The sequence below is a fragment of the Tenrec ecaudatus genome, chromosome 1 (assembly GCF_050624435.1).
Source record: "Tenrec ecaudatus isolate mTenEca1 chromosome 1, mTenEca1.hap1, whole genome shotgun sequence".
Taxonomy (NCBI): domain Eukaryota; kingdom Metazoa; phylum Chordata; class Mammalia; order Afrosoricida; family Tenrecidae; genus Tenrec; species Tenrec ecaudatus.
The window spans coordinates 63,118,049-63,392,914 of record NC_134530.1 but is presented as its reverse complement, the minus strand read 5'-3'; the positions used below and the strand labels follow the sequence as shown (position 1 = coordinate 63,392,914).

At 45.6% G+C, this 274,866-nt stretch overlaps 4 protein-coding genes, 1 long non-coding RNA gene, 1 other non-coding gene and 2 pseudogenes across 7 annotated transcripts; 5 read left to right on the top strand and 3 right to left on the bottom strand.

The window, feature by feature from the left end:
- Positions 1-26,311: 26,311 nt before the first annotated feature.
- Positions 26,312-26,491, bottom strand: LOC142438437 (small nucleolar RNA SNORA23). Its single transcript, XR_012782810.1, has one exon. It is a non-coding gene; the product is annotated as a small nucleolar RNA SNORA23 (small nucleolar RNA).
- Positions 26,492-27,553: 1,062 nt separating this feature from the next.
- On the top strand, positions 27,554-28,346 carry LOC142434561 (small ribosomal subunit protein eS1 pseudogene; annotated as a pseudogene).
- A 4,316-nt stretch (positions 28,347-32,662) lies between these two features.
- On the top strand, positions 32,663-102,074 carry RHBDL2 (rhomboid like 2). The gene is made up of 8 exons (XM_075554195.1): positions 32,663-32,793; positions 56,096-56,376; positions 60,951-61,099; positions 63,281-63,393; positions 86,608-86,708; positions 89,536-89,596; positions 98,031-98,092; positions 99,070-102,074. Exons 2-8 carry the CDS (start codon positions 56,125-56,127, stop codon positions 99,247-99,249), a joined length of 918 nt encoding a protein of 305 aa, XP_075410310.1. The 5' UTR covers positions 32,663-32,793; positions 56,096-56,124; the 3' UTR covers positions 99,250-102,074.
- LOC142428871 (U6 snRNA-associated Sm-like protein LSm7 pseudogene) lies at positions 82,454-86,578 on the bottom strand (annotated as a pseudogene).
- A 1,431-nt stretch (positions 102,075-103,505) lies between the features above and the next one.
- On the top strand, positions 103,506-113,673 carry GJA9 (gap junction protein alpha 9). The gene is given in 8 exon segments (XM_075529461.1): positions 103,506-103,518; positions 112,722-112,910; positions 112,913-112,965; positions 112,967-113,028; positions 113,030-113,213; positions 113,215-113,409; positions 113,411-113,572; positions 113,575-113,673. Coding segments are annotated over 8 exon segments (957 nt in total).
- Positions 113,674-116,914: 3,241 nt separating this feature from the next.
- Positions 116,915-127,273, top strand: MYCBP (MYC binding protein). The gene is made up of 5 exons (XM_075554178.1): positions 116,915-116,993; positions 117,195-117,267; positions 122,258-122,306; positions 122,520-122,649; positions 123,966-127,273. Exons 1-5 carry the CDS (start codon positions 116,979-116,981, stop codon positions 124,008-124,010), a joined length of 312 nt encoding a protein of 103 aa, XP_075410293.1. The 5' UTR covers positions 116,915-116,978; the 3' UTR covers positions 124,011-127,273.
- On the bottom strand, positions 118,014-128,739 carry LOC142453057 (uncharacterized). The gene is made up of 3 exons (XR_012785360.1): positions 128,258-128,739; positions 127,069-127,198; positions 118,014-124,400 (listed from the first exon to the last, which is right to left on the bottom strand). It is a non-coding gene; the product is annotated as an uncharacterized LOC142453057 (long non-coding RNA).
- A 165-nt stretch (positions 128,740-128,904) lies between these two features.
- RRAGC (Ras related GTP binding C) lies at positions 128,905-146,966 on the top strand. Of its 2 annotated transcripts, XM_075554163.1 has the most exons (8): positions 128,905-129,205; positions 130,900-131,103; positions 131,999-132,198; positions 133,853-133,967; positions 135,307-135,449; positions 135,774-135,866; positions 139,804-139,952; positions 145,468-146,966. In XM_075554163.1, exons 1-8 carry the CDS (start codon positions 128,969-128,971, stop codon positions 145,617-145,619), a joined length of 1,293 nt encoding a protein of 430 aa, XP_075410278.1. In that variant the 5' UTR covers positions 128,905-128,968; the 3' UTR covers positions 145,620-146,966. The 2 variants fall into 2 exon arrangements, with proteins under 2 accessions (XP_075410278.1, XP_075410284.1); XM_075554169.1 differs by lacking the exon at positions 135,774-135,866.
- Positions 146,967-274,866: the final 127,900 nt, after the last annotated feature.

Here is a 274,866-nt window from a genome sequence, read left to right as displayed (position 1 = left end):
TCACTCAGTAAGCCCCAAACAAAAGGGTAATGCTGGCCAATGTGGTGCTTCTCTGACATCGCCTGGGGATCTGCAAGAGCGTCCCTTTCCCCCTCCCCAAATAAGACCATTGAAAGTGTGTATCAAAACAACTGCAGAATCGTAAATAAAAAGTTTGGCCCAAACAGCAACAACAACAAAACAAGAGTCACTAAAGCTATTTGCCTTGTTTGTATTATGTGTCACAGAGTCAGGTTTCAGTGGCCCTGTATGCAACAGAACAGAACCCCACCTGGGCCTGGGCCATTCTCAATTGTTCTTATGTTTGAGCTCAAAGTTGCAGCCCCTGTGTCAATCCATCTGATCCAGAGCCTTCCTTTGTTCTGCGGTGCCTCCACTTTACCAAGTATGATGTCCTCCAGGGACTGGTTTCTCCTGATAGCATGTCCAAAGCACATGAGACAAAGTCTCACCATCTTTGTCTCTAAGGAACAATCTTCCCATTCTTCCATGACAGATTTGCTTGCTTTTTTTTTTTTTTTACAATGATGGGATAGTATACAACTTTATTTATTTATTTAAAAATTTATTAGGGGCTCATACAACTCTTATCACAGTCCATACATATACATACATCAATTGTATAAAGCACATCTGTACATTCTTTGCCCTAATCATTTTCTTTTTTTTTCTCCTCTTTTATTTTTTTACATTTTATTAGGGACTCATACAACTCTTATCACAATCCATACATATACATACATCAATTGTATAAAGCACATCCATACATTCCCTGCCACAATCATTCTCAAAGCATTTGCTCTCCACTTAAGCCCTTTGCATCAGGTCCTCATTTTTTTTTCCCTCCCTCCCTGCTCCCCTCTCCCTCAAGTGCCCTTGGTAATTTATACATCATTATTTTGTCATATCTTGCCCTATCCGGAGTCTCCCTTCCCACCCTTCCCTGCCGTCCCTCTCCCAGGGAGGAGGTCACATGTGGATCCTTGTAATCAGTTCCCCCTTTCCAACCCACTCGCCCTCCATTCTCCCAGCATCGCCCCTCACACCCTTGGTCCTGAAGGTATCATCCACCCTGGATTCCCTGTGCCTCCAGCCGATTTGCTTGTTCTTTTGGCAGTCCACGGTACTTTCAATATTCGTTGCCAGTATAATAATTCAAATACATCCATTATTCTTCAGTGCCTTCCCATGCATATGAAGCGAATGAAAGGGCATGGATTGGGTCGAGTGCACATTAGTCCTCAGAGTAAGTGCCTTGCTTTTCAGCATTCTAAAGAGGTCTTGTTCAGCTGGGTCACCCAATGCACCACCTCATTTGATTTCTTGACTGCTGCTTCCATGAGCATTGATTGTGGAGTAAGCAAGATGAAATCCTAGGCAACTTCAGTCTTTTCTCCATTGATTTATGATGTTATCTATTGGTCCAGCTGTGAAGATCTTTGTTTTCCACACTGAAGGCTGCAGTCCTCCATCCTCATCAGTAGGTCCTTCAAATCCTTCTCACTGTCAGCAAGCAAGGTTGTGTTTGCTATTTGCACATCGAAGGTTGTTAATAAGCTTTCCTCCAATCCTGAAGCTGTACTCCTCTTCACGTGACATAGGAAATGGGCATAAACGTTGAAAAGGAAGAGATGCTCATTTTGCGGACATCAACAGTAACAAAGAAGGTATGCTGAAAAGTTAATAAAAGAATTCACAAAAATAAAAAAGAATTCACTGAGTCAGGTGTTTATAACTTGATAAGGCAAGGTAAATATTTTAAAAATCTATTTTTTTCTCTATAAGCAGCAAACATCTAAAAATGGAAATGGAAAAAGAAATCCTGTCTCAATAGCATTGTAAAATACTTAGAAATAAGTTGAAAACATTACAGGATATATACAGCTCCAATTAAAATTTTGGCAGGCAGTTTTTAAGAAATTGTTCAGATGGTAAGTTCATGTGGAGAATAGCTATCCTAGAATGGCCAGGAAAAGCATGAAAACAAAAGAATGGTGAAGGGGGACACTTGCTTAGTTAGATAGCAGAACAGCTGTACTACCATCCATCTCTCAGGGTGTGGCCTGCCTTTGAGAAGAACCCCTTTTCGTTACTGGTACTTTGAAGACCAGAGTTAACTTCTAGTGTCTGCACTTGTTTCATTGGGTCTTAGTTTCCCTAAAGTGAAATGGAGGTCATCTCTACCCTGAGTATTTTAGAGAGAAGTTGCATGATCCAAATGGAACAAGAACAGCTACCAAAATAGCGCCACCAACCATTGTGGACAAGTTTCAGCAGAGCTTCAGGAATTGTGTTTCTTAAAATAAAAGCCTAGTCGGGATGTAGGGACACTTGAGAGAGTTGGATTGGAACAAAGATGGACTCCAATATGAGACCAATCATGACAATGACAACATATCGTTCTGTTGTGTATAATGTCACCATGCGTTGGAATTGCCATTTACAAAAAGAAGCAAATTAGGAGAAAAAATGTATTTAAAAAGCTTCATTAGGAGGGAGGGGGAAAAAAAAAGAGGACCTGATGCGAGGGGCTTAAGTGGAGAGCAAATGCCTTGAGAATGATTGGGCCAGGGAATGTATGGATGTGCTTTATACAATTGATGTATGTATATGTATGGATGGTGATAAGAGTTGTATGAGTCCCTAATAAAATGTAAAAAAAGAAAAGAGGAGAAAAAAATGATTAGGGCAAAGACTGTACAGATGTGCTTTATACAATTGATAACTTTTGCAGCAATTGATGTATGTATATGTATGAACTGTGATAAGAATTGTATGAGCCCCAATAAATTGTTAAAAAAAAAAAGCTTCATTAGTCAAATTGCCCTTTATTTTCTTTGATAACTTCTGTGTTTGCTGTATTTTTAATTCCAGGAAACAATTTTTTGTTTTTATTCTTTACTTTCATAGTCATCAATATATATATAGCAAGCAAAATATATTTTAAAAATATAAAATTCACAATGTTTTTAAAATGTAACCAAATTGTCACATTCATCTATGGATTTATATTACAAGAATAAAAAATACACCTTCATTTCTATATTATCTTTCATCTTATTTTATTATTAAATAAAAAACAAACTGAAAACTTATTTTATTTATAGAATATAAACAAAATTTATTTGTTTATAATTTTAGTGCAAAATTGAACAAAACAATTTTTTTCTTTTGTGATACAAAGATGAACTTTGCATTTGCTGCAGAAAAATACTGGTGCACTCTTGCAATTTACATTTTTGCATCTTCCTCTCTTTGTGACCTCAGGGTAATGGTGAAGACCATCCAAACGGGTATCTCTTCCAGGGATACGTTTGGTGGCAGGACCTCTTCTCTTTTTGTTAGTAAACTCCACATCAGTAAAGCTAGTCTGCCTCTTTTGTTGGTCTAGTACTTTTTCCTTCAAGAAGAGCTTCGGCGATGCTCATTTTGAACGCTTGAAGATTTTGGATTTTTTTTTTTTTTGGTAACTGAAGGCTCTCACCATCTCTATGATAAAGTAGCCAAGAGTTCACAACAGTCACATCTATAAAATGAAAAAATAATTTGTGATAATATTTTTGATCTGATGTGAATTCTGTACAGTACAATTAACGAGTCTATCAAATCAAACAGTATACCCAGAATTTGCTTAAGTTCCTGTATACTCCGTGCAAGAGGTTTATTGGAATTTTGCTGGATTGCATAAAGATTTGATTGGTCGACAATATGAGTCATGATATCCTTCAAGAAAAAAATGCCTAAAATATTCAACAGGACATTTTACTACCCCAGAAGAACCTATTTGTCCTAACCATTCAGAAATATTCCGCCAAAGAATTCTTTGATTTCTTGATGCAGATGGCTTTGAATTTGTAGTTATTGGGATTGATTCTTCAACTTCAACAACTGAGGTTTCTAACTCATCTTCACTAGTATTATCACTACTAACTACGAGGGCTTCTAATTCATCCAAATCAGAAAAATTGGGCATATATTCACTTCCTATAGTGGGAAAAGATAAATATTGTTATCCAATTGTTTGAATAGCAATATAATTAAAATTTTATATTGCAAAATAAAAAATTTTAAATATAATACACATTTTATTTACCAATTTCATCCATATTAGCATCTGGTTCCTTGTCTGAGTCTGTACCGCTTCCATCTAGGTCATATATTTGCCGTTTTCCATAAAACAAATCACAATCCATGCTGTGGTAATTTTTGTCACAGTTGATTCAAAAGACAAACTTAACAAAAGTCGCTACCTTTTGAAAAAGTGGAGATATAAAATAAATATAATGTTTTTATGAGTATTACACCTTTGACATAAAACTACAGTTTTATGAACATATGCTAAAAATATCAACACTAAAACTTCACTAGATTGAAAATTATCGCAAAGTGCACTGAACGCCAATGACCACTTAACCTCAAACGCACAATCGGTCAAAACACGTGCCAGTATTCAAGCACTGTGCCGCTAAAATGCAGGACTAGCGGTGTGCATCTGTACTAGTAAAGTGCGCCGATTTCCTCGACACCGTTGTTGGCTTCAAAAGCTTCATAATCTCAGTTCCAGATATGTTTTAATTAAATGTTATGAAAATGTCGCTCTCGGCGTTACAGGGCTAAGAAGTTTTGGTCTCCTATATTTTCTTCTAAAATTCTTATGATTTCCATTCAGGCTCCTAGTTTAATGTAAATATTTGAACTAAACTACTATATTTACGTATCCATATGGATACTAGACTGATTTACTAAATGCACTGTCTTTTGCCATAGATACATGGCATATGTAGATAGATATAGATAGATGATGCCATAGATATATGCTCAACTCTCTTCCATACTTGGATCTATTCCTAGATTTTTTGTTCTGTTCCATTGCTCTATTCTTACGCTAATAATACGTTAATTTGATTATAGTCTTCAGATACGTAGCTAGATAGCTGCCATCAATTTGCAGGGATCTTTTTTAGATGGTAAATATTGACTTTCTGTTTCCTGCAAATTGAGAAGGAAGCTAAGAGAAAAAGAACATGAACATGAAGAAGAAATTCACAGAAAAACAAATCATGGGGCGGGGAGTGAAGTAGGAGAAGGAAGGGAAGACAAATTAAAGTACCAAGGATTTATCACTTTATATTTATCTGACAGTGAACATTAAAAATATTCAAATAGCCTTTCTTTCTGATGCGGTTGCTGAACATTGTTACAGCTGTTGGAAAATCATTCTAGCCTCTCCTATTAAAAAGAAATGCAAAAAAACCAACAAAACAAATGCACACCTGCTTGTGTACCGTCTCCCTTCTGAGTACGCATCCTATTTGTAAAAAGCACCAGGACACGCGCCTATGTAAGGATGGGACTGAGGCACAGCGGGCAACACTGAAATGAAAGGTCATGCTTCTCAGTCTGATATATTTAATGCAGCGCCTACAGAAAGTGGGTCATCTGAAGAGTGAACTGCTCCAGAGGGTTCAAGGCTGTGCCCTTTGAGAAGCCAGTTCTGACGCCTGCAGTGTCTTTGGGTGAGTTAAAGCCAACGGTCTGTATGTCTAGTCGATGAGGGCTTACCTATTTATACTCTGCAGGCCCTCCATTTACTAAGGAACCCCAAACCCACCACCACTGAGTTGATTCCAACTCATTGCCAGCACTCTCCCGGGTAGAGGAGACTCAACCTTTACCGGAGCAGACAGCCTCATCTTTCTCCCGCAGAGCAGCTGGCGGGTTTGAGTTGCAGTTAGCAGCCCAGGGTCTAACCCAGAGTGCCACAAGGACTCCCCCAATCAGGCACAGAGCGTTTATAGAGAATCCCTCCGATGTCACACAGCGTGTAAAAGCCAGGACTCAAGAAGCCTGGGTCGGGACTCCACCAGTTTGGCCACAACACCATGTTACTGTTGGCAAGTGGAGTCACAGAAAGTCACTAGAGGAACTAACTAAAAAGAAGCCAAAGAGAGACTGCTTCAGGCCATGAATGTGTGGATGGACCTCAGTGGAGGAGCAGTGACTTGCATCTATAAGGGAGTAATTTGATTTAAATATTTTAAAACCCGGTTTAAGATGTTTATACTTAAATGTAAACATAAAATGAAAAAAAAAGGCCTCCTCTCATCACCCACAATTGTACCCACTAAGAACAAGGCAGCCCAATCTATTTATTCAACGTTTTTCCTAGTTGAACTTGGTATGGGGGTGGTGGCTTGCTTAGGCCAGCAGAGGTCACTCTGGCTTCCCTCACTAGGTTTTAGGACCCAAAGTGCCTTGGGTGTTTTTGCCATCCCTGCATGTGTTGCTTCTGGGCCCATCTCTGCTGCCGCTGCCACTGCTGGTTGCGGTTGAAGCTGCCTCCACTACAACAGATGACAGCTGGGTGGGGGAGGGGTGGACTCCCTTCTCTCTGTCAAATTAAATAGCACCCTGACGGAGTCTACAAACTTGGTTGCTAACTGCCAAAATAACACAGCGATATGGGCAAAATACAGATACTACAATTTAGGCAAATGTAAGCTCAAATTCAGTTTTGTTATTTGCAAATTTGTGCTAGCTTAGGTCAGTCAAAACCTCTCTGAACCTGTTTTTCACACCTCTAAAATGATACTATGTCTTGGCTTAGTTGCCAGACTTAACTGAGCTAATGCATGTCAATAAATAAATCATCAGAGAAGCTGGCCTATGTGAAGAAGAATATGGCATCAGGATTGGAGGAAAGCTTATAACAATCTGCGATATGCAGATAACCAACACTTTGTGCTTGCTGAAAGTGAGGACATCTTGAAGCACTTGGCTGATGAAGATTAAAAAAAAAAAGATCGTAGCCTTTGGTATGGATCACAGCTCAATGTAAAGAAGACCTCAGTCCTCACAACTGGACCGAGAGGTAACATAATGATAAAGGGAGAAAAGATGCAAGTTGTCCTCATGGAAACAGCAGTGACCAGATCAAGTGACATTGCTTTGGGAAATCTGCTGTACAAGACCTCTTGTAGGTGTTGCAAAGCAAAACGGTTACTTTGAGGACTAAGCTGGGCCTGCCCAAGCCATGGTATTTTCAGTCACTTCATATGCATGCGAAAGTTGGACGCTGAAAGACCAAAGAAAAATGGATTCATTTTGGTCCTGGTGAGGAATATTGTAAGTACCATGGCCTCTTCTGGAAGTACAAGGTTGTTTTGGACGAAGTCCAGTCAGAATGTTCCTGAGAGGCAAGGATGGCAAGATTTGTCTCACGTACTTTGTGCATGTTGTCAGGAGAGACCAGTCCCTGGAGAAAGACGTCCTGCTTGGTAAGTGGAGGGGCCGTGTGAAGGAGGAAGGCCCTCGAGGGCAACAGTGGGCTCACGCATCAGAACAATTGTGAGGCTGGCACAGAACCAGGCAGTGTTTTGGTTTTAGTGTCTTGATTTCATTCTCTCTCTCTGGCAAATGGCTTGCTTTATGTGGCAGAAAAAGTGGCAGAAAAAAGGGGCAACTAGCAGGTTGTGATGTTTTTAACCTACAACTTCTATCCCTGGAGGAGGAAGAACTTTGTCAATTCAAATTTTAAAAATTCTGGAGCAGAATGGGCCTGAATTGAATCAATTCAGTGTCCTTCCATACTAATTAACTATCTAGGAAGGTGATGGGTATAGAGGCCCTGGTAGTGCAGTGGTTGGTTACGTGCTCAGCTCCTTAACCTAAAGGGTGGTGGTTCGAACCTACCAGCTATTCCCCCCGGGAAAGATGTGGCAGTCCACTAAATCTGTAAAGATTTACAGCCTTGGATACCTTATGAAGGAGTTCTATGCTGTCCCATGAGTCAGAATAGACTTGATGACAATGGGGGTTTTTTTTGGAGGGGGAGGAATGGTACAGTCATAAAAAATGTGACATGAGGAGGAGGTAGTTTCCAACAGGAGAGGAATGCTTGATTAGAAGACCATTGATATTTACTAGCAGGCGTCCTGGCCATAGTGGGTTACACTGGTCGGGTTGCCATTCGCAAGGTCAGTAATTCAAAACCATCAGTTCTGACTGGGAGAAAGATGAGACTTTCTATTTCTATAATGAGTGAGTCTCAGAAATCCACAGAGGCGATTCTACCCTGTCCTCTAGGCTTAGTGTAAGTGGGAATGGACTTGATGGTAGTGAGCATGCCTCCTCTTTGATCACTGTACACACACACACACAAACACACACACCTGTCCTTCTCACACATACAGTTATGAATATTGACTGTTATCATGAACTTATACCACATACAATTGAAAACACATATACACCCAAATTGTATTCTCTGAGTACAGTCTCCAGGTGATGTCCAATCTCCTTCGTCAGCCCCAGATCGTGTAGCCCATGGCCTGCGAACAACAGAGTGATCTAATGAAAGCACTCACGTAGAAAAGGAGGAAGACAACATTCGAGTTGAAAACATAATGTGCACGCACCCTGTGAGAGGGAGTATGGTCAGTGCAGCAAACGTCACGACCGTCAGTCACTGACTCGCTTTCCTGACCAGGGCCAGCACAGGCACAGCTCGCCCGTGTCAATGTACCTGCGGCAGCTGCCCCGTGTACAACCTATGGAGCCTTAGGTAGCAGCGGACTCCTTCCAGTGGGCCCATTCTGTGGTTAGACAATCTGTCTGGTTGTCCTGAGCTTTCACCACGAGGGGATTTTCCGAGGTTATTGTCCTGCAGAGCTGTTCTTTGAGAGACAGTCCCTCGAGGGAATGCCCTCCATGCTAGCTCTTGCCACAGTAGAGCTGCTCCTACTAGTAAGAAATTTGGGGCTAGAGATTGCCTTAGGGCAGTGGTTCTCAACCTGTGGGTCACGACCCCTTTGGGGGTCAAACAACCCTTTCACAGGAGCCGTCCAATTCATCACAGTAGCAAAATGACAGTGATGAAGTAGCAACATAAATGATTTTATGGTTGGGGGGTCACCACCACATGAGGAACTGTATGAAAGGGTCGCGGCATGAGGGAGGTTGAGAACCACTGCCTTAGGAGGTTGCATTAATCATTGGCTTTTTAATTTCCCCCTTTCCCTCTGGCAATACAATTTCCCTAGGCCTTAGCTGGTTACCATTTAGCTTCATTTGGGAATATTTCTTGTCAGAAACCATTTGGGCCATGTATTGCTGCATAAAAAATGACCCTACAACTTAGAAGTTTAGAATAGCAACAACAAAGATGTATCATTATCAAGCCCAATTCTGTGGGTTGACTGCTCAGTGAGCTGCCAGCGGCTAAGTCGGCTGTTCAGACCCACTAGCTGTTTCCTGGGAGAACAATGAGGCTCTCAGCTGCTGTAAATTGGAAACCCAAAGGGCAGTCTGCATTACCCTATAACCCTTGTTCAAGGGGTCTCTGAATCCGAAATGACTCGGTGGCAGCGAGTTTGGTGGTTTTATGGGTTCCAGGCTGGACTCGGGAGAACATCTGAAGAAAGCTCGCTCGCCCTTGGCAGTCGGTGCCCCCTCCCAGGGAGCTCAGCTGGACCTGTGGCCAGAGCGCCTCAGGAAGGCTCCACACGATGACCTTCCCACATGGACAGTGGCTGGATTCCAGCAGGGAGGGTTCCAAGTGCACAGACGCGGAAGCTGCAAAACTCTTTCCACCGCCCCACCCCCAAACTCTCAGCCCAGCTGCAGAAGTTACATAGCATTCATTCCACTGCGTCCTTTTAGTCAGCGCAAGCCACAGAGCCGCATCCAAAGAGAGGGGAAACTGGCTCATCTCTCAATGGGAGTAAGGGCAAAGATTCCCAGACATCTTTAATTAGTCACAACAATCAATGTTTCTCATGTGAAACATGACCTAGAAATTCTAGACCAACAAGTTGCTAAGGAGAAGTAGGCTCTGGTCCAGATTACTTGAGTTCAAATTCTAGTTCTCCTACTCAACACAAATAGACAAACAAACAAATCACTGCCATTGAGTCCATCCTCTCTCTGTACTTTAGGATTTATGAATTAATATATACAAGAATAAGTTCCAAAGTATTGCTACTTGGAGGTCCAGTTCATAAATGCACGGGCTTATTCCAAATAAAACATGCATAAACCTGTCTCTGCGATCATGCCTGTAGACAAATCACTTGAAGACAAATTTCTTCAATAATACGCTGATTAGGGTGCCTTCTGAAAAAGGTCCAATCAAAACAGTGGCTTCCGAAGGGGTCTAGTGGGCCATTTAAATTCAAGGCAGTGAGTGCAGCTTAGAAGGTATTGGCAACTGTCTTTTGCTGTTGTTTTATTTTTAGTACAAAGAGGTAATCTTGATAGAGTTTCTCAAGGGACAGAGGATGATATGAAGAAATTTTAAGAAAATTGAAAATTGCATTGATGAGAAAAAGGCCAGGATTTTATTTTTCCTAACATAATGCATTAGCAGCCCCTCAGAGTTAAGAGAAAGGGATGGAGCCGTTTTTCTCTGAGAACCTTCAGATTCTCCTGGCCAAAACCATTATTTGAATTTCTGCACTCCAGAGCTGAGACAATAAATTTATATTCTTTAAAGTCACTGTGGTAGTTACATAATCTGTTGTCAATTTGAGACTACTAAGAGTGAAGGGATGAAAAAAAAAGAGTGAAGGGGTGTTTAGCCTGTCAATCATCTTGAGCTTGATGACCTCATTTAGAGGCACTAAGGAGATAAATAGCTCACTGGAAGTGGGACACACACACACACACACACACACACACACACATACACATTCCTTGCGAGACATTCTTGTTGACAAGCCACATGGAGAGAGACTGATAGAGCCAGAGCCCTGGAGCTGAGGAGCCACGTGCAGCACCATGCCAGTGCTGAGATGCTTCTACCACCACTGGACCCACAAAATTTTTCACCCACGGACCTGTGGTCCTCCTGCATTCAGCATCATTGCATGTGTTGCATGAGTCTGAAGAGGAATTTATAGACTGGTATCGGACATATGGGCTAAAATTGGACTTATGGACCTGGACGGTACTGGGATGTTCTCTTAATATACAATTACTCTTGTATATAAAGATTTTCCTTTTCACATGAGTGTCTATGAATTTGTTTCTCTAGTCAACCCAGACTAACACAGCCACCACCTGTGGTATTTTGCTATGAAAATCTTTTTAAAAGTACTGAAAACACTAGGTGAGATTGTGAAATGAGAGGAAAATATCTGTCTTCAAAATATGAGTAGTTGAGGATCTACTGTGTCACTCATCCATGATAGCCATCAATAAGTCTCACCTTCTGAGACTCATAACTGCTCATATTTAATAAGGGCCGACATGTGAGATCAATAGAATACTCTGAAAGTGATAGTGTGTGACTTCTGAGACTAGGTCATAAAGACCTTTCCTCTCAAGCCACCCACTCTGGGGGAAGGCAGCTATCATGTCATGGGGCCATTAAGCAACCCTGAAAGAGGCTGACATGGAAAGGAACTGAGGCCCCTGCCAACAACCAGCATCAGCTTGCTTGATGGGAACAAACTACCATGGAAACAGACGCTGTAGACCCAGTCCAGTCTCTGAATAGCTGTAGCCTCAATGGACACCTTCACTGCACTTCCTGAAAGACTGCAAGCCAGAACGGCTTGTCAAGAACCTCCTAAGTGCCTGACCAACAGAAACCGAGATATAAATCTGTTTTCATTTTAAGCCTCTGATTTTGGGGTTAATTTATTAAAATAAATAGGTAATCACTAAAATCTTAATTTTAAATAATAATGGTACTAGAGAGAGAATCAAAGATCTGTGGTTGCCAGGGGGTGGGTGCGGAAGGGGCAGGGTAAACAATTGGAGCCCAGAGCATTTTTAGGAGAGTAAACTATTGTTTTTTTTTCTTTTAATCATTTTATTAGGGGCTCATACAACTCTTATCACAATCCATCCATACATCAATTGTGTAAAGCACATCTGTACATTCATTGCCCTCATCATTCTCAAAACATTTGCTTTCCACTTAAGCCCCTGGTATCAGGTCCTCATTTTTCTCCTCCCTTCCTGCTCCCCCATCCCTCTCGAACCCTTGATAATTTATAAATTATCATTTTGTCATATCTTTCCCTGTTCAATGTCTCCCCACTTTTCACCCACTTTTCTCTTGTCCGTCTCCCAGTGAGGAGGTCACATGTAGATCCTTGTAATCGGTTCCCCCTTTCCAACCCACTCTCCCTCTACGTTCCCAGTATCGCCCCTCACACCACTGATACTGAGGGGATCATCCACCCTGGATTCCCTGTGTTTCCAGGTCCTATCTGCACCAGCGTACATCCTCTGGTCTAGCCAGACTTGCAAGGTAGAATTGAGATCATGATAGTGGGGGTGGGGGAAGGAAGCATTTAGGAACTAGAGGAAAGTTGTATGTTTCATCATTGCTACACTGCACCCTGACTAGCTCGTCTCCTCCCCGAAACCCTTCTGTAAGGGGATCTCCAGTGGCCTACAAATGAGCTTTGGGTCTCCACTCCGCACTCCCCCGCTCATTCACTATGGTTAGATTTTTTTGTTCTGATGATGCCTTATACCTGATCCCTTTGATCACATAGGCTGGTGATCACATAGGCTGATCACATAGGCTCGTGATCACATAGGCTGGTGTGCTTTCCATGTGGGCTTTGTTGCTTCTGAGCTAGATGGCTGCTTATTTACCTTCAAGCTTTAAGGCCCCAGATGCTATACCTTTTGATAGCTGGGCACCATCAGCTTTCTTTGCCACATTTGCTTATCACCTATTTGTCTTCAGCGATCATATCATGGAGGTGTGCTCACAATGATATAATTTTTTGTTCTTTGATGCCTGATAACTGATCCCTTCGGCACCTCGTGATCACTCAGGCTGGTGTGCTTCTTCCATGTGGGCTTTGTTGCTTGTGAGCTAGATGGCTGCTTGTTTAACTTCAAGCCTTTAAGACCCCAGACACTATATCTTTTGATAGCCGGGCACCATCAGCTTTCTTCACCACATTTTCTTATTCACCCACTTTGTCTTCAGCGGTTGTGTCAGGAAGGTGAGCATCATAAAATGCCAATTTAATAGAAGAAAGTATTCTTGCATTGAGGGAGTACTTGAGTGGAGGCCCAATGTCCTTTTGCTACCTTAATACTAAACTTATAAATATATGCATATAGATCTATTTCCGCATCCTCATATATAAATATATTTGCATATGTACATGATTTTATCTAGACCTCTATAAATACCCTTTGCCTCCTAGCTATTTCCTTTGTTTCCTTTGACTTTCATCTTGTCCCACTATCATGCTCAGTCCCCACCAGGGTTTCAGCAATTCTTCTTGGTTACATTACCCTTGGTCACACCCTACCAGGCCTCCAACATCCTCCTCACCACCGATTTGGATCCCTGTTGTTCCCTTGTCCCTGGGTTTGTTAACACCACTACATTTCCCCCCACTTTTCCCTCTCCCATGTCCCCCCAGAACTGTTGGTCCTGTTGTTTTCTCCCCAAGATTGTTCATCCAGTCTATCTTATTTAGACAGTCCTGTGGAGATGATAACATGCACAAAAACAAGACAGAGCAAAACCAAGCAATAATATACAACAAAACAACAACAAACCAATGACAAAAACAAAACAAAATGCAACAAGAAAGAAAAACTTGTGGTTAGTTCAAGGATTGTTTGTTGGCCTTTTAGCAGTGTTTTCCAGTCCAGTCTGTTGGGGCACCACGCCCTGGCCCCAAAGTCCACCTTCAGCATTCCCTGGAGACCTCGCTGCTCCATTCCCTTGCTGTTCTGTTGCACCCCCTTAGTGTTTTGTCTCAGTGTGGTGGGATAAGGTCAGGTGCAATTCCCACACTGTGTCTCTGTGGTGTTGTCCCCTGTAGGGCTATGAGTCAGTGAGGGGCATCATGTCTCATAGTGTGGTCCTCTCTGTGGACTGACTGCTCTAATTGGGAACATCGTCCTCATGGTCTGGTGGGCCAGGATGTGCTCCACTCTCTTGCTCCCTCTTCATCTGCACCTGTGCACTTCAGTCAGATATGTCCCTCTCCCAGAGCTGCAGATTCAATGCCGTCCTTTGAAATAAATTCTACTGGGGGGAGGGGCAGGTGTCAACTTAGTAGTTGAGATTGGGCCCATCCCCCAGTAAATTATTCTTTACCATACAGTAATGACAGCCATATGACATAATGCATTTGTCAAAATTTATTGGAGTATGTAACATAACGAGTGGACGCTAATATAAACTATGCATTTAGTTAGTTGCAATGTATCAGAAGTGGCTCATCACTGATAACAAATGTAACACAGGAATGCAAAAAGTTAATAATTGGAGAAACTGTGTGGGGATAAAGGAGGGGAATGAGAACTCTGCACTTTCTGCACAACTATTCTATAAATCTAAACCTGTTCTAAAAAACAGTCCGTGACAATTTTAGTGTAAAACTGTGAGAAGCTAACCATAATATCACCTACAACAATATAACTTTCTCCAGATTTATTCCATAAGATTCTATTAAACACCAATGCATTGCTATTATAAGCAAATTGGCAAGAAATATATATTTTTTAGTCTCACAAATTTCTAATTTTGTAATGGAGAGTTTCCCTTTTCATTGGTGGATTTTAAGAAACAAGCTGCTCTGAATTCTAGCCATAAGGAAAATTGATTTTGCCATCAACCTGAGTAAGATTGGAAGTGGACTGATCCTGTGGGCGGGTGCAAAAGAGACCCCATCTCAAATCTAATTTAAGGATAATATTGATTAAATCTTAAAAGAAGCAAAGAACCTAGAGATACAGACACATTATTTGGACGAGGAAGACCATTAACATGAGGTTAAAATGTTGTCTAAGGATTCACAATTGAGAAGTTAGATAAAAATAGGGCATGGGGGGGGGACAGCAAATCAGTCTCACCAAAGCATATTTGGTGGCAGATCAAGACATAATAATATAAATACTGGAGTATAAGCTGACCCGAATATCAACTGAGGCACCCAATTTTACCACAAAAAATGCACTAAAAATGTGCTGAAAAATCCGACTGATACACGACTATATACGGTAACTATAGGTGGGACTACAGGACCATGATTGGGACATGGGACATTGTCAGATAAAAGGGCTTCCAAAATTGGTCCAGAGCCTTCTTATCAACTATGCAACCTCCTGTACTGTCTCCAGTAAGGTGACCTCTATCAAGGACACACCCAGGCACGCCCCTGAGAGAGACTGCCCCTCCATGGGCTGACAGGAAAGGGGTGGAGGCAATCCACTGTCCGAGGCCTTCTGCCTGAAGGCAGGATTATCTACATGCTTGGGCCACGATCAGAAAAACATTCAATGGAGTCTTCATCTATGCGGGGAATCCACAAAAGGATTTTGGGTGGTCACCACCATCCATAGCCTTTTGCAAACAGGGTACTCAGAGTTTGAGCTCCAGACTACGATGCAGCTGTCATGAAAGGTTGACTTCAATTTACAGGCCATCTAGTTAGGCAGATATCCAGGGTCCTGATTTACAGCAACTACGACAGAATAACCGAATGCAATTTTAACATGTGAAGTTTGTGGTACTTCCTTATGACAGTGACTTGGTTCTGATTCACAGCATCCCATGCTACAACAGAATGAACTATTACCCAGTCCTGTCCCATCCTGAGAGTTGGTCTTAGCTTCAAGCCCTTTGTCACAGTCATTGTGTCACTCCATCACATCAAGGGGGTCCTCTTTTTTGTTGATCCTTGACCAAGCATGGTACCCTTCTCCAGGGACTGGTCTTTCCTGATAACATAACCCAAATACATGAGACAGAGTCCTGCTATCTACATTTCTAAGCAGCATTCTTTTAAGTATTATTATGAATCATTTTATTTGGGGGCTCTTACAAATCTCATGACAATCCATCATTCAATTGTATTAAGCACATGTGTACATATGTTGCCATCACTAAGGAGCATTTAAAAAAATTAATTCAATCATTTTATTGGGGGTTTGGACAACTCGTTACAATCCACATATACATCCATTATGTCAAGTACTTTTGTACATTTGTTTCCTTCATCATTCCCAAAACATTTACTTTCTACCTGAGCCCCTGGTATTCACTCTTCATTTTTCCCTCCCTCTTCCTTCCCCCTCTCCCATGAACCCTTGATAATTTCTAAATTATTATTATTTTGTCATATCTTACACCATCCGATGTCTCCCTTCACCCACTTCTCCGCTGTCTGTCCCCCAGGGAGGAGGTTATATGCAGATTCTTGTAATCGGTTCCCCCTTTCTCCCTCACCTTCCCTCCATCCTCCCGACTAAGGAGCATTCTTACTGTACTTCTTCCAACGTGGATCTCTTCATTCTTCTCGCAGTACATCAGATATCAAATATTCCGTATTCCTCACCAACACCATTATTCAAATGTATCAATTCTCCAGCCTTCTTTATTCATTATGTAGCTTTCACATGCATATGAGGTGACTGACAATACCATGGCTGGACTCAGCTACAATATAGTCTTTATAATGACATATTTTGGCCCAATACAATACTTCCTTTGATTTCGTGCCTGTTGTTTCCATGGGCATTGATTGTAGATCCAAGAAAAAGAAAATCCTTGACAACTTCCATGTTTCCTCCATTTATCATAGTATTGCTTATTGATTCAGTTTGAGGATTTTTGTTTTCTTTATGGTGAGAAGTCACCATATTGAAGGCTGTTGTCTTTGATCTTCATCAATGTTTCAAGTTCTCTTAACTTTCATCAAGTAAGGTTGTGTCATCTGCACATCATAGGCTGTGAGTGAGCTGTCCTCCAACCTTGATACTATGCTCTTGTTCACATTGCCCAGCCTCTCAGACTGTTTACTTAGCATGCAGATTGAACAGGTATGGTGAAAGGATACAACCCTGATGGATCCTCTCTCGGTTTAAAAATAGGGACTACCCATTGTTCTGTTCACACGGCTGCCTCTTGTTCTATGTACCGGTTCTGTATCAGCACAATGAAGGGCTCTGCAGTACTCTCCCCGCTTCCAATGCTATCCATAATTTGTTATAATATATACAGTCAAATGCCTTTGTGTATATTTTTGCAGTTAATCTAACAGAAATACTCCATTGTTAGTTAAACAGTAATACAAAAAAGGACCTTTTACAAATGTGTAGGTGGCAGACTACCAATTGAAATACCGTATATTCTCGTGTATAAGCCGAGTTTCTCAGCACAGTTTTTAGACAGTTTTTGTGGTAAAATTAGGTGTCTCAGCTGATATTCAGGACGGTTTATACTTGAGTATGTGCGGTATTTCAAGTAGCTGATGAAGCGCTTCACTCATCTATGCCATGAAATTTGGAAGACAGCTAACTGGCCAATCAACCTGGAGAGATTCATATTTGTGCCCATTCCGAAGAAAGGTGACTCAACAGAGCACAGAAGCTATTGAACAGTATCATTAATGTCATATGCAAACAAAAATTTTCTGAAGATAATCACAATGATTGCAGGGAGCTGCCAGAAATTCTGTAGATTCACCAGGAATATCATTGCTGACTTTGGCTGGAATTTGGCTGAAAGCAGAGAAAACCAGAAAAATGTTTACTTGTGTTTAATTAACTCTGCAAAGGCAATCAACTGTGGATAGCATTGGGAAGAATGGGAAGTGGGTGACAGTGTACAGAGCAGATCATAGTCTTACATACAGCAATATGAACCGTCCGATTCAACCCATTATTGCAATCCCTTCAATGTGCCTTTGCTTATCCTACTTCATCTGTTTTTCTCTTCAGTTATCTTTTCATCCTCCATGATATGTTTGCATCAAAAGGCATTATTAATATTATAATAAAAGAATCGAATTGATCAGCTTTCCCCTTAATAACATACACTTTTAAAAGAAATTGTATGTTTAAAAGAAATTTTGTCCAGAAGTTTTAAAGACATTTTCTTTGAAAGGTTTAAAATTTTTGCCTTCTTTCTTTCTTTTAATGGGTTGGATTAAAAAATTTTATTTAATCATTTTATTGGGGGCTCGTACATCTCTTATCACGATCCATCCATCCATCCATTGTGTCATTGTACATTTGTTGCCATCATCTTTCTCAAGCCTTATTTCTTTATGTAGACTTTTTTCTTTATATATAGGGACTTCGTTCTTTCCTTTTTATATTTTGTAATATGCCACTAATGCCCCTCCTTTTAACCTGAAACTCTGTTATATAATCTCCATATCTACGTGGGTCTGTTTGTATACTCTCAGTTTTGTTTCATTGGTCTTCTCATTTTTCTTTGCCTTAATATCACATCATTTTAATCAGTACGACTTAATATGGTGCTGCATTAATAATCACAAACACATGTCTGATTTTACCATGCACCAGGTGTGGTAGTTATATAATTGTCAATTTGAGAGGATTAAGAGTGAAGGGGTGGAGTCTAATCTGTCAATCAGATCATAGTCAATGAGGCTTCTGTGTGGGCATGGCTTTCTCCTGAGAATTCTGGGAAATCTGGGATTTTTTTTTTTTCCTCCTTAGAAGTGGAAGACTCTCTGCTCACACCCTGGGAGACAGAGCAGCTGACAAGACACATGGACCCACCCTGATTCAGAGACCCCTGCCAGCGCTGAGATGTTTCCAATGACACTGGATCCAAAGACTTTCTACCCACTGCCCTGTGATCTTCTACATTCGGTATCATTGCATGTATTTCGTGAGTCTAAAGAGGACTTTATAGATTGGAATTGGACATATGGGCTAATATTGGACTTATGGACTTGGGCTGGGCTGGGATGTTTTCTCAATGTTCAATTGCTCTTGTATATAAATCTCTTTCTTATACATATATGTGTGTCCATGGACTTATTTCTCTAGTCTACTTGGACTGACACACCAGGCATTATTTCAAGTTTTACAATTTTTTGTTAACTCACTAAATTGTGTCTTGTAGGGTGTCTGTGACTGGTTTTGCCCTTTTAGGTGTTCTCTGCTGCTCTTGGTCTTTCACTCTTCCATATAAGTTATCAACCACGCTGTTAAAGCCCATACAGATCCTGTTGGATCGATAGATCATTTGCCATCTTTATATACCGAGCTTTTAATTCCTGAACATATTGCATGCTTTCATTTATTTAGCTCTTCTTTATTACCTTTTAATAAAGTTATTTAATTTTCAACATACAAATTTTGCAAAATGTGTTGCATTTGTTTGATATAGTTTTATAAGGGCAAATGGCTTCATTGTTCTCCAACACAACATTGGGTGATTATGAACTTCCACCTGTGGTCAGCAGTCCAGCACCTGCCCCACCCTTGGTTCCAGTTTACATAGCAGTCGTTAATTAATGACATTTAAATATATAATTTCTTTGTAAATGCTATACAAATTTTGTCATGTAATAGTTTGTCAGTATTTAAAATTTTCCATTGTGGTTTCTTCTTTAACTATGGGTAATTTTAATTTTTTCTCATTTTCAAATTTTGCTTTGTTTTTAGTTATGTTTTCATTATTAATCTTAACTTACTTATCTTATTGATACAGTGTTCAAAAATGGCATTTGTACCGTGTAATGTCTTTGAAATGTGTTGAGACTTACTTTATGATGTAATACAATCAAATTTTAATTAGTATATATATATATATATATATATATATATATATATATATATATATATATATATATATATATATAGAGAGAGAGAGAGAGAGAGAGAGAGAGAGAGAGAGACTACCACTGTGAGCCCCCAGGCCCGCCCAGTGGCTCATTCCCTCAGGGTGTTTGGTAAGACATTTTAATAATTTTGCCCCTGTATACTCTATCATTCATGGACACATTTGTCACAGAGGTAAATTTACATACACAAGTATTCTCTGTTAAACCTATATGTATTCCTGTGTATATTCCAACTCTCACTCCCACATTTATGCAGCCTGCATGTCTATCCAAGTATCTACTTGTTGATCACGACTACTGTAGGCGTGTCTATTTAACAGTATTTGCCTCTGTTGTCTTTCTCTCTTGCAAACCTCCCAGTGTTGTCTCTGCCTGCATCATTTCCCCCGAACCTCTCTCTTACTGTATGTTGGATATTGTCTTTCCTGTCACCCAAGTTAACATGTAAATAATGCTTTATGTGTTCTTGAAAAGATTGGATATGGTGTCATACTTAAGCTCATTAGATCTAACCTGAAAATTGTGTTATTTGCTTTTTTATATCATTACTTGTCTATCAATGATTTGGGGGGTGCAATGTTACAATATTCCAATATAATAATAGATTTACCCATTTCTTCTGATAACTATATTCTTATTTGGATACTAAATTTATTTGAATATAGTAGGCGTAGAACCCAATAGACACTGCAATTATTTTCTAATATGTTTACAATTATAGTAGATTCCTGATCAATCAAATCTCTTTGTCTCTAGGAAGTTTTTAGAAAAACAAACACATATATATGTATACACATACATATACATAATGCTTTTTCTTTTCACTTTCTGTAATTTCTTATTTTTGGTGTATCATCTTTAAATGGGTTTGGTTTATTTATTCCCCCTCTCTCTTTAAAATCAGAGGTTGTCACCAGTCCACAGAGAAAACAACATGGCTGGCCCCACTATGAGACATGATGCCCCTCAGTGACTAAGGGCGATACAGGGGACAGCACCGGAGACACAGTGTGGGAATTGCACCTGACCTGATCCCACCACACCGAGTCAAAGCACTGGGGGAGTGCAGTGGAACAGCAAGGGAATGGAGTGGCAAGGTCCCCAGGGAATGCTGAAAGTGAACTTTTGGGCCAGGGTGTGGTGCCTCAACAGACTGGACTGGAAAACACTCCTAAGGGCCAGCAAACGATCCTTGAACGAACTACAAGCTTTTCTTTTGTGAAGTGTTTTGTTTTGTTCTTTGTCAGTGGTTTGTTTTTGTTGTTCTGTTGTCTGGTTGTATACTGTTGCTTTGTTTTCCTCTGTCTAGTTTTCGTGCATGTTAGTGTCTCCACAGGTCTGTCTGAATAGGACAGGCTGGATGAACTATCTGGAGGAAAAACAATGGGACCGACAGTTCGGGGGGGGGGGACTTGGGGTGGGGGAGGGGAGAGTAAGGAAGTGGTGTTAACAAACACAGGGACAAGGGAACAACATGGGACCCAAAATGGTAGAGAGGGGGGAGTGGCAGGCCTGGTGGGGAATGATCAAGGGTAAGGTTACATAAAGAAGAGGTATAGCTGTAGCCCAGGTGGGGACGGAGCATGGTAGTGGGGCAGGAAGACGGTCAAGGGAGATGGAGGAAGGAGCTGGGAGTCAAGGGGCATTTATGGAGGTCTAGACAAAGACATGTACATGCAAATATATATATGAGGATGGGGAAATAGATCTAAGTGTCTACATTTATAGGTTTAGTATTAAGGTGGCGGAAGGACCTTGGGCCTCTACTCAAGCACTCCCTCAATGCATGAATACTTCCTTTTATTAAATTGGCATTCTATGATGCTCACTCTCCCGACACAACTGCTGAAGCCAAAGCAGGTGAACAAGTAAATGTGGTGAAGAAAGCTGATGGTGCCGGCTATCAAAAGAGATAGTGACTGGGGTCTTAAAGGCTTGAAGATAAACAAGCGGCCATCTAGCTCAGAAACAACAAAGCCAACATGGAAGAACACACCAACCTGTGTGATTGCGTGGTCCCAAAGGGATCAGTTATCAGGCATCAAAGAACAAAAAAAATCATATAATTGGCTGCACACCTCCATGATACGATTGCTGAAGACAAGTGGGTGCATAAGCAAATGTGGCGAAGAAAGCTGATGGTGCCCGGCTATCGAAAGTGATAGTGTCTGGGGTCTTAAAGGCTTGAAGGTGAACAAGCGGCCATTTAGCTCAGAAGCAATAAAGCCCAAATGGAAGAAGCACACCAGCCTGTTCGAACACGAGGTGCCAAAGGGACCAGGTATAAGGCATCATGCACACACACAAAAAAAGAATATATATGTGTGTGTGTATGTATCTATATGTATATATACATGTATATATATGTATATATATGTATATATATGTATATATGTGTATATATATATATATATATATATACCATAGTGAATGAAGGGGGAAGTGCAGAGTGGAGACCCGAGGCCCAAGTGTCGACCAATGGAGATCCCCTCACAGAGGGGTTTAGGAGAGGAGACGGGTCAGTCAGGGTGCAAAGTAGTACCGACGAAGAACACAGCTTTCCCCCAGATCCTAAATGCTTCCTCCCCCCCAACTACCATGATCCGAATTCTACCTTGCAGGACTGGATAGGGCAGAGATTGTACACTGGTGCATATGGGAACTGGAGGCACAGGGAATTCAGGGTGGACGATACCTTCAGGACCAGGTGTGTGAGGGGCGATGCTGGGAGAGTGGAGGGTGAGTGGGTTGGAAAGGGGGAACTGATTAAAAGGATCCACATGTGATGGGAGATGGACGGCAGAGAAGGGGGGAAGGGAGACTCCGGATAGGGCAAGATATGACAAAATAACAATCTGTGGATTATCAAGGGCTCATGAGGGAGGGGGGAGCGGGGAGGGAGGGGAAAAAAAAAGAGGACCTGATGTAGAGGGCTTAAGTGGAGAGCAAATGCTTTGAGAGTGATTAGGCCAAAGAATGTATGGATGTGCTTTATACAATTGATGTATGTATATGTGTGGATTGAGATAAGAGTTGTATGAGCCCCTAATAAAATGTAAAAAAAGAAAAGAAAGAAAATGATTAAGGCAAAGAATGTACAGATATGCTTTATACAATTGATGTATGTATATGTATGGATTGTGATGAGTTGTATGAGCCCCTAATAAAATGTTAAAAAAATCAGAGGTTATCATCTTTACAGTGATTATGATTTCTGATACATTTGACTCATCTGTTATCAGAGAGAGAGCATTATGAAGTCGATTATGGCAGATGTAGTTATGTCAAAATGGAGAATCATTTGATCTCCCTTTAGACCCATTTTAAAGCTGTTTCATTAATCCAGCTACTGCATTCTGACCATGGGCCAGGGATGTGAACAGCCTTGTTTACATGCAGAATGCATTGGAAAGCGGATTGGTGCAGACATAGTGAGGTTAAATTTTAGCATTCTATCATTAACTCTTCCTTATGATCTATTTAAAATAGTTCCAGTTCTTAATATTGTGTGCTTTCTTTTTGATTGAGGTTTTTATCTGTTTTACGTTGTAATTGTTGCTAATGTTTTTGGTATTGTTTTTCTGTATATGAAATCCAGGATAGATCAATTTATAGCGACAGTAACTGGAACTGGATTAATGGTCTTTGCGGGTATGACGGGGAGTTGGGGGAAATGGAAACCCACACACAATGAGTACAAGCTTGAAGAAAACATTCTAAAACTGATTTTCCCTAAAACTGATTGTGGTGATGATTGTATTATTCTTCTTGGTGTGACTGAACTGTTGAATTGTGCGCTATGTGAATTATGTGTCAATAAAACTGTTGGAGAAAACAACATCCAACAAATAAGCAACAATGAATATTTCAGCATCATTTTTCCCTCTAGCTCCTTTTATCTGAATCATGTTATTTAATAGAAAATTATTTCCATGTTTGGTCCAAAATATCATTTTTTGCACTCTTGTTCTTAAAGTTTCTCTCGATATAGAATTCAGAATATATAGTTATTTTCTTTGTCCTTTTTAAGAATTTCGATTTCCATTGTAGCTGTTGAGAAGTCAACTGTGTCAAATCATTCCTGGGAGGGAAGATGTCTTCTTCATGGTTACTTTTTAAATCCTCTTTCTCTCTCTCTCTCTTTTTTTGGTGTTTTAAAGTTTCATTATCATGAATTTCTTTTTTAAAAAAAAAACATTTTACTAGGGGCTCATACAACTCTTATCACAATCCACACATAAACATACATCAATTGTGTAAAGCACATCTGTACATTCTTTGCCCTAATCATTTTCAAAGCATTTGCTCTCCTCTTAAACCCTTTGCATCAGGTCCTCTTTTTTCCCCCCTCCCTCCCCGGCCCCGCTTCCCTCATGAGCCCTTGATAATTTATAGATCATTATTTTGTCATATCTTTCGCTATCCGGCATCTCCCTTCACCCCCTTTTCTGTTGTCCATCCCCCAGGGAGGAGGTCACATGTAGATCATTGTAATTGGTTCCCCCTTTCCAACCCACTCACCCTCCACTCTCCCAGTATCGCCCCTCACACCCCTGGTCCTGAAGGTATCATCCACCCTGGATTCCCTGTGCCTCCAGGTCCTATATGCACCAGTGTACAACCTCTGCTCTATCCAGACTTGCAAGGTAGAATTCGGATCATGGTTGTTGGCGGGGAGGAAGCATTTAGGATCTGGGGGAAAGCTGTGTTCTTCATCGGTGCTACATCGCACCCTGACTGACTCATCTCCTCCCCTAGACCCCTCTTGAGGGGATCTCCAGTGGCTGACAAATGGGCTTTGGGTCTCCACTCTGCATTTCCCCCTTCATTCACTATGGTAAGATTTTTTTTTTTGATGATGCCTTATACTTGATCCCTTTGGCACCTCGTGATCGCACAGGCTGGTGTGCTTCTTCCATGTGGGCTTTGTTGCTTCTGAGGTAGAAGATGGCCGCTTGTTCACCTTCAAGCCTTTAAGACCCCAGACACTATCTCTTTTGATAGCCGGGCACCATCAGCTTTCTTCGCCACATTTGCTTATGCACCCGTTTGTCCTCGGCGATCGTATTATGGAGGTGTGCAGCCAATGATATGATTTCTTTGATGCCTGATAACTGATCCCTTTGGAACCACGTGATCACACAGGCTGGTGTGTTCTTCCATGTGGGCTTTGTTGCTTCTGAGCTAGATGGCTGCTTGTTTATCTTCAAGTATCATGAATTTCTTATATTTATTCTATTTAGGTTGATTTGAAGTGGTGGTTATGAGGATTGATTCATGAGCATCATTAATCAATTCTGGAGTATTCTTTTTTAATATGCAAATTGTTTAATTTAGCAGCTTATAAAATAGTTAAGTATGATTCCATATGATTTTCATGTAAATCATATAATGGAATCATTGAAAATGAGATCACAACACAAGGCTAGTGTTCCAGGTTTACTGGGTGAGAAACCGTATAAAATAATAGCTACATGCATGGGCTCAGCAACCAAACTGTGGAGGTTTGAATTGCCGCTCTTCCATGTCCCTGTCAGCTTTGTTAGCTTGTACAGGTCACTCGTCCTCAGTTCTCTTCATTTCCTCACCTAACAAAACTGCTGCAGAAATCATTGTGTAGATCAAATCAATCAATATGTAAAGTACTTAAAACATGCCTAATACAAAATAAGTCCCCTTCAGATCTTTTTTTCCCCTTCAGATCTTATCATTAACTTTTTACATTTTTTTCCTCTCCTATTCTCTGTATTATCTCTCTCAGGAATTCTGATTAGATGAATTTGGTTCTTCTTATTCTCGCATGTGTGTGTGTGTGTTTATGTTTCCACCTCTCTTTGATAGTTTCCATTTCTTGGTTTCTGTGTTGTACTATGTGTAACTTCTTCACCTTGTTAGGTGCCATCCAGTCGATTGTGACTCATAGTGACTTCATATGACAGTGTATAACTGCCTCACAGGCGTGTCTTGGTGATTGCCAGGTCTTCCTCTCGCAGAGCTGGAGGGCGGGTTCAAATGATTCCTCATTTTGGGGTAATTAACGGAGTACCCATTATGCAACCAGACCTCTTTTTAACTTCTGCATATTCAGTTTTTGATAAACAAATTCTTTTTTCTAAATATTAGAGCATATCCCATCCAGTGGCTTGTAGTTAATTTTTTTTCTTTCTCAACATTTTATTGGATGGCTTTCCTCTAAATCCTCTTGATTAACTTTGATTAATCAAGTTTTTTCTTGGTTGCATTTTTAATTCCCTCTTGGATTTATTTCAATATATTAAATATCGTTAAGCTTTACTGTATACCTGATCCAAACAACCCCTGATCTTTGTGGGGATGAGTCTGCACTTGGTTGCTTCTGTTCGTAGAGACTTGTTTCTTTGTGCTTTCAGAGGCCTATTTGCTTTTTGCAATCCTGTTACTTGAAACTTCATGGGAAATCTTTGTGGCCTGGGCTTACGGCATTCTTCCAGAGAGAGTTTGGGTTTGTTTGTTCCAGGTGCCTATAGGCACCACTTAAATGAAAGCTTAATCTTGCAGTAGTTGGCATCCCACAGATAATGTGATTCTCTTCCTAAATACACGTGAGTTTAGATGTGGGATAGCGACTTCCAGGATTTATAGTTCTTGTTTGCTTGTTTTTTGTTTTTTTAATCACATCCATTGTGTCAAGCACATATGTTTCCATCATCATTTTCTTTTCTTTTCTTTTCTTTTTTGTATGTATGGGAGTTTGGAGGCGGGCCAGTGGCGAATGTGTCCAAAGAGACAACACTGACCAGTACTACGATCCCAAGTTACTCTATGGCTGCAGGGATGTGTGTGGATAGTGAGATCTGAATGTAAAACAAACTGATCCTGCTACCAGACATAGATGAAAACTATGGCCATCATCATTTTCAAAACATTTTCTTTCTACTTGAGTCCTTGGTATCAGCTTCTCATTTTCCCTCTTCCTCCCCCACTCTCCCTTCCTCATGAACCCTTGATAACTTATACATTGTTATTATTTTTTCATGTCATACACTGATCAGTGTCTCCCCTCACCCACTTTTCTGTTGTCTGCCCCCCAGGGAGAGGGTTATATGTAGATCATTGTGATCAGTTCCCCCTTTCTTCCCCTCCTCCTCCTTCCCCTCTTGGTATGGCTACTCTCAGGGGTTTATCTGTCCTGAATTCCCTGTGTTTCCAGCTCTTATCTGTAGCAGTGTACATGCTCTGGTCTAGTCAGATTTGTAAGGTAGAATTGGGGTCATGATAGTGGGGGGGGCATTAAATAACTAGAGGAAGGTAGTGTGTTTCATGGGTGCTTTACTGCACCCTGACTAGCTCGTCTCTTCCTTGTGACCCTTCTTTAAGGGGATAGCCAATTGCCTACAGATGGGCTTTGGGTCTCCACCCTGCACTCCCCCTCATTCACATTGATATGGGTTTTTGTTCTGGGTCTTTGATTCATGATACCTGATCCCATTGACACCTCATGATCACACAGGTTGGTGTGCTTCTTCCATGTGGATTTTGTTGCTTCTCAGCTAAATGGCTGGTTTATTTTATTTAACACTTCTTTCATCTAAGACTAAGACATGCCCACATTCCCAATCTGCCCCTAATACAGCAAGTTGGGTTTTTTTGGTAAGATTTTTTTCCTCTGATGATATTATTTTAGGGGTAGGGAGGCTTAGCTTTGTGTTCTGATTCTACTTCATGTTCTGTTAATGACTAGACTTTTCATCCTGTCCCTCTTGATCATTGTGGTTCATTAAAATATAGGTAACATGCCATCAGGGATCCATATAAGCCTATAGGGAAACATGGCTCTCTCAGCTACTTATCCTGTGGAGTCACACTATTTTCTTCTTGGGATTGCCTTACAGTCCTGCTGAGGTCATCTCTATGTTAATGAAGTTTTTTGTTTTTTAAAATTTAAAATATACCACCCTTTAGGCTCTCTGCACAACGCCATGGCGGTTGGCAAGAACAAGCGCCTTACCAAAGGTGGCAAAAAAGGAGCTGAGAAGAAAGTGGTTGATCGTTTTCTAAGAAAGATTGGTATGATGTGAAAGCACCAGCTATGTTCAATATAAGAAGTACTGGGAAAACACTAGTCACCAGGACTCAAGGAACCAAAATTGCATCTGATGGCCTCAAGGGTCGAGTTTTTGAAGTGAGCCTTGCTGATCTACAGAACGACAAGGTTGCCTTTAGGAAATTTAAGTTAATTACCGAGGATGTTCAGGGCAAAAACTGCCTGACCAACTTCCACGGCATGGACCTGACACGGGACAAGATGTGCTCAATGGTCAAGAAATGGCAGACCATGATTGAAGCTCATGTTGATGTCAAGACTACCGATGGGTATCTACTTCGTCTGTTCTGTGTTGGTTTTACTAAAAAATGCAATAATCAGATTCGGAAGACCTCTTATGCTCAGCACCAGCAGGTCCGCCAAATCCGAAAGAAAATGATGGAAATCGTGACCCGAGAGGTGCAGACAAATGACTTGAAAGAAGTGGTCAATAAATTGATTCCAGACAGCATTGGGAAAGACATAGAAAAGGCTTGCCAGTCTATTTATCCTCTCTATGATGTGTTTGTCAGAAAAGTAAAGATGCTGAAAAAGCCCAAGTTTGAACTGGGAAAACTCCTGGAGCTTTATGGTGAAGGTGGCAGTTCTGAAAAACTACTGGCGATGAGACAGGTGCAAAAGTGGAGCGAGCTGATGGCTATGAGCCCCCAGTTCAAGAATCTGTGTAAAATCCAGACTGTTGACAAATAAAAGGTCTTATTGTGAAAAAAATTTTAAATATGCCATTCAGGATTTTTTGTGAATTATTCATGTGTAATTATATGATTTCTCATAAATATGGTTAATTTAAAAAGATATACGCTGCTTAAAAATCCAGAAGCAACACTAATATATTGAAATGCTTAAACTTGGAATGCATCTAAATAGACTTAGGAAGAGAACTCAGCATTTAGAAAACATGTTCAGGGAATCTTCATGCTACTTCCAGCGGAGTGGCCTGGCACCCTGGGGCCTTGGAGCGGTCCCAGGTGGTCACCTCTGCACATGTCCAATGACTCCTTTTATCTTCTTTCTTTCTCCCCCCCTCCCTCTCTCTCTTTTCCTTTTTCTCTTTCTTCTTCTCCTTCTTTACCAATTTTTCTCTCTAGAAAATTCTTCTGATGCATTCACGCCTAACATGTCTATCTCCCATTGGAAATAAGAATCTTTAAATGTATTTCAATATAACAAAACTGCAGTTTTATCCACTGCTCCTGAGCAGGATCAAGCCAACGCACTTAAAGGGCAGAACCCCTTGTCACCCGACGCCTGCTGAGGCCTGTGGGGGGTTCCAGTCGTAAAATTATGATTTCTGTTAAGACGTTCAACAAAGGTTTATTGACTTTTTCGTACTTTGTTTTGATTGTTGGGCAAAGTTTCAAGGTTACTGCCCTGGAAGAACTCACCACCTGGGGAGTGCTCTTTGGCAGGGGAAGGGACAGGCATCTACAGAGATCATGTAAACACACCGCAGCAGGTGTGGTGATGGTGGTGAGCTCAAGGCCATGGAGAGGATCACATTGCTCTGTAGCTCCATGCTAGGGACTCTTTGTAGCTTCTGCGTTTTACCATTTTTAGTTTCATCTACAAGCAGACACTGGCCTTTCTACCCCAATTGCAAATTCTTAGGAAAAGGAGGCTACTCGTCATAGCCTGAGTCAAATGTCCTCTGTCTTTGATTTAATCACTGTGGCCAATGGCTGGTGGTAGAAAACATACATGGACGGGGTGTCAAAAAGTTCATGGGAGTGGAAGACTAGACAGAGAAACTTTGGTACATACACACAATGGAAAATCATGCATCACTGAAAACCACTGATGAAACTCTAAAGTACCTCATGACATGGATGGATCCGGAGAACATTATGCTGAACAAAGCATGAAACCATGACTTTAAGAACAGACACCAAGACAAAACAGACAGCTGTCCTCAGGTCATGCAGTCATTTAATCTGGTCTTCCAAATTAAATGGTGTCCCCAATGCTTGAGATCTTTTTAGCACTCTCTTATTTGTACATGTTATAAACCACTTCTTCATTGGAAAAAAAAGTTCATGGGAAAATCCCACCATCTCTCAATTCCTTTTTATCCATGAATTTTCAGAAGCCTTTTCATAGGTCAGAGGCAAAGTCCCCGAGGGATAAGTATACATAAAGGCTATTCTCAGGGGACAGGAAGGATACATGGCTCTTGTCTTTCTGAAGGATCCAAGCTGAATCAATCCAACCACCCTCCTTCTCTGGCCTTTGCCTGAATAACTAAGAGCTAACATAGAAAAGAAGTCACAAAAACACTGGGAAAGATTTCAAATGGGAATAAGCATCCCGTGTTCATCGTGAAGGTGGTGGTGGATAAGGATGGCGGTGGGTGAGGTAGCATTGCAAAGCAGAAGACTGGGGAACTGGTCAAATACAGTTACAGATAAAAACAGAGCTCTCTAACAGTGACAAGGACACCACACAGCCTTTTGCTTTTAAGCAACAGAAGATGTAACCTCTGTCCTAGTCTTTCTCCACCTCTGCCCTTCCTCTTGCTTCCCCTAAGCTCTTCCTCAGACCGGTGTGGGAGGTGAAGGGATGGAGTGTAGAGAATGAAGGAGGTGGAAAGGAGAGTGAAGAGTGTGGAACGGTTAGATGCCCTCAGAGCTACCCAGAAAAACACAATCCTAGGATGGAGGCTTCTTGGGAGAAGGGAGGGGTAAACTGTCTTAGACTTTAAAAAAGAAAAAGAAGAAGGTGAGAAAAAGGTGGGGAGGTGGGAGTGGTGAAGGAGGGAAAAAATGAGGCGCGAATACCAGGGGCTCAAGTAGAAAGCAAATGTTTTGAGAATTATGAGGGATACAAATGTACAATAGTGCTTGCCACAATGGCTGTATGTGTGGATTGTGATAAGAGTTGTACAAGCCCCCAATAAAATGATCTAATTAAAAAAAAGAAAAATGGGTCAAAAGCTTAAACCAAAGAAAGAATAGTACGCCTGTGCTCAGTTTGCCACAGTTTAGAGTCAGACCCCGAATTGCACAAGCTTAGAATTGAGCGCATGTCGATGTCTCAGAACGGGTATGATTTGTAAAGCTTGGATATCATGAACAAGGTCCACAATAAACCGATGCACAAATCCTAAGTGAGAATTTGTTTTTTCTTTTTAATATGTTGACTTTGTTTTAACTTTTCGATTGTGATACACAGTCACATGCCACCTAATGTCCACTTGGGCAGCAGACTACAACATTTAGCATTTTATGGACGACAGTTAATATTTTTCACCAGCACTGTCATTTGAATGCGTCTATTCTTCTTTCATCTTCCTAATTCATTGTCTGGCTTTTAAATTTGTTCATTTTTTCATTGTCTAGCTTTTGCATGCATATGAGGGAAGTGAAAATACCGTGGCTCAGGGCAGGCGCACCTTGGTCTTTGTAACGACAGCTCTGCCTAGCAACACTTTAAAGAGACCTTTTGCAATAGATTTGCCCAGTGCCATACGCTGTTTCATTTCCTAACTGCTGCATCCACGGGCGCTGATTGTGGATGCAAGTAAGATGAAATCCTTGGCAACTTTAATCTCTAAGTCACTGCATCTACTCCCACGGCTTCAGTTGCCATTTCTCTCTTTCTGTTTTTCTTTCTTTCTTTCTTTCTCTCTTTCTTTTTCTGAAAGTTTTCTGAAATAGCAACTGAAAAAGTAGCTATTTCTGTGCAGATAAATCCTAAATTTCTATTTTTTCGTCCAGCTGTTCGCTTCCCTGCCACCATTCATTCTCTGACCTTCTCTGGGCCTCACGTAGCTCAGCCCGATGGGTTCCAGCACAGAGCTCCCTTGCTCTCGGGCTGCGGTTTGAGTCCAGCCAATGAGAAGAAGCAGACACTAGGGAGGTGGGAGAAGAAAGTGGTCAAGGTAGTTCTGTCCTCACTTCCAATAGTGGTTCTTTCCTTACAACTACAGTTCTTGTCAGGAACCCCTTTTCGGCAGCCCCAGATGGGCTCGGTCAACACCATTCCTTCTCCTTATCCCTTTAGGTCTAGGGGTGGTGACAGCTTCCTACTCTGGCTAGTCCTTTGACATCTCTTGAGAGTCCCTTCCTCTCCATCCCTTACCAGCGCTCTGGTTTAAGCCCACATTATTGATGGTCCCCTTTTCTTCCCATCCTGTCCCTTCCAAACCATGCTGTACATGGCAGGCTCCTATGGTCTGTTTAGGAGCTCTGGTGACACATTGAGCTGTTATCTACAAAGTCGGCAACTCAAGACCACCAGCCACTTCTCAGGACAAAGATGAGACTTTCCACTCCTGTAAACAGTTCCGGTCTCCGAAACCCACAGGGGCAGTTCTAACCTGTCCTGGAGGGTCCCCCTGAATAAGCAGCACTCAATAGCACTGAGTTTGGCTTGGGCTTGAAGGTTTATTTAAATGCAGCCAGAGAACATTACTCCTTTGTTTAAAACCTTTCTGTGACACATTACCTCTAAGTACACAAGGCACACAGGTTCCTTGTGGATGGGATGCTCTCTGCCTCCCAGCCTCCTCCCTCACAGTTCTGAACTCCCCTGCTTCCCTCCTCCCGCCCCAGTCCATGCCTTTGCCTGGTCTCTTCCATTTACCTGTGCTGTCTCACCCACCCCCTCCTCCTTTACGGTTTGGCAGAACTGACCACCCTGTTCATGGGTCATCTTTTTGAAGAGCCTTTCCAGCACTCTCCGCACAAGGGACAGCCTCCTCCTCGGTGACCGCAGGGGCCCAGAGCCCATTGCGGAGGGTGGACGGCAGGCGGTGACACAGTCACCGAGGGCCGGGGACACAGCCCTAAAGCTAGAGGGCAGGACTTGGCAGCGGCCTGGAGTTCAGCAGAGAGGCTGTCGCGGGCTCTGGCTCAGCCCCAGGCACGAGCGGAGGACTCTTCATCCAGGGCCCGCCCGGGAGTCAGCCCGAGGCGGGGCGGGGATCTCCTCGGGCTCCCTCCCCCGGCCGGGCGGGGAGGGACCTGTCCCGGCGATTTCTGTGCAGGGAGGGCCCACGACAGGCTTCCTGGCAGGGCGCGAGCTGCAGGGCAGCAAAGGTGGCCCCTTGACCCGGAGCTGCACGACCACCGACCTGTCGGTTCAGCCAGGGGACACCTCCCGCCCCCTATCCCCGAGGTACAGGCGGGGGGTTGGGGGGGGGAAGGGCGGCAGCCGTCGCGCCAAGGGGGAGTGAGGGGAGGCGGGGGGGGGGGCAGCCGGGAGCGCCCACCCAAGAGCTGGAGGCTCTTGGAAGGGGGCGGGAGGCGTGGGGGGTGGGGTGGGCGTGGAGTTGTGGCGCTTCCTTTGTCACCTCCCTTCCGGAGTCCTCTCTTGAAGTAGTCGCTTGGGGCTCTAGCACCTTCCATTGAAAAAGTTGGCAGCGGATTGAGCCAGGGGCCAGGGGGCTGCCACTGGCTTTCCGGCCCCAGGGACTTAGCTGGAGAAGCAGGTAATGCCATGCTTCCTCCCTCCTCTTGCCAATGTTGGCCCTATCTCCCACCATCACACATTACCCTTCACCCCCATCCCACCCCCTAAACACTTTCCCAATTTTTTTCCACTTTCAAATGGAGCAGCTCTTGGCCCTCCTTGGGGGAACTTCTGTCTCCCAGCTTCTAACTGCGGGGTGGCAGCTCCAAAGTTGTTTCCTCCTTCCTGGTATAAGGAGCAAAAGGGATTGGTTCTTTCACCCGCTAATTAGTCATTAGTTTATCATCATCCCTTGAACCTTAACTGATTCCCAGAAAGGTGGAGCCCAATGTCTGCCCTTACAGGGAAGACAGAAAATGGAAATGTATTCACCGGTTGTTCAATTGTCCTCTCTCTACCCCAGCTGATGTGGGTGGGCCTTGGCTCACTGGCAGGAGTTGAGTTGACACGCTGGCAAGCAGTGTGGGAGTAGGAAATCATTTAGGGGTCGTAGAGAAACTTAAAATTCATATCCCACCTCTCGTGTTAACTTCTGGAAGCTCGGTTTCCTTGTCTGTAAAATAGCATTGCTAGGAAGAAGGCCTGGGACAATGCCTATCAAGCACCAAGTTCACCGCCAAGCACATAGTCAAGAGCCTGAACCCACTGCCATCCAGGCGATTCCCACTCATAGCAACTGGAAAGAGCATTTGAGATTACATCTTTACTGGAGCAGGCAGCCTCATCGTACTCCCTAGGAGTGGCTGATGGGTTTGAACCACCAACTTTGAGGTTAGCAGCCAGTGCCTAGCCCACTGTGCTCTTAGGATTCCTTGCCAGGCACATAGTGGGTCCTCAGTAAGGGACTGCATTCTTCTTTAGCCCCCTTCCACCATGACCCCTCCTTCCTCAGCCCATCCCATGGACTGATAAGGATTTGTACCACACCCCTGGCCTTGAAAGGCTCAGACAGACTTGTAAACATGTAGGACTGGGCAGTGAAGGGGGAGGTGGTGAAGAGAGAGGGAGGCCATGGCTGGGGAGGGCTGGAGCTGCCGAGGGAAGGTGCCTGCAATGGCTTGTGGTAAGACAGCCCTTGCCAGGGCTGCTACCACAGGTTTGGAAGCTCTCCTGCTGTGTGTCTGAATTGGCACAGGTTCTCACACTGAGCCAGAGGTGGGAACTACCAGTTTCTGAGGTCAACTCTGCCTGACTCCCACTAATACTTTAAAAAACAACAACAACAACAACAGTTTTATTGGCACATAATCCATATATGATACAATTCAATAGTTCAATCATTTACTAACAGCTTTTAAATACATCATCTTGTTTAATCATAATCCTGTTATGAAACTATCATTTAAAAAATCATTTTATTGGGGGCTTGTACAATTCTTATCATAATCCATATATACATCCATTGTATTAAGCACATATGTAAATTTGTTGCCATCATCATCCTCAAAACATTTGCCTTCCACTTGAGCCCTTAATATCAGCTGCTAATTTCCCCCTCCCTCCCCACTCCCCCTACCTCATAAACCCTTCATAGTTCATAAATTGTTATTATTTTGTCATATATTACACTGTCCAACGTCTCCCCCTGCCCTCTTCTCTGCTGTCCATCCCCCAGGGAGGAGGCTATACGTAGATTCTTGTAATCAGTTCCCCCTTTCTACCCCACATTCCCTCCACCCTCCAGGCATCGTCACTCTCACCCCTGGTCCTGAAGGAGTCATCTGTTCTGGATTCCCTGTGTTTCCAGTTGCTATCTGTACCAATGTACATCCTGTGGTCTAGCCAGATTTATAAGGTAGAAAGAATTGGGATCATGATAGTGGGGGGGAGGAAGCATTTAAGAACTAGCTGAGTGGCTCATCTCCTCCCCACAACCCTTCAGTAAGGGGGTGTCCAGCTGGCTGCCGATGGGCTTTGAGTCTCCACTCTGCACTCACACATTTATAATGATATGATTTTTTGTTCCTTGATGCTTGATACCTAGTCCCTTCAACAGCTCGTGGTCACACAGGCTGGTGTGTTTCCTCCATGTGGGCCTTGCTACTTCTGAACTAGATGGCCACTTGTTTATCTTTGACCCTCCAAGACCCCAGACACAATATCTTTTGATAGCTGGGAACCATCAGCCTTCCTCACCACACTTACTTATGCACACATTTGTCTTCATTGATAGTATCAGGAAGGTGGGCACCCACTGATGTGATTTTTAGTTCTTTGATGTCTGATAACTGGTCCCTTATACACCTCGTGGTCAGACAGGCTGGTGTGCTTCTTCCATGTGGGCTTTGATGCCTCTTAGCTAGATAGCCGCTTGTTTATCTTCAAGCCTTCAAGGCCCCAGATACTATATCTTTTGATAGCCGGGCACCATCAGCTTTCTTCACCACATTTGCTTGTGCACCCATTTTCTTCAGCAATTATGTCGGGAAGGTGTGCATTCTGGAATGCCAATTTAATGGAACAAATTTTCTTGAAAATTATCATTCTTATGATCTCTGTTTTACAAATGAGGAAACAAAGATACAGAGTGGTTAAGGGACTGGTGCTCAGGTCCCATGACTAATAAGTACTGTATTAAGATTCCGATCTGCACCAGTTAGTCTCTAGACCCCCATTCTCTTTCTTTAACTCCCTGATGTTTTTAGAATTCTCTACCAGAAAGGCCAAAGATACCTCAGATCTCTTTCAACAAACTAGACACCAGCTGTTCATTTATTCATTCACACATCATTCATTCAATCAAGTATCCCTGTTTGGCCCATGAGGCAGCCAGGGATCATGTCTGTTGGTTCCTAATTGTAAAATTAGATCAGCACCTTATAAGAACCCTGGAACAGAGATGTTAGATGAATCCTTGGTGAGGAAATGAATCCAGCCCCCCCCCCAAAAGATTGACTCATCCCATGGGCTGGGTAATAGGAATTCAAAGTGAATAAAACCTAGTGCTAGTCTCAGGATGCTCGGCCTCACGGAAGAGACAGTTGCAATTCAGAGATGCCACTGGTTCCCTAGATATGAGCAGAGGTTGCCGAGAAAACTCCAGGGGGGCTCTTCGTTGATGTCTGCCAGATGCGCCAGTGTCTCCTCGGTGATAGCACAAGGCTCAATAAGGCTTTACAGAGGTGTGAAGGACAGACTTGCAGGCAGGTGTTAAGACGTCTCTAGGAGAACAAATTAGGGAGGGAAGGTGTCCCAGCAGAGGATGGAGCTCATGACAAGGTGCAGTGGAATTGGGGCTTGATTGGGACTCAGTATGGCTGGAGTGTAGGCAGGTGTAGACAGAGGAAAAGGCAGGAAAGGAGTACTTTATCCCATGGGCCCTAGGGTCCCAGTGAAGGGATTTAACAAAAGGAATGATAACCCCTGATGGGCAATTTCGAAGGGTGGCTGTTTCTAAGTAGGAGGCTTGATGACATCAAGGTTCCCAGGCCCTGACCAGCCTTTCTTTTTTAGCGTCTGGATCAGAAACATCTAAGGGTGTTCGAACTCGAAGGGCCTGATCTCTGAGTAGATTGCCCTCAGCTATGCGCTGGATCCCAGCTCATCTGTTCCTCTTAATACAAGTACTGGATGATTGTCATTTGTATAATTTGGAGCAAATCCAAGGTTATCCAGCTTGCTAATTTGTAGCCCCTTGTACTTTCTTTTTTTAAGGTTCAAATACATTTTATTTCTTCAATAATGCCATATGTTAATGCATATGTGGTGCATCAATTTAAAAGTTGATTTTGAAACAATTCAGTATTATACCACCAGCTGATTTGATTTCTAATCTCTCGATTCCTTTGGGGTGATTCTGCCAACAGGGGCCAGATTCCATTCGATTCCAATTTGTGTTGCTGTGTATGGCCAATCAGCAATACAGAAAATAGCTCCTCTAGCTAAAACAGCATTACCATATTTGTCATGGAAATCAGGTGCCCGTTTCGGGTGGCTGTGCCTTGCCATTGCTTGCTGAAGACTGCGCATTTGAAGACGACGTGGTGCGTTTTTGGCCAAGGGAAACGAGGGGAAGAAGCTCACGGGACGGAGGCACCTGCAGCCCTGGCTCTGAGAAATACCCCCCTGTACTTTCTTAAGTAGGAGAGAAGGGATGGGCTATAGAAAGAACACCAGGAATGACATGTCTCTGAAAGTGTCTGGGGAGGGTGTGTCCCATGGACCTATGGGCACATGACAAGGGAGGCTTTAGGGGTTTGGCGTCCAGTTCTTCCACTCCCATAGTTACTCTTTCCTCAAAGCATCCTGCTCGACGCATTCTTTAAGTTTCCTAAATCACATCTCTTATCCGTAGTACATTGGCCAGTGATGAAAGACAAAGTAAGGGGAAGGGAAGGGGGAGTGGGAGGGGATAAAGGGGAGCTGATATTGAGGAATTCAAGAAGAAAGAAAACGTTTTTGAAACTGGTTCTGGAAGCAATTGTACAATACTGCTTGAGGTGATTGAACTATGGAATGTTATGATATCTATAAGAGCTCCCAATAAAATGATAAAAAAAATAAAACCAAAAACAAAATAAGAGGAAAATTGGAGACTGCTGTGCTTCTGAAGAGGAGCCCTGGTGGGATAGTGGTTGGTAACGAGTTGGGCTACAAACTAAGGTCAGCGGTTCAAAACCACCAGCCACTCGGTGGGAGAAAGAGGAGATTTTCTACTGCGATGAAGAGCGACAGTCTCGGAAACCCAGAAGGGCAGTTCTCCCTGTCCTATATAGGTCGCTATGAGTCAGAGTTGACTTGATTGCAGTGAGTTTTCTGCTTCTGAAAGAGAGCCAGCAAAGAGAGCGGAGGTTAAACAAACAGGCAGGGGTAGTACCTTACTGTTAAAAAGAAAAACCAAACTCAATGGCCATCAAGTCGATGCCAACTCACGGGGCCCCTATAGGCCAGAATAGGACTCTCCTGTAAATTTCCAATCCTGTAGCTCTTTATGGGAATAGAAAACCCTGTCTTTGGTCCACAGAGCAGCTGGTGGATTTGAACTGCCAACCTTTTGTATCGCAGCCCAAAGTGTTTTTATTTAAAAACACTTGTTTAAAGTTTATTATGTACCAGGTGTAATTTTTAAGGACTTTGTAAAAATACATTAGTTCATTACTTTTATTTGTAGAAACTTACTAACCTCCGTTTAGGCTTAGTGGGTTCTACGTTGGGCTACTAACCATAAGGTTGGCAGTTAGAAACCCCCACCTGCTCCAAGGGGAAAGATGATGCTTTGTACTCCTGCAGAGAGCCACCGTCTCAGACAGCCACAGAGGCAGTTCGGTTCCGTCCTGTAGGGTTGCCAGGAACGGAATCCACTGGATGGCAGGACGTGCTCCAGCCGAGCTGCCTTTCACAGGAGAGGTTCGCAGGACAGGGAGCCATTTCCTAAGTTGCCCAAGTTCACAGAGCGATTTCGTGGTGAAATCAGGATATGAATGTAGGTGGCTTTCCTCTATGATTTGTGCTCTGCTCTATATTAAGCTCACAGCCTTAGCTATTTATCTATGCATTGTAAAATTAGAATCAAGATAAGATGGTTGTCATGGGATGCAAATGAATACATTTCTAGACGTTTTATTTTATTTTAATGGAACTGGAGTTCAGGGATAGAAAATCAGTCTGATCCAGCTGATGAGTTTGACAGTGAGGTTTGCTTTTGCCAATTGGATTATAAGGCAGACATTTTCTATAAACTGAACAAGCTAAAGCGACAGCTCCTCCATTCTGATGAAAATACATTTGAAGTGTGTCTCTGAAAAAGGTGATGTAAGACAGCTCGGTCTGCGGAACATTTTCCACTTGTGAAAAAGAAATTCCATTATTAACTTGGAAATGTGTGAAGGGAGACATGGTATTTTCAAAAATTTTATGAGGATTTATGAGCAGAAAATTGTGAAGATCTTTCATGGGACACACACACACACACACACACACACACACACACATAGACACACGTCATGTGTATGATGGTGAGAACCGAGAACCCAGTTGTGCTTACCTGAGGGGAAATGGCAGGTCCATCCGTGCCCAGGAAAACAGGGGCAGAATGGCAAATAGAACCATGGTTTAACAACCACTGTGATCTTGGTGCTTTTCCATTACTTCAAGGAGCCCTGGTGGCGCAGTGGTTACCTGCAAGGGCTGCTCACTGCAAGGCCAGCAGTTTGAACCCCCTAGTCTCTCCACAGGAGAGAGATAGGCTTTTTAGTTCAGTCAAGAGTTACAGCCTCGGAAACTCACCAGGGACATTTCTACCCTGCCCTATAGGGTTACTATGAGCTGGCATCAACGTGATGGCAGTGAGTTAGGTTTGCCCCCTCCCCGTTACTTCATACACCTCTCTGCCTTCCTTTATTCGTCCATTCTTTCTTTCCTCCTTTTGATGGTTCACTCAGCGAACATTTAGCTGAGCATCTAGCCTGTGCTAGGCACGTTTCTAGGTGCCGGGGAGCACAGACGGGGCTCACTGTGGGATGATTCCCCTTTGAGTGCTTATTCTAGTGGAAAGAGACAGGCAAAGATAAGCAAACCAGGTATTTTTAGAGGATGGTTAAGTGCTGAAAGCAAATACACTGGGCGATGTGATTGCATACCTGGTGATCGAGGGAGTTGGTGGGCTACCTCTCTAGATAACTCCAAAACCAAACTCACCGCCGTTATCAAGATTTGATTTATGAAGAGCCAACATTGTGCGAGGGGCTGTGTGTGGAGGGCAGGAGGGAAATAGCCGGGCAGAGGGAGGAGCAACTGTGACCACCCTGAGGTAGGTGAGAGCTTGGTGCACTTCAGGAACCGAGGGAAGGCCCTGTGGCTGCGGCACAGGACTGGGGAAGAGTGGACGAAGCAGAATTCCTTGAGGAAGGCAAGAGCTAGGTCATGCAGGGCCTCCCTGGCCATGGTAAGGATTCCGTATTATCCTGAAGATGATGGAGGCCATTGAAGGAGTTTGACATATTCTAATTTGTTTATGTTTGTTTATAGGATGGAAGGAGGATTAGAAGCAGGTGTAGACTAGTTGGGAGACTATTTTAGGTGAAACATCTGTAATCTGCTTTCTGGTGGGGTTGGGGATACAAAGATGAATAATGCATGATGCTCCTTGCCTTCAGGAAGCAAGCATATGATTTAGCTCTTTGTTTCTTGTTTGGAGGATGTTGAGAAGCTATAACTCTTTAAAAAATTTTTTTTAAAAACCACTGGTGAAAATATATTCAACAACACATACATAAATCCAACCATTTTTATATGTGTAATTCAGTAAAGTGATTATACACAGCCTTCAAGTTGTGTAACTTGTTAAGAAGCTCCGGATTGCTAAATTGAAGGAAAAATAGAATGCTATGGGCAGCCAATCTATCTTTTAATCCCAATGAGTCGTGTTGGTATCTATTGCTTCATAACACATGACCTCAAAGCCTACTTAATTAAAAACAACCAGCACTTTACTTTTTCAAGGTCTCGGGAATCAGGAGTTGGGGCAGGGTTCAGCCGGGTGGTTCTTGTGCGCCACGTGGTCTGAGCTGCGGTCATTCACTTGATGGTTTTGCTAGGGGATGGACTGGGCTGGCAGGTCCAAGAGGGCTTCTCTCATAGGTCTAGCACCTTGGTGCTCTTCTCCAGGGCCTCTCTCTCCATATGAGGACGTTGTGCTTCCTCGGAGCATGGTAGCCTCAGGGGAGTTGACCTCTTGATGTGGTGGAAGGCTTCCAATAAGGTGTATTCTAAGAGGCACCACAGCGAGGGCTGCAGGTCTCTTACGGGCTCGCTGGGAAGGTTGTACAACACTGCTTCTGCCATGTTCTCTGGGTCACAGCAGCCTCAGGGCCAGCCCAGAATGAAGGGGAAGGAAAACTGACCCCACCTCTTGGTGGGGGCAATGGCAAATTATATGTGCCATCTTCAGTTGACAGTAGTAGCCCCTGGAAACGGACTAGTCATAACCTCCCTGGTGGTTGCCGACCGACTTTTTAATCTAGTTCTCAATCACAGTATACTGTGTCAGAACAATGTATAGGCCTTTCTCCCCACGGAAGAGCTGGAGAGTAGAAGCTTTTTGTTTTTGTTTTGAACTGTTTCCGTGCTTGCCATGACAAGGCATGCAGGGGAAGCTTGTCCAGTGAATGCACGTATCTTGTAAGAATTCTGTGGCCATAAAATCATTGTGAACATAAGATGTCCTGGTAGCTGTTAACAAAACACAGATTGCTAGACTAGACTTATGCTCAGACCCTGCAAATCCCAATCTCTAGGGCAGGAATTCTCAGTCCCGACTGTACATTAAAAATATACCAGTGCCCAGGCTGTAGCCCAGAGACTAATTCCACTGTCTGGGGTGAAGCTCAAACATCAATAATTTAAAAACTTCGCCTCAAGCAATTCTGCTGTGCGGCCAGGGCAAGCCCTTGTGTCTCAGGGGAGAACTGCGCTCCGCAGGGGTTTCAGTGGCTGGATTTTTAGAAGTAGATGGCCAGGTCTTTCTTCTGAAGTACCTATGGGTGGACACGAACCTGCAATATGCAGGTTAGTCGTAGAGCATGTTCACTACAAATGTACAAGGGAAAGTAAAACAGCATTGCTACAAAGTTGTAGAAGCCTTTATTAAGTAAACACCAACATCTGAAGCGACTGTTTATTATAGCCTTCATCTCAATCTATACACGCCTGAAGGCGGTGTTTGCAGTTCTTTCATCCTTCCCAGAGAATTCTGCGCTCCTTCACTTCTGCCAGGTCAATACAGGAGTTTTGGCACTCACCCTTGAGGACTCATGGTGTTCCTTTGAAATGTTCTCTGAGTCTGGGAGGATAAAGATTAGGGATGTAAGGTGGGTGGGGTCAAGTTTCCCAGAAAACTTCTTATAGGATGGCCCTTGCTAACCTCAAAGAATGACCAAGTGCATTGTCATGATAGGGGGAAGAAAAAAAAATTCTCTTGGCCTTTGTCTCTCCAATGCAGTTTTCATTTTTCTTGAAACTCCCCCCTAAGCAGCTCTGTGATCAAGAAAATCTTCATGAAAATCTATCAAGATGACCTACCCCACTGGCTTTCCAAAAATACAGTCACCATAGTCTTCTGAGCTGAATTCTCTGTCTTGAGTTGACCTGGCCCAGCCAAGTCCCTCGGAAGCCACTGTTGGATTGGACATTGCTCTCTGAACCCTATTGGTAAATCCAAGACTTGTCCCGTGAAATCATTTTCATTCGCTTCCATCTTGCTTAAAAGAATTATGGAAAGATCCCTCAGAGCTAGCGGATCTATCTTTGTATTCTCCCACCCACCCCCCATCTCCCTTTTAAAGCCTCTTAAGGAGAGAGAGTCTGGAGCATGTGTATTACTGACAGAACTTTTGTCTGAGCCATCCACTGATCACCAAACCAAACTCACTGCCATTAAGTCGATGCCAACTTATAGCCACCGATAAAACAAAAACACACTCACTGCCAATGAATCAATGCTGCCCCATAGCAACCCCCTGTGGGGATCTGAGGCTGTGTACTGGTATAGAAAGCCCCGTCCTTCCCCTGAGGATCTGCTGGTGGTTTTGAACTGCTGATCATGAGGGTAGCAGCCCATTGCGTACCCACTGCTCCACCACCAGCCACCCTCTAGCACAGCCCTTGGGGATTTCAGCCCCTCTTCACAGAAAGCCCTGTCCTCCGCCGAGTGTGCTCGCAGTCCAGTGCGTAACTACTAAGCTCCCAGAGCTCCTTCCCACTGATCACAGGGCCGTGTTTCAGCATGTTTTGTCGGCAATAAATGCGTGCATGCATGAACTCGTGCCCCGTAAGCAGTTCTGTGGAGAGGCAAGGTGACGTAGTGAAAAGGCCCAAGAACCTGGCCACGGGCGGCTGGATCTGTGCTCTGGTTTTGCTATCCCTAGGTGTGTAGTGGTGGGTACCTTTCGGGCCCTTAGTTGCTCTTCTGTCAAATTGGACTAAGATGCCCTTTTCACAGGGCTGCCCGGAGGAGCCACTGAAATAAGAACTGTGCTGTCAACTCTGAAGAGTGAGGTACCATCCATTGTCTTTGGTCAAATTATTCTGTCTGTTCCCCCTGCTGAGAGACCCTGCGTGAGGCCGAGGCTCTGGTCACCCCGACCAGGAACCACCACCACAGTTGTGGTGGGTGGGCTACGCAAGGGTCAGATGACCTCAGCGTGTCCCTACCTCAGTTGCCCTCCCAGCTGAGGGCATGTATGGTTTGCTTCTGGGAAAGAAAGGAAACTTTCAGAAAAGGAAATCTGTGAAGGGGTTTTTGTTTTCAGATCTTTGGCCTATTTATTCCCAGTGTCTTCTCGGGGAGGTAGCAAGAAGAAAGCCACCAGGACCACAGGCCTATAATATGGGAACGCCAGTTCTTCATTTCTGCTGCTAAAAAGGCGTCCTCCCGGGGCATAACCACAGCGCGGCCGCATCAGGCCTCCAGGACCTGGGCATAATGATGGCTTGCACTGTGGTGAAGGAGGTTCTGAATCTCTGTGGCCCACAAGCCCAATCCAGGGCTTCCTGGGTCGCTTGGCAACACCACCCAAACCTCCCCACTCGGCCCTTCAGGGCAGCAATTGGGCACACTCTGCCCAGCCTGCCGCCCCCGCTTCTGGGCTCCCAGGCCACATCAAGGCTGGACTCAGACCCGGCAGGGGCCCGCCTGGTACTGATGAGTGGGTGGTGCCAGCCGTTTAAAAAGACAATTCAGACGTTTAAAGCCTACTGGATTGAGTGCAGCCGAGAGAGCAACACTAACTCTTGCTCAAAGGTCCCTTCCGCCAAAGAGGAGTTGTCCTAAGGGTGGTGGCCTGGCCAGTATTCTTCTGAGTGAGGTGACGAAGGGAAGGGAAGGTGAGCCTGCCTTCGTCCTTTGGGTTTTCAGCGAGGCCAACCCCTCTTCCAGACACATGTCTCCATCTTGGCTTCCTGTGGTGGCAGTGGGGGGTGGGGGGGTAGGGTTCCCGTCCTTTCCCTTAGGGGTGGTGACCTGCCACTCCTTTCACAACTGCCATTTGGGGACCCCCCCATTCCTCAGTGTTTAGTCCGGGTCTGTCTTCTTGGGGAGCTGGAGGAAGAAGGAGGGAGGGAAGGGGTGCGGGGAGAATGAAATGAAAACCATCAAACCAGGTGCGCACTCGCTTCACAGCGGCACTTAGACGGCACAGGGGCAAGGGGTGTCTTAGAGTCTTCTCGCCCAGCCTCCCCATAAAGTGTGGGTACACCTACTCCTCACTTACCCACTCTCTCTTTGGGGAACATTTCATGCTTCCAAACAGAATTTTTACAAATCTACTCTCCAGTTATTTTGCGCCTTCAGACAGTACACCTGGCAGTCCTGACCTCCGAGGGTCGAGACAAGGGCACCTCGGCCTCTGACGACTCAGGGTCACGTGTCAACTTGGCTGAGCCGCGATTCGCCGTGTGGTATAGCTTGATTCGTCCGTCATGTAATGGACTTTATGATTCGACCCGATCATTCTGTATTTTTTCATCATGCTGGCTTTCGAAAAATGACCTGTCTTTGAAAGCTAAGTGTCCAGAAGGAATGAGCGTGTCCTATTGTGTTGCCTCGCAAATGAATGAGGAAAATGGCCCGCAAGTGTTGGGCTTGCAAGCTGAACCACAGAGTGTGCTGGCGATGCAGGTCGTTTTCGTGAGGGGCTGTGGCGCAGGTGCCTCTGACTCGCTGGCCGTCCCGTGTGCGCGGGCTGGAACTGCTCGAGGTCGTCTTCAAGGTGGGACCTTTCAGAGCAGATCACCAGGTCTAACTTCCCAAACTTCTCTAGGTCGGCTCGAGGCGCCCATCTTTTGGCTAGTGGTTGACCCCTTAACTGCTATTTGATGTATACAACAGATCTCTAGCGGCCTCAGGGGCAAGGTGGCCTCTCGTGAGGAAATGGAGTGTGGATCCTGGGTGTTCGCAAGCTCAGTGGCAGGCAACACACCCTTCTCAGTAGCCATTACAACCTGGCTCCTTGGACAGTTCAGTGATGGCGAACAATAACGGTGGGGTGACGAGGAGGCTCTGGTCAACATGAGGTACCTCGGACTCTGCCTCCTCGTTTGTTGATGTGGGCTGGGTCAAATCCCTCCCTCCTCTTTCCTTCTGCAAGGAGCTCTCTGAAAAATAAGATTCTAACTTTGGAATCAAAGATAGCGCAGAATTCAGGATATCTCGGAAACTGCCGTGTGCTAGGAATGATTGGATGTACAAGCATCTCAGCCTTCCTCATGCTGCGACCCTTGCATACAGTTCTGGTGTATGAAAGGTGATCCCAACCATAAAATTATTTTTGTTGCTACTTCATAACTGTAATCTTACTACTGTTTTGGATAGGACGACCCCCGTGAAAGAGTCATTTGACCCCCAATGGTCACGACCCACAGGTTGAGAACCACTGCATGAGAGGCTCATGGGAGCTCAAGCAAACCTTAGAGCCCCGTAGTTCTTCTTACACAACACACACACACACACACACACACACATTTTAAAGAATTGCCTCATCGTCAATTGTGTAGGCTGCCAAGTTTGTAGGGCAGGCTGATAGGCTGCTAAACAGGATTTAATGCAGTCTTGAGACAATTTTTTTTTCTGTAGGAAACTTGTTTTTCTCGTAAGACCTTCAATGGATTGGGCCTGATCAGGCCCACCTACAATACTGAGGGTAATTTTCTTTACTTGAAGTCAAGTAATTAATTATACAGAACTACGTCTAGTGTTTGATTGATCTAGTGTTAGCATTTGAAAATTCAGCTCCATAGTTTTTATATTTCATTAGCTGCCCTTAGAGGCCCGTTGTGTATGAATTATGAATTGACTGATCAACTTCGTCTGGACCCAGTCATGATGTAGTGAGCCGGGTTTACTGCTCCTCCTCCAGCCTGACTTTATTACTCTTTGCTGCCTATATTCTCTGCGAAGCCCTGGTGGCGTGGTGCTTGAGTTGGGCTGCTAACTGCTCTAGTTTAAAAGCCCAGCTGCTCCTCTGAGAGAAAGATGAGGCTTTCTACTCCCGTAAGAGTTAAAGTCCCAGACACCCATGGGGGCAGTTCTACCCTGTCCTAGAGGGTCACTATGAGTCGGCATTGACTTAATGGCAGTGAGTTAGAGTTTGGAGACCCAGACCTTGTATATACCATGCATGGAGTTATCGAAACTTGTTTCTTGGTAGGGGAATAGAAAGGATTCTATTCCTTTCTACTTGAGAGGGGCCAGTGATGTAAATGAAGAGAAAGAGGCCGGAAAAGATGAATTTGGTTTTTTTGCCCCAAAAAGAAGTTGGGATGAAAAGGCGTGAATGTCAAGGTCAGTGGTGTCTGGGCTCTGAGATACCGTGTGTCTCATGGAAATACCGGGGAAGTGCTGGCATTCAGGGGAAGCACAGGTCGGCTTTCCTCCCTTCAGGGAGAGGGGCTGGCACTGCCCAGAAGGCTCTCTACTTCCTGTGCCTTGGTTTCAGAGACCCCCTGGCCCTGGTGGCTGAGGAGCAGCGTGACTCCGCTGCAGGGAACTGTGTGTTCAGAGTTCACATCAGTCCAGCATCCCATAGGCACAGGCTGGGGGAGCAGCGGTCACACTCTGAATGAGCCCCCAGGGCAGTGGCGCTTTGGTGCTGTCAGAGCCCACCCAGTAGTAAGCTGGCTGTGGGTGCAGCCTCCACTCCAGGCTCCGGCTTCCAGCACACTGCAGCCTCTGTCAGCAGTCCTCAGCACCGACTGAAAAGGGAGCAGTCAGACCAGCACTGACTCCTGGGAGGTCTCTTCTGTGGGTTTCAGAGGTCTGAACTATGGGGTGGGCGGGGAGGGAAGGTGTTCCCACAGTGCCTGTGTGGGTATATGTGGGGATGGTGGTGGAGGTGGTGGCCTAGTCCAAACAGACCCCAGGGTGGTCTACCTTGTTGATTTTAGGGCAGAAGCTTGAGGTCCTTAAGGTGGGACCTGTGGTGGGGAGGGGAACAGGCTCTTTTTTGGGGGCCAGTGCCCCAGTTCATAGCAGCCTGTGATCCATTTGTCTGGGGGAGGCCGGGATGATGGAAGAAACTTCTTGCTGACTCACGGAGCCCTGCTCTTTGCTCTGCTCCCCAGTTCAGAGTTCCTCAAAGCCTTCCTCTATTGTGTTTGAGGGAATATGATTTGTTAATGCCGCCATCTCCCCAGAATTCTCCAGGTCTTTGGGTGTGCAGGGGGAGATAGCTCCAGATTTAGCTAGGAGGCTATTTTCCCCCTACCAATCTTTGTAGCTATTCCTTACTGATAAGGATGAGCACAGTGACCGTGTGCGGCATTTCAAGAGCTAGCCGTTGCTGCGGTCAGTCATGTCAAGCCAACACTAAACCCAAAGCACCACAGACACGCAGGATCTCCGTGGAGTGCGTGTGTCAGACAGCAGAGTACAGCATCCCATCCCACTCGGGGAGCGACACAGTGACTGGGAAATCATGTGATGGCTGTGGGTGCCTATAGTGCTCCGGGAGAGTGTAAGATATTGTCATTGTTGCTGAATCGTTCAAATTCTTGATCTAGTCCATCGGGTTTTCAAAAATTCTGATAATCTAAAGTGTACTCTTTGGCCTAGAGGCCAGGGAGGCCATGCCCAGGCAAGGTAAAAATGACTGACTGCATGATCTTCTATTAGACTTGCTCTCTCTAGGGAGGCCCACTTTGGACCCAGGAGCAAGACCTGTAGGTGAGAGAACCACCTAAGAATCAGAGCGGTCAGATGGCACACAAGCACTCTTGAGCACATCAGGGAGTTTACACATTCTCACTCGTATGAATAGGTTGGCGCTGAATAGACCTTTGTGAACTTGCCCAGATACATGTATGGCACAGATTTCTAGAAGTAGGGCTGTTCTATTGGAGGGAACAGGACCACATTCTAGAGATGCCACCCAATTGCCTTCCAAAATGGTGTCATCAATTTACACCCCATTGGTTGGACCCATTTCCAAAGTTTGGGGTAGTGCCAGTCTCCTTCGTTGTTGCCAATCTGATGGGTCCCATTTCCCAGGTGGTTAACTGAGCTCAGGAATGCACGTGTGCAGCAGGAGGAATAGGGAACGTCAGAGACTGTAAGAAGCACCTGTGAGTACCACAGGACTAGAGAGAAGATGACTCGGCAGACAAACAGGTCTAGAAGGTGGAGTTGATGATGACTGAGATCAAGTGCTGCAATCACTCTCTTGGTCTTTAAGGGATTGACAAGGCAGTGTTGTTTACTCACCTGTTGCTAGGGCCTAAAGTAGCTAGCACTCCCTGTCAGATCTAAGCACTGGGCTTGCCCAGGCACAAAGTCCGGAAGGAAGGAAGGAAGCAATGAGTCTTCACTATATCCACCGGGTCACCTATCTTTGTGGCATTAAAAAAAATCTAACCTGGGTGTTGCAAATGGTTAAGCTCTTGATTCCTAACCAAAGGAGTTGGAGGTTTGAACCCACACAGAGGAGCCTGGGAAACAAGGCCTCTAAGAGATTACAACCTTGAAAACCCTGTGGAGCGTGTCAACTCCACACACCTGGTTGGGGCCAGAATGGAGGAAACTAGGTTGGTGGTTTAGTTTTTTAAATACCTAAAACGGGTGGGCTAGAATCTGTCAAATTTCTAGATGTTTTGAAATTCGGAGGAAAGAGAAAATTTAGGGAAAGTGGGATTATTTCTCTAAATGCTTAAAAAAATCATTTTATTGGGGGCTCGGACAACTCATCACAGTCCATCCATTGTGTCAAGCACATTTATACATCTGTTGCCATCATCATTTTCAAAACATTTGCTTTCTACTTGAGCCCTTTGTATCAGCTCCTCATTTTCCCCTCCCTCTCCCTCCTGAACCCTTGATAATTTATAAATTATTATCTTTTCATATCTTACACTGACCGATGTTTCCTTTCACCCACTTTTCTGTTGTCTGTCCTCCAGGGAGGGGGTTATATGTAGATCATTGTGATCAGTTCCCCCTTCCTCCCCCCACCTTCCTCTTACCCTCCTGGTATCACTACTCTCAGTATTGGTCCTGAGGTGTTTATCCATCTTGGATTCCCTGTGTTTCCAGTCTAAGTGCTTTTTATAGATATAGGAGCTTCGATGGTGAAGTGGTTGCATGTTGGGCTGCTAAGAGCAAGGTCAGCAGTTCAGAACCACTAGCCTCTTTGCAGGAGACAGGTGAGGCTTTCTACTCTTGGGGAGAGTTATAGTCTCAAAACCCCACAGGAGCAGTTCTACTCTGTCCTCTAGGTTCACTGTGAGTTGGAATCAACTCAATAGCAGTGAGTTTGGTTTTATAGATATAAGGAACCGGGTGGTGTAATGGGCTGTGCATTGAGTGGCTAACCACAAGGTCAGTAGTTCGAACCCCTGGGTTGCTCTGCAGGAATAAGATAAGGATAAGTCTGCCTGCTCCCCTAGAGATTTACAATCTCAGAAACCCCAAGGGGCAGCTCTGCTTTGTCCTGTAAGGTAACTATGAGTCAGAATTGACTTGATGTCAGTGAGTGAATTTATAGATATAAAGTTTGTTATTAGCAAAGTAGAATTTTATTTTCTCATAAAAATGATCACGTATAGTGTTGCTTACAGCATAGCTAATTAAGACACTGTTAGTAGTTTCTAACTGAATTTTAAGAAAGTTGCTCATCTTAAATCTATACTGTGGTTTTGTCAGTTTTGAGAAGTGTCAAAAGATAGACATAATCATGGATATTCGGGAGAACTAATAAAATAGTTCTGTCTTGTAGACTGAGTGTCTGACCCTGGAAGGGCCAAATGGAAGGATAAAAGATACAAGACAGTGAATAAGCCTTTATTTTCAAAAATGTTGCTGGGGAAAATAGAAATGAAAGGAGAATCCTCATCTTCTCTAAATTTATTGAATGCAAATTATTATAATCTGGAACCTTAACTAATGAGATTCATTTAGGATTTATTTTATACAGTTTTATTGGTACATAATTCACATATCATACACTTCAATAGTTCAATCCTATCAAGAAGAGTGGTACAATCATCACAATCTTAGAACATTTTCTTCTTTCTTGTATTCCTTGTGATTAGCTCTCCACTTCCCCCACCCTTCTCTGCCACAGCCCTAGGAAACCCATGATTCAGTTCTCTCTTTACAGATTTACCTATTGTGTATTACATACACAGTAAAACATACAACAACAAGAACAACGAAAAACCCCGAACCTAATAATAGCAAAGTAAAGCAGAAAAATCTCAATTGAATCATTTAGAAATAATGTAACTGACCTGTTTGCCCAGTAACTTTTAGTTACTATGAAAATAGGTCCCGGCTTAAGTGGAGAGCAAATGCCTTGAGAATGATTGGGGCAGGGAATGTATGGATGTGCTTTATACAATTGATGTATGTATATGTATGGATTGTGGTAAGAGTTGTTTGAGTCCCTAATAAAATGTAAAAGAAGAAAAGAGAAAAAAATGATTAGGGCAAAGACTGTACAGATGTGCTTTATACAATTGATGTATGTATATGTATGAACTGTGAAAAGAATTGTATCAGCCCCCAAAAATTGTTAAAATAAAAAAAAAAGAAAATAGGTCCCAACCCTATGCCTGTAATTATTCTATCTATCCATACACACACACACACACACACACACACACACCCAATAATGACTAAGGAGTATGGAGTCTTTACCACAAACCAGACAGACATAGTTCTATTACATTCATTATCTCAACCAATTCTCTATACACTGCTCTGATATAAATGATATAATTACCTCCACTTGAAAATGAAATCTGAAAGTCTCTCAATAAATGAAACCATATGACCCAGAAATTCCACCCATAGATTTATACACACAGAACTAAAACTGTTGTGGAAACAAAAACTTGTATACAAATGTTTATAACAGTTCTAGTCAGAATAGCCCCAATATTGAAACAACCCAGGTGTCCATCAACAGAGGAGTTTAAAAACAACCTGGTATATGTATACAATGGAAAATCATTCAGTAATAAATAGAAATGAAGTATTGATACAGGCGTCAATTTCTTTCACTTAGCATAATCTTGAAAACATGCTAAGTGAAAGAAGCTTGATTCAAAAGACCACAGAGCCACACATAGATACCGTGTGGCACCCAGAAGAGGCAAACCCACGGAGGCAGAAAGTAGATGAGTGGTTGCCAGGGGGTAGAGGGAGGGGAAATGTTTAATGCGGCTGTGTAATGAATACAGAGTTTATTTGGGGAATGATTGAAAACATTCTGGAGTGGGGGGAACGGAGAGGATGTCAAGGAGTCCATGTAGATAAGAAATGTTTAGAAACTGATTGTGGTAACAAATGTACAATTCTGCTGGATGTGATTGAACTATGGAATGACAGCTATATGTATTACTTCCCAACTAATAGTAACAGTAATAATAAGCACATTCTGGAGCCAGCAGTGGCGAGGGTTGTAAGACATTGTAAGTGTACTCAATGCCGTTGACCTGTATATATTAAGATGGTAAACAGATCTACGTGCATATATTTATAGGTTTAGTATTAAGGCAGCAGATGGACATTGGGCCTCCATTCAAACACTTATTCAATGCAAGAACATGTTGTTCTATTAAATTGGCATTCCAGGATGCATACCTTCCTGACATGATTGCTGAAGAAAAATGTGTGCATAAGCAAATGTGGTGAAGAAAGCTGATGGTGCCTGGATATCAAAAGATATAGCATCTGGGGTCTTAAAGGCTTGAAGATAAACAAGCGGCCATCTAGCTGAGAAGCAACAAAGCCCACATGGAAGAAGCACACCAGCCTGTCTGACCATGAGCTGTCAAAGGGATTAGGCATCAAGCATCTAAGAACAAAACATCATATCATTGTAAATGTGGGTGAGTGCAGAGTGGAGACTCAAAGCCCATTGGTAGGCAACTGGACACTCCCTTACTGAAGGGTTGTGGGGAGGAGATGAGCAGTCAGGGTGCAGGGTAGCAACGATGAAACATATAACTTTCCTCTAGTTCTTAAATGCTTCCTCCCCCCCCCCACTATCATGATCCCAATTCTACCTTACAAATCTGGCTAGACCACAGGATGTACATTGGTACAGATAGCAACTGAAAACACAGAGAATCCAGGACAGGTGACTCCTTCAGGACCAGTGGTGACAGTGGCGATGCCTGGAGGGTGGAGGGAATGTAGGGTAGAAAGGGGGAACCGACTATAAGAATCTACATATAGCGTCCTCCCTGGGGGAGGGACAGCAGAGAAGAGGGCGGAGGGGAGATGTCAGACAGTATAACATACAACAAAATAATAACAATTTATGAACTATGAAGGGTTCATGAGGGAGGAGGAGTGGGGAGGGAGGGGGAAAATGAGCAGCCAATATTAAGGGCTCAAGTAGAAGGCAAATGTTTTGAGAATCATGATGGCAATAAATGTACAAATGTGCTTGACAGAATGGATGTATGGATGGATTGTGATAAGAATTGTACGAGCCCCCAATAAAATGATTTTTTAAAAAGATGGTAAATATTATGCTACGTATGGAGTTCTGGTGGCATAGAGAGTTTATGTGTTAGGCTGCTAATCAATCGCAAGGTCAGTAGTTTGAAGCCACCAGTCTTCCATGGGAGAAAGATGAGGCTTTCTGCTCCTGTAAAGATTTACAGCCGTGGAAATCCACAAGGTCAGCTCCACTCTGTTCTGTAGGGTCGCTACGAGTTGGAGCTGACTTGACCGCAGTGAATGATGTCATGTGTAGTTTGTTAGAAAAGTCATGTAGGGCTCAGAGATGGGTGATAGGTGGTGGGGCTCCTTGGCTCATGCTTTTAATGACAACACTGTATGGATTCCTCCAGCCAGCAGGTCCAAAAAACCCCAAACCCACTACCATGTTGTAATTCTGACTCTTCTTGATCCTGTGGCGTAAAGAAGCACTGCCCCTGGGCTGCCAAGCCCGTCAGCCTTACAGAGGCCGACTCATTTTACTCTGACTCGTGTTTTCAAGATTCATCCACAATGGAGCAGGCTGGAGGACTTCATTTCTCTTTGTGGCTGAATAGTATTCCATTTTGACCTGAGACTCCCTACTGGGGTCGTAAATAAGACTAAGGTATGGCCACTCCCCAGATCTGTCTCTTGCCAAAGATTATGCTCTTGACTTCTGATAATTGTGGCACTCCAGTTCACTGTCATGGAGTCAATGCCAACACACAGCGACCCTATTGGGCAGGACAGAACTGCCTCTGTGGGTTTCCAAGACTGTACTTCTTTATGGTAGTTGAAAGCTTGCCTTTTCTCCCACAGAGCAGCTGTTGGCTTCATACTGCTGACCTTGGGGTTAGCAGCCCAACACCTGCCCCACTTCGCCATCAGCGCTCCCACCATGCCACTACTTGACTCTGTACCAAGTTAGAGCAGCATTGTTGTTGAAGCAAGCTGAGAGGATGCCATGGCCAGAGTGGGAGGAGGCAGTGAGCGGAAGGCAGTGAGATGAAAGCTAGGGATGAAGGGATTTTAAATAAGGGGTCAGTTGGGAGATCAAGCGAACTGGGGACTTGGCTCCTTCTTGACTTGACTTTTATTTCATGGGATCTTTCTCATCTTTCTCAGGAGTGAGATTTTTGTGGAGATGTGCTTTGAAATACTAATGAATGAAAGGCTGCTCTACATTATCAGTAGGACTCTCGCCTCACTCCTCAAACAGAGCCTCCTGGGCACAGCAGGGTGACAAGATGTGTTACTGAATACAAAGCCTCCTTGAAGACCTTTGGCTTCACAGGGGAGGGGAGTATTACCATGATGGAACATTAGCCTTAGCATTGGACACAGGTCTGATAGGTGTGGCTCTATTACCATTTTTAACTAAAACAGTAACACGTGCTTAAAACGTTTAATATACAGAAATGAATTTCCCATAAAACTAACAAAGCCTTAGTTCCGAGGCCTCTCACGCTCCTTCCAAAGCCCTGTCTCTACTTTTGTGATACAGGATATTTTTGTAACTCATATTTTATACGTGTGTGTGCATGACTATATGTGTGTGTGTGTCTGCTGTACACCGACACACTTACCTTTTTGTTTTTCTTCAAATAGCACTTCCCACATATTTAAGCATCTGGATTCATAAGCCTGGATTCACTCCTGCATAAAACCCCAAACCTATTGCTACCTAGTGGATTCTAGCTCATTCTAACCGGCGAGGAGAGAGGAGAAGTGCCCCCTAGTGCCCAAGGCTGTCTGTCATCTTTTATGGAGGCAGCTCTGGTCACTCAGAGGTTAAAATGCTCAGTTGCTAACCGAAAGGTTGAGATGTCAACCTCTCAGCCCCTCCGGGAGAAAGCTGTGGCAGCTGCAGCGCTGCTCTGTCCTCTAGCGTCATTATGATTCGGAACTCCTTCCGAGGCAAGGGCTGTAGGTTTGGGGTTGGCTCTGTTCCAGATTCAAGCCCCTTAAACAGACAAGCAAACATGTTTTGTCACTGAACTAATTCTGAATCATAGCACTTGGGCAGAGTAGAGCTACTTCTCCCTCTCCTCCAGAGTAGCTGTGAGTTCAAACCATTGACCTTTCAGCTGACAGAGGGAGAACTTAACCCCTGCGCCAGCTAGCCTCCTTCCTCCTTCCGCATGGAGGCAAAAACCCAGCAAAATGTTACCTGGCAGAGATGTAACCATGTGTAGTTCTCCAATTTTTCATTCCCTTATGCTTATCATTATTTCCAAATGTGGGTTGTACCTATGACTGTATTGTATTTCTCTGTCACACCCTCTTTTATTTGACCACACAACACTTTATTGAGTGATTTAACTTGTTCAACCAGAAATAAACCAAAACAGAAAGGAGAAAGACCTTCCGGAGAGCACAGTGCCGTTGGACAGGGAAGTGCATGTAGGTAGGCTGACTGATTTTGTATGTGTTGGCTCAGGACCCTGTCCATCTGCCTGGTTTCCCCTAGCTCAACTCTCATTACTTGACATCTGTCTCCTCTCCTACATGGTAAACACTTTTGATGATAGGGATCATGACCCAATACCAAATATTTCCATCAATATTTGTTGACTAAATGCTTGAGTGGTTGAATGTTGAGAAATGAGCACCAAGGAATGGCAGGGAAAAGATTCATGGGTGTGAAAATTACTAGAAGATGGGACAGGAGCTGAGGGTGCCAGAGAGTTGAGGGCAAGATGTGTGATAGCAAGCATGCTGAGAATGAACTTGGAGAACCAGGAAAGGATGGCCTTCTAATTCACGCCTGGTACAAATGGAAATTTGTAGTGTTTTAGAAAGAACACTGATAAGTAACAAAAAGTCTTGGGTTTGAATCTTGATAAAGTCAGGGGGTTGGTTTCCTCATCCCTAAGTGGGACTAGCATTCCTATCTCCTGGAATTACTGTGGGGTCTCAGGAGTCAGTGGAGGTGAAAGTCCCCAGCATAGTGCCTGGCACACAATAGATGCCCAATTAATATTATTTTATTCTGAATCAGGAACCAGAGACCTATGCTTGGACTGGAACTGAGACTGCTCACCTCAGCTAGACAAAGTGTGCATGATTTGGCCTTTGACATCAATGACCTCATGGGAAAACCATCTTACTGTAACAGTTGCGTGAGAGACGGTGGCAGATGTAGGAAAGGGGTATAAGAAGTAGAATTGCCATTTCTAAGTTCTAGTCTGCCCATTTGTGTGGTAGCAATAGAAGGGACCAGAAGTGACTCTTGGAAGCCTTCTCTCTCTCTCTCTCTCTCTCTCTCTCTCTCTCTCTCTCTCTCATTTGGGGAGACTATAGAGAGTACTTTGTTACAATTATAGAATTTGGGGTTAACCAAAACTAAACTCACTGCCATTGAGTCAATGCTGACTCATAACGACTCTATAGGACAGAGTAGAACTGCCCCTGTGAGTTTCCCAGTCTGTAACTCTTTACGGGGCTAGACAGCCTCAGGGATAATCGAAATGCTTGGGCACCAGTGACTACATTGATCTTTCTATGAGCACCTGCCTTGGAAACCAGTTATTTCCATGGTCAAGGCTGGAGACTCACGTGTTTTTCCCTGACATTCGTCTCTCTCAGGTGAAGAGAGGATCCAATCCTCTAGAACAATGGCCGGTGCTCATGATTTGGAGATGGAGAGCATGAATCTAAATATCGAGAGGGACCCGAAAGAAGAACTGGAGGAAGAAAATAAAATGAGAGAGGAAGAGGAGGAGGGCGGTAAGGCTCGCTCCAAAGATAAAAAGGTCCACAGGATTGTCTCAAAATGGATGCTTCCTGAACAGGTCCGAAGATCATACTTGGATAGAGCCAACTGCTGTCCGCCCCCTGTGTTCATCATCTCCATCAGCCTTGCCGAGGTAATGCATTGGGCGGTGGGCACTAGCTTAAATGCCTGTGCAAGTACAAACACAGCCTGAAGTTAGACTTAGATCTAGGGAAGACCCTGGAAAGCTTCGAGGAGAGAACATGTGGTGTCTTGGTACCGCAGACACAGGACCTTATGGCCCGGTTTTCTTAGGCTCCCCATTGCTTGCAACCAAGAGTTGGGTTTCATTTTTCTTTCTTTAACAACTTTTAAGCATTTTATTTGGAGCATTTACAGTTATCATAACATCCCATAGTTCAGTCACAGCATGCAGTATTGTCCAACTCAAGGAGATCAAGAAGAAAGAAAATGTTTTGAAACTGAGTTTCCATTTTTGAATACACCCTTTGCCCAGCAATGACTTTAGTTTCAGTGGTTTTGTTTCATTTCAACAGATGGGAGGCTTAGAAATCAGCTAATCTTGGGCTTGCAAATTTGCTTGGTCTCATGAGCCAATGTTTATTGGTTGGTAAAGCCTGTTTGGAGCCATAGGTTTAGAAGGAGATAGTTGGACACACTGGCTGCAACCATGGACTGAACCACAGCAGTGGTTGTAAGGATGGAGCTGGACTGGGCAGTGCTCTCTTCTGGGAACACAGGGTGGCTTGACGTCAGTGGCACCTAACAACACCCACCTCTGGACGTCACTAGGAAACAAAGATCTAACCTCTTCTTTGAGCAAGTGTGTTTTCAGACTCTGACCTCATTAACCTCCCTTTGTGTCCCAGAGAGAGCCAAAGGCCCCGAGCAGTGGAATGACTTGCTCTGGGCCACCTAGTGAGTGACTGGGCTTCTCTGGAGCCTCATCACACCTACCTTTTTCTCTCTCACCATGATGTCTCATAAAGGAATAGGCAGAGCGTGGCTGCCCTTGGAGTACGACTTGCGGGGCTTTAAACCAAACCCGCTGCCCAGTCCCTGAAAAGGACATCGAGCTGGGTAAAGTGGAAGGCCTGGTAAAAAGAGGAAGACCTTCACTGAGATGGATTGACGCCGTAGCTGCAGCAAAGGGCGCAGACCTAACAGCAGTGAGGACGGTGCAGGGCCAGCTGGCATTCGGTTTTGTTGTGCATGGAGTTGCTATGACCTGGAAGCAAGTCCATGGCACCTCACGAGCACAATGACGACATGCTGTGAGCGGGTTCTGACTCATGGCGGCCTCCTGTGTGCCACAGTAGAGCAGCTCTGTAGGGTTTTCTTGTCCACAATATTTACAGAAGCAGAGCACCAAGTCTTTAGGAATAGATATGGAACCGATCACAATGATCGACATATAAAGCCCTCCCTGGGGGATGGACAACAGAAAAGTGGGGTGAAGGGAGACATCGGTCAGGGTAAGACATGAAAAAATAATAATTTATATATTATCAAGGATTCAGGAGGGAGGGAGGGGAAAATGAGCTGATACCAAGGGCTCAAGTAGAAAGAAAATGTTTTGAAAAGGATGATGGCAACAAATGTACTAATGTGCTTGACACAATGGATACATGTATGTATTGTGATGAGATATATGAGCCCCCAATAAGATGATTAAAAAAATATAGATCATATGGATAACATCTCACCTCCTCTGACTTGACCAGAGCAGAGGAGATTCACCACCATAAGCATCAGCTGCCCAAGGCCAGTCACCCGAGGCTGAGATCAGACCAGTCTGACAGCAAAGGTCTTCCCACAGAACGCCCTATTTTTCGGCTGCGTTCAATAAATCATTGTGGCAGCCACGCAGAACTCACAGACCATGCTCATGATTATGGAGCTTATGAGATAAATGAACAGGTCACAATTGAGGGGAGAAATGCTTCGAATAGAGTCGTTCCATCAGGACAGCCTCTTCTCTGCTGTGGCCTCAGGCAGGCCTCTCCGTGGCTCTCCTCCATAGTTCCCTCACATCAAGCATATTGTACTGGCCCTGGCTTCTGCCCCCTCCATCAATGGTATAAAGCTCTTCTAGGGCTGCCAACAAACGCCCCAAGAGCGTGCCGCTTCACCATAAGCCCTGCCTGAAGACCCTCAGTACTAGCTGTAGGGGCCATCAAATTTAGCTTCCTAACTGAGTGCTGGGGGCACCCCATTCTACACGCCGCCTCCTGCCTTCAGGTGCTCAGCGTGCTCTGTGGGTCTTATGCTCCTGCTGCTGCCGCCCCTCTGTCACGTCTCTGAGGTCACAGTTGTGACCTGGACCAAGGAGGTTCAGTGCACAAGGATATTGGGATCCAAAGGACTTGCTCCGTTCCCATTCCATTTCTCTTTTCTGCCAGTAGTGAAATCTCCTGCTGCCACCCCCTCTGCCCCGATCCTTATCCCCACCCCATCCCTCTTCTGAACTAGATGGCATTCACCATTAACCCTGCTACTGATCACTCACAGCTGAAGTATAGTACTATGAGCTCCCCCCACCTTCTCTTACCCAGACCCATCAGGAAAAAGTTTGGTGGGAGTTACAAAGATTATGGCTAGAAGAGTGAGATAGTTAAGATTTATTGTGCCAACCTGGCAGATAAACACATGTGGGATTAATTGAAGGGTGGAGAGATAAATGGCTCAGTGAGACTCACCTTTCTAGTTCTCGGGTCTCTTGCTTTCTGATGGTCAGATGAGAGTGTAGCTGTCTAAGCCAGTTCCCTGCTTCAGCTGTAAAGGCTCACTTCCTGCAAGACATCCCCGAGGAGAAGCCACATGGACCTACCCTGATGCAGCCCTGGGTGCTGGAGATGCTTACATGCTCATTGACTTGGCTTTCCGCCTGCAGTCGGCATCACTGCGTGTGTTTTGTGAGATAGAGGAGGACTTTGTGGATTGGTTTCAGACATACGGATTAATGTTGGATTTATGGGCTTGGACAGCACTGGGTTGGGATGCTTTCTTAATGTCCACTTACCCGTTATATAAAACTCTCTTATACATACGAGTTTCTGTGGGTTTGTGTCTCCAGTCTGCCCAGACTAACACAGAGAGTCATATTATTTAAATTCACAGCACGGCTTCTTTTCCCTGTGGTGATTCTGAGTGGGTTTCAACTGCCTGCCCTTTGGCCCGGTGCTGAGTGCAAACTCTGTGCCACCCAGCAACCTTTCAGGACAGCACCCAAATCACCGAACCCACAGCCACTGCCTTGATTCTGACCCATAGTGACTCTAGGGCAGAGTGGAACTGACCCTTGGGGTTCTAAGGCTGTGGATCTTCGTGGGAGCAGGAAGCTTCATCGTTCTCTCATGGACTGGCTGGTGGGTTCAAATGGCCGACCTTCGGGTGGCTGCACAGTGTGAGGAAGACCCCTATGTGATCTTTCTAATTCCTCCCGATGCCCCCACCTCCCCACCAGGGAGCTAGCCTCGGGCGGCTCAGATGAAGATAAGCATACTCAGTTAAGCATCTGCTTTGGATCTGTATCTGGATTCCTTGTACCTGTTATCCTTCCAGAATTTGCTCTCCTTGCTACCTGCCCTGTCTGCGCAGCTTATTTTTTCACACCAGTCATGGCAGGCTGTGCACGGACCAGCCCCGCCCAAGGCCAGTCACTGAGGGGAGACAGTGTTGAAGAGGAACAGGTTATGCGCACCCTGCACAGGACTGACCAGCCCAGACCTGAGGACCACAGAGGAAGCAGTCTTCCTGGGAGGGTTATAAGCAGGTGCTCACAATATTTTTTTTTTGCTTTGAATAATGTATTATTTACAGGAAAGCTGCAAAATGAGTGTAGAGAGTTTCTATATACCCTTCACTCAATTTCTCCAGCTGGCAATATCGTGTGTCCCTGTTACGTTTGCAGTGGCCAGTCCGGGCTTGCCTGATCCTTTTCTCTGGATGAGATTGAGGTAGGCGCTTGGGGAAAGAGCTCACAGAGGTGCTCAAGTCCCATCATGCTGGGGGACATGACTCCCACATGACACCCCTGCTGACGATAACCTTTTGCATTGGGTTAATGCGATGTAGCATCCGCCAAGTTTCTCCTCTGTGCTGTAACCATCTGTCCCTTTCCGCACTCTGTTCGTTTGAAGTGAGAATTGACTTCATTTTACACCGATCTGTCAAGGAAAGAGCCCGTGTTGGGGGCGGGAAGCTGAGGGCAGTGGATACTTGAGGGGTGCCAGGGCAGACAGAGAACACAGTGCTGAGAGCAGGGTGTCGAAGAGTGGGGGAAAGGATTCAGAACAGAGAGTCCCCTTTACACTTTGGCTCCTAAGTGTGGGCGGGAGTTAGGATAGGAGCGCAGTGAGGGATGCTGGGAAAAATCTCTGTCATCTTCCAGGCACATGAAATGGAGTGACCCACTTGAGAGTTACCGTCCAGCGCCTGGAGAAAGAGAGGTCTCCAGGTAGCACACAGGGTTTGCACTTGTCTACTGACCAAAAGGTTGCTAGTCTGACCACCCAGGGGCATCATGGAAGAAAGGCCTGCAGATCTGCTTCTGTATAGACGACAGCCAAGAAAACCCAGCAGGCTCAGTTCCACTCTCTGATACACAGGGTCTGTCCCACTCTGACACTAAGGCCCTCCCCACCCCACCCCCACCTCCGCCCCAGGTGAAGGGGGGTTAACGCTTCTGTCTGCCCCTCCCACCAGCTGGCAGTGTTTATTTACTATGCCGTGTGGAAGCCTCAGAAGCAGTGGATCACCTTGGACTCCGGCATCCTGGAGAGCCCCTTTATCTACTCTCCTGACAAGAGGGAAGAAGCGTGGAGGTTTATCTCGTACATGCTGGTGCACGCTGGGTAAGGAGTGATGCCAGAAGGAACTACGTTGTTAGAACCCCTGCCGTTTGCTCAGTGCTTTGTTGTGGACCAGCTTGGTCATGCCCAATGGCTGCAGGCAGAATATGGATTTCAACTGGGCCTTGATGGCTGTATAAGATTGGGAAGAATAAAAATGAATATTTCTACTCGAGGGACATGAGAGGATTCTCAATGTGCCACCTCCAGTCTGTCTGCTGAGCAGCACCAGGATAGTCAGGTTTGCAAGGCAGGGGTGACTCTGTTTGAATGTGGTTGTTAGGTGCTGCCGAGTTGGTTCTTGGTTCGACTCACAGTGCCCCTGTGTACTGTTTGAATGTGTCACTGTCATCGAGCCTAGAGAACAGGTTAGACCTGCCCCTGTGACTTTCTGAGACTGTAACTCTTTTTTAATTATTTTGAAGACTGTAGTCCCATCTTTCTCTCAAGGAGCGGCTGGTGGTTTCAAACTGTGGACCTTGCAGTTTAAGTTTACAGTCCAAAGTGTAACCAACCACTATGCCACCAGAGCGCCCACTGAATAGTGCTCCCCTAAAAACATATGTTGGAAATTCGAACTGCTATGCCTGTGGCCGTTCCCCCTACTTGGGAGGGAGGTGTTTTTGTTATGTTAATGAGGCAGGATTCGGTATGGTCTATTTTAAAGTCACCCTCTATTGAGATATATAAGAGATGAAGCAAGTAAGAGGAAAGCTGAGACAGGAAGAGCCTGTCAGCTAACAGGAAAACTGTCCAGGAGCAGAAGCCCAGAAGAGATAGGACCTTCCTCCAGGCTGACAGAGAAAGCCTTCTGAGCCAACACCCTTCTTTGTACCCCATGAGAAATGCTTTCGTTTGTTTAATACACCGATTGGGGACTGTCTATGGTAGTCACCTTGTCCTCCAGCAATACTCAGAGAATAGTATGGTTTTCTTTGACCTTGTTCAAATTCAGGCACAGGTGTTTCAAATTGTCTTTATGTTCAAGGTCTCAAAAAGCCTAGTGTAACTGTCCTTGCTCAACTATTATGTGCTCAACCCTGCAGAGGTTTTTGAAGATGGCTTGTATACTGAGCGGTGTGGCTAGGTGCCCGCTTGACAGTAAAAGGAAGTAATCACTTTGGAAGGATTACACCCCCCCCCCCCACACACACACAAAGCTTCAATGATGTACTGAATATTTGTTGAGTAAATTATAATGCAAACTCACAAATCCTAAAACTGATACCAAAATCTGCCGAGTGGACTTGGGGGGACATGTGATGTTTAGTGGGATGTTGAGGTTTTTTTTGGTTTAATTGGAGCTCTCTTTAAAAAAGAAAATGTTGTAACATGGCTACTCAATTAAGGGTTACTCTAATGTGGGAATTTTCTCAATTTTTGTTCTGAGATTCTACTGATACGCTTCTGGCATTTGACAAGAAATAACGTGAATTTCATTTTCAGATGCAATTTTACCCATTTACCAGCTGTAACGAAACCCACCTGCGCTCGAATACCTTCCACGCTAAATTCCAGTGTGCTGCAGGTGCCGACTGGAGCTCGTGTTACTATGTCAACGATTTTTTGTGGAGAGGTGGGAGGAAGGTTTCTCGTGCCACCTCTGTTTATGAAAGAAACGCTTGAAATTGTTAGATAAGCTGTTTTAAAACTTATTAAATTGGATCTCAATATGGGTGGATTAAGATTTTCTCTGCAGCATGCTACCAAAATGAGATCAGCTGCTGCCGCTGACATCAGATGGCAAACGCCACCTAAATCTCACTTCAAAAGCAGTGCACTGCCAGCAAGCTGATTCTCCTTCCTGATGCCGGCCCTGCAGGACGGAGCAGAGCTGCTCAATGGGGTTTCTGGGGCCATAAGTCTTTTCAAGAGGTCACTGCGCCATCTTTCTTCAGCAGAGGGGCTAGGGACTTGAACCTCCCACCTTGGGATTATCAGCCTAAGGCTTAACCCACTGTACCACCAGGGCTCCTTTTGTTCCTTAAGCCGCCTCATTGATCTGTGTGACATTATAAGCAGCTGTCATGAGAAGAACTTCTAAAATAAATTTAGACTTCTAAAATGCTCTCTTCTCGATTGTGTACATGGAGGCCCCATGCGAGATTGTATGTGAAATGAAGAGTCTCCTGAGGGTCGGCTTGGTTTAATCAACATGTTTGACAACTGTGTTTGCCTCTGCAGAGTCCAGCACATCGTGGGGAATCTGATTATGCAGCTCATTTTGGGCATTCCCTTGGAAATGGTCCACAAAGGCCATCGAGTGGGGCTGGTGTACCTGGCAGGAGTGATTGCAGGTCAGTGCTCTGAGGGTAACACCGAGCGAAAGCTCTGGGCTAGAGAGGATAAAAGCTAATGTGTGGGTGGAGTGCCAGAATGCTCCTTGGAGGCAAGGCTGGTGAGACTTTGTCTCAGGTGTTTTGGATATGACAAGGAGACCAACCAGTCCCTGGAGAAGGACATCTTGTTCGGCAGAGGGGCAGCACAAAAAGAGGAGACCCTCAAATAGAGGGATCAATACAGTGGCTGCAACAATGGGCTCAAGCAAGAACAATGGTGAGATGGAGCAGGGCCGGGCATGTTTTGCTCTGTCATTCCTGGAGTGACTATGAGTTGAAACTGACTCAATGACACACGGCAACAACAATCTGTTCTCCATGTCTACACTTTTGTCATCTAAAGAACGTTACATAAATGGAATAGAAAAGGATGTAGCCTTCTGGGACTGGCTTTCTTCAGTCAGCATAATTCTCTGGAGATTGAGGTTAGGTTGTTGCATGTCTCAGTCATTCATTCTCTTTAATTGCTGAATAACATTCTATCATCTGAATGTTCCACAGTATGTTTAATCATTTACACATTGAAGAATATCTGAATTGTCTCCAGTTTTTTGCTGTTAGGACTAAAGCTGCTATAAAAATTATATATGGAAGTAGCCATCTAAGTGAGACATCAACTAAGTCCACATAGAAGAAACACACCAACCTGTGTGATCCAAGGATTATAAGTAATGAAACTCAAATCTGAAGGAGGGAACAGTAGCATCACTTAAACTGTGAACAACACTTTTGCTGAAGGCTATGGAGGACAGTGGAAGCCCAACATCCGTTTGCAGGGTCTCCATGTAGATGAAGCCTCCCCTCTGACCACTGCCCAGGGATGTGCATAGACTTGCTATCAGAGAACATTGTAAGGTCAAGCATTTGACCTCACTTTTGACACATTTCAGTTGTTGTAGGTTTTAATATTTTAGGCTTTCTTTGTGATTGAGGTTTTTCTCTGCTTTGTCTTTTGCACGACTTTCTGTATATGAAAGCCAGGCTATAGAAATCTGCAGAGACAGTAACTGGATTAATAATTACTTAGGGGAGTGACAGGGGATGTTGGCTGGAATGGGGAGCTAACAAGAGTGCGTACGAGAAAGAAGAAAATTGATGGTGGTGATGATTGTACATATTAAAAAAGCATAGGTTTTTTGTGAACATAAGCTTTCATTTTATTTCTTTGAGATAAATGCTAAATCATGTAGTGGTTGCCTACTTATTTGTTGCCTACCCAATTGTTTCCATTTTATATTCCACCAGTAATACCTGAGTGCCCTGGTTTCTCTGCCTTCTCCCTTCTCACCAGCCTTTGGTGGTGGTGGTATTTTTAATTTTAGCTCTTCTGATAAGGATGTTGTGGTCTTAATCTTACTGTGGTTTAATTTGCATTTCCCTAATGGCTGATGATGCAGAACATCTTCTTTTCTGTGCTTCTTTGCCATCTGTAGTCTCTTCTGTGAAGTGCCTGCTCATGACTGTTGTCCATTTTCAAATTGAATCGTTGTTTAGTAGTTGAATTTGAAGCATTCTTTATATATTCTGCATACTAGTCCTCTATTGGCAAGGTGGCTTGAAAATATTTTCTGCCTGCCTTTAGCTTTCTCTCTCCACCCTCTTAACAGGACCGGCCACAAAGCACGTGTTCCTAACTTTGAGGAAGCCCAGGTTCCGTGTTTCCTTCTCTGGTGCGTGCTTTGGGGTCCTGCCTAAGAAGTCTTCATGGAGCCCCAGAGTCTGAAGAGTCCCTCCTATGTTGACTTCTAAAAGTGCTCTAATTTGGCAGTCCACATTTAAACTGATGATCCATTTTGAGTTTAAAAAAAACACCGTGTTATTTTATATATTAAGTGGGAGGTTAGGGACTTTTTTGCCTTTTCTTTTTGCCAAACCTATTCAATGACTTCAGCACTGCTTCTTGAAATGACTCTACTCCCTCTATGGTCTTCACCAAAACCAGCTGGTTGTAGCTCTGTGGGGCTGTGTCTGGGCTCTCCTTTCAGTTCCCCTGAACTGTCTCTGTCCCCACGCAGGCTTCATGGCCGTAGCTCTCTAGTGAGTGCTGAGATTGAGTAGAGCCTACCGTCCCACTTTATTCCGTGCGTTCAGATTGTGTTTAGCAGTTCTAGTTCCTTTGCCTTTTAAGATAAGTTCTAGAATAATCCTGCCAATAGTTGCAAGAGCTCTTGGGGGAAATCGCATTGAACTTGTAAATCAGTTTGCGGACGGCTGGCCTCATCATTCTGTTGCGTGTCCCACTGACGGGAACACTGCAGGTCTCGCGCTTTATTCACAGCTTTGCTTTCTTTACTGAGCACCTGGCAGCGTCCAGAATGTTAAGTCCTGTACATTTAAATATTAGGTTTACACCTTTTTTCAGTTGTTACAAGTAATACTGTTTGTAATTTCACTGTCCATGTATTCACTGCTAGTGTGTTGAGATGCAGTGGGTTCTACAGATCGATCGTCTACTCGGAGACCTTGCTGACCTCACATATTAGGTCTCGGAGATGAAGTGGTCTTGTCTGTGTCATCTGCACAATGTGAGGTCGCCCATGCACAGGGACGGTTCCACTTTTTCCCTGTTCATGGACAGAACTGGTTTTCCTTTTCTTGCTAGCTTGTGGTGCAGCTGACTTCCTGCATGATGTGGAGTAAGTGCGGACAGCGGACATCCTTGTTTTGCTCCTGGTCTTGGAAAAACATTTAATCTTTCACCATAAAGCTGACCATTAGTAGGAGGCTTTAAAAAATAAGAAAGAAAAAGATGTTCTTTATCCGTCCACTTAGTCATAACCTACACAATAAGTCAGCAAGCACAGTTAACATGTAACACACGGGTTGACACAGATCTTGCTTTGGTTTTTATGTATCCTACTTGTATGCCGACTCCCTGGGCCAGGTGTGAGGTGTGCAACATGCAAGAACTGCAGGCCCTTTCTAGCTTGCTTTCTCTCACGCGGTGGCTCTACTGCAGCCTATGTGTGCCTGCTTCAGGAAATCTTCTGCACCTCCCAGAGGTTTGTTGATTAGTTCGTGGCAACTTTCTTAGAAGAGTTATAATTTACACTCTTGTGTAAATTACCCCCCCCAAAACCTGTTGCTGTAGGGCAGAGAATTGGCCCAGGGGGGTTCCCAGGCTGTGATCTGTAAGGAAGCAGACAGCCTCATCTTTCTCTTGCGGAGCTGCTGTTTGGTTTTGAACCACCGGCCTTTCAGGGAACACCGAGCACTTTAATGGGTGTGCTACTAGGGCTTTAGGTGACTTAGGTATGTGTTTTTTTTCTTTTATAAACAAATGGGTATCTAATTTTCTGATCTCTGTGATAACAAAAGGCTCTCAGTAGTATGTTCCTAACAGATATTGCTGAAGAAAATAAACAAACTCCATCCCTTCAATGACACGGTGGCTTTGTTCTCTCAAGGACTGAGTGTATCAGCTTTCCCCAAATGCTCTGGCATGAGGAGGGCATCTTGCCTTGGTAATGGAAATGGTTCCATCATGATCAGTCTTTGCTATTAAAAATGATGTAGCATCTCTCATAAATTCACACTTCAAAAGCAAATTCTCTAATTTGTTCAAAATTTTCTCAGGGAAGACTTTCAGTGGATTTTGAACTTACTTATTGTGACACTTTCTTAGTCTGAAAAGGGGAAAAAAGATTGACATTAGGTGAAGTGGAAAGGAATGCCAAATGACAATTTAAAATATGCTGCCTCAGCCACAAGGAAGAGACGAGCCAGTGAGGGTGCAGCATAGCACCGATGAAACACTCAACCTTCCTCTAGTTCTTCAGTGCTTCCTCCACCCCCACCTCCCATCATGACCCCCAGGTCTGTCTTTCAAATCTGACTAGATCAGAACATGTACACTGGTACAGTAAGAACTCGAAACACAGGGAATCTAAGACACATAACCCCCTCAGGACCAATAAAGGGAGCAGTGATACTAAGGGAAGGGGGAAAGTCGGGGTGTGTGTGTGAACGATCATAAGAATTGATGTGTGGTCCCCCTTTCCAGGGGGGACAGACAACAGAAAAGTGGGCGAATGGAGATAGCAATCAGTGTAAGACATGAAAAAAAATTATAAATTATCAAGGGTTCATGAGGGAGGGGAGGCGGAAGGAGGGAGGAGAAAAAATGAGGAGCCGATACCAAGGGCTCAAGTAGAAAGCAAATGTTTTGAGAATGATGAAGGCAACACATGTACAAATGTGCTTGACACAATGAATGTGTGTATGGATTGAGATAAGCGTTGTACGAGCCCCCAATAAAATGATTAAAAAACAAAACAAAAAAAGATTCTGACAACATATGTACTGATGTGTTTGACACATGGATATATGTATGGATTGTGATAACAGCTGTAAGAGCCCCCAATATAACAAAATATAAAAATATGTGTTGCCTCGCTGGAGGGAGTCACAATGAATGATGTCATTTTTCCATTTGACTTGTGTGCCCTTTATACTCTTGTTTTTAGCCAATTTAAAGAATGTTCCTCATAGCCAACACACAGTTTGGTCTTGCTTCCTTACAAATCTTTATTGATATTTTTGGTCAATGACATCCCACCGAGAGCACATTCCTCTAGAAAGTAACTGAAGTTAGCACTGTATGTCTGCGTTTCTGCTGGCATATTTAACTGGGGGTTTAAAAAAAGGAAGCTTATTTAATGGCACTACTATGCCAAGATCTTTATATAATTAATGAAATAAATAATATTAAAAATAGTTTAATAGCTCATCTTTACAAAATGTTTAAAAATGAGTACAGTAGTATATACATGAGATACACAGTAATATCTATTACAAGTCAGTAAACATACACATATGCCACTGAGTGCTTATTATTTTTTAACTGATCAAAGAGGTTTTCCAGTTTCTGAGAGGAGGACTTTCAAGGAGGCTGCAATCAGCAGTGGCTGTGAGGACGCTGGGCAGGAAGCGGTCAGAAACCCATTAAAGAGCGAGAATCCACAATGCTTGGTGACATTGCTCCCCATCTCCCATCCTTCCTGCTCTTTTGGATCCTGTCTTTCCCCCTTCTCCTTCTGTTCCTGTGGACACTCATGTCTCCTGTCTTCAGGAGCCTTTTGTGATGGTCAGAGCCGGCCTGGCTCTCGCATCTACACCTGGTTTCTCCACAGCTTGATTTGAACCTGTGCACTCAGCCCTGCCCTGGTTCCAGAGAAGCAGAGAAGGAAAACGTGAATAACCTGAATAGCCTCTTGGCAGGTTTTTCTTGGCCATTCCAGTCTACTCTTTGTACTGCTGTTTGGTTCACCTTCTTCAAGATGAGATGAGATGAGATGATACCCTTCCTAAAACATTTACAAGACAAAGCTGAAGCATCGAGTATGTTCTTCATTACCCTTCTCCATCTGGCCCCAATGCCTTTCTTGGTTTGCTTCCCCTCTCCCCCGCCAAATTCTATGAAATAAGATGTAAAGCATAGTCTTTGTGGACTACGTTATGCCACTTGACCTTGCTTCCCCCTGAGACCTTGCCAGCTCCAGTAACTCATTCTTTCAATGTAGATATGGTGTGACAGCTATGAAATTTTCATAACTTTGCCCCCTTTGTGCTCTATCTCCCAAATTTCTTGGGCTAGATGAGTGAGTGACCCCAGTATTGCATCAGTTTGAACATTGCCACAGTTGAGCTATCTCAAATGGTATTCCATCAATTCCCATTTGGTTTTTTGCTAATGCCTTCAGTGTAGCTTCAATTTCTCCCTTCGATACCATTGATTCTAGATCATAGGCTATCATGGTTGAGCATTAATCAATTCTTCTTGGTACAGGGACTCTATATACCGAGTCCTCCCATCTTCTTCTTCTTTTTTTACATTTAAGGGCATGTGCCTCCCCGTCGGGGAATCGAACCCTGGTCTCCCGCGTGACAGGCGGGGATACTCACCACTATACTAACGAGGACGGCCCTCCCATCTTCTTCTGATGGTTTCTGTGTTCTTCAAAAAGGAGCCCTGGTGCCATAAGGTTTTTCCTAAATTTGAACCAATATAGGAATAACTGAAGACCTGGTTCTGTAGCTGGCCCTTGGCCTAGTTCTGACTCGTGACATTGAGCTTTTCCACACTATTGTTGTTAGTTGACATCGGTTAGTTCTGACTCTTAGCAACCTCAAGTACAACAAAGCAATACACTGCCCAGTCCTGTGCCATCCCCACAATTCGCTCTTATGTTTGAGTCCATTGTTGCAGCCACTGTGTCGAGCTATCTTTCTCATTGTCCCCTCTTCCCTGATACTGTACCAAGTATGATGTCCTTTTCTAGGGACTGATCTCGCATGATAGCATGCCATCTCTGCTTCGAAGGAACATTCTGTCTGTCCTTGCGACAGTCCACAGTACTTTCTGTATTCTTCACCAGCACCATAGTCTGTATGGAGCAGGTCATCTTGATCTTGCTTAGTCACTAACTTTCACATGCATCTGAGGTGAATGAAAACACCCGGGCATGGGGCTGACATACCTCAATCCTCAAAGAGACAACCTTGTTCTTCAACACTTTAAAGAGGTCCTCTATCGCAGACCAGCCCAATACAATCTATCATTTGATTTCTTGACTGTTTCTTCTATGAGCATTGACTGTGGATCCAAGCAAAACGAAATCCTTGACAGCCTCAATCTTTTCTCGGTTTACCAAACCTCCGTGGACTTCCTATGTAGTTCATTTGATTCCTGTGTATTACATCCTGCGAGGCTCACATGTATAGTCACTGTAAATATTATCAGACAAAATATATTTGTAATGAATAAGTTATTGGTCTTGCAAAATTCCATCATGAGATCTCCTGCTTTGTTCCCATCAGCAAGGCCATATTTTCTAACTAGCAACCCCGCTTGTTTCTAACTTTTGCACTCCTACCGCCAGTAATTATCACCAGTAATTATCAATGCATCTGGATTGCATGTCTGATCAATTCCAGACTATAGAATTTTATTTTAAAAATCCTCAGTTTCTGCATCTTTGCTCATATGAACTGATCTTCCTTGTACGTATCTGAATATTATCTGGTCGCTGATTGAGTTGTACTTCACACGAGATCTTGAAATGTTCTTTTTGACAATTAGTACCATGCCATTTGTCTTCAGACTGTCATTCCTGGCAGAGTAGACATGCATTTTCCTGATTCAAGATGTCCGAAAGCAATCTATTTCAACTCAGTTATGCATACATCGATCCTTATGCATTCCATTTCATTTTCGACAACTTCCAATCTTCCTAGATTCATACTTTGTACATTCCATTCTTGATTATTAATGGATGTTTGCAAGCTGTTTCTTTCCATGTGGAGTCCTGCCCATCAGCAAGTGAACGTCTTGAAAGCTTTGCTCCGTTCACATTGTTAAGGGGGACTGTCCTTTGAGGAGGCAACTCTTCCTCATTCATAGTTTTGAGTACCTTCCGGTGTGAGAGGCTCGTCTTCCAGCTGTATCAGACAATGTTCCACTGCCATTCATAAGATTTTCAGAGGTTAATCCCTCAGCAGTAGACTTTTTCTTAGTCTGTCTTAATCTAGAGGCTCTGCTGAAACCTGGCCACCATAGGGATTTGAAATACAGGTGGCATAGTCTCCAGCACCACCGCACACTCAAGCCACTACTGTCTGAGAAAGTGATCGAGGACTCAGAGCAACCCTGGAAAGACAAAGTAGAACCGCCCCAAGGTTTCCGAGGTGCGGTTTTTTTTTCTTTTTTTTTTTTTTTCAGCCATATGTTTTCTTTTTTTTTTTTTTTCTCTTTTCTTCTTTTACATTTTATTAGGGACTCATACAACTCTTACCACAATCCATACATATACATACATCAATTGTATAAAGCACATCCATACATTCCCTGCCCCAATCATTCTCAAGGCATTTGCTCTCCACTTAAGCCCCTTGCATCAGGTCCTCTTTTTTTTCCCCCCCTCCCTCCCCATTCCCCCCTCCCTCATATGCCCTTGGTAATTTATACATCATTGTTTTGTCATATCTTGTCCTATCCGGAGTCTCCCTTCCCCCCTTCTCTGCTGTCCCTCTCCCAGGGAAGAGGTCACATGTGGATCCTTGTAATCAGTTCCCCCTTTCCAACCCACTCACCCTCCATTCTCCCAGCATCGTCCCCCACACCCCTGGTCCCGAAGGCATCATCCACTCTGGATTCCCTGTACCTCCAACCCTCATATGCACCAGTGTACAGCCTCCGTCCTATCCAGCCCTGCAAGGTAGAATTCGGATCATGGTAGTTGGGGGGAGGAAGCATCCAGGATCCGGGGGAAAGCTGTGTTCTTCATCGATACTACCTCACACCCTAATTAACCCATCTCCTCTCCTAAACCCCTCTATGAGGGGATCTCCATTGGCAGACACTTGGGCCTTGGGTCTCCACTCTGCACTTCCCCCTTCATTTAATATATCTATATATACATATATATACATACATATATACATATACACATGCATACACACACTTATATCTTTTTTTTTTTTTGGCATGGTGCCTTATACCTGGTCCCTTGGGCACCTCGTGATCGCACTGGCCGGTGTGCTTCTTCCATGTGGGCTTATTTGCTTCTGAGCTAGATGGCCCGAGGTGCGGTTTTAAGGAAGCACATGGCCACATCTTTCTTTTGTGTGTGTGTGTGTGGGGGGGCTGGTGGGTTTCAATTGCAAACCTTTCAATTTGCAGCTGAGTCCTTCACCACTGCACTACCAGGGCTCGGTTCTGTTTGGCTAGTGTGTTATAGTTGACATGCAATGAAATGCAGCTAGCTGCAGCGTGAAACTCTATAAAAAGTGATATGTGATTTATAACCGTGAAACTATCACCACAATCAACATAATGAACGTAATCCCTCACTCTCAAAACTCAATAAACATCATGATCAATAGTGAAAAGGCTGACGTTGTCAAGGAGCTCATCTTGCTTGGATCCACGATCAATGCTTATGGGAGCAGTCATCAAGAATTCAAATAGAATATTACACTTGGCAAATCTGTACCAAATACCTCTTTGAGTTTCTATCACCTCATATGCATGTGAAATGTGGATAATGAAGGAAGACCGAAGAAGATAAATCCAACTGACACATGAATTATGGTGCTAGTGAAGAATATTGACTATATGAAAAAAAACCCAAAAGGATATTGACTATACCATGGATTGCTACTAGAATGAACAATTCTTCACTTGAAAGAAGTACAGTCAGAGTGTTCTTTAGAAGCAAGGAGGGCTAGACTTCATCTCATGTATTTTGGACGTGGTACCAGGAAGAACCAGACCTTGGAGAATGACACTATGCTTAGTAGAAGGGAGGGTCAACAAGAAAAGACATTCAAGGATGTGGATGGACACAGTGGCTGCAAGAATGGGCTCAAACATACCCGCCACTGTGAAGATGACACAGGACCAGGCAGTATTTTGCTCAGTTGCACTGGGGTTGCTGTGAGCCAGACTGACTCAAAGGCACCTAACAACAATAAAAAGAAATCCTCATCCAATACCCATGGATAGAACACCATTTGGGGATTAAAAAAAATATGGTGGTGGTGGTTGTTATTGTGTTAATGAGACAGTGTTAGTTCAGAGCTGTTTGGAGTCAATTTCTTTTGCAATATAAAGGAGCAGAGTACAGTAAGCAGAGATGGTGCATGCCAGCTGCCACACCAGATAAACATCATCAAGGAGACAAATAGAAGTTCAAGAGAGCTGGGGCCCTGAATTTGAATCTTTCTCTTTCTTTAAGATCTAACTTGCCATTAAACTCAACCAGTTTGCTTTTTCACCTTAGACACTGTAATTTGCACCTTTAGAAGCTCAATTCGAGTCTGTGTTATATGTTACATATCTCCACTGAGTTTTTTGAACATATAGAACATAGTTATAATAAGTATTTAAGACCCTTGTCTACTAAATCTAATACCTTTGTTCGCTCTGGGTCAGTGTTTATTTGATGAATTATCTCTCCATTTTGATCATATTTTCTTGCTTCGTTGAATGTCTGATCATTTCATTGCATTATTTCATTTTACCTTGTTGGATGGTGGATGTCCTTTAGATTTCATGTGGGATTCATTTAAATTGAGTTACATGCTTTCTGGAAAGATTTGCTAGGTGTAACTCTGGGTATAACTGTTAGTGCCACCCAGTCACTGTAGACTCATAGGGACTGTGTACAACAGAAAGAAACTGCCAGGGGAAGCCAGCCCCTAACACATCATTATGGGTCTGGTAGGCGCAATTGTATAGTGATAATAAGTAAAGATTATAGCAAAGTTAAAGAAAGTATGAGAGATAGAAGAGAAATATTGAAATAAATGGAGTCAGACACAATTCATGGAAGCATGCTCACCTCAGCCCCGCTTGGTGGTCCACGTGGAGGGAGAGAGAGTTTAATGCTAGCCCAGGCTTTTATGTTCTCTGGGGACATGTAAGCCCCCTATATGCAGGTGAGGACCCATGTCACAGGAAGGGGCTGTGCTATTGGGAATACAGTAATGGGCAAGGGTGATCTAGGGGTATCCATGCGATAGGAAGAGGAGGGATTGGGGCTATATATGTGGCAAGATGGGCGGATCCTAGATACAGGATGGCAGCCTAACTTTGGATATCACAGAGCTGGTTTGGTTTGTTCCCTGGCTGAACTGATAGAGACCATTATCAGTAGGATGTACACTCCACCTACAGGAACCAAGCTAATGGTCGCAGGCCTTAGGGAGAAGTAATCCATTGTCCCCAGCAGCAGGGAGCAGGCCCACCCCTGTGGTGGGGTGAGACAGCAGTCTGGCAGCCATTGCCTTCAGGGAGGATGTCTGTAAGCATCTGACCTCCCCCCACAAGTCCCCCTTTTGTCTTATATATAAAATTCAAAAGCCACATGGGCAAAATGGTTATTTTCTATACATTAAAAGCTGTCAAGACAAAACATCATGATCCAATTAATATACCCCAAAAATTCAGGCTTATAGCAAACATTTGAATCCAGGCACTGGGAGTAAAGTCTCCTTATGCCCATCTGCTATTGGAGGAAGGTATGAGAGGGGCTGGATACTGCGGTGGAAGAAATAGAGCCAAATAGGAATGTCTGCTTCTCTAGGGAGAATGAATCAACCATGTGCTCACTTTAAGGCAGCACAACTTTAAGGGAGAAACTGTGGAAATGATAGACAACCGCAGGAAAATGTACCTGGACTATATCTCCAGCTATCAGAGTGGCAGTCTTCCAGCCATGGAATACTAGTCTTCCAGATTCCTTCCGTACCAGTCAGGGAATAAGTCCCAGTTTTATTTCCCTCAGTGTTAGTATCCCACATTTCCCCTTTCTGCATTACGTTTAAGATTTGATAGTGTCATGGAGGCAACATAGTCTCTCTTCATATCTCTTAGCTTCCTATAGAAGTGACACAGACTGCGAACATAAAAAATATGATGAATAAACACAGTCAGAGTAGAACTTAAGCTATGTGAAATGCTTTTAACCCAAGCACGTGGGATCCAGCCTCTTTCTATGCCAACCACCATTTGTTTAAATACCTCAGCTAGTGGAATGCCTTAAATCCACCCTTGAATGTATAGAAAATATCCTTTTTAAATTGATCAACATCTAATGAAATGTTTTCCTTACACCCTTGCAAATGTTTCTTAATCATATCCCAATCATGCAATGTTACATTATATAGGTAAGGAGTTACACAGAAATCAGTTACATTCCAATCACATTATAGCATTAATTGACAAGTCCAAAATCTTAATCTTTCAGCAAAACAAGTCTGTAGTAATAGTCCAGTCACTATTGTATAAAGTGTTCAGTTATGATAGAATCCCAGAGTTTCTCTTAGACAGTGTCAGCAATGGAAGAAATATCTCAGTAGTCAGCAATTGCCATTCTCAGAAATCTGGGAGTTCTTCCTGACGTTTTGAATAACTTCAGTAACAGGACAGGGGGTCAGGTCACACATCAGCTTCCCTGCTTTCTTCTGTGCCTTGTTGGCTGAAGAGAAATCCACTTGTCTCCTTTGCCTGTAAAAATATAAACAAATTGCCTCTCTTTTGGGTGTCATTAACCTGCAAAAGGAATTATGATTAAGCTTTTGCAGTTCCTTCATGTCCTTTATGTCCATCTTACTCCAAACATGGTTGCTTCCTTCTAAGGAGAGTAAATCAGTTTATTCTGCAAAAACAAATGGATAGCCCTTTCTCCAGGTGAATGGACCTAGATCCCAAACACGGTTTCCATCATCTTCAGATTTCTTAGGATCAGTTTTCTCTGTAGGAGTGAAAATGTGTTTATCTACCCTAATTTTGTTACAAGCTTTTAGTAAGAAAATTTTTTTGGTTAAAATCACTAAATGAAATTTGCCACACATAGGATTTCTCTTCTCCCCCTTCTGTTTTAACAATTCACATTTCAAAGCACTGCTAGCACTCTCAGTTAACTTGTTAGGCTTTGAACCAGTAAAACTACTAGTTACATAGCCTTCACTGTTACGTAAAATTTCGCTCCCAGCTCTCAAAGAATTAAGAGAGCTGACTAATTGGGAGAACTTCTTATCATACTTTGAAAGACTGAAAAAATTCTTAATAAATTTGTTCAGCTGTTCTTTAAGTAACTTACCAAATAGACATTTTTTTTTCCTCCAAGCTTACCAATAAGGTTATAGGCTCAATTAAGCCGTTTTGCCTTTCAGGCTTCTCACACTGTATGATTTTACAATCTTGCAATTGTCTCTCTTGGTTAACTTCACTTATTCCTACTAAGCTGGATTTAGGGGAAGTTAATGGGAGGGTCTTAGGCCTTCCTGAATGCTAAAGAAATGATCCCACATCCAAAGTTTAAAAATCTTTTCCCTTCAATTTCTAATTCCATGTGGGGCACTGTTGTTTCCCCACAACAGCATTCCAGAAGACCCCTTGATTTAAAGGGTGGTCAAACTTCTCAAGTACTCTTTCCTGCCAGCCATAACTTTTAACTCTAGAAATGCAAAGAAGCAAAGATTAGCTTAAGTGATCTTCCTTTTTTATAAACCATGGTATATCAGAATTCATCACTACCTTAACTTTTTCATAATCTTGTTCAATAATTCCAGCAACAATCAGGACACCTTGAGAATTTAGATTAGACTTTCCTAATAAACGTCCCATAGTTTTTTTAGGTAGCAGACTCCAATTACCACTGTTAATAATTTCTGATTTAGTCACAGATTTTGGCTGTTCCTCACAACTCTGATCATCTCCAGTATCAATTGTAATTTTTTGAGTATTTAGGTTAAAATTTCCTGATAAAAACTGTATTACTCTTTCAATAAGATGTCCTTCCTGTCTTTTAGAATCAAACTGCTGTGAGGGCTTCTGAGCCATCTCTTGGTTAATCAATCCAACTGCAGTGAGAAGAGAGGTTGGGGTTCTCCAAGTTTGGTTAGGTCTGGTCCCCTGCTGCAAAGCTGGGTGATACCTGCAGTTTCTCTCTAAGATCTTTGCTCTGGCAGGCAGACACCTTGCCTCCCATGCTCTTCTGGGCAGGGCCTGTATCAAGCTCCTTTTTCTATTACCTGCACTCCATTCAGAGGGGCTTAGAGCATGCCCCGCTACATGTTTTTTGGCTGGGCGTTACTTCCAGGTAAATGTCTTCTATTACTAAACTTTGAATGACCACGCTCTGCCCATTGATTACCTCTCTCGCAGCAGGGGCAAAATCCAGTTTCCTCGGACTCTTTCCCTAGATCTTTTCCACTGTGAATTGTCCTGTTCTTTTGCAATATCTGCCTGCAGTCTCTCTGGTAATGTCCTTCTGGTCCACATGTAAAGCATCTCCCTTTAGGTCTGGTGCAACTTGCCAAAGCAGCAGCCATGAGGTTGGCTCTGTGCTCATCTGTCCCTACATCCCTGCATAGCCTGATATAATCTAACAGTGTGCTCTGTTCTTTGAAAGGGCTTATGGCAGCCTGACATGATGCATTCGAGTTCTCAAATGCTAAAGTAAGAATAAGATTATTTGCTGCCCCTTTGTCTGCCACATTCTTGTGGACCGCATCCTGCAACCTGGATATAAAATCTATATAAGGCTCATCATTCCTTTGCTTTATTGTCATATAACTTGGCCGACTGCTTCCTGATAGTATTAATTTCTCCCAGGCCTTAAGACAGACTTCCCGTACCTGTGCAAAAGTCTGCTCATCAAAGTTTAATTGTGCCTCAATTGTGATACAATTTTCATCTCCTAGAAGCTGATGAACCCCTGTATCTATGCCCTCTTCTGCATTTTTGCATGCTCGTGCTAGGGCTGCCTCATTCCAGTTCCACAGCATTTGATATTGCAAAGATTCTGAAGGGGAAAAGCACACTTTCATCAAAGCTTTCTAGTCTGCCGGGATCCAATATTCCATATCTGCCATATTCTTGACCATACCTATTACAAATGGTGAATCTGGACCATAACTAGATACTGCTTGCTAGAGATCTTTCAGTAGCTTAAAGGGAAAGGCAGTATATCACCTTTCTTGATTCCCTTCAGGGTGCTGCTCATCAGGCTCCCTGTCTATAATTCTAACGGGATAAGCCATTCTGAATTCTAAATCTGTTTCTTGAGCTATACTCTTCTCCACCCATGAGAGCAAAGGTGCTTTCCTACTCCCTGACTCTTTGCCTCTCACTTTCTGAGACTCACTTTCTAGGTTAAATCTCTCTATTTTCATTTCTTTGGATCTAATCTCTTCTCCTCTAGCACTGGCTTGCTTGATAGTATTGTGATTCCCTGTGCTGTATTCTGGTGGAGCAGATGCTTCTACTCTGCTATCTCCTGATTCAAATTTCGTTTTCCTAGCTACACCTAAATTCTTCTCATCTGTCTGAAACTCATTCTGTCTGCTTCTCACCTGACTCAAGTCTGCGTAGCTTAGAGGTTTCTCACTGCTCCCCTGGTCTTGCTCCTTCGCTCTCTCACCCTGCAGGCTCCAACACTGCTTTAATCTGCACTCACAGCTCCCAGGTCTCCATGGGTATGCTCTACCTTATCCCAGATCTCCATATCAAAGTTTCCTGATTCCGGAAAAGGAGGATTAAATTTCTTTACCACTTGAAGAAACATTTTCATTCTCTTATTCTATTGCTTACCACTACATTTTGTTTTTTTAAGAGGTGACAAAGAGTGATTTCATACTCTGTATCCTTGCTCTTTGCCTGACCCATATCTCACTCAGACTAAAAAACATACTTAAAAAAATAAACAACAACAAAAAAACTTTCCCGATTTACCCTCATTGTCCGATGAGGCCGTACAATTGTCACATGGGATATAACTCAAAGGAGTTCTTTTCCTATGGGGCCCCACGTAATGGGCGCCATATGCCAGGGGAAGCCAGCCCTTAACACATCATTATGGGTCCGATAGGTGCAATTGTACAGCGATAATAAGTAAAGATAATAGTAAAGTTATAGAGGGCATGAGAGATAGAAGAGAAATATTGAAATAAATGGAATCAGACACAATTCATGGTAGCATGCTCACCTCAGCCCCACTTGGTGGTCAACGTGGAGGGAGAGCGAATCTTTAATGTTAACCAAGGCTATTATATTCTCTGGGGACACGAAAGCCCCCTAATTGCAGGTGAGGGCCCACATCACAGGAAGGGGCTGTGCTATTGGGCGGGGGTGATCTAGGGGTATCCATGCAATAGGAAGAGGAGGTATTGGGGCTATACATGTGGCAAGATGGGCGGATCCTAGATACAGGATGGCAGCCTAACTTTGGATGTCACAGAGCTGGTTTGACCTGTTCCCTGGCTCAACTGATAGAGACCATTATCAGTAGGGTGTGAACTCCATCTACAGGAACCAAGCTAATGGTTGCAAACCTTAGAGAGAAGTAATCCATTGTCCCCAGCAGCAGGGAGCAGGCCCACCCCTGTGGTGGGGCGAGACAGCAATCTGGCAGCCATTGCCTTCAGAGAGGATGTAAGCATCTGACCTCCCCCACAAGAAACTGTCCAGTCCTGCACTGTTCTCATCATTAAGATGGCCTCTTGGACATTGGGCCTCTACTCTAGTACTCCCTCAATGCAAGAACACTTTGTTCTAAGAACCTGGCATTCCATGATGCTCACCATAACGACATGATCGCTGAAGAGAAAATGGGTGCATAAGCAAATGTGGTGAAGAAAGCTGATGGTGCCTGGCTTTTAAAAGATATAGCATCTGGCGTCTTAAAGCCTTGAAGATAAATGAGCAGCCATCTAGATGAGAAGCAACAAAGTCCACATGGAAGAGACACACCAGCCTTTGTGATCATGAGGTTTCAATGGGATCAGGTATCAGTCATCAAAGACCCAGAACAAAACATCATATCAGTGTGAATGACGGGGAGTGCAGAATGGAGACCCCAAGCCCATCTGTAGACAACTGGACATCCCTTTCCAGAAGGGTCACAGGAAGAGACACGTCAGTTAGAGTGCGGCACAGTACCGATGAAACATACAACTTTCCTCTAGTTCTTTAGTGCTTCCTCCTCACACTATCATGATCCCAATTTTATCTTACAAATCTGGCTAGACCAGAGCATATACACAGGTACAGATAAGAACTCAAAACACAGGGATCCAGGATGGATCAACCCCTCAGGACCAATAATGAGAGTAGTGATACCAGGAGGGTAAGGGTAAGGTGGGGGTAGAAAAGGGGAACTCATCCCAATGATCAGCTCCCTGGGGGGCTGATAACAGAAAAGTGAGTGAAGGGAGACATTTGTCAGTGAAAGACATGAAAAAATAATGATTTATAAATTATCAAGGGTTTATGAGGGAGGGGAAAATATGAGGAGCTGATACCAAGGGCTCAAGTAGAAAGAAAATGTTTTGAAAACGATGGCAACAAATGTACAAATGTGCTTGACACCATGGATGGATGGATGGATTGTGATAAGAGCTGTATGAGCCCCCAATAAAATGATTTTTAAAAAAGGCTGTCTCTGCGTTGAGGAGACGGTTCTTCCCCAGAATATTTGAGTGCCCTGCAGCCGTGGGAACCCTTCCTCTGCTATAGCCATGCCCGTCCCACTGCTGCTCTCAGGGTTTTTCAGAAGTGGTCCACCTGGTCCTGCTTCCTACTCTCCCTCACCTGGGAGTGCTGCTGAAACCTCCCCACCACGGAGAGGGGGGGCAGGAGCACATTTGAAACACTAGTGGCATAGCTTCCAGCATCACAGCAACACATCAGCCACCACAGGACAACAGGCGGGTGGTAGAAATGTAGTTAGAGCCATGTTTAGTGGTAAGGAAGGACCCCTGGTGGTGTAGTGGGTAAAGTGCAAGGCTGCTAACTGCTAGGTCACTGGTTCAAACCCATTAGCTGCTCTAAGGGAGAAGGATGAACCTGTATTTTGCTTCCAAAGAAAGTTCTAGTGGAAAACCCGAAGGAGCTGTTTTATTCTGCCCTTTGGGGTCTCTACTATTTAAACCCACTTGATGACAGTGGGGTGGGTTAGTAGTAAGTGTCCTCATTACTGGTGGTGTGCATTCCACCCAGTTTCCCATGAATTATGAAGTTTTCTAGTATGGAAGACTCCTTAGCTTCTGTATGAGCCACAGGTCTCTTCTCTTCCTTATTTGTGGTCCTTTACTTTATTTGGGTGGTTTTCTTGCGTACTTCCCTCTGAAGTTCCTGCCTCTCTGGCAGACTCTTAGGGTAGCTTATGTTTCCATGGACCTTAAGCTTCATTTCATCAACTTGAGGTTTACTGGGATCTGCTGGGGTTGCCCTTTCATGCATCTGTGCCCTTTAACCTCTCTCAAGGTGGTGTGTTAGGCCAGGTTGACTAGAGAAACAAATCTAGTGACATGTATGTGTAAGAAAGAGGTTTATATCAAGAAGTAGTAACGAATCAGTAAAATATCCCAGCCAGTCCATCTCAAGTCCACAAGTCTGATACTAGTCCTTAAGTTCCTCTTCAGATTCTCGCAGCCACATGCAAGGATGCAGAATGCAGGAAGATCAGAGGCCGGTGGGACCAAAGTCTTGTGGATCCAATGGCAGTTGTCACATCTCCAGGACTCTGCAGGTCTCAGAGTGGCTGCCAACAGGAAAGTGAAGGAAGAGAGAGAGAGAGAGAGAGAGAGAGAGAGAGAGAGAGAGAGAGAGAGAGAGAGAGAGAGAAGCCTCCAGAGAGCCATTTATCTCAGTCACACCTTCAAAGGAGGTCAAGCTGCGACCTGATTGACAGGTTAAACTCCAGCCATAGCTTCTTACAGGTACCATGTTGGCACAAAAAACAAACTATCACAGGCGATAAGTTTGGAAATTATGTATCTCTTCCTTTTAATCTTCTTAAAGATTATTGTCCTGTTTTGTACCTTCCAAGGTACCCAGTATCTTGAAAAGCATTCCTATGTATTTTTTCCAGCACTTTGGGATGTAAAAAAAGGAGCTGTCCCTATGCGTAAAAAAAAAGTAAGTTTCTCTGTCCTAGTGTGAGGACACTACTTTCCCAAGGTTCTGAAATTGGTGGTTGTTGGATTTGGTTTGGATCTCTTGCTTTGAGGGTCATCAATGAGTGGTGGGCTGGGACTACCATATATTTACTATTTTAATGCCCTCCTCACTTTCTTATGACATGTATTAATCTAGTCGGCATGGTTCTGCCTCTGTGAATGAGTGTTATTGAAGGTTTCACCCTATCACCAACCTCCATTGTTCATATAAATGGTGAGCAAACACTTAAGAGCTTAATCTGTACAGGTCAACAGTTCATGTGGTCTATACTTGTATAATTTACTCTTCTCAACATGTTTTAAGTTCTATACTATTGGCTAACTTAATGACACTATCAGTAAAATTACCTTATGCCCCAGGGGGATGATTTATAATGTTTTCTATCATAAAATTATGATGTCTCTAACATGAACCAGAAATTTATATAAATCACAGATATATGAATTTGGGGCTCTCACTTAATCCTAACCTCAATGTAAGAACAATTAGGTTTTGTTTGTTTTTTTTAGTTTTCCGGTTTTATTAAGCACACACGGCGGGCTGGCGGTACTAGGCATGTGGCTGCTGGCTGAAGGGGGTGGGGATGGCCTCCTTGCCGCCCTGCGGGCAGATCAGCACCACTGACGTGCCGTGAAACACCACCTGGCCCAGCTGCCCCATGTCCTCGTCAGCTTGTACAGGTCACCGGGTCCCTTGTGTACTCGATGGTGTCGTCCAGCACGAGGCTGAACCCTTTCAGGATTCTGCTGGCTTCGTGGCTGCCCTGAAACTTTGACCCGGATATCTCGTTGATGTCCTTGGACTGGTCCAAGACGCTCTCCTTCTTCTCCTCTTTGCCATTTCTCCATGCCACGCTGCTCAGAACAATCAGTTTTTTATGACATTGCCTTGCTTCATGCCCACTGTTATGAAGAGATCAATGAAGATATGAGTGCTATAGCAAAGTGTGGTGAAGAAACTAGATAGTGCCCAGCTATCAGAAAGAATGGAGTCTAGGGTTTTAAAGGCTTGTCTTAAAATAAGCAGCCACCTAAGTGAGACGTCACCTAATTCCACATGGAAGAAGCACACCAGCCTGTCTGATTCAAGGATTGTAAATAATGAAATACAAATACAAAGGAGGGAATGGTATCAGAGCTTAAATTGTGAATACCAGCAAGCAGAAAGCTATGACAGTAGAACCCCAAAATCCATTTGCTGGGTCCCCATGTGGATGAAGTCCCTGGTGAATCCTCTGACCACAGTTGAGGGGTGCAAACAGCCCTGCTCTCAGACAGAGAGCACTGGAAAACTGATGATGGCAGATGCAGTTAGGCTAGAATGTAATGCCTTATCATTGATCTCCCTTTGGACCCGGTCTAAAGTTGTGTCAGGTTTTAATAGCTTCTGCTTTCTTTCTGATTGAGGTTTTTCTATCTTTTGTCTAGTTATTGTTTTGCTTTTCTGTTTTGTCTGTTTGTTTCCTTTTCGTGTTTGGTATGATTTTCTGTGTCTGAAATCCAGGATAGGTGGAACTGTAGAGGCAGTCACTGTATTGATGACTGCCTAGGGTGTATGGCAAAGGAAGTTGGTGGGGGCCTGGGGAGCTGACAACCATGAGTATGAGAAGAAACTATTTTGAAATTGATTGTGGTGATGATTGCACAAATCCTAATATGATTGAATGATTAAACTGCATGGCATTTAAAATATATGCCCATACAACTATTTTAAAAAACAGTAAGTTTCTCATATGATTGAGATGAAACTGTCCCAGCACTCGCCTGCAGGTTAGCATTTGAGAAGTATTGATCTTGCTGTTGGACGGCTTCTCATTGATCAGCAGTCATCGTATGCCTTTGTTTCTCTACCTCTGCTTGCCCAGTGCCCTGTGCTGAATACTTTCTTCCCCTACCCAAATCTTAAAAGTTCGAAATTTAACCAAAATGCCTTCTTCTTCTCAGAAGAGCAAGCCCTCTACTGTTCTGAAAAGAAAGTAATTTCTTCCTAAGAGTTTCCTAAAAAAATATAGTGAAAAACATTTTATTTTTATCACAAATTATTTTCTGCATTTTGTGATCATTGTTTACTCACCTGTAAGGACCCCTGGTGGTATAGTGGGTTATGCATAGGGCTGCTAAGTGCAAGGTCAGCAGTTCAAACCCACCCCTGCTCTGTAGAAGAAAGACAAGGTTTCCTGCTCCCGTCGAGAATTCTGTGCCTTGGAAAGCCACAGAAGCAGCTCTACTCCCACCTATAGAGTTACTATGAGTCAGAATTGACACACTGGCCATTAGTTTGTTTTTTTGATTTAGGCATATATTTATAAGATCTCAAGGTCAGACAACTAGTCTTTCTTGCACAAAGTAAAGATCGTATTCAATTTATATTTGTTAAGGAATGAAGGAGGGCCTTGACTACAAGAGATTAAGTAGTGAGACTAAGCCGAATTGAGAGAACATCTTAGGGTTTGCAAAAGGTAGCTGGTAGAACATTGGTTTGGTCCAGCCTGTGAGACTGGGTTAGCTGCTGTGTTTCACCTTGCTTGATGAATCTGACGGAATGGTGTGTTGAGAAGGATTGTAGGGTCACGTTCTGACTGCATGAGTAAGACACCCACGATGGCTGATCTCTATCGCCCTAGCACCAACCCCAGGCTCAATGTAAACAGAGCTCAATCAATAAGAAATCAATCTGTACAAAGCAACACATGGATTGAAGCTCACAGTTGGACTCTACTCACATACACTCTTCATATCAGCAGTACCATAAACTCTATGCCACTGGATAAATTAGTGATGTTATCAGTGCGATCACTTTGTACCCGAGGGGGATGATCGACAATGTTTTTCTTTTGTTTTTTGGTTGTTGTTCTTGGTTTTTGTTTTTTGTCATAATATGACTGCCTAAGTAAACCAGAGCTGTTCACAACCTGTGGACAAGCAGATGGATCCTGGGCTCACATGTCATTCTAGCCCCAACCCAAGAAGAATTAGCTCTTATAACACGGCCCTGCTCAATACTCGCCTTCATGAAGAGCTCCCTGAAGATAAGGGTGCTACAGCAAAGCATGATGAAGAAAGCGGATGATGCCCAGCTCTCCATTGAATAGTGTCTGGGGTCTTAAAGGCTTGTATTCAAATGAGCAGCCATCTCAGTCAGGCATCAACTAAGTCCACCTGGAGGGCTCACACCAGCAGCCTGAGTGATCCAAAGATGATGATAACACAATCCAAATATGACGATGGGAAAAGCCTTGGAGCTTCAATTGTGAACACCCAATTTGCCGAAGACTATGGAGGACAGTGGGGACCTACAGTCCAGCTGCAGAGTAGTCAGATCAAGCCTCTGGCAGATCTCCTAGCCACAGGCGAGGGCTTGGAGCAGCTTTACTCTCAGAGATGAGTGTAAACTTGACTACGGTGGAGTGAACCATGGTATAATATGATACTTGGTCAGTTGATCTCTCTTTTGATCTAACCGGAATTTGCTCTAGGTTCAAATATTTCTTGTTTTACAACATAAATTTCTTCTCTGGCTTTTAAAATCTTGTTGGTAGTCTTTTTCCCCTTAGTCTTTTTTATCTTTATCTTATTATTTTCTTGTTTCATTTTGTTTTTTATTGTTTCTGCTAGGTTTCCCAGTTTATGGATGCATCGAGACAATAATTGATGCAGTTATTTATTGGCGAGTGGAGGGAGGGGACTGGAGGAACAAATGATGAATGGGAAGGAGGAGGGAGAACTGATTGTGATTTATATACAACTTAAAAAAAGAGAGATTTAACTATGAAAGTGTATGATATGTGAATATTATATCAAGAAAAAAGAAAGAAAGAAACCAAATTTGACTGATGGGTGGGGCAGGAAGAGTTTTTGCTTAGGGGCATTGAATTTATGTTAATGATGATGGAATAATTTGGAGAAGGATATTAATAATGGTTGTACAACACAGAAAGTAAAATCAATGGCCCTGAATTATATGTGTAGAAGTTGTTGAATTGGAGGATGTTTTGTTGTGTATATTTTTGCCATACTTAATAATAATAACTATACAAATAACAGTGAGTATAAGGAAGAAGAAAATATTCTAAAATTGATTGTGGTAGTGATTGTATAGCCATTGTTTACATGATTGAACGATTGAAGTATGTGATATTTGGATGAAGTGCCAATAAAACTGTTAAAATATATGATAAAAATATCTGCCCATAAGGAAGAATCACGGCCTGAAGAAATGATGTCTGAGTCTCTTTAGGAATATGATGAGTCTAGATGATAAGATGTTGGCACGCCTCAGCTGTCTTGATAGTTTTAGCTACGCATGTGGGATATTTTCAAACAGCAAAGCTAACAAGTCTCCGCCATGTCAGGCGTCCCTCTGAGCACTATAGACGTATGTATGCACCCATTTATAGTCCTCCTCTAACAACCCATTGAGGAAAAGTTCTATTAATAGCTCATTCTCTTGGGTATGGGAACTGAGGCACAGAAAGGTTAAGTAGCTTGCTTAAGATGCGCAGCCAGTGCAGTCTGGCTGTAGAATCTGCGCTCTTGCGGCCGCAGCCGCAGCTACCTCCAACATGTCCGACATGGAAGGGGCACGGTCGATTTGCGGAGACTGAACATGGCCCACCTTCCCGAACTCTTACTCCAGATTAGAAACACGGGCCCCTTTCACGCTTCTTATAGTCATGCCTGGTCTTCTCTGTTTGATTTCCTTAGGATCCCTTGCCAGCTCCATCTTCGATCCACTCAAATTTCTTGTGGGAGCATCAGGAGGCGTCTATGCCCTGATGGGCGGCTATTTCATGAATGTCTTGGTGGTAAGAAAGTCCTTTTGGAAATGGAGCCTCTGGGCTTTTAAAATTTTACTTTTTTAAGCAGGAACTTTTATAGTTGAGTCTCATTACAGTAAGTTATGCTTCATAAAATGCCCCAGAGATGGCACAAATGGTGTGCACTCTCCTATCAGTCTAAAAGTTGGCAGTGAACAGCCCCTCCCTGGTAGCAGGGAAGAAAGGCCTGGTGTGAAAATGGAGGCGCGGGGAAGTCACCTGGTCCGCTTCAGCTTCCCTGGAGAGAGAGAAGCGGTGTCAAAGCTGATTCCTGTACAGCGAGGCCGACGCCTGTAGGTCCGCGTGGGACCTTGTTACCAATTCTGACACCAGCTGTCACTCACACATCAATCTCTGCTGGGTTTGATACTTCATGGCAGTGGCCACAGAGAATTCATGAACTACTTTTATGGGTTTTATGAGGGAGGTAAGAGGTTTACAATTCTGGACCTGCGCAACTTGGGATACAGTTCTGTCAGGGCAGCTTCTCAGCTAGGTCCTAAGGTAGGTCTCTCCCTGGCTCATGGCCTCTTGGGTTTCATCCCCTGAGGCCTGGGTACCCAGCCCTGGTCCTGCTGAGGCACATGCTACAAAGCTCTTTAGCTTCACTAAGTGCCCATTCCCCTAGCTACAGGCCTTGGCCTGAAGGTGCTCTGTTCTCTTGCACTGAGGGTTAATGAGTCTCACTGAGCCAAGTGTCCAGAGGCACCGCATTTGGCCTGGGAGCTTCTTGCTGGAAGGCAAATAACTTTAGCTTTCTCCCTGTGTGGCCCAGGAGGCCACCAGGCGTCTGGTCTCCTGACTCTCTCCCACTGCTCCTTGCTGCCTCCATCATTGCAGCTTTCTCTCTCTGTCTCCTGAGTTTACAGGGGCATTTTAAACAGTTTAATCGTCAAGAAAAAGCACACAATTGCGAAAACCGTGCCACTAAATAGACTGAAAAGGGAACTTGTTACAGCATGAGAGCTGAAACAAGGCAGGATCACCTTGTTTGACCTTAGCCAGGAAGGTGCTTGCTGGACAGGCACCCTTTGGGGCATGTCCGTGAATCATCACAGAAGCGCCTCAAGTATTAATTTGGGGTTACAAATAGCATTTAGCAAGCAGGTAAACTGACCAACACAGAGTACATGAATAACGAGGATCGACAGTGTTTGCTCAGGGGACTCTTCCTTTATGAGTCAGCGACTCAAGGAGGACCAGCTCTTCTGAGCATGGTAAGGCCAACAAACGTGTAGTTTTCCTTTCAGAGTTCATCTATACCATTTTCTGATCTCCAAAGTCATAAATATGAGTTAGAGTTCTGAATCAAACTGACAGAAAGTCAGAGTCTCCTGACCATCTACACGTCATCACCAGACACGCGCACGTGCGTGCGTGCGCGCGCACACACACACAGCCCACCTTTCCCCTCTCCACGCCTCTGTACAGCAGCAGCTCGACTCCACCTACCCTTCCGGCCTTTCGCAGGGTGTTCTTTCACATTTATCTTTCGGCATCATTTGTGTGATTGTTTGTTTTGTTGGTTTGCTTTCTTTTGGGAAGATGCCTAGAATTGGATTTACCAGATTACATTTTAGATACTCACCAAATTGTTCTCCAAAATTTTACCCTTCTTCTGATAGTATGTGAGAGTGGCAACAACGTTTTAAAAGGGGCTAAAGTTCTGGCTCATTCTAACCTGTGAACCTGCAGTCGGGGATCCTGTAGACATACCTTTGGAGGAAAAACAAGAAATCACAGACACAATTCCAAACACAGTAATTGAGTGTCTTAGAAAAAACAACAATTATGTGTCGCAGCAATGGGCTGGGACACAGAGTTGTTGTTTGCTGTCTTCCTGGTGACCCCTGACCCACGGTGACCCTACATGCACCATGACTGGTGGGGAACTCAGGGAGGGGCTTGTGATAAAAAATCAAACAGACAAAGGAAACTGCTTGACTTATGTGTGTAGCAGGAGGATGTTGTGCAAGTTATTTCCTACTGTAAGTCACGGTCATGAAAGGGTGAAAATAATTTAGAATAAATATGACTATATTGGCATCCTCAGAGAGAAGGAATTACTTGAAAGGGAAGGAAGACGTACAAATATCCTATTGACTCAAAAGTCCTCTGGTGGGACTGAGATTTCAAAGCTAAAATCAAACAATGTCTTCTGACCAACATTGTGAATTTTTTCCAGAAAAAAACGGTTTTGTTTTTTTTAAAGGTAACTCTCAAATTTCAGTTACATACTTGATAGTTAATTGCTATTGGGAAGGAAGATTAAATGAATACTAGCACCCCCCTGGGAAAAAAAAGAAAATTGGAAACATTTATCAGGTTGAGTCTGAGGGTATTTAAAAAATGGACACATGATTTTAGAGTACTTCTGTTTGGTCGGCAGGCTCATAGAACTGTCTAAGGTGATTGCCTGGTACGGGCAGCATGTTCCATATGTTCTTCAAAGCGCATTGCCCTTGAACTTCCCAAAGTGAAAGCTGGCCTGGCACTGGCACGGCTTTGTTTTGCAAATACTTACTACTTCAAGCTTTGAAAGAAGAAGCAGAGGAGGAAGGGCTTAAGTGGAGAGAAAATGCTTTGAAAGTGATTAGGGCAAAGAATGTAGGGATGTGCTTTATACAATTGATGTATGTATATGTATGGACTGTGATAAGAGTTGTATGAGCCCCTAATAAAATGTTTAAAAAAGAAGAAGAAGAAGAAGCGGAGGAGGAAGAGGAGCAGGAGGAGGAGGAGGAGGAAGAGGAGGCAGTGGAACTGATGCTTCATTTGTCGAGATGGCTTATATTATTATTTCTCTCTTTGCAAGAATTTTCGAGAAATGATTCCTGCCCTTGGAGTTATCAGGCTACTGATCATCATCCTGATAAGTATGTCTGTTCTGTGGACACTCTCCACTTTCCATGTTTTACTTTCCACCTCTGAAGTGAGCCTTTGCACATGCGCGCCTGGTTGGTGTGCCCTAGCCCCAAGCAGCCCCAAGCAAACAAGCTTAGCCGCCCTCGTGGGGGGTTCTTGGAGATGCTTCCGGGTGACAAGCTTTCTCTGTGTTCCTTCTGGATGGAGTGGGGACAGCTGAGAGAGTAGAGCTTAAGCCACCCTCTCGTTTCACCACGACAGCTTCACTTACATCTAACATGCAGTCATTCGCTGTAGCGCTATTGCTCGAGGACGCTGAAAAACCACTGATCTAATCTCTTCCTTGATAACTTAATTATCAGATAAAATTTGGGACTGTTTTTTTTCTCTCCAGAGGAAGCAACAATAACAACAAAAAAAAACTGAGATAGAAAGTGTCTGAGCTTATTTCTGTTGAACTGAACCCAGAAAGCAGGTATTCTGAGTCCCAATTCACTGCTACTACGCTTAGTTTTAGTAAAAACAAAAACATGCTTTCTTCATGTTTATATTTTAAATATTCTTAATTAAGAGAAACTTTTATATGAAAAACAGTCTAAATAGAAAGCTTTTCACATCTTTTATTTGTATTTTATTGGCTCTTCCATATTCACCACCATCCAGTTGATTAAAACTCATATTACAGGGCTGGGTAGAACTACCCCTGTGTGTTTCTGGGACTGTAACTCTTCACAGGAGAAGAAAGTCTGTCTCCCACGGAGTGGCTGGTGGTTTCGAACTGCTAATCTTGGGGTTAGCAGTCCAGCTCATAACCCCAGGGGCATATCTTGCTCATTTATATTCAAAACTAAAACTCTCCACTTTGTTTCTTTAGAAGGAGGTTAGAGCGTGACTTAGAAACCAAATTGAAATTGAATGACTAGTCATATGTATCAACCATAGGTCCCCTTGAACCTGCAATCAGAGAAAGTCTGTGGAAGACCCACTTGATGATGGCCCAGTACTAAGCTGGAATGGCAAAAGATAGAGTTGTATGGCAGTGACCTTTATGACACCTGAAAACATGAGAGGTGGTCCCATCTTCAGGCTCATGTAGAGGTGGAGTCCTGGGGCTCTGAGGTGTTCTAAGTTGCAGGGGAATTAACAGGCATGCCATTGGCTCAAGAAGAGCCTTCTGTGAGCCTTTCTAGCCTCTTTCACAAGAAATTCCTTGTTCTGTAAGATCCAGTCTAAGATAAGTCTCTCAAAGTTATTTGGCCTTTTCGGAGTGTGTGTGGGGCGATTACGCAGTGCTCTCTTGGCAATGAGAAACTTTTGTACTATAGCACTTACTAGGATTAAGTGTAGGTATCTGCTTTTGTAGCCACCCCTGGGTGCCCTGATACTCTAATGGGTTACATGTTGGGCTGCTACAAGGTCAGCAGTTCAAAACCACCAGCTGCTCTGCAGGAGAAAGATGAGACTGTCTACTCCACAGAGTTAGTCTTGAAAACCCAGAAAGGACTGGGTGCGAGTGAGTTTGGTATTTGGTTTGGGGATCATTCCAGAGTCCCGTAGGGCAGGATGCACACTTTGGGGAACACTGGCTTACAACATCAGTCGGATCAGACAAAGGAGACAGCACAAGGGGCAGGAGCTGTGAATGTCTGAGCAATCCATTTGATAAGAAGGATGAATGCCTCCATCTCCAGGGCCTTTGCTTTGGGACTTTCTCCCCCTGCAAATCTAACTGCAGAATTATTAAACTTCCTTGAATAAGAAAGGAGAAGGGAGCCTTTCCGGTGCTGGTAGCTGGCAGCTGGAGAGGACCATGGCTGCAGTGAGCGCACTTTCATTGTTGCCATCAAGCCTGACGGGGTCCAGTGGGGCCTTGTGGGAGAGGTCATCAAGCGCTTTGAGCAGACGGGCTTCCACCTTGAAGACCTTCTCAAAGAGCAGTACCTCGCCCTGAAGGGCCGTCCAGTCTCTGCTGGCCTGGGGAAAATGCATGCCCTCGGAGCCAGAGGTTGCCATGGCTGAAGGTGGGGCTGAAGGTGAGGTGACCAAGGGTATAAACAGGGAGACAATACAGAAGGAGACTGTAAAAATCTAAGCATGATACAGCTGCCTGGCACAGCATGGGAACAGCGTGATGAGGTAGAGGTCTTGTGGAAAAGGAAGAGCAGAGTTAGGAAGACTGAGGATTTTTGCTCCTGCAAGCAGAAACAGCTGCCATTTAAATTTTTCTAGATGGAATGAAAAAGAAAACTTAAATAGGTTGAGTCTGAGATGCTTAGATGTTACGGACATAAGGGGAGGGGTGGGGTCTCACTTATGGGACACTGAGTTTGGAGGAGAGGCGCTAGGTAAGAGATACACAATTGGGAGTATCAGCTTGTAGGTGGTATCTGATGTCATGAAACTGCATGAGAATGGAGAAGATAAAGGGTTGAGGAGTGAGTCCTGGGCCTTTCCAAGGTTAACATGTTGGGAAGATGAGGACGGACCTACAAAAGTTTTTTTTTTTTAGGGAGGGACTGATAAGTTATGTCAAATACTGATGACAGTCGAGCCAGGACGATGAGGCCCCCAAAGGAAGCACAAGCTTGATGCAGTGAGCTGAGCAGAGAGGAGGAGTGTCGGAGGGCTTTGGGAAAACTGTAAAGGGATGCTGCTGGAAAGGGAGGAAGAGACCCCGGTGGAAGGTATGGGGGTCAAAAGCGCTTTCCCCCACACTGAAGAGATTTACCTTGTTTGTATCCAATGGGGGAAATCGAGGATACGGGAGAGAGAGATGGATCCAGCACACCAGAGAAGAGGTTAGCCTTGGAGAGGAGCAAGGCAGAGCAGTCAACACATTCATAGCATCCTGGGGGAAGGCAGATGGTCTGGTTTAGGGTTCTATTAGTGGATTTGGTAGCAAGTGAGATGGGGGCAATTTGACTCAACTCACAGCCACTGAGTCAGTTTCTACTCAGGGTGACCTTGTAGAACTTGGTGAAGTGCCCGTGGGCTTCTGATCCTGTCACGGTTTTATGGGACTTGAGGAGAGAGGAACATGTATGGAGCTATTGTTTAGCAGAGTGGATAAAGAGAATTGACGATGGAAATATAGTTAGACTGACGCTTGGGTCAGACTGTGGATAGAACTGAAAGCTAAGACAGAGGTGACATTTGATGAACCCAAAGATTTTTGCCTGGCCACATGGCAAGAATAAAATGAGTCTGCTAATTGGTATCAAGAGTTCAATTATCTACATATACTCTTGGGTAACTACTACCTCAGAGAAAAGGAACTACATTTCGTGTACAAACAATTTAACTGTTAAAAGGGAAAAAAACACACCAATAGTTCATCCCGAGAGAAAAAATAATTCACTTGCTTATAACCTATATCACACAGTTGACAAATTTGAAGGCAGAGCAGTGGAGGGCGTTGTCAGGCGTGGAGGGCAGAGACAGCGTCTGGGAACCAGGAGAGTGGTGGGTGATCAAGAACCAAGGGTCAAGTTCACACAAATAGAAGGATAAAATAATGCTGTTACACTTGTCCTAGGTCTTCAGTCCAGATGCTTCCTTTACGTAATGAGGAAGATAAGCTTCAGACCCGTAAAGGGGAAAGGTTTATTCTCGCTGCCATTGAGTTGATTCCTTGCTCATAGTCTCCTGGAAGGGGTGGGGGGCAGGGGAGGTTGTTTGTGGGGTTTTTCGCTTCTTTTTAAGGGACAGTACTTTACCAGTCTAAAAAACACAGACAAATTTACTGCTACGATTGAGTCGATTTGGATTCATATCGACCCTCTAGGCCTGAGTAGTACATTGCCTCTGGGTTTCTGAGACTGTCAGTCTTGATGGGAACAGACACCCTCACCTCTCTTCCGTGGGGAGGCTCACAGGTTCAGCCTGCCGACTTGGTAGTTAGCGGCCTAGCTTGTGACCCATGCCGCCGCCAGGGTTCTTCTTCTCAATATGAGTGGGAAAAACCGAACCCACGCCCCTTTCCTTCATTACAGAATATCTCGACATTGCTTATGTAATCTTACCCCATTCTTGAGGCCAGTAATCAAATCGATCCACGATGTGCGTGGACTGCATTCTTCCAACCTCTTAAGCAGTAGGTGGCAAGTCAGTCGCAGCAAACCTTCCCCATTTCTCGCTTTCCGAGCACATGTCATCTCAAAGTGTTTGGCCTGGCTTACCTGCTGTTGGAAAGGAGAACGCTTTTAATACCCTCCAGATCAGTAAGAAACAAATGATGAAATACAAATACATTTGTTCATTTTAAACATTTTCCCTTGGAAAAATATAGGCCGTTCCCAACCCCGCCCTGGTTTCCTAAGAGATAGTTAGTAATAGTCTTAATTTTTAAGGTTCTTCTCCACCCAAACATCATTGTTGGTGGTGTTATTTTCTAAATAAGTAACTGAACTTTCTTTTGGAAAAATGTAGGAAGCCTGACATTTTTGTTCTTAAAAAAAACTGTACAAAGGTAACTGTCATAAAGAAGAACCTCATTAAAAAATAGTTGCAAAGAGAATTTTTACTGCAATGTGAAAAATGCCTTTCAAATACTGTGCTGTGTTAAAACTTTTATACGTAGTAATATCTGAGTCATGTTTAAAAACACCTAGAAAAAGACTGATGAACTATGCCAAGATTTTTTTCTGGGATGGGGTTATGGACAATTAAAAAAATCCATTTTTATATACTTTTATGCTCCCTCCTTTTGTTATATAATGAGTATGTATTACTCCTGTAAGTTCAACTATATTGTTTTAGTATCCTTTGGTATAGTGGTTATATGTTGTGCTGCTAACCCAGAGATTAGCAGTTCAAAACCACCAGCCACTCCATGGGAGAAAGGTGAGGCTTTCTACTCTCCTAAATGATTACATTAGAAGCCCCTGTCCTTTAGGGTCCTAAGAAGCAGAATTGGTTTGGTGGCAGTGAGTTGTTACCTTTAAGCACACCAAATAATGGGGATCTCAAATTTTGAGAGAGGAAAATTATTTGATCCCATGGAATAAAAAGGGCTTCTTTTGAGATGGGAAAGGAGTCCCATTGGCCCAGTGGTTACAACGCTTGGCTGTTAACAGGAAAGTCGGTAGTTTGAATTAACCAGCCATTTTTCAAAATCACTTTATTGGGGGCTTATACAGCTTTTATCACAATCCATCCATCCATCCATCCATCCATCCATCCATCCATCCATCCATCCATCCATCCATCCATCGTGTCAAGCACATTAGTACATTTGTTACCCTTATCATTCTCAAAACATTTTATTTCCACTTGAGCCCTTGGTATCATTTTTACCCCTTCCCTGCCCCAAACCTGCCATTTCTTTAGAACAGTGGCTCTCAACCTGTGAATCATGACCCTTTTGGGGGTCGAACAAACCTTTCACAGGGGTTGCCCGATTCATAACAGTAGCCTAATTACTGTGGGCTGTAGGCATAAGGCCAGACCCTGGGGTCAGACTTGGATGGCCTTGAAAGCTAAGACAGGTGACATTTGATGAATCCAAAGATTTTGCCTGGCCACATGGCAAGAAAAAAATGAGTCTGCTAATTGGTATCAAGAGTTCAATTATCTACGTATACTCTAGGGGTAACTACTACCTCAGTTATAAAATAACAATGAAACTAATTTTATGGTTGGGGGTCACCAACATGAGGAACTGTATTAAAGGGTCACGACACGAGGAAGGTTGGGAACCACTGCTTTAGAGAAAGATGTGGTGCCTATTTCCTTAAAGCTTTACAGCCCTGGAAGCCACCAGGGGGCAATTGTGCCCTCCTATAGGGTCACTGTGAGTCAGAATTGACTCCCTAGCAGAGTTCTTTGTTTTGTTTTTTGAGATAAGTCAGAATCAACTCCGTGGCAGCTGTAACAGATACACAGACAGACAGCAGAAGGAAGGAGAAGCGAGGGATTTGAGATGGGGAGACTGCCATGTTAATGGTGACAAAGGTGTCTTTGAGGGGACACCTCTCCCCCAGGGCAGCAAGGCTAGACCTAAGCCATTGCTCCAGCAAGGCAGCCCTGCTTTCCTTCTCTCTCTGCCCACCTTTTGTGCTTGGAGCAGGAAATGCAAAGATCGGGAAAATAAAAAACAGCCACATCTATTGAGCATTTTGTGCACTGGTCAGTTACAATTAAATTACTATTGGGAACTTTTTCCGCTTCAATTTCTGGCCAGTGACGTGGACAGCACTGCAGTATTGGCAAGTCAAGTAGCAAAGAGCACGTGGTGCTGACGCTGCAGTCCCCAGGTGAGGACTAAGTCTTCCGTCTCCTAGGAGGCCCTGGGTGGCTCAGTGGAGCAGAGGGAGCTGGACGGTGGGTGTGCAAAGCACGGCTGCAGGAGTTTCCAATGGGCCTGTAGTAGGTCAGGTCTAGGCCAAGACAGCAGGACCCTCCTCTGGCAGCTCTGTTTACTTGAATACCTAAGCCCTGCCTTTCACCACCCCATGGGAGGATGTGACTTGGTTCCTTTCCTGGCCTATCTCTGGGGCTCCTGGCAGTCATTAGAGGCAGTTCTGTGGTGGTTGAGGATGAAGCCTGTCTAACCAGACTGTATAAAGTTCACATCCTGTTTTGGCCTCTCTGCTGTGTAGTCTGGGACAAGTACTTAGTCTCTGGTCTAGGTTGATGTTTAAGATACCATCGATGCACCACTCCCCACTGGATTGCCGGAACGGTAAGGATGTCCTAGCGCACCTCCCAGGTCCTATCCTGCTCCCTCCAAGTCTGTTTCTGACCCAGCAGCCAGAATGATCTTGTCAACAACCAATGTCAGATTGTGTGACTGCGGGGGGGCTCAAAATCCTTCTGAGGCTTCAGTGATGTTGAAGAGTCGTCCAAGGGCTTACAGTGGCCACCAGGCCCCGTGTGGTCAGTCTGATCTCCTTTCCTGCCGTTTAATTCCGCACCGCAGTCCAGAATTACCTGCAAGGACTGTTGAAACAAGCTGATGCTCCCACTGTAGAGTTTCTGGTTCGAAAGGTCTGGGGGTGGGGCTGGAGAATCTTAATGTCCAGCTAGTTCCCCGGCCATGCTGCTGCTGCTGGTCTTAGGGTGACCACATTCTGCAATCGAGCCTGCTAAACGACTTTGGCATTCTTCAAATGCTTCCAGCCAGTTCCTGCCTTAGCTGCTGACCACACAGCTCAAAACCATCAGTGCTACTCAAGAGAAAGAGGAGGCTTTCTACTCCCGTGAAGAGTTACAGTCTCGGAAACCCACAGGGCCAGGTCTACCCTGTTCTATCTGGATGCTATGATTCTGCACTCCCTTGACAGTGAGTTTGGTTTTATTCCTGCCTAAGGGACCTTGCACTTGCTCTCCTCTCTACTGGGAAGACGTTCCTCAAACATCAGCAGTTCTGGCTTCCTGACAGAAGTCCCTGGGTGCTGTACAATGTTGTACTCATGGCTGCCAGATAAAGTGTGGAGGTGGCGGCTACCTATTGGAACTTTGGAAGAAACCTACTTCCCCCGAGTCAGCCATTGAAAAGCCTGCCTGTGGTTTTCACACACATGGGGTTGCCATGAGTTAGAATCTACTCCCGGGTAGTGGGCTTGGTTTGGTTTGGTTTGGCTCCCTATCGCCAGCAAATGTCAGATTTCTAGTGAGCTCCTGCTCGACTGTCCTGTTAAAAATGACACCCTACTCCTGGCATTCTCAATTCCTTTGTCTAGGATTCTGCATCTCTGGAGCACTTACTACCATTTAGCATCCTCTTGGTCTTTTTTTTTTTTTTTCATCCTCTTGGTTTTACTTGTTTGCCTTCCTTATCAGATCATTTCCTTGTGTTCCACCCAGCAATTCACACCCATTTTGTTTCATCTCATTGATTCTAATCCCCACAATGTAACATCACTCATCCCACTTCCTTCTTCGGTTTCCTGTTTCTATTCCTCCATCTTCCTTTACTGTTTCCCTGGGTAAGTACCAGCCAGCTTGTGGAGGCAAGGCTATTGCCTTAGCGCCACCTCCTGGAATAGTACCTGGCACATCGAAGCCAATCAATACGTATTTGCTGGATGGATAAATCTGCAAAATGGGCTTATGATCGTACTTAGTTCATGGACTTGTTATAAGGATGAAGGAGTTGGCACATGTAAAATCTCTTGGAAAAGCATCACATACGTCTCAATAAGAGTGAGCTGCTGTTGGTATCCAAGAGCCCTGGTAGCTTAGGGGGCTAAGCATGGGCTGCTAACCAAGAGCTCAAACACACACACACCAGCAACCCTGAGCGAGAACACCAGGCTGTCTGCTCCCATAGAGACTCGGCTCTTTGGAGACCCTGGGGGGTTGTTCCACTCTATCCTAGAGGGTCATGAACCAACTCAAAAGCCGCAGGTTTGGTTCTGGCTGATGAGGATTAGCAAGGAAACAAAACCATTTGGCGCCCTGTTGTGCAAGTCCTGGGCTTCATCTGGCTCTTTTTCATTCTAGTTGCCTCGGATGTGGGATTTGCTCTCTACAGAAGGTTCTTTGTTCCTGCAAACGAGTCAGCGGTGAGTTGTTTAAAATGAAAAATCTGTTTAGATAAACTAGATTAAGAGTGGCATCGAAAAAAACAAAACAAAACAAAAAAGAGTGGCATCGAGTAGGGACAGCTCCTCTGTGATGTGGAGTCCTGTGTGGGTAACTAGTTGATGTGCTTGGCTGTTAACTGACAGGTTAGTGGTTCGGGTCCATCCAGAAGTGCCATGGAAGCTTGCTTCTAACCCACATTAAAAAAAACAACTAGCCACTGAAATCTCTGTGCGGCACAGTTCTATGCTGACACGCATGGGGTTGTCGTCATGGGTTGAAATCTTCTCAACAGCAATGGATTTTTTTAACTCTGTAAAAAGTTTTACGCCTGGCAAGTTTCCATTTGGATGCAGAGAAATTGCTATGAGAAGCAGACTGGGATATCCTTTCCACTGACCTTTCTCCTAGTCCTCGCACTGGGCTCTATGCCTCAGCACCCGCCTTATTGCTCACTATTCCAAAACGGATGGGAACATAGAGACGAGTTGACAGCACAAGTAAAAGGTACACCGCTTCCATTTGGGCTGAAATGTGTGTTTACATCTGCGTAGCTTCCAGTTGAGTATCTGCTTGTAGAAGTGACTAGTGCTTTAATTCCCGTGGTCTGTTTATGTGGGATCCGATTACACCCAGATGGAGACCCCTCAGGGCAACTCCACTCTTACTCTAGATTCCACCTAGCACCCTCTTAAATGCAGACACAGTGGCTCCATCTTGTCCCATCCCCCCTCAACCCCCTGCCCTAGAGGGAGTGAAACTGACATTGGCTGGCTCTGAATGTTGCAGAACGTCTCCTTCTGTGTGCATGACGACATTCCTGTCTTGTTTTCCAAGCCCCTGAGTTCACCAGACTTGTAAGACTCTTGTGTTTGAGTCTGGTGGCTTTGAGTGAGTTGCATCCGAAACAGGCAGGAAGCATTTTCTTCACTTATTTGTCTTTGTTCTTTCTCCGAAGGTGTCTTTTGCAGCTCACATTGCAGGCGGATTCGCTGGAATGTCCATAGGCTACACGGTCTTCAGCTGCTTTGATAAGGCCCTCCTGAAAGACCCACGGTTTTGGATAGCAATTGCTGCTTATTTAGCTTGTTTCGTATTTGCTGTGTTTTTCAATATTTTCCTATCACCGGCAAACTGACTGTCCCAAATATATACCAGTAACAAGTCACCTGAAGGGGGGTGGGAGGTGGGGTGGGGGATGGACCGAGAACTCCTATCAAGAATCAGAGACCTGCTAAATACAGGCATGTACATATGTAAATATATTTTTATACGATGGGGAAGTAGATCTATGTACAAATATTTATAGGTTTAGTATTAAGGTAGTAGATGGACATTGGGCCTCTACTCAAGTACTCCCTCAACACAAGAGCACTTTGTTCTATTAACCTGGCATTCCATGATGCTCACCTTCCCAACATGACATGATCACTGAAGACAAAGTGGGTACATAAGCAAATGTGGTGAAGAAAGCTGATGGTACCTGGCTATCAAAAGATAGAGCATCTGGCGTCTTAAAGGCTTGAAGATAAACAAGCGACCATCTAGCTGAGAAGCAACAAAGTCCATGTGGAAGAAGCACACCAGCCTATGGGATCATGAGGTGTTGAAGGGATCATGTATCAGGCATCAAAGAACAAAAAGAATCATATCATTGTGAATGAGGGGGAGTATGGAGTGGAGACCCAAAGCCCGTCTGGAGGCAACTGGACATCCACTTACAGAAGGGTCTCGGAGAGGAGATGGGCCAGTCAGGGTGCAGTATAGCACTGATGAAACATACAACTTTCCTTTAGTGTTTTAATGCCCCCCCTACTATCATGATGCCAATTCTACCTTACAAATCTGACTAGACCAGAGGATGTACACTAGTACATAAAAAAGATTTAGTCTCCTTGGAAGATCTCAAGATTGCTTGATTGAATCCACAAATGCCACACTATACTATGCTAAAAGTGTTCTTGATACCTGTCACTGGTGAGACTGGCTTTTAGAGGTTCGCTGTCAGAGGTGTTTTAGATACATTGTTGCTAGTCTTTCCCACAGCCCAGGTGGTAGGCAATACTCTCTACCTTAGAGATGGAAATAGAATTCAGAGAGCTAGCTACTGCTCCATATCTTAGAGACTCGTTCCGTGGGTCAGAATGGAGTCACACACAGAGCGGGCCCCATGTGACACAGAACTGCCCCCACAGGCCCCAACGATTGTGAGGATGGCACAGGGCTAGGGCGGTGCTTTGTTCTTTTGTATGTAGGGTCGCTATGAGCCAGAAGTGACTTGAGCCCTAGTGGTGAGGTGGGTTACGAGTTGGGCTGCTGACCACAAGGTCCGTAGTTTGAAACCACCAGCCGCGCCTCGGGAGAAAGATGATGCACTCTTGTAAAAGGTGGCCATCTCAGCAGCGCACAGGGCGCTTCCATTCTGTCAGCTGGGCTCCTCGGGAGTCAGGATGCATGATGGTAGTGACTTTGACTTAACACAAACAACAGTAACAACAGTTGCTGGAAATCAGGGCAGGGAAACGCTGACAAAATTAAGTAACTTGTCTAAGATGAGGCAGAATTTAAATGTATAACGAGAATCTGAAAACCTATACCTGGTCCTCCGTTGGCCTCGCAATGGTGTCTTCCCCCAGTGCGGACAGTCAGGCTATCAGAGCAGGAGGACAAATCTATCTTCCAGAAGGTGCAGGTGTTTTCAGGCAGCGAGTGTAAGATTCTAACTATTGGTCTAGAACCCCAAGGAACTTGTAACGGGCTTTCTGGGGCACAGGGAGCTGGCGTCTTGGGATTCCTGTTAGTAAGATTCTTATCCCTGGAGTGGCGAGTGGCTCTCCAAGGAGTGGGTAGGGCTTAGTTACGAAAGAGAAACCTCTGAAAGTCCAGCGACCTGCCTTTCCCCACACAGAGCCCATCTTGTCTCCCACAGTGGCAGTTTCACGGCTTCTGAACGCAGGAAGTACAGTTTTCCTCCTTTCATCATCCTTGTAGTTCTTAAACACCCATTTAAACCTGTTACTCTATTCGGAAAGGGCTTCGCACATTTAATTCGCTTTAACAAGAACAGTGGTGTCAGCATTTTGAGAGAAACGATCTAGGAGTTGCCGAACATTTTAGAAACAGAACGTGTGTACAGTATGATTATGTACTGGATTCAAACAAGAAAAGACCGGGGTGGGTAAGAAGAGATATCATATCGCCTGGTCCCTCCTTCATGAAGGGGGAAAAGGGACATGGCTTGTTGCTAGACAACAGTGAGACCAGGCTGTGATGAGGCAACAGCCTTCCACAGAGATAAGAGGAGAATCTTATTGGACTATCAGGGGAGGGAGCATCTACATTCCAAAGGAGACACTGATATTTCTGTTGCTGAGTGTGGTGGGTCAATGGGAGGAACACCGCCACTGCAGGGAAACTAAGGGGAGAACAAACCCAGCTTTAAGGTCCTGGATAGACACTTTGAGTAAGTTTCTACCCAACCCTTGGTGAACCACACCATCGACTAAGCACAAGGATGACCTTAGATGCTGGCCTTACGGGGAATATGGCATCCCCCAAAGGCCACACGAGAAGGGCTCGATGTGGAAACGACTATGGCCATGGTGGTCACTGGACCTGGCTCAGTGGGCGTGCAATGAAAGGGGACCCAGACCACAATATATTTGGTGCCTCAACACTCCTTTTGCAGTAATGTGACAGCCATTAATCTGAGAGGCAAGGATCTACCCTTGTAAGAAATGGTACGGTAAATCTCCCCATAGCACTAACCCCATGCTCAATGCAGAGAGAGCTCAATCCATTAAGGAATCTGCACACAGCAACATCTCATGGATGACAGCTTGCAGCGGGACGATACATAACTCCTCATAGCAACAGTCCCTTAAACCCCAAGGACATTGGGCATACTGATGTCATTAACATAATCACTTCATCCCACAGGGGGATGATTAACCATGGTTTTTGTTTGTGTTGAAATTTTTTTTAATTAAAAAGAATTCCTCCTTTTCATTTGTCTTAGTTTTCTTTGGTTGTTGTGCTTGTTGGGTTTTTTGTTGTTGGTTTTGTTATAATATGACCACCAAAGTAACCCAGAGTTGTTAATAATCTGTGGATAAGCATATGGATTCTGGGCTCCCACTTAATTCTAGCACTAATCCTAAAATTAATCCAGTAGTTCTTATAACATGACCCTGCTCGGTGTTCACCTTCAGGAAGAGATCACTGAAGAGATGCGTGCTATAGCAGCAAGGTGAGGTGAAGAAAGCACATGATCCTGGCTATTAACTGGAATAGTGCCTGGAGTCTTCAAGTCTTGTATTTAAACAAGCAGCCATCTAAGTGAAGTGTCGATTAAGTCCACATGGAAGAAGCACACCAGCCTGTGACAATAAAATCCAAATACGATGATGGGAAAAGTATCAGAGCTTAAATTGTGAACACCTAATTTGTAGAAGACTCTGGAGGGCAGTAGGAACCCAAATTCCATCTGGATAATATCTAGTCAGATGAAGCCTCTGGCAGAGTCCCTCTAGCTACAGGCAAGGGGCTGTAGCAGTTTTACTGTAAACTTGATCATGGTGATGCAAACTATGGTCTATGTGGCCAATCGACCTCTCTCTTGACCCAACCTAAATTTGTTCTAGGCTTACATATTTCTCGTGTGTTCCATGTCAGAAAATTCTCTGGTTTTTAAAATATTGTTGGTGGTCTTTTCTTTCATTTTTATCACTATTACTTCTTTCTGTTTCATTTTTTTATTAGTCTGGGTAGACTAGAGGAACAAATTCATCGACAGTCATATGAGTATAATAGGCAAATTTATATCAAAGAGTAATTGCATATTAAGAAAACATCCTAGCCCAGTCCAGATCAAGTCCTTAAGTACGATATTAGCCTATATGTCTGATAACAATCTCTAAGCTCCTCTTCAGACTCATACATGTAATGATGCCAAATGCAGGAAGATTACAGGCCAGTAGGTGGAAAGTCTTGTGGATCCAGTGGCAATACAAGCATCTCAGTGCTGGCATGTGCCTCTGCATGGCTCCTCCAGTTTCAGGGCTCCAGATCCATCGCTCCATGTGTCTTTTCAGCAGGAAGACTAAGCAGAGAGTCAGTGTGTGTGTCCCACCTCCAGGGAGGAAGACAGTTATTCCCAGAATCCTCAGGAGAAGGCCATACCCTCACAGAGGCCTCATTGACTATGACCTGATTGACAGGCTAGACTCCACCCCTTTGCAAGTTGACAGACTGTTAACTGCCACAATTTAATTTTTGTTTTTTATTGTTCCTGTTGAGTTTCCCAGTTTATGAAACAAAGGAGTGGGTGAGTAGAGCCAATAACTGATGCAAGCGTTTATGGGGGATGGGTGGGAGGATGAGAGGAATGGGGGCATGAACAATGAAAGTGAGCACTAGAACTGATTGTGATCATCGGTATAGAAATCATTTAAAAGTGACTTAACAATGGGAGTAGATGATATATTAATTTTATATCAAGAAAAGTACTTAAAAAAAACAAAACAAAAAAGAAAGCAGACCAATGGCTACCACGGGTGAAGGAGGAAGAGTTTGCTTAGGGGACACTGAGTTGATGTTAATGGTGGTGGAATAATTTGGAAAAGGATATCAGCAATGGGTGTATTAATGAGTGTAGTTGATGGCACTGAAATTTACATGTAGAAGGTGTTGAATTGGAGAATGTTTTGTATATTTTTCCCACAGGTTAAAAAATTACACTAATAATGAGTTCAAGGAAGAAAAAAATGTGTTAAATTGAGGTACTGACTGTACAACTCTCCTTGGTATGTTTGAACTACTGAATTACATGATAGGTAGAAGTTCCAACAACACTGTAAAAAAATTCACATTTTCCTAAAAAAAAGAGAGAAGTGATGATGGCTGTGTAACATGATGAATATAATAAAAGAGGCCGATTGGCCACATATCAGGAATTGCACATGTAACAATGTTGAACTGAAAAAAGATTTGTTCTTTGCATATTTATCATAAGAAATTTTTAAAAAGGCGTGTGGGTGTTGAACTGTTGAACGCAGAGTCGATGGTCTGAAAGGTAAGCGTTGCCCCCACCCCGCCCTAATTCACACTAAAAAAAATCACGTATTAAAAAATAATTTAGAGAGTGGTGTGGAAAGGGAGAACTGATTACAAGGATCTACATATAACCTCTTCCCTTGGGGATGGACAACAGAAAAGTGGGTGAAAGGAGACGTTGGACAGTGTAAAAGATATGACAAAATAATTTATAAATTATCAAGAGTTCACTAGGGAGGGGGAAGTGAGGAGGGAAGGGAAAATGAGGAGCTGATGCCAAGGGCTTAAGTGGAGAGCAAATGTTTTGAGAATGATGAGGGCAACAAATGTACAAATGTGCTTTACACAATTGATGTATGTATGGATTGTGATAAGAGTTGTATGAGCCCCAATAAAATGATTAGAAAAAATTTAGACAAGTCAGTTTCAGGGTGCAGTAGAGCACTGATGAAACATACAGCTTTCCTCTAGTTCTTTAATGCTTCCTCCCCACCACTATCATGACCCCAATTCTACCATACATATCCAGTTAGACCAGAGGATGTACACTGGTACAGATAAGAGCTAGAAACACAGGAATCCAGGACATATAAACCCCTCAGGACCAATAATGAGAGTAGCCATATCAGGAGGGTAAGGGGAAGGTGGGAGGAGAAAAGGGGAACCGATCACAATAGTCTACATATAACCCCCACCCAGGGGGATGGACAACAGGAGTGGGTGAAGGGAGACATCAGTCAGTGTGAGACATGAACAAATAATAATTTTTAAATTGTCAAGGGTTCATGAGGGAGGTTGGAGGGGGGGGGTTGAGGAGCTGATACCAAGGGCTCAAGTAGAAAGAAAATATTTTAAAAATGATGGTAAAAAATGTACAAATATGCTTACACAATGGATATATATGGATTGTGATAAGAGTTGTATGAGCCCCAATAAAATGATTAAAATAAATGAACCATGTAGCTCAGAAGCAACACCATCTAGTTCAGAAGCAACAAAGCCCACATGGAAGAAGCACACCAGCCTGTATGATCACAAGTTGCTGAAGAGATCAGTTATCAGACATCAAAACAAAAAATCCTATCATTGTTTGCTCAGCTCCCTGATATGATTACGTAAGACAAATGGGTGCATAAGCAAATGTGGCGAAGAAAGCTCATGGTGCCCGGCTATCAAAAGATACAGAGTCTGGGGTCTTAAAGGCTTGAAGGTAAACAAGTGGCCATCCAGCTCAGAAGCAACAAAGCCCATATGGAAGAAGCACACCAGCCTGTGCGATCATGAGGTATTGAAGGGATCAGGTCTCAGGCATCATCAGAACAAAAAAATCATATTATAGTGAATGGGCGGGGTGGGGGGGGGGGAAGAGTGCGGAGTGGAGACCCAAAGCCCATTTGTAGGCCACTGGACATCCCCTTACAGAAGGGTCTCGGGGAGTAGATGAGCCAGTCAGGGTGCAATATAATAATGATGAAACATACAACTTTCCTCTAGTTCCTAAATGCTTCCCCGCCTCGCCCCGCCCCCCACTAGCATCATCCCAATTCTACCTTACAAATCTGGCTAGACCAGAGGATGCACACTGGTACAGATAGAAACTGGAAACACAGGGAATCTGGGATAAATGATCCCTCAGGACCAGTGGTGATAGTGGTGGTACCAGCGGGTGGAGGGAGGGTGGGTTGGAAAGGGGGATCCGATTACAAGGATCTACATATAACCTCCTCCCTGGGGGACGGACAAAAGAAAAGTGGGTTAAGGTAGACATCGGACAGTGCAAGATATGACAAAATAATAATTTATAAATTATCAAGGGTTCCTGAGGGAGGGGAGAGCGGGGAGGGAGGGGGAAAAATGAGGAGCTGATGCCAGGGGCTTAAGTGGAGAGCAAATGTTTTGCGAATGATGAGGGCAATGAATGTACAAATGCACTTTACACAATTGGTGTATGTATGGATTGTGATAAGAGTTGTATGAGCCCCTAATAAAATGATTAAAACAAAACAAAAAGTATACAACTTATTAACAGCAATTGTATTATCATTACAATAAACATGGAAATACATGTATATGTTTAAAAAAAAGGAAAAAGAGCAATTTGATGATGTAAGGAAAAAAAACAAACAAACCAAAACAAAAACTTGGAGGTGCTGTCAGCCATCCTAAGAGATGAGTGTGAAAAATGTTTTTCAAGAATGGAATTGCAGATTTGACAAATGTCTTAAGTGTAATGGAGAGCACTTTGAAGGTGATAACGTTATTTTGTTTAAAAAAGTTTAAATACATAGCTTTAAAATAAATTCTATTTTGGGGGATGGGGGGATCTCCTCATATGCTTCTGGGGGGAAAAATTCAAACAAGTACTTACTTAACATGAGAGAAAAAGGCCCTGTCACATCCCAGGCCCCAAACCGGCTTTTTCCTCGCGATCACTGCTGGCCAGTTTGGTGTGCATGCTTGCAGCCTTTTTTCTACCTGTGAGCACCCAAAGAAAGCTAAGTTTAACAGGACAGAGGTCACTGCATGCATGTGGTTCTACCATTTGACTTGTAAGATACCACTTGACTTGCAAGATACCACTTGACTTGGGATACAAGATCGTTCTATGGGAGTTCACAGGAACCTTTTGTCTAAAGCCAAATGATTCAGATGTCCTGTTGTTTACTTGAAGTCTCTTGGTGCTACAAATTGTCAGTATGCTTCGCTGCCGACAGGACAGGAAGGTTGGAGGTTTCAGTCCACCTAGAGGTTTCTTGGAAGAAAGGCCTGGTGATCTACTTCAGAAAAACGAGCCATGGAGAGCTCTGGAGCACAGCTGTAGTCCGGCACACCTGGGGTCACAGTCAGAACTGACTTGATGGCTCTGGTGTAGCAATTTCTTGTTTGGACACTGAAATTATTGCTGATTATGAATTACTGCCAGGAGCACTCTGTGAACACCCTAACCCTAGTACACGCAGTGTTTTTGCTGAAGGAATGACTATTTGAGGCATTCAGAAGCAGAAATGCGATATTAATTTTGAAAGATTTAAACTGCCATTTATATAGCTGTATCAATTTATGTTCTCATCTATCATATATGAGAACAATTTCCTCACAATCTTGACAAGAGAAAGTATTATAAATCTCAGAAGAGTGTGCATTTTGACAATAAAAAACCAGTGCTTCAGTTTTAATGTGTATTTCTGACTATAGAGGCTGAATGTTTTAAAAGTTTATTAATAATTCCTGTGTAAATATAAACATTCCACATTCTATAATAGATGGTAGTGGTGTATGGATGGTGATAAGAGTTGTATGAGTCCCTAATAAAATGTAAAAAAAGAAAAGAGGAGAAAAAAATGATTAGGGCAAAGACTGTACAGATGTGCTTTATACAATTGATGTATGTATATGTATGAACTGTGATGAGAATTGTATGAGCCCCTAATAAATTGTTAAAATTAAAAAAAATAGATGGTAGTGGTGGTGGGTGCTGCTGAGTCCATTTTGACTCTGAACAACCCCTTGGGACAGAACTGCCCTACAAGGTTGTCTTGAACAGAGGCTTGACTGACTGCCATCACCACATTTTCTCCTGCAGAACTGTTGATGAATTTGAACCAGCTACCTTCTGGTTAGCAGCCGAGTGTTTAACCACTGAGGTGCCGGAGTTGCTAACATATGCATAAAATATTCCTATATAAAACATATATACGCACATATACAATTAGACATGACATGTGTATAGATCTACACATATACCATTAGAATGACAGCGGCTGCGACAATGGGCTCACGCATGGGAGCGACTGTGAGGATGGCGAAGAGCAGGTAGTGTATTGTTCTGTTGTGCAAAGGGATCAGTATGAGACAGAGCCAACTTGATGGCACCTAACAACAACAACAACAACAACAACAACAATGTATTAGCCCTCTGGAGAAATGTTTGCATTTAATCTGAAAAGTAGCTACTTGCCATGCCAATCCATCAAGTCACTAACTCTGAAGAGACCTTCAATTACAATGTAATTGTTAGTATCAGACAGGGAACATGGATGCTCGATTGGGCAGCACTGTTCTAGAAGCTAAGATAAACAAAGGCCAGCAGTTTACCAGAGGACTGACTCACTCCCCGCACAGAGCTGGCAGCGTTCTCCACACGCAAAGGAAGAACTGGACTGTGCGCTATAACTTCCCCTGACCAAGATTCGCTTCTCAGAGTTACCCTAAACTAAGGAATGTTTCTGCTAAACTTGTTTTTAGCCAATTAAGAAAGAGTTGTTTTAAATGTTTTGCTTTTGTGTGTTACAGTACTGTATCTACACAGTCTAGATTTTATGTTTTTGCTGAAAAGCTTTAAAATAACAGATTATCTAAATTTTATTATTTATCAAAAGATATAGCGTCTAGGGTCTTAAAGACTTAAAGATAAACAAGTGGTCATCTATCTCAGAAGCAGCAAAGCCCATATGGAAAACACATATCAGCCTGTGGGATCACGAGGTGCTGAAGGGATCAGTTATCAGGCATCAAAGAACAAAAAATCTTATCACTGTAAATGAGGGGGCGTGCGGAGTGGGAACCCAAAGCCCATCTGTAGGCAAATGGACATCCCCTTACAGAAGGGTCACGGGGAGATGAGCCAGTCAGGGTGCAGGGTAGCAACGATGAAACATACAACTTTCCTATAGTTCCTAAATGCTCCCCCCCACTATCATAATCCCAATTCTACCTTATAAATGTGGCTAGACCAGAGGATGTACACTGGTACAGATAGCATCTGGAAACACAGGGAATCCAGGGCAGATGATCCCTTCAGGACCAGTGGTGAGAGAGTGGCGGTACCAGGAGGGTCGAGGGAGGGTATAGAAAAGGGAGACTGAGTACAGGGATCTGCATATAACCTCCTCCCTGGGGGACGGACAACAGAAAAGTGGGTGCAAGGAGACGTCGGGCAGTGTAAGATATGACAAAATAACAATAATTTATAAATTATCAAGGGTTCATGAGGGAGGAAGGAGCAGGAGGGAGGGGGGAAAATGAGGAGCTGATGCCAGTGGCTTAGGTGGAGAGCAAATGTTTTGAGAATGATGAGGGCAATGAATGTACAAATATGCTTTACACAACTGATTTATGTATGGATTATGATAGGAGTTGTATGAGCCCTCAATAAAATGATTAAAAAAAACAAACAAAAACCTACCACACACACCAAAAAAATTATTTATGTAATACTGCTCCTGCTTTTAGGAAGCGCTCTGATGGTGTAGTGGGTTACTCGGTGTGCTGTTAAGCACAAGGCGAGCAGTTCAAAACCACCAGTCTCTCTAGGGAAGAAAGAAGAGGCTGTCTACTCCCATGAAGAGTTACAGTATCGGAACCCCCTGGTGGCAGTTCTGTCCTATACACTCTATATGAGCCAGAAGCAACTTGATGGCAGTGAGTTCAGGAATTTTCTTGTTTTATGCTTTTGTCATTTCAGGGGAAAAAACAATGAAACAACTCTTTATTTCCTTTTGTGATTATACAATTATCAATAAATACATGTACTTAATCAATTATCATGTCACCATCCAGAGATAATGCTATTGCTGTACAGAATTTCCTTCTAGGCTTTTTTGTATATAATACTGAGAGTCATACTATTATTTGAATTTCACTGAACAACTGTTTTTCCACATTAGTATTTATAATTTTCATTGATTACATAGTACCACACTGTAGATGCACCATTAGTTAGCTAATATAAACAATTTTTTGTTCTCATTTATGAAGGGGCCCTGGTGGTACTTCATGGTTAAGTACTTGATCACTAACTGAAAGATTGACACTTCATGTCCACCCAGCCTCTCTGCAGGGGAAACATGTGCAGGCAGCTTCTGTACAGATTTACAGCGTTGGAAGCTTTTTGGTACAATTCTACTCTGTCCTATAGGGTTGCTATGTGTTGGATAGCAATGGATTTTGGTTTTAATTTATGTCTATTGTGAACAATTTTGCTTACATTTTAAAGTGTCTTTTGCATTGTTAGATCAAAGCATAACTATTATTAACAAAATAAAGTGAAAGAGATTTTTTCTCTATCAAAAACACAACCACAACTTATGCTTTTGAGAGTTTTATTAACAGTACAAAGCTTTAAGAAATGAAAACTGGTCATTTAATCCATTTAAATAGTCATTAAAATGAAAGCTCCCCTTGATATGACTGAACTATTGAATTACATGATATGTGGATTATGTGTCAATAAAACTGTTATAGTGTGCTCCACCTCCCTTTCCAAAATAGCAAGCCATGTTTTAAATAGATCAAATATTTTTGTAATGACAATTTCTATAATTTCACCACTGCACCAATGGTCCTTTTATTTTGGGTAATGGCTGATAACATTCTTTTACAACTAAATAATGGAGAATTTTAAAATTTCTTTTTAACATGATGAAATATAATAAATGTGATAAAATACAGGTAAAGCATAATAAGATTTTAATAAATGTTCATAAATGTTCCTGAGATGCTCTGGAAAGGTTTAATATCTGTCAGAAAGATTTCATAATTTAGACATTTAAAAGTAGACTTTAACACTAATCAAAATTCCAACAAGAGCTAGTTTGAATTCCTCTCGTTTTATTAAATGTTTTATCTTGCTAAATTATCAAATTCGTTTTCCTGTGTGTGTGAAATTTATAGCTCACTGACTTTGGCTCTAACTTTCATATAACATAGTGTCAGAGTGGCACAAATGGTGGAGCACTTACTACTATCTGAAAGGGGCAAGCCTACCCAGAGGTGCCTGGGCAGAGGGGCCTGGCAATCAGCTTCTGAACGGTCACAGCCTTGGAGACCTGATGGAGAAGTTCTACTCTGCACACCGGGGGCACCCGAGAGCCACTAACCATTCTACCACGCAGTTAGGTGCTGCTGAGGGCTCCGCCTCAACCATTCTGTGTACCACAGCACGAAACCCTGCCCTGGTGCCCACATTGTTCTGTTGACAACAATGTTACAGCACTCTGTGGGTCCATCTCATGAAGGGTCTATCGCTCTTTTTCTCGGCCCTCCACTTTGCCACGCGTGAAGTCTTTCTTCCTGAGAACATATCCCAAGTATGTCATGTATTCTTTCACGATCAGAATTCTGGCCGCACTTTCGATGACATAACCTTCACTCATAGATTTATAGGATCAAGCCAGTGGTTTAGGAAAACTCTCATTAAAAAAACCCAAAGAACAAATTTCCTATCAGGCAAGTAAGAAAACTTTTTTTAAAAAATAGAAAAACTTAAGAAGCCTCTCCACAACCTAATGGGTACTAGGGGCGGCTGTGTAATCGAAGGGTCAATTAAAGAGACACTAGACAAGACATGCAAGGGCTCACCTCTCCCATGGAGACTGGAACCAGAGCGAGGGGGAGTCGTGTATTCTCTCAGAAGTTTATACAAACTCAGGCACGCAAGCCACGTAGCACACAGACATAGCAGGATGGGTTGAATTAGAGGCATACACGTAACAGGAGGGGCACGAGCTAGGGGTGTGCACGCAATAGGAAGGGGAGGTACTAGAGGCATACATGTGACAGGAAGGTATATACATAACGAGTTGGGTGGGTACTATTGCTAAGAGGGCTGACCAACCTTGGTCACCTCTGAGCTGGCTTGATCTTCAGTGCCCCTGAGCTTTTTTCTCCAGGGGAACAATCTCTGATCCTTATCCTACTAAGGGAGGAACAGAAAAGAGAGTCTGATTGCTGTCAATGGCAGATAACCTTGTCAGATAGCCTTCAAGCAATTAACCTTCAAGGGTGCAGTAAGCAGCCATGTGCTTGCGCTTAGCACCTTAAAACTGGCATTATTATGGGGGCTGTCACGGGGAATAACTTTTACTCAGGAGAATGTGACTGGGATACATCTCTACCGCACACACTTGAAGGCCTCCCTCCATGAGAATCCTGGCCTCCAGGCTTGTTAAACACGAGTGTAGAGCATTTGTCCACATACACTTTTTTTCCCGGTTCTGTTTCCCACATAGTAGAGAATATGAGGTGGCTTCAAAAAATTTGTGGAAATGATGGCAACATATGTATATGTTTGATATGCTTGATACAAGTTATGTATGGATTATGAGAGCTGTAAGAGTCCCCAATAAACTGATCTTAAAAATTTTGTGGAAAAATAAAAAGATTTTATAGAACGCTTCCATTTTCTGAAGCCCTCCCTCAGATATAACTATTTAAAAAAAAAGCATTATTAGGTCTAAACATGAGTGATTTAAAAATTATTTTTATTTATTTTTTAAAACATGAGTGATTTTAAATTCCTGACTTTCTTAAGTATCTCCTTGGTAACCAATTACTGGGGCAGGGCTGTGCAACATTTCCCAATGTTAAGGTGGCGTGAATCAGAGTCGATTCTATGGCTCTTACACCCCCCCCCCCCCCAAAGAGTGATGCTTTGTTCTTATTTGGGCCATAGGTGTGCTGTAAGAAGCAGCACTCTCTTTAGAATGGAAGAATCTACCTGTCTCCTAGTTGATGGGACCAGACCTAAAGAAGATGGCTGACTACATAAATATGGAGTCTGCAATTTCCTTGGAGGGATTCTGGAGGAAGTTTATACCCACCTCATGACTGGAACAATCTGGCTTGCCATCCTGGTCCTACTTTGAATCCTTGTCCTGCGTGTAGCAGTTGAAGATCTCTGGAATGATGAGCAGTATGGCTTCATCTGGGACACAGAACAATGGGGCTAGGGACATACATGCTATAGCTAGTATCTCTCTCCCTCATTCAAAACTGGGTTCTACAGGTGATGTGTGTCCTCATCATCTCCATCCCTGGTCTACCTGGGCCATGCTTGGCACCAACTAAGAGTTCTAGGGAAAGACGCAGAAGATAAAAATTCAGTCGAGGAACAAACTGGAGGGACGTGAATTTGAAAGATGGGTGGACTGGAGCAGGAAACTGAAGCAGCAGAGTTGTCACCTTGAGCCTAGAAGACGAAACAAAGGCCCGCTCAGAGGAAGCTTACTTTGCACTTCCGTGCTTCCTATTGTCAGGAGTTCTGCCTCTGGTTGAAGCTGGGTTCATGATGGGGAAGTATAGTTTACGGAGATTTTACTTAGCGCCTCTGTTCATGCCATGGCCACCCATGGCCAAACAGAATTGTTTCATCACAAGGCCAACAGTAAAGATGTATTTCTATTACTTAGCCCCCATTTCACTTTTCTTAAATGTTCTAGAAATTCCTCAACTAGGTTTTAAAAAGACTAAAAGGAGGGCCTTGGGGCCTATGTAAATGGAAGGATGAGCATCATGATTTCTTTGGAAACAAGTCAGAACAGCATCCTGCCAAATACAAGACCATGTCTGCGAATTCACTGAAGTGATTCCTTTCTGCACCTGATTAGAAGCTGCTAGGCACAAAGGCAATACAATACACACAACAGTGTATGTGAGTTTAAATTAATCTTTTGCATTTCAGGTAGATCCTGATAATCAGAGGACACGATGCGCAGTATGTGTCAGATGACCAGGAGACTGTACTTCTAATGAGATGCCTGTAAGCAGTACTGCTCGGAGCCATCTTCAGTACGCTGCAGCTCAAACAACAATGAAGGAAACCTAGGAATATTTGGGAAAGAAACCAGCGATCACCTGGGCGGGAAAGAAGAGATGACAAAACAGTGAGAGGAACCTAATGCTAGAGGTGTTTCTGCAGACTGAGCAAACAACTGGGGGCAGTCGCCCCAAACACTTTTCCTCTGTCAGCCAACCGGATACCAATGCAGTGCTATGTGGGGTCCCTTCACAGAGGCTCCAATCAGAGCTTACACCTTCCGGAGAATCTCAAGAGCCAATCTGAAGAGGGCCCAATCAGGGCCCTTCCTCCTTTCACTGACATCCCAGGTTTGCCCCATTCTATGGGGGAGCTGTACTTTGAGTCGAGTCTCTGTGTATACCTGCTGAAGGCCTGCTCATTTGATAGGTGACCTTCAGAACTGAACAGTACTTGGGTTTTGGACATTCTGAGTATTACACCCTCATAAAAGTGGCCGAGTGGGGATTGGACAGGGACTCAATAGGGCCATTGGTAGCTCTGAAGACCAGCTATTAAGACAGGCAACTTGGAAACCCATTTCAAAAGGTGGGGCAAGGGGGGAATCCCCAAACCCATTGCAATGGAGTAGAAGTCACTCATGGTGACTTCATGTATCACAGAGCAGAACGATTCGATAGTTTTCTTGGCCATGATCTTTCTGAAAGCAGACCAATAAATCTTTTCTTCTGTGGTGCTTTCTGGGTGGGTTCAGAGGACCAAACGTTAGGTTAGCAATTGAACACAAACTCCCAGAGACCTTAAGAAAGAGAAAAACAGCCATAATCCTGAGCTGTGAGGAATCAATTCAGAGTTACCAAATCAGGATTACTTTTTTACAGCTCCCTTCAGAATGTGTGAAAATAGATTTTAGGAAAAATCACACATTCAAAACGGAGGCTAAATGGTTTGGAACCCATTTTTTGTAGGGTACCCCATAAGGAGTTGTCTCTCTCTCTACGCCAAGGCACCCCTACAAGAGGTTGCTGCATAGAATCAGGCGAGCGCAGCCAGCCATAAGGCTAGAGGGCATGCACAAATTCAGACCTTTGAGACAGGAAGCCAGTACACTGGGGAGGACCCAATTTGGGCCAAGCCAATGGGTTCAACCAGTACTGTGGACCACACCTCCCAGCGGAGGTCCCTAAAAAGCCAGACACTTCTAGTCTACTGCCCTCTTTTCCAGCTGCCGCTTCTGCTGTTCTGCAGTTTCTCTGGCCTCAGGTTTCCACACGTGGGTGTGAAGTGCCCTGAGGGTGCCGGTGTCAAACTAAACTCCTTCCATTCTTTATAGAAACTCACTGACTTCAGAGTGAATTTTTTTCAAGTGTGAAGCCAAGGACCAAGGTTATTTCTAACCTGAGAAACCCCAGAGTTTTCTCTTTGTAGAGACCGTAGCTTTAGGAAATTGCTTTTAAAAAAATCATTTTATTGGGGTCTGGTACAATTCTTATCACAATCCATACATACATCCATTGTGTTAAGCACATTTGTATATTTGTTGCCATCATCATTCTCAAAACATTTGCCTTCTACTTGAGCCCTTAATATCTGCTGCTCATTTCCCCCTCCCTCCCCACTCCCCCCTACCTCATGAACCCTTCATAATTCATAAATTATTATTTTGTCATATTACACTGTCTGACATCTTCCCCCACCCTCTTCTTTGCTGTCCATCCCCCAGGGAGGAGGCTATACGTAGATTTTCGTAATCGGTTCCCCCTTTCTACCCCACATTCCCTCCACCCTCCAGGCATTGCCACTCTCACCACTGGTCCTGAAGGAGTAATCTCTCCTGGACTCCCTGTGTTTCCGGTTGCTATCTGTACCAATGTACATCCTGTGGTCTAGCCAGATTTGTAAGGTAGAATTGGGATGATGATAGTGGGGGGGGGGGAGGGAGAGGAAGCATTTAAGAACTAGAGGAAAGTTATATGTTTCATCGTTGCTACCCTGCACCCTGACTGGCTCATCTCCTCCCCACAACCCTTCAGTTAAGGGGGTGTCCAGTTGCCTACGGATGGGCTTTGAGTCTCCACTCTGCACTGACCCACATTTACAATGATACGATTTTTTTGTTCTTGGAAATTGCTCTTGATCAAAATATTGCTCCTTTGAGTTACCATCTTTTATTTCTGGGCACTGGGTAAATTGTTTGCCTCTGCGACTCGAGTGTCCTTATCGATTGGTGCCTGATGTGTCTGGCAAATAAACATAATTCTGTTATCTAGTAAATAAAAATCCTAAACAAAAAGATTGGTGGTTTAAAATTTTTACCAGCATACCTACAGCATTGTATTTAAATGGGAGCTTTGGGGTCAGGTTGTTCGGCTTGGCATCTTTACAAATCACCTAATTTTGTCACTTGATGAATACTGTTTTTCTTCCTGGGTAATTTGGAAGACTGAAATACACACGTAGTCAGCCCGGTGCTTGACACCTTGTTGATGGTGGTGCGAAGAACCCTGTGTACAACGGAAACCTAGCCGGTCCTGCGCCAGCCTCACAATTGTTATAGTTGAAAACATTGTTGCAGCCACGGTGACATTCCATCTCCTTAAGGGAATAAACTTCGTTTTCGCGAACCCTCCACACAATAAGCACTCCAAGTGCTCGTTGTTATTAGCATACTAGCATATTAGCATACTCCCCCCTCCGGAGTCGCACATCTAGTTAGCAACAGCACGGGGAGAAGGTCAACGAGAAGTCAGAGAATGCGATCCTAAACGCTGTCCTCAAGCCAACCCAAATCCAAGGGTCGCTCGGCAACTGTCCGGCCCACAGGTTACTAAGGGGCCCGTAGGGAGAGACGCCCCACTCCCGCGTCCGCCTCCGCGTCCCAGCAATAACCGGTCCCCGCAGTCAAGGGCCCGACCTCCGCAGGCACCGCCCCGCCCCGCCCCGCCGACGCCACGCCCACCTCTGGCCCCACCTGGACACAGGTCCGCAGTCAACAGAACCTTGTCACTTGCTCAGCAACGGACTAGCTGCGCGGACCGGAAGAGGAAGAGGTGCTGCTCTGACAGGCGGCGGGGCGGGCACTCGCAACCTCCCTGCACGGAACCCTCCACGGGAATTCAGAGCGTCCTGGTCGCCATGAAAACAGGCCACACCCCGACGATCCCCTCCGGAGTTTTGCAAGCGCGCAGGCGCACGCGCCCCTTCGCGCAGGCGCAGTACCGGCCAGAGCCCGCCAGCCGCTGGTCTGGGGCGCCAGCTACGCCGCCGCCGCTGTCACTATGGCCCATTACAAAGTGAGGGGGACGCGGCGTGGCTGGGGGCGTGAGGGCGGTAGCCAGCCGGTAGTCGGCTGCGGGTGGAGTGGGGACGCGCGCGCCGGTTTTGGGGGTCCCTGAGGTAGCGAGGCGGAGGCGGGGTTGCCGGACTTCCAGCGCCTTCTTCCTGCCCCGGTCCCGCCGGGCTTCGACCACTGACCCGCCGCCGTGTCTCCTCAGGCCGCCGACTCGAAGCGCGAGCAGTTCCGGAGGTACTTGGAGAAGTCGGGGGTGCTGGACACGCTGACCAAGGGTGAGCATGTGCTAGGAGAGGGCTCGGCGTGCCCTCAGCGTGCTTGTCACCGCCCAGCCCCCGGCGGGTCGTGGCGTGGAGGAGCAAGAGCAGGTGGGACCCAGCCGGGGTCCAGCGAGGTGGGCCCCAGCGTTCCGCGCCCGCCGGCTGCTGCCCCGGCGCGGGGAGCTTGCTCCCGGGCCCACCTCTCCGGGGAGGGAGTGAAACTCGTACAGCTGTTGCAAAGTCGCCAACTTCCGCAGCTTCGCCTCCAGCACCGCCGCGGGCGTGACTGTAAACGACCTGGAGATGCGCTTACCTCCTGCCTCACCTTTTTTTGCCGGGCATCCGCAGCTCGTGGGGAATCATCTCCCCTCCTTCCCCCCGCGAACTAAAAGGCCAGTGGGAAAACTGGCCGGCTTGACGTGGACTCTAGAGTAGCTGCTCCTAAAATCCCCATGGCGGGCGATTCCTAGAGCCCGTTTGGGTGCTGCGTTTTCAGTGTCCGGATCTTTCTCTGCCCATTCTGCCTTTGTGCAAGGTCTAAATGTCTGCAGTTCAGAGTTAAGAGGGCACGTCAGAACGGTGCTACTGTTTTCTGCATTTAAAACGGAAGCTTGCTGCTACATTGTTATCTCCTCCCACAGGGGTACAGGACTTAAGTGGGTGAGGAAGGTGCTAGAGACAGGAGCATTCCAGGAGACAGGGCGGGCCCAGTTGACGCCATTAAGCTAATTGCTAGAGTCCAGTCTGACTCCTCTGGTGGGGGTGGGTGGGTGTAGGGGCAGAGCTGTGTACCCTAAGTGGACTGGAACCTCTAACTTTTCATGGCCATAACTATTAGCAGTGATGTGAATAACAGCTAAATGTCCACCTACTGGCTGGGATTTCCAAGGGCACCGAGTGGAGCTGGCAGGGAGGACGACCTGGGCCCAGGTGAGAATAGGAAGTATCTTATAAGTGATTTGGTATCTGCCTTTAATTTTTTTTGGCGTGGGGGACATTTCTGGGAGAAGGCTAATTCTTAGGGTTTAAAAAAAATAGAATGCTTTATTAATCATTTTATTGAGGGGCTCTTACAAATTTTACAATCCATCATTCAGTTGTATTAAGCACGCTTGTCCATGTGTTGCCATCAACAGTTCCAAAACATTTTAATTGAGTCTTAGCAGAAAACACGGTTTTAATTACCATGCATGGGTTAGAAATTCTGAACTGCTACCTAGTTTGGGTTCACTTTGCTAAGTTTCCCAGTCTCTTTGCCAATACATTTCAGTAAACATTAAAGGGCAACTCTTAAAGGACTATTTTCTGTTGTCCCTGGGAATGTCACAAATGCTTGGAATGTTGTCAATACTTTACTCTTCAAAATATCCACACATTTCTTTCACTTACTTAGCTGTTTTATTGAAGTGTCTTTTTTTTAGGTCCCAAGGTGGTGTTAGATGTCCCCAGACAGAATTTGACTCAGTGACCTGGTGTGTGGGTGGATATAAGGGAATCCTGTTTAGGAGCTTATATTCTAGTTGGGAGAGACATGATACACAGCTAGTGGTTATGAATAAAATGATAAGGTAAAGGTGTAAGTCATACTGGGTGGAATGTGTGTACCATTTTATGTGAGCTTCAGGAAGTGGAAGGTCATCGAGGTTATGTGTGAGATTTCAGGATGGTCACAGCTATGGGAAGGTTACAGCACAGGTTTGCAGCTTAGTAGCCACATAAGAATTTTAGTCCAGTCTCTCAAGAAACTACCAGAGGTTTCAGTCCTTTGTACATACATCCACTGGAACGTAACCCAACTTCCCTAGATTTCCAGTCTCCTAAATAATTTCAGACAACTTAAATCCACTGCCAAGTTGAGTCCCAACTCATAGTGACTAGGGTTTCCAAGGCTGTGCAAATATTTACAGAAGCAGCCAGAGAGCCCTAACCCTTCTCTCCAGGGGCTGATAGTCCAACACTGACCAGCAGTGCCCCCAGGGCTCTGTTAGACAACATCTGGTGATGATGGGACTACTTCAAATCAAGTTCTCAACTTCAAATACTGGAATTTTATACAGTATAACTTAATTTTATCCTGTTTGTTTCCAAGAGGATTTGAAACTTCTTTTAACATTAGTACAATGTAAGATAGGATGGTTGAAGATAGATGGTGCTAAATCATGGGAGAAGTGGTATTCTGAGCATCCTTAGATATCCTGGCTGCTCAGGCAAAAGGGACAACATGATCGTGTATAGCGTTCTCCTGGTCTGACAAAGCAAGCACAGTTCAGCTACAGAAGAGCACAGCTTTACATGGAGCCATCGAGTCTTTTCGGACCACAGGGACCCCGTTTGATAGCAGAACTGCCTGCAGGGTTTTTTTCTCTCCTGCTGTAATCGTATGGAAGCAGATTGGGTGTTTCTCCCGCAAAGCCGCTGGGTGGGTTTAAACTGCCAACCTTTTGATTATAGCTGAATGTTCAACTGTTTCCTCACCAGGGCTTCTTAACATTTAAAGTATCTTATGTACTTATCAACCTTGCAGAAATTTAGACTTGAAGAAATGGAGTGGAGGAAGATGTGGAGTAAAGGGCCAAACTATTAATATCTCTGTCTTACAAAGTTAGAAATCAATAGAGAGTAGGAATTAAAGGGAAAACAGACCTGCTGATAGAATTTATAGGAAAAATAACAGGAACTAAGAGAACACGGGAGATGGTGGGCTAAGCACTGGGTTGCTAACAGCTAGGCTAGAAGTTCAAACCCACCAGCTGGAGGAACAGGCTATCTGCTCCCATAAAGATTTAGTCTTGGAAACCGTAAGGAGCCAGTCTATTTTGCCCAACAGAATTATGAGTCAGGCTTGACGTAATGGCTGTGGGTAAACCCTGGTGGTGCAGTGGTTCAGTGCTTGCTACTAACTGCAAGCTCATTGGTTCAAACCTATTAGACTCACAGGAAAGATGTGGGAGCCTGCTTTGTAAAAACTGCCAGCCTTGGAAACCCTATGGAGCAGTCCTATAGCATTGATGAGTCAGCATCAACTCTAAAGCAGTGGCTTGGATAGGATGTTGACTGTCGGGAGTCCCTAGGTGGAGTAGCTAATCACTTGACTGTCACTGAGCTGCTGGTGCTGTGAAGCCATCCAGTGTGCCAGGGATAAAAGGCCTGGTAATAATGCTTCCAAAAGGCACAGCCGTCAAAACCCTATGGAACAGGTTCTACCCTGCATCACATGAGTTGGAATCAACTGGTTTACTGGTTACAACTGTCAGATGCTGAAAGGAGGGGAAGAGAAGGTATGAGTGGTATAACTATGTCAACTGTTAACAAAATAATATTGTAAGTGTATTTAGATAAAGAGTAACTCTCCCAAACTCAGTTGTGAAATTATTAAACGTAGCTGTCCATTTGATCCCCCTTCTTGCATACTATCTAAACTTTGGTAAGTTAAGAAAACAAGCAAAGGGGAAAGTTGGAAGTTGGCTCACAATACATGTTAGCTTGGGGTCTAGATGTGTACACATTTTGTGCCTGTGGCTAGTTTTCTTGCTTTTTTGGGGAGTTTTCGAAGGATTCCATTGACTCACAAAAGGCCAATCCTTGTATTAAGAGAAGTGGTTCTTCACCTTCCTAATGCCGTGACCCTTTAATACTTTTCCTCATGTGTGGTGACCCCAGCCATAAAATTATTTTTGTTGCTCCTTCATAACTGTAATTTTGCTACTGTTAATGAGTCGTAATGTAAATATCTGATGCAGGATGTATTTTCATTGTTACAAATTGAACATAATTAAGCATAATTAAAGCATAGTGATTAATCAAAAAATAATATGTAGTTATATATTGTGAAATATTTATGTGTTTTCAGATGGTCTTAGGTGACCCTTGTGAAAGGGTCTTTGGACCCCCAAAGGATTCTCGGACCCACAGGTTGAGAACTGCTGTATTAGAGGAATTTTTACTTGAGGCCCAAATTCTAGTAGGAATTTCATAGAACATGAGCAAGGCAGTGCCGACATGCATATTAGTTATAAAATCACTAAAGTATATATTGTAATGTTGATTGAGCATATTGAATACTGGTAAAAAGGTGTGTATTAATGGTTATTTAGCATGTTAATATGAAACTTGGCTCATGAAGATTTCTGACTTCACAAATTTCCCATTACCACAGACCTATTGGTCCTCACCTAATTTTCTCTCAAATCCACCCACCTCGTTTCTATCACTGTCCAGTGCAGGTCACCACACATTTTTTTACTTGGATTACCACATCAGCCTCTTAACTACACTTCCTGCCTAGATTTCCTGTCACACTCCAGTCAGTCCATCACTCTCAGTGCAGTCAAGAGTGATCCTGCTATGGCCCTGCTCTTCTGAGGCTCAAAGCCCAACCAAATTAGCACAACCATCCACCGTCTGGTCTGTGACCACCTCTGCAGCTTCCCTTCCTGACACACAATGCCACAACAATCCAGCCTCACTTGCATTTTCAGTTCCTCTGTGGGTGGTTCTCTTGCCCCCAGGCCTCCCCATTTTATCTCAATTTTATCATCTAAGCCTGAAGTCTTTCTTCACCTTTTCCTAGGAATCCTCCCCTAACCACCTGTAGGCGGAAAACTTATTTCAATGTGCTCCCATAACTCCATTATTTGATATGGTGGCTTAGAACTTTTTTTGTGTGCCTCGAATCAAGTGGATAGTGACCCTGTAGGGCAGGGCAGAACTAACTGCCCTTGTTGGTTTCCAAGACTAACTCTTCCCGGGAGTAGAAATCCTTGTGTTTCTCTTGGGGAACAGCTAGTGGTTTTGAACTGCTTACCTTGAGGTTAGCAGGCTCACACGTAACCACTATGACACCAGAGATACTTGTTTTTAGTCTGAAAATCTGTTAGGTGCAGGAACTTGTTCAATACTGTATGACTAGGACCTAGCAACCGGTTTGGCACATAGTAGACACTTGATTCCAGAGTCTAATGTACTTAAGACTTTAATTGTTGCTTCTTTGCTTTTTGATTCACAGTGTTGGTAGCCTTATATGAAGAACCAGAGAAACCTAATAGTGCTTTGGAGTATCCTTTCCATCTTTGAAATCAGACATAAAAAGCCTTTTGATATTCTACTTTTCTCACATAGCTAATATGTGAAATACACTTCAATAAGAAATGCTTACTGAAAAAGTGTCTTTAAATTTTTGAATGATCATTTTGGGATACATTGCTGCTGTCGGCTATTTAATTAGTCTTAATGCACTTTAAGAAAAAAATCCTTAACATTGGTATTAGTTTTTTAAAGCATCACTTAGGAGCTGCAACCCCAGAAAATCCAGAAATAGAGCTACTTCGCCTAGAATTGGCAGAAATGAAAGAGAAATATGAAGCTATTGTAGAAGAAAATAAAAAATTGAAAGCAAAGGTAAACTTTAAAGCATTCCTGTTACAAATCATCTTACCTTTTAACGATTATATGCAGGGGCTTCAGAAAGTTCACGGAAGAAGTCCGTTACCTTTTACTATCACTTTTCCACAAGCATTTTAAAGCCCCCTTGTATGACCAAAACCTCACCAAAATGGACACTAGAGGAGGTAGGAGGGTAAAAGCCTGAATTACTTCTAAGATTGAACTTGGGCTTCATTTAGAAAGCCCCAAGACCTACTGTGGTTGGAGGAGCAAAGTGTGGTCAAGAAAGAGATTTTTGGGGACTTGTATCAATAAAATGACGTGACTATTAGTTAATGTTGCTATAAGAACATGATTGTCCTCAAATCCTGAGCACTTGATTTAACTAGGTAGATAGAGGAACAGTGGTTTGTGAATTGCTCTTCTTAAAGAGCTGTACAGTATAGACTGTAGTTAAACTAGGAGGCTTCAAAAAATTTGTGGGCAAATGCCATCTGTTTTTCTATGCACTTTTCCAGGCCCCTTCATATGTAGTGGTCCTAGAGTGACGTCACTATATAAACTGTTGGCATTTAGTGTTCTCTAGTGGCCATGTGTGTTTTCTTCAAATTCCCATGAGGAGTTTTGTAATCTTCAGATTATTTCAAATTTTGGAAGTTTTGCCATCATCTTCATCATCACATAATGAAGTTTCACAAGACATTTTATCTCCACTTTGTGAGATAAACGAATTAGGCACACAGACGAGGAAAGGAAGAAGCCAAAAAAGCTGCTTAGACCCCACAGCTAGTTGGCAGAAGCCACATCTTCTCTTAGCCTACTGTTTTCTCAGGGGACTCTAGGTTAGCTTGTGAGAAAACCCAGTGTTTCAGACTTTTCAGGATTCATGTGAATAATTGTCAGTTAACTCGTTGGCACCTTTTACAGTCAAGGGCATCATTAGTTTACTCTTCTTGACCGGCTAGGTTAAAATGCGCCACATAATTCATTTTCTCTACTTGTAACGGGAAATCTCAGTAAACTTTTGGTGGAGAGGAAGGAAGTTCTTTAGTATAAGCTGCATTTTTTAATCTTTGGGAAGATGGATTATTGCATAGCATGTATTTGAACAGTACAGTCAACAAGTGGCATGTATTCTTAGTTTACCAGGAATGTTAACAGTTTTATTTGAAAAGAGCTTTCTATTGGGGATATAAAAGTTGCCATTAACAAACTTAATGGTTCTGTAATTAAACTGAATAATTAACTCATTTTGTTTTGCATTTTTCACTATTGCTTTTTACTCAGTTTAGAATAAAATTTACCTAAACTCCTCTATCTTTGCCCCGTAGCTTACTCAGTATGAACCACCTCAGGAGGAGAAGCGTGCTGAATAGGATCCTTCTCATTTGAAAAGACACTGAACAATGGTTTTGTATGACTTGAATAGTTTGTATAGTATATATCTTTTCTGAACAGATGCTATAAAACTTTTAATATGTTAAATTCACTTATCACACTTTGTTACAACCACATACTCAGAGTCATCAATAAACACTCAGTCTTTCCTTGGGAGAATTCTGAAAAACATTCTGAAGGCAGCCATTTAAATAGTTTTCATTACCTTAAATGACATTCTGTCGTTCTGATTAGGAATGGTGGTCCTGGTTACATTTTAGCCAAGCAAGCTTAGCATGGAGCTAGTTCTTGGTTTAATGCAGGACATGAGCACCAGTACAGTTCTTCAAAATGAAGATGGCACTGTTGTGTATATTCCCTGTAGGTAGCTGGAGAGAGAGAAAGAGAGAGAGAGAGAGAGAAAGAAAGAGAGAGATCTGGGTGATCTAATTAGACGCTTTTGCACAGGTTCCCATGAACCCTTTGCTCTTGTTTATGTAAGGAAGAACAAGTAACTCTTCCTTGCTACCACTTTGCCTTAGAAAACTGTGTGAGGCAGTCTCAATTCTGACACACGTTCCCTTTCTATGCAATCATGTCCTGTCTGATAATGTTGCCTAGCTTTACTCGTGTTTCAGTGGTCCCACTTGCACACTGGCCTGTGTTAATTATTTCTCAATTTGCTCTAACAGCAGTTACCCAGATGGCAATTTAGCTAACTTTAAACAGGTTCACACTGTTCCTTTACTCTTGGGAAAGTAGTAAGCACAGAACAGAGGCAATGGAAAATTCTGGGTTCATGCCTAAATTGGAATGAGAAGAGGAACGAGCCATGTATCGTGGGAGATTAGTTTGTGGGTATAATTATTTAGTGCTTTTTTCCCCTGAAAGTATTTTTCTAGCCTTGAATTCATTATATCTTCACTGTCCCTTTGAAATAGCTAAGGCGAGTGTGAGGGAGGCAGATGCTGGGTGCTGGACTTTTAGGCCAAAGACGGATATTAAGACAGACCATTGACTGATTGACTCATTTCGGTTACAGTCTCTGGAGAGTCAGCTTCCTCATCTGTTGTAGAAGAACGTTTGTGTTGCCTACCTCACAGGGCTGTTGTGAGGGCCACTGAGAATGTATGTGAGAGAGTTGTAAATGGTAAAGCACTATGTACTTGATTGTTAGTTCTCTTTCTTTGGGAAGACCTACAGCCAGAGCTAGTTTTATCGATCACTTGTCTTTTTCTTCACCGAGTGACATAGTTTAGTGGCAGCCCTATTTCATGTATTTTGCCCCTATTGTTAGAGAATCTGTCTTAATTTTTGGTCAAACCACATTAATAGGAAACAATAAATCCAAAGGAAGCTGGTTTAACTAGCAAAAGCCTCCGTATCTGGTGAAAACTGACCAAACCAACATTAAGGGCATTTCATTAAGTCACGTTGCCAGGAGTGTGGCCGGGTCTGGTAGATACTGGTGGAGGAACATTAACTTGAATCAATGTGTTTCTTACCAACTTGAATGCCTCTTACATTGACAGCAGTGGGCTAAGTGGTGAGTGTGAGATGAATGACTTGAAGTTATAAAGCATGTGTAAGAGTTTCAGAAAGTCCCTTGAATGGAAAATGGAATTAAAATCGGAATTTTCCCAGTGTGGAATAAGATGGCCTCAGAAGCACAAGACCAATGTGTGAGGCCCTCTGGGAGTTTTGGGAGACCTGACTTTAAGCAATTGGGAGGGCACTCTCTTTTTGGATACAGACAAGTAGAAATGATTTCTGCCAGGCAAGTCTCCTTTGATTGCCTCCCATAGGAATGGCATGATGGTAGTGAATGAGATTTTTTTTTTTACTCATCTTTTTAACCGAATGGCAACAATAGGCAGAATAGACCTGCTTAAAGGAGCTGTGGTGTCACACTGTATAAAGTTGCTTGGCTGCCAACCTAAAGGTCAGTTTGACTCCACCAGCTGGGCCATGGGAGAAAGATGTAGCAGTCTGCTTCCATCAAGATTTGTAATCTTGGAAACCCTATGGGGTAGTTCTTTTCTGTCCTATAGGGTCCCTATGAGTTTGCATGGACTCAAAAGGTGCGATGGATTTGGGTTATGAATTGCAATCAACTTGATGGAAGTGGTTTTTTCCTTTGGACCTGCTTAAACTGATGTCCCTGGGAGTGCTTTTTAAGAATCCAGGGTCAGTCCTTAACCTCTGGAGGGTCCTTGTCAACATTTCTGCCAAGGATTTGGATGAAGACAGTAGACTTGAGAATGCCTAATGGAGGAGTAAAAGGATTTACCAAATCAGTTCCCGCTGTTTCAGCTTATATGTAAATTGTAGATTTCATATCTTGCCTACCTTATAAAGTTATGACGTTCCAAAGAAAAGAGCCCTGACTGGTGCTGTGGGTTAAGTGTTTGGCTGCTGTGAGGTCAAGTGGTTCAAACCCACCAGTCACTCGGAGAAAGATGAGGCTGGCTGCTCCCATTAAGATTTAGCCCCAGAAGCCCTATGATAAGGCCAGTATGAGTCAGAATTGGTGCAATGGCAGTGTGTTTTGCCAACTGTAAAAGACAAAGGATCGATTCAATAGATCGTAATGTCAAATCTGTAAGTGCCACAAAGTTGGACAGGCTTGTTGATAGAAGATATTGAAACAAGCTTTAAAATGATTAACAACTTACAGAAGAAATACTTTCGAGCCTAAACCAAATGAAATATAAAACCCTTATATTTTGGTTCAAAAAAGCAGTTATACAAGTTTTGGCACTAGAATTGCTGAGAAGTTCTAGTGATTACCATATGAACCAGTTTTAGCTACTTCAAGCCAACCAACCAACAATACAATAGGTCTTTTGAAATCATTAAATAATTGCCTAGGTACGAAAAAGTCATTTTGCATTGGGCCGTATTGTATTGCATGTGCCAGACACTTGATAGATGCTGACAAGTGCATGTAGAGAGTGGCCAATAAGAAAAAGGGGCTTTGAAAATAAAATTGTGGTAGAATGAACAGCACACCCACATTACAATGAAATAAAAAGAAATACTCAGTTTCTCACTCACATGAGCAACTTTTCAAGTAGTGCCTTCACACTGGTTATTGGCTACCAGACTGAGTGTCACCGACAGAGAACACTTCATCGCAGAAAGTGATGCTGCATAGCACTGATGGAAGCATCCAGAGGACTTGTACCTTGGGAGAGACAACTTGGATGATGAAGCCTGCAATCTACTACTTGAAGGGCTGCAAGAATAAGATGGACTGCTCCTGATTATCAATCAGCTCCAGGGAATATGCTTTTTGGGTTGAAAAAGCTTCAACAAACCATTATCACCATTGGAAAGTATGACTGCGCTTTCCTTCTTTGGAATCATTTAAGCATATCCTGCCCGTCTTATCAGCCAGATATTATTGTAGAGTGGATTCTTAATTTAGATGAGAGGTTGGACTGGGTCCCCTTTACAGGTGTGCCAAGGAACCCTGGTGGCACAGCGGGTTACATGCTAGGCTGCTAACCACTAGGTAGGAGGTTCAAATTGGCCAGCTGCTCCTCAGGAGAAAGATGAAGCTTTCTGCTGACCTAAGGATTTACAGCCTCAGAAACCCACAGAGGCAGTTCTGGTCTGCTCTGTAGGGTCCTTATGAGTCAGGATGGCAGTGACGTTTTTTTGGTAAAGGTGTGCACTACCTTTAACTTCCACTCTGAAGCATAATTTAGTTCCAAATCTATGAAAAATGCTTTTCTTTAAAAAAAACCATTTTATTAGGGACTCATACAATTCTTATCACAATCCATATATACATCAATTGTATAAAGCACATCTGTACATTCTTTGCCCTCATCATTTTCAATGCTTTTCTTTCATAGCCAAGAAGCCAGTCTTCTTGGAAGACCAGGATTTCCCGCCCCCCCACCCTTAACTTTTTTATTTTTTAAGTGTAGGATAGCATTTAAAAAGGAGGGTCTCTTGTCAAGATTTAAATTTCTAGAGTCCAGAGGGGAAATTCCTCTAGCTTCCTATTTAGTGACAAGCTATGGTTTGCTTTCATTAATTCCTTGGGTCTGTGACCCAAAAGCAGATAGAACAACTGGAGAAATGGACTTGAACTAGGTGGGAAGGTGAGTCCTACTGAGTTTGAAGAGGAAGCAGTATGCACAACCAGCTATTTGATCATCAAATGAGCATCGGGGTCGACACAGTATCCAGTTGAACTTCATACATAACGTCACCTACCTTGGTGGATGCTTACCTCTGTCTAGCTCACTCCTCACCTTCGCATATCCCAACCATAACCTTCCATCTGGAAGGCCGGGCACAGGCGCTAGCTTCTCCGTACACAATGCCGACTCCGAGCATGGCGCAACAGTCCCGGTTTTATCTCGTTACCCGGGCTACTTAACGCAGAGGTACGAGCTCTATTAACCTTTGAAGGCGGGAAGGGTCCAGAGTCCATTCCAGTTTTGAGTCCCGTGGTACCCAGGGCATCGTTAGCATCATTGGTCGGGCAAGTACGTTGGCACGAGCACTATCAGTAGATCCCAAAGTCCCCAGAAAGCAACTCCCCACCCCCGCGATAACCTCCGGAGCCCGGTAGAGGGCAGGGGCCGCGAGGGGCGCAGAGCGAGGCCAGCTAGGCCGGGAGATGCAGGCTGGGGCCGAGGCCGCGGCCCCGAGCCACAGCCTAGAGGCGCGGCGGGTCCGGGCCACGCTCCTCGTGACTCCTCCTCCCCCTCCACCGCTTCCAGTCAGGTGATTGCGAGCACGTGACGGGGCGCCACCTACCCTGCTGCCCCCGAGTGGCAGCTCGGGCGGCCAATGAGGGGCTGGGCCTGGCCTCGGAGCCTATCAGAGCGGGGCTCTCGGGGCGGGCCGGACGGCGGTGGCGGCTGCCGGGGGAGGCGGCGGCCTGGCTCGGCCTGGCCTGGCCTGTCAGGGCGCGGGCGGCGGCGGCTCCAGCACCATGTCCCTGCAGTACGGGACGGAGGATGCGCCCCTCGCCGGCAGTTACGGCGCGGCGGACTCGTTCCCGAAGGACTTCGGCTACGGCGTGGAGGAGGAGGAAGAGGAGGCGGCTGCGGCGGGCGGCGGGGTTGGGGCGGGGGGCGGCGGAGGCTGTGGCCCCGGAGGCGCTGACAGCTCCAAGCCGCGGATCCTGCTCATGGGGCTCCGGCGCAGCGGCAAGTCCTCCATCCAGAAGGTGAGGCGGCCGCACCGGGCCCCGCTCCCCTCCCCCTCCCCCGGGACCTAGGGGGCGGCGGGCGGGAGGTCCCCGGGGAGGGCGGCGGCCGGGGGTGGCCTGGAGGTCCTGATCCACCACACTTTCTCTTCGCCGGGAGGGCCGAGCCCGGGACGCGACCCCAGCCCGGGGCGAGTGCCCGCCCAAGTCAGCTGAGGCCAAAGTGCCCGAGGGAGGCAGGTGGCCCGTGGCCCCGCCCAGGACGTCCGCCCCCTGGGACCCCAGTTCTGGAGTCCTCAAGGGAACCGGGACGCCCTGTCCTCTCTCGTTCTCCTCGGAGAACTTCTGGGCCTGCCCCCGCTGCCCTGCTCCCACGAGTTCCTCTCCCATCAGGTGAGCCCCGGGAGCGGGCAGGAAGAGCTGCCACCAAATCACTGGCCATCTTAGTGCGGGCGCTTCTATTAGACTAGAGGAAGGCGACCTGACTGTCACTTTCTTATTGGTACTGCCGCGTGTTCCCACTGGTGGCCCCCGCTGTGTGTATGGTAATGAAGGCTTTGGGGACTTTGAGAATACTTTGCAGACCGTTGGTCCGTGTCTTTGTTTCTTGTTGGGTCTGCCACGTAGCATCAGTCCCCCACTCCCACCCCCCCCAGTCACACACCAAGTGACCTGGGGCTAACAGTGAATCTCTGCAGGCGCAGTCGTTGGTCACTCAGTTGCAATATTCGTCTCCAAAGACAGCTGTGTGCTACCTGGTAGATGAGGTGCTTTTAAAGAGTAGCCTTCTCCATTTGTTGAATGGTTTCTCTCTCCGTGTGTGTGTGTGTGTGTGTGTGTGTGTGTGTGTGTGTGTGTGTGTGTGTGTGTGTGTGTGTGTGGTGTAACCTTTCTTACATTTACACTAGAAATATAGGTGTATGAGTATGAAAACTGGGTTTGAGCCTTATCACTCACTGAGCCTTGGCAGTAACTGCTCATTTTCCTTTCCCAGAAAGTAGCAGTAAGTATGAGGAGGAGGCAAGTTTTGTACAAGGATTGTTGTTGTGATCTTTAACAATTGCCTTTGAAGTGTTTCTTCTGGGCGCTGCTTTTTCTCCCATCTACTCCCATGGTGTCCCTCCTCTCCCTGCCTGTTGATAGTTAACAATTCTTTCCACCTGGTGTTACATGCAGGGCCGATTCCATTTTAGTTTCATTTTGAAAGTTCTTACACTGTAGCTATAAAACTTTTGTAATCTTTAATAAAATAAAATCAGAAAAATACATATAGATAAAAAACAAAACAAAAGACTTCTGTAATCTTGAAGCAGATTCTGACATTAATACAATGTAGTGAAAAACAAACAGGGGAGGTGCGAGATACTGGATAAAACAAAACAAACCCTAATTTGCTTCCATAGAGTTGATTCTGGCTTATAGCAACCCTGTTGGACAGAGTTTGTGTGGGTTTCAAGGCTGTAAATCTTTACAGGAACGTTTCAGCTCCAAATGGATTTAATCGGAAAGTAATTTGGTATGTTTATTTCCTGTCATAACTATGTAGAAGGATGGTGAAAGTATGGCTACAATATTATGTTTTTTTATCTTCTTTAAACTAGCTGCTATAGGGTCAGCTTTTAATTATCAAAGGAAACATTTTAAACTTTCAGAATTCTAAAGTTTAAGAAAATCATACTACTCACTCTCCTCCTCTCCGCCCTCTCTCTTAACAGGTGGTGTTTCATAAAATGTCACCCAACGAGACCCTCTTTTTGGAAAGTACCAACAAGATTTATAAAGATGACATCTCCAATAGCTCCTTTGTGAATTTCCAGATATGGGATTTTCCTGGGCAGATGGACTTTTTTGACCCAACCTTTGACTATGAGATGATCTTCAGGGGAACAGGAGCATTGATTTATGTCATTGATGCTCAGGTAGTTGGGAAAAACAATGCTTACTTCTCTTCCTTGGTAGCACAAGATGTAGAAACAAAGGAATTGTTTTATCTTCTGTTTCATGTGCTTCTCGGTGTATTTGTAGAGGTGCTTTGGGAGCAGTCCTCTCATTGTGGAAATACAAAGTGTCAGACAGCTAGGAGATGTGGTTTACATCCTGGACCCTAATTGATGAGCAACTAACATTAGCTTTCCACTTTTTACTGCTAAAGAGTAGATGCTATTGAGTGAATGTTATTAACTGGTACAGTAGGGACATCACTCACTGAAAAGATCCCTTCAGTGCCTATATAGTCAGAAGGAGTGTGAGCGCTCAGTGGGTAATTTTTTTTCCCCAGCCCAACAGACATTTATTGCAGGCTTTGCATGCAGTAAGCACCCGGAGGAATGAGATGTGGCCCCTGTCCTTGATTCGCTTCACTTTTACAGACAAAAACATTAGTTAGGAATGCTTTTCTGAGTGTCAGACTCTCTAATAGGTGCTTTCACGTAATTTGATCTTCACCATACTGTGAGGCTGGTACTGTAATTCCAGTTTTACAGATGAGTAAACTGAGATCACAGGAGCTTGTGCAAAGCCATTAACCAATAAATGGCAAGAGCTGAGATGCCTTGGAAAACATTGAGATACCTATGTCCTTTTTCTATGATCAGAATTAAGCGTACAAGCATTAACTTGGTAATTGATTTTTATTTTTTTAAATGAAGCACTATTAAATGACCTAAGTTGATGTCTTGTAATGTGTGAATACTTGTGTATAATTAGGTTAGTGTATTTTCTGTGGTTGGGGAAAGAGGTGTTTTGGGCTTACTTAGCTCGTTGCTTGACTGTTGTAAGATTTCTTGATAAAAGTTCTTTTGTTCTAACTTACAGGACGACTACATGGAGGCTTTAACAAGACTTCACATTACTGTTTCTAAAGCCTACAAAGTAAACGCAGACATGAATTTTGAAGTGTTCATTCACAAAGTTGACGGTCTGTCTGATGATCACAAAATAGAAACGCAGAGGGACATTCATCAGAGGGCCAGTGATGACCTTGCAGATGCTGGGCTAGAAAAACTCCATCTTAGGTAACAGCATGTGTGTCTGATAGAAGAGCCCAGAAAATGTGTTCGTACAGCTCCCCATCCGTCCTGGCTAACATTGTGTCCCACTCTCCCTGGGGACCCTCTGAATTGGTGTGTCTCTCGGGGACATGCCACCTTAGTGGCACAGGCGATTCTTCTCCTTAGTTTCCTAAAGTGGAACTGAGTAGCAGCAAGCTTACATTATGTCAGAGCAGGCAGGAGTGAATTTGTAGTCCTCAGAAACTTGACTGTATATCCTAAAGCCTTGCCTCCATTCTCTACCATGCCTCACAGATCCTGTGGGCCATTGGCACGCTGCTAGCCCACACGTGGGGCCAGTTGATTCAGACCCACAGTGACCCTATATAGGGTGTTTGAGGCTGTACATCATTATAAGAGCAGAATGCCTTATCTCCCCTCCTCCATTTTTTTGTCTTAAGGAGACACTGTGCTATTCCTTTCTTCCTCCATACCCTTGGGACTCATCTGGGGTTCACCTGTTTTTGTGCTGTAATACCTAGGAAGTCCTGTCTGATATGGTGGGTTAGTTTCCTAAGTTGGCTCCTTGGAAATACCTTTAAATTGCCTATAAACCCTGGTTTATAGCGGCACACACAGCTCTGTGCCTCTGACTTTGTCATATGTGTACATAAAAATATAATGGAGACAACGATGTAAAATATATCATGAAGAGTATACTCACTGAGTGAAAAAACAGGTAGAATTATTTATACCATTCAAGCTGTAGAACTCTCTCAGGTATGTGTTACATCTCTGCTCTACATACTTTTAGGCCTTCAAATTCCTGTTCCATTTCATAGGGTCACCAGTATAATATAATCGCGTACTTTCTCTCTTAACATGTTGCTTACTTTCTACTGTCGCTTGATTCCGTGTGGATTTATTGAGTAGTTTTCAAGGCAGTGACTCTGCGGTGAGTGAGGCCGGTGGGGTCTCTGCCCTTATGGAGCTTCTGCTCTCAGTAGGGAGACCTCAGAAAAGCACTGGTCAACAAGCAGTTGCTTTTAAGTTAAAAAGGAAGACATATATGTAGTAGATAGTTGTGTTTACACCATATGCGAGTGTGCAGTGTAATTGTAATTGATATTAAGTAATTACAAGTGCTTTAAAGGAACATTCACTATGGGGAAGGAAACCTGTGTTTTTCGTTTTTGTTTTAAGAAAGCCTGCTTTAGGTGGGACGGTCGGGCAAGAGCTCTCTGAAGAGGTGATGTTTTAGTAGAAACCTGAATCCTTGTGTAAATAAGTGCCACCACATATCCCCTGAGCCTTCTCTTGGCTTTTCTTTTTGGCCTCTCGTGTTTTGTTTTTGGCCTCCGTTCAGTTACGTACTCGAGAGGCTGAGCTTTTCTGACAGTTTGCAAGGACTTAGGTAGAGTCAGGTCTCTGCATAGGAAAATGCTTTCCTGGGCATCACCTCAGTTGCCCTCAGTTAAAATGCAGTAAAGGGAGGAAAAGCCACAGGCCCCGTGACAACTGGCATTTGTCACCCTGAGTGATGGGGATTGTGGACCAGTTAAACAGGCTTTATCTGAACTTACTGAAATCAGGGTTGTGACGCTTACCATTTTATGTATTATGACAGTTTTTGCTTAAGACTTATTTCTCAAATAAATCCAACTGTTATGTTTTTCAGCTTTTATTTGACTAGTATCTATGACCATTCAATATTCGAAGCCTTTAGTAAGGTGGTACAGAAACTCATTCCACAACTGCCGACCTTGGAAAACCTATTAAATATCTTTATATCAGTAAGTAAGCTTATTTCATTCAGTTCATTATTTCTGATTCCATTTCCATTGAATCTTGTCTGTGTTGTTAGGTTCTCAAAAAATGTTCTCCCCTCTTTCAAATTCAGGGATGAAAAATTTGCTCATGCTTCCTTAGATTAGGAAACATCTTTTTGACGTGTTTCCTAAAGAGTAGTAAGCGGGCTGTGGGAATTTGACTTGGTCTAATCTCTGCCTAAATGGAGGTCACATTGAAAGATTGATTTTTGTCCCTTTCCCTTTTTCTGTTAAAAGTCATACGGTGTCATATTTTAGTCTAGAGGATTCAGCTGGCTAAAAGAGGATATTCCCTCAATGATATCCCAAGTTTAGCCGTTCTGTCTTCCAAAAATTGCTTTGAAAGAGACGGCAATGTCTTGGTTAGTCCCTAGTAGACTCTGTGGTTTTGAGATTAATGTGAGATGTTGATGTCAAGCTGTGACGCTAAATAATTTTTGGTGGTGTCTAAGGACATGGTTCACTGGACTAGAATAAAGGAACGACGTCGCTTATGTAAGAAGACCAGACCAGGAAGGTGCGCAGAGCACACTTTATTAGTGGTTACTACGTGCGGGGAGGTAGTGGACTGCGGTGGGAATGCTGCATGGGGGGCACAGCCTGTGGCTGAGACCGCTGTCAGTAAGATGTGCACTTAGGGCCACACTTTTGTCAGAGTCCTTAGAAGAATCCTGATCAAAAGCAGGGAAACGTAGAACGGACTTCAGATGCTCATGGACTCCAGATTTTCTGCAACCAGGAGGCTAGGGGGCAATTCTTGAAACTATTGCCTGGAGTCAGCCTTGAAATCTTAAATCAAAAACGGTCCCTGAGATTTTCTTAAAAAACAAACCGTAGATGAACTTAACCAGTTAAAAATAAAAAAATATATATTTAAAGATTTATCTGTACGGTATCAAATTGACAAGAGGGATCCTTAAAGGGCAGTGAACTAATGTTAATTGTGGAAGAGTGACTCGGGAAAGGCTACGAGAATGGTTGCTTAACTGGAAGAGGGTAATCTCTGTGTAGAAACTGTTGAAATTGGTGTATGTTTTGCTGTGTATATTCTCAACAAGAAAAATAAAATTTAAAACTTAATAGAAAGGAAAAAAGAAATTTGACTGGTGGGATTATATCAGTAAATCAGAGCAGAGAAATAATTCCATTTCAATCCTTTGGATAATAGAAATGTTTGCGTCTTGGCTTTGGGTTGTGTAATGAGATTGACCTTGGATGTTATTCAGTGATTCGAGATCTCTGCGAAGTTACAAATTATGATTCTTTAAAGAACTGAACACTTCACCAATTTTGTTTTTCCAAGAATTCAGGTATTGAAAAAGCGTTTCTCTTTGACGTCGTCAGCAAAATCTACATTGCCACCGACAGTTCCCCTGTGGATATGCAGTCTTATGAACTTTGCTGTGACATGATTGATGTTGTAATTGATGTATCTTGTATATATGGGTAAGTTGTGTACGACTTCGGCTAGCTATCAGACAAGTGGAACACGGAACTGAACGGAGCTGTTCTGGCTGTGAATCTTCGCCATGGAGCGTGGTTTCTCATTAGGCGGGCTGCGGGGTGTAATTCCTTCCAGAGTAGGTGAGAGCAGTTGAAGCTTGTGACTAGTACCGGTTGATTTATCATACAAAGTTCCTCCCCTCGGAATTTGGGGGGATTTGCACTGTGCCTTGTAAATGTATTTAGATTAAGAACAGAAACTGAACGCTAGTTTGTCAGAATGGTTTGTACAACGAAGTAAGTGCTGGTTCCTAATTTAATCTTCAGACTTTGCGGCAGGAGGATCCTTACTCTTTCGGAGAGCAAAGAAGCAAGTTGCAAGTTTGACCCATCTAAGGTTCAAAACCAAATCTCTCAAATGTAAGCTCTTCCCTGATGTACGTTCGCGGACACTTGTACAGAAATTTGTTGTTGTTAGGGGCCTCCAGTTGGTTGCGACTCATAGCGACCCTCTGTACAGCAGAGGGTCACACTGCCCAGCCCTGCGCCAGCCTCACAACAAGCCCGTGATCTTTTACAGCAGCTCAGAGGTCGCACCAGAACTTTGTGGAGAATGAGTAGAATTTCAAAGGGCTGTAACCCTGTGCATCCTCTGATAGCTCTGCTTCTCCTAATATGCCACCCTTGGGTCCCCAAGATGCTTTCTAATACCTGGGTCCTCTGCTGTTCTTCTCCTGTCAGCACCACCTGATCGTAACTTGTCTGTCCCTGCCCATCTTCTCTCTCCGGTCTCTGCCAGATTTGCCAGTGTCTTTCCTCGCCGCCTCTAAGAAGGAGGCTTCCTACATTCTACTGGTTCATTATCTGTTGATCTGTCCTGTCTCCTTTGTCTTTCTATTCAGTTTTCACTTGTGTGATTACATGCTCCGTTTGGATATAAATTTTTTGTGATGGATATGAGGCACATTTTTAACTTAATAGAATTCAGTAACGTCTCATGTTTCCCATTTCCTGATGTTAAAAAGTGGATGAGTAGAACATTTGTGATTTCTTTAAAACAAACTAAAATCTCATAAACTTATTTAAAAATCAAATTTAGTTCTAAAATTGCTTTTCATTTCCTTATATCATAAAATACAGTGTGCATTATAAAAAGGATGAAAATATCCATTATCTCATTTATTAACTTCATCTGTTTTAGCACTTTGGTGTATTTAATTTGCTTTTTATTTGACCCTTATAATAATGTGTAGTAAAGCTACACACAAATTTTGACAATTCTAATTTAAAAAAGTGTTTCTTAAACCCTGTAAGATTCACTTGTCAAGTGGTAGGATTCTAAAGAATCATTAATAGGTACCACCCCCTGCCCCCTTTATAACTTTTTGCTATGAATTGGGTGGGGGTTTACAGAGCAAATCTTTTCCATTTAATAGTTACACACATTTTGCTGTATTCCATCCTTGTTTGCAGTCCCCACAGTATGACATCACCTACACTCCTCCTATAGAGACCTGGCTGCTGTTTGGAAGTTAAGCAGTGGGGCTTTCTTTTAGTTCTTATACTTTTTCACTAGTGGTATTTTTTTACTTGTTATGCCCCTCTTTGTTTGCAGATCCCATGGTGGTCTCGTGGTTATGCATTGGACTACTAACTATAAGGTCAGGAGTTCGAAACCACTAGCCACCTCTTGGGAGAAAGATGCGGCTTTCTACTCCCATAAAGAGTTCCAGTCTTGGTAACTCCAATGGGCAATTCTAGTCCTATGTGGTTGCTTTGAGTCGGCATTGACTCAATGGCAGTGGGTTTAGAGATTGTTTTCAAGTCAGTGCACATTAGTATAAGGGACGATTTGAATTCTGCTGCGGCCACCCCGTCCTAGGTGATCAGGGTGAAGGTGTGAGTGCATGGGATAAGGCCCTCCCTCACTCTCAACACACACACACACACACACACACACACAAAACCACCATATACATACCATATACCACACACACCACACAGATACAGTTGTTGGCATGCTTTTCCCTAACCTATTTGGTTCAGAGGCTTCATGGTATGGTGTTAGGACCCCCCCTCCCCCGTGATTCTGTACCCCGTTGCATTGTGTTGCACAGCATCTGCCCTTGCTCCGTTGGCAGCTGCTTGGGTGCTGCTGCTGAGCATCCTCCTCAGGGTCATGGCTCCATTCAAATTTTGCCTGTCACTTAGATAAGTATGCGTTCCTAATCTTAAAACTTTCTAAAGCAGTTAAACAGAGAAAGCTACCACTACACTTGGTCATTAGCATGCTTTTTATTCTTAATTCTATTAGCCACAGCCAAAATATGTGTCCTAATCTCCAAACCTTGGTTAGAATGCACTTTTCATATTGCATTGTCAGGTAATTCAAGTCTTATATGGGGTCCACTCGTAGCTGTACAGCGGCCGACTTGGGGACTGGATGAGAGAAGCACACGCCTATTCAGGTCCTTTCACTCCCTGTTGAGAACCCACAGGAACGCCTGGTGGTGGAGTGGGTTCTATGATGGGCTGCTAACTACAAGGTCAGCAGTTCGAACCCACCAGCTGTTCACAAGAGAAAGGCTCTCAGATCCTGGAGTGGCGAGCACCATGAAGCCCGCGGGGCCCATCGCCTGTGACCTCTAGGGCTGTTCTGCACGGGGTCAGTTTGACGGCAGTGAGTTTGGTTTTGAGCAACGCTCAGCAGTCTTCTCCAGTCCGCAGGAAGTAGTCTGTGCCTTTCATATTCTGAAAGCAAACGCCCTCCTTCCCTACCGCGCCGCCTTCACAGATCAACCTGCACCTTAATTAGACTGGCCCGCAGAGTGACTGGCACGGCCCTGGGGTAAAAAGCTATGTTTGAGTTCTGGTTTTGTCAGGGTGTGAGATCCTGGGAAATCACTGTACTTTGCTTCAGCTTCTGTTTCTGCATCTTTGGAATGGCACAGCCCTCTTCTCTTTATCTGTTGACTTTATACTTTGGCCCATCCCAGAAAGGATTCAAAGTGATTGAATGGGGATATGCTATTATTTCTATGTTCAGTGGTGTGAGGATCAAAGTAATATATGAGAAGGCTGTGAGGTTCAGAATTGTTTGGCAACTAAGCCCTACCCCCTTCAAGGAGCCCTGGTGGCATAGCGGGCTATGCATTGGACGACTTACCACCCGGTCGGCAGCTGGGCACCACCGGGAGTTGTTGTAAAGAGCTGTGAGTCTCAACCTCACAGAGGCAGTGCTACCCTATCTTAAAGGGTAAGGGTCGCTATGAGTTGGGATTGACTTGATGGCAATGAAATAGATATTTTGTTCTTCCCCTTCATTAAAAAAAAAGACACGGGAAATATGAACAGTGAAAATGAGAAGGAAAAGCCACCATTCCGCGACTAAAGACCACTGTTGCTAACATACGTGCCCCCCACCCCCACCCCCCACCTGTATTTCCTTGGAAGAGGGGCATTTAAAAGGATCTCTGGTGACACAGTGGTCAGGTACTCAGCTGCTAACCCAAAGTTTGAAGTTAAAACCTCTTAGCGCTTGAAAGATATGGCAGCAGCCTATGTCCATTAAGATGACATCCATGGAAATCTTATGGGTGGTTTTACTTGGTTTTGAGTCAGCATTGACTCAATGGCAACAGATTTTAGAGGAATTTAAAAACCATTTTTTACAACTATTCATTCCTAACAAAATCTAGATACCCTTTAGACTCATTATGAGTACACAGAAATTACTCTTAGAAGTTGATTTAAAAAAGTCATTGACTTCAACATAGTTCCTCTTGGTTCTAGCTGAGAGTGTTCTTAAGTAGTCCTAGAATTTCTCTACTTTTCTGAGAAAATATGTGATTGGTCTGGCATGTACGAGGGGGCTTCAAAAAATTCTTGGAAAAATAGAATTTAAAAATAATGGAAATTTCCCATGAGCTTTTTGAAGACCCCTTGTGGAATATTCCTCGCAGGGACTCACATGGGGGCTGTGACATGAGGTGGTAAAGGAAGCGGCCACTTCAGCTGCATCCACAAAACACCATCTCACACGGTTCATCTTCCCATCTGACAAAAGGCTGACAACGCAGTTGTTTCCCTGGTTTGGAATGCCGTGTGTTTTCACATTCTTTCCTCCAAATGCCTGATTACCTGTAATAGCAACGGCTGTGCAGGGAGATGTGTGCCCCTGTCTTTAAAATCGGTCCCCGAGACTGTGTGTCTGGGAGCCCTGCACCCAAAGGACAGCGTCTGTTTCAGTGTATTTAAGCTGATACTTTTCTTGTAGGAACTTTTTATAATGCAAGTTAAATGTAACCAAATGCTTTGTTGGGAAGCTTATAATGAAAAACACTTTCTTTTAAACTAGGCTGAAGGAAGATGGGAGTGGAAGTGCCTATGACAAAGAATCTATGGCAATTATCAAGCTGAATAACACAACTGTCCTTTATTTAAAAGAAGTGACTAAATTTTTGGCACTGGTCTGCATTCTTAGGGAAGAAAGCTTTGAACGAAAAGGTAATGGCATTTTTAAAAGTTATCCTTCTGTACAGGTCTTTGTCATAATTCTTTAGGCCTTTGAACAGAGCAGAACACAGCGCCGCGGGGGTGACTTTAAAACCAGCACAGCAGCCCATCCGCGAGTTTCTGCTTTTGCACCTTCCCTTCCGTTGCCTCTGGGCACATCCAGGCTGCCTCTTTCCTTTTGACTTTCGCTTTTTTTAAATACTAAGTTGTGTTTTTTTAACCCCCTTGGCCTCTCTTACTTCAGAGACATTCCTGGGGGACACACAGAGTTAAGTGCTCCTCCACTAACTGTAAGGTTGGTGGTTCCAGTCCATCCAGAGGCCCCATGGCAGACAGGCTTGGTGTCAGCTTCCCAAAGGTCACCTGGGAGACTGTAGCAGTTTCCCTCTTCACATCTGGTTTGCCAAGCTGCCATAGTGGCAGCTGTCTTTTCTTCTGACCCTTTCTTTTTAGAATTCAACCTCGCCCCGCCCCCCAGGTCTGCCTTGCACCCATGTTCCAGTCTCATGTATGAAGCTATTAGTCTGACACCTTCACTCAGTGTTTTGTCATCTTGCTCATAGTATCAAAAATGGATAATTATTTTGTGTTTTGTTTCATGGACCTCCTGGTGGCTACTTACTTCAGTCTCTTGTGGTGCCATTTTTGGTGTGAAGCTTAGCTTAGCTTCTTTGTAGTTTGGTAATCCTGTTATTGCTGAAGGGGCCTTAGGAGATGGTTCCCCAGACGTGAGCCAGCGTTCTCTTGTCTGTCTTCTGTGTTGCTTACATTGAGTTCTCACCAAATCTTAGCTTCTGTTCTGGGAGCGTCTGCTTGAGTTTCCTTTCCATTTGTACTGTCAGACTAACTAGAGCTACGGCAGGCCCGCTGGACAGCAACTCTGGGCCGCTTCTGCCTCTCCCACGTAGTATTCTATTGGTGTGAAGTACCAAACTAATTTACTTGCTGCTAGACATCTAGAAGCTGTGACATCACAAATGATTCTGTAACAAGTCAGCCTCCATTCATCCAGAGAATTCTAGGGCGTTATGTATCTAGGAGTGGAGTGTATGAGCTACATTTTCAGCCTGATCAAGTTGCTTTCCAAAGTGGCGCATCATTTTCATTCCCAGCAGTACTGTCATCCTGTCCTTGGTGATGCTCGATGCAGTCAGACCGCTCAGTTACTGCCGCTGGGGATTGTGCCTCATTTCGTTTTAGGTTTTGCTTCTTGACTAGTTGGGGAAAACACCTTTTCATGAGTGTTCAGGTTTCTTTAGTAACTTTCCTGTATTGATTTTTAAGAACCCCCCCCCCATTCTAAGTTAAAAAAAATTAGACTGTGGGTGATGGAGGTGTTGCGATGGAGAGAGCCACACAGTGAGTGTCCGTGTGCCCCACTCCCAGCTTCCGCCGTCAGGCTCACGCCTGGTCCACCCGCACCACCCCTCGTGGTCATATCTAGCAGCAGTAGCATAAATGATTTGCCTGTCACTCAGAGGGAAGTTATCAAAGCCTTAGCCGATGTTGTTTCATCTTGCTACCTACTGCATTTGAAGCAGATTGCTGGCTGATGCAGCTTTCTCTAGGAGCGTGCTCTTTTGAACACAGTGATATTACTATTCTTTAACGTAAAAAAAGCAACAACAAGCTGCTATTTCAGGCTCCCAGATTCTCATCTCCAGTCCGTTTTCATGTGCCCCTGATTATCACTTGTATTATTTTGTTTTCACAGAAGTTAATTCTAATGTATTTGGATTTGTCAAAGATCTTCCTCTACAGTTCTCTGCTTTGTTCTTCTTCTGCATATTAAGGACCACTTTCATTTGGTTCTCGCATAATGGTTCAGATTCGATTCTCAGGACTTCCTCCCCAGGAGATGTGATGCCCCTCCCTCCAGTCAGGCTGGGCTTTCCCTGTCTTTCACATGTGCTGTGTTTGAATTACCAGCACTCTGCCTAGCTCCCTGTAATTTTGCTGTCCTTCCTGGCCTGGCCAGCCTGGCCACATTCCTCAGATGTCTGCCGCATCCGAGCAGCTTGCCGCGGAGACACGTGTACTCGTGGCGCTCCCTTCCTGGGCTGCTTTCCCGTTTGTACTCAGTATGACATCGGCTGGTTTCTGCTGCTTCCTGGTATGTTGGTTTTATGTCCTGTAAAGGAATAGGCCCTCTGTGCTGCTGATCTTGACCCATTATAACCTCTGTCATGCTGTTCAGGAAGTACTTACTTTCCTCTAGTCAAATATAGATTGTTCAAAATCACTCCATGTCTGAGGAGGCCACTCAGTGGGGTGCTTTATTAAATTTTTTAATTATGTTATTGGGGGCTCGTACAACTCTTACCACAATCCATCCATCCATCCATTCATTCTGTCAAGCACATTTGTTGCCATCATCATTCTTAAAACATTTGCTTTCTGCTTGAGCCCTTGGTATTAGCTCATTTTTCCCCTCCCTCCCTGCTCCCCCCACCACTCAGTGTTTTTTAATATTCGGGCCTGAACATTCATTGAGTGACTTGAAAACTTGACTGTCAGAGGTGTTCCTGTGGCAGAGGGTGGTGGTCAGATTGCACATTTGTTGCCCGGTAGGAGGAGGCGGTGGCAGAGAGAAGGTGTCTTATGATGGAGGAGCTTGCTCTCTGGTTTAGAAGTTTTAAAATTGCGGGCATTGTTTATCTGTCAGGTTCCCTTTGACTGCAAACAGAGACAAGAGCAGAAGTTCATTTTCTCCCAGAGCAAAGGACTGTGGAGAGTGAGGCAGCTTCCCAGTGTCCTTGAGGACACAGGGCACCTTTCTTCTCCGTCATTCCTAACACTGGCTTTTAGTCTCCAGGTCCCTTCATGACCCACAGTGACTCGTGGGGCTCCAGCCATCTCGTCTGCACCCTGCTCAGTAAGAAGGGGCACGGGGAGACTACAGAGCACATCCTCCTCTTTTTAAAAGAAAGGTCATAGAAGTCTTACAGTGCTTCCCATTTATCTCTGCGGTCAGAATAACTGGTCATGCGGCAAGACTGAACTGTAAAGAAGGCTGGGAAATGCACAAATGTGCTCATTCACAAATGGGGGTTCTGTTTCTAAAGAGGAGGGCAATGGATATTAGCCATTTCTCTCTCAGCATCATGCCTTTGGTTTAAGCAACATCTGATATGAAAGCCCAGTTCACGAGGCAGCTAAAGAGGGAGCTGCATTGTTTCAAGGACTGCCTGAAATTGCCTGCAGACTCCCTGAGCCTCTGCCTCATAGGCCTCTCTGGAGCTGCCAGACCTGGGCTCACATGAGCAGTGTGTTTAATGATCTCTCTGCCTGCTTTCTCCAGCTCTTCATTGGCTGCCCTGGAGAGCTGCAAAAAAAAAAGTTTGACAAGCCAAACAATATTTTACTATGATTTTAGATTTTATTGTATGTTTTCATAGCAAATGTACCTTCCTAATTGCCTTGCCTAGATTAATTGTCAGAGCCACTATGCATCTCCTAATGGAGGTAGGGTGCAATTAAAACCTTTTGCACAAAGCAAAACCCCGTCAAACAGTACTGATTTAGAAAGACGTGTGAGGAAGGAAGGGTAGCACATGCCTTTGTTTTGTTCTCCCTTCTGAGGTCTGTTTTGATCCATTTCAGGAGCGGTTGAGGGTTTGAATCTGGTCAGTAGGTGAGAGGTGTCAGGAAGAAAAATACTGACGATCACCAAGAAGGCAGATGATCTGCGTTGTGGGTAGTTCAAGGCCACTGACCTGGTAGAGGCTCTCTGTGGGAATGCCCCGTATGGCGATGGTGTTTAGGTGCTGCTCGAGAACTGGGGCCAGTACTCAGAGTAGAAAGAAGTCATCGATGTCTGCCTAGAAAAGCTCTGGGCTTCAGTGGTGCTCAGTGTAGCCCCACGGCTGTGAGCAAGTGAGAACAATTGTATTTCTATTTTGGGTGTGTAGGACTTGAATCTAGTGATTACTTCTGCTGATTGTTAAGTGTGGGCAATGAACAAAGATCATTTGTGTACCTGTGTGTAGGTATTGGTGTGTGGGAAAGAGGAACACGTCTTTGCTCTTCCCCCCAAAGGAGATAAAATTGTTTTATTATGTATCTATACGTACAACTAAATTGACTTGACTTTTCAGTTAATTCCCATAGTTATTTTAACTCACCATCTCCTGACCAAATCGGCTCATTTGCAGGCTCTCTGTGAGCACTTGATAGCTGACTCATCCATCACCCGTGAGCACACTCGCCCCATTCCTCCCAGGATGGAGGTGGAGCAAGCTTGGTCTTGCCAGCACCGAGCCGCCCTAGCACGCTTCCTTAGGGTGGAAAGAAGCAAATCGCTTTTCTGACTCCGCTGAGAGACTTTTGGGGAAGGACTTCATGGGGTAGACTGTGGCTTGTCCCTTTGATGTCTACAAATAAATCTTGGTGATTACAATTTTTAAAATTGTTTTAAAATGCTTGGGTTGGGCTGCTTGCTGCAAGGTCAGCCGTTCGGAACCACTAGCCGTTTCGAGGGAGAAAGATGAGGCTTTCTACTTCCATAAAGAATTGCAGGCTCAGAAACCCACACAGCCAGTTCTTACCTGTCCTGTAGGGTCTCTGTGAATCAGCACTAACCTGATGGCAGTGAATTTGGTTTGGTTTTTAAAACTGAAAAACTGAGAGCCGTGTTCAGGTGGGCTCCTGTGGTTTGTAAGGAGGCCTTTGGGCTTGTTACCTTTTCTTAGTTTGAATCTTTTCCCTTAGGAGGTAAGATGTCCAGATAGTGGGAGTTCGTTTGAGGGGAAAAATGTTTTTGTGGTTTTTTATTTGAGAAATGTACTGAAACTTGTTTTTTTCAGTAGTTGGTTCCATTGTGATCTATCCTTATACAGAAGCGTGATTAAATTAAAAACCATCACAGTTTGAGTAGTTTAGTATCACTTGCAGTAGCATTTGGTCCAGCCTGGCTTTCCAGGCCCATGTTTCTTGACCTCCTCCTCCATTGTGGCGGGGTTGCGATCCTTGAGACCAGGTCTCAGAGGCCCTGAACGCCTGCCGGAGAACCCCGTCATGTAATGATGCAAACTCATAGACACTCTCCACTGCCAGGCCCCTTTCTCTGTATGGGTTTGACCAGAAAAAAACCTGGACTCTTTCGGTCTGAGTCTCTCCTGTCCTTTCTCTCTGACACATGAACACACATGTTCTAGCCAATCTGGCCTGCTGGTCTTCGTCTGCTTTTCTGTAATTATAGTAATACATGCTTTTTTAAATCGAAAAAACAAACACAAAGCCATCACATGAACAGTATGGAAATACAGAAACAAATTAGGTACTGTGTGCTGCTTTAAAAAATCCCTTGTCCTCCCTCCTCTGCTCTTCACTGTGACCCCTGCCAGTTCCCAGAGGGAGGTAACCAGCATTGCCGATTTGACCGTGTGCTTTTTTTGTTTCCAACATAAAGAATTCAGCCAAGTGTTGTATCCCTCAGTTACTTTTCTTTGTCTTGCCAAGTCTCGCCACTCACTTGCAGGACACCTGATCTCTTTCTCTCTCGTAGGGTTAATAGACTACAACTTCCACTGTTTCCGGAAAGCTATTCACGAGGTATTTGAGGTGGGCGTGGCATCTCACCGGAGCTGCGGGCACCAGACCAGCGCCCCAAGCCTGAAAGCGTTGACACACAACGGCACGCCTCGAAACGCCATCTAGCCCGACCTGGTGGTTTGGGGCTCTGTGCCAGCCTGCTCTTCACTCCAAGGTCAGACGTCACATGCTTCAGGACAAGGGATATGCCTGCCGCTTGTGGGAACCCGGTGCCTGTCCCACTAGAGACAAGGGCTCGAGTTTCTCATGTGAATGGAAACCCCTTCAACCAGTGATGTACAACTGAAACTACTATCTCTATCAGTCTGTCTATCTCTGCTCTCTTTTAAAAATGGCGCAAAAAAAAGAAAGAAAAAAAAGCTAGAGACCACAGAACTCAAGCGTGTCTTACCTTGCGTGGGGTACCACGTGAGTAAGGGGGCTCGTCTGGATCTGGAGATCGCACCAGGGACCCATCTTTGCCAGGGAAGGCTGCCATCAGCTACCAGTTGCAGATAAAGAAGAAAGGGACTTTGTAATGCTTCACTTAAGGTTTTCATTTGAGTAGTCTCTAAAATCCCCACCCTGCTAAGTTCTGACACTGCCTCTCACTTCTGGACACCGAGCACCGAAGGACCTCTCAAGGCTTTGCTTGCTAGCTCCAGACGCACCGACCGACCGACGGCAACAAGACACATTCCTGTCTAGCGAATGCTTTCTGCTGCCTCAGCTGGGAGCAGACTCAACACTGGCTCCCTGCCGTCCTATGGAATGTTGACGAACTCGGGAGCTGAGGACAATGTTTGCACCTGTGTTTTGGGGTACCTCGTGTAATTTTTTTTCCTCTTGTGTTAAATAAACACCATGATGATCAGTGTAACAAAGGGAATAAAAAAGAGCTACACCCCCCCTTAATTTCCTCCTCCTAGGATAGAAACTCTTCATATCACTGAGATAACTAGCTCACTCTTCTTTAATCTTGGTGTCAGCCACTGTACACCTTCGATCCTAAGCTGCCTCGATTCCTGCTAATGACCGAGGCCCCGGCGGATGGAGCAGGCACATGGGCCGCAGCATGTGTTGTTTTACACCGTTGTCTCCAGTATTCTGACACCGAGTGTCAACTGTGGTATTTCTTCACCCAGGATATTAATTCTTCACTTGTTTCTTTTCTGTTGTTCTTGGTGGCTGATACCCCTTCTGTTGATTTGAATTGACATGATTTTTACTCCACATGCCCAATAGTCATATTCCAAAGCCACTTGAGTACATCAGTGCCACTGTGTTATGAACTGTGTACGTTCAGGTCTGCAAACTAGCAGTGTGGCTTGGAGTGCTTCCTGCAGACGACCCGGCTGTTGAGTATTTCCATGGACCGTGGTGATATCCAAAAGAAAAAATGCTTTTATATTTATAATTATTTCATTGAACTATATAAAATGGGTATCAATAAATGTATTTACTTCAAAACCAGTTTTTGTATTTGCCTAAGATGTGGGAGGGTGGGCACTTGGGGACAGCCCCACCTTGGCAATTTCTCATCTGTCTTCCCCCTTTTTATTTTCACAGTCTCGTGTAGCTATAATTTTTTCTGTTTTCAGGACTTAAATGTTTCTAGGAACAGAAATTTCATGGCCTGGTATCCAGGCACCCCCTCTTGACCCATTTCTGCTTTGTGTAGGAGGTCTAGGCCCAGTTATGTCATACCAACAAAAAAACTGTCTTACCATGGGGACTGTGTGAAGCAGTATAACCAAGCTAAGAAGGCTTAGGGGATGGATCAAGGTAAGTAGAAGACCACACAAAAGACACATCTCAAGCCCGGCGTGCTTTTTTGCTTGTTCCAGTTCCTGATACGCATTGTTGACCCCAGGTATCAGTTAACTCAGTGTTTCTACAAAGCCTTACATAGTCGGATGGGGTCTGAAATGATTGGAGGGAAGTAGACATCGGTCTAGCAAAGGGTGGTTAGAGGTTAGACGTCAAGATTTTCAGGCTCAGCTACACTGCTGCAGTGAGTCTGCCGAACTGGACAGACCAAGACACAGCCTTCCTGTGACGTGGGACCCCTCTTCCCTCACACACCAGTTGTAAGTTTGCAAGAAGTCCTCATGTGGGTTATGCATGGGGCTGCTATCCACAAGGTCAGCTGTTTGAAACCACTAGCCGCTCTTCGGAAGAAAGAGGAGGCTTTCTGAAGATGCCCTGGGAAAAGCACAGAGGCCGTTCTACTTTGTCCTGTGGGGTTGCTATGCATCAGATCCATTCAATAGCCATGAGTTGCTGTGCGGTGGTGGTGGTTTTTAAAAAAAAATTTTTTTTTAGGGGTACAAGTTGGGGGCTTCCTGGGTCGCCATCTGACCAATTGGTTACAAATTTGGGGATCCCACAGATGCCTGAACCCCAGGTTTGGTACCTTACTCTAAGGCCTCACAGGACTCTGGGAAATGCTAGACAGCTGGACCCTGAAGAACACAGGTTTAGACTACATGAGGCCACGTCGGCGTGGGTTTGTTTTTTCAATCTACCGTGATTATCCTAATCATCTCTGCATGATCATTTCATCTGTCCAGTGAATTGCCCATCAGTGCAAAGGGACCTCGCTCAGTTCTTGCATGTTTTCATCATGTATAGTACAATAGTGTCAACCTTCCAGAGCATCGAGGGACCCATATGAAGTTCCACTAGTGATCCTGGAAGTACTACCAAGAGGCAGAGAAAAGTCACAACATTACCAGAACCAGTCAAGGTCTGAGGCTGTGGCTGCCATGTAAGGGCCATTGTGGAAAATGAAAGGAAATTAGTGAAGCCACCACGCGGCGTGGGCATCTTGCACTTTTTGTGAAATATCTGTGTATGTTGTACTGAAAATGCAGCATTTATGTGGGTGCAGCACATCCTACCTCACAAACTGGGTGAAAGCGGTTGATGTTATCTGTAAGGCTTTTTTGGTCGACAGTAGGCTGTGGGCACTTTGGGGTAAGTTGGAAGTTACAGGTGGATCTTTGTGGAGGCATTTGGCGTTCTCCGCACCCACGTTGTTGAAGGACCACTGTACTTACTATTGTAGGTTTATTATAGCAAATGGAAACCCATTAGAACCAACTGAATGAAGAGACTTGTGGACCAACTAACGAGAAGAACCTGGGACTGAAAGGGTTTCAGTGTCCTCCGGGACATGTTACCCTCGGCCAGTGGTTCTCAACCTGTGGGTTGAGACCCTTTTGGGGGTTGAACGACCCTTTCACAGGGATCGCCCAAGACCATTGGAAAACACAAATATTTCACAATTCATAATTACATTTGTGATTAATCACTGCTTTATGTTTAATTATGTTCAATTTGTAACAATGAAAATACATCCTGCGTATCAGGTATTGACATGACGGTTCATAACAGTAGTAAAATTACAGTATGAAGTAGCAACGAAAATAATTTTATGGTTGGGGTCACCACAGCATAAGGAACTGTATACAAGGGTCGTGGCATTCAGAAGGTTGAGAACCACTGCCTAGGTGTTAATGTGCAGGGGGTATTGCCAACCCCGGAAGCTCACCAGAGACGAGGGGGCATGGTGGGGGAGTCTAGCTTTTATTGGGGTTTCATTACATAGATAACGATTGAATCACCATCTACTTGTTTCAAGTCAGTCTCCAGTTCTGTCCTCTCCAAGGGGGTGGGGCTGATAGAACATGTCGCTCAGAGCCCTGGCTTCATCGTCACCTGGTTGGTTGGTGTCACAGCCAGCCCCTGCTGTGGCCCAGCTTGCTGGCGGAAATCACTGCGTGTGACTGGAGGAGCACACCTGCTTTGGTTATCGAGCATCTGGGAGTTTGGAACCTGAGCAAAAAAGGCAGCCAGAGAAATTCAGCCTTAACCACTGGGAGGTGGAAATCACAAAAACAGTTTGGGAAAACAGCAGCAAAATCGAACAAGCTAATTCTGTATCCTTTTTTTTTTTTCCCAAACATGGACTAAGTACAAAGAGATAGGGGACCTTATGAAGGGTTATAGGTAAAGGAACAACATACCTGACTCCAAATTAAGCAATAATTAGGGCAGAGCCAGGTGCAGACTGGCAGTGTACTGCATAAAGCCAGAGGCCGGCCCTAGTCATGTAGTTCGTGGCCTAAAGGGGTCTGTTCTTCAGAGCTCTTAACCCCAGCCTCCTCATTGGTTAAGTGGGAAATGCTTCAAGGTCAAGGTGGTATTGGGTGCCATTGAGTCCATTCTGTGACCCCGTGTGACAAAGCGGAACTGCCCGTGGGATTGTCTTAGCTCCGAGTCTTCCTCCCACGCAGCAGCTGGGAGGGTTTGAACTGTCCACCTCCTGCTTATCAGCTGAGTGCTTAACCATTGTACCACCACTCGGGTGCTTGTCAAGGTGCACATGAAATAACAGTAAAACCCCAACCTCTTGCTGGTGCTTCTGACTCATGGCCACTCCACACATTCCAGAATAGAATTGCTCCATAGGATTTCCTTGGCTTTATGAAAGCAGATCTCCAGGCCTTTCTCCCATGGCACTGTGTGTGTGTGTGTGACAGAGAGAGAGAGAAAGAGAGAGAGAGAGAGAGAGAGAGAGAGAGAGAGAGAGAGAGAGAGAGAGAGAGAGAGAGAGAGACTAGGATTTGAACTACCAAATCATTTTGTACCAATTAGGTCTTGAGTAAGTGCTATCTTTACCATTGAAAATTATATAATTTCAAGTTAGTGTGGATTATAGAGTGAAGAGTGATGAGATAGAAATAAATTGAATGAGGAAAAAAGACATCTTGGGAAGAAGGAAGAATTGTATAAAACCAGTGAGAAGGATTTCCTGAGTTGTTTTGCAACCAAATGGGCATTTCTGTGTACCAGCCTACCTCAGAGAGAGCTGGGAGAGAGGGTTAGAACAACCCCTTTAAAATGCTGCACGGCACGATGGGGTAGTTATTCTCCTTATCGCTGCTTTGTCCTATTCGCACACACGCACATGCGCATTGTGCATACATACATATAGGATGCCAAAGCTATCCGTGGGTTGCATTAATTCACATTCTGCAATAGAGTTCTGTCCTTAGGCAACCTGTGACTGCTGAGTTGATTCCGACATAACACCCCTATAGCACAGGGTGGAACTGCCCCATAGATGTCCAAGTCGTAATCCTTATGGAAGCAGACTGCCATGTGTTTCTCTTGCTGAGTGGCTGGCGATGGAGTGCTTTAACCATTACAATACCAGGCATCCTTTATACAGACAAATACATGATTTGTTAGTTACAAGCTTTGTCTTTGCGGAAAGCAACATGTGATTTATGGGCTTTGGCTTGACTCTTATTTTGTTTTTTCTGTTTGGTAAATGCTGAAAGTGCTTCCAATTATTTAAAAAGTAGGTATAGAGCTTGGTGGTGAATATGGTTATTGTTTTCCTTGCAAGCTGGTGAAAAACACACAACCAAACTCACTGCCATCAAGTTGGCTCTGACTCACGGTGGGTTACGTATTGAGCTGCTACAAAGTCAGCAGTTGTGACCCCACCAATTGCTCAGTGGGAGAAAGGTGAGACATTTTGCTCCCATAAAGAATTACAGCCTCCCAGAAAAATTCGCTTCAGAGGACAGCACTGAAGCCACAGCTCAGGGAGAGGGACATGTCTGATCAGAGCACATGGGAGCAAATGGAGGGGGAGGAAGAGAGTGCAGCACATCCTGGCCCATCAAGCCCTGAGGACAATATTCCTCCTCTGAGCAGCCAATGCACACAGAGGACCACAGGACCACTGTGAGATATGACATCCCTCACTGACCCATAGCCCTACATGGGACAACATTGGAGACACAGTGCAGGAATTGTGCCTAATCTGACCCCACCACACCAAAGCAAAGCACTAAGGGTGTGCAAGAGAACAGCAAGGGAAGCAGAGCAAGGAAGTCCTGAGGGAATACCAAAAATAGACTTTGGGGCCAGGCTGTGGCACCCCATCAGACTCAACTGGAAAACACTTCTAAAGGTCAACAAACAGACCTTGAGCTATTTACAGGCTTTTCTTTCTTTTTTTTTTGTCATTGTTTTTTTATTGTTTTCTTTTATTGCTTTGTTGTGCTCTGTCATGTTTTTGTGCATATTATTATCTCTGCAGGTCTATCTAGATAAGATATGTGGGATAAACAATCCGAAGGACAAAATGGTTCAGGGCGGTGGGGACATGGGAGAAGGGGAAATGGGGGCAAGGAAGTGGTGCTAACAAACCCAGGGACAAGGAAACAAGTGATCCAAAATTATTGGCGAGGAGGGTGTAAGAGGCCTGGTAGGGCTTGATCAAGGGCAATGTAACTGAGAGGAATAACTGAAACCCAAATGAAGGGTGAGCATGATAGTGGGACAAGAGGAAAGTCAAAGGAAATAGAGGAAAGAACTAGCAGGCAAAGGGCATTTATAGAGGTCTAAAGAAAGGCATGTACATATGTAAATATATTTATAAATGATGATGGGACAATAGATCTATGTGCATATATTTATAGGTTTAGTATTAAGGTAGCAGATGGACATTGGACCTCCACTCAAGTACTCTCTCAATGCAAGAACACTTTGTTCTATTAAACTGGCATTCCATGATGCTCACCTTCCTGACACGATCGCGATCGCTGAAGACAAAGCAAGAGCATAAGCAAATGTGGTGAAGAAAGCTGATGGTGCCTGGCTATCAAAGGTAGAGTGTCTGGGGTCTTAATGGCTTGAAGATAAACAAGCAGCATGTAGCTGAGAAGCAACAAAACCTACATGGATGAAGCACACCAGTTTGTATGATCATGAGGTGTCAAAGGAATCAGGTATCAGACATCAAAGAACAAAATATCATATTATTGTGAATGAAGGGGAGTGCAGAGTGTGGACCCACAGTCCATCTGTAGGCAACTGGACATCCCCTTACAGAAGGGTAGCAGGGAGGAGAGCCAGTCAGGGTGCAGTGTAGCAACGGTGAAACGTACAATTTTCCTCTAGTTCTTTAATGCCCCCCCCCCCCACTATCATGACTCCAATTCTACTTTACAAATCTGGCTAGACCAGAGGATGTACACTGGTACAGATAGGAACTGGAAACACAGGGAATCCAGGACCGATGAACCCCTCAGGCCCAGTGGTGAGAGTGGCCATACTGGGAGGGTAGAGAGGAGAAGGTGGGGTAGAAAAAGGGAACCAATCACAAGGATCTACATATAACTCCCTCCCTAGGGGATGGACAACAGAAAAGTGGGTGAAGGGAGATGTTGGACAGTGTAAGACATGACAAAATAATAATTTATAAATTATCCAGGGTTCATGGGGGTGGGGAGGGAGGGGAAAATGAGGAGCTGATACCAAGGGCTCAAGTAGAGAGCAAATGTTTTGAGAATGATCAGGGCAAGAAATGTACAAATGCTCTTGACACAATGGATGGATGTATGGATTGTGATGAGTTGTATGAGCCCCCAATAAAATGACTTAAAAAAATCAAGACCAAACAAAAACAACAAAAGAGTTATAGCTTAGAAAACCCACAGAGGCAGTTCTACTCTGGGCAGAATCAACTGTCCGCCAGTGAGCTATTTATTTATTTAAAGCTGGTGAAACCAACTTAAAAAAAAAAATCCCTCTCCTTTCCTTCCTGGAGACTTGAAGGGGAGGAATCTCCAAAGGGAATGTGAACATCAGTTGGGCACAGCTGAAGTCTAGAGACCATACTTCTGTTAATAACAGCTTCCCTGCACTGCTTCTACAGCCAAGCAGAACATGAAAGGGCAGCTCCAATCCCAGGTGGTTTATACGCACCACTTCATGCAATCTCCACAACACGTCATGATGTAGGTCTAGATGGGGAAAGTGGGCCCTGGAGAGACTCAATTGTGGTGGAGCTGGAATCAGAAAGCACAGACTGATGCCAGGACCTGTATCCTTAAACGCCCACTCTTTTTGCTTCCCTAGTTAGGGAGGGTGGGTTTGCTCTTTGGGAGTTTTGCAGAAAGAGGATTCTGTAGTTAAATTTTAGAACGACACACTCTGTAGTCTCCTTCTGAAGACGGACTGTGTGCATTTACAGAATAAGACTCCGAGAAGAGCTGATCTATGGAAGCCTGTCTGTCTTTGTTTGCAGCCTGTCTTCAGTTTATTTCACCTTTTGAGAATTGATCACAAAAGGAGTGTTTCACAACGACGCTGATGGACATTCCAGAAATGTTTCCAGTGGAATCAGAAATAATTTTTGTGGTTTTTTTTTGGAGATAATTTTTCTACCATTGCCCAAGTGTCTTAATACAACCTCCAGCAACTGGGTTGTAAAACAGAGTAAAGCTCACAGAGTGAAAGTTCTGTTTTACCATCGAGTTCAGGAACTCAAGCTGCCTCTGCAGCCTGGAACCTGCTTCCTTGTGCTGCAGAAATTCTGCTCCTCTGCCCGCTCTCAGTTTCAATGCCGCACTCCCTACCAGCCCCTCCTTTTCCCTCCGCTGCTGGGTGGGTTTGTTCTTGGTTGGTTAACCTAACCCCTCCCTCTCTTTAGAGGTCGCGGTGAGTGGCAGTGTAGCCCCTGCTCACCTTAGGGATGCTTTCTCGCCCGGGTTTGACGCAGGAGCCCCGTTGCTTAGCGTTTGCCCGCTAGGTGGCGGCGTTGCATTATTTAAACAGCCTGCAGCGCGGCCATGCCTGCAGGTTCGCTGTCTTCTCAAAGTTCAGAGTGCCTCTCTCGCCCACATGGTCATGTAGCTTGGAGAGCCAAAGGATTCCTCAAGGTATTTTCCAGGGGTGATATTCAGGAGCAACGCTGATGTGAGATGTTTTATTGGAAAATGAGCAATTTGCTGTTTTCACTTCGCGAGCACGTGTGTTACAAGGAAGGTGGGGTGGAACCAGGTGTTAACATTGACTTGACGAGGCTACAGAGTAGGCACGTTGCTGGCTCCCAGAAGGAGCCTCCGGAGACATCCCTGGTGGTCCTACAGACGTCCCCACAAGGCAATGCCACATATTCGCGTTCCAATACCTGCGTTCATTACTTTGCACCGCCTCAAGTGAGGTTGGTTGGATTATTTCTAGCTTGGGCTTGAGGGTTAAGATACTTGGACATGACCCTGTGGCGGGCATCCTAGAGCCTCTTTTCTCCACACTCCCCCACTGCGACTTTGTTCTGTTAAACAGATTTTCATGGAGCAAGGAACTGGAGACACCAGTGCCTCTTCTGACTGTGGGAAATATAACTGAGGAAATCGCCGCGGACAGTTACAATGAGCAACCGCATGGAAGGCAGTTGGTCCCCACCAAAGTGCCCCTTACTGATAGAGAAGGAAGAAAGAGTCAGCTTGCTGTTATTAAGATTTAATGGTAGGAAATCCAAAATGTAACATCCCCCTCCCGTGCAGTAAACATTCCTTAGAAGCTTAATCAGTAGGGGTGGTCTTCTAACTCAGGAAGGTGGCAAAACCCTCCTGGGTCTGTGTGTTCGAGACTGGGTCCCCGTCGCGAAGTGTGAGGTAATTCATCGACTGAGCAGGAAGGCCTTTACACAAGCTGGCGTCTGTGAAGTGTTGAGCCCCGTCAGGCATGTGGTCTGCATGGTAGCCCGAGATCATTGTCAAACCTGCTTTTGGTCACATAGCTTGGAGTATATGTTGCTTCACTTTCATTGGGTTTTGGACCCAGTTTGGAGGTAGCAAACCCCATTGTTTCCGTCTGCCTCTTCTTGCGGAAGAAACCCAGAGTTTCTCGAATCCGTCTTTGGCTCAGACAGGGCCAGGCCATCCTGGAGCCTTGTTCCCGACACCTTTACTCCCAACGGGCTGCAACTTCCACTGAGTATCAGTCTCACATTTCGAAACCATCTTTTGAGCTGAAGTGATCAAACATCAGAAGCCACATGGGAGATGATTAATTTGGTTTAATACAACAGAACCTGCAGAACAGACAGAAGTTTGGGCAATTAAAATGGAACATTAAATCTACAGTGTTCTTTTTTTTTTTTTTTAAAAGAGTTTTTTGGTACAAACACTTGATACATTGCATCTGCCTTGTCCTTCCCTCCTTTCCAAGAGCCACCTTCCCAGTCTTTATGCAAATTGGTATGCAAACTTCATGCTCTAGAACAGGGGTGGGGAACCTTTTCCTGCCAACGGCCACTTGAATATTTATACCATCATTCTCAGGCCATATTGGTCAAACATTTAATTCACTCACCCTAATGTGGTGGCTGGTACTGCTGTTCTTTGGTGAGGCCTGTGATGTTGGCAGCTATGGATAGTTTTGGGGACTTTAGGTGGCTTGCTGGCCGGGTGCTCCCCAGCCCTGTTCTGGATAATGAGTAAGCTGAGAGGGGCATGCCATGTTCATTTGTCTGAGCATTCCACGTCAATCTTGTCCTGAAAAGCAGTGCTGGAACGCTCTGTCCTGGACTTTGTTGCCGAAAAGGCATTGGCTTTATAGTTTTGGAAGATGAACTGAACAGGAGACCCCAAAGTCTGACCACCCAACCACTTATGATTTGGGGGAAGTGGTGCTGTTTGTCATTTCCACATGGGAGGCTGCTCTTCTGCACGGAAGCTGCGGCCTTGTTAGATGTCTAAGACTGAAGGCTCTTTGGGGTCTATTTCTTCACAGCATGAACCCTGATGATCAAGAGAGTCTGCTGTTTGGCAAGGGGAACTCCTTAGGGGCCCAGGGGCCTCAGTGGACAACTGGTGTGATGAAGCAGGACACAAAGGAAGAGAACTGAGCTGCAGGTGATGCTGACCTACCGAGGAGGTCAGAACTGGGCCTGAAGAATCAATGGAAGGGAGGCGAGCTGGGAAAGAGGCAGGTAGTCCCTGCAGAGAGAGCAAAACCAGGTGCAGAAGAAGATGCTCCACACTGAGATGCCGTGCAGTGGCCTGAATGACCAGAGCAGACAGGTGGCCTTCATTTTGCCAAGGAGAGGTGGTTTTGAAAGTCTTCCGACTGCGTCACTTTATACTTCCGTGAGCCCTTGATTTGCTCTTGCAATGTAGTAACTCTTTTCAAGGCTAATCTGAGATTCCCTTCATTTTCAAGATAATGATTCTAAAACTTACAGCGACCTTCTAGATAGAATGGAGCTGCTCCGTGGGTCTCAGCAGTGGTAAATCTTTGCAGTAGCGGTCAGCCTCATCTTTTCCCTGAGGAGCTGTTGGTAGGTTCGAACTGCTGACCTTGCAGTGGGGAACCCAACTCATGACCCAGTAGACACCACCAGGGCTCCTGCGTATTGTCAAAGTGCTCATTTAATGTTAACATTATTTCGAATCTTACCCCGGTCTGTGCCCATCCCACACGTTGATCTTAGTGCATTTTTGAGGGTGGTGGGTGAGTCACCTGGGAACTTGGACTATTTTTTTCTATCTATGTTATTATTTCTTTTCCTTATGTATCTTTGTTGCTATCTATGTATGTTATTATCTATGTATCTTTAAAAAATTAATTTAATTTGTTTACTTTCATCCTCTCTTTTCCTCCCCGCTTGCTGTGGCTTCTCCATAACCATCAAAGGCTGCCTTGTATGGTGTACAAACCGTTGCTCTTGATTACTTTCCTGTGGTCCTCATGGTCTCGGCCAGCACCCGGCTCTGTGAGACTGGCAAACTTTGCTCAGCTTCAGGTTTTCCAAATTCGCCTGTGTCCTGAGGCGTGTCACAGTTGTATCCTGTGCTTTGGGGATGCAGCGTACTGTCCCGTGTATGCATGGATTGGTTTATTTTTCCACCCCTGCACCAGCGGGCATCTGGCTGGCTTCCATCTCTTGCCCTTGTGCGTAGTGCGCTGATAAGCCCGGGTGTGCATTATCTGCGTGTGTGTTGCTCCTGATCTCTTTAGGGTCTAGACTGAAGCAAGAGGTCAGATGCTGGGGCGGATGGTATTTCTATTCCCATTTGTTTGAGGGAACTCTGTAAAATTGTCCCCAGTCTCTTTTTACACTTCGGATGAAAGCTTTTATGTACACAAATGCCGTATTTCAAGCAGTCCTCTATTGCCTTCTGTTGTGTGGGTGCTTTTCACTAGGCTTGATGGTTTGTGCTTTGTCTTAAGGGTCTTTAGGTTTTGAGATAGTTAAGGTTGATTGTGCCAACCTGGCCGATAAACACGTGTGGGGTTAATTGAAGGGCAGAGAGATAAATGGCTCGGTGAGCTTCCCCTTTCTAGTTCTCAGGTCCCTTGCTTTCTGATGGTTGGATGAGGGTGGAGCTGCCTTAGCCAGTTCCCTGCTTCAGCTGGCAAGGCTCACTTCATGCAAGACATCCCCAAGGAGAAGCCACATGGACCTACTGTGATGTACCCCTGGGTGCTGGAGCAGCCTTACATGCTCATTGATTCAGCTTTCCTCCTGCAGTCGGCATCATTGTGTGTGTTTTGTGAGATGGAGGGGGACTTTGTAGATCAGTGTCAGACATATGGTCTAATGTTGGACTTATGGGCTTGGACAGCATTGGGTTGGGATGCTTTCTTAATGTATAGTTAGTTTCCCTTTATATAAAACTCTGTCTTATATACTTATGAATTTCTATGGATTCAGCTAGACTAACACAGGTTTACCTCTATTTTTTCCCTGATGGTTTTCATGGTTCTAGAGTCTTTAACCCATCTTGAGTTTGTGGAGTTTTTGTGCCTGGTGTAAGGTCTGGGTCCTGTTTCATTCTTCTGCAAATGGAGATTCAATTTTGGCAGCACCATTTGTTGAAGAGGCTGTCTCTTTCCCATTGATGTATTCCAGCCCTTTATCAACCATCAGTTGTCTGTAGTGCCCGGTCTCATTTCTGGGCTCTCTCTTTGGTTCCCTTGTCTATTGTGTCAGTCTGAGGTTGTATGATTACCATAGCTATGGAGTAGGCTTTGAAGTCAAGAAGTGAGAGGCCTCTTACTTTCTTCTTCTTTTGAATGTTTTAACTTCATCCACATGTCATACAATTCAGTGATTCAATCATATAAAGAAGAGATGTACAATCATCATCCCAATCAATACTAGAACATTTCCCACTTCCTTGTGCTCATTGTTATTCATGTAATTATTTTTAATTGTTGTGAAAACATACACAACAAAACATTATCCAACTCAACAATTTCTACATGTATAATTTAGTGCCATTGATTATTTTTTTGTGATGTACACCATTATTGATATTGTTCTTTTTTAATAGCACTTTGCTGAAGATAAACAAGCGGCCATCTAGCTCAGAAGCAACAAAGCCCACATGGAAGAAGCACACCGGCCTGTGTGATCACAAGGTGCCAAAAGGAACAGGTATCAGGCATCATCAGAACAAAAAATCTTACCATAGTGAATGAATTGGGCAGTGGAGACCCAAAGCCCATTTGTAGGCAACTGGACATTTCCTTACAGAAGGGTTGTGGGGAGGAGGCAAGCCAGTCAGGGTGCAGTGTAGCAACGATGAAACATACAACTTTCCTCTAATTCTTAAATGCTTCCTTCCCCCCACTCTCATGATCCCAATTCTACCTTACAAATCATGCTAGACCAGAAGATGTACACTGGTACAGATAGGAACTGGAAACACAGGGAATCCAGGACAAATGAACCTCTCAGGCCCAGTGGTGAGAGTGGTGATACCGGGAGGGTGGAGGGAAGGTGGGGGAGAAAGGAGGAACTGATTATTGCAAGGATCTACATATAACCTTCTCCCTGGGGGATGGACAACAGAAAATTGGGTGAAGGGAGACATTGGCCAGTGTAAGATATGACAAAATAATAATAATTTATAAATTATCAAGGGTCCACGAGGGAGAGGGCAGTGGGGAGGGAGGGGAAAAATGAGCTGATATCAAGGGCTCAAGTAGAAAGCAAGTGTTTTGAGAATGATGATGGCAACATATGTACAAATGTGCTTGACACAATGGATGTCTGTATGGATTGTGATAAGAACTGTAAGAGCCCCAATCAAATGATTTAATAAATAAATAAATTTTAAAAAAGAAAAAAAAATAGCACTTTGCTTATCCTGTAGGACCCTCGTGCTATAGTGGGGAATACATTGGGCTGCTAACTGCAAGGTCAACAGTTTGAAACCACCAGCCGTTCCATGGGAGAAAGATGAGGCTTCTACTCTTGAAAAGAGTGACAGTCTTGGAAAGTCACAGGGGCCATTCTACCTGGTCCTATCGGGTCACCATGACTCAGAATCAGCTCAATGACCGTGAGTTTTTGTTTGCTTGCTTATCCTGGGTTTCTTTCCTGTCCTTTCCGTATAAAGTCGGTAATTAGCGTTAGCAGTTCTTGAAGCATGATGCTGGGATCTAGGTTGAAGTTGCATTTTATTTATAGATTGCTCTGGGTAGTTGCAGGAGACCTGATGGCATCGTGGTGACGAGCTGGGCTGCGATCCATGAGGTCAGCAGTTTGAAACCCCCCGCGGCTCCTCGGGAGAAGGCACGAGCGACAGTCTCGGGAACTCACGGGGGCCATTCTTCTCTGACCCACAGGCTCACCGAGTCGGCTCGGTAGCCGTGAGTCTGGTTTGGGGTCGTATACCGCCCGAGTGCCCACGACTTGCCAGCCAAGGTGCTCTCTCGCTCACGTCGCATCCATCCAGCCCCCGGCTGCCAAGAGACGCTTGGCTGGACGGCCACACACACCGCCAAGAAGAGAGCGGCGTTAATTTTTGAGACGGGGCTTTAGTTGTTGTTACACAGCCTAGTGTTTTCCTAACTCACATGAGGAGGCTTCAAAAGGTGCACGACAAAAACGGAATGAAGCAATAGTGGAATTTTCTCATGAACGTTTCGAAGCCCCTTGGTGTACCTGTATGCTCCGAGCGTTGCGATTTCTTTTGTTATTGTTTATGATTTTTTTGTTGCTGTTGAGTATATACAGAGAAGCACACATGATGACGTAACCATTTCTTCCCGTACAATGGATTGCATTCTGGGAGTTGGGCAACCATACCCCCCCTCCTCTTCCCAGTTCCCCTCCCTTAACCACAGATGCACTGCCCCCTGCTCCCGCCGAAGATCTCAAAACTCTTTTACACATTGATCCCACAAAGATTGTTCTTAAAAAAATAAAACGTTCCTTCTTTACCACTTCGCTGAGGTCTGGTGTAATTTAAAGGAAACTTGGGTTCCAGTTTACAGATAATTTCATGGCAGTCGTTTTAGCTCCTCCTGCAGCCTTCTTGGCTCCAGAAAGTCTGGATTCTATGAGAATGGGAAGTTCCGTCCTACATTCCCACCCCCCCCCCCATCTTTGGGTCATGATTTCTTGGCTAGGAGCTGAAATAAGCAGTAGATAAGAAAGGGGAAAAATCCCTGGAAAGAAGCTAGGCAGAAAGATCCAATATTTACGGCTGTTGCTAAATGTGCCCCCCAAAAGTTTCTCAGGCCAAGGAGACAACAACGACAGCAGAGTTTGAAGTCTGGGTGTTGCTGGATACTCTGCAGGGCAAGCTTCGAATGCAGAGGCCCTTAACAGGTGGCCCTGGGAGTCAGTGGATGGTCCCGGGCGGGCAGTGTTCGAGAGCTTTTGAGTGTGGGAACCATCGGGACAAGGAACTGCGGTCTCTCCCGGCATCCTCCAAGGGCTCTGCACTCGAATAGGAAGAGCCAGTCTCCCACACCGAGCACTGGCCACTTTGCAGGCTTATGGAGAGCGGGGATGCAAACACTGACTTGACTGAATATTCTAGATTTCACATTCTACCCCCTCCCCCCACAACCCAGGTGTCCAATTCTGCCCATTATATATGTAAAAATCACAAAAGTAGAGCTTTTCTTGAAGCCAATACATTAGCATATGGTACAAGTGTCAGCGAGCAAGTGAAATAGTCTGGGTGAGGGAAGTTATGAATCTCAAATGTAGCTGTCTGTGGTTAAGTGGAACATTAAGCCAATAGTCTTAGAACAAGTAAGCTTAGATTATGCGTTTACCCCATCTGGCCTGTCAGCGTTGTCTTCTCCCCCATGGGAAGAGTTCCCGTCCTTCCAACCCCTGCGCGGGGTCGCTCCTTTTCGTACAAGTCTTCCTGGCCCTGCATGTCCCTTCCCGACCCCACGCCATCACAGGGCCCCTGGGCTGTATTTTGGCCTATCTCCTTTCTGCTTTCAGTGGTCCCGATGTATCAGGAAATCCTGCAAGGGCCGTCACCCGTCTCAGGGGCAGAGCCTGAGCTGTAGCCCACTCTGCTGCCATCCGGGGGCGGGATCCAGGCGGGTCTTGACCACACACTCAGTGCATACGTCACAGGAGAAAGAGAAGCAGTAAGGTTGAAAGGTGCAACTTCTGATTGGTGAAAGGCTGCAGGGGAGCAAGGCTTTCTGGACTTGCTGTGCATGGGGGTGACGTTTAACCAGCGTTTACCAAATGACTGCTCTATTGTTAGGTGCCGGTGAGTCAGCTGCAGCTCATAGCAACCCTATGCAAAATAGAATCAAACAGAGCCTGGTTCCTGAACTGCGCGCCCATCCATCCGACGTTTGAGCCGGTGTTGCAGCCACTGTCCAACTTGTTGAGGGCCTTCCTCTTTCTCACTGACCCTGTAGTCTCACCGCCCGTGCTTCTAAGGAGCCTTCTGACCGTACTTCTCTCAAGGCAGATCTGTTCATCTGCTGGCGGTGCAAGCACATCCGGTATTCTTTGCCTCGAACATAAGTCAATGGCATCAATTCTTCGCTGGTCTTCCTTCTTCATCGTCCAGCACTTCCATGCACGTGAAGCAGGTGAAAATGCCAAGGTTTGGGCCAGGCACACCTTAATCTTCAAAGTGCTGTCTTTGCTTGTTGACGCTTTACCACAGTCTCGTGTAGCAGTTTTTCCAATTCACGGCATTGTTGGATTTACCGACTGCTACGTCCCTGGACCCTGACTGTGGATCCAAGTACAATGAAATCCTTGACAATGTAGGTCCCAGTCAGAGCCTGATCACTGGGGGTTCCTCCAGTTTTTGAACATGTGTTGTGACATTGTCACTTGTTATGTATCTTGTGCCTGTAGCAATAGTTCTCAACCTGGCTTGCACTCTAGAATCACTGGGGTGATTTTTAGATGTAATAATGCCACCATGTCCCGACACAACGGCTGGAGCCAAAGTGGGTGAACAAGTAAATGTGGTGAAGAAAGCTGATGGTGCCCGGCTATCAAAAGAGATAGTGACTGGGGTCTTAAAGGCTTGAAGATAAACAAGCGGCCATCTAGCTCAGAAGCAACAAAGTCCACATGGAAGAACACACCAGCCTGAGTGAGCGAGTGGTCCCAAAGGGATCAGTTACCAGGCATCAAAGAACAAAAAATCATATCATTGACTGCACACCTCCATGATAGGATCGCAGAAGACAAATGGGTGCATAAGCAAATGTGGTGAAGAAAGCTGATGGTGCCCGGCTATCAAAAGAGATAGTGTCTGGGGTCTTAAAGGCTTGAAGGTGAACAAGCGGCCATCTAGCTCAGAAGCAAATAAGCCCACATGGAAGAAGCACACCGGCCAGTGCGATCACGAGGTGCCCAAGGGACCAGGTATAAGGCATCATGCAAAAAAAAAAAAGATATAAGTGTGTGTATGTATGTGAATATATGTGTATATGTATATGTGTATGTATATATATGTATATATATATCATATTAAATGAAGGGGGAAGTGCAGAGTGGAGACCCAAGGCCCAAGTGTCGACCAATGGAGATCCCCTCATAGAGGGGTTTAGGAGAGGAGATGGGTTAATTAGGGTGTGAGGTAGTATCGATGAAGAACACAGCTTTCCCCCGGATCCTGGATGCTTCCCCCCCCCCCAACTACCATGATCCGAATTCTACCTTGCAGGGCTGGATAGGACAGAGGCTGTACACTGGTGCATATGAGGGTTGGAGGTACAGGGAATCCAGAGTGGATGATACCTTCAGGACCAAGGGTGTGAGGGACGATGCTGGGAGAGTGGAGGGTGAGTGGGTTGGAAAGGGGGAACTGATTACAAGGATCCACATGTGACCTCTTCCCTGGGAGAGGGACAGCAGAGAAGGGGGGAAGGGAGACTCCGGATAGGGCAAGATATGACAAAACAACGATGTATAAATTACCAAGGGCATATGAGGGAGGGGGGAAGGGGGAGGGAGGAGGGGAAAAAAAAGAGGACCTGATGCAAGGGGCTTAAGTGGAGAGCAAATGCCTTGAGAATGATTGGGGCAGGGAATGTATGGATGTGCTTTATACAATTGATGTATGTATATGTATGGATTGTGGTAAGAGTTGTATGAGTCCCTAATAAAATGTAAAAGAAGAAAAGAGAAAAAAATGATTAGGGCAAAGACTGTACAGATGTGCTTTATACAATTGATGTACGTATATATATGAACTGTGAAAAGAATTGTATGAGCCCCAATAAATTGTTAAAATTTTAAAAAAATAAAATAAAATAAAATTGAAAAAAAAAATAATGCCACCATGTAAAATACAATTATTGGTCTTTTCCCATCTGAAGAAGCAAAGAAGAGTGAAGAAAATGAAAGACTCAATGAAACAATTAGTCCCAAGGACTCAGACGACATGAACCGCCACTTCCACTAGTCTTGAGACCCGAGGAACTAGATGATGTCCATCTACCACAGCCAACGACTTTGATCACCATCTTCATACAAGGTCCTAGACAGAGTAGGAGACAAATGAAGAGCAAAAGTCAAAATTCTAAAAAAGGACCAGACGCATTGGTCTGATGGAGACTGGTGGAATCCCCAAGCTCTGACCCTCCAAGCCAAGTGAAACTCACTGCCACACAGTTAATTCTGACACATAAGGACGCTATAGGAGAGGGTGGGCCTACCCCTGTGGGTTTCTGAGACTGCAACGCTTTATGGGAGTAGAAAGCTTCCTTTCTCTGGTGGGACCCTTAGATGCCCTTCCACTTGGTACTAAACCCACCCTTGAGATCACCTTTCAACTAAACAACAGACAAGTGTGTACATTGAACACCACAGTGAACACCTGTGAGAAACTTGCTCCTCAATACAATCAACCAGAAGAGACACAAAGAATTGCATTCCCCCCAAAATGAAGTTCAGAAGGCGGGAAGGCCGGGGGGTAAAAACAGCCCAAAGAGGAAGTGGCAAAGTACTGTTACATTGAGGGGACAACAACTGATGTTACGAAACAAAATGTGTATAAATTATTATTGAATGGGAAACGAATTTGCTCTGTAAAATTTTACTCCAATCATAATAAAAATGAAAAAGAAAAAATTAAGGCTCTGTCCATGCAAGTAAGTGTCACGAAGTGTTGAGAACTGCTGGCCTCTAGCTGGTTCTGTGCCTAAGCCTCGGTCAGGCGGCTGACACAGGCTTGCTGACTGTGTGACATGGGTGTGGGCTTCCCGCTCCCCACAGACGAAGAATCCTGGCTTGTGCGGCTGCCACTTCCTTCCTTCTACTGCTGTTCCCTCCCTTCTCGCCCTTCTTCTCCAAACTGTCTAAGAGAAGTGTCAGATGTGTGTCTGTTAGTCAGTCCACATTCTCTATCCTTCTCACTTCCGCTCCATCTACCTGTAGTTCAGATAAGATTTATTGTGAAAGTTTCAAAGTCAAATGCATTTTGAGTCACTTGGCTCAGCTAAGAAACCTGTTGCACTGTGCTTTTTTTGACAGAAGCAAAAGGTAGACACCACTGGGTCTTACTACTCTCATCCCACGCTGGCAGAGGGCTGATGGCCAGTGAGAGATGATCAGCGAATGAGTGGATGACAAAATAGGTGCTAGAGTATTTCCCAGTCTCTAACTTTATGTTCACTTCTTATAAGGATCTCTCATAAGGAGTCCTGGTGGCATATTAGTTTACACGTTGGGTTGCTAACCACAAGGTCAGCAGTTTGAAACCACCAGCCACTCCACGGGAGAAGGAAGAGGCTTTCAATTTCTGTAAAGAGTTGCAGTCTCGAAAACCCACAGGGCCCGTTCTACCCTCCCCTGTACCGTCACTAGGAGTTGGAATTGACTCAATGGTCATGAGCGAGTTGAGCCCCTTCAATGATACCCGTTCTACCTTTCATCATGAAATTTCCTTTGAGGATGTAGAAGTGTTGCTATAACAAAGCAACACCAAGCAAGTGGCATTAAGCAGCAGAACTTTGTTGTCTCACAGTTCTAGAGACCTGAAGTCAAGATCAGTCCGATTCCCTCAGAAGGCTCCTAAGAAAGATCTTTTCATGTCTCCCTCAGTTTTTGGTAGACCCCGGCGTTCCTCGGCTTATAGCTGCCGCCTACCTCTGCCAACTCATGACCGTTGCTCCTCTGTCTCCTCTTTAATCAAGAGTCACTCCGGTTGGATTTGGACCCTCCTTCTCCAATATGACCTCATGTTAACAGATGAGGTTTTCTTCAAAGAGCCTCTGTCTTTTTAAACCTGGTCAGGTTCACAGACACCACAAGCTAGGATTTCAACATAGCTTTGCGGGGGTGGGGTGGAGGGGTAGGGGGGTGGGGCAGGCACAGAATTCAGTCTGTAACAGGGCCTTAAGTGAGGCTCACCCTTTGCATGATGCTTCACCTCAAACACCTGACAGACAGGAAGGCATCCTCCGAGGGGACCGATGCATGGGCTAGGCCAGTGCTGAGGAACGTGGGCCCCTGCGGTGGACTGTCATCTTCGCTCAGAGGTTCCACGCCTGCATTCGCTCCCATCTCGCACCCTCCCTTCCTCTCTCCTCTGACTCCCGAGGCTCCAGAGCAGAGGGACGGGCCTCCTCCAGCTCCTCTTGTTGCGTCTGCTCGGTGGGCAGACATGGCATCGTGAAAGTGAATGTCGCTGCAGCAGCCATAATTTAAGACGTCCTTTAAAAAAATTCCAATTTCATCATTTCACAGAAGAATAGATCAATATTTCTACAGTTAAGAGTTTAGTTAAAACCCTGCCGTGCAATGAAATAATGCATCTGCTGTTGGCGTAGAACGGCTGGGATGTTAATTCCCTGGTTTTGTGTCAGTTAAGGGCGAATTAGCCTTCCAGCACCAGTCATGACTCATTATGTCATTATGTAGAAGGCACTTACTGTACCTCCACTACTATGCAATTTAGATCCAATAAAAATGGTGACAGCGTTTTTATCCACTTCATTAAGCTACTAATTTCTTGTAAAAAAATGTACATTAATCTTTTTATAGCTTCATGCAGAGTGGCATATTTTTAGACTCCAACATTGATTAGGTCCTGGTTAAGAATAATTTTCACAGTACTTTTAAAAAAATGTAAATAAAGTTACAATAATTTAATTTTTCAACATAGTTATGACAGTATTGATCTTAAAATGAACATGTTGGCTGAATTAAATGCGTAGCCCAAGTGAAATACAGACTGCCTACTTAAAGCGACGCAACAAATGACAAGGCGGGCCTCCGCAGTACCGCTGCAGACAGAGAGAAGCCGGGGCGCGTGAACCTCCTGGGAAACCTGAATTGCTCATATTTTAAAAGATGTCAATGGGGACTTTTTTGGTTGTTGTTGACACCTGACTTTCCTTACTCAAGTGTTGGTAAAACCAGAGTGGAATAAAAATAACCCTAAACCAAACCAAACTGACTTCCCTCTTGTGATTCCTGTTCTTAGTGAGGTAGTCCCGACTCTTCTGTCTGCATGCACAGGGGAGGCATAAACCTACAAGAAAGTTTCCGCTGCAAGGCTGGGATGTCACCAGGTAGGAGTCCGCGAGGACGACACACACGGTTTGCAGGGGCGCTGTGGGCGGCCGGCCAGGGCAGGGGTGGCATCCCTGTACTTAGTGCAGGGGCTGCGTCTCCTCCTTGTAAGCACCGGGTCTTTTATGAGCAGCGCTGACCCAGCCGCGAGTCATGTCCCCACTGGCCGGGAAGGTGAGCTCTAAATGCGAGCTAGCACTCGACACCATTACTCAGGTTTCCCATCAGGTTTCCCATTAGCTCCTGACCTGTCTGGCCCAGCTCCTCTGGGCTCTGGACCCGCTGAGCTGCCCTCAGACTTTGCAGCCCCTGGCAGAGGTGCCGCCTGCTTTCCTGTTCTGCTCTCTTCTGGCTGCTCGGCCAGTGCCCGGCAGTAGGATCGTGGAGGCTGGCAAGGAGACCACACACGCGTGTGAAGGAAGATTTCGAGGACCTGGGAACTATGTCCCCTCTTGGGCTCCGTGCTTACAAGGCTCGGCACGCAGGGATTGCAGAGCACCATTAAGGAGAGGCGGTCCCGGGCCTGACATCCCTCTTACTCTAGGAACTCCTCCCAGGGCCGTCCCTGACTGTGGACTTGCCCAGTGGTGGGAAGTTCGTTGCTTTTGTTTCATTTTATGCAAATGTGCAGAGCCCAGGCATGTTTCCCTGAAAGGACTGAGAGTGGGGCGTGGGTCCGGGGGAGGCTGCTGCTCTACCCTTTTTCTTTGGCTGTCGGAGCACTTTCGAGAGCTGGGACCGTCCAGCTGTTACACCTGCTGCTGAGCGCAATCATGACCACGGCCCATGTCCGTGGTTCTGAGATTGCAGCTGGTGTGGGGCCAGAGGCCTGTTCTAGGTTCACAGACCCAGCAGCATCTTTCTGGTCCTTGGTGGCGCTGGAGAGGGCTCGCTCTGCTTTGTGGCTGCCCCAGAGCCTGGGCTCAAATAGAGCGTCCTTCTCTGCCATTTCCCTAAGGCTTCCTTGCTGCTGCTGCTGTTTCACAGCTGTTTGCTGCTGTGCCTGGAGCTCATGGTTTCTGCTCTCCTCCTGACAGTGTCTCACCAGCGAGGAAGGCCCGTCAGCATCCACCTTCATCTCATAAGACCGCCCCATCACTGTCACTCTGTCTGGCAGCCAGATTAACTGAGGCCCAGAGAGGCCAAATGATGAACCAAGGTCTACACACAGCTCTGAAGTAGTGGAGAGGACTCAGGATTAGAATCCCTGCTTGCCTCGCTCTGCAGTCCGCGCTCAGTACTTGAGAGCATGCAGGATGCTTTCAGGGGTGGGACAGGACAGTCTTCATGAGGTTGAGCATGGTACCTGGGTAGATGTGGGTTCAAACCATTGCTCGCCCGCTTTTAAGGGTTGAGTAGCATTCCCTGCAAAGATGGGCTGAAATCCTAAGTCCCATGGGAGTCTCTGGGTAGTGCAACCAATTCATGTGCTTGCTGCTGACCAAGAGGTGGGACGGTGGTGTCCACTCAGAGGCCTTGGGGACAAAGGCTTGACAATCTAGCTCTGAAAACTCAGTCACTGGAAATCCAACAGTGCACAGGTCTGCTCTGACCAAGGGTGGGTGGCAGGAGTCAACGTCCACTCCAGGGCAACCAGTCTCAGCCCCCAGGATCTGGGACTGGGACTTGGGTTAGAGACAGGGTCTTTGCAGATGCAATTAGTTCACAGGTTCTCCTGGTGCAGGGGAAGCTGTGACCCAACACATCTGGTGTTGTCTCCAAGAACGAAGAAGGGACACAGAGACCGGCAGAGACAGGGAGGACGGCAACGCAAAGATGGAGGCAGGGACTGAAGTCATGCTGCCAGGCGTGCCAGGAAGCCACAAGGAAAGAGCTTCCCCTGGAGCTCCTCAGAGAGAGTGTGCCTTTGTCGACAGGCTGCAGTTGCACTTCGACTTTCCAGAAATTTGAGAAAAAATGCATTGTTGTTCTTTGAAGCCTCCTGGCTGATGGTAATCTGCTCCAACAGTCAGGAATACACCCACTGACACGCTGATCTAGCTTGAGGAGACTGCTGCACTTCTCTGAGCCTGTTTTGTGTTGTGGAGAACGCAGGTTCGCTGCTCAGCCTCATACTGGGTACCTATTCGGCTCCGTGAGGGAGAGGTATTATTTCTAGCACCATCAGCATCCTCTCTGCTGCTTCACTCGTGTCCATTTATGCATGGCCGTTCAGACTCATGGCAACGCCATGCGTTTCCAAGTAGAATGGTGCCCCAGAGAGCTTGTGAGAGCTGCGTTCTTTTGGAAATCGATTGCCAGGTTTTTCTTCCGAGGCACCGCTGGGTAGATTTGAATCACAACCTTTCAAAGAAGAGCCGAGCCTTGAACGGTGCCGTCAGAGACACCTGTTCTTTTATAGATATTTATAGTCGTCATTGCTGTAATTGACACCAGAGAAAGAGGAGGGTCAAGTGTTTGGGTCGGAGCTCTTGTGCCCTTTCGTGCCTCAGCTCAGAGCTGCGTTCTCAAGCTTCAGGGCCACGCGGCTCCTGCTTGCCTGTCCCTGCATCTGCCATGCTCCGGAATGCTGGGCCCTGTGCTGAGGGAGTCCTGGTTCTCAGGATGTCACACAGTGACCTTGAGGTGGTGGTTGGGGAAGCAGGATCCAGCCCTGAGGAGGACCCGAGCTGTGTCCCCAGCACCCAAGCTCTCTCTCCAGGAAGAGCTAGCCCTCTGGGGTCACCTAATTACTCCCTGCAGAAAGCTCTTCGAATGTAAGTATAGGGTTCTGTATGTGACACTGTCTGCAAGGCAACCCTGGGGACTGGCGGGAGGTTAAGCTTTGTTTCTCTTCAAAACAATGATTCCTCGGAGGTTTATATAAATACTCAATCAGTTGCCTATTATGACAATATGAAGGAGCAGTTGGTTGCATCTTTATAATTAAGACTTGAAGAGAAGTCAGTGACAGTGAATACATTAGATGGCTGCCACTCGCTCTGCCCTTCCTTCTTGCCCCCGTGGAGCTTCTTCAGGCTGCTTCCGGCCGGGTCCTGGCACTGCACGTGGGCCGGCTCCCCCTATGCACTAGCTGAGATGTGGGTGAGGGAGGAGGAAGAAGACTGGGGGGGGGGAGCCCCCGCCCCCACCAGGCTGCAAAGTCCCCAGGCAGGCAGGGTTTAGGCGCGCTGGCTCCTTTGCCAGATGGCATTTGATACGAATATTGATGTTAATGGCGTTTGGATAATGACGCTGTCTGTGGCGGGGGCTTTACGACTGTTGTGACCGGCGGGGTCCTGGAGGGGACCATTCCATTTAGTTACCTTTGTGTGCATGCGCGTTGCCAATGTTTAACAGAGACCGTGTTCTGGGGGATTTGGGCTATTCCTGGATTCCCAGTCGGATCTGAAATTAGTCCACGCCGTCACACGGAGGCCCCAGGGCGGGGGCTGGTCCGAGTTGCCTGGGATTATTGACTTTTGTACCAACACTCGGGAGCTTAGCCTTCCTTGGTTAGCGCCCACCAGGCTCTCCCGTTCTGGGGGGTCCATTTGGTTGCCATGTCTCCTTGCCAGCGACATCAAAACCCTACCGTTTATACTTACGGGGGGGGGGGGAGTTTGAACTTCTTCCTATTAAAAATGAATAATAAAATTCTCTGCTTTCCTCCTAATGGGGTTAGTCGGAGGTGTTTAGCTTTTTATAGCTGCCCAGCTGATCGAAAGAGGCCGATGAAGCCATCACAAAATTAAGGAAGAGGTCATTAGATGACCAGGGGCCGAGGTCTGTTAAAAGCATTTCTGGTCTTAATTCAAAGCGCCTCTCTGGAGAGCTGCAGCGAGCAGTGCCTGTGGATTTCCTATTTTGCTTCGGCAAGGTGGGGATCGAGGAGCAGGTGTCCCTGTAAGTCTTGTGGAAGGACTGGTCCCTTCAGAGCAAAGATGACACTTTCAAGACGGATCTTCTAGAGGATGGCCAGGCCTGTTTCCCTACAGCAGGCAAAGGCCTTCTTTCTGCCCTTGGGAGAAATGAAGGAATGAATGCATGGGACCTCAGGTGTTTGGGGGACCCTCTGTAAATGGCTTCAGAGGCTGTTATGGACTGAATGCTCCTGGGATCTTAGAAATCAGGTGACGTGGGGAATCAGGGAGGCTGAGCTGAACTTGTGGGAACAGCATCGAAATGGATTGTTGTGTGCACCCCGCCTGGGCAGAGTGGCTCGAAATCTGAATACAAAATAGAGAAGATGCTCTTTTGCTTCTTTCAGACTAATGATTTTGTCCTTTTTCCCTCTCCTCCTCGTTTTATTTCTTCATCTATAACATCTGCAAGAGGGCAGCCAGACTAATAAAACTGTACTAAGCTCGCCTAATGCCAGCCATTGATCCAAGGGTGGGACCCGATTAATCAATGAGGTTTTAGCGGTGTTCACAGCCTCGAGGGACATCAGGCCCAGAGACAGCTCTTGCCTCCGACAGGGGAGGGACTTGCTAGCTGAAGGGACTGTGGTTCTTTGGCTGTGCATCCTGGAAGGTGGTAGGAGACACTGGGAGGATACCAAGGACTGGGCCCATCCATTCACAACAGCCTAGGTGGCAGTCCCAGAGAGCCCTGGTGGCTGCTTGGTGACCTTGCTTGCATTCTCTGCCTGGTGCCTTCACTGCTGTCCAGCTCCAGGCATGGATCCGAGGGGTTCCTCTATTAACAGAGGAAACCTCACCCAATACACGCGGTGCCTCCCATCACCACAGGCAGCCTGGGAATCATCTCCTCCAACCCTCTCTACGTGCAAGAGAGGGCAGGGGTTGCCCAAGGTCGCACCGTGAATTAGGAGAGCTGCAGAACTGGTGCTCAGGTCTCCTGGGCCAGCCTCTTTTGCTGCCTTGTAGCTAGCGATAAGGCACCGTTTTGTTCTGTTGTCCATCAGGCCACCAAGCGTCTCAGCAACTCACAGCAACTTTAAGGGGGTGGTGGCTCCAGAATTATAACCTGCTGTGGGCGTGTGAGAGAACTCAGTAGAGTATAAACACCCAGGCAGCCCCGGTGACGGTGACTAAGCACCGGGCAGGTCAGCAGCTCAACCCCCCAGCCACTCCCAGGAGGGAGGTGTGGCAGTGAGCGTCCACCAAGATTCACAGCCTTAGAAACCCCGCCCTACCCTTCTACTCTAACCAACTGGGCGGCACTGAATCGGAATCGGCTCAGAAGTCATGGATCTCATTTTATTGGTTTGTAGATAGTCAGCCTGAAGAATTCAGGCAGAAAATATTATGATTCATTTTAAAACCAAGTTGGATGTTCTTTTTCTTTAAAGCGTGTGTTTTTAATTGTGAGGTAGCACACACACATACATCGATGTGCATAAAACAGAGATACAATCTTGTAAATAATTTACCGAGCAAATACTTCTGTAATCACCCATTAGGTTAAGAAACAGCCTTGCTAGCCTCCCACAAAAACTACCGGGCGCCCTTCTCTGATCTCAGCTTCCTCCCCTTTGCAGGGAATCGGTATGCCGACTTTTACGGTCAAGATCTCTGCTTTTTCAAAATAATTTTCATGCCCCCAAGGTTTATTCTCACCTGTAATTAAGCTGTCTATAAATGAGTCATCTGCACGCATGCTCTCATCTCCTTGCTTCTTTCGTCCACCATTGTGAGACTCACTCTGTCGTCGGCAGTAGCTGAATTTCATTCCGTTTCCAAAGTGAAAATTCTTTTTGAGATGCCTGAGTCCTGACGCCAGGAGCTGACTTACAAAATGACCGAGTCGCCCTCACATAACCCAGCCTCAGCTGGGGTAGGTGTTGGAACAACGGTCCCCCAAAGACTTAGTTTTTGGATTGGCTGCATGGGCCCAATTCCAGGCTCCTTTCTTAGCTGTAGACTTCACAAATCTTCCCAAATATATACTACTTTAAGAGTCAGCATTATGCTAGGACTTCAGCTCTCCACCTACCACGGTGTGAGGTGGTAGAAATCTCAGAATTCTTTGCTTTGCAGATGCAGTGTCTGCCATGGAATGTGAATCCCCTGGGAGCTGGGCCTAGGTAATCTGTCCAAATCCCCAAGGCCCAATCCAGAGCCAGCCCATAGGAGGAGGCCAATCAATGTTTGTCCAATGAAGGGAAGAATGGAGGCTGTTCAGTCCAGTCCACTGCGGGTCGCCTGCACTTCCTGTACAGTGGGAGCTTCAGTGGCCAGCTGTTTTCTGTGTGAGCTGATGGAAGGTCCCCTAAATGCGGAAAACCAGCTCTGTGGTGCAGGCCTGAAAATGGAGTTGCCTTGGCAAATCTTTGTCCTGCATTCATAAGGACCATAGAAAGGTCAGTATTAACCAAAGACTCATCGTTTCACCAAAAATTAGAGGGGGTAAAAAAGGTGTGCGCGGAAGAGAAAGCAGCTCGTATCAAACACAAGCAAAGCCTTCCATGTGCATTTGCCAGGAGTTCCTGGTGAGTTGGGAAGGGCTGTGCCTGGTCTCTGCATGCACAGGGAGGTGGGAGTGGACACTGGGAGCGAGGCACCTGCCACTCTCTCTGCCTTCTCTCCAGCCTCAGGGACCCACTGGAACCAGCAAAGCCAGGCATTGGGACAACTCTCATATGCAGATGAATATGACTTAATTTTCAGTCTCTCTTTCTTTGTGACGAGCTCATCCTTTAAAGAGATACCTTAAAATATGTAGAGCACTCCTGAAGCTGATAGATGCAGGCCTGACATCTCCCTCCCCCCCTTGCCCACCCCTCCAGCATCCTGGCGACTTCAAAAAGTTTGATGGATTCCATCCTGGAAGTTAATAACCTACTTTTTTTTTTTTGCTTTGGGTCCCTTACTTACTGTTGCATGTAAGTATGGATTGATTTGTGAGATTGTTGGTTAAGTCAGGTTTCCCCACCAGATGTGAACCCCATGGCCCTTTTCATCACCAGTGCGGAGCTGAGGACTGCGTAAGTGCGTGGCCATGGGTCAATATATGTCCAAAGGCTGCTGAGGCGTCTGACATGGCCGTGGTTTGAAGGGAGAGGCGACTGGCACCTCCAGGTTTCCGGGAAAGGTGGGTTTGGGGATCTCCCCACCCAGGCCCACGGAGAGGACGGGAGGCCCCAGAAAACCTGGGCAGGCTCCGCGGGGATGCCCGCCTTCCTGGAAAGCCGCGCTTGGGATTGTCTTCAAAAGCTGCGACGACGCAGCCCCCGGAGTTTGAGCACGAATAAATCATTAGCATTTTATTTACAGTTCTGGGTTTACAATTCCTAGAAAAGGATCCTGCTGTTCTGCGCGGATTCCTGCGTTGCAGGCTTTCCGCCGTGCCTCCTTCCGCCCCGCTTCTCACCACTGGGAGCGGGATGAGCTCTGGACCCATCGGAGGAGAGTCGGGTGGATGCGGGACTGCCGAGAGCCCGTTTCCTTCCTTCCGGGAGGGGGCACGCCGTCCCGGGGTTTCGGGTTTCCCGACGACCTCCAGCGCTGGAGCGCAAAAGCGTGTCCTGCAACTTTGCCGGGCACGGAGGCGGTTCAAAAGGGGCTAGGGGCGTGCCCAAGGTGGCACAGCTCGGCAGAAGTCTGCGCCCAGTCTGCGCCCGCCTACCCCAGCTGCCGCCGCGGACCCCGGAGCCCTCCGGTCCCGAGCCGGCTCGGGTCGCCGACGGCGCCCGCCGCGCCCGCTAGATGGCAGCCTTGATCTCCTGGAGTCCGGGTGACAGCGTGCAAGTGACCAAAGGGGGCAGCGAGGTGCTGCCGGAAGCAGCCCAGGCTTTCCTGCCTGGACCGGAGTCAGGACTTGTTCCAGGCTCTGCAGGCGCGGATCTCTGCGGGGTGGCAGGTGGCTTCCGTCCCAGGCACCAGGATGAGATAGATGCGCACAGGACCCAGAGTGGGTATGGGCCGGTCAACCGGGCCGCGAGTGGAGCAACCCTGGGCAGCCGTTCAATGGCCCGGACCATTTAGACGTGAGCCATGATCAAACCCCATACCCACCTCCCCGAGACAGACTAGGCTTCAGCCACGGCCTGCCTCCTAGCCATAGGGACAGTCCTCCCAGCGCCTGACTCACGACCTCAGGCAGAGTGGCCCTCGTCTACCTCGGGGCCATAGTTTCGGGTGTAACAGAACAGTAGTTGGGGCATCTCTGAGGCTGCTATACCATGGGACCTGTGTGTGTTCATGTTCCTGGGCAGGTGAGAGCCACAGCCCGGAACCTTCCTCCTCCAGCCAAATTCCTTCATAAGAGATGGTGTCTCTCCTTTACCAGAGAAAGGAGTCCCACCCAGTGGTTAAGCCCACAGTTGCTAACAGGGAAGTTGGGGTTTCAATGCCACCAGCTCCTGTGCTGAAGAAAGGCAGGGCAGTTGCCTTCTGTAAATATTACCACCTTATAGGGCTGAGTTGGACTCAGCAATGGATTGCTCTCCTTTTCCAGGTTAATGGTCATTGAAAGAGCCCTGGGGGCCAATGGTAAAGAGTCTGGTTGCCAGGTGAAAGGCTGGTGCTTGAAGCACCCCTAGCTGTTCCGTAAGGGAAAGGCCTGGCTACCTCTTGTAAGGTTATGGCCCAGGTCACCTTAGGTGGCAGTTACACTTTGTCACACAAGGCTATTAAGTGTTGAAATCCACTCCACAGTGCAAAGCAGTAACAATGGCCATTGGGCTCAGAGAAACTGAGCCTGGTCATAACCCTGGGAGATGGGAATACTGGATCCCAGAAGGGGGATGAATGCCTCGGTCAAGGTCACTCAGGACACCAAGGCCTCCCACTGGAGGCCTCTTTGCTGCAGGGCCTGCTCAGTACTTTTCTGCTTGAGATCCCAGGGTCCTTGCAAAGATGTGCAGCTATTGGCCTTGAGAGCGTGGGAAGCTTGGCCCGGGAGTACATGCTCCTTATTGGGCGGTAGGAGAGCAGGGGACTAGGTCTCCAGCCTGTGCCTTCTTCAGGCCGGTCCTGTGGGGGAAAGGAATGGTTGTGTAAATCCACAGCTCCTGTCAGCCACCCCTAGTGAGTGTCGGGAAAGGGGCGGGCCACGCGGGGAGGAACTGCGCGTAGCACATAACTGGTTCCATCAGAGTCCCCTCGGTGAAGGCCTCACGGTCCTAACAGAGCTGCTCTCTGGTGACGCCACCCGGGCTCAGAGCACCCGGGTCCACGGCGGCCCCCCGAGATTCGATCTCGGAGGAGGCTGAGCCGGGCCGGGGGATCGGGTCCACCGTCGAAAGGACTGGAGACAGACATCCTTCCCCGCGTCGCAGGGCCATGCGCGGGCTCCGCCGACGCGGTGGGCGAGGGCGCGGTGGGCTGGCACGTCCCTCCAGGCGCAGAGCAGCTGGCTTTCTGGGCAGGCCCGGAGGCTGTTTGGAGAAATGGGAACACCGGTGTCGGCGGCGTCAGTCTTGCAACGGGGCAGCCTAGCAGTTTGCAGCGGGTTGCGTTACTTGCGCCTCCGTGGCTCCTTGGGGCCCCGCAGGGGAGGTGCCGGAGTTCAAGTCCCCACCGAGGCTGGCTCCTGGGAGCGCTGGCTGGCTGGCTGCTAGGGGGGTGGGGGTGGGGGTCCGGGGGCAGGGCGAGGGCACAGCTCCCTCTGCCGGGAGCACACCTGGCTGTGGCCCGGCTGTCGAACCCCGGTTCCCCAAACACTTGGCTGATAGGACCTGGGTCAATGAACTTGGCCAGTTATTTTGGCTTCACAACAATCTCCTCTTGGGTGCCATCCTAATGTGTGACGGCCTCACACACACGGCCACCCCCTCCTTTGGGGCTGGACAGCAAACTCGAATGGGTCTTCGTCCTTCTATGGGCACCTGGTTGGGGTGAGGCGGGGACAGTCGGGGGTGCAGGGGGAGGGGGCTGTGATGGCACACTGGAACAGCGTGACCCTAGGAAGAGAGAGACAGAGATCCCAGAGGGGGCGGGCGCTGGCTGACTTGGAGAAAAGACTGTGCACTTAATGTTTCCATTATTGGAGGCTCTCCATCCGTTCTTCAGGAGCCCTTGTGGCACGGTGGGGTCTGCGGTTCAAACCCAGAAGCTGCTCCGCGGGAGAAGGATGAGGCTGTCCGTTTCCGGGAAGATCTACCGCTTTGTTGTTGTTATGTGCTATTGGGGTTGGCTACGACCGATAGCGACCGTGGGCAGCCCAGAACGAAGCGCTGCGGGTCCTGCGCCATCCTCACAATCCTTCCGATGCTGAGTCTGTGGATGCAGCCACTGTGTCGTCTGTCGCATCGAGCGCCTTCCTCTCTTTCGCTGCTCCTCTACTCTGCCCACACTCCCGATCACCGAGTCAATTCTGACTCATAGTGACCGTGTAGGGCAGGGTGGAACTGCCCCCCTGTGGGCTTCCGAGACTGTAGCTCTTTACTGGCATAGAAAACCTCATCTTCCTCCCAACACCCTGCCCCATAGGGTGGCTGTCAGTCGGAATAGATTCTAGGACTATGCATGGAAGAATTCTAAAGTCCAGAGCGGGGGTGGGGTGGAGTGGGGGGTGGAGCGGAGCTTGGCGCTGGGAAGCCCTGCCCACTGGAAGGACCTTTCTTTGGTTGGTACCTCTGCTTCAAGCCAAAAGGTCATGCCATCAAACCCCGGCTAATTGGGAGAAGGACCCCGCTTTCTGCTCCTGTAGAGACTTTAACTCTCAGTGACCCTCTTGAGCAGAGTTGAACTTCCCCTCCGTATTTAAGAGCAGACCATCTTTACTAGAGCAGAAAGTCTCATCTTTCTCCCACGGAGTTGCTCCTAGGTTTGAACTGGTGACCTGGTGGGTTAGCAGCCTAACACATAGGCCGCTGTGCCATCAGGACTCCTTCCTGTAAAGATTATGGCCTAGAAAATCTTACAGGGGAGGGTCTACTTTGCCATACCTGTCTCTAGGAGTTGAAAAGACATCCCATGGAACCCAACTAGAACTCGTGGGGTTGGATGGATGAGACCGGGGATCTGGTTCCTGATGCGAAGCAGAATCCCAGCCGTGGCTTCAGGGCAGCACTGGAAGATGCTGCCATTGCTGGGGCCAGGCTTCTGACACATTACACTCCCCGAGAAAACCATAATGGGCCAGCAGCTCACATGTCTTGGGCGTCAAATGTTTGTCAGGTGTCTGTTCCGGATTAAGGAGCTGAGGTCGGCCTTTTGAATCCAGTAGCTGCTAGGGGTGGGGGTAGGGGTGGTGGGACACTAGGCTGGAGGAGACAAAGATGTGGCAGGGGCAGCTTTGGAAAGCCCAGTGGTTAGTTTAATTCTGACTGACTCAGCATCACTCTGACTGACTCAAGGGGAAGGAGTATGGCCTTTGGGTTTGTTTGGGTTTTGTGTCCTGTATTGCCACATTCCCCTTTAATCTTTCCAACAGTTCCCAGGTGCTGTTGCTACCCCTCCCATTGTACAGGAGAGGAAACTGAGGCTCAGAGAAGTCAGTTCAGTTACTTAATGAGCCACTGGTGGTTTGGTGGTGGCACTGGCACCTTCGATGCTGGAGGTCCTGGCCAATGCACATCGCCACCACTGGTGAGGCATTAGAGGCCTGGATGCTTCTAGGCTACTGATCAGTTTCAGCCGAGCTTCTAAATTGACCTACTAGGAAGAAAGGCCTGGTTATTTACTTCTCAAAATCAGCTAATGAACCCCCTGTGGGTCACAGTGGTCCAAGCTGTCAGTGCTTACTGGGATGGGGCCTGAGCAGACATTGTTTTGTTCCTTTGTGTATGGGGTAGAGGGTCATCTCCATAGCAGCTGACAGCAGGAGAGATGCATGGCTGGAAAGGGACAGGGGCAGGACTCGACAGACACCCTTCCCACCAAATCCCTGGATGTATTCCCTCTGTTCTACTGTCACAGAAATTTGCAGTTGTTTAGCTTGTTGCAAAACACATTAGAAAATACTCTTTAAACTTAGCTTACAGTTTGGCAATGAGTGGCGGTTTGGTTTCGCTGCTTCTTGCTCACTCTTTTTCAAACCAGAGAAAAAGAATAAACAAAGAACACAACCAAGAAAATGCAACTCTGGAGCCGAGGAAGAAGGGCACACTGAGTTCCCAGGTGCCTTAGGCTTATTTATCTTTAAAGATTATCCATCCATATGCATAGGTTTAGTATTGACGTAGCAGGTGGGCATTGGGCCTCCACTCAAGCACTCCCTCAACGCAAAAACACTTTATTCTATTAAACTGGCATTCCATGATGCTCACCTTTCCGACACGATTATTGAAGATGTAGCGAGTACATAAGCAAATGTGGTGAAGAAAGCTGATGGTGCCTACCTATCAAAAGATATAGCATCTGGGGTCTTAAAGGCTTGAAGGTAAACAAGCGGTCATCTAACTGAGAAGCAACAAAGCCCACATGGAAGAAGCACACCAGCCTGTGTGATCACGAGGTGTTGAAGGGATCAGGTATTAGGCATTGAAGAACAAAAATCAAATCATTGTGAATGAGGGGGAGTACAGATTGGGGACTCAAGACCCATAAGTAGGCAACTAGACATTCCCTTACAGAAGGGTCACGGGGAGGAGAAGAGCCAGTCAGGGTGCAGTTTAGCAATGATAAACATACAACTTTCCTCTAATTCCTAAATGCTTCCTCACACCCCTCCCCCACTATCATGATCCCTATTCTACCTTACAAATCTGACTAGACCAGAGGATGTACACTGGTACAGATAGGATCTGGAAACACAGGGAATCCAGGATGGATGATCCCTTCAGGACCAGTGCTGAGAGTGGTGATACCGGGAGGGTGCAAGGAGGGTTGGGTAGAAAGGGGGAACCGATAACAAGGATCTACATATAACCTTCTCCCTGGGGGATGGACAACAGAAAAGTGGGTGAAGGGAGACTTCAGACAGTGTAAGCTATGACAAAATAATAATTTATAAATGATCAAGGGTTCATGAGGGAGGGGGAGGGAGGGGAGGAAATGAGGAGCTGATGCCAGGGGCTTATGTGGAGAGCAAATGTTTTGAGAATAATGAGGGTAACAAATGTACAAATGTGCTTTATACAATTCATCTATGTATGGATTGTGATAAGAGTTTTATGAGCCCCCAATAAAATGATTAAAAAAATTTTAAAGGCAAAGGAAAAAAAAGATTATCCATCCATTTGACCAACATCCATTTCACCTACTTCTGAGTCATCTTGACTATCTTCCTTGGGTCCCCGTGCTCTGCCCAAGGTGGGCGCCAGAGTGCAGGGTCTCCCCGAGACACTTGCCTTTATCCCTTGCAAGGGTGGATGGTGGGCTGCCTGATGGGGATCCAGGCATAGGCTGCTCAGCAGAGTTGTCTGTGAGTTGGCCTAGAGCCATGGAGAGTGCAAAACTTTCAAATTTCAAAACTGCCCTGGGCCAATTTAATAAACTTGTGCCACCTCCATCCTCACCACAGTTTTGAATTCTCAAATATTCACTCCCATCTTAAGACATGTACAAGAGTGGAAGGATTTTGGAATGTTAATAATGCAGAATTTTACAGCATAGCAAGGTGAATTCTCAAGGGGTAATAGTTAACATCTGCTTTCTCCTTTTCCCAAGCTAGCAATGGGGGAAGCCGGGGCTCTGCACACAGGCACACCACGCTAGGATTGTGAGGGAGAGCTGAGCGTCTTTCTCGCTTGCAGCAAAGAGGTAAATTGCCCCCAGATTGGGCACAAGGCACAGTAACCACAGAACCTGGATGTAGCAAGAGTGACAACGATGGGGAAAAAACAAAGCCAGGCTCTCAGGGGGCACGTTTGGGGCTGTGAATAAGACCCTTTCTTCCAGGGGGTCTGGAAGACAGCAAGAAGCTATCTACTTCCTCCCAGTGGGACAATTCTTAGCAATCAGCATCAGAGTTGTGGTCCTGACCTGTTCCTGGGGAAGCAGCAGGATGCCGTGAATCCGAGGGAGACAAAGCGAGAGGCCCAGCCCTGGTTCTAGATGCAGGCTCTGGAGCCTTTGGGGGTGCCGTGCGGAGAGGGGGGAATGTGCCTCTGCCGTCATACCTCTCCTCCACAGTAAAGGGTAGTTGCTACCAGAGAACTCTGAACACAGGTGACCCCAGGCTGAGGCCCAGACCTGGCTGTATGACCCTGGCTAAGTGACTTCCCTGAGCCCTTGTCTTTTCTTTCTTTTTAAAAAAATTAATCAACCATTGTATTAGGGGCTTTTACATAAAACAGTCTAGACTTCCATTATATCAGGCGGATATGTACAAATATAGCCATCAACAATTTAAAAACATTATCTTTCTTGAAATCAGTTTCTCTTTTATCCCTCCCTCCCCTGCTCTGCCTTTTCATTTGTGAAATGGAGACAGTGACAGTGGCCTTATGGGTTGTGGGTTGCTTTGCACTGGGACTGGTACCTGGTCTAGGCTCAGTGGCTCAAATGGTCGGGGACGTTTTTTTCCAAAACTGACATAAGCATTGTGCCAAATGTCAATCTTAAAATTTTTGTTTTACATTTTTATTTAGAATACAGGATTCATACAGTGTAGTTGGTTTTAGCTCTTTATTTTTCAGTATCTATCTATCAAAAATCATTTTATTGTGCCAAGCACATTTGTACATTTGTTGCCATCATCATTCTCAAAGCATTTGCTTTCTGCTTGAGCCCTTGGTATCAGCTCCTCATTTTGCCCCTCCTTCTCTGCTCCCCCCTCCTCATGAACCCTTCATCATTTATAAATTATTATTATTTTGTCATATCTTACACTGACATCTCCCTTCACTCACTTTTCTGTTGTCCATCCCCCAGGGAGGACGTTATATGTAGATCCTTATAATCAGTTCCACTTTTCCACCTCACCCTCCTAGTATCACCACTCTCAGCACTGGTCCTGAGGGGTTTATCTGTCATGGACTCCCTGTGTTTTCAGTTCCTGTCTGTACCAGTGTACATCCTCTGGTCTAGCCAGATTTGTAAGGTAGAATAGGGATCATGATAGTGGTGGGTGCATTTAGGAACTAGAGGAAAGTTGTATGTTTCATCGTTGCTACCCTGCCCCTCAGGGACTATTTTTAAAAAATCACAAATAAACAGCCACAGCCCGCACTTGTTTTCTAAGATCCAGTGTACACACTGCGGGACGCTCACTTAGGCAACAGTGTGCTGTGACTTAGACCCAGGTGACCCGGTTGCAGTTTCTGATGTGTCGTTAGGTGCCCTGGAGTCCGTCAGTATGAATTCATATCGACTGTGTGGAGCAGCGTGAAACACGGCTCCGTGCTGGTCTCACCATGGTTACGTTTGAGCACATTTTGTAGGCATGGTGTCCGTCCATCTTGTTGAGCGTCTTCTCTTGTTTGCTGCCCCTCTACTTTGCCCAGCACGAAGTCCTTCTTCAGGGACTGGTCTCTCCTATAACACGTCCAAAGCACATTTCTGAGCAGGCCCTGCCTTCGAGTTTATTGTTGTTGCTAACAAATCCTGAGTCCTGGTGACCCCCTTGTTTCAGGTGAGAACCTCACAGGCGTGGCCCGCCGTGAGCGTTCAGAAACAGCTCACCAGCCCGGCCTTTGGAGCCACTCCACACAGGTTGGCCACAGGCCAACCTTTTGGCTACTAGTTGGGTTCTTAACCGTTTGTACCAGCCAGAGAATCCTATACATTCGAGATTACGATAGAAATAGTTCAGATGCAGATCTAAGAGCGATGCAGTCACTCCTTTTAAGGGAATCTCTTGGTGAGTTTGAGGTAGAAAATGACCCAGAAATTATTTTTAAAAACAAAGGGTGCCAACCTTGTGTTTGCAGCTACTAGGGATTTTTTCATCACGAGAGTTTGGTGCGGAAACAAACGCTCCTGTCTCTGGCAGCACCTTGCAGCTCAGGAGGGATGTGCAGAGGGCTGTGCACTGACGCCATCCTAGCAGAGTATGAGAAGCCCTGAGCTGGTGCGCCGGCTTCTCCCTTGTGCTTGCGTAATGCAATTGAAATCCCTTGTTAATTTCCAGGTCGCGTTTCATTCATGAGGATAATCTTTAATTGATGTTAAATATAGGGATCAAGTTAAGTGCATTATTTCTTTTTTACAAAGTGCTAATTGTTCATGTTCTCATAAATTATTTTCTCCTCTCCTGTAGCAGGTTTTATGAAAGAACTTTTCAGGCAGCGCTTTTAACCTCATTGTATGGATATTATCCTGTAATCAGCAGGGCAGATGATCTCCCTGTTACCCTTCCAGCGAAAGGAGAAGAAAAATGAACTCATGTGGAGTGTAGGTATAGGTGGGCAGGCATGCACACATTTCAACAACGCTTGGATCCAAACAGTTTTAACCACAAGCGTCTCTTTGCAGTGACTTCTTTTCCTTAATCCAACCGAGACCCTTGAGGAATTCAGCCTGAAAGGACTTCGGCTTCATTTATTCACAGAATGCTTAGATGGGTTCAGACCCTGTGCTCAGCTTCTGGGAGGAGATGAAAAGATGCCGTGTCTGCCCTCAAGGAGCTGACATGAAAGGAAGGCAAAACAACAGAATTCGCTACCATTTATTGTGCTTTTACATGTGTTGTTTTATTTAATCTTCACTCCAGTTCTCTGGGGGAGATACTATGCTATTCCTGTTTTACACTCAAGTTCAGATTGGTTAAAGCACGTACCCAAGATCATTGACGTCAGGACAGCGGGAAAGTGACTTGAAATCAGAGTTCTTAATTCAAACCGAGTTGTCCCTCTTGCCAGGGCATCGATCAAGCAACAACAGCCGATCCAACGAGTGTTGCCGACTCAGTTCCAACTCTGGGGATCTCACATGCTCCAGGGCTTTTCTTTTTAAAAAATCACTTTATTGGGGCTCGTACAACTCTTATCACAACCCATCCATCCATCCATTGTGTCAGACACATTTGTACATTTGTTGTCATCATGGTTTTCAAAACATTTTCTTTCTACTTGAGTCCTTGGTATCAGCTCCTCATTTTTCCCCATCCCTCCCCTCTTCTCCCACCCTCATGAACCCTTGATAATTTATAAATTATTATTATTTTTTTATGTCTTACACTGACAGATGTCTCCCTTCACCCACTTTTCTGTGTCCACCCCCCTGGGAGGGGGTTACAGATAAATCACTGTGATTAGTTTCCCCTATCTCCCCCTACCTTCCCCTTCCCCTCCTGGTATAGCTATTCTCAAAATTGGTCCTGAAGGGATCATCTGCCCTGGATTCCCTGTGTTTCCAGTTCCTATCTGTACCAGTGTACATCCTCTGGTCTAGCCAGATTTGTAAGGTAGAATTGGGATTATGATAGTGGGGGTCGGGGGGGAGGAAGCATTAAAGAACTAGAGGAAAGTTGTATGTTTCATTGCTATACTGCACCCTGACTGGCTTGTATCCTCCCGAGACCCTTCTGTAAGGGGATGTCCAATTGCTTACAGATGGAATTTGGGTTTCCACTCCCCCTCATTCACAATGATATGATGTCTTGTTCTTTGATGCCTGATCTCTGATCCCATTGACACCTCATGATCACACAGGCTGGTGTGCTTCTTCCATGTGGCTTTGTTGCTTCTCAGCTAGATGGCCGCTTGTTTATCTTCAAGCCTTTCAGACCACAGATGCGATATCTTTTGATAGCCTGGCACCATCAGCTTCCTTCACCACATTTGCTTATGCACCCACTTTGTCTTCAGTGATAATGTCAGGAAGGTGAGCATCATGGAATGCCAGGTTAATAGAACAAAATGTTCTTGCATTGAGGGAGTACTTGAACAGAGGCCCAATGTCCATCTGCTACCTCAATACAAAACCTATAAATAATTGTATATAGATCTATTGCCCCATCACATATATATTTACATATGTACATTCCTGTATTTAGATCTCTATAAATACCTTTTGCCTCCTAGTTCTTGCCTCTATTTCCTTTTACTTTCTTTCTTGCCCGACTATCGTGTTCAGCTTTCATTCGGGTTTCAGTAATGCCTCTCAGTTACATTTCCCTTGATCAAGCCCTACCAGGCCTGTTACACCCTCCTTGCCATCGATTTTAGATCACTTGTTGTTCCCTTGTCTCTGGGTTTGTTAACACCTACTTTCTTTTCCTCCGCCTCCTCCTCTCCTATGTTCCCCTGGAGTGGTCAGTTCCATTGTTTTCTCCTCTGGATTGTTTATCCCACCTTTCTTATCTAGATATACATGTAGAGATAATAATATGCACAAAAACAAGACAGAGCAAAACAACAACAACAGCAAAAACCAATGACCCCCCCCCCCCAAAAAAAAAAGGAAAGAGAAGCCTATAAATAGTTCCAGGTCTGTTTTTTGACCTTTAGGGATGTTTTCTGGTCGAGTCTGATAGGGTGTCATAGTTTATTTTTGGTATCCCTTGGGGACTTAGTTGCTCTGCTCCCCTTGCTTTTCTGTTGCACACCCTTAGTGTTTCACCTTGGTATGGTGGGATCAGATCAGGTGCAATTCCTGCACTGTGTCTCCAGTGTCATCCCCCATAGCACCATGGGTCAGTGAGGGATGTTGTGTCTCATAGTGGAGCCGGTCATATGGTCTTTTCTCTGGATTGGCTGCTCTGAGCAGAGATATCGTCATCAAGGCTTGGTGGCCAGGATGTGCTCCGCTCTCTCTTCCTCCCCCTTCATTTGCTCCTGTGTGCTCCGATCAGACATGTCCCTCTCCCTGAGCTGTAGCTTCAGTGCTGTCCTCTGAAGTGAATTCTTCGGGTGGTGGTGGTGGTGGGGCTGTCCATGTAGTTGGGATTGGGGCTGGCCCCACAGACCTCTCTATTGGCTCCCTGCTTCATGCCGGCATGTTTCATTCATGTTTTGGAGCACCGGGTTGAAGTCTGGTCCCCCTTTCCCTGGCTCCATGGGATTTTTGATGGCTGTTTTTTTTTTTCTCACAAGAAGTTAGCCAGGCCTTTCTTCTGAGGAGCTCCTACATAGACTCACACCTCCCACATTTTTAGTTAGCAGCTGAGCCAATTACCCATTTATTTAAACCATCCCAGCAAGGGCCCTGACCCTCTTGAAAATAAGCAAAGGTGCCATGTCCCTGAGAGGAGTCACAGGTGCGCTAAGAGGGTTCAGGAAATATGGCCACCCCCCCGCTGGGGGGGGGCGGCGGATCTGAGCAGACTTCTTGGGAGGAAGTGATGCTTTGGCTGAAACTGGGAGGATCACTGGGATTTAGGTGGGCAGAAATGGGAAGAGAGGCATATTTACAGGAAGGGGTGACAGGAGCCTTAAAGGCTCCAGGGGGAAAAGGCACAAGGAAGTCCCAGGTTTGGAAAGTGGCGAGTTTGGGTGGAGTGTGACGAGACAGACTGGAAAATAAGGTTGCAAAAACCACCAGAGGGTCTGAAGGACAGTGCTTGGTGTTAAGCATCTGATTTGGGTGGGGGTTTAAGTGCCCCACTGAAGCCAGAGGAGCGTGCTGCTTGGGACTGGAGAGGTTAAATCCATCCTGCGTGTATTATTGGAGCCTGCCATGGACAGCGATGCTGGCCCCCCTTGGTGATCACTAAGGCTTGCCCCCATCTGCTTGGCATTGTATAACCCCGACCTCAGGCACATCAATCTACTAACGCCTGTTGGTGCATGCTTGTGGAAGGATCTACTTTTGACCTACGAATGTATCTTGCTCTTTTTTCTATTTTACTACCCCTATTGCCTTGGGGACTTTTGCATGGTGCGAAGCAGAAGTTGATTGAAGAGGGGGGCTCTTCTTATCTTCTGTAAAAACCAGAGTTCCTTGGATAAATGGTGCTGGGTGTTTTAGGGGTAGGGGAGTCCTTTAAAAAGTATCGAGGGAGGGAAGACAGTGCCTTTCTGAACCTGGGATGGGAGAAGGTATCTGATATTTCCAAGGGAGTCCCACCGACAAAACAAAACAACAACAACAAAAAAACAAAAACTCCCCTCACTGCCATCAAGTTGATTCTGACTCACAGTGACCCTTCAGGACAGGGTAGAACTGGCCTTGAGAGTACAAAGCCCCATCATTCTCCTGAGGAGCACCTGGTGGTTTTGAACTGCTGATCTTGTGGCTCGAACCCCAACACGTAACCACTATACCATCAGGGCTCCTGTAAGAGAGTTGCAGAGACCTATATACAAGAGAGATGACATGTCTTCAGAGGGTTGGCTATATGGCATGGAAGTGACAGCCGAGAAACTGGGGCCCTGGGACCTCTCTTTAGGAACAAGCTCAGCAGAAGCTTGCTGGAGGAGCAGAGGGCAGCTTGGTGCTGCACAAGACCCCAAGACCTCTGACTGAATGTCTCCTAGTTTAGAACAGGAGTGAGGCCCTTTCTTCCCATGCCAAGCGCCATTTGGAGATTTATAACATCATTCATGGACCTTACTTGTCCAACATGTAATTAACTTACCCCTAATGTGATGGCAAGGGTGTCACTTTGAGGACTTAAGTGCACCTGACCCAAGCCATGGTATTATCAATCGCCTTGTATGTATGTGAAAGTTGGACATTGAATAAGGAAGACCGAAGAATAATGGGTGCATTTGACTTGTGGTGCTGGTGAAAAATATTGAAAGTCCCATGGACTGCTAAGAGGACAAACAAATCTGTCTTGGAAGAAGTATGGCCAGCGTGTTCCTGACAGGCAGTGAGGACCAGACTTCCGCTTACATACTTTGACCTTGTTGGCAGGAGAGACCAGTCCCTGGAGGAAGACATCATGCTTGGTGAAGTGGAGGGGTGGTGAAGAAGAGGAAGGCCCTCAGGAGGTGGGCTGACATGCTGGGCGCACACAGGGCTTGGGCACCTCCCATTGCGGAGGGCGCACGTTCAGGCATGTTTCCTTCTGTTGTGTTGGGGGTTGCTCTGAGTTGGAACTGACTTGATAGCACCTGACAACAACAATGCGATGGTGGAGGAGTCCTGGTGGTGTAGTGGGCTCTGAGTTGGGCTGCCAGCCGCAAGGCCAGCAGTTCAAACCCACCCAACTGCTCGATGGGAGAAAGATGAGGCTTTCTGCTCCTGTAAGAGTCAGTCTTGGAAACCCACAGGAGTGGTTTCCGCTGGCCCTGCTGATACGAGTCGGGATCAACTCCACAGCAGCGAGTGTGGTTTGCTTGGTTAATGTGGTGTTTGGAACCACTTCTCATTGGTGAACTGTGTGATGTGCGCTGGTATTGATGCTGGAAGGCCTTCTAGGGCCCACAGGCCAGGTGTTCCCCGCCCCTGGTTTAGAGTCACGGGCCTTCTGAGTGGGACTTGAAGTTATTAAAGGCAAAAGAGAGAAAGGAAAGTCATCGTTGAGTGAACATTTGGCTGTGCGCTCCGCACACACTCTCTTTTCCTTTAACCACACCGAGGGAAGTTGGGAGGGACTGATGCCCACTGGACAGGCCAGTGAGCAGGGAACAGAGGGGATGAGGCTCAAAGGCCAGGATTCTTTCCACTGTGGCAGGGATGCAGGGCTTGGCTCGTGCCCACAGAACCTAGCTGTGGGTGAAGGGGCATGGTCAGAAAGCATCTCCAGGCAGGACTGGTGGTCAGGACAGTCTCTAGGAGGACCTAAAACACCCCGGGAAGACCTGGTTTTCTTTCTTTCTTTAAATCACTTTATTGGGGGCTCATACAATTCTTATCACAATCCATACATACATCCATGTGTCAAGCACAGTTGTAAATTTGTTGCCATCATCATTCTCCAAACATTTGCTTTCTACTTGAGCCCTTGATATCAGCTTCTCATTTTTCACCCTCCATCTCTGCTACCCCCCCCCCACGGACCCTTGATAATTTATAAATTATTATTATTTTGTGACCTGGTTTCTTTGAGGCCAGTTTTCAGGGGCAGCTGAAGGCATTCTTTCCCTTCCATCCATCTATCCATCCATCCATCCATCCATCCATCCATTCATCCAACTTAGATGTGGGTCACTTTCATGATGGGGAGGGTGCTGAGTCCCAGCCTTCATGATCTAGTGATGCTGGAACAAAACCCCACCACAAGTGGGTGACTTAAAGGCACGGGAATTCATTTCCTTATAGTTTATAAGGCCAGAAGCCTGGCTTCTGAGTGCTGGCTGTGTCTGCTCAGGGGGTGGGTCCTGGGCAACCATGGATGGATTGTGTATGGTAAAACCTGCCAATGCCACAACCTGCAGAAACTGGCCAAAGGAGGAAAATGCACATGTTTTCCACAAAGAAAGAGAGACAGAAAAGTGGGAAGATGCACACTGGCAAAGACAGGACATGTTTGAGACCTGGAAAAACAAGGGCGTCAGGGAGCGTGACACTCTCGCAGGTCTCATGTAATCTTATATCTGCCTCCTTGCTTGCTCGCTCCGCTTTTTCATACCTCAAAGGAGACTGACTGAAGAACTCCTCCACCAGTACTGCGACGTTCACTTACCAAGGACAGCTCATCTCCAAGTGGGGTGACTCCCACTGGTGTAAAAACCGAACCCACTGCCCCAGGTCCATCTGCACCCCTCTCGCCCCTGGAGGAGAGGGTAGAACTGCTCCGTAGAGTTTCCAAGATTGTAAATCTTCATGCGAGCAGTCTCATATTTCCCCTGGGTGCCACTGGGTTTGACCCGTCAACCTTGCAGTTAGCAGTCCAGTGCTGAACTCGCTGTGCCACCAGTGTCCTTAACCACAGGTACACATCCACTGCACCGAGTTGACGTTGACTCATGGCGACCTCTCATACGATTGCTGAGGCTGTACGTCTTTATGGAAGTGGACAGCTTCATCTTCCTCCTTTGGAGCTGCTTTCTCTTTTGGTGTCTTTGAACTCCCAACCTTGTAGTGAGCAGTCCAATGCTTACCACCAGAGCTCCTAACCTCAAGGATGGGGTTTCAAGGATGGGGTTGAGGATTTACAACATAGATTTTGGGGACATAATTCAATCTACTAATGCTGAGCACACAGGTCTGGTTCCTTGGGCTCTCAGTTCATCATCTAGCGGTGCAAATCTCAGAGACAGAGGGATGCTCAGGGGCCCCTGAGAAGAGAGGAGGTGGGAGCCAAGGGAGGACACCTAACTTGCCTCTCAAAGGACAAGTGCCAGCTAGGTGGCTGAAAGAACGATGGGCCCACCTGCAGAGCAAAAAGTGTGTCCCGACAAAAAAATCATCTCATTGTGAATGAGGGAGAGTGCGGAGTGGGGACATGAAGCCCATCTGTAGACAACTGGACATCCCCCTTACAGAAAGGTAACAGGGAGGAGACGAGCCAGTCAGGGTGCAGTGTAGCAACGATGAAACATACAACTTTCCTCTAGTTCTTTAATTCTTCCTCCCCCGCTGTGCCCCCACTACCATGACCCCAATTCTACTTTAAAATCTGGCTAGACCAGAAGATGTACACTGGTACAGATAGGAACTAGAAACACAGGGAATCCAGGACGGATGCACCCCACAGGCCCAGTGGTGAGAGTGGTGATACCAGGAGGGTGGAGGGAAGGTGGGTTAGAAAGAGGGAACTGATTACAAGGATCTACACATAACCTCCTCCCGGGGGTAAGACAACAGAAAAGTGGGTGAAGGGAGATGTTGGACAGTGTGTGACATGACAAAATAATAATAATTTATAAATAATCAAGGGTTCAGGGGGGTGTGGGGAGAAAGGGGAAAAATGAGGAGCTGATACCAAGGGCTCAAGTAGAAAGCAAGTGTTTTGAGAATGATGATGGCAACAAATGTACAAATGTGCTTGACACAATGGATGGATGTATGGATTGTTATAAGAATTGTATGAAAAAAAGAGAGAATTGTATGGGCCCCCAACAAAAATGATTAAAAACAAAAACAGTTTTTAAAAAAAGGTGAGAAAAAAAAGATGTGTCGGGAGGTAAGAGAGAGGGACATTAAGAGAGGGATGTGCTGAGGGATCTGATGGGAGAACAGGCTCAGGGCAGCTCGGCAGCAGAGGGAAGCCTCCATGGTCAAGATGTGAGCGGAGATACACAGTGGCCTTGGGAGAAAGCCTGAAGTCTGTCACCATGGGCCACAAGGTCTTGGCTAATCTGGCCCGGATAGGTGCCCTTTAACCCCATCAGAGCCCTCTTTCCCCTCACATCCTCCTCTCCAGCCCTCTGACCTCTTCCAGGACCCATCAAGTGTCTCGGCAAGCTGTCAGATCTTTGATTGACACAGCTGCTCCCTCTGGGACTCACTTCCTCCTTGCCCGTCAACGTCAACCTGGGTTGGTTACTTGCATAAATAGTGCATAAGTCTCCTTCCTCTTAAAGTTTTATTGAGATATAATTCAATTCACGGTTGTTCAGCCATCACACGATCTGGTTTGGGAACATTTTTATTACTTCCTAAAGAAACTCGGTCCTCATTAGCAGTCAGTCCCTGAGACCCTACCCCGTGTGGCCCCTGCAGCCAATACTTTACCTTCTCTCCCATTCTGGACGTGGTAGGTACATGGGATGCTGCAATGTGTGGCCTTCTATACTACTTCATTTGAATGGATATACCACATTTCATGTACCCATTTGTCAGCCGATGGATTTATGGGTTATTTTTACTTCTGGGTCCTTGCAAATCATGCTGCTATAGCCATTCATGTGAAGGTTTCCCTGCCTGCAGAAGTTTGTTTTCCTTTCTCTTACATTTGAGTCTTTGCCCAGGAGGGGGACTGTCGGGCCACATGGCAACTCCCTGCTTCCTGTTTTGGAGCACTGCCAAGCTGTTTTCCAACAAGATGGACCCAGCAACGATTGCTACCTGCCTTTTTTGGTTCTAGACCTTGCAGTCGGGTGGCCCCCGCTGTTCCGTCAGTCTGTCGGACTGTGGTGACTTCAGTGATGCTGGAAGCTCTGTCTGTTGGATTTCAAATACCAGGTGGCTCACCCATGGTGGACAGATTTCAGTGGAGCTTCCAGACTATGAGAGACTAGGAAGAAAGGCCCGACGATTTGTTTCTGAAAATGAGCCAATATGACCCTTATGGAATTCAACAGAATGCTATCTGATCTAGTGCAGGGAGCTGAGCCCTCCTAGCTTGGAAGGCATTTATAGTAGACAGTGGCTGCAGCATTGGATCTGGCTGAGTGATGTTCGTTAAGATGGCGCAGGATGGGACCACGTTGGGTTCTGTGGCCCACGGTCAAGAGTTGAAATGGTTTCCTCCGTGTCTCTCGTGGACGTCGGGCTCTGTGAGTGGAGCTTGTTTCCTTCACTGCTTGGGTGGCATCTATCTCCACTGACCTCTAAAGAACCAGGCAATTTCAAATGCTCAGTCATCCTTGCAACATGAACGACAAGATGTGAAGGTTTGTGAAGGGGTGGAAAGGCAGTACACACACACACACACACACACACACACACACACACACACACAGCCTGCTTCTCCACCCCCCTCTTTTCAATTCTTCTTTTGTTCCTGGGACAGAACACTTTACTCTGCCAGCCTAACGGAGCCCTGGTGGCGCTGTTGCGGGCTGCTACCCTCAAGACCAGTAGTTCAAACCCACCTGCCACAGGGAGGGAGAAAGGTGAGGCTGTCCGCATGGTGTCATGATTGACGGCCTCGGAAACCCTAATACAGACTCCCTGTGAGTCAGAAGGAATCGGCTTGATGGCAGTGGGTTTCTTCTGGTTGGGCGGCTCGGCTGCTTCTCAGCTGTCAAGACCTGGGTGAGCCATGTCACCTCTCCGAACCCTGCTCACGTTGGCAGTATGAAAACCCACCTCTCAGGGCTGTTGAGGAATAAATTGGATGATGTGTCAAGCCCTAAGAGTGGCGCTTTACACGCATTTAATCCTATGAGGTCCGTTCTCGGAGCCTCCTTTTTAAACACCGAAAACGCCCTTATTTAGCACATTCATCCCCAGGGCTCAAATGGAGACTTCATTCACGAATGCAAACCAAACAAACATGACACCTCAGTTGAAAATCCAGTCCTTTACAGAAAATCAGGGGAAGGGCAGCCCGTCTAAGGGCCAAAAGACAGGTCTCACCAGGAGAGCCGGGAGACCGAGGCGCGGAGACCAGACTGGAACTCCGGGCGCTCCGGCCGGCGGGCCCTGGGCATGGGTGGCCGCCGTGGGGACTGTGAGCCGCCTGGGGGACGACTTCCCCTCGGAGAGGTCGGGGTGGGGCAGATTTTAGGTGCAGCCACCTCTGCCTGCTTCCTTCTCCCCTCCCCCTCGCCTCCTCTCGGGTTTGCCCAGCGGGGCTGGGGCAGAGTCCCTCGGGGTCAGCGAGGCCCCGTGGGCGGCCCCAGCGGGAGGCCGAGCGGGGGCCGCGGGGACTTGGACCAGCAGCGGCCTCTAAAACCAGGGCAGCTCCCTTCGGCCTCGGTGCGGGCCGAGCGGAGCGTTCGGGCTGGAAAACCAGCACAAAAGAACCGAGAGGCAAGCCTCAAAATGCTAATGCGGCGCCCGCGCGGCTGGCGGCGGCGCAGCCCAGGGCCGCGGTCGCGGCGCCGCGCCTCATTATGACTGCCGGGGGCCCGCGGCCGCGAGCAGCGGGGCGCGGGCCGCACGCCGCGCGGCTGATGGCGGCGCTGATGGCGCTGCGGCGCGGCCCGCGGGCTCAGCGGGCGCCCGGCCCCCCGCGCCCCGCGCCCCGCGCGCGCTCCGAGCTCCCCACGCCCCCCGCAGCGGGGCGAGCGGCGGGGGGAGGCGGCGAGTGGGCGCCGCGTGGCCCGCAGCCTTGGACCCTGCTGAGGTTTGCCCCTGATTCCTCACGGTCACGAATTAAAAAGTGGATGTCTTACTTTTTTTCAAGATGGAAAAAAAAAAAAGGGAAAAAGTGATCAATCTGGTAGTGAGACCTTCCCCAAAGCTCCTGGCCAGAGTCCTCCCGCGGCTGGATGGCCCTCAGCCCCCGCTGCAGTGCCGCTGCCCTCTGCTCTCGGCCCTGCTCCCCAGCAAAACGTCCCCCGGGCATAGCCCCACGTTAGCAGGCTTAATTCCGTCCAGTTCTTTCCGGAAGAAGCTCCTGAGTCACCAGACATGATCATTAATTTTACCTTTTCCACAGGTGGAACTGCCCTGTAGGGGTTCCATGGCGGTGAATCTTGATGGATCAGACCACCACATCCTCTCGCGGGAATTGGCAGGGAGGTTCCAATCCCTGGGATTGATCCAGAGCAACGGAGCGCTTTGACCACTGCGCCACCACGGCTCGTTACCTTTCGACCAGCTACCCGTAACGGAATGCTTCAACTCAGAACCTTGCATGGGCCACGCCATTTCATCGTCAGAATCGTTGGAGAAGTGGAATTCTTCCCGCGGAAGGGAGGAAGAAAGGGACACAGGGAGGGGAATTCACCTGCCCAAGGACACGGGATAAGTCAGCAGGCAGCGGAGGCAGGATTCTCACCCGCGAGGATTTGATTCTCAAATCTTGCTTTTCAGCCGAAGCTCAGGGCAGGCACGTGGGCCGTGCAGGTGAGGGACCAGCTCCTTCTCCCACCCGTGTCTGTTTCGGTGGGCTTCTGCTCAAAGAATTGAAACCGACCGTGTTTACTTGGGGAAATCAGTGTGAGAGGATAACCAACTCAAAGGGGTTCTCCGGTTCCAGACTGGCCGTGCCCCTCTGCAGAAGGAACCTCACTCACAACCCCCATGGAAGCTGCAGTCCGGGACAACAAACTACGATGCATTGTGGAACTGGGGGAATCTTCTGCAAAAGCTCTCCCCGAAGTGTTCCAGAGCAAAGACGTGACTGTGAACATTCAGGTATACAGGGCCCAAGCCATGGTACTTTGCGTGGCTTTTTATGCATGCAAAAGCTGGCAGGGAACCAGGATGGCTGAGGAACCACCGATGCGTTTGGATGATGTGGTTGGCGAAGAATGTGAAACAGACTGCTAGAGGAGCGCACGATTCTGTGCAGGGAGGACCGCCGGAATAGCCCTTAAAGTCAAGACTTGTCTCCTGTTCTTTGCGCATGTCATTCAGAGTGGCCAGACCCTGGAGATGGCCGTGGTGCTTGGTAAAGCAAAGGGGCAGTGAAAAGAGGAAGGCCTTCAACTGGATGGACGGACACAGTGGCTGCAACCGTGGGCACCATCAGCTCCGCGACATCTGACAAAAACCCAACAATGTGTCTCCTGAGTCCCTTTCAGTGACACACTTCCCACAGAAAGGGTTCTCTTCTAGACCTCCCTTTTCCCGATTAACAGTCTGGGTGGGAGATCATTCTGTATCAGCATGTACGAATCTCATTGTTTTTCTACTCTTGTGTTTGTTTGCTCTTGGAATACGCAAGGCACTCAAATGGTTCAAACATCAAACTAGCAGCAGCAGAACACACCAAGAAGTCTTGCCCCTACCAATGGCCCTGCCAGCCGGGTGCCCCTGCCCACCTGTGGGCCCCTGCTTTTGTTAGCATGTTTGTTCAGGATTTCTTGATACCACATTTACTGCATCGCATATGAATTTCCTTAACTTTCCTACCAATGACTGCTGCAGGAGCTCTGGTGGCGTAGTGGGTTTTACAAGGTGGGCTGCTCACTCGCTGGGTGCCGGGGCCAAGGGTGGGGTGGAGGGCAGAGATGAGGCTTTTTGCTCTCTTGAAGATTTAGACAGCTTTGAAAACCCACAGGGGCGGTTCTACTCCGTCCTCTAGGGTCACTATGAGTCAGAATCGGCTCCACCACAGTGAGTGTCTTGTTGGTTGGTTTGTTTATTGATGGTTTAGGTTTTGCAGTTGGGTTTGTATGTGTATGTGTCTGATAATACAAAGGCTATGGCAAACATTTGGGTACCTTTAGATATATTTGCATACCTGGGTGAGTATATCCATAGGTAAAACATTAAGTAAAATTGTTGGGTCAAATGACACGTAAGGTAATAGTTTGAAGCTCATGGTTGGTCTCTCTTCAAGGAGGCTGTGCCAATATACACTCTTACCGATAACACGTGAATGTGGCCCGTTCCTCATATCCACATTTCTCAAAAAACCCCAAACTCACTGCCACGAAGTCGATGCCAACTCATAGTGACCCTATAGGACAGGGTCCTGTGAGTTTCGGAGACTGTAACTCTTCACGGGAGTAGAAAGTTTTGTCTTTCTCCCGAGGAGCGGCTGGTGGTTTCCCACTGCTGCCCTTACTTATGGTTAGCAGCCCAGTTTATCACCACCATGCCACCAGGCCTCCACAGCCTCATCTACTTAACCCTCAATCCACTGCCATCATTTACTTTTGATCCACACTGACCCTGCAGGGTAGAACTGCCCCACAGACGTTGAGGGTGTAAATATGTATGGAAGCAGACTGCCACATCTTTCTTTTGAGAAGTGGCTTATGGGTTCAAGCCACCTGGTTTTCGTTCTTGCTTTAATCCCAGCACCTCCAGGGCTCCTCGTCTTCACCTACACTGGTATTATTACATGTTTTAAGTCTGCCAATCTGAAACTCATATTTCATTGTTTTAACTATGATCGAGGGTAACCATATTTTCAAATGTTTGAAAATCACCCAATACTATTGTTCTATTTGATTTTTGGACTTTTATTAATTTTGAAAGCTCTTATATAATAGCATAGTTATTAACCTTTTCCAACTTTATTGCCAAAATTTTATGCTAAATTTTTTTTGGTTTGGTAGAAAAATTTCATTTTTTGGCATAATTAAATGCATGGATCTTAGTTTATAGGAGTTATCATCTTAGAAACCAACAGGGGAAGTTCTACCCTATCCTATAATGTCGAGTCAGAATCTACTCGACTGCAGTGAGTGAGCACTTTCTTAACAAGAGCTCCATTCCAATGTTTCATTAATCTTTTTCTTGTCTTCTAGGGTAATTTTATTTTGAATATTTAAGTGTTTCATCTATCCAGAATCTCCTTTAGTGTAAGAAATGATGTGGGAATTTAGCTCCTTACTTCCCAAATAGTCCTGGTGGTGCTGTCAGGCGAGCACTGTGCTGCCAACCACACAGCTGGCATTTCGAACCCACACCAGCTGCTCTGGGGAGGAGGATGAGGCTGCTGGCTCCCAGCAAGATCGACAACCTTGGGAACCCTACATGGGGGTGGATCTGAGTCAGAATCTACTTGGTAACAGTGGAGTTTGGGTGTTTTCCTCTAAATGACTAGCCAGGCCAAAAATAACTTAGTAACTAATTAGCATTTTCTTTATTGTTTTGAAACGCCAAAATTTCTCTATGCCAAATTCCCATGATATGTTTGTGCCTAATTTTAAAAAACAGTTTTATTGACATACAATTCACCCACCAAAAATCTAATGATTTAAATATACTAAAAAGAGTTACACATTCATCATCACAATCAATTGTAGGACATTTTTCTTCATTCTTGTACCCATTATTATTAGCTCCCTATTGTCACCCAATCACCCCTTCCATAATCACAAGGAACTATTAATCTAGTTACTCTTTCTATTAATCTAGCTTGACTTTTATATGGCAAAAATCATATAAGTAACCTGAACAGTAACAAAATAAAACACAGAAAGACCCCAATCCAAGTGAAAGCATTCCTGGTCAATGGTACTAGAGAATTCAGTGGGAGTTTAATCTAGGTGGAGACCCTGTGGCCTGGTTAGTACTTGAGTGGGTGATTTGGGGCTTTCATCGTCATCCATAGCCTTCTGCAAACTGGGTGATCAGAACTTAAGCTTAAATACAATTCCCTCCTCTGACCTTGGATTTTATAATTTACAATCTTTGGATTATACAGGCTGATGTGCTTCCTCCATGTGGACTTAGCTGTGTGGACTTCTTTTTGTTCTTTCTATAGATTGGACTATCAAGTTTTCATATTAAATGTTTTCATTATTGATGTTTTTCAAGAAATTTAAACACATGATAGAGCTAGTCCCCAGTTTCTTTCTCCCTCTTTCCAACTAGAATTTTTCTGATTACATGTACACATTTCTTTTTATATATGAGCTTAAGAATTATTATTATTGTTGTTCCAACTATATCTTTTTGGTATATTTTAATTGGAATCACATCACGCTTATAGCATACTTTGGGGAGAATTGATATCTTTAAAAATCATTTTATTAGGGGCTCATACAACTCCTTTTACAATCCGTACATACATCATTTGTGTCCAACACATTTGTACATATGTTGCCATCATCATTCTCAAAACACCCACTCTCCACCTGAGCTCCTGGCATCAGCTCCTCATTTTCTCCTCCCTCCCTGCTCCCCCCTCCCCCTGAAGTCTTGATAATTTATAAATAATTATTATGTTATCACATCCAACGTCTTCCTCTCCCAGTTCTCCACTGTCCGTCCTCCAGGGAGGAGGTTACATGTAGACCTTGTCATCTGTTTCCCTTTTCTCCCTCACTCTCCCTCCACTTCCAGATATCGCCACCCTCACTACTGTTCCTGAGGGCTCATCTGTCCTGGATTCCCGGTATCCAGTTCCTATCCATGCCAGTGTACATCTCCCAGTCCAGCTGGTTATGTAAGGTAGAATTGGGATCATGATAATGGGGGTGGGGGAGGAAGCATTAAAAAACTAGATGAAAATTGAATGTTTCATTGTTGCTACACTACACTCTGACTGGTTCATCACTTCCCCACAGCCCTTCTGCAAGGGGATGTCCAATTTCCCCCAGATGGGTCCTGGGTCCCCACTCTGCACTCCCCATCATTCACAATGCTATGTTTTTTTGTTTTTGTTTTTGTCTTTGATGCCTGATACCTGATCCCTTCAATACCTTGTCATCTCAAAGGCTGGTGTGCATTTTCCATGTGGACTGTGTTGTTTTTCAGTTAGATGGCCCCTTGTTTATCTTCCAGTCTATGGGACACCAAATTCTATATATTTTGAGAACTGAGCACCATCAGCTTTCTTCACTTCACTTGTCTATGCACCTGCTTTGTCTTCAGTGTTCGTGTCGGGGTAGGCTGGTGTGCTTTCTTGTGGGCTTTGTTGTTTCTTAGTTAGATGGCTGCCTGATTGTCTTCAAGCCTTTAAGACCCCTGATGCTATGTCATTTGATAGCCGGGCACCATCAGTTTTGTTCGCAACTTTTGCTTATGCACCCACTTGGTCCTCAGTGATCTAGTCAGGACAGGCCGGTGTGCTTCTTCCATGTGGGCTTTGTTGTCTCTCAGCTAGATGGCTGCTTGTTTATCTTCAGGTCTTTAAGACTTCAGGTGCTATATCTTTTGGTAGCCAGGCACCATCAGCTTTCTTCACCACATTTGCCTGTGCACCCATTGTATTCAGTGATTGTGCCAGGCAGGTGAGCATCTCAGACTGCCGAATTGTTAGAACAAAGTGTTCTTATGTTGAGGGAGTACTTGAGCAGGGGCCCACTGTCCATCTGTTTCCTTAATACTAAACCTATAAATATATATACGTAGATCTATTCCCCCCTCGTTGTATATAAATATATTTACATCTTTGTAAGTCTGTATTTAAATCTCTGTGACTACCCTTTGCCTCCTAGTTCTTTCCTCTGTTTCTTTGTACCTTCCTTTTGTCCCACTATCATGTTCTGCCTTCATTAGGGTTTTAGGAATTCCTCTCAGTTACATTGCCCTTGATCCAGCCCTGCCCGACCTCCCACATCCTCCTTGAGACTGATTTTGGATTACTTGTCATTTCCTTGTCCCTGGGCTTCTTAACACCCTCTTACTTTGCCCTGACACTCCTATCCCCATGTCCCCCTGGATCTGTCATCCCATTGTTCTCGCTTCTGGCTTGTTTATTCTGCCTATCCCTTCCAGGTAGACATGCTATGTACTATCACAAGACTGAGTACCACGAAGCACCAACAGAAAGTAAAACAATACAGCAACAACAACAACAACAACAACAACACACACACATAAATGTATGAAGAGCTCAGGGTCTGTTTGTTTTCCTTCACAGGTGCTTTCCAGTCAAGTCTGATGGGGTGCCATGCCCTGGCACCGCCTCTATCCCTGGGGACTTCATTGCTCTGCTTATTGACTGAATCTTCTAAATCAAGTTTATAGTATGATTTTCATTTATTCCAAGTTAATTTTTTTCTTTTTCTGAGGCAAAGCCATAGATACTCACTAAGTATTTTAATTGTTCTATAGTTTGTAGGTGTGCGACAGGGCTGTATCCTCTCACCAGACTTATTCTATCTGAATGCTGAGCAAATATAAATTCAGTAGCTGGATTATATAAAAAAGAAATGGCATCAGAATTGGTCAAAAGCTTATTAACAATCTTAGATGAAGATGACACAATTTTGCTGGCTGAAAGTGAGGTGGATTGGAAGCACTTGCTGGTGAAGATTAAGGATGGCAGCCTTCAGTGTGGATCACAAACTTAATGTGAAGAAGACCCAAACCCTCACAGCTGGACCAAACTTCAACATCGTGCTAAATGGAGAAAAGGTTGAAGCTGTCAAGGATGTTGTCTGCTTGGATCCACAATCACTGCCCACGGAAGCAGCAGTCAGGAGATCAAGAGATGTACTGCATTGGGTAAATCTGCCGCACGAGACTTGCTCAGGGTGTTGAAGAGCAAGGATGCTACTTTGAGGACTAGGGGCACCTGACCCAGGCCATAGTTTTCTCATTTGTCTCATAGGCATGTGAAAGTTGGACACTGAATAAAGAAGATCGAAGAAGAATTGATGCATTTGAATTGTGGTCCTGGAGAAGAAGACTGAAGTACCATGGACTGCTAAAATAACAAACCGATATATCTTGGAAGAACTATGGCTAGAACATTCCTTTGAACATATTATCAGGAGAGACTGGTCCGAGGACTTGACGTTTGGTAGGGCAGAGGGACATCGAAGGAGAGGAAGGCCCTGAAGGAGCTGGATTGACACCTTGGCTGACACAAGGGGCTCAGGCATAGGAACAATTGTGAGGATGGCGCAGGACCAGGCACTGTTTTGTCCTGTTGTGCATACACTCGCTACCGGTCAGAGCTGACTCAATGGCATCTGACAACGACAACAGAGTTTGTAATGTCTGGCAATTCAATCACATAATTGATTCTGGACAATGACTCCCGCCCCCCTTTTAAAATAATTTTATTTGGGGCTCATACAACGATATTTTTAGCTGAGGCCATGGCATGCCTGAGTGTGAATCTTTAAGTTCCCTTCCCTGGCTAAGGTGGTTGTGAAGCACAAGGATTTACAAGATTAAAGAGGTCCTGGGTTGCTGAACTGAACTTGGAGCACTACCGCCGCCCTGAACAGCAGGTTCAAGTGCCTGGCTCCACGGTTGACTTCGAGTGAGGATAAATAAGCTTTTCTTGTGTTAAGCCACTGAGATTTTAGTGCTGTTTGTTTCTGCAACATAATTTAGCCTATTGTGCTTGCTCTACCCTCTGTAGAATGTTTAAGTTTTATTCACTTAGAGCCTGCACGTTTTAAAAATTACTTTTAATGCCTTTTTCTTGCTACCATACAGGTACATGAGGTTTTATTTTTCTTCTTGCATATTTCCTCCCGGGTTGTAATTTAGATGCTGCAAGGCTATTAATGCTCATATATTAATTCTATAACCAGCCAGTTTACCGAATCCCTCAGATTTTCCATCTGTTATCCTTTGGATCTTCCGTTCCTTCTCCCAAACTCCCCTTTCCTTTCTCTTCCCAACCAATTCTGCACACTCCTACGGATGTTCCAGTATAGGGTACTTTATTTGTGCCACACAGTATTTAAGGGAGCCCCTGTGGTGTAGTGGTTATGCATTGGGCTGCTGACTACATGGTCAGCCATTCAAACCCACCAGCTGCTCTGCAGGAGGCCGATGGGGCTTTGTGTTCCTCTAAAGAGGGACAGTCTGGGAACCTCACAGGGGCAGTTGTACCCTACCTTACAGGGTCACTCTGAGTCAGAATGACACCAATTTGGCTTCGGGTGCAGTATTTAAGGTGGCGCTGTGCATCAGGCAAGGTTGCCAGTTCAAACTCACCAGCTGCTCCGCAGGAGAAAGATGGGTCTGTCCGCTTCTGCAAGGATTTCGTCTCGGAACCCTATAGAGGGTCTCTGTGATCCAGAACTGATTCAACGGCCATGGATTTAGTTTCATGTACACACTGCTAAAAACCGAACCGCTCTAAGAAAGCCCAGGAGATTCTGTAGACATGCCAGCAATGGGCATTCTGGTTTGTCTTGAAATTCTAGTTGATTTGACAACTCTTTACTGGGCTCAAGATGTTTCATGACGTTAGTCACGAGGGTCTAATGGTTTACAAGCCCCTGCTCTTTTTTTTTAAGTCCATTCTTTTTTACCTCTTAAAGTTAAAAAAAAATTAGCATTACCTGCATGGCCCCTGGAGTATTTGAGAATGCCACCTTTGCTGGTACTTCCGGAACACATGCAGTAATATTGGCAACAGTAGGAATCCTTGATTTATTCCTGACTTTAATGTAAATGCTCCTCGTATTTAATTGGTAAGTACGAAGATGATTTTTCCCTCCAACATTTTGTTATGAAAATTTCAAACCGGTGAAAAGAATTATACAGGGAGAATTATACAACGAACATCCTATATGTTCAACACCTAAATGCTACAATTAACATTTTACTCTGCTTGCTTTACCACACTGGTATCTGTCCTTCCTTTCTTCCATCCAGTCATCACTTCATCACGCTTCTTGGATGCATTTCAGAGTAAATTGAAGACACCTTCCCCGTACATACTTCAGCATACATACCATTAACCAGAGTTCAGTATTTGTTTACTGTTCAGTTTTTTTTCCTTTTGAGGTAAAATGTACATACAAGTCAATACACAGATTTTCACTGTATGATTCTAGAATTTGGCATGTAAACTCTTACATACAGGTGTGTAACTCACATCTTTGTCAGGATATAAACATTGCCATGATTCTAGAAAGTTCTCTTGGGCTTCCTCCTGGTCCAGGAGACAATCACAGTTATGACTTTTAGTTTTTTCTCTTCTGTAACTTCATATACATGGAATCCTACAGTACAGACCATCCCTTTCTTAGGACATATTTGAATGATGATGAAATTCAATGACAGCCATACACACATATTTGGAATATACATTTTTTCATGAGTAATATGCACTATATACAGTGTTTTGGTACATAATTTGCTAGTGTCATTATATCTATAGGTTTATAGGTGATGTTTCCAACTGTCAAATAAGATTGGACTTATGAAGATACTGATAATAGAAGGCAATAATCATGAAAAGCTACAACAAAAGAGTAAACGTAGCTTAGACCAGAGGCATCTAATGATGGAGCTGAGAGAGCAGAACCCAGATGTAAGCGGGGGCCACCTGCCGGGGTCCGCACTCTCCTCAGTAAGGCTTCCTTCACGAAGCAGCACCTTTGGGAGACTCACCTGTGCTGCTGCACAGACCAGGGGTTTGTTCCTATGGGAGCACTTTGCTGAGCGGTAGTTAATCATTGAAGCACTCCACTGTTGGTTTCACATTATTCTTTGGAGGGAAACTTGCCTTCTCCCCTACGTGGCTCTTACGAATAAAGGTTCTATGAATATGTGTGTACAAGTCCTTTTGGGGACGAAAGCATTCATTGCCTTTGAGAAAATGCCTGGGAGTGGAATGCTGAGTTTCAGGGTAGGTGGATGAGAGGGCGTCCAAAGTCTGTGGAAACATCCATGATCATTGAATCTCACTTGTCCATGAACTTTTGGAGGCCTCCTCGTCTCTTTAGCTTCACAGAAGGTACTTAACTGTTTTCCAAAGCGGCTGCACTATCCCTGGACTTGTCACCTAGTATGAGCGTGCTGGTGGCCTGGGTCCTCTCCCCCTCTTAGCAGTATCGCCGGGCTTTCTCTCAATGCTTAGCATGCACAGATTATCTGATGGAAGTACCAAGGAATCCCATTTTACTGCTTCTTTCTGTTTCTAAAATAGAAACGAGTGGTGACATTCATGAAGTCTTTCCCAGCATCGATCAGATGATTCATACGGTTCCTGTTTTTGACCGGCTACAGTGGGTTACAGTAAGAGGCCCCCGCAGGTTGAGCCAGCCTTGCACTCCTGGGGTAAACTCTGTTCAGTCATGAAATTCTAGGGTTTTTCTTATGTGGCCAGACTAAGGTTGTTAATAACTGATTGAGGTGGTTCACAATGTAATAGTGCATTGCTATTCATAAAAAGACAAACCCTTTTTATTTTGGGTTCTATTTTGTCAGTCTCAAAAAAAGGACTGGTGGTGGTGTGGGGAGTGCAGATTGGGGACCCAAGACCCATCTGTAGGCAACTGGACATCCCCTTACAGGAGGGTTGCGGGGAGGAGATGAGCCTGTCATGGTGCATTGTAGTAACGATGAAGCATACAACTTTCCTCTAGTTCCTAAATGCTTCCTCCCACTCCCACTATCATGATCCCAATTCTACCTTACAAATCTGGCTAGACCAGAGGTTGTACACTGGTACAGATAGGGACTGGAAACACAGGAATCCAGGACAGATGATCCCTTAGGACCAGTGCTGAGAGTGGTGGTGCTAGGAGGGTGGAGGGAGAGTGGGGTGGAAAGGGGGATCTTATTACAAGGATCTACATATAGCCTCCTCCCTGGGGGATGGACAACAGAAAAGTGGGTGAAGGGAGACATCGGACAGGGTAAGACATGACAAAATAATAATAATTTATCAAGGGTTCATGAGGGAGGGGAAATGGGGGGGGGAGGGGAAAAATGAGGAGCTAATACCAAGGGCTCAAACAGAAAGCAAGTGTTTTGAGAATGATGATGGCAACAAATGTACAAATGTGCTTGACACGATGGATGGATGTATAGATTGTGCTAAGAGTTGTATGAGCCCCCAATAAAATGATTTTAAACAACAACAACCACAATGTACTAAGCTTTCAGCATCCCAGAAAAGGGAACCAAATAAATATACTGCACAGAATTTTAAAAAAGGACTGGGAAACGTGGTCATTTTCTGTGCTCTGATGCAGTGGTCTCTGACTTGTGGTTTCTGGATGTATTTTTTTTCTTGTTCGCTGGTTGAGTCTGATCTCACACAACAGTTTGTGGCAGTCCCATAGCCTGTATGTCTATAGCTACAGCACATGCCGAGCACTGCAGCTGGTGGCCAGGGGCACACCCTGCAGTCCAGCCATGCCGCTTGTTGATAGTATGGGGCAACTGAGGCACAGAGAACAAATCACTAGGATTCCCCTGCGGACAGAGTTATGGAGGAGCCTGGGGGTGGGGTGGGCTATGTACTGAACTGCTAAGCACAAGGTACATGGTTTGAACCCACCAGCCAATCCTTGGAATAAAGAAGAGGCTCTTTGCTGCCATGAAGAGTTATAGTGTCGGAACCCCCAAGGGGCAGGTCTACCCTGTCCTATCGGGTTTCTACATATTGGAATCAATTGGCTGGCAGTGAGAGGGTAATTAAGAGGGGCAGGGCTAGGTAAAGTTACACAACCCAGACCTGGGTACCCAATAAGCAGGCAGGGGACATTATAGCAAGCTGGTTCCAACCCCTTCCTTCACAGGAAGCAACTCTGCTGGTTGACACAATCTGTGACCTTTCTCCTGGTGACTGAGATACAAAGTAAGGCTGTGAGAAATGGAAACACAAGTTTCTCTGGAGGTCCATCTGGGCTGGTGATGGGAACCACTTCCCAGAGGACGACAGCTGAGCCCGCTGGACCCATGGAGATGGGGCACCAGGAGCAGTGCCCAAGCACCCATCCCCTTCTCCTGCCCACCCTTCCACATAGAAAGTGACCTTGTCGAGTGCTGGGTTCCCCCACTGTTATATTCTACCCCACTCTCCTGTCCTCCCGCCTTGGTCCCTTCCTTCCATTCTTTGTTCCTCCCCTGCCCCCTTGCTGTAAAGAGAGATGGAGCTGAGTAGGAGTTCCACCTTTGCATGCCCTAGCAGTGCCGTCTCCAGCAAACGACTGTTTTCCTGAGCCCCAGCTTGCCCATCGATAAAATGAGTAAAACGACAGCTACTTGGCCGAAGGTGATGAGGAGCCAATGGGATAAGGGAGTGTGATGCCATCGGCTCGCTCTCTTAGATCCCAAAAGAAGGGACAATTTCCCCCTGCTGTTCTGTAAGATGAACATTGACCATTCGGGGCAGATGCCCTTCTTCGCAGCTCACCCCATCTCTCCTGCAATGCACAGGATGTGACAGAGCGCACAGTGGCTAGACTCCATGGCAGAGAATTCAGATTACTCGGGGAGCCTGGGCTGTAGAGCCAGGCATAGAGGGCCCCAGGAGTGGTTACTGCTGTGTACTTGGCTAGATTTGGTTCTCTTTGGCCACATTGGAGACTGCTTCCCTGGTGGCTTAGGGTGTTACAAGCTGGGCTGCTAACCACAAGGCTAGCAGTTTGAAATCACCAGGTTCTCTGTGGGAGAAAAATGAGGCTTTCCACACCCCTAAAATGTTAGTCTCAGGAACCCACAGAAGCAGTTGAGTGAGATATGTTGGTGTTAGTGGGGTGTGCAGTTTGATAAATGACCTTCCTTGAACTGGAAATGCAGTTACCTATGGATTCCCATGGGCTTAAAGGAAGTTGGGTTAAAGAGCTATTTGCATTGTGCATAAAGAAGCATGTGAAATTGTGTGTCTGTATGTTCTGCTAACAATTTGTACTTTCAGGAGAGTTTGGAGTCTGAAGTACAAGTCTGTCTTAAGGTTTGATGGTTAAATATTACATTCTAGAATGCAAGATGTAATAATAATTTTCAAAATCCTTTTTTTGGGAAAATTTCCCTACAATGGCAGATGGAGATTAAAATGCATTTGGGGACTTTTCCAACATACATGAACATAGCAAAGAAAGCAAGTCCTAGATAAGCTAACCCATGGGGGCTGAGCTTCTGCCCTCACAGCCCCCTGGGGAGTGAGGAGGACCCCCTGGGGCCTGCTGGCCACCTCGTCGTGGGCCTTTGGGTAATTAGGTGATGCGGGGGGGCAGGAGCAAAGCTGAGATAGTAGCATCTGGTTAGTGAGGTGAAGCGATTCTGTGCCCGGAAGTCCATTTCAATTTGGAGTTTCAGATGCTACGAAATGGCAGCACCAGTGAAGATCTCAGCAGTGTCAACAAGGACACAGGATGATGCCCATTCTGCAGTGTGGCCAGCTGATGCTTAGCACCACAAAGGCATCTAGGTTCCCTAGGGTGTCAGCTGGAGTTGAGACAGTACCACACACCTCCTGCATCCCTGGTCTTCCACCTGGGTCTTTCCCATCTGGGGACCTGCCCACATCTTCAGCTAGGTTGGCAGGACTGCAGATCGTAGGTGCTAAGAGCAGGGTGGCAGAGAGGAGCCTTCACAGTGTAGCCACCCCCTGGGTCCCTGGAGCTGCATGTGAAGAAGGGGTTGAATTATCTGCTGCCCTCTTGAGCTGGCTGCTCCCTGGGGGTGGGGAGTGTGTGTGTGTCTGGGGGGAGTGTGGGCAACCCCAAGTGCTTCCTCCCTTGCATGGCAGAAACAATTGTCGCCTGGTGGAGGGAGTGCCGGTGGGGTGGTGAGAAGTCCACTGGCACTTATCAGCTGAGAGGTCCCCAGCAACCTGGGACCAAGGGGTGGACTGGGTGGCATGCTTTGGACAGTGTGATGTGGCTCCTCCTGCTCCCCTCTCCCACTCCTCATGCCACTTCCAAATTGTCATAAATAATCCCCAGGCTCCAGAGATGCTCAGGGTGAGTGCATTTGCAGTGGACATTTATCAAGGGCTGAGATTTCCCCCTGAGGGCATGTGGGTAGAACAGAGGCATCCCGGAGCTGCAGATCTTCAGTTCAGAAGTCCTGCGACTCAGTCCTGAGCTTGGGAGGGGCTTGCAAAGATCCTGACTTCGGTCTTCTGCGCGATGATCACTTCTGGATTGCTTTCTCCCTGATTTACAGTGGCAGCATTTGAGTTTAAAAAGGTTGCTAGATGAGGTGGCCAGGTGACCTGGCTCTGTCTCCATCTGGAGCTTGAATTCTTGACATTCTAGCCTCCCCTTCCGGAAATCCTCCCCACCTGGAGGCAGAATTGGTCTACTTTCTGGGGGAAGTGGGTACTGTTGTGTGGAGAGAGAATCTGGGAAGGCAGGAGCAAGGCCAAGGTCCCTAACCCTGCACCAGCCTGGCGGGCAGTGGTGGTTTGGTGGTAGAGTTCTCGGTGGGCAAGAAGGGTTGATTCTTGGCTGATGTTCTCCATGCGCAGGCACCACTGTCTGTCAGTGGAGACCTGGGTGGTGCTGTCAGAAGAAGAGGCCTATGTGGCAAAGGCCTGGCGGAAACCTCAAAGACCATAATGGTGTATAACGGTGCAAGCGAATAATCCACAACCCTTTATGGGAATGTCACAGGACTGGGAAGTGGTCCATTCCATTGTACATGGGGTCTGCTGGACTCAGGGACCAGCTCGATCGCAGGTAACAACAACAATAACATCATCAACCATCACCGCCACCACCACCACCACCACCACCACCACCACCACCACCACCACCACCACCACCACCACCACCACAACAACAACAAACTAGCATTGTCATCAACAACAACATTGACATCAACAAGGACATATGCGTTTGGAAGACTGCTTGCTTTCTCTTTTTTATTTTATTAAAAAATCATTTCATTGGGGGCTCATACAACTCTTATCACAATCCATACATACAACTCTTATCACAATCCATACATACATCAATTGTATAAAGCACATTTTTATTTTTAACAATTTATTGGGGTTCATACAATTCTTATCACAGTTCATACATATACATACATCAATTGTATAAAGCACATCTGTACAGTCTTTGCCCTAATCATTTTTTTCTCCTCTTTTCTTTTTTTACATTTTATTAGGGACTCATACAACTCTTATCACCATCCATACATATACATACATCAATTGTATAAAGCACGTCCATACATTCCCTGCCCCAATCATTCTCAAGGCATTTGCTCTCCACTTAAGCCCCTCGCATCAGGTCCTCTTTTTTTTTCCCCCTCCCTCCCCTTTCCCCCCTCCCTCATGTGCCCTTGGTAATTTATACATCGTTATTTTGTCATATCTTGCCCTATCCGGAGTCTACCTTCCCCCCCTTCTCTGCTGTCCCTCTCCCAGGGAAGAGGTCACATGTGGATCCTTGTAATCAGTTCCCCCTTTCCAACCCACTCACTCTCCACTCTCCCAGCATCGTCCCTCACACCCTTGGTCCTGAAGGTATCATCCACCCTGGATTCCCTGTACCTCCAGCCCTCATATGTACCAGTGTACAGCCTCTGTCCTATCCAGCCCTGCAAGGTAGAATTCGGATCATGGTAGTTGGGGGGAGGAAGCATCCAGGATCTGGGGGAAAGCTGTGTTCTTCATCGGTACTACCTCGCACCCTAATTGACCCATCTCCTCTCCTAAACCCCTCTATGAGGGGATCTCCATTGGCCGACACTTGGGCCTTGCGTCTCCACTCTGCACTTCCCCCTTCATTTAATATGGTATATATATACATATACATATACACATATATACACATACATACACACACTTATATCGTTTGTTTGTTTTTTTGCATGATGCCTTATACCTGGTCCCTTGGCACCTCGTGATCGCACTGGCCGGTGTGCTTCTTCCATGTGGGCTTTTTTGCTTCTGAGCTAGATGGCCGCTTGTTCACCTTCAAGCCTTTAAGACCCCAGACACTATCTCTTTTGATAGCCGGGCACCATCAGCTTTCTTCGCCACATTTGCTTATGCACCCATTTGTCTTCAGCGATCCTATCATGGAGGTGTGCAGTCAATGATATGATTTTTTGTTCTTTGATGCCTGGTAACTGATCCCTTCAGGACCACTCGATCACACAGGCTGGTGTGTTCTTCCATGTGGACTTTGTTGCTTCTGAGCTAGATGGCCGCTTGTTTATCTTCAAGCCTGTATAAAGCACATTTGTACATTCATTGCCCTCATCATTCTCTAAACATTTGCTCTCCACTTAAGCCCTTGGCATCAGCTCCTCATTTTCCCCCTTCCCTCCCCACTTCCCTGCCCTCATGAACCCTTGATAATTTATAAATTATTATTTTGTCATATCTTACACTCTCTGACATCTCCCTCCACCCACTTTTCTGTTGTCTGTCCCTCAGGGAGGAGGTTATATGTAGATCCTTGTAATCGGTTCCCCCTCTCTACCCCACCGTCCCTCCACCCTCCCATTATCCACACACTTAGCCCTGGTCCTGAGGGGTTGATCTGTCCTGATTCCCTGTGTTTCCAGTTCCTAGCTGCACCAGTGTACATCTTCTGGTCTAGCTAGACTTGCAAGGTAGAATTGGGATCATGATAGTGGGAGGGAGAGGAAGCATTTAGGAATTAGAGGAAGGTTGCAGTTTTCATTGTTGCTACACTGCACTCTGACTGGCTCGTCTCCTCCCTGAGACCCTTCTGTAAGAGGATGCCCACTTGCCTACAGATGGGCTTTGGGTCTCCACTCTGCACTCCCCCTCTTTCACAATGATATGATTTTTTGGGAAGCCTGCTTTCTAGAAGCCAGGAACACCCAAGGACCTCTTTGTCGTTGACTGGCCCACGGCCTGGTCACTGGGCAGGCTCCTCTCCCTCGCCTCGTGTCCAGAGCGGCAGAGGCAGGCTTCCCATCCCTGCATCTGTGCCAGTTTTAAGCGAAGGCATTTCGGTGCTAACAACAAAAGCACTCGAGCAAAAGAGGCTCTTTTCTCCAGAGCATTTATTATTAAGGCCAACGGTACCCAGAGAAAAAAACAAAAAAAAAAAAGAATACTGACTTCCAAATTCTGCTCTGGAAACCAAACCTAATTTAGGGAAGTACAATGTGCTGAGGAAAGATTGCCTCTTAATTTTAGATTCATGCGGAATGCAGGCAGGAAGGCAGAATCCCTTAACATAACACAGGCTTTTTGGTGGTGTAACAAAATAATAAATCCTGGAGGAATTCCCCAAGCAAGGTAAAGTAGGATAATATACATTTCTTAATATTGCAGAAGTTTCCTTAATCTTATTGTTTAAACTTTTCAATAAACCGTAATGTTTATTAGTAGTTTTTCATTTCCAACTGTCAGATAATTCCTTTGGCTAAGTTGGGATAAGCAGGGCTCCCTCAGTGCCTCTGGTTTCAGTTTCTCGTGATATATATCTGACCAGACACTTGATGTAATAGAGAAGTATTGTGTTTTCCACTGCGTTGAACTTAGAGGTTCAAATGTGTTAATGCAATTGAATTGATTGTAATATTTTAGAAAAGTTTCTCCAACAGAAATGCTGTTAGCGATTGGAGTTGTCAGGGTTATGAAAGGGACTTTGAGAGGTGTGCTGGCTGGCCGTGCTGACAGCCGCTGACCCAGTCCTCGAGGGGGGGCAGGGATGAGGAGGCTCGGTCTCCTGGAGTTTATTCATCTGGTTTCTAGCAGGAGATTGGCCAGAAGCTAGGACCCTCAGGTTTTCCTCCGCCAGCAGGAGGGAGACAAAGGGGTGACATTTGCCACCGGGACTGTGATGCCGCTGGCTGCAAGCAGGGCCTACTTTGCTCCTGCTCCTAATTTGAGTCCGTGGGGAAGCTGGGGAAGCTCTGGGAAACTGGCTTTGGAACTGGAGAATTCCAAGCTTTCCTTTTTGCAGGAAAGGGGTGGGGATGACCACGGGGATCACTGCTGAGAGAGAACTTTTTTCTCTGCTAAACTCCCTCCGTGTTCTTGCTGCTCCTGCTTGAAGTACCCCCACAGGGGCACCCTCCCTGAGGTGATCAGCACAGGGATGAAGAGAGTAATTTGTATCTTCTCCCAGGCTCCCTTTACATGGATTTCTATTCTTCTTCCCAGACATGGAAACCATCTAACAGCGTCACAAAGTCCCCTTCACTCAATAATGAGGAAGCAATCCAAATCGAACCGAACCAAACTGAACCAAACCACAAAAGGACAATCACCAGGGGAAATGTGTAAAATCCCACCCAGCTAATAAGGTCTGCTACCGAGCCAATTGCTCTGTTCGAAGCCCCTGCCAGCCCCAGATTAAGCTGGTGGCTGTTCTTAGTGCTTTCAGATTCCGGAACGGCATAGCCTCCTCCCCAGGCAGGGTGGCTCCAATATTATGGCTTTTCAGAATTAAAAGGGAAAAATGGGCCTGAGATGGTTTCTGGGCAGGTGCTGGGATGATGGAGGGGATGCTCAGGGCTGAATTTCAGCTCCCCAGCCTTCTAATATTTATTGAGGAGAACAGTCTGAATATAATTTTCAGAAGAGACCGGATTGAATGGCGAAATCAGTAGAGAAGGGTTCTGAACTCACCGTTTGTAATTTTCCCTCTTCTGTTTTAAATGAAGCCCCAGGCTGGTCAGGCCGGCAGTGGCTGGAAGGTTCATCATGGTCCACTATGGTAACCACTAGCCCTAGGTGGCCAGTGAAAGGTGAGTTCACAGTCAGTGAAACCAGAGCTAGCACTGATGGAGTCTTTGGTTCCTGGAGTGCTGGCGGCCCAGTGGTTCACACAGTGGACTGCTAACCCCAAGATCAGCAGTTCGAACCCATCAGCTGCTCCTCGGGAGAAAGATGAGGCAGTCTGCACTGGGAAAGATAGCTCCTTAGCTGTTAAACTGACAGGTTAGAGATTTGAGCTGCCCCGCCCCCTGCCCAGCCCCCGGCCAGAGGAGTGTTGGAAGAAAAGCCTGGTGCACTATTTGAGAAAAATCAGCCATTGAACCCCCTTCTCTGATGCCAACGGGGTAGTCATGAGTTGGAGCCAACTGGTACTGGTCCTGGTAAAGCAGAAATGTCACCCTTCAGTTGGACTAGCTTCATTTGAAGGGCCCGGCAGTCACCTGTGCCTAATGGCTATCCTATTGTGTACCATAGACCCAGAACATTTCCATCACCACCAACAATTGTATCGGACAGCATCTGGATGGATATGCACACCCAACCTAGCGCTGTGAGTATACACTCAGGACACAAAACGTCAAAGCCCTCCCGGTTCTCTGTAGCGAAAACCGCAAGGCTTAGCATTTCGTGACAGAGGACAGAGAGGAGCCCAGACGCAGCAGCCCGCAGAAGACACTGCACAGAGACTGGCCTTTCTCTGAGCCACGCTGCTGGCAGCCGTGGGCTGTGGGGAGTGACGCCCTGCTGTGTTGATGATGCTGTGATCAGTCTCTCCTGGGGGACCAAAGAATTTAGCAGTAAGGTGCATCCCCTGGCTACCAGGAGGCTAGACCCTAAAGGGAGGCCCACCTGAAGCAAATCAGCCGCTAATTACAACAGTGGGAGGTGTGATTCCAGAGAAACGCAGAGGCTCTGGGAGTGTAGGACCATAGCCAGTGAGTGGATTTTAACTCATAGCGATTCTCTGGAGCAGGGGTTCTCAGCCTCTCTCAGGCCGCGACCCTTTCATACAGTTCCTCATGTGGTGGGGACCCCCCAACCATAAATTTATTTTCGTTGCTACTTCATAGCTGTCATTTTATCACTGCTATGAGTCAGGTGACCCCTGGGAAAGGGTCATATGACCCTCAAATGGGTTGTGACCCTCAGGTTGAGAACAGCTGCTTTGGGGGGACTGTCAGTCAGTCTTAGGGGAGCAGTCGGCTTTCTCTGTCTCACCTGAGAGCGTTAGCAGCCCAGCACTTCATCCGAAAGAAGCCATGACGCGTTGGGGTGGAGTCCCTGGGTGGCATAGTCAGTGATGCATTTGGCTACTAACCAAAAGGTTGGTGGAAGTTCGAATCCAGCCAGAGGCACCTCAGGAGAAAGGCCTGGTGATCTGCTTTTGACAAGCAGACACTAGGAACCCTGTGACAGGCTCGCCAGGAGTCAGAATCCATCGACAGCTATTGGCTTTCACATTTTCTGGTCAACTTGTCCCACAGTCTCCGTTTCAGGGTACTTTGTCCCACAGACAGAGTAACTGGGACTGTAGGTCTGGTGGAGTCCTGGAAGAGTGGAAAAAGTACCGCCTTTTCATCTGCAGGGGCCTAGGGCAGCCCTAGCAGGTGCTGGCAGCCACAAGGTGGTTTTTCAAATGCAGTCAGACCTTGTGATTTTTCTGTTTATTTAATCATTGTATCGGGGGCTCTTACAGCTCTTATAACAATTCAGACATCAATTGTATCAAGCACATTTGTACATATGTTGTCATCAACCTTTTCTAAACATTTTCTTTCTGCTTGAGTCCTTGGTATCAGCTCCTGCTTTTTCTTCTTCCCTGCCCCCCCACCTTCATGAGCCCTTGATAAATGATAAATTATTATTATTTTCATATCTTACACTGTTTGCTGTCTCCCTTCACCCATGATTCTGTTATTTGTCACCAAGGGGAGGGGGATTATGTTGATCATGGTGATTGGCTCCCCCTTTTCTCCCCACTACCTTGCCTCATGATACAGCTACTCCCATTACTGTCCTGGATTCTGTGGGTCAAGAGCTCTTATTTGTACCAGTGTTTGTACTCTATTCTAGATGGATTTGTAAGGTAGAACTGGGGTCAGGATAGTAGGGGTGGTGGTGGGGGGAAGCATTAAAGAACTAGAGGAGTGTTGTGTGCTTCATCGGTGCTGTACTGAATCCTGGCTGGCTCATCCATTCCTTGTGGCCGTTCAGTGCAGGGATGTCCCATTGCCTACAGATGGGCTTTGGGTCCCCACTCTGGCTCCCCTTGTTCTCATCACATCACAATGACTGCTGTTTTCAGTCTTCTGATACCTGATCCTGTCGACACCTCGTGATCACACAGGCTGGTGTGCTTCTACTTTGTGCGCTTTGTTGCTTCCCAGATAGATGGCCGCTTGCTTATCGTCAAGCCTTTAAAACCCCAAACATTATCTTTTTTGATAGCCAGGCACCATCAGCTGTCTTTACCACATTTGGTTATGCACCCATTTTATCTCCAGTAATCATGTTGGGAAGGTGAGCATCACAGAATGCCAGGTTATTAGAAGAAAGTGTTCTTGCGTTGAGGGAGTACTTGAGTAGAGGCCTAATGTCTGTCTGCTACCTTAATACTCAACATATAAATATATGTACATAGACCTATTCTCCTATCGTTATCTATAAATATATTTACATATGTACGTGCCTGTATTTATCCCTCTATAAACGTCTTTTGTCTCCTAGTTCTTGCCTCCACAGACCTCGTGATTTCATCATGTGGCACTTGGTTTGGTCCACATCAGGGTTGGGCTGGAGCTCTCCTGAGACCCTCCTGTCAGGAAAGGGTTTGTAAGAGGCAAATAGGATGGCAGCATGATTGAGGGGTGTGATTGAGCCAAGAGTGCCTCCCTGTTTACATGTAGACAATTGATATTCTTACCACAAATCCTTGTCAATTCACAAAGCAGACCCCTAAGGACCTAGTTATGGTGACTGCAGATAGGTTTGTTAGACTTAGAATTTGGCTAACGTCAATCTCCCTACTTGTGTTTAAAAAGTAATAATTAATGAGCCCTTCCCAAGGGTTCTTGAAATCCAACTTCTTTTGTTTTTGTTTTGAAATCAGACTAACCCTTACACTGGCCTGGTGTAGACAACTGTTGAATTTTTCGGAGACCTTACAAGGTTTCTGGGAGGTGCTGTGCTAAGTACTTTAACCTTGGGGGAGGTGGGGGTGGGAATACACACACACACACAATATCTATAGCCATATAAATAAATTATTTTTACTTATTGTAAAATGTATTACAGTGAAAGCGACACAATGAAAGTTGTCGTTTGAACAGTGACACCGATTACACTCACCACGTGGTGCGACGGTCCACTTCCAAATGCTCTTCACGGCTCCAAGCACAAACTTAGTGCCCTTGAGACAATAATCCCATCTTCTTCTCCCCCAGGCCCTGAAATGTGCTGGTTAACTTTATCTCTCCGCATTGGCTTTTTCCAGGCATATTTTCATATCGCATGTATAAGGGGGATCAGAAACTTGTTGTCTTGCTGTGTCTGATTTATTTCACTCAGTGAAAGGTTTTCCAAAGTTGATCTAAGGCCTAGCAGGAACCAGGAATTAATTTCTCTTTGTGACAGAGAGGACTTCTCAGTTCACTCTGGTAGCCAGACTTTGAGGAAGGCTCTGTAATCATTCTACTGCTGCAGAAGAGATGCTCAGAGAGGTCAAGTAATTTGTGAAAGGCCACACAGCAGTCTGACTCCAGAGCCTAGGTGGGTGCTCACCCTCCTGATGCCCCCTCCGAAAGAACCCCTGGATCCTTCCAAGCTGTCTGGAGAAGGCCCTATGGGGCACAGCACCTAGAGATGCCTGACTGCACATATGTGTGTGTGCATGTGCGCGCACACGCGTGTGCACCTTCAGGGGTCTCGGAATGGCTATGTGACCTTGGGCAGGCCACGTCTCTTCTGAAGGTGGTTGAACCCTTTCTAGTCTTGCCACGAAGGGGCTCTCTGAACCTCCAGGTAGCAAATATCCCAGTAGGTTTTCAAAGCATACTACTGATGCCTTAATTAATTATTCAGGCTGACACCTCCAGCCCCCAAATCAGAGGGTTGAGAAAAGATCATAGAAATATAAGCATTGTGAACTTGGCTGATAATCGCTGGTCCCAGGGTGCTAGGGAGAAAAGAACCGCCCCCCCCCCAAAGGTTCTTCTGGGCTACGTTGGTCCCGGTTCCCCCAGCGGCCAGGAGAAACCATCCTCCTTCGGTAATGAATGCGCAGCCGCAGGCCTGGGAGCCAGCAGGTGCAGGGGGGCAGGGGGCGGGGGCCTGGCCTGGGCCCCTCTGGGAGGCCCCGGGCGGTGGCTGCGGGCTGGACTGGTGCATGCCTGCTCACAGCCACGTGCGTGCGCCCCGCGCGGGGCGAGAACACTGAGTCACCGGGCGGCTGACCCAGCAAAGTGCAGGGAGTGTGACCGGAATGCAGGGCTGCACTGGCTGTCTCCGAGGTGGCGTGGCAGACCAAATCACAGCGGATCAGGCGCCGAGATGTTGCCTTGCTCTGAGTGACAGAAGTTAATAATTAGTGACAATGATTGACAGATACACTCCATCTGCTGCTCCGACGCCTAGGAGCAGTTATTCCACAACTGTCTGCGGGCACAATGAACTCCCCCGGGAGCACGGGCTGGCCCGTGATTGACAGCTGCCTCCTAGAGAGACAGGCCACTGACGGGAAAGTCGCTGTCAGCAGAAAGTGGCTCCGGTCCCCCCCTTCCCCCCCCCCCCGTGTTCCCGGGGAGCCTCACTCGCTGTATACATTTATTCTGTTTCATTTATCATGTCAGCCGGGGTTTTAAATAGATTACTAGCTCCTCTGGTTTTTAACTGGAGAGTTTCTATCGGTAAATGAGAAATATCCGTGTATGCCGAGGACTTCCTGGGACCCCGGCTTCCTGGCGTTTGTTCTCCGGGTGCATCCAGGAGACCAGGCAGCAGCTTGCCTGGGTGGTAGCTATTAACCGATCCATTAGAATCAAAATGCACTCTTTAACCGGAAGCCCTGTGTCACCGTGGCAAACATCACTTGGTAAACTCGCAGAGAGAAAAAAAACAGCAAAAAATCCAAAGGAAAGTAGAAACCCTATTTTGGTTTGTTCCCCCCACCCCCTCAGAAATAAACTGGACTCTGAGTGCTGTCTTTCAATGACATCATTGGTCATCATTGTTCCTGAAATGTTATCTGTGCTTTTTTTTTTTTGTTTTAAGAAAAATAAGCCTTCTTGCCCATCCAGAATCACAGCTTTCTCCAGGGGAACTTGCTTATTCCCTTGGGGCTTCACAGTCAAAATCTGGGCGCTACCATGGCCAGATCATTTTGCATGTGTGGACTATGTAGTTCTGGCTAGACCAGCAGTTCTCAACCTGTGGGTCGTGACCCCTTTGGGGGTCAAACGACCCTTTTTATATGGGTCGCCCCATTCATAACAGTAGCAAAATGACAGTGATGAAGTAGCAAAGAAAATAATGTTATGGTTGGGGGTCATCACAACAGGAGGAACTGTATGAAAGGGTCGCAGCCTGAGGAAGGTTGAGAACCACTGCTCTAGACCAAAGTTCCCTGCACCCCCGCCCCCCATTTCCCCCTGAGTAATTTTATTCTAAATGAAGGCTCCACTTTTGAAGGAGCCCACAACATGACGTAAACATCTTCTAGTTCCATTATAAACTGGAAAACAAATACTTCTTCTTTTAAACTAGAGGAATTGCCATCACCTAATTGTTCCTACCTCTAATTTGTTTGGCTTTCTGGAAAAATGCATTTCAGTTTTGCTTCATTTAGGGTCCTGCGGCTAAGCTTTCAGGGCATCGCTTACTGGTCTCTCTCCTTTGGTCCCCCTGGTACTCCAGTATAATGTAAAGGATTGTCCATCCCGTTATGAATAAAAGCCTACTTAAATCCTGCTGTTTAAAATACAATGAACTCTGTTTCTATTGATCTCATTCAGAATGTTTTCCCGCATATGATGTCCATCTCCTGAAGTATGGGTCATGTTTCCTCTTAAGATGCTTTCTTATCTTATTCCCCTAAAATGATATAAACAGTTTTAATATTCTTGATAATTAGGTATGCGGGTAAAGAAAAGACATCCTGTTCTTTTTCAACTTTTAAAATGAGCAGGATACCAGAAAATGAAGTCATGCTTGAGTAGAAATGTGTGTTTCTCATCCAGGGCTCCGTCTTCCTTCTGATTTCCCAAAATGGAAATCTATGAGGATGCAGGGGGGGACGCAATATCAAAGTGCCCCCTCACCGCCCCCCACCCCCATCTCCCAGGATGGATGAGTTCATACCTGTGTTGCCCTCATTCACCTCCCATTGTCCTGCCCCAGAGGCTCCGAAGCGAGAGCTGGGGGCCGGAAATCAGAAAGGAAATATGTCAAAGATACAACTTCCTCCCCTCTTCCCTGTGGCTGCAGTAAATACCAGTGCGTGAAATACGACCGCAACTTCGGGTGGTTGGTGCCTTTCATCACTTCTCGAGAGAGACTGAAGAAGACGAGTTGATGGAGCGGGTTCCTCGGGTTTTAATCCATCAGCTGGAAGGCTGCTGCCCTTCATCTTCCTACTTAGAACCTGCTCCTTTGGCAGAGCCAGTGCCAGAGGCGCAGTGGGAGCAAGAGAGAGGCCACCTTCAATCGCTCCCCATCGGGGCCCAGGGGAGTCCCAGATGGGACTGGCACGTGGAAACGTAAAAACTCACTACCACCAAGCTGATGCCAAGTAAGGGAGGGCCTACAGGCTGGAGTAGATCTGCCCTGTGAGTGTCCGAGAACGCAGAACCCCCGGTGCTGGACTTGAACCGCAGACTTTCGGGTCAGCAGCTGAGCTCGCAGACTGCAATGTGTGTGGGTTCCTGGAACGGGGGCCGGGGTGCGGTGGGGGGGTGGGTGGGGGGAGAACTCTCCATATATTTTAGGGAGGTTGCCGTGAACCCCTGGACACGGAAGCCGAAGTGACGTCACTGAGGCCTGATCAGCCTCTGAAGGAGTGTGGATTTCAGCTGAAGGATCCGCGGGAGGAACGTCTATCCTCTGGGGTGGAGAATGGTTGGGAGTGAGCCTGGAGGCAGGGGTGTTCCGAACCTGTTGCCACTGCTGGGTTGGGTAGAAGTGGAAAGAAGATGGGGATATAAACTGCCAAGCCAAGCTCTCTGCCATCCAGCCCATGCTGACTCCCAGCCACCCCCTGTGGGTTCCTGTAACTCAGCGGATCTCAACCTGTGGGTCGCGACCCCTGTGCGGGGTCAAACGACCCTTTCACAGGGGTCGCCTAAGACCATCAGAAAACATATTTCCGATGGTCTTAGGATCCCAGACACCGCTCCTCTATCCGTCTCTAGAGGGGTCCGTCCACATACAGATATGCCCACATGTGAGTACCTGGCGTGAAGACTGTTACCCATGCTACACCATGCTTCAAGACAACATTTCATTTATTTGCAATTAGAAATATTTCACAATATTTAAGTACATATTGTTTTTGTGATTAATCACTATGCTTTAATTATGTTCGATTTGCAACAATGAAAATACATCCTGCATATCAGATATCTACATGACGATTCATAACAGTAGCAAAATGACAGTTATGAAATAGCAAAGAAAATAATTTTATGGTTGGGGGGCACCACAACATGAGGAACTGTATGAAAGGGTGGAGGCATTAGGGAGGTAGAGAACCACTGCTTAACTGTAGACAGGAGGAGAAAACCCGGTCTTACTCCAATGTTGCTGCTGGTGCTTTTGAACTGCCGATCAAGAGGATCGCAGGCCAACCCATCAGCACTATACTACCAAGGGTGGGATCCTCCTGTATGGGGATGGGGAGAAGGAACCAGAGGGGAAGTGCTGCTCTGTAATTGGAGTAGCTGGGTGGAGGAGGGACTGTTTGTTCTTTAAGATGAGGAGTAAAGGGGAGCAGTGTGGTGGAGGAAGAAGACACTGAGTTATATTTTGGACTTAGTGAGTTGGAAATATCTGCAATCATACTGGCGTCATGGGTCTATGGCCAGCGCATTCCCCCAGGCTCAGAGGGCCTGTGCTTAGTTGAACACTCTGTCACTGACTTGAAATTCTGAATACTACTATTTTGGGGGTGCTAACATGATTATTTTATTTTAGTGAGAGCAGCCCTCTTTGCCTGATCTTTACAGAGTCATTCCTGACGGTTGCGCCCTAACCACAGCTTTCCTACTACTGGGAATTTTAGGAGCCTCTTCCCAATTGGGAAGACACCCCAAACCATGTCCCAGACACTTTGAGAACCTTTTTTTGGGGGGGTAGGGCGTTCCGGTATTTTTTTCTCCTTTCTGGAGAATGCAGTCGCTTCTTTCCCCCATGCTTTGCAAGTCTCTCAGTCCTCAGCCTTGTGCCAGCACGGTCTTTGTGTATTTTTATAAGGAATTGAGTTGATAAGTCACTTGTCAGATTTAAATGGGATTACCACATCACCTTGGGCTCCTCCTGCCTGCAGTTTATCAGGCTGCCACCATTAGGCACACTTCAAACTGAATCTGCAGTTATTTCTGCCTTTGCTGCTTCTGATCTCATTTTCTTGACACCGGCCCCCACCCCCTTCCCCCACCTGTGGCGTGGTGCTTACGTGTTGGGCTGCTACCTGCTAGGTCAGTAGTTAACAACCACCAGCCGCTTTGCAGGGAAAAGATGAGGTTTCATCTTTCCTAAAGAGTTCCAGTGTTGGAAAACCATGGGAGCACTTTGACCCTTTCCTCTAGGGTCACAACGAGTTGGAAACAATTCAATGGCAATGAATTTTTGAGTTTGCAAATTTTATTTATTTTGTCGTTATAGTTGAGAATGTATATATATATATATTCTCAATATATATAAAAGCCCAAACCCAAACTCAGCGCTGTTAAGCGAGACCGGCTAATAGCGACCTGTAGGACAGAGCAGAACTGCCCTTGTGAGTTTGTGAGACTGTAAGTCTTTATGGCAGTAGAAAGACCCGTCTTTCTTCCTATATGGCAAAACATGCACCAAATCCACCAGTGTCTACATTTATTTAGTGATCTGATTACATTTCTTGGAGTTTGCAACCATTTTCACCTCCTTTTCCTGGTTGTTCTTCTCTCATTAACATCCCCGCCCCCAGATTTCTACCTAATCTTTCAAGTTGCTGTTATCAATTTGATCCCAAATGTTGTTGTTAGGCATTCAGTGTTGTGCAGTCATGGCCCTACGCACAGCAGAACAAAATGCTGCCCCTCTTGCCTGTCCTCATCTTCATCCTCATGACGATGCTCGAGTCCATTGATGCATCTCTGCGCTAGTTCACGCCATTGAGTGGCGTCTTCTTTTTCACGAATCCTCCACTTTACCGACTGCAATGTCCTTCTCTGGGCGCTGGTCCCTCCTGATAACATGACTAAATTATGGGCGACAATCTCCCATCAGCCATGCTTCTAAGGAACATTTTGGTTGTACTGCTCACAAGACAGATTCATTCATTCTTCTGGAAGTCTATGGCTTAATCAATATTCTTTGCTAATACAAGAATTCAAGTGACTCAATCAGTCCACGGTTTTCTGATTCATCACCCAGCCTTCACAAGAATATGGGGGCAGGGGACAGGGTCTGAAAATAGCACGGCTGAGGTCAGGCACATCTTCCTTCTCAAAGGGACATCTTTGCTCTTTGATACTTTGTAGAGGTCTTTGCAGAAGATTTGCCCAACATAAAATATGGCACCTGCTGTCGTAACGGTTGCTTCCATGGATGCTGACTGTGAATGCAAGTAGAACGTCAATCTCTTCTTTTCTCTGGATGTTGCTTATCGGTCCAGTTGTGAGCATTTTTGTTTTCTTGATGTGGAGTTGTAAACTGTACTGAAGGCTGTGCTAGTTGATCCTCCTCATTAAGCGCTTCGAGGTGTTGCTTCCAGCGAGCAAGGCTGTTATCTGCATATCACAGGTTGTTAATGGCCCTCCAATCCCCATGCTGCATTTGTATTTATATCGTAGTGCAACTTCTTGGGTTGTTTGCTCAGCATGTAGGTTGAGTAAACATGGCGAAAGGATTCAACCCTGATACGTACCTTTCCTGATTTTAAACCACTCATGTCCCCCTGGTTCTGTTTGAACAACCGCTGCTTCAGCTGTATGCACAGGGTCCTTGTGAGCACCAGGAAGTGTTCTGGAATTTCCACTCTTTGCAATATTACCCACAGCTTGCTTTGCTCTGCACCGTCAAATGACTGCTGAGCCAGAGCGAAAGTAAGCATCTCCCTGGCGTTCTCTGCTTTCGGCCAAGGTCTAGTTGAAGTCACCCCTCATAGCTTCCAAGCTCTCTATATGGTCCCCTATAGATAGTGCTTAAAGGAGTACAATGCTCAAGGTAGATCTTCTTTACTAGTTAAATCGAACCATTGTTCATTTTAAAGAGGACGTTGGCCATACTTGTGGGTTAAGGTTGAAAGATTATTTTAGGGCAATAATCTCAGGGGTTCATTCAGTTCTCTTGGCTCCAGAAAGTCCTGAGTCCGTGAATGTTTGCAGTTCTGTTCTGCATCTTCCACCTTTTGGTCAGCTTTGTTCTATGGAACTATTGATCAAAATGTTCAGTAATATTAGCTTCTCAATGAAAAAGAATATCAAGGGTTCATGGGGGAGGGAGGGTGGGAGAAGGGGAAAATGAGTTGATACCAAGGGCTCAAGTAGAAAGAAAATGTTTTGAAAATGATGATGGCAACATATGTACAAATGGGCTTGACATAATGGACAGATGCATGGATTGTGATCAGAGCTGTAAGAACCCCAATAAAAATATTTAAAAAAATAGTAGCTTCTCAGTATCCAGTTCTGCTCTCATGGCAAATGAAACAATGGTTCACAGAGGCAATTAGTCACACATTCCATTCGGACTCTCCTTCCTCTCTTGGTACAGGTGAACGGAGACCAGTGGCCGCGCCTAAGAAATGGCTGTGTGCAAGCTTATAATGCTCCAGGAGGCATGTAACCATGACCCCGAATCTCCAAACCAAGGACTCAAATCTCATGAGGCTTTTGGTTTGTACATAAGTAGCCTCAGTAGCTAGCTCGCGTATCACAAAATAATTTAAGTTAGTTTCCATTTTGCGTTTCCTCCTTCTATAAACCACCACCACCACCCGTGGGGAAGGAACTTGGAGGATTTTTAAGGCTGTGACTTCTTTTTTTAAAAATTAATTGTACTCATTTGAATGATCATTTTCTCTGATTTGTGGGATATAACACTTACCGGGAAAACACACACTATAGGTAGCTGTACAGCCCATTACATCCAAACAGTGACAGTACCCCGATAAGCACACAGTCCCCCACCAGCCCACCCCACCACCATTTATATGGTTCTTTCTTGCGCTGCTGTGTCCGCTGCTTCATTTCCCTTTTCTTTTTGCATCCACACTCCCTCCTTACCTTCTCATCCAACCCCCTCCTGGCCTCATCACAGTCTTCCAAGTCGTTTGCTTTGATAGGAAACATTCCCCCTCCCCACCCCCACCATTTGTCTGAAGTTTGTCCTAGTGGAGAGTCAGGTAAGAATCTTTGTATCAGGGTCCAGAATTCAAGGCTGGATAAAGAGGTCTGAGACACTTCCGCATAGAGAGGAGTATTGAAAACTCTGGGAGGTCATGGGCTCACTCTGGGAGAAGTGAAGAATGAGGAGCGTGTCAAGGACAGCACCCCAAAGCACAGTGTTTTAGAGACAGACCCAATTACTTGTTAGCATGTTTTACCTTTTAACATGAATCTGGCTTGGTACCTCATTAGCAGCCACATGGCAAACCCAACCAGCAAATAAAAATTGTTAAGGAGCGATTTCGAGGTTTATTAGAGGTATTTGCGGCATGCTGTACAGTTTCACTCGACAGACATTTAGTGACCCCCTACAGTATGCTAGGCACCGTGTTGCCCGTTAAGAATGTGCCACTGTCTAAAAGGGACCCGAGCTTACATTCGAATGGAGAAGAGACAGGCAATAAACAATAAATACTAAACGGGTCGACTATATATTGCCTTAGAAGGTGATTACAGCTTTGGAAACAAATCTCACGTCACTGTTTTTGAAGGAACACAAATGGAATTTTGTCTCCTACCGCAGAAGCATCGTGGAGGGGTGTGGCTTGAGGTGCAGCTGGGGGCTGGGCTCTGGGGATGCCTTCAAGTGGAGTTTCTTTTTCTGCTCCCACTGGGCTGATTCTATGCTCATCCTGGTGGGTGGTCAGAGATGCTGCCAGTCAACACCCAGGTGCCAACCCAGCAGAAGAGAAGAGAGTGGAAGTCTGCCCCACCTGGCTGGCAATGTTTTGAGAGATATTGGGAGAGGACTGGCTTGAGTACCCCCCTCCGTGCCCGCCCCCCTAATCTGATGCTCTGTCCAATAAGCTTTTCAGTGGTCCAGTTGGGAGTTGTTTTTATTCTCATTTCATAGCTGAGGGAAACTGAGGTCTACAGAGGCAATTGACCTTCCTGAAGGCATACATTTAGAAAGTGGCAGAGCTGGAAGCTGGGCCCAGGTTTTCTGACTTTAAAACTTATGGTCTATCCACAAGATGCCTCAGGGCAGGGTATAAATAAGTTGAAAGACATCATCTCTTTCCAATGCACCCTGAAACTTAAAGGTGGCAAATTGAAATCATGATGAAAGACTTAATTATAGCAGAGCGTGATTAGGCAGCCAGATGAATGTGCAGGCAATCATTGCTTAGGACCACCTTAAAATTAATAGGGATTTAGAAATATTATGCCTTTCAGTCCATTCCTCACCTCCAACAGGACGCAGGACGTTGGAGCCCCGAGAGAGGAGGGCCTTGCCTGGTCACTCAGCAAGTTAAGAGTGGACTCGTGGGGCTGGAGAGGGGGGGGGGGGATGCCGTTGTTGTTAGCCCCAACTCACGCAGAAAACCTCATGAACAATAGACAAAATGCTGCTGGGTCTTATGCCATCTCCGTTGTTGTTGATCTCACTCTTGTGATCCTTAAGGGTGTTCACTGGCTAATTTTTATAAGTAGATTCCCAGGGTCTCCTTTCTAGTCTACAACAGCACAGCAACATGCCAGGCTCTGCTGTGCGTGAGGCATAGCCGCCGAGAATGGAAGCCACCTCTTGAAGGGAGGAAGAGGAACAAAGCCAAACACCCAGTCTACTGCTGTCGAGTTGAATCCAATTCACAGTGACCCTGTAGGACAGAGGAGAACTAATTGCTCTATAGGGTTTCTGAGGCTTTACAGAGGATCCGTGGTGACACTGTGGTTAAAGTGCTCAGTGGAAAACCCAAAGATCAGCAGTTCGAACTCACAACCACTCCACAAGAGAGATATGGGAGTTGGCTTCCTTAATGACGGAATCCTTGCAAGCCCTATGGGGAGGGTCTGTCCTGTCCTCTATGGTCGCTCTGAGTTGGAGTTGACCCGAGGGCCATGGGTTTGGTTTGGAGCTTAATCTTTACCAAAGAAGACGGTCACGTCTTTCTCCTATAGAGCGGAGGGGAGGTTTGAACCTCTCCCTCTTCTAGGGCTCCTGGGAGGAGGAATGGGAGGACTCTGTTGATGCGGACCATATACAAGTGACTTGGTCAAATCTCCCTGGAGTGTGCCTGGGCCAATCAGTGATCACTGTTGTTATGTCTGTGGACTGGCTAACCACCATTGCCTGCTTAATTAGTGAATGGGTGCTCTCTTTAACAACCTATTGTTTGCAGTTTAACTCCCGCTAGTCCTTCATGTTGATATATATATATATATATATATATATATATATATATATATATATATATATATATATATATATTTGGGTAAATCCGCTGCACAAGACAGACTTCTTGAAAGCGTTGCAGAGTAAGGATGTCACTTGGAGGGTTAAGGTGCACCTGACCCACACAATGATATTTTCCATGTCCTTACCTGCATGTGAAAGTTGGACATTGACTCTGTAGAAGAATCGATGCATTTGAATTACGGTGCTAATGAGGAATACTGAAAGCACGTGGACTGCCCAAAGGACAAACAAACCTGTCTTGGAGGAAGTCCAACCAGAATGCTCCTTAGGAGCAAGGATGGTGAGATTTTGTCTCATATACTCTGGGAATGTTCTAAAGAGGGACAAGTCCCTGGAAAAGGAAAAGTGGAAGGACAGTGAAAAACCAGGAAGACCTTCAAGGAGACGGACTGGCACAGTGGCTGCAACAATAGGCTCACACATAGCAATTGTGCGCACGGCACCGAGCAGGCAGGATTTCATTCTTTTATATATCGAGTCGCTATGAGTCGGAACAGACTGGACGGTGCGGAACAACACTGTCCTTCCTGTTGACAATGGCAACAGTAATGTCTCACTCTATTGAGAATGTAGCTGCATGGTAATTACTGTGCTGAGAGCTTTACTTTTGTCATCTCACTGTATTTCCCCAGCCATCTCTGGACATGGGTCACTGTTTTCAATCCCCATTTTCCACGTGAGCAACGGAGCCTTCCAAAATTCCAAGTTCGCTGCCATCAATGCTGACTCATAGCCACTGTTCTGTCGGTGTCCAAGATGGCCCTGTTCCCAGGAGTAGAAAGTCCAGTCTTTCTCCCGGGAGCTGCTGGTGGTTTCCAACAGCCCGCGATGCAGACTGCAGGCCAGCAGGCAACCACCACATCGCCTTCCTGAGAGAAATGAAATAGTTTGGCCCTGGCCAGCGATCACGAGGGACAGAGAGCCTGGTTTTAAATCCACATCAGTCTGAGTTTCCAGGCCAGTGTCTTTATCACCGGTAGAACAAACCGTTTGTTTTTCTTTTTCCCCTTTGAAATAGCACCTTCGAAATGGGTCCTGCATGGAGAAGCGTGCGTATGCGCCCAGCTTGCCACGTTTCCCATTTCTATGAGCACTTGTGTGGCTGTGGTGGTGGGGCAGCAGCCTGCCGAGGGAGAGGCCATCCGTTCAGTGGCAGTGTGCCCTTAATGTAGCTGAGGTTTAGAACCAGGACCTTGATAAGGTGCTGGACTGCTTGACATGGACGCTGGAGGTTGAACAAAGGGGAAAGCTGATAAAGTCCCCCTGTCATGTGGCTGGAAGCACCCTGTTTGGAGGCTCTGTATGCACCTCTGTCACATGCAGGTGGTCGGAGGGCTTCCCAGGTCTCACTGCCAGCAAAAGTGCCAAGAGAATGACCGGACCAAACTACCAGCAACAGCCCCACTCCTGGCGGTCTTCGATGCCGGGACTGGCTGGGAGCTTCACCTGATGGCCTCCTCTCGTCCTTATGCAATCTGTGAAGTAGCTACAGTGATTATCCCGATTTACATACAACAAGCGTGAGACTTGCACAGCTGGGGGAAGTGCCTTGCTGAGGATTACAGTACCAGAGTGGTAGAGCTGGGATTTGAACCCAGGTCACTAGGGTTGAAAGGCTATTGTCTTAACCCCGTACGATTAGTCCTATCACCAAGCTGAGAAGTGTTTAGGAGGCTAGAGCAGGACAGAGACTTGTTCAATGTCCCAAAGCAAGCCACTGGCAGAAGCAGAGCAGAATTGATGGGCCCCAGTTATCAAAGGATATAGTGTCTGGGGTCTTAAAGGCTTGAAGATAAACAAGCGGCTAGTTGAGAAGCAACAAAGCCCACATGGAAGAAGCACACCAGCCTGTGCGATCATGAGTTGTCGATGGGATCAGGTATCCCTTTGTGTTCAAAGACACAAAACAAAACAAAAATCATATCCATGGGAATAAAGGGGAGGGCAGAGTGGAGACCCAAAGCCCACCAGTAGTCAATTGGACACCCTTTTCAAAAGGGTCACAAGGAAGAGAAAAGCCAGTCAGGGTGCAGTATAGCACTGATGAAACACACAACCTTCCTCTAGAGTTTTAAGGCTTTGCCCCCACCAGTATCATGACCCCAATTCTATCCTACAAATCTGGCTAGATCAGAACATGTATACTGGTACAGATAAAAGCTTGCAACACAGGGAATCCAGGGCAGAAAAACCCCTCAGAACCAATAAGGGGAGCAGCGATACTAGGGGGGAAAGGGAAGGGGGATGGAATAAGGGGGAACTGATTACAGTAATCAATGTATGGCCCCACTCCCAGGGGGATGGACATCAGAAAAGTGGGTGAAGGGAAACAGCGGTCAGTGTAAGATAGGGGACAAAAAAAATTGACAAGTCATCAAGGGGACATTGGAGAGGGAGGGGAGGGGAGGGAGGAGAGGAAAAATGTGGAACTGATACCAAGGGCTCAAGAAGAAAGAAAATGTTTTGAAAAAGATGTTGACAACATATGTACAGATGTGTTTGACACAATGGATGTGTGTATGGATTGTGAGAAGAGCTGTAAGCCCCCAAGAAAATAAAATAAAATAAAAAAAGAATTGAAAGGACCCAATTCCTAGCCTGGATGATGAGCTGGTGAGCAACGTACTCTGCAGCAATTCCTAAAACTGTCCTACAGGAAAAATTGATGAAGTTCTAGCCCTAAAACACTTCCTCAACTCAACATACAATTTGCCATTATTACTCACAGAGCTTGGCTTCAGCCTTGCCCAGTGCCCTGCATTTTTCAGCTGCTGTCAATGACCTCATCTCCATCTTCTATAGTTCATCTCTGTTGAGGGACAGTAGTGTGCTCAGCCAATGAACCTCCCACCCTTAGGCAATCATGCCACCCTCAACAGCAAGCCTCTTTGGGCCTCCAGAGTCGACATCCAGAAATAAGGTTATAAAAGGGCTACCACTTCAGCAGTGTCTTGACACTGAAAACATGGATACCAATAGGAGCCAACATCTACTGAAGATGTACTATGGGCTTGGGTCTCCATATACCCTGTCTCACTTAATTCTCACAGCTCCCTGTGGGGAAGTATTGCTTTTAACCCTATTTTACAGAGAGCAAGAGACTTGCCTGAGAACATGGCCAACAAGAGGCAGAGCTAGGGCTTGAGCTTACGGTTTATGTTACTCAAGATTTGGGGCCCTGCCTCATGGCTCTTGGCTCTATCTTTGGGGAAACTGTCCCAGATGGTTCACCTTCAAGGCCTGATAATGATCAAGCAAAATGACTTAATCCATGCTCCCATACCTCTGTAAGTGGCCTTCCGTCTTTTGCTTGGCTGTTCAGTCGGTGGTTTTTAAGCTCCTTGTTCGTGTTGGGTACCGCATGAGTTACTGGGGAGGCTACGGTGAGCATCATGTGCATTTGCTTCTTTCTCTCACTTGATGGTCTAGTGTGGAAGATGACGAAACCAATGTACTTTGGGTTAAGTACGTTGATAGGGCAAGTCCATGCTGCTTAGACACACAGCAGGGAGATGAAGCCTAAGTTTGGGGGTGGCACCAGAAGAGGCTTCCTGGAGGAAGAGAGGTTGAAACTGATTCTTCATGGAAGGACAGATGTGCTCAGGAAAGAAAGGATGGAAGGAAGCTGGGGACAAAGACCCGAGGTGAAAAAGAGAAGCTTGAACATGCTCTTTCCAAGCCAGAGCGTTTCATCTTGGCTGTATCTTTGCTTGGTTCCGACTGGCCCAAGGCCATCCATGTAAGCAGTAAAGCTGCCTGACTTTTAGCTTCCGTCCTGTGTTCCCTTTCTCCTTTCAAGGTTGGGTCCAGAGGGGATGCCTAGAACTGGTTGCATAAGGGGAGTCAACCTGAGGGCAGAATGGACTCACTGAGGATGTAGACGAGAGAGAGATGTAAAGAGGCCGCCGCCTTGATGACATCACGCAGCTTCTGAAGTCGCCAACTTGGATTCGGGCTCGCCTCTGCTGTTAAAAAGTGAAGTCAATCATAACGTAGCTTGGAATCCCTGCTCTGCCAACTCACTGGTCGCACGACTTTCAGCAAGCCAACCTCCCTGAGCGGCTTCATCTTAAAAGAGATGGTAATCTTCTTGTTGTTAGATGCCATCATTTCATTAGATGCCATCATTTCTGACTCATAGTGACCTTAAGCACAATGGCATGAAGCCTTGCCTGGTCCTGAGCCTCTTCAAAATTGTTGCTGCAGTCACCGTGTTGATCCATCTTGTCAAGGGCCTTCCTCTCTTTCACTGTCCCTCCACTTACCAAGCATGATGTTTTTCTCCAGGGACTGGTCTTTCCTGATAACATGTCCAAAATATGCAAGATGAAGTCTCCCCATCCTTGCCTCTGAGGAGCACTCTGGCCGTACTTCTTCCAAGACAGATTGGTTTGTTCTTTCTTCAGTCCATGCGAACTTTCAATGTTCTTCTCCAGCACCACAGTTCAAATGCATGAATTCTCCAGTCTTCCTTAGTCGATGTCAACTTTCACATGCATATAAAGCACGTGAAAATACCGTGACTTCATTCACCCCCACCTTAGTCCTCAAAGTAACAGCCTTGCTTTTCAATACTCTAAAAAGGTCTGGTGCAGCAGGTTTACCCAGTGCAGTATATCTTTGATCTCTTGACTGCTGCTTCCACGAGCATTGATTGTGAATCCAAGACAAAAATCCTTGACAACTTCAACCTTTTCCATTTACCATGATGTTACCTATCGGTCCAGTGGTGGGGATTTTGATCTTTGCACTGAGGCATACTGCATACTGTAGGATGTGATCCTTGGTCTATTTTAAAGCCCTCCGCACTTTCAGCCAGCGAGGTTGTGTCGGCTGCATATATCTGTTAATAAGCCTTCCCACAGTCCCGATGCCACACTCATTTTCATATAATCCAGCTTCTCTGATGATTTGCTCAGCACACAGATTGAACAAGTGTGGTGAGAGGAGGCAACACTGACACATCCTTTTCAGATTTTAAACCATGCCGTCTTCCCTTGTTCTGTTTGCCCAACTGCCTCGTGATCCAAGTACAAGTTCCACATAAACACAGTGAAGTGTTCTGTGTTCTCACTCTTCTCAAGGTGATCCATAGTTTATTGTGGTCCACACAGTCGAATGCCTTGGGATAGTCAATACAACACAACTAAATATCTCTCTGGTATTCTCTGCTTTCAACCAAGATCCATCTGACAAAAGCAACGATATCCCTTATTTTATGCCCTTTTCTGAATTGGGCCTAAACATCTGGCAGCTCCCAGTCAATGACTGCTGCAATTGCTGTTGGATGATATTCAGCAAAAATGTACCTGCGTGTGATATCAATGATCTTGTTCTATGGTTTGAACATTCTGTTGGGCCACCTTTCTTTGGACTGGGTACAAATATGGATCTCTTCCAGTCAGTTGCCCAAGTAGCTGTGTCCCAAATTTCATGCTTTCAGTGCTTGATCAGTTTGTTAAAACATTTCAATTATGATACATTCCATCATCAACTGGACCCTTGTTTTTGGCGAATGCTTTCAGTGTCACTTGAATTTCTTCCTTCAGTACCATTGGCTCTTGCTCATATGCTGCCTCCTGGAATGGTGGACTGTCTTTTGATGATAGCAATCGACGCTAATTGTCCTTACCCGAGAAAGGCTGTGAGGACTGCACGTGGTAATGCAGGTAGAGGGCTTGCAGTAGACCCTGGCCGTCGGGAGTAGAAGCACATGGAAGCTGTCAATATTGCCAACGCACATTCCTCAGCTGCTCACCTGCCCTCCCTTCCTCAATTCACAATTAATGACAGGAAGATCTGGGCAGGTCGATCAGCGTTGACTTAAGAGTCCAGAGCTGGGGGCAGGAAGTAGGGGCAGGGAGCAGCTGACTTGTGCAGGCCAGAGCAGCTGTAGGTCTCCTAGAGACCTTGAAACAGGATGAGTTGGAGGATCAAGAAGCGGAGGACCAGCATTCCTGGTAGTGAGACCAGCCTGCGTAAGGTCACAGACACAGGGTGTCTTACGTGCTTTGTAAAGGGCAAGCAGCTGGTGTGGCGAATGTATGTGGAAGGAAAGAGGTAAAACTGGAAATAAGAGGGGACTTCAAAAAGTTAGTGGAACATTTTCTTTATCTTTTAATTCCATTTCCCCCACAAACTTTTTGAAGCCCCTTTCCTCGAGGCTTGAGCGCTAGAGTAAGGGGTTGGCTGTGAATCCCAGGGGGTCCTGAGGCATGTTACCTAGACCAGTGATTGAGAAAAAGCCAAACCAAACCAGGTGCCCTCAAGTCCATTCTTCCTCATGGCCACTCCGAGGAGGTCAGAGTAGAACTCGGCTCAGATGAGTTCTCATAGGGTTGCTTTTGGAAAGCAGATTGGTAGCCTTTCTCCCAAGGCACTTCTGGGTAGATTTGAACTACCAAACCTTTTAGCTCGTGGTCAAACACTTAACTGCTTCGCTCCGGGCCTCCCAAACAAAGACTCGGTTGAGGTCAAGTTCTGTAGGGAAATGCTGCCCAGATATTCCATTGCTGGCAATGACCCGTGCGGATGAGCATCATCAGGGCTGTGACTAATCCTACAGGAAAGACACCTGTTTAACTTGGTTTAACCTAGCTTTTTTGAAATGTATCGACCGTGAGGAGCTCTTTATTCACCTACCACCTATCTATTAGAGTAGGCCACGCTTAGGGGAGTGCAGCTGGAGGGAATGGGGAGACAGCAAAGGGTTTACAGCATGGGAGGGTTAGTTTTGTGTTTTCCAAAGATTGCTTCTACTTATTTCCAAAATAAGGGCTCAAATTAAACTACACGTAAGCTGCTTCAAGGGATCGGCTCACTCCACCAGGCCATTTTATTTTAAATAGGTGACTTCTCTCGACTGTGTCCCTCTCGGTAAGTCTTCTACCTTTCAAGTATCCAACACTCAGAAACTTCTGCAACGCACTTCAGTTTTCCTTCTGACCTTTTCTCGCGGACTCTTTAAAGCTGAAGGTTAGCTAATTCAGGCTCCGCACTTGGATTGACACTTGAAAGCTAGGATGGGACTTTTTTTGGGGGCTAAAGGTTATAGACGCTGGAGCTGCAGTTTGACTTGAAAACGTTTTTGAAGTCTTTACCACCCCACGCCCCTTTTTCCCTTTCTTTTCTTCTTCTCTCTATCTGTTTTCTAAGCGGAAGGCCAGTTGAAATTGATGTTTGCCAACTTGGCAAATGCAGGTAAAGGGAGCCCCCATGTGATAAGCATGCATGTTTGATGTTAGAATCGCCTGATGGGGGTGGGGCGGCTTATTAAAAATGCCATTTCAAGGCGTCTGCTTGCTGAGTAATTTAGATTCATTGCAAAACTGTTGAACCTCAAGACTGGACACCTTGAGTGGTTAGGCACTTACCTGACTGGGATTCTGTAGGTGGTAACACTTTTCCAGTTCTCTCCTCAGTGCTGCCTCGTACCAGGTTCCCTGTCTAGCTCTTGGAAGAAAATTCTGGGGACTAGGCTAATTAGTGAAGGTCTCTCCCCTCTATGCCACCTACTGGGAAGATGGTGCTTGGTTGGCTTTCAAACCAGAAGGCAATAAACATGCACTCCCCTGGGTTTCTTTCAGTGCAGCTGAGCTTCAGTTGAAAGTTGACTAGTTCTTTTTGGTACAGTGACTGTGTATTCTTTCCATATTTCTTTGATGCTTCTGCATTATTCAATATTTTGCCCATGTTGTTGTTGTTAGTTGCCTTTGAGTTGGTTCCAACTCAGCGACTTTATTCACAACGGAACGAAACCCTGCCTGATCTTCACCACACTCACAATTGTTCCTGCGCTTGAGCCATTTGTTGCAGCCTCTCACCAAGGACCTTCTTTTTGGACAAAAATCATTATTGGGGCTCGTACAGCTCTTATCACAATATATCCATCCATCCATCCATGTGTCAAGCACATTTGTACGTATGTTGCCGTCATCCTTTTCTAAACATTTTCTTTCTACTTGAGCCCTTGATATCAGCTCATTTCCCCACTCCTCCACCTTCCTTTGCTCATGAACCCTTGATAATTTATATATTTTTTTCATGTCTTACACTGACCGCTGTCTCCTTGCACCCAATTTTCTGTTGCCCATCCTCCTGGGAGGGGGTTATATGAGATCATTGTGATCAGTTCCCCTTTTTCTTCGCCCACCTACCCCTTACCTTCCTGGTATCGTTATTCTCATTGGTCTTGAGGGGTTTATCTGTCCTGGATTCCCTGTGTTTGGAGCTTTTATCTGTAGCAGTGTACATCCTCTGGTGTAGCTGGATTTGTAAGGTAGAATTGGGGTCATGATAGTAGGAGGGAGGAAGCATTAGAGAACTAGAGGAAAGTTGTATGTTTCATCAGTGCTATACTGTGCCCTTACTGGTTCCTTTCTTCCTGTAACCTTCTGTAAGGGGATGTCCAATTGTTTACAGATGGGCTTTGGGTCTCCACTCTGCATCCCCACTCATTCACATTGATCTAATTATTTGTTCTGGGTCTTTGATGCCTGAAACCTGATCCCATCAACATCTCACGATCACACAGACTGGTTTGCTTCTTCTATGTGGGCTTTGTTGCTTCTTAGGTAGATGGCTGCTTGTTTATCTTCAGGCTTTTAAGACCCCAGACACTGTATCTTTTGATAGCCGGGCACCATCAGCTTTCTTCATCACATTTTCTTATGCACCCATTTTGTCTTCAGTGATCATGTCAGGAAAGTGAGCATCATGGAATGCCAGGTTTTTAGGACAAACTGTTCTTGCACCGAGGGAATACTTGAGTAGAGGCCCAATGTCCATATGTTACCTTAATACCTAACATATTAATATATGTCCATAGATCTATTCCCCTATAATTACTTATAACATACTTACTAAATATATTTACATATGTACATGCTTGTATTTAGACTTCGATAAATGTCCTTTGTCTCCTAGTCCTTTCCTCTATTTCTTTTTACTTTCCTCTTGTTCCACTAACATGTTCGACCTTCATTTGGGTTTTAGTAATTCCTCTCGGCTCCATTGCTCTTCATCAAGCCCCACCAGGCATCCTATGCCCTCCTCACCATTGATTTTAGATCACTTGTTGTTCCCTTGTTCCTGGGTTGGTTGACCCCTCCCCTCCTCCTTCCTTTCCCCTATGTCCCCTCTCCTATGTCCCTCAGGAACTGTTGCTTTTTCCTCCAGATTGTTTATTCCACTTATCTATATAGACATGCAGAGAGAATAAAAAGCACAAAAACAAGACAGAGGAAAAACAACAAAAGAAAGCAAAATAACCAAAACAACAACAAAACAATGACAAAAAGTGAAGCCTATAAATATTTTGTTTTTTGACCTTTAGGAGTGTTCTCTAGTCGAGTCTAATGGGGTGCCACACCCTGGCCCCAAAGTCTATTTTTGGTATTCCTGGGGACTTCATTGCTTTGCTTCCCTTGCTGCTGTGTTGTGTACCCTTAGTGTTTCATGTGGTGGGGAGGACCTACCTGGTGTGGTAGGGAGGACCTTCCTTTCTTTCACTATCTCTTTACTTTGTTAAGCATGATGTCCTTCTCCAGGGGCAGTCTCTCCTGAAAATATGCCCAAAGTACATATGATGAAGTCTGGCTCTCCTTGCCTCTAAGGAGCCCTCTGGGCATACTTCCAGACTAAGAGCAGAATACAAAGAAGGAATCAGCTGGTTACTTTGGAGGAAGTAATTGCTGAAAACCTTATGCATAGAATCTAAACATTGTCAGGTACTGAAGGGCTCGTGAATGGAATCAGAATAGTGTTAGAGATCGTGCCCAGGGTTGGGCGGCACTCAGAATGTGACTGATGAGGAGTTGCTGTCTCAAATAGAGTCAACCACAGTGGTGGCATGAATGGAGCAAGGCCTGTGGCAATGGAGCCCGCCAATCTTCATTTGATAATGGGGCCCAGCTGAAGGTTGGAAGAAACAGTTGCCAAAATCTCTTAATAATCTCAACTTGGAATGTGTGAAGTATAAATCTAGGAAAATTGGAAGTTTTTAAAGATGAAGTGGACTGCATAGATTGATGTCCTAGGTGTTGTTAGTCAGCCGATGTGGACTGGTATTGGCCACTTCAAAACAGAAAGTCATAAAAACAACAACAACAGCAGAAAGTCGTATAGTTTACTGTGCCAGAAATCACAATCAAGAGGAAGGGCATTGAGATCCTTGTCAGAAAGGTCATTTCATTTCAAGATCTATTCTATCTGTGATACGATGCTATCGGTGATAAGATTACCTCTATCGATCCCCTCGTGGAGGGGTCTGGGGGAGGACTTGAGTCAGTCAGGGTGCGATGTAACACCAATGAAGAATACAGCTTTCCTCCAGTCCCTAAATGCTTCCTCCCCCCCAACTACCACGATCCAAATTATACCTTGCAAGTCTGGATAGAGCAGAGGATGCACACTGGTGTGGAGGGGAGCTGGAGGCACAGGGAGTCCAGGGCAGATGATACCTTCAGGACCAGGGGTGTGAGGGGCGATACTGGGAGGGTAGAGGGTGAGTGGGTTGGAAAGAGGGAACCGATTACAAGGATCTACATGTGACCTCATCCCTGGGGGATGGACAACAGAAAAGGGGGTGAAGGGAGATGCCGGACAGGACAAGATATGATAAAATAATAATTTATAAATTATCAAGGGCTCATGAGGGAGAGGGGAGCAGGGAGGGAGGGAATAAAAAGAGGACTTGATGCAAGGGGCTTGAGTGAAGAGCAAATGCTTTGAAAATGATGAGGGCAGGGAATGTACAGATGTGCTTTGTACAATTGATGTATGTGTGGATTGTGATAAGAGTTGTATGAGCCCCTAATAAAATGTTTTTTTAAAAAAAGATTACCTCTATCTGCCTGCAAGAAGATTCAATCAATACAATTATTATTCAAATTTTATGCACCAACCATCAAAGTTAGTGATGAAGAGATTGAAGAATCCTACCAATGTCTTCAGTCAGAAATTGATCAAACATGTATTCAAGATGTATTGGTAATTATTGGCAAGTGGAATGCAAAAGGTGGAAGCCAAGAAGAAGTAATACTAGTTGGAAAATAGGTCTTGGTGATATGAACAAAGCTGGAGATCACATGATAGAATTTTTTTAAACCGATGACTTTTTCATGGCAAATGCCTTTTCTCAACAACATAAGAGGAGCCTGTACGCATGAACTTCTCCAGGTGGAATACACAGAGATCACACTGACTGCAACTGTTGGAAGAGACAATGGAGACTCTCCCTGTCAGCAGCTGGACCCCCCACGGGGCCAACTGTGGACAAGACCATCCATTGCTCATGCAAGTTCAGACTGAAGCGGAAAAAAATTCAAATAAATCCAAATAGGACCTTGGGCTCATCCCACTTGAATTTTGAGAACATCTCAAGAAAAGATTTGCCTCCCTGAACACCAATGACAGAAGACCTGATGAGCTGTGGAAGAACATCAAGCACGTCATTCATAGAGAAAGCAAAAGATCGTTAAAAAGACAGGAAAGAAAGAAGATATCAAAGTGGATGTCAGAAGACACTGTATGAAACTTGCTCTTAATCAGAGTAGCTAAGGCAAATGTAAGACACGATGAACAGAACATTTCAAAAGGGCAGATTTTGAGAAGTTTTGCCAATAGACTCTTTCAATGTTACAACTTGAGGCTTGAATTTTTCTTGAGATTTTTTCAATTTAAGATATGTTGAGTGTGTTCTTGCTTTTGGGTTTTCTAACTCTAGGTCTTTGCACATTTTATTATATTTTACTTTGCCTTCTTGAGATGCCTCTTGAAACTTTTTGTTCGGCTCTCTTACTTCAACATTTCTTTTATTAAGTTTAGTTTGGCTCAAGGCAGGCTTCTCCTGACTTGTGGAAGCTGAGGAAGAGAATGAAGTGGAAACAGCAGGGGGCCCAGGCTGATGGATGCAGAGGTCTGAAGTTGGCCAAATGAACCACTGCCAGTAGTTCGCTGATGGCTCTGCTATCAGCTGGCAATGCAACAGGAGACCAAGGAATCAGACTCAAGATCCAACTCAGGCAGAAGGAGAATGGCCAAGGAAGATTAGACTCTGCCCTCGATGTCTTATACAAAAAGGCTTATGATACCAAGGAGGTGTCATGAGGCTGGGACAAAATTGATTGCTTGAGCTCCACCCCTGCCCTTACCCAGGAGCGTCTACTTGACATGATCCCTAACCATCACAGGGGGCATTTTACAACTGATTTAATCAATGCAATACATCATATAATTTATTTTTTAATAAATCATTTTATTGGGGGCTCTTACAGCTCTTATAACAACCCATACATAAATTGTTTCAAGCACACTTGTATATATGTTGCCATCATCATTTCCAAAATATTTTCTTTTGAATTGAGCCATTGGTATCATCTCCTCTTTTTCCCCCCTCCTCCCCAACACTTCCACCCTCTCATTTTATTTTGGGGGCTTTTGCTTTTGTGGATGTTGATCCAAATACATTATTCTATTGAGTCAACAATGAATATTGATACATTCAGTTCTCCCCAATTCAAAAGACACCCATTCTTTATTTATCAGCATGATTAGGTTCCAAGGATGATTGTTATACAAAAACTGACCTGTGTGAAAATGGAGCTAGCTGCATCAGATCACAAAATGGAGAATGATTACATCATACATAACTGCCAAGCCACTGAGTATCACAGCCCAGCCAAATTGATGCATAGTCTTAACCATCGCAGTCAGTGTTACTCTTGTTGCTATTATCATAAATGGGAAATGCTAGGTAACAAGATCGTGGGCAATTGAGGAGTAAATATAAAGCCTTTTCCACTGTGGTAGATACATAATCATTTGTCAATTTGAGGATTAAGAGTGTAGGGGTGGAGTCTAGCTTATCAATCAGATCATAGTCAATGAGGCCTCTGTGTGGGCATGGCCTTCTCCTGGGAAATCGGGTACTTGCTCCTTGGAAATGGGAGACTCTCTGACACACCCTGGGAGGCATGGCAGCTGACAAGACACGTGGACCCACCCTGATGCAGAGACCCCTGCCAGTGCTGAGGTGTTTCCAATAACACTGGATCCAAAGGCTTTCTACCCACTGGCCTGTGATCTTCTATATTCAGTGTCATTGCATGTGTTTCATGAGTATGAAGAGGACTTTATAGATTGGTATTAGACATATGGGCTAATATTGGACTTATGGACTTGATCTGGACTGGGCTGGGATGCTTTCTCAATGTTCAATTGCTCTTGTATATAAATCTCTTTCTTTTTTAATCATTTTATTGTGGGCTCGTACAACTCTTATCACAATCCATACATACATCCATGGTGTCAAGCACATTTATACATATGTTGCTATGATCATTCTCAAAACATTTGATTTCTACTTGAGCCATTGGTATCAGCTCCTCATTTCCCCTCTGCCTTCCTCCCTCCCCCATGAACCCTTGGTCATTTATAAATTATTATTATTTTATCATATCTTACACCATCCAATGTCTCCCTTCACCCACTCCTCTGCTGTCCATCCCCCAGGGAGGAGGGTATATGTAGATCCTTGTAATCTGTTCCCCCTTTCTCCCTCACCTCCCCTCCACCCTCCCGGTATCTCCATTCTCACCACTGGTCCTGAGAGCCTCATCTGTCCTGGATTCCCTGTGTTTCCAGTTTCTATCTGTGCCAGTCTATATCCTCCGGTCCAGCCGGATTTGTAAGGTAGAATTGAGATCATGATAGTGGTGGGGAGGAAGCATTCAAGAAGTAGAGGAAAACTGTATATTTCATAATTGCTATACTGTACCTTGACTGGCTCATCTCCCCGCAGCCCTTCTGCAACGGGATGTCCAATTTCCCACAAATGGGCCCTGGGTCCCCACTGCACACTTCTCCTCATTCACAATGCTATGATTTGTGTGTGTGTGTGTTTGATACCTGATACTTGATACCTGATCCCTTCGACGCCTTGTGATCTCACAGTCTGGTGTGTTCTTCCATGTGGGCTTTCTATATTTCTCAGTTAGATGGCCCCTTGCTTATCTTCCAGCCTATGGGACCCCAGATTCTATATCGTTCGACAGCTGGGCACCATCAGCTTTCTTTATAGCATTTGTTTATGCACCCTCTTTGTCTTTAGCGATTGTGTTTTGGGATAGGCTGGTGTGCTTCTTCCATGTAGGCTTTGTTGTTGTTTTTTTAGTTAGATGGCCATCTGTTTATCTTCAAGTCTTTAAAACCCCAAACACTATAGCTTTTGATAGCCATGCAAATCTCTTTCTTATACACATATGTGTGTCCATGGATTTGTTTCTCTAGTGTACTCTAGTCAACTTATCTTCTTCTCCACTGATATCTGTTGGCCAAACAAATAGCATCTTCCACTGGACAACCTTAATAATTCCCCAGTCCATCTTCTGGCTTCTCCTCTCACTTCTCTGTGATCCACAGGGTGACTTTCCTAAAACATGAACTATATCATGGCTCTATATTTAGAACCTAAAAGTATCGGAAGGGTTTTACTTTTTCCCAGGGAATAAAATTCAAATGGTTTGTCCTGGCCTAAAAATCCACTTAACTGATCTTGCCCATTTGCATTTCTCCAGCTTCCTTTTCTACCACCTCCTGTGGCCTCCACTTGCTGCACTTTCTGCCCCTGTGGCGTCGTCTCTGCTGACTCAGCCTCCAGCTTTTGAGGTTGTCTCGGTTGGGATGCTCACCTCCCAGGTCCCCACTCCACCTTTTTTATCGAGCAAGTTTATAATCAAATGTTACCTACTCACAAAGATTCGCTCTCACTTCCCAACCAAAGACATTGCCCTGTATACGCTCTTTCATATTACTGGTTTATTGCCTTTACATAAATTATCACTAGCTGAAGCCATCTTGCCTATTTATCGCTTGCTGCTGATTGTCTGCTTCCCCTCATGAACATATAAACTCTCTGAGAGCAGGAGTCTTGTCTGGCTGCTCACTGCTCTAATCCTACTGCTTTGGATAGTGTCTGACACGTGGCAGGTCCGCAATAACTATTCGGTGAATGAAAGTCACTAATGCTACTGGGAAGGGGCTCTCGAGTCCCGGGGCCTGCTTAAGCCAAGACGCCCATGTGTATCAGCTATGCTTGTTTGGTGGGGATGCAGTGGCAGCCCACAGTGAGGTCCCAGTGTCTTGCCACACTGTCAAATCCCCACCTGGCTGCTGCCCACTCTGGGGCTCTCATGCCAGTGAATGACTCCACCACCTCCTTGGTTGCCAGGAAGTTCAGATGTGACTTTTACTTCTCTCCACGCCCACATTCCCCATATACAATCAACACCTACTACCCCCCAGACCAACAACTCTATAGAAAATCAATCCAAGGTTGTAAACAGGCAGATCACATGGACATAAGTGTGGCAGTTACATAATCTCCTGTCAACTTGAGAGAAGGGGTGAGTCTAGCCTGTCAATCAGCTTGATGACCACATTTGGAGGTGCAAATGAGATAAATAGCTCATTGGAGGTCAGATCCAATCTCTCTGCCTTCCCTTTCCTGCTGTTGAGACACTCAGAGAGCTAGAGGAGACCCATGGAGACCTGCACCAGCGTTTAGATGCTTCCACTGCCACTGGATCCACAAGACCTTCTACCCACTGGCTTGTGATCATCCTGTATTTGGCATCATTGCATGTGCTGCACGAATCTAAAGCAGAATTTATGGACTAGTATTGGACATATGGCCTAATGTCAGACTTCTGGATTTGATCTGGACTAGGCTGAGATGTGTTCTCAATTACAATTGCTCTTTTATAGACGCTCTTTCTTATACACATATTAGTGCCTTTGAGTTTGTTTCTCATCAACCCAACTAACACGGTATATATATATATATATCCAACCCATTGCCATGATAAACCCACGGCCATCGAGTGGTTTCTGACACAGCAGGGTAGAACTGCCCCTGTAGGTTTCAGATGCTGTACATCTTCATGGGAGTAGAAAGCCTCAACTTTCTCTCTTGGAACAACTGGTGGTTTTGAACTGCTGACCTTGCAGTTAGCTCAACTCCTAACCACTATTCCACCAGGCCTCCATATATATATCAACCTCATGAGTAAAAGAAAAGAAAAGTAAAATAAACTTTCTTTTATCTCCACTAGATAAAAAAAATGTCATAACTTTGGATGCATTATCTAGCATTGAGCAGGGGCGAGGAAATGTGTGCTGTCATACTCGGTGGGTGGTAATGTGAGTTGGCTGAGCCTCTTTGCAGGGTAGCATCCATCTGAAATAAAGATGTACATGCCCTCAACCCACCTATGCCATCTATAGTTATCTATCCTGCAGAAGCATTCCTTAAAAAATCTTTTTATTATGAATTAGGCGAAGGTGTACAGAGCAGATAATAGTCTTACATTCAACTATTGTACACACCCCAAAGCAGTATATTTCACCACTTTTCCCAATTCATATGCTGAGCAAATAATCTGAGGAGCTGGACAATATGGAGAACAGCACGGCATCGGGCTTAGAAGAAGACTCACGAACAGCCTGCAATACACAGATGATGCAACTTTGCCTGCCCCCAAACAATGAAGGTGTCTTGAAGCACCTACTGATGAAGGCAAGACCTGGCAGCCTTTAGCATGGATTACACCTGAATGTGAAGAAAAAAAAATTGTCCCAGCTGGCCCATAAACATTAGGATAAATGGTGAAGACATCGAGGTAGCCAAGGATTTCGTTCTACTTGGACCAACAATCACTACGCATGAATGCCGCAGTTAAGAAATCAAAGGATGTAGTGTGCTGAATAACTCTGCGGTAAATGACTTCCTTACTGTGTCAAAAAGCAAAGATGTCATTTTGATGACTGTGGTACCTATCTACTTTCATGTCAACTTGAAGATGTATGAAAGTGTAGGGGTGGAGCTTCGCTTGTCAGTGAGGTTGCAGCCTGATGACTTCGCTTGGAGGTGCTAATAAGGTGTGTTTCTCTCTCTCTCTCTCTCTCTCTCTCTGCCTTCAGCTTCCTGTCTTCTGGCCACCAGGAGAGCTGCTGGAGCCCTGTCATATTTTCCATCGACCTCGGATCCACGCTTTGCGCCCACCGGCCTGTGACCTTCCTGTGGTCTGCAACATTGCATGTGGCTGCATGAGTCTGAAGAGGGACTTGTGGAGTAGTATAGTATTGGATGTAAGGACTTGAGTTGGCCTGGGCTGGGATGTTTCCTTGATATATAATTACTTCTTGATGCAAATCTCTTTCTTAGACTTATATAAATGTCACTGGATTTGTTTCTCTAGTCAACCCAGTCTAACACAAAGATTAAAGTCACTATGAGTCAGAATTGACCCAATGGTAGTTGGTTTTGAAAATATTTATCAAGTAATAATAGTAATTAATCTTTACATAATGCATAACTCTTAGTGATTTAGGTCTGCTAGCTCACGTAGGTCCCATAAACCTTTTCTACTCAACCTATTGCCATTAAGTTGATTCTGACTCATCAAGAGTCCGTAATGACCCTCCAGGACAGAGGAAACTGCCCTCTCGGGCTTCCAATACTGTCATCTTTATGGAAACACAGACAGTCATATCTCCTTTCAACGAGCAGCCGAACCCTTAACTATCGTGCCACCAGGGCAAACCAACAATCAAGCTCTACTAGGAAGATAGAATTATTCTCTCCCATCGCATTCATAGACACAGAAACGGAGGCACAGAGAAGTTTATCAGTTTTGCCCAAGGCTACCCATCTAAGAGTTAGAATTCAGACCCAGATTGAGTATGCCTTTGGATATTGTATTTTGCGCACTAGTTATGTGCTATGCTAAATACCCTGTCAATCATTTTCATTATCCTATTTTTATAAATAAGGAAGCTGAGTTGCAGAGTGGTAAAATGATTTACTCAAAGTCACCCAATTTCTAAGTCGAGGTCAGGGTTTGCAGCAAAGCTTGTAGAGGTGGAGGTGGGGCTAAGTCGAGAGGTCATGTCAGAGGGGAGAGGGCCTCTGGTGGGTGGATGGATAGATGGATGGTCCTGTTCTAGGAGTGACTTCATTTGTGTGATTGCAGTCAGCATCATACTTCAGATAGGCTGTGTGACTCCAGATAGCAGGCAGTCTAGTCCTTGGTCCTGGGTGCTGGGATGCTGAGCATGCTCACTCTGTTCTGCATGTGCTCTGGGATCAGTGGTCCCAGGACATAAGTATGACCACCCATGAGGCCACAGAGGGGTCTCCAAGGAGAACAGCGAGAGGCTTTGATGGCTCCTGTCCAGCAGAGATGGGATAAGAGGCTACCACTTCCAAAACTGCTCCCAAAGGACCTCCAAACACCTTCTAGGTGGCCGTGTGTTCAGGTGCCATCGAGCTGACTTCTCATAGCTACCTGTGCACGGCATTGCCTGGTTCTGTGCCAGTCTTACAGTGGTGCTCTGTTTGAGCCTATTGTTGCGGCTACTGTGTCAATCTCTTCTTTCCTTTCTTCCTTTCAACTCACATCGCCAAGTTCTGTTATTGTATCTCTGTGGCAGGTTGGATAATGGTTCCGAAAACTATCCACATCCGCATTCTGGGAACCTGTGAATTTTACTTGTATGGCCATATAAGGTCTTTGCAGATGTAGCTAAGTTAATGATTCTGAGATGGGGATATTGTATTAGGCTGGTTGACCAAGGAAACAAATCCAGCGACATTCATATATGTGTAAGATGGAGCTTTATACCAAGAAGTAATTATATATCAAGAAAACACCCAGCTCAGTCCAACTCAAGTCCATAAAGTTCGATACTAGTCCGTAAGTCCCTCTCAGACTCATGCATCCACACGCAATGATGCAGAATGAAGGGAGATCACAGACAGGTGGGTGCAAAGTCTTGTGGATCCAATGGCTCAGGACACATCTCCAGGCCTCAGGCAGCAACCAGGGTCAGCCAACAGAAGGGTGAAGGCAGAATGAAAGGGGGAGGTTCTCAGGGCCCTCCTTATGAGAAGAACTCACCCACAAGGAGTCATCAGCAGCCTGTGACCTGACTGACGGGCTAAACTCCACCCCCACACTTTATGTATCTTCAAGTTGACATGAAATTATGTAACGGCCACAGATGCCATCCTAGATTATTTGGGTAATCCCTAAATGTATGCACTGCCACCTTAATAAGAGAGACAGAGGGAAAGTTGATTGCAGAAGAGGCAGTAGAAGACGTAATCATGAAAAAGAGGCTGCAGTGATTTGAAAAGGTCATGAGTTGAGGTGTGTAGGCCGCCTCCAAAAGCTAGACAAGACAAGGACATGGATTCTCCCAATATCCCCTAGAAGGAACTAGCCCTATCAAGACCTTGGCTTTGACCTTGTACAATTTTGGCCTTCAGAGCTGTAAGAGAATAAGGTTGTGTTTTAAGCCACAAAGTTCGTAAAAGTTTGCGACAATAGCCATAGGAAACCAGTATAACTGCCTTTTAAATGGAGCCTCTTTTCCATCCATCCCTGAAACCATGCCTTATCTCATGCCTGCAGGGTCTTCCTGACTCTCTCTACGTCCCTCAATGCATTTTATAACACATATGATCACATGGTACTGAAAACCAAATGCAGGTCATGTGATGGTCAAGGTCTGACTCCTGCCGATGGATTCAGCTTCATCTCGTTACCTCTTCCTGCCTCACCCGTTGTGCTTCTTGGTAGCAGCTCTTAAGCAGGTCCACCCACTGACTTGATTAATCCCCACCAGGTGTCTGGATAGGCGTCAGAAGTCTGGGAATCTGCAGAACTTGAGAGCAAACGTGTACAAGTGAGTGCTCATGCATGCTCCTGGACGTAGGACACATAAATGACCCTAAACAAGGTTCTAGGTCCCGAAAACTAGTGACCACGAATTCCACTCATCCCAGTTTCCCTATACAAATCAGGACACTAGACTTGGGAAGACGAGCAACAAGGCAGGCTCCATCCATGGTGACCATATAGAGCCGATGTTCAGTGCCATTGAGTTGGCTCTGACCATAGCTACCCAATCCGATAAGAGACCTTAATCTAACGGAAAGCCGAGACAATTAAAAATGAAGAATCATTTCACATGGGGTCTATCAGGCGATCTAATGACAAGATGCTACATTCTGGTCCAAGCACAGTAGCAAAAGTCCACTTTACAATTACGAAGATTATGACAGAATTGATTATTACTTGGGGGCAGCAAAGGGGAGGGGAGGGGAAATGGGGAGTCAATACCAACAGGTAGAAGAAGGTAGGAAAGATTTCAAAGCTGATTGTGAGGGCGATCACCTAGCCCTTCTTGATACGATCAAACCGTTGAATTGTATGATATCTTAATGATAATTACAGCTCAATTAAAAACACCTGGGGAAAACGATGGCACACCAGAGACTATGTAAGAGTCCCTGCATGACCTGTGCAGTTTCACGGCAGCTCCCCCTTCCCTGTACTATGCCACTGGCCTGAAATGCCTGCCCCCCGGGATGCCCTCATTTCACTTAGGCCTCTCCTCCAGCATCTCCGCCCTGGAGCAGGCAGCAGACTGGAGGACAAGGACCTCCTCTCCTCCCTCAGGATCACAGAAACACGTGAGAACTTGCTCCAGGACCCTCGAGCCCCAGGGGAGGGACTAGAGTTCAAGGTATTTTCCCAAAGAGCAGTAACTTCCTCCCTAAGGCAGACTCTGGTGCAGCTGTTAGGTAACACTTTCCCCACCTCATCACCTGAAGGAAGACTCTGGAAGAACTAAATGTTAGACCGTCGGCATGAGAGCTGTGCTTTGGGAGCAACGAGAACTGGGAGATTAGTTCCAACCTGAAGCACTGTGACAAACTCCATAGAAGAAATGCCCCCGAGCGGTTTCTCACTGAAGACCGAGGAGAACTTCGGTAAGAGGACCAGGCACAAGGAGAGGCATCCCCCATTGGGGGACAGCACGAGCCAAGGGGGGCCTCGAGGCCAAGGAGCGCTCTCGGGTATGTGTCCCAGTTCCTTAGCGCTGGCTAACAGACATACCTCAAGAAGGAGGCTTTGGAGAAGACGATGTGGTTTGCTCACAGTGTAGACGAGGCTGTCTGCCTCATCTGTAAAGGGTCGCCTTCTTGGAGACACTCTCCAGGGTGGCTATGAGTTGGACTTGACTTGGTGGCAGTGGTTTGGTTGGGGGCACAGGAAGGTACACTCTGCATTCCTAGTACTGGCTCTGGGGAAGAAGGGCGTGGTCTCCTTCAGCTTCTGAGAGCTGGTGTCCCTCCTTTCCTGGCAGTCTTCACGTGGCTTCTATCTTCCCCGGGTTATGCTTTCTTCGGTGTCTCATCTGCCATTTTTATAACTCAGAAGTAATTAGGGTTAGGGCACACCCTCCACTGGTGTGGCCTCATGAACATGACAGGGCAAACCCCATTTCCAAATGAGATTGCTTCCACAGTTAGGGTACAACAAGTGTTTCGCAGGGTCACACTTCAACCGGTGACGGTGCGGGTGGGGAGAGACAGTGTCTTGTCTGATCCCCAGGTTTTCAGGAGGGAGCTGTGGCCAAAGCGGTGACCGGAGGCCTCTCTGTGGAGAACCTTGAGCCGCATGCTCAGGAGAACAGGTTCTAATACTTAGATTGGGGGTGGGGTGGGGGGGGGAAGGCAGTTCACAGGCTTCTGAATACGAGTGTGATGTAATCAGATTCGTGTCTTATTAGTTTTTTGTGTTCGCTGCACCGAACAAAATATGTGCCACCTAATTAGGTGCTCAAGAGATGCTTTTGTACATAGGGATGGATGTGTATCAATTAGCAGGCTGACTCTGGAGGAAATGCCTTGAATTGGAAGAGGCTGAAAGATGGGAGAGCTGCAAAAGTACTTTCCCAACGTCCAGATTGGAAACGTGATGGTGTCTAGGGACAGAGGACTGCCGTAGACAGAGAACTGACTCGATGGCAGTGAGTTTGTGTTTTGGAGGCATGGAGGACAAGGAGCATGTGGAGAGAGATTTAGGAGAAAGACTCCCCAGGCGTCATTGCTCAGGAAGTTCGGGATGGCAGGTAAGGATGGGAGAGACTGGGAGACTGAAGCTGGTGACCTGTGAGGGTGATGGTGGTGCTGTCCACTCAGGTGGGACTGGAGGAACAGGAACAAGTGTGAGACTGAAAGGTTTGGCTTGGTATAAACAGAGACTGAGATTTCTCAGGTGCCAAAATCCATGGGGTTGTGGATGGGACTTGTGAATTTTATAAATGACTTGTTTTATTGCCTCTCTCTCTCCTCCATGCCTCACCCCCACCCCACAACCTGAGACAACCCTGAACAGTGCTTTCCCCAAAGGCAGGAACCTCGTTTGCTCTAGTTCAGAACAAACCAGGACTGAGGCCCATTGCAAAGCAGCCACCTTCCACGCCTGCCCTCAGCCGCCTGAGCCCTGTTATCTCTTGGTTTGGCAAGATCATCCGTTTGGGCTAGGACAAGGGGCTGTATCTTATGGAGATTTCACTGATATACCACTAGCAATGGGTTTTCACTTTGAGTCTCTATCTTTCTAAATGCCCAGGGCAGGCCAGCTTAGTGGAATGCTAATTACTGAGAGATCTTGGAGGTACTTCTAGATAATAGTCAAATATCACAGTAGCCTCTAATTTCTTATCCTGAAGAGGCCCATTAGCCCTGGAGGAAGAGAGCATCAGGGTCACTTGGGCCACAGACCACTCATCCCAGGGCCCTCATGAGGGACCTAGGGCTCAAACAGTTTCCAACAGTGATAAGCTAGGTGATTTGTCTCTGTTTCCATCCATCCATCCATCCATCCATCCATCCATCCATCCATCCATCCATGCATTTCCCAAATACTTATACCAGGTCCATGCTCCAAATAAACCAAAACTCACTGCCATTGAGTTGATTGTAAAGTATAAGACCCCATCACACAGGGTAGAACTGTCCATGTGGGTTTCTGGCACTAACTTTTTGTGGGAGTAGAAAGCTGTGTTAGTCTGGGTAGACTAGAGAAACAAATCCAGGGAGACTGATATGTGTATAAAAAAAGAGGTTTATATATAAATTAAAAAAATAGATGAATAAATAAATTGAGAAAACACCCCAGCTCAGTCCAGATCAAGTCCATAAGTCCAATATTAGCTCATATGTCCAATACCAATCCATAAAGTCCTCTTCAGCCTCATGAAACACATGCAATGATGCTGAATGCAAGAAGATCACAGGCCAGTGAGTGGGAAGTCTTGTGGATCCAGTGGTGGTGGAAGCATCTCATTGCTGGCCAGGGTCTCCACGTGACTTCTCCAGCTCAGGGCACTAGAGTAGTTCCATGTGTCTTGCCAGCTGCTATGTCTCCCAGAGTGTGAGGAAAGAGAGAGAGAGAGAGAGCGATAGAGAGAGAGACAGAGAGAGAGAGAGAGAGAGAGAGAGAGAGAGAGAGAGAGAGAGAGAGAGAGAGAGAGAGAGAGAGAGTCTCCTGCCTCCAAGGAGGAATACAGGAGTTCCCAGAATCCCCAGGAGAAGGCCACGCTCACACAGAGGCCTCATTGGCTATATCCTGATTGACAGGCCAGACTCCACTCCTACACTCTTAATCCTCAAATTGACAACAGATGATGTAACTACCACAAAAATCTTGTCTTTCTCCTTCAGAGCAGCTGATGGTTTCAAACGGTTCACTTTGTACTTAGTAGCCCAATTGCGTAACCACTACACCACCTGGATTATAAATGTGAGCAAAACAAGCTGTGCATTTATTGCTCAAGAAGACAAGTAAATAGGCAATTATAATATGGACTGCTGGATGTTGAAGTGTGGGCCAGTATCGGATGAAGAGGCAGCGAGGCTGAAGAGGGTCAAGGGTAGGTAAGGATATTCCCAAAATGGGCACAGTAGGTACAAAGGTCTGATGTAGGGGTAGATCTTGAAAAGGGAAAGCATGGCAAATTAAAAAATTCAAGCAGTTAAATATGGCTAGAAAATAGTGTGTGTATACATGCATGTGTGTGCATGTGCAAGGATGTGTGTAGGCATGTGTATGTGTGTATATGTGTGTATGTGTGAAACCAGTTTTGAATTGTAGTGTAGCTAAAGCAAATGGAAAAAATTAAGTAAAAGAGCTGACGAACCCCTCAACACCAGCAGTGGGAGTGGCGACACCAGGAGGGAAGGGGGTGTAGAAAGGGAGAACCGATCTCAGAGATCTATATGTAACCTCCTCTCTGGGAGATGGGCAATGGGGAGACGGGTGAGGGGAGACACCGGGGAGTGTAAGATAAGATATAATAATTATTTATAAACTATCAAGGGACCAGGGGTGGGATCGGGGAGGGAGGGGGACGGGGGGAAAAATGGGAAACCAAGCTGATTCCAGGAACCCAAGTGGAAGGTGAATTATGAGAATGATGAGTGCAACGAATGTATAAGGGTGCTTTGCTCAATTGATGTATGTACAGACTGTGATAAGAGCCTTATGAGCCCCAATAAAAAGATTTTTTTAAAAAGTTCAAAGGGCAGCTCACAAAGACAAAATATAATATTATAATGAAATGTGCAAAGACTTAGATTTAGAAAACCAAAAAGGAAGAACACACTCAGCGTACCTTAAACTGAAAGAACTTGAGAAAAAATTCAAGTCTTGAGTTGCAATCTTGAAAGATTCTATGGACAAAATATTGAATGATGCAGGAAGCATCAAAAGAAAATAGATCGGGCTCAATTCCCGCACTGTCTCCAGTGTTGTCCCGTGTCACGTTATGGGTCAGTGAGGGACGCCATGTCTCCTAGTAGGGGTGGTCCTGTCGTCCTCTCTGTGCTTTGGCTGCTCTGAGAGGGAATATTGACCTCAGGGCTTGGTGGGCCAGGATGCGTTCCACTCTCTCTTCCTCCCCCTTCATTTGCTCCTGTGTGCTCTGATCAGACATGTCCCTCTTCCTGAGCTGTATCTTCAGTGCTGTCCTCTGAAGTGAATTCTTCTGCGGGGAGAGGGGACTGTCCACATAATTGGGATTCGGACTGGCCCTTCAGATCTCTCTATTGGTTCCCTGCTTCAAAGGGGGTGCATAAGCAAATGCGGTGAAGAAAGCTGATGGTGCCTGGCTATCAAAAGACATAGCTGCTGGGGTCTTATAGGCTTGAAGATAAACAAGCGGCCATCTAGCTCAGAAGCAACCAAGCCCACATGGAAGAAGCACACCAGCCTGTGTGATCACAAGGTGTCCATAGGATCAGGTATCAGGCTCCAAAGAACAAAAATCATATCATTGTGAATGAAGCGGAGTGCAGAGTGGAGACCCAAAATCCATCTGTAGGCAACTGGACATCCCCTTACAGAAGGATCTTGGGAGGAGATGAGCCAGTCAGGGTGCACTGTAGCAACAATGAAACACAAATTTCCTCTAGTTCTTTAATGCTTCCTCCCCCACCCCATCCACCCCTATCTTGATCCCAATTCTACCTTACAAATCTAGCTAGACCAGAGCATGTACACTGGTACAAATCAGAGCTGGAAACACAGGAATCCAGGACAGATAAATCCCTCAGGACCAATAATGAGAGTCGTGATACCAGGTGGGCAAGGGAAAGGTTGGGGGAGAAAGGGGGAACCGATCACAATTATCTACATAAAACCCCCTCTCTAGGGGATGGACAACAGAAAATTGGGTGAAGGGAGACATTAGACAGTGTAAGACATGAAGATCATTTTTATAAATTATCAAGGGTTCATGAAGGAGGGAGAGTGGGGAGGGAAGGGAAAAAAATGAGGATCTGATACCAAAGGCTCAAGTAGAAAGAAAATATTTTGAGAATGATGATGGCAACAAATGTGCTTGACATAATGGATGGATGGATTGTGATAAGAGTTGGATGAGCCCCCAATAAAATGACTTTTTTTAAAAGAAAAGAAAATAGAAGACAAAAAGCACCAGTCAACATTCCGCCATTTCTGGAGGTAGCATATGAGCCAGAACCAATGATCCTGGAGGAAGAAGTTCAAACTGCACTGAATGCATGAGCCAAAAACAGGGGTCCAGGAATTAATGGACTATGCATTCAAATCTTTCAACAAGGTGGTGAAGCACTAGAACCACTGATTCATCTATCCCAGGAAACTTTGAAGACAGCTACGTGGCCAACTGTCTATATGAGATCTATATTTGTGCCTGGCCAAAGAAAGGTGAGCCAACAGAAAACTCAAATGACAGAACAGTATCATTGATGTCACATGCTACTAAAGTCTTGCTGAAGGTCATCTAACAATGGTTGTAGCAGTACATTGGCAGGAGCAGTCAGAGGTTCAGGCCAGATTCAGAAGACGTGGATAAAGGAATATCATTACTGATGTCAGATGGGCTCAAAGCAGAGAATATCAGAGAGAGGTTTGCTTGTGTTTTATTGACTATGCCAAGGCATTCGACTGTGTGGGTCATAGCAAACTGTGGATAGTCTTGAGAAGAATAGGAATTCCAAAAAACTTCATTGTGCTCATGCAGAACTTGTACATACACCAAGAGGCAGTTGTGTGAACAGAACAAGGGCATACTGCATGGGTTTAAATCAGGAAAAGCGTGTGTCAGGGTTGTATCCTCTCACCATACTTGTTCAATCTGTGTGCTGAGTAAATAATAACAGAAGCTGGATTCTATGACAAAGAAGGTGGCATCAAATGTGGAGGAAGGCTTACAACAGCCTGCAGTTTGCTGATGGCACAACTTCGCTTCCTGCAAGTGAGGAGGACTGGAGGCACACGGATGATTGTGAAGATCGCAGCCTTCAGTATGGATCATGACAAAGTAAAGACCCAAATCCTTACAACTGGACCAATAGGTGACATCATGATTAATGGAGAAAAGATTGAAATCATTTTGTCGTACTTGGATCCACAATCTATGTTCATGGAAGTAGCAGTCAAGAAATTGAACAGCGCATTGCTTTGGGCCTGTCTGCTACACCAGACCTCTTGAGAGTGGTGAAAAGCAAGGGTGATACTTTGAGAACTAAGGTGTGCCTGACCCAGGCTGTGATATTTTCCTTTGCCTCACATGCAGGGAAAGTTAGGCCTTGAATAAGGGGAACTGCAGAAGAATCGATGCAGTTGGATTGTGGTGCTGGGAAGAATATTGAATATTGAAATTGAATATATTGAATGTTGAAAGCACCGTGGACTGTCAAAAGAACACTCACATCTGTCTTCGGAGGGGTATTGCTAGAATACTCCTGAGAGGCAAGCGTGGTCAGACTTCATCTTACAAACTTTGGACATGTCAGGAGACACCAGTCCCTGGATAAGGACATGGGGCTTGGTAAAGTAGAGGGGCAGAAAAATAGAGGAAGACCGTGACAAGATGGACTGGCACAGTGGCTGCAACATTAGACTCAAACATAAGACCAATTGTGAGGCTGGCTATGAATTGGAACTGACTAGATGGCACTTATGTGTGTACATGTGCATGCACATGTGTGTACACATGTATTATATGCATGCACGGCTGTCTGGTTCACATGGATGCATGTATAGCTGTGTGTACATATGCATAAGTGCTTGTGTGGAGGTGTGTATATGTATATATGCATATATATGTATGCAGTGCATGTATGTATAAGTGAAACATGCGCACACACATGTGTATGTATGTTTTTGAGGTACCTGCACTTATGTGTGTGCATGCATATATGGGCATGCATGTGCATGCACATGTGTACTTGCTCGCATGTGTATGCACATGTGTGCACATGCATTGGTGTATTCATGTTTGCACAAATGTGTACTGTGTTTGTGCACACCGGTGCCCTGGCTGGGGACCAAGAAGAGATGAAGCTGTAGGATGAGGACAGCGGGGTAATGATAGACTCTTCAAGGGCTCAGAGTTTCAGAAACAAAAGGCGGCAAGGAAATGCTTCCCAGGAACTGTTGCCCAGTCTGGATCCCCCACCTGCAACCAAACCTCCCTCAAGTAAGGGGACCGTGCCAGCCTGGTGGCTGCCATGCACGGGTGAGGCGCAGTGCACCAGGAGAACGTTCACAGGCCAATAGGCTATTCTGCCCGCATGGCTATTATGGCAAGAGGAGAGGGTTAACATATCCCGGTCCCCAGTTCTACCCTTGCGCCTCCTCTCACTCAGACCGCTTCAGCGGCCCCCGAGAGCACAGGTGGGCCAGCTCCCTGCCCCCGGCTACTTCTCCCAACATGACAGAACCATGTTTACTAAACGAGAATTTTCCAGGCCAGTGGCTGACAACCAGTCAGACACTGGGGCAAAGCAACAATGGCAGCCCCTGCTTCTGTTCTGGCTGCAGCGTGGCGCCCTGTGAATGCAGACTGATCATTTGTGTTGGGCATTTCCTCTGAAATCTTAAAGGTGGGAGCAGGAGTGGGGACCACACTGTGCAGCCCCCAGCCCAGGTCAGCTGGTCACCAGAGGCTAATCTGGGGTCACTAGTGCAGTGTGAGCAGTGGGTCTCCCACCTTTTTCTTAGGAGACGGGGTCCTGAGATTTTTCACCCCGAATGCTCTGCCCAGGTGCTCTCAGGATCCGTCTGTGAGAGGCCAGCTCTGCCTGGCTTTCCTAGCCGCTGGAGGTGGGCGGAGATATGTGGACAGTGGTGTATCGTGTAGTGTAATAAATGGCAGGTAGAGGAGAGATCAGGTACAATGCTAGGGAAGTTCAACAAAAACAGCAGCAGCAGCAATAGCTAATATTTATTGAACACAGATTGATACTAGGTACAGTGTCAGGGTGGGGATGTCGTAGTAATTACCAGCTCACTTGCCATCAAGTTGATTCTGACTCATAGCCTGTGTGTTCCGTGTGTGTGTGTGTGTGTGTGTGTGTTCCATGATGGATTTTTTTCAGAAGTTGACCACCAGGCCTTTCTCCTATGGTGTCTCTGGGTAGACTTGAACCTCCAACCTTTTGGCTACCAGTCAAGAGCATTAACTGCACCATTCAGGGACTCTTCAGCAATAACAGTGCACATTGACTGAGTACTTACTAAGTACCAGGGTCTGTGCTTAACTATTTACAAGCAGTAGTTTATCTGCTCCTCAGAAGAAAGCCCATGAGGTAGGTGTGATAGGCAAAATACCAAAAACCCAAACGGGTTGCTGTGGAGTTGATTCCAAGTTACAGCAACCTCATAGTACCCAACTCGTAGTTCAGCCCTAGCTGCCTCATAGGGTTTCTTAGGTCATGATCTTTATGGAAGCAGGCTGCCACATTTTCCCCCCATGGAGTGGCTGGTGGATTTGAACTGCTGAACTTTCAATTAGCAGACAAATAAGTACTTTAACCACAGTGCCATCTGGGCTCCTCCTTGGGAAGCAAAATAATGACTCTCAAAGATGTCCACATCCTGATTTTCCATGACTGTATTACCTTACATGGCAAAAGAGAGATGATATTCCATGAAGGTTCTTGAGATGGGAAGATTAACCTGGATCATCCAGTATGGTCCTGGAATCACAAGGGCCCTTATAAGTGAAAGAGGGAGGAGCAAGAGTGTCAGTGTGATGCCATAGGAGACACATGGAGCCGGTGCTAGCTTGAAACGGAGGCTGGGACCACAAGCCAAGGAAGCAGGTGTCTGCCTGAAGGTGGGAAACAGAACAACAAAACCAGATTCTCCCCTAGAGCCCTGCTAGCGTCTTGATATTTTAGCCCCATGAAACCCATTTTGGACTTCTGACTTCCAGACGGTAAGGTCATAAATTTCCATTGTTTTAGGTCACTATGCTTGTGGTCACTTTTTCCCCAGCAGCAATAGGAAACTAGCATAGCAAATATCATTAACAATGTCATTTTAACAGTGTGAAAACTGGGGTGCGGAGGGGCTCGGGAAGGTGCAGGCCACACACCTGGGTGATGACAAACTTCAGATGGCTACCCGACAGATAGGTGGGGAAGCCTCATGGAGTCAGTGACACTTGGGCTGCTCGCCTATTTGCCATCCCAACTCTAATCTCACCACGATCACCCAATTTCACAGATGAGAGAAATGAAACCCAGGAAGGAAAGTAGCTCCCTCTTGCCTTCGGCTGCTCTTTGAACAGCAGCCTGTAACTCTTAGTGCACCCCCAACCCCCGCCCAAAATGTTAGTTTAAGAACGAATCTCTCTGTGTCATTGGGCTCTTCTAAGCCTTGGAGTCTCAGACTCACCAGAGCTGCCCGAGGCCATGCGGCCTCTGGACTCGCTGGAGCAACTCTGGGGCCCCACTGCTTACTACTCGAACAAGTTGCTTAATGTTTCTTGATTATGAATCTGTGAAATGGGACTCAGAACGGGGAGTTGGAGGGAAATAGGGAGATAATAAAGGGGGAACGGATTTCAAGGATCTACATGTGACCTCCTCCCTGGGCGACAGACAACAGAAAATTGGGTGAAGGGAGACGTGGGACAAAGCAAGATATAACAAAATAATAATTTATAAATTATCAAGGGTTCATGAGGGAGGGGGTGTGGGGAGGGAAGGGAAAAATGAGGAGCTGATGCCAGGGGCTTGGGTGGAGAGCAAATGTTTTGAGAATGATGAGGGCAACGAATGTACAAATGTGCTTGACACAATTGATGTATGTATGGATTGTGATAGGAGTTGTATGAGCCCCTAATAAAATGATTTAAAAAAATAATGAATACCAGAGGGAAGAAAATGTTCTAAAACTGATGGTAGAGATGATTGTTCACTCTTTTTAATATGACTGAACTACAGAGGTGATATGGTGAGTCATTTTCAATAAGGCGATATTGAAGGAAAGAGAGGGACCAATGATACCAAGGTTGCAGGATGTGCAAGGTCAGTGCCCAGTGCAAACTCTAACGCATAGTATGTGCTTCCTAAGTATTTAATTAAAAAAAAAAAAGGAGAAGAACATGAACTTTGGAGACAAATCCTGGCTCCAGCTGAGTGACCGTGAACCTAAGCACTTAACTTTTCCAAGCCCCAATTTTGACCGTCCTGAGCAAGTAACAGCAATAACAATGGAATCAGCACCAGAAGGCTGTTGGGAGTGGTGCTGAGTGCTGTATGTAAGGCACCTTGTGCTCTCTATGGCACATAGTAGGTTCTCAATAGAGGTCAGCTCCTTTCACCTTTCTTGGTCACTAGAGGAGTCTGCAGTTTGGATTTGGCCTCTGAGATCCCTCTCATGTTTGCCAGGAGGAGCAATGACAGGAAGACACACTGGACTCAGCTCTCCATCCGTCCTGCTGCTCACACAGCTCTGGCTGACTACCCCCTGGTGGCACCCGGGCCTCAGCTCCTATGGCCTCTGCTGGGTTCAACCCTGTCCCTGCTGTTCCACAGCCTCAGGTCCACCCACAGTTCCTTTGCCAGTCATAAGACCCACTCCCTTCCAGGTGCACAGAGTTGACTCAATGGGCAGACCACAACTGTATAAGGGACACGACTGGACCTGTAGCATGATGGAGACATGTCATTTCCTAGAAATCCTCTTGGGAAGGTATGTTAGGCAGGGTTCTCTAGAGAAACAAAACCAGGACACTTATGAATATATATACTACAGAGAGAGAAATAGATAGGTTTATACAGCAAGAAGGAATATAAAGGCTAATTAGTCCACACAGCAGTACAGAGGGCTCAGTTCAACTCACTTTCAGAGAACAGTTAATATATCGAAGGTCCTTCAACTCAGTCAGGCTGCCCGGCTAAGGAAACAGAAAGCAGAGTCTGCCCTTGGGCAAGACAGGCGGGTGAGGCAGCAATAGTCAGTAGCACTAGCAGCTTAGTGAAGCAGTCCCAGATGGGATCTTGGACTCAAGATGTCTCAAAGGAGGCTCAAGCTCTAGCGACAGGATCCACAGGCTGGCTCGGTCCACAGGTAGTGCAGCACAGGGTTGAAGCAAAAGAATTAGCTCAAGCATCGGTGATGCTGATCCGATCACCAGGAAGGAAGAGAGAGAGGATTCCAGGCACAGAAAGTATTTCTCTTGGTCACCCTCCTATCAAGCTTCTGCCTGATTAAACTCCACCCATGTTTCTATGGAGGCCTAGTTGGCACAATACGCCTAACCATCAGAGAAGGACAATGAAGGAGTACTTGGAGGAGGAGATGCTTGTGGTGGAGACTGAGAACTCAAGAGACCTGTTGGGGCTCAAGGAGATGGGCTTCAAACTGCCTTCTGTGGAAGCCTGGCCAGCTAACTGCAGGGTTTCTGCCACACGGTGCATGTTCAGGGCGACACTGGAGTGCCCAGAGCAAACGTGACGGGAGGAGCCATGTCCTTTGTCCCATAGCATGGCACTGGGCCTCACTGGGGGCTCGGAAAGGCATGCCTGCTGGCAGACTGGCATCAGCAAATGGCCAGGGACTGGGCCAATTGGTCGAGGTTTGGTACGGTGACAAACCCACTTAAGCTTGAGTGGGAGAATGCCACCATGGCACTTCCAGTCTTAGAATTAGGTGCCATGACAGCTGAAAATTTGTCTGAAAAAGTTGTTGGAGTGTTGTGGCATTTTCTCCTGGGCCTCACACCACGGAAAGGGGAGGCTGCCCTATGTCAATAAGAGGGCTTTGTTTTCCCTGTGGAGTTCAAGATACACAGCTGAGTGGCTTCCAGCTTGGGCTCAAACACAGTTTGCAGTCGAGAGGCTCCCAGCAATGGCTGTGCCCACGTTGCATTCTGCAAGCCCAAACCTGGCTCAACCCGCTGCTGTCCAGTGGATTCTGATTGGTAGTACAGGACAGAGGTGAATTGCCCCTGCTGCTCCATAGGGTTTCCAAGGCTGTAAATCGTCATGACGGCAGACTGCCTCACTGTTCTCCAGGGGAGCGGTTGGTGGGTTTGAACTGTTGAGCTTGCAGGTAACAGTGCTTCATCCACTGCACCACCAGAGAAGAGGGGCATCAACGGGAACTTATATCCCAGATACTGGTCATGTGGGAAGGGACCATATCACCCATCCTCCTACCAGGATTAGGTGGACTCTGCAGTGACTGGGAGGCTTCAGGGCATGGGACTATGGACACAGATATGGGAGGGTTGGGGTGAGGTCAGGTCAGGGAATCTCTGTGTGGCCAGTTGGATGACAGGTGTCACCTGCATCAAGGGAACCGCCATTGCATGCTCCCAGTGGGAGTATGTCTAAGGAACCCATCAAAGCTGCTTAAAATTGTTTGTGGGAGAAATAGACTTGTTTGGACACAGGAGTGGCTCGCACAGTCCCAGGGGCAGCAAGAACACCACCGAGTTGGGAGAGAGATGCAGGGACTAGGGACTGAGAGCCACCAGGAAGCCATGCCTGTCTTCTTTCTTTCACCACCCATGGTCTCTGTGTTGCCATCCTCTCTGTCGGTGACTCCTTTCTCACTCACTGATTCAAAGTGTCTTCTCCAGGCAAGGACTCAAGCCCATACCCCCTACCTGCACTTTGTATCTTAGCTCAAAATGTTAAGAACAATCGACTGGCTGATTGGTCAGGTGACCCCTCTCCACATCCCCTGGGACTCCAAGGAGGAGGAGACCTGGAAATGCCTACTCGTTTGGGGCTTGAGTGGTGGAACAGATTAAACTTGGAGCACAAGTCAAGAGTGGCATTGGAGACTGGACCCTGGAGCTCACCAGCAACTCAAGAAGGCTGGTGTGGCTGCAGTCTGACCTGCATGGAGGGCTGTCCTAACAGAGGGGGCTGTGAAGGGCTTTTGAAGCGAGATCGTGGAGGGTCTTTAGAGCCAGATCAAAGGATTTGAACTTTAACACCTGTGAGCAGGACCTGTGAAGTCATATTAATCAAAAAGCTCCATCCCTTCAGGTCACTGCCAAGTGGTTCATTTACTCGGCTCGGTGAGTCTGCCTGGAAGGTGGCAGCTAGCTGGGGAATGCTCTGAGCATGTACTTTGCCCCCCGCCTTTCCTCTTTTCATTTTTGAAGGATGCATGAAAGGGTGCTCAGCCTTTGGAATGATCCACTTCAAGGACTCTTGGCTTTTGTGTTTCAACTCTCAATTGCAACACTACACTAATGTGGTTTTTTGCCTTGAATTAAAATTAATCTAATATGTGACAACTCTGGCTGGACGCCTGCCAGATATGGAGTCTGGAGCTGCTTCCTGTAAATTCTGCCACTGAGGATCCTGACGATTCAGGGAACATCTCATCTATCTCACTGCTATGCACTCCTGACCCGATTTCTCAAGGGATTCCTTTGGCCAGACCCTCTTGCAGAAACGTGAGCCTGTTCTCTAGGAGTTACTCTTTCAAATCTGTATGATCTCTGGGGACCATGAAGATCTGGGGTGCAGCAAAAAGGTCATTCAGATGAACCAGCTCTGCACAAATCTGTCTTGGATTTCTGCCAGTAATAATCTCTTTCGTCGTTAATGGCCTGCTGGGTGAATCTTATTATATTGCCTTAAAATAATTTAGATGCTAATATCTCCCAGTGACCATTATGTGGAGGTAGTGGTGAGGAGGACTGAGAGCTGTCTTCATTCCGCGCTCCTTCTCGCAGCTGGAGGCCTTCGTCTGTCCGCTGGAGTGGGAAAGCTGCCCTAGCAACCAGCATGGTCATGCCTTTGCTCTCAAAATGTTTGATCGGTATTCCCCAAGTTCTGCCTTCCGCCTTACTGAGAGGAGGCGCGCAGGATTCTGGGTGAGCTGCCCAAGGGGATTCTGGGTGAATATTACAAGGGAGCTCCAGGTAAACAATTGAAAGGCAATTTGTGTTTTTGATCAGACGTAAGCTTGAGAGTGGGTGGCGGAGGCATGAAAGAAATGGAAGGACCCCAGGGCACTGGCGTCAGAAAGTTTTAACTTCCAGCTGGACGTTTGTTACAACTTGCTGAGTTCGTTCATTTGTGTATTCATTCATTCATTCATTCATTCATTCCTCAGCTACTGATACTCACTCTGTGTTGAGTCGTGTGCTGGTTCCGAGGAAGCAGATGAGCAAGCCCTCCGTTGGTTCTGCTTCCGGAGCTCAGAGCAGATGTGTGCCTTTCTCTTTCCCGAGCTTCCGTTTCCCCCGCTGTTTGGAGAGAAGGTTTGAGTAGCAGGTCAGCGTTCTGGGCTGTTAAGGGCCTAGATATCCAGCACCTTTTCTTTTAATATCTCATCCATTAAACACTACTGAAGTACTGGCTCTGGGCCAGGTCTTCCCCCAAGGACAGGAAACAGCGAGGAGCTGCTCTGGGTCTGGCTCTTGTGGAGTTGTCGGTCACTCGGAGCAGCAAATACATGTGACCTGGTGGTCACTGGGCCTATGGGACTTTGTTCAAAGCACCTTGGGAAAACAGAGACAGGGACAGGCAGCTTTGTTTGGAGGTGGTCATCTTAGGGCTGGGAGCTGTCCAGACTTCATGGATTCCAGTCTCCTAGACTCCCAGGCAGCCTCCAGCTCGTGCTCTAGCTCCTGGAGGCAAGCAGAGCTGTGCGGCTCTTTGGTCACTCTCCTGAGCCTAGGTGCTGAGCTGCCCTGGGAGGTGGCAAGTCAAAGGAAGGAGACTGACTGCCTGGAGGGAGGGTCTCGATTTTGAGCACCAGGGATATGCCACCGCTTAAAAGCAAAGTGATAACACAGCTGACATTTTAACAGAAATATTTCTTGTGGGATGCTAGAGTACGCCAATGTTGTTTTCCTAGAGCAGGAGGGACCCTGAGTGTGAGTCTACAGCTTGATTGTGCAGCATATGGGCCTTACCAGCCCGGGGTGGGCTGGGAAGAGGGGTCAAGGTGGCATTCCGAGCACTGTCCTTAGGATGCTCGGAATGCCACCTTGCCTCAGTCTGTCTCAGTCTGCCTGTAGGGACTACTGCCCCAGCTGACTCATCCTAATCGGTGCTGGCAGTTCCTGTCTGTCTTGTTTTGGTTTCTCCCGGAAACAGATTCTGCGAGGAGGTGTTATCAGCGAAGGTCTATCCGTCTGAGAAGTGCAACCCCCACTAGGAAGAAGGAAAACCACCGTATGCATCTTTCAGTGCTCGGTTACATCTGAGTAAACATTCATGGATCGATTTGTGGCCCATTTTCCTTCTAGGAGAATATACACGAGTTTAAATGTACACATAGCTCTGGTGGCACAAGTAATTCAGCGCTTGGCTGCTGATCAGAAGGTTGGTGGCTCAAACCCACCCAGCTGCTCTTTGGGAGAAAGACTTGACTGCTTATGTAAGGACTACAGTTAAGAGAATCCTATGAGGCACTGTGTTAGTCTGGGTTGACGAGAGAAACAAATTCATAGACACTCATATGTCTATAAGAAAGAGCTTTATATGCGAGAGCAATTGATTCTTGAGAAAACATCCCAGACCAATCCAGACCAAGTCCATAAGTCCAATATTAGTCCATATGTCTGATACCAATCTATAAATTCCTCTTCAGACTTACACAACATATGCAATGAGGCCAAATGCAGGAAGATCACAGGCCAGTGGGTGGAAAGTCTTGTGGTTCCAATGTCCAGTGGAAGCATCTCAGCGCTGGTGAGGGTCTCCATGTGGCTCCTTTAGCTTCAGGGATCTGGCTCTATCAGCGTATCTCCAGGTGGCTTGTCAACAGGAATGTCTCAAAGGGAGAGTGTGTGTGTCCTCCCTCCAGTGAGCTATTTATCTCCATAGCACCTTTAAATGAGGTCATCAAGCTGTGACCTGATTGACAAGCTAGACTCCACCCCTTCACAAGTTGACAGGAGATTATGTAACTGCCTCAGGCAGTTCTACTCTACCATGTGGGTCAACTATGAGTTGGAATAGACTCAGCCACACCTACCAAATCAATCAAGAATCTTATTGCAAGGATTTGACTTTCCACAACTGTGGAAGTCTCTGAAAGACTGTGGTTTTTGTGCCCGATGCTGACGGGATATGCTGTTGGTCAGGAAGGGGAGATGGGGGGACAGGGACAGAGAGAGTGAAGACACCTTGGGATCAACCAGCACAAGCTGCAAGGCCATGAGAACGCTTGTGTTTGTTCTTGTTATTTCTGACTTGGTGGCCTGGGATGGCATACAGAAACCAGGACAGACCCTCTGCCACAGCTAAACAAATGCAGGAGCCTGGCCTCAGAGTCAGAGAAGCTGAAGGGAGGTTCAGGGAAAGAGGAGCAACTTGAAAGCTTGGCCACTGCCTCATGCCAATGGGATGGGTCCGTTGACCAGCCTCACCACACGTGAGCACAAATTCCCTTCTGTCTTCTAAATGTCCCACAGGAACTTTTTTTTGGTGGCCCACCTTAACTGGAAACATACAGGGAATGGGATTTGGGGAAATGGAGTTTAGCCTAGCCAAGCCGGACCAAGGATTGAAGAGCAGGCTGTTTATTTGCGAGCTGGTTCATGGAAACACCACTGGGGGAGTAGGGAAAGGGGAGGGAGAAAGGGGAAGAAAACAATTAAGGCTTGGTGTCTAGCCGGTTCCAGTGTGGTCAGTGGGCAGTTAACCCCACTGGGGAATTCTGGGAAGCAGTCTGAGGATTTCTCAGAGGTAGCTCAACTGAGGGCTGAGGACAGGGGGCATATTGTTAGCTGCCAGCTCCTTGTCGGTTGAGGGCTGCTCCTGGCCATTAACCCTCTCAGCTGGAGAGGAAGCCTTGGGCAGACAGTTGCAGGTGTTCCTAATCTGTAGCTTTTGCGGCCAGAAGGGACTGTTGAACGGATTCCCGCTCTCTCCGGCACCACTTGCATGTTCTCAGCCACCCAGTGCCTGCCATTTTCCGCTGGCGTCCGTTTGGCTACAATGGTAGCAGCTTCTTCGGTTGCCATGACCACATGGCCACACGGAGTGGGACAAGTTATTTCTGTTCTCACTCTTGCTCCTCTTTGCTGTGGGCCTCGAGGTGGACTGGCCTGGGTTTGCTCTCAGCCTCACAGAGATTTTAGGGATAGGCCCTGTTACATATTGACCCTGTTACATGCTAATGTTTCCTAATTTGTCTCAAACCCTGGTCTCTAAAGAAAACCCTGAGTCAGGAGACACCTGGTGGCTGACAGCATTGCCTTCTGAACTAATCCCCCACTTTTGTTGGACTAAGACCCACCACCCAGGGGCTCAGCTTGGACTCCATGGGACAGAATCTGACTGCCCTCCACGCAGGTTCACTGGGCTTACATCTCAGCATAGTCTCAGGGTCTCAGAATCCCCCGGAATCTCTGTGTTTTGGAGCGGGAAAGGGTTTTCTAAGAAAAGCCATCCAACACCCTAATTTCACAAATAGAAAAAACTTTTAAGCCAGAATACAGGTGGGATCCCAGATTGTCTGAATCCCGGGCCAGTTGTTTGAATGGCAGTACCATCCACATGGACCTCATCACGAGCAGCTTTGAAAATCCCAATTAACCGAGAAAGAAAGAATACAAAAGCGTAGACAGGTGAAGATCGAAATGATCAACGACGGATCAGGCAGGATTGAGGCAGCGCTTAGGTATCATCGTTGTTAGGTGTCATTCGATGGGTTTGCACGCATAGCATCCCTGCGCACAGCAAACATATCACCGTCCAGCCCCCGCCATGCTCCCAATCGTCCCTATGTTTGAGCCCAGTGTTGCAGCCACTGTGTCCATCCACTTCATTGAAGGGTTCTCTCACTTTCTGCTGACCCCTCTACTTTACCAAGCCTGATGTCCTTCTCCAGGGACGGGTCCCTCCTGGTGACATGTCCGAAGTGCAAGAGAGGAATATCCTTCCTTCAAAAGAGAATTCTGGCTGGATTACTTCTAACATGGAATTGTTAGTCCACGGTATAGCCAATATTCTTTGCCAGCATGATATTCAAAGGCAGCAAATCCTTGTCTGTCTTCCTTCTTCACGGCCCAGCTTTCAGATGCGCACGAGGGGATGGAAAATACCGTGGCGTGGGTCCGGATCACCTTAGTCCTCACTACTTCAAAGAGATCTTTAGCGTAATACTTTCTAATACTTTACTAAGTAATAAAGTATTAACGTAACACTTTCACACCTCAGTATTTTGACAAGATCTTTCGCTTCGCAGCAGATGTGCCCAATGCAATCTGTCACTTGATCCCCCTACTGCTGTCTATAGGAGGGTTGATTGTGGTCCCAAATAAAAGAAATCTTGGACAATTTTAATCCTTTCTTGGTGTATCTTGATATTGCTTTTTGGTTTGCTTGTGAGGATTTAAATTTTGTTTTGAGTTGTTACTACGTCTCAAAGACCATGTGACGTGCTCTCTGTGTATTGTTAGCACATTCCCTCTGTCCTGTAGCCCTGCTGGGAGACTTTCTTCTCCTCACTTTCAGGTGAAGAAAAGAAGAGCATGGGGGCTAAGTAATTCTCCCCAAGGTACATCCTGGCCAAGCTGAAACTCCAGCCCTGCCCGAGCTGTAGGTGATCATTCTGAGCGTCACCTGTCTACTCTTTGGTATCCTTTCTTTCTCAGTTAATGGACCTTGAAGGGGCAAAAGCAGGATGTGTATTAAGGCTGCTCCAAGCCTAACAATGTTCAGCCCGGGCGCTTTTGAAAACTCAGAGAAGAAAACAGAAGCAAACATAAAGGACTCCTTGTCGTGCTACTTAGGAATCCTCATCTTAAGTATTTGGCTGTGTGCCGATATATTTGAAGCCAGGCCATGCTGTGTCTGTTTTATGTGCACGTTTCCGGCGTAAGCTAGTGAGGACTCCTTTTCACAATGACTAAATATTTTCTCTCAGCGTGCTTTTTAATGAATGAATATTGGATGATGATTATTCAATTGTATGAGGACCCTCTGGCTTATTTAACCAGTATCCTATCGGTGATATTTCCTGTTGGCCCCTCAGATCTATTCTTCACACGTCTCCACCCTCTCCAGACTTCCAAGGCCCTGTCATCAGACTCCTGTACCCCAAAGCACTGTGGGTTCCCGACCTGGCAGAGCGCAGAGCAGGACGTGTGCTCTGATCCCGATGACGAAGGGGGAGGGATGCTGTTGTTATTGTCAGGGGCCATCAGGTGAACCCCTGGTTTGCGGTGACCCCATCGCAGTGTGGAAGTAGATCATCAGGCCTTTCCTCCTAGTGCTTGACTTTGGGAGCTCTGCCCAAACCTGCTCAGTGTCGCAACACCAGGCAAGGCTCCGCGAGCAGGGAATTGAGTCTTAGGCTCCAGCACGGACGGTCACAATTCTGTCGCTGAACCTCACTGTTCTTACTGGTTACTGGAAGGCAGTCTAAGTGATGGAGATGCTATCAGGAAGGGGAGGCGGGAAGCCAGGATTTAGACAGATTTCCTCTTTGTGAGACCAAGGGACAGTGGGGGAAGAAAAAGGCATATAGATCAAAATCCAGTCACACACCTTACCTCATTCATCTCATTTTCACAGCAAACCTGTGGCCTATGGAATGTTATACATTCTGAGAGAAGCAAAGTTAAGTCATTTGCCCAAAGCCAGGCAGCCTATGAGTGACCATACCTCAACCAGAAGCTAGGGCCCAAGACCCCAGATTGCCCCTGATCTGTATGGATTCAAAAGGCTTTTAAATCAATGTAATACAGTTGCCAGGGTGTGGTGGGCATTTATAATACAGCTGCCTTAGAACCCCAGATGAGAGAGGAAAGGAAGTGTAGTGAGCAGAATTGTAACTCTAGCTCCGGCGACGTGAGAGCTCCCAATGGCCATTGCATTCACAGCATGACCCAGTCTGGCCTCTCCTCATTCCCCACGTGTTCCTTGTGGCCTGTTCACCTCCTAGCTTTGCATATGCTGCACTCTAACGAATGCTCTCTCTCCCTCCCCAGAATGCTCCTGCCAGAATGTTCGTTCTCCCTGTCATCCTTTGTGGCGGTCTTCCCCATTCTTGAAAGTACGGTTGAAACGCTCTCCCCCACGAAGCCTACCTTGACTCCTGCAGCAGCAGTTGCTCGCTCCCTTCTGGGAGCTCTTTCATCCAGCCCCTGAGCTGCAGGCTCGGGAGGCAGGACCCTCCCGCTGGCAGCAATACCTTGGCTGTCAGACGTGTGCATGTGATTGTCAGCTCACAGCAGAGACAAGGAATTCTGCATTTAACACTTTGCTTTGAGATAGAGAGCCCAAGAATGTACAGATGTGCTTTATACAATTGATGTATGTATACGTATGGATTGTGATAAGAGTTGTATGAGCCCCTAATAAAATGTAAAAAAAAAAAAAGATAGCCCATTCCTCATCAGGTTTTGGTTGGATTCTACAGTTGCTCTTCCAGGGAGCCCTCCCACCCCCACATAGCTCAACACAGAGGCACTGGTGGCATGCTTCATATACATGCAATTCTTGATGTTCTTCTGTCCTGCATCTCTAGAATCGTCTCTCCCATCCGTCCCCACATTCCATTCCTCCAGTTGTCAGTTAGCTTCAGCTACCGCTGTGTAACAAAGCCCAGTAAAACCCACGGCTTAAAGCATCAGTTTATTATTTCTTTTCTTTGTGGGTTGACTAGGTCCAGCTGCTCCCTGTGGTGTACCTGTGGTCACTCACGTGGAGACATTCAGAAGTAACACCCATGATCGTCAGTCATCTAGATTGAGTTTCTTAATGTGGTGACTGGTGTGTGGAGGGAGAAGTACCAGTTACCAGGTGCCATCGAGTTGAATCTGCCTCCTGGCGAGTCCACGAGGGTCAGAACACGACGGTATGGCACAAGTTGTCAATGACTGATACTTTCTGTGTAAATCGCTTATATCCAAGTTCCTTAGCTCAACTTTGACATCTCACAAATTACCCTGTAGTCTCATATTTTGTTAATTTCCTCCCACTTAAGCTTGATCAAAGATTGATTATTTGCTAGTTTTTATGCATTGGCTGCTCCATCTGCTGGACTTTATCATGAATTCCTCTTTATTCTTCAGGATCCTGCTCAAAGGCTACCTCCTACCAGATGAGAGAGTCAGTTCTTCCCGCAGCATCTAGTATTGCAGACGTCTGGTCAACCCAGACCCCATCGCTGTCTTGTTAGTGCAGAGCTGTCTTTATTCCGCTCGAAGACCTTTCGTCCACCACGCACCCATCAGTTTGTCCTATGGGGTTGGCTTGCATGCTGCTGTGGCACTATGTGGTGCTGGAAGTTGTACCAACAGTATTTCAAATACTAGCAAGGCCCCCCAGGGTGGACCGGTTTCAATGGATCGAACCCACTAAAACAGACTGGAAGAACGACCTGACAATTTCCTTCTGAAAAAGGGGGAAAAAAAGCTGTCATTGAAAACGGCATTGGACCCACCGCATAATATTGGTGAACCCTTGCGATTGGGAGACACTCAAACCCAACTCGGGAAGAGCTGCCCCTCCAGAGCAGAGGTGACCTTGGCTGACGGGAAGTGTACAGCACCTTTCTTGTGGAATCAGAAGATGGAATGTATGAAGTATGAACCTAGGAAAATTGGAAGCCTTAAAACATGGAATGGAATGCTGCAAGTTCGATATCCTAGGCACTAAGGAGCTGAAATGGTCTGATATTAGCCATTTGAATCAGACAGTCACATGATTTCCTACGCCAGGAAAGCCAAATTGAAGAGGAGTGTGACATTCGTGGTCCAAAGCACATTTCACGATCTGCTGTGAAATACAATGCTATCAGTGTTAGGGTCATATCCATGCATCTACAAGGAAGACCAGCAGTAGGACTAGTGTTGATATTTACACTCTCACCACTAATATCGTCGTAGAAGAAAGTGAAGACTAACAACGTATTCATTACAAATATATTTTGGTGGGCGTCAAAGTCACTGCATCTGTGGAAAGAGACAATTAAGAAGCTCAATATTAACAGTCAGAACAAGGCCAGGGGTAACTGCGAACAGACCATGAGTTGCTCATGTGCACGTTCAAGTTGAAGTTGACGAAAATGAACACAAGTCCCCACGAACCAAATTATGACTTTTAGCCTAGCTCATCTGAGTTTAGAGACCATCTCAAGAATAGATTAGAAGAGGAACTGATGTCAAGGAGTTCAAGAAGGAAGAGAATGTTTCTAAGCTGATTGTGGTGGTAATCATACAACGCTGCTTGATGTGTTTGAACTATGGAACAATATGGTATCTGTATTAGCCCTCGATAAAATGTTTTTGGGGAAAAATAACCGATTAGAAGCACTGCACACTAATGACTGAAGACCAGATGAATTATGAGATTGTATCAAAGAAATCATACATGGAAAAAAGGTAATTCAAAAGACAATAAAGGAAGAAAATATCAAAATAGATGTCACAAGAAACTCCGAAACTTGCTTTTGAATATAGAATAGCTAAAGTGAACAGAAGAAAAGATGGAGTAAAAGGGTTGAACAGAAGTGGCTTGGAAAGACAAAGTAAATGGTCATAATGAGATGTGCAAAGATCTGGAGTTAGAAAAGCAAGAAGGAAGAATATTCTTGATATTTTTCAAGTTGAAAATATTCAAGCCTTGAGATACAATACTAAAAGATTCCATGAGCAAACTATTGAACAATTCAGAGAACATCCAAAAAAGATGAAAGAAATGCACAAAATATTTTACCCAAAAGAATTGGTAGACACTCCCCAATTGCAGGAAATGTCGTATAATCAAGGTCAAGCTGAAGGCACTGGCGAAAGCCAGTACTCCAGGACTGAGCAGAATACCAATACAAATGTGCCAACAAATAAGTTTAACTATTTGTCTACATCAAGAAATGGAAAAGTCAAACACTTGCTCAAATGACTGATAGATTCATATTCCTGCCCATTCCAAAGAAATGTAAATTATTGAATAATATCACTAGTATCACATTTGAGGAAAATTATGCTGAAGACAATTAAAAAGCAGTTACCGCAGTACATCAAAAAATGTAGGCCAGATTCAGAAGAGGACTTAGAGTAGTGGACATCATTGCTGATGTCAGATAGATATGGATCTTGGGTGAAAACAGAAAATACCTGAAAGATGGGTTGTGCTCACATAGACCAAGAGGCAGTCATTAAAATAGAACAAGGGGCTACTGCCTGGTTTAAAACCAGGCAGGTGTGTTCTCAGGGTTGTATCCTTTCACCATACTGATCCCGTTTGTGTGCTGAGCAAAGCATCTGAAAAGCCAGACTACACGATGAAGAAGGCGTCAAGTTTAGAGAACGGCTCGCTAACAACCTATGATAATCAATCGACAGTCTTGCTTGCCCACAGCAAAGAGGACTTGAGACAATGCGGAAGATCAGAGACTGCCCTCGACACAAAGCAAATGAAAATTCTCACAGCCGGACCAATAAGTCATACCGGGATAAATGGAGAAACATTTGATGCCAATTATTTCATTTTACCTGGTTCCACGATCCACACGCATGGAAGCAGCAGTCAGGAAGCCAGTACAAACCTACTGCCCAAGACCTTTTCAAAGTGTTAAGGAGTGACGCTATCTCGTTGGAGATTAAGGTGCACCCAACCCAAGCCATGATATCATCAGTAACCTCGTATGAAAACTGGGCAATGTGGAAATACTTGCTTTTAGTTACTGGACAAGGAATACAGTAAGGGAGAGCCGAGAAGAGTCGATGCCTTTGAATTATGGTGTTATTGAAGAATATGGAACACCGTGGGCTTCCAGAAGAATGAACACATTTGTCTTGGAACAAGTATAGCCGGAAAACTTCTTCGAAATGAGTTTGGTGAGACTTTGTCTCCTGTGCTTTGGACATGCTCTGGGGAGGGACCAGTCCCTGGAGAAAGACATCCTGCTTGCTAAAGTGAAGGGAAGTATGGAAGATGAAGAGCTCCAGGAGGTGAATGGACACAATGTCTGGGACAATGGGCTCACCATGGCAACAGTTGTGAGGGTGGGGCACGAATGGTCAGCGTTCAGAACTTAGGCTACGTCACATGACGACAACCAGAAGGTAGTTCCATGGGTGAAGATCTCTATAGCTTGGATGCATTTTTGCCAGGAAAAATGCCTGGCACTGCCACAGCCGTGGATGGGCAATAGTCACGATGTGGTTATCCTGCTACACACGCCAGAAGTGGATTGTTAGTTCTCGTGCCTGGACAGGAGAATTGCAACCTCTTGATGTTTCAGTCACAACCCAGTTAAGAAACACTTGATTCTGGCGTTATGCCTTCTGGTTCGATCAAGAGATTTCAGGAGCAAGACTTGCAGAACGAGCGTTAGCCTGTTGGAAGAAAATCTCAGAGCTCATCTTGGCGTCCTTTTTAAAAGAAACGTCCCACGGTTCCTACTCTTGTTACAGTGGAAGATACGGGAAAAAAACCCGGCCAAAGTCTCTCTGAGTAAAACAAAGATACCCAAGAGTTGGACTCTTGAGTGTGATGTTTAAAAGACCTTAAACAATTAATTTTAATGATAAGTTTTAGGTGCATCTTCAAGAGCAATATGTGATTAAAAAAAGACAAAACAAAAAAAGGACAACACTTTTGGTGGGAATAATATAAAAATCTAAGCTATAAGCATCATGTCTTAGCTTCATTTATAGCATTCTTTCTTTTTAGAACCAAAATAATGGTGCATGCTATTATATAGGAAAGGAAATACAGGGTTATCTGCAGATTTCCGGATCCTCTCCTTTAGGGAGAGGGCCATGCGTCTTGGTAGCCTTCAGACCAGGTACCATAACTCTTTGCCCTGGGGTCAAGTGTAATTCCATTCCTATAGGAACCAGTGAAGATGATGAGGCTCAGAGAGGTGATGTTACTTCCCAAGTTCATGTTGCAGAACTGGAATTTGAAGGAAATCAGTTTGAACCCTAAGATCAGTACTATTTCCACACCAATCATCAGTCAGCGTGCTTTTTGGCTTCCAGAAAGAGAAGACCCAACTCAAGAAATTTAGATAGATGGATAATTTCAAGCGCAAATAAATAAAGCCTGAATGGGAGGCATTCCACCCTTGATTATTTCTGCTTTTCAATGATCTCATCAGGGACGTGGATTCTTCCCCTCTTTCTTCTCCCACATCCTGATCTGCATGTCAGCTGACCCCCTCCCAGGCACCAGAAGGCTTCTCCAGGCATCTCTCTTTAAAACTTAGGGAACCACTTCCCAGAAGCCTTCCAATAGACCTCCCTTTTTGTCTCATGGGATGGAATCACTTCCGATTCCCCTTCCCAAGCAATCACTGATCAAAGGGGTGCAATCAGTTGGATTGATTGGATTTATGCCCTCCCAGAGAGCTTGACATCTGATGTCTGGACGAAATTGAACTTTTATAAGCGAAAGAGAAGGAGGACGCCGCACCGCGCCTGGGCTCACTAGGCACCCTACGAGGGTTGTGTTTTTGAGAAATAATAGGAAGCATTACCACAGGTGGAACCATTGGCCAACCTCTTTGCTTTTCTTCTGTCTCTGGGAAGGCCTGAGCCGCCCCCCCACCCCCGTGGACACCCTCCCCCACACGCGGACAGGAGGGTGCAGTCCTCTCTTGGTCTCAAGCATTTTAAGAGTGCAGTCTTCATTTTCCTCTCACTCTGCTCCGCCGTCTTAGAGGTCAGGCTCATCCCTAACCTTCCTTATCTTCCCGCCTTACACACTTGACAAATGAAGATTTTATTTCCTTCTCTGGCTCTGATAACAGGTGATATGTAAGCTTTGGCTTCCTCAAGAGTGACTGATTGGGGCTTTATGTGAATATATTTTAAGGATTTCTAGATTAAACTTCTTCTTTCTCCGCATAATTCACTTCAGAAATGCAACTTCATGCTTATTTTATTTCATGATGTGGAGCGTACAATTAACTCTACCCAAAGAATTTGGTCTTCGTCCCTGGGAGGCAGGCTCTTAAATCCTTGGAATTTACCTAGTGATGGGACTCTCTGCTATTCATGGAAGCACTCCAGATCACACCAGGCAGCTTTGGTACATGAAGTGGCTTTTGGGTGGGGACTGGCCATGATGAAAATGCCCGCCATGTTTTAACAGCCTGACCTCTGAGAAGGGGAGAGAGGCTGGGGATTGAGTTCAGCTCCATGGGAAAATGATTCAATGATTCATGCCCATACAGACGAACCACGGTAAAAATGCTGACGTTCAGGCGAGTTTCCTGGTAGTTTCGTGGGAGATACGGATGCATGGGCAGTAATGTGTCTTTGGGACCCGGCAATTTCACATTGGGGACATTCCCAGACCTTGCCCTGTGTGTTTATTTATGCTGATCCTGATTTGTGTCCCTTTCCTGTAATTATAGTGCTCTCCTGAATTCCGTGAGTTGTCCTAGTGCATTCTCAAGCCTGAAGGGGCCACGGGGTCCCCCCAAATTGTAGCTAACAGGCAAGAAATGAAGGTTCCCTGGAACCTCCTGAACACATGTGTGACACATGGCAGTCTGAAGGATTGTGCCCTTGGGAGGTCAGACACAGCTCTGGGCAGTTAGGGCAGCAGAAGGGTGTGCCAGGTGATATGTAGAGATGGTGTTAGAGAAGACAGACAGTTGATTTGGTAAACTTGGTCCTGCACACAGATGATCCTCATAGCATGTGCGACCGTTTCAATATTCCCAGGGGGAAATATAAGGCACTGGTCAATGCCCTAGTCTCTTCATGCAAATCTGGATTCAAATCCCAAATGCTCCCTTAGATCTGTGAAGACTTGGACAAATCACTTCAATTTTCTTATCCCCAGCTTCCTCAAACGGATCTCCTGACAGTTTGTACCCCTTCATCTGTCAAGGCGGGAGCTCTAATAGTACTGTGGGATAAATATTGAGCTGCTAATCACAAGGTTAGCAGTTCAAAGCCAATAGGCACTCCACACGAGAAAGATGAGGCTGACAGCTCCCATAAAGATTTCATCTCGGGAACCTAAGAGCAGTTTTACTCTGTGCCTTAGGGTCTCCATGCCTCAGCATTGACTCGATGGCAGTGGGCGTGGTTTGGTTTGGGTTTACCTGTAAAGTGCCTAGTGTGAACGCTCTTCTTTCTAGAGAGCAAGCTCCAGGATTTGGTTTGGGTTTGGGTTTCTATGTGAAGTGCTTACTGCATGTAAATGCCATGCCTTCTCAGTGCTGCGAAAGGCAGTCTTTAGCTCACCGTACAACAAAGGGGAAGGGGTAGCTCTTACAGGAGAAGATTCCCCTGCCGTACGTACCATTTCCTCCTTCTTTCTTGCCGTTTTTTTAATTGAGTATTTATTGACTCTGTTAAGACCCTGACTATCACCCACTATACTCTGATGGCTATGTCCCTATGATGCTGGAAGCGGTGCCACTGGGATTTCAAATACCAGCAGAGTTACCCATAGTGGGGAGATTTGACTGGAGTTTCCAAACTAAAACAGAGTAGGAAGAAAGGAGTGATCATTCTAATTCCTAAAAATTAGCAGATGAAATATTATAGATCGCTATGGGATATGGACTGTAGTCTGATATAGAACTAGAAGGTAGCCCCCCTAGTTTGGAAGACACTCAACATTCACAGTGGCCACCACGATGTACTTTGAGTGTTCCAATGACTGTGAAGGTGACCCAGGACCAGGCAACGTTTCATTCTGTTCCGCATGGAGTCGCCAGGCGTTGGAGTGTACTAGATGGCAGCGAACATTCTTAACAACACAACACTGTGAACCAAGTTAGGATTGTGATCCGCTAAGAACAAGGTGAAGGACTCTTGCCCTCCTGGAGTTTACAGTCTAGCAAGGAGGGCTGTGGCGAAGCAAAGCTAACAAGCATAGTCAAAGTCCTGTAATAACGGGGACATGCAGGGGTGCCTGACCTCCTCTAACCTCACACGTGGGTAGAAGAATCACTATCAGCATCAGCCAAGGCCAATGCCTATGAAGCAGACGTTAGGCATGTCTCCATTCTCCAAGCCTTTTCCCCCACAACAATTTTGGAACCAACCCACAGCACTCTCTCCCTTCTGTAGGTAATATGTGGCAATAATCACACAGGCCTCACAGACACTAACACTCACAGGTTTATTAGGGAAGGAATAGGCTATGATTCAGATTCAGCACTTCCGCTGGACACA

Bases quoted from the DNA above. Each gene is read 5' to 3' on its own strand.
- RRAGC (XM_075554163.1), top strand. From the start codon at position 128,969: ATGTCCCTGCAGTACGGGACGGAGGATGCGCCCCTCGCCGGCAGTTAC. The intron at 129,206-130,899 runs GTGAGGCGGCCG...CTCTCTTAACAG, and splicing joins GCAAGTCCTCCATCCAGAAG to GTGGTGTTTCATAAAATGTC. The intron at 135,450-135,773 runs GTAAGTTGTGTA...TTTAATCTTCAG, and splicing joins GATGTATCTTGTATATATGG to ACTTTGCGGCAGGAGGATCC.
- RHBDL2 (XM_075554195.1), top strand. From the start codon at position 56,125: ATGGCCGGTGCTCATGATTTGGAGATGGAGAGCATGAATCTAAATATC. The intron at 86,709-89,535 runs GTAAGAAAGTCC...TCTCTTTGCAAG, and splicing joins ATTTCATGAATGTCTTGGTG to AATTTTCGAGAAATGATTCC. The intron at 89,597-98,030 runs GTATGTCTGTTC...TTTTCATTCTAG, and splicing joins ACTGATCATCATCCTGATAA to TTGCCTCGGATGTGGGATTT.
- MYCBP (XM_075554178.1), top strand. The intron at 122,307-122,519 runs GTATCCTTTCCA...CATTGGTATTAG, and splicing joins AAACCTAATAGTGCTTTGGA to TTTTTTAAAGCATCACTTAG. The intron at 122,650-123,965 runs GTAAACTTTAAA...TTTGCCCCGTAG, and splicing joins ATAAAAAATTGAAAGCAAAG to CTTACTCAGTATGAACCACC.